This window comes from Canis aureus, chromosome X (assembly GCF_053574225.1).
Source record: "Canis aureus isolate CA01 chromosome X, VMU_Caureus_v.1.0, whole genome shotgun sequence".
Taxonomy (NCBI): Eukaryota; Metazoa; Chordata; class Mammalia; order Carnivora; family Canidae; genus Canis; species Canis aureus.
The window spans coordinates 28,668,463-28,878,418 of NC_135649.1; the positions used below are offsets into that span (position 1 = coordinate 28,668,463).

The 209,956-nt window shown below is 38.7% G+C and overlaps 1 protein-coding gene, 3 long non-coding RNA genes and 1 pseudogene across 10 annotated transcripts; 1 reads left to right on the top strand and 4 right to left on the bottom strand.

The window, feature by feature from the left end:
- Window positions 1–48,407: 48,407 nt before the first annotated feature.
- On the bottom strand, window positions 48,408–56,291 carry LOC144307772 (uncharacterized). Its single transcript, XR_013374488.1, has 2 exons — window positions 55,824–56,291; window positions 48,408–48,619 (listed from the first exon to the last, which is right to left on the bottom strand). It is a non-coding gene; the product is annotated as an uncharacterized LOC144307772 (long non-coding RNA).
- LOC144307771 (uncharacterized) lies at window positions 48,712–55,816 on the bottom strand. The gene is made up of 2 exons (XR_013374487.1): window positions 55,136–55,816; window positions 48,712–53,961 (listed from the first exon to the last, which is right to left on the bottom strand). It is a non-coding gene; the product is annotated as an uncharacterized LOC144307771 (long non-coding RNA).
- Window positions 56,292–64,002: 7,711 nt separating the features above from the next.
- Window positions 64,003–194,668, top strand: THOC2 (THO complex subunit 2). Of its 7 annotated transcripts, none has more exons than XM_077888294.1 (39): window positions 64,003–64,096; window positions 98,678–98,736; window positions 104,262–104,353; window positions 106,765–106,816; window positions 111,525–111,595; window positions 112,445–112,566; window positions 113,206–113,339; window positions 123,414–123,580; window positions 134,469–134,561; window positions 137,219–137,374; window positions 137,930–138,102; window positions 139,338–139,533; window positions 150,590–150,631; window positions 151,063–151,193; window positions 151,292–151,393; window positions 158,447–158,543; window positions 159,157–159,250; window positions 159,675–159,755; window positions 161,356–161,452; window positions 163,611–163,728; window positions 164,307–164,486; window positions 165,220–165,384; window positions 169,830–170,105; window positions 171,163–171,304; window positions 171,772–171,929; window positions 172,815–172,943; window positions 173,748–173,879; window positions 173,967–174,151; window positions 174,680–174,858; window positions 175,092–175,194; window positions 175,861–176,291; window positions 176,529–176,587; window positions 178,008–178,139; window positions 182,927–183,064; window positions 183,411–183,480; window positions 183,563–183,720; window positions 185,972–186,048; window positions 186,520–186,565; window positions 192,188–194,668. In XM_077888294.1, exons 4-38 carry the CDS (start codon window positions 106,780–106,782, stop codon window positions 186,545–186,547), a joined length of 4,653 nt encoding a protein of 1,550 aa, XP_077744420.1. In that variant the 5' UTR covers window positions 64,003–64,096; window positions 98,678–98,736; window positions 104,262–104,353; window positions 106,765–106,779; the 3' UTR covers window positions 186,548–186,565; window positions 192,188–194,668. The 7 variants fall into 7 exon arrangements, with proteins under 7 accessions (XP_077744420.1, XP_077744415.1, XP_077744413.1 ...); XM_077888289.1 differs by lacking the exon at window positions 64,003–64,096 and adding an exon at window positions 69,460–69,599 and having other exon boundaries at window positions 158,447–158,531; window positions 178,104–178,139; XM_077888287.1 differs by lacking the exon at window positions 64,003–64,096 and adding an exon at window positions 81,873–82,018.
- Window positions 128,293–139,049, bottom strand: LOC144308104 (uncharacterized). The gene is made up of 4 exons (XR_013374744.1): window positions 138,891–139,049; window positions 136,029–136,116; window positions 133,690–133,917; window positions 128,293–128,900 (listed from the first exon to the last, which is right to left on the bottom strand). It is a non-coding gene; the product is annotated as an uncharacterized LOC144308104 (long non-coding RNA).
- On the bottom strand, window positions 191,937–192,816 carry LOC144308829 (tyrosine-protein kinase Fer pseudogene; annotated as a pseudogene).
- Window positions 194,669–209,956: the final 15,288 nt, after the last annotated feature.

Here is a 209,956-nt window from a genome sequence, read left to right on the forward strand (position 1 = left end):
GCTCACTCTGTAGGAACACACGTTCTCACCTACAATCAGTACTAAGAGATGTCTGCACCTAAGTAGCTCAGATCAGGAGTATGGGGAGAGGCAAAGAGTCGCCTCAAGGTCCTCTTCTTCCTCCTCTGGTGTTTGGAGAGGGTAGATGACCTGGTCACCCTTGACCTGGTAGGGTTTAGCTAGGGGAGCCTGACACCTGGTGGTTACATTTGGGAGGTGCAGAGGAGTTTTTAATAGCCCTACCCCTTGACCAGTTACTTACATTTATTGAGCTGTTAGCATGGTATGAATCATCTAATTTAATACACAAAACAACCCTCTTGAAATATCATTATTTTGACTTGACGTATGGATTATTTATGTTAAGTGGCTGTGAACTGATTTAAGCAATAGGTAAGGGATTTTTTTTTCTTTACTCAGCTCCTGGGACAGTGCTTGCCTCATAGTAGGTTCTCAGGAAATATTTCTTTTTTTTTTAATTTTTTAATTTTTTATTGGTGTTCAATTTGCCAACATATAGAATAACACCCAGTGCTCATCCCGTCAAGTGCCCACCTCAGTGCCAATCACCCAGTCACCCCCACCCCCGCCCACCTTCCCTTCCCCCACCCCTAGTTCGTTTCCCAGAGTTAGGAGTCTTTCATGTTCTGTCTCCCTTTCTGATTCAGGAAATATTTCTTGAAATAATATTTTATACTTATCAACATCATGAAACATTAATTCAGAAGACAGTATCTTTGTACTAGAATTGATGTGGGGGCACCTAGGTGGCTTAGTTGGTTAAGCATCCAACTCTTGATTTCAGCTCAGGTCTTGATCTCAGGATCATGAGTTCAAGCTCCACGCTGGGCTCCATCCTGGGTGTGGAGCCTACTTAAAAAAAAAAAAAGAAGAAGAAGAATTGATGTGAAGGCAGTGCCACCAGCCAGATAAGCCTAGACTCAGTCTGCTGCAACTCTTGCTTAAATGCTCTTACCCAGAAATCTCCCCATCTTAGATACTTGGAGACCATAACTAATTCTGGGAAAATTCAAATCTATTGAAACTCTACTCACCTACAATCATCCTAGACTCTATCCTGGACACCACAAGGCTGAGTTCCTTTTCAAATGCAGCCATTTCATATTGAGAAAGCACCAGAAAAAAACCCACAAGTTTCATTCAGCTGAGGCTGTTCAAATGCTGCCTTCTTCGACTTCTTTACCTGGACATTAGGGGTCCAAGATGAATGTTTGTTGATAGGAACACTGAAGATGTCTAGGATGATGGCCAATTTGTTAGAGAGAAAGACTGTGAATCAAGTGGCAAACCTCACTGAATGACAGAGAGAGAAAGAGAGAGACTAACCAGTAGGTTGTTAGATGACCACAATGAAGAGAAAATGAATGGATGATATGAACCCCAAGGAAGCAGTGTTGAAAGCGTTATGGCGTAGAAGTAGTGGTGAAGTAGTAGGAGAATGCCAACCCTGTCTCTAGGTCCTGTGATATGTGAAGATGCAGGGGAAGTGTTGTCTTCAGGGGAGAACCATGTTTCGTTTAAGGCCAGAAAATAGGAGAGTTTCCATGAAAGAGAGTTTGTCTATCTTTGAATGAGAATTCTCTAGGGCCAAGTGGAAAGGTCTGGGAGGGAGAGGCACAGTGGGAATTTGGGTGGGTGAGAAAGCACAGAGAAGTGTAGAGAAAAAGGGACACGATAAATGATCAGAGGGGCTTCATCTTCGGTAGTGGCCAGATATGATAGAATATAGAGAAGACTAGTAGTAGCTTTCCTCTAAGCTAAGGCAAGCTGAGACCCTTGGTTTTGGTGGGAGACTGGAACGTTTGGAGTCATTATTTTGAAACTCATCAGGGAGCATTCAGAATAGACATGGTGGTTGCAGAGATAAAACCAAAGCCATCTGAGTAATTAACCTTGGCAGGTAGAAAAGACAGGGAGCAGAAGGTGAGTAGTGCCTTGAAAACGCTGAAAATGAAAGCCTCTACACATTGGCTGACCCCACGTAAAGAAGAAATCCAGGGGGATCCCTGGGTGGCTCAGCAGTTTGGTGCCTGCCTTTGGCCCAGGGTGTGATCCTGAAGTCCCAGGATGGAGTCCCATGTGGAGCCTGCTTCTCCCTCTGCCTATGTCTCTGCCCCTCTCTTTCTCTTTCTCTCTCTCTGTCTCTCATGAATAAATAAATGAAATCTTTAAAAAAAAAAAAAAGAAATCCAGTCAGTAAGCTGCCCCACAAGAAATGCTATACTCTTAGGCCCCAAACTTGAGTAGGTTCCTTGTCTTCTGATTTCAACATCTCTTTGGATGACAGCTTTCTAAAATGTTTGGCAGCTCTGGGGACTCCCTTTCTTTTTTCAAGATTAATTATTTATTTGAGAGAGAGAGAGAGAATGAGGGGAGGGGCAGAGGGAGAGGAACAAACCCTGCTGAGTGTGGGGCTCGATCTCACAACCCCGAGATTATGACCTGAACTGAAATCAATAGCTAGACCTTTAACCAACCACCCAGGTGCCCCTCATGGTATTTCCTTTTAGACAGTTCTTGATCCTCATGGAATTCATTAAGGTCTGTGTTCCTTGAGACCATAGATCAACCATGTCTGTCTCTCAGATGCCCTTCTATTTCTGTCTATGCCCAATTGACGTGTTTCCATAATGGGAATAAAGGAAGTGAAGCATCTGAAGATCCAGAAAGATTTTGAGGTGACGAAGGTAATTAAGGAAGTGTATGTTGATGTCCTCATTATTTCCAGTACAGCAGAAACCATGGTCATTGGCTGAAAGTGAGGGGGTAATTCCTATCTCCTATGCTTGTGAGCATTAAACAAGATAGTGGATGTGAAGCATTTAGCATATGTGGCTCAATAAATTGGAGTTTTATTTTTTTAATTTTTAAAAGTTTACTTATTTTTTAGTAACCTCTACACCCAATGTGGGGCTCAAACTCATAAACCCGAGATCAAGAGTTGTTGTGTGTTCTTCCAACTGAGCCAGCCAGGTGCCCCTAAATTGGAGTCTTATTTTTTTCTTTTTCTTTTCTTCTTTAAAGATTTTATTTATTTATTTGACAGAGAGAGCAAAAGCAGGGGGAGTGGCAGGGAGAGGGAGAAGCAGGCTCCCTGCACAGTGGGGCTCAATCCCAGGACCCCGGGATCATGACCTGAGCCAAAGGTATATGCTTACCCCTGACTGAGCCACCCACGCGCCCCCTAAATTGGAGTTTTAAAGAGCTCCTTGTGGAGAAGTCAAAGTCCTGGTTGGGCACTAGAAGTAGTCAAGGCAACTGACAGGAGTTGGGCAGAGTTTCAACTGGGGACATGGCATGGAATTGGGTAGGTGTTGTACAATGAGGCTGCACTCAGCAATGGATGAGTGCACAGATAGGAGCTGGGATCTAAGCAAGGAGAGAGCAGCAGGCTACTAAAGGTCATCACATGGTGTAACCTTAACCAGTAGAGTTTAAGTGGCACAGATCTTGGAAAACTATTTGCTAGCTAGAGCATTGCCTTAGACCCAGAGGTTATACCTTTCCTTTTTAAAAAATTTATTTTATTTTTTAAAGATTTTTAAATTTATCTATTCATGAGAGACACAAAGAGAGAGAGGCAGAGACACAGGCAGAGGGAGAAGCAGGCTCCATGCAAGGAGCCCGATGCAGGACTCCATCCCAGGACTCTGGGATCATGACCTGAGCCAAAGGCAGATGCTCAACCACTGAGCCACCCAGGTGCCCAGATTATACCTTTCCTGAGTTGGACCTTAAGGGCCATTCATTATGACCCATTATGGAGGCTAGAGAACCCGACTTTGTATTTTTATCTCTGCAACCACCAGCCAGTATGATTTAGAGTTTCTTTAATAATACTTAGTAGGTAGGAAGAAAGAATAGGGAAATTGGGATGGGAAGGGGACCCACAAAAGGAGATGAATGGGGGAGCTGAGGATAGTAAAAGCCATGTTTTTGGAGTATTTGATGATGGGATGAAACAAAAGAGGGAGAGTGTTGGGTAAGATAGCAGACAACTCTAAACAAGAAGGGGAGGCAATGGAACAATAATGCAGTATATTTGGTTTCCCTCCATCAAATATAGTACCTAGAGTCCAAATATGTGAGTGTTAGAATCTTAATTCTAAATAATAACACAATAAATCTCTAAAATATGAAGTGAACTTATTTATGAAAGGTGGATTAGGGCAGCCCAGGTGGCTTAGCGGTGTAGTGCTGCCTTCGGCCCAGGGCCTATCCTGGAGACCCGGGATCGAGTCCCTCGTCGGGCTCCCTGCATGGAGCCTGCTTCTCCCTCTGCCTGTGTCTCTCTCTGCCTCTCTCTCTGTGTGTCTCTCATGAATATATGAATGAAATATTTTTTAAGAATTGGATTAAAATTGTACTCACAAAACTAATAAGATGAAAAAACTGAGTAAGCAGGATTGACACAAAACATTCCCCTGGTTGTTTTTATTTCTCTGTCTCTCAGAATAAAAGATGTTGCTTTAATTTATTTTATTCATTTATTTTATTTTTTAAAGATTTTATGTATTTATTCATGAGAGACACACAGAGAGGCAGACATAGGCAGAAGTAGAAGCAGGCTCCCTGCGGGATCCCTGTAGAGAGCCTGATATGGGACTCGATCCCAGGACCCCAGGATCATGACCTGAGCCAAAGGCAGATGCTCAGCCACTGAGCCACATAGGTGCCCCTTTATTTTTTACTTTAAAGACTTTATTTTTAAGTAATCTCTACACCCAACATGGGGCTTGAACTTACAACCTCAAGATCAAGAATTGCATGTTCTACTAACTGAACCAGCAGGCACCGCCATTACTGTGCTTTAAATCAGTGGGAAATTTTTAAGTTCACTTGTTATGCTGTGAGAAAAAGCATAACTAAGAAAAAAATCTTAGTCCTATTTTCAATAGGTAATAGATATTTCCAACATACACTGGTAGTATTTTAATAGTTACAGTTGCTTGATAAATATGGATGTTTGATGAAATCCAGTTGGCTAAATTATACTCACTTGTCCAAAGAGGTGCATTCTTTTTTTTTAAGATTTTATGTATGTATGTATGTATGTATGTATTTGAGAGAGAGAAGGTGTGCATACTTGAGTGTGGGGAGGGGCAGAGGGGGAAGGAGAGGGAGAGAGAATCTCCCAAATAGACTTCCTGCTGAGCGTGGAGCCCAACCAGACCTGAGATCATGACCTGAGCCAAAACTCAGTCAGATGCCTAACTGACTGAGCCACCCACATGCCCCCAAAGAGGAACATTCCAGAGAAATAAAAAGAAATCCTCAGCATTTAAGCAGGGCCTGTACAAAAAGAAAGGAAGTAGAAGCAAGGTATATGAGTTTCCTATGGCTGCTCTAACAAATTACCATGAACTGGGTCACTTAAAACTATAGAAGTTTATTCTCTCACAATTCTGGAGGCTGGAAGCCTGAAATCAAGGTGTCAGCAGGGCCTTGCTCCCTCCAAAGGCTCTAGGCAAGATGCCTTCCTTGCCCCTTCTTAGCTTTTGTGGGTTGCCAGCAATCCTTGGCATTCCCTGGCTTATAGACACATCATTTCAATCTCTGTCTTCACATGGCACTCTCCTTTCTGTGTGTCTCTGTGTGTCTTTGTCCCAGATTTCCTCTTCTTATAAAGACACCAGTCATGTTGGATGTAGTGCCTACTCTAATCCAGTATGACTTTATCTGAATTTGATGACATCTGCAAAGACCCTATTTCCAAATAAGGTCACATGCACAGGTTTGAATGGTCATGAATTTGGGGGACACTGTTCAACCTAGTACAAAGGAGAAATGTACTCTCTCAAGGCTGTGCTGTTATTACCAGGACAGCAAATGTATTCTGGGTTTCTGAGACTACCACTGGGGATGGCAAGGGGTGACTGGTAGAGAACCTCAGGAAGAAAGGCAGAATTAATAATAATGGTGAAAGGAAAGGTCTTTACTATTTGTTTGTTACCCAGATTTCTTAGTATCAGGGTAGAATGATTTCTGGGAGGGCTCCCTATCCTGCAAGTTGAAGTTATTGATGTGACCTATGTGGTCAGAGTACAGTATTGTGTCTAGAAACCAGAGCTGCTTCAGAATGAGCCTTCTCTATGGAGGAGAAGGTTATGCTATTTCAGCAGAAGTTCAGAGCACGGAAATGGGCAGCTCAGTTGTACTGCTGATGGGATGTGTGGCACCCACCCAGACAGGGACGCATATCCTGCCACCATTCAGTATATTAGAGTATAGCCCTTTCCCGGAGCTGGGTCCATAGCTACACCACTGCTTAAAAAACAGTCTACCCTTACTCAAACTGAAACCAAGGCTGACACATAGAACGCCGTTTAAACTCTTTGTGGGGGCGGGGGGGTCCTTGGGTGGCTCAGCGGTTGAGCATCTGCCTTCGGCTCAGGGCGTGATCCTGGGGTCCTGGGATCAAGCCCCACGTTGGGCTCCCTGCGGGGAACCTGCTTCTCCCTCTGCCTGTGTCTCTGCCTCTCTCTCTCTGTCTCTCATGAATAAATAAATATCTTTAAAAAACACTCTTTAGAACCAACCTTACCCTCTGTCTCACCACTAGTCAATACAGCTCAATACAGCTTGCCAGACAGCTCATGTAGTAAATATCCCTAGCAATACTCATAAAGCCTAAGTGAAAGCTCACACATGGGCTGCTGTTTGTGCACATCTGACCTCTGAACACATGGAGACAGCCATATCTCCTAAGGCCATTCCAACCTTCAACATACGTTGACAGTGTCCTGCTCAGATCACTGCTCTTGGCTCATACCCACACAGTCCTTGGTAAGTCAGGAGATAGCTCTTATCTGAGAACCCACACATCTTTAAAGTTTTCCATGAAATAGTCCTGTATCAGGCCAGAACCCATACTTATACTGGTGTGTAGCACAGCAGTGAACAGATTCGAACCCAAGCAAGAATAAGAGCCACACAGCTCATTAGCAAGTCCATACACATACTTGCTTTAGCACATTATGGGAAGGATAGCACAAAGACCAAGACTTATCTGTACCTTCCCCCGGATCTCAGTATTCTACAGAGTGTACAAAGCAAAGACCAGGGAACACACTTATCCCATCATTCATTCGGCCATCAGGAGCTCCACACCCAGAATAATAATCCAGAGTCATTCCATCACTCATCACACTAGGAGGCTTTCCCCAACAAGACTAGGGTCTATATTGCAAATGCTTCTCAGCAAACCGAGAGAAAAAGCCTTGCACAGAAAAGGGGTAATATATACCACCATTGAACACCATACCAGAAAGTCCTTGTTGATCAAGACTGAGGACTATGTTCACACCTCGCTCATCAGGGAACAGCCCTCACTTGGATAAGATCCTATACCTGTACCATTATAAATATCAAAACCACAATCTGAACTAGACCATCAAACTCCTATATCATTACTTAGCATAGTAGGAGGATTCATATGGGAGGGGACTATATATCTATTCACCAAAGAAGGAATGAGCCCCTGTGAAGAACTGAGCCATTACATGGCTCTACCCCACCACACCACCATACAGCCCATCTCAGATGGGTGCGGATAGTCATACCAAACCACATGGCCCACCATGAGGTAGCGCCAACCCAGAACAGAGCCTTCGCCCACGCCACTCCTCCATATGCCAGAAGACCAGAAGACAGTCTCTTCCCAGACCACGCTTTGTGGTTACACCAGGACTTGGCACACCTGGACAAAGCCCCCACAAAGATAAACACTTAAATTTAGATCATCACTCTGCCCACATGAAGAACCCCACTCCTCAGCTACCACCAGGTCTAGGACACATACTTTCATCCTCCCAGTACCAACCACTCCACTAGGTCACTCCACTGCCCAAGGAAAGGCCATTTCTTTCTCCCTACATCAGTGCCTCACACAAGAGGAGATAGCTCAGACCAAACTGGGACCTCTACCACCTTGGTGAACCAACAGACAGCCTCAGCCAAAAACAGAGCTTGTGAACACATCTCTGCTCAACAAGCCACTGGACAGATGGGATGATCAGACCACTGATCTGCATACCGAGCATAGTCTCCTGCCTAGGTTAGGGCCTGGATAGGTGACTGCTTGGTACAGACAATGCAACCTCGGAGAGTATAGGACTAAGTCCAGACCTCCCCAGTTTGACACACCAGGAAGCATCAGAACATGGGTCATACCTGAACCATTGCTCAGGATACAAGAAGGGCCTCCCCAGTCAGACCTGGACATAGATCCTTGCCCAGTGCTCACAAACCATGACACAGCCCCAAGCCATATCCCATGCCCTCACTGGCTCAGGAGAATAAACTGTGATACTGGTTCCAGCACCAGCTGAAACAATTGCCTTCAGGACAGTATCTTCCCTGTCCCCATACCCAGCAAGGCACAGGACAATCTTTCCTGAGGATCTGCACACTTGCCACCCTTAGGACAGGGAAGCAGTGTCCTTAGTTGCTCAAGATAATGAATGAGAGACTTCATTCAACCTGAGACCTCACCCTTACCCCCTAGCAGCATGCCTGGACCCAGCCCCCATCCAGAACCCTCTCTTCTATCTCTTCGTTCTTCATTCACTCCTTTTCTACTGGGCCCTTCCCCAAAATCCCTCTTATAACCCACTGTATCTCTCTCTTCCATCCTCAACACCAAGCCAGCCCCCCCCTTTTTAAAAGATTTTATTCATTTATTCATGAGACAGAGAGAGAGAGAGAGAGAGAGAGGCAGAGACACAGGCAGAGGGAGAAGCAGGCTCCAAGCAGGGAGCCCAACGTGGGACTAGATCTCTGGTCTCCAGGATCAGTCCCTGGGCTGAAGGCGGCGCTAAACCGCTGAGCCACCCGGGCTGCCCCAAGCCACCTCTTTCTACTTCTCTTTCTATTCGTGTCAGAGCTGAACTGTTATTTATTTATTTATTTATTTATCTTTTAAAGATTTATTTATTTGAGAGAGTGAGTGAGCATGAGTGGGAGGGAGAATCTCAAGTAGACTCTGTGCACAGTGCAGAGCCCCACGCAGGGCTCAATGTCAAGATCCTGAGATCAAGACCTGAGCTGAAACCAAGAGTTGGACGCTCAATCACTGAACCACCCAGGCTCCCCAGAGCTGAGCTTTTACAGGAGCATTCTGTAGCCCTGTCTCTACTCCTCACTTCCCATTCATTCCTCCACCCCTGTAAGCTGGCCTCTGCCATCATGGCTCAATTACCACACCCAAGGGTTGCTTGTCGAGCCCTCACCTCCTGGACCTGGTTGGGAGATCAGATACTGGGTTCTAGCTTCCTCAGTGAAAGTCTCTCCTCTCTCAGGTCCCTGGATTTTATTCCTGCATCTCCCTACCTTTCCACACACTACTCGTGCCATCCCATGTCCCCATGGATGCTGATCTCTAGGCCCCCGAAGATCCCCCCAAATGCCCACTTCTTTGCACAACTTCCAGGCGACCTGTGAGTCTCCTTCGGGTGTCCCCTCTCCAAGAAACCCTGGCTGATCCCACCCATAGTACCTGGACTTGACTCTCTAGCACAGTGCAACCTTACATTCTGCGGGGCAGCATCCCTCCCCTTGTAGAGCTTAGGTCCTCACAGGCAGAAACCCTCTGTCACTCCCGCATGGGTCTCCTGTTCGAGGTGCAGAACCTGGTTCTGAACCAGCACTTGAGAAAACTGTGTGCCTCTGGAGCTGGAAAGCTGTGTGTTTGGAAGCAAGGGGGCAGCTAGGGCCTGTGCACAGAATCCTTAGCTCCCAGGAACAGGCAGGAAGCCTGCATGTTGCCGGGTTGTGGGAGGGCAGCTGTTGCAGAAGGTGGGAGGGGCCGTCAAATCAGGCCTGCTCCCAGCAAGTGGCAGCAAGGGCCGCCTCTAATAACCCCCATAAGGGCTCAGTAAATGTGTGTTGAATCAGCTGAGAGGCGTCTGTGCAGACTTAGCCATCATAAGAGGCATGAAGAGCCCTTGAATTCCTGCTGTTAGTAAAGATAATTTGGCAGGCAGAAGAGAGGGAGGTTGCATGAGCAGCTTGTAGAGAGAACCCAGCTGCAACAGAACAAGTAGTGGCCCTACAGTTTCAGGTCAAGTGCAGGGCTCTGATGGCTTTTGGGAGTGAGGAGAGCCAGACCCCTTCCTGTATGCAGAGCAGAGCACTTTCCATAGTAATGGAGGCACACAACCACACTATGACGGTGATGCCATCATGGACGCAAGGCGGGGGGGTAGCATCCAGGTGACCAGCTGTCTCAACTTTCCTGGGACTGGAGATTTCCAAAGAAGTGACACTTTGAGTTTGCAAACCAGGACAGAGCCCCAGGCAAACTGGGACAGTTACTCACCCTTGGTGGCATTGGAAGGAGCCAATCTCAAGTAGGGCTCCCTCCCCCCTGCTCTTTAGAGCGCAGGAAATGAAGGGGGCAGCGGTCTAAGCTGCAGCCCCGTGAGGATGTGCCTGTAGGACCATGGGCCTGTGTTGAGTTTGCCAGAGGAGGACTGCCTGGAGGGGACACGGGTTGGTCGCTCTTCTGGAGGGCTTATCCTAAAGGAGTTGATGTCAGCTCTGGTTTGGGGTCACTGTGTTTGGCAGCGGTGCTGTGAGGGTGAACGCACGTATTAACGTTCTGTAAGGGCCAAGCCTTATGTGCAAGCTGCATATGAGACATGCAACAAGCTTGAAATGGTCCTGAACTGTTTTTCCACAGTATAAAACACGATGATTACTAGTGTGGCTCTGCGACCACGGGTCCCAGGAATTCCCAGGCAGTTTTTACTACAGAGTCAGCATTGTTTTGCTTATTTATTTTTAATTGAGAATAAGTTCATATCACATGTAATTTGCCATCTTATTTTATTTTTAAAGATTATTTATTTGAGAAAGAGCATGAATGGCAGGGAGGGGCACAGGCAGAGGGAGAGGGAGAAGCAGACTCCCCGCAGAGCAGAGAGCCTGATGCAGGGCTCCATCCCAGGACCCCAGGATCATGACCTGAGCAGAAGGCAGATGCTTAACTGACTGAGCCACCCAGGTGCCCCAGAGCATTTATTTTTTTAATAATAGTGAGGTGCAAGGGGTGCCTGGGTGGCTCAGTAGTTGGGCCTCTGCCTTTGGCTCAGATAGTGATCCTGGGGTCCCAGGATCGAGTCCCACATCAGGCTCCCTGCATGGAGCCTGCTTCTCCCTCTGCCTATGTCTCTGCCCCTCTCTGTGTGTCTCTCATGAATAGATAAATAAAATCTTTTTTAAAAAAAATAGTGAGATGTATTATTTGCATGCAGGCTTCATGCTACACACTTTACTCCCATCCAGGGCTCTGGGGTCAAAATTCTGTGGTTCCAGATCCGAGAGAGAAAGTGCGTCCTGCCCTGGCCCTTACAGGGGATGACTGGAGCTCTCACCTGGCCTCTGCAGACTGCTTTCTGTGAGACAGCCTTTGCCGACGACGCTCACCCTTACTTGCTGCTGTATCATATTGGCCTCATTTGTAAGCACTGTCATGGTGGGTGTCTGGATCCTTAGTAGCAAGCCAGCCCCATTGTCACCACTAGCAGCCTGAAGTAGGTTTGGCCTACTTCTTGTGTGGAGACTGGGGGCAGCAGGGTGATTGTGGAACTAAGCCACACCAGTGTGGTGTGAAAGAGCTGTAACGTGCCATCTAGACACGAGGCACTGTGACATCTAGACCTATGAGAGAGACCCAAGATCTGTCTAATTCCAAAGCCTGTGCTTTTGATTACTTCTCTGTACTGCCCTTTATGTCTTCATTAGGATTCCTGTCACAAAGGAAGCCTTCCCATTTCATAGCCTGTCTCTCTTCTCAGAACTGACACTTGGCATGTTTTTCCTACCTTCCCTCTCCCCTTGCCTCCCTCTCTCGATTCCCATCTACTCTTAGTCCTTCTTCCTCCCTTTCTTCCTTTCCTCCATTTTGCTTCTTTCTTTCCTTCCTTTTAAAATTTCCCTTCCTTCCTTCCTTCCTTCCTTCCTTCCTTCCTTCCTTCCTTCCTTCCTTCCTTCCCTCCTTCCTTCCTTCCCTCCCTCCCTCCCTCCCTCCCTCCTCGTTTACCATTGGGATTTTCCCATTGTCTCTGCTGTCACCTTGCAACCCTGGGTAAATATTTCACTTAACCCACTACTTCACAATATCTTCTAAAAACTGGACCCTGGGGATCCCTGGGTGGCTCAGCGGTTTAGCACCTGCCTTCAGCCCAGGGCGCGATCCTGGAGTCCCAGGATCGAGTCCCGCGTCGGGCTCCCTGCATGGAGCCTGCTTCTCCCTCTGCCTGTGTCTCTGCCTTTCTCTCTCTCTGTCTATCGTGAATAAATAAATAAAATCTTTAAAAAAATAAATAAAATAAAAATAAAAACTGGACCCTAAGATTCATCTTAGCTTCCTGCCAGCAGCATTGCTGGAAGAGCATGGAGGACAGTCCCTAGCCCACCCTATAAGTATGTGACAGACAGGGTGAACTAGCATACCAAGAGCTCTGCCTACAAGAAAGAAGTGCTGGCTATTTTCCATGGATCTTCTTACCCGCTCCCCAAATCCATTCTCCACCTTTTCCTGTTGTGTCCTATGCCCCAGGAGGCTAACCCTTGGATGGTTTGTGTCACATGGGCCTTCTTACCCTCTGGCTTCTAGTTGGATTTGGCCAGCGGCAGGCACTGACATGAGATTAGAGGGTAGGAAGAGAGAGAAGTCGGAGTGTTTCTTCTTTCTGTTCCCTTCCTGTCCAGCCATGGTTCTGGAAAGGGCAGCATTCCTCAATGGCCGCAACTGCTTTGAGACCACCCTCTTCCACAGCTCTTTTCCTCATGAGGCTCTGGTGTTACTTCCCTCTCTTTGCCTCTTCTGGTCAAGGGGTAGTAATGATTCCTCTCTGTTGCTAGTCCCAGAACACCTTGCCATCCCTTGTGGCTTCCCTTATTCCTGCCTACATCTTCCTTCAACTCATGTCGGATAAATCCTTTGAGTGTGCCAAATGTTTCTTACTAGGACCCTGCCTCATCCAAGCTGCGCAAGGAGCCACCCTGGACCTGGGGCCAAGATAGTGCCATTTCCATCAGCCTGGGGTTCTCCTCCCCATTAAGTGAGAGCACATGTTGTCAGGGCCATGGGCTTGGGTACTAGAAAAAAAGGCGAATACAAATCTGAAGTAGGGGTGCAAAAGATATTCTTTCATACCAGGCTCTTGGGCTTTGAGTGAAGAAGTGAGGTATGGAGGCCAGGCTTTGCTGGGACTCCCAGACCCTAAACAAAGAGGATGGTGCAGAGTTACCATTCACTCCTGACTTTCTGGTTTGTGTCACGGTGGATCGGGTGCTCTCAAGTACAGACTTCGTGGGCATGACCGATCTTATCGGAATCAGAGGGAGTGTGATACATCAGGATGTCATTTTAGTCCTTAGTGGGGCAGTGTGAGTACTGCGTATTTCCTCTGCCTACATTGGTCCCCAGCCAGCTATATGGCATCCTCCACGACCTCAGGAATGACAGTAATCATCTACAGTGACTACAGTGGGTCTCCTAGTTTGTGTTAATTGTTCCCATGGCTGGAGTTCAACCATGTCCGTGCATGTCTCATAACTTGGAGGGGAGGCAACACAGAGCTATTTATTTGCATCAGTATCAAATTGCACAGGGCACCTGTGTAAAGGAGGTTTTCATGGGCACCGGGAGAAATATGAAAATAAAGAAGATGGTGCCTCTTTTTTCTTGGGTGTTGGTTTTCCTGCCCAGCCTCAGAGACACAGATTTGAGCCCTATATACAGAAAGAGGCTAATGGCAAAAGCTGATGGGTCTGGTTCCTAAATGAAGTGTGATAGCGTGGGAGGGAACACTCCCCTGATGCCTCGATGATTTGCAATTTCAGCAGTTTAGGCTACAATCTTCACAGATGGTGAAGAAAAATTCTTACCACAGGTGGTGGTAAGAAAAATTATGTGAAATCTGGAAATAGGCAAAGGGTGTCCTTTCCATGTCATATTGAAGCCTTGTCTAACAGGTCTGCCTGAAGAGGATTTAACTCTCTAGGGAAATGCATTTTGTTTCCCCTGCTATTGACTACTGATTAAGGCCAAGTCTTTGTGAAGTCTCTGTGAACTTGTGGATTTTTGTTTGTAGAGATGCAAGTAATTCTGTCTAGTAGAAAAAAACAGCACTGAAGGTAACGATTGTATTTCCCTACAGTCCATTAACTAGTTTTGTATCTAATTTAGTAATCTTATTCTAAAATTCTCTCTTTTAGTGCCCATATGCACTTTTCTTCAAATTCTCCTTTGAACCAATTTACCATACTGCTGTTTCTTTGTTAATGAATTAAATAAAATTGGCATAGGTGCTAACTTTGTATTTAGTATAAGTCATATTTTTAAAAAGATGTTATTTTTTTTTAAGATTTTATTTATTGGGACGCCTGGGTGGCTCAGCGGTTGAGTGCCTGCCTTCAGCCCAGGGCGTGATCCTGGAGTCCAGGGATCGAGTCCCACATCAGGCTCCCTGCATGGAGCCTGCTTGTCTCTCTGCCTATGTCTCTACCTCTCTGTGTGTGTGTCTCTCATGAATAAATAAATAAAATCTTTTTTTAAAGATTTTTTTAAGATTTTATCTTTAAATAAAATTTTTTTAAATAAGTATTTTTAAATTTTATTTATATAAATTTTAAATATATAAATATTATATAAATAAATGAAATTTTAGATTTTATTTATTCATTCACGAGAGACACACAGGGAGAGGGGCAGAGACATAGGCAGAGAGACAAGCAGGCTCCATGCACCGGGAGCCCGACGTGGGACTCGATCCCGGGTCTCCAGGATCATGCCCTGGGCCAAAGGCAAGCACTCAACCGCTGAGCCACCCAGGGATCCCTAAAAGATGTTATTTATTTGAATGGGGTACCTGGCTGGCTCAGTTGGTTAAACATCTGCCTTAGGCTCAGGTCATGATCCCAGGGTTCTGGAATCGAGCTCCATGTCCTCCAACTCCCTGCTCAGCAGAGCTTGTTTCTCTCTCTCCTCCCTGCTTGTGCTCTTTCTCTTGCTTTCTCTGTCTGTCTCTCTCTCTCAAATCTTTTAAAAAGATTTTATGTAGTTGAACGAGAGAGCATGCTTGAGTGTGTGCACCAGCAGAGGAGGAACACAGGGGAGGAATGGCGGGGGGGGGGGGGGCAGAGGGAGAGGGAGACCATACTCCCACTGAGCCAGGAGCCCTTCGTAGCCTATCCCAGGACCCTGAGAACATGATTATACTTTGACAGTGGATGCTGGTAGCGGTGGCAAGCACGAGGGACTCTGAAGGTGTTTTATTGAGCAATGGATATCACTGAGAGGGCTGAAGCATGTGAGAATGGTGGGTGCTAGATGTTAACTATAGCTGAGAAATATGTTTGTGAGGACATTAGATACACCTCCTGAGGACTCCCAGACATCACTTGGTAAAACAAATATTTTACCTAAAGTGCCTGGTTTTATCTTGACTCTGAAGACAAAAGAAGTCAGAAGAAGGAGGCTGCGCAACTTTCACTAAGACATTATTTCAGAATGTTTTCCTGAAAACCTCTAGTCGCGTATCTTTTTGCCAACTCTAATCCAGCATATCTAACACTGAGCTTATCTTTTCCCTCAAACATACCGTTTTCCGTACTCTATTGAATGGAACCTCTGCTCATCTGGTCCTTCAAGCCAGAAACTGGAAAGTCCTCTGGGGCTTTTCTTGCTTCTCCATCTTCTACCTATAGTCAGTACAGTTAACCTAAATAAAGTGGTAAACTGAGGCAGGCTGGAATTACCAGAAATTGATTTTATTCAGGAATAGCAGAGGTTTTGCAATTCAGAAAACTCATGCTAGACCATCGAGGGCTTGGGGTGGGCTGTATTCACGGGCAGAGAGCAAAGAAGGGGAAGTCCAGCTCCTGTCAAAGCAATAAGTTCTTTGGCTTGAGAATGGGGAGAGATTCCTGATGGGTGTTCATTGGTCAGGAGGTAAGTCTCAGTCTTCCTGTAAATCAGTTATTTATGGAAAACTGGTCTCTCAGTTCTTAAGTTTCATTCTTCAAAGTCTGCATCCATGAGATTCTCCATTTTGTATCTTCCAGTTCCATTTAATTCATTCATTCATTTAAATTTTTAATTTCTTTTTAGTGACCTCTACACCCAAAGAGTTTTTTTTTTTAAGATTTTATTTATTCATGAGAGACACACAGAGAGGCAGAAACACAGGCAGAGGGAGAAGCATGCTCCTCTCAGGGAGCCCAATGTGGGACTCAATCCCGGAACTCGGGTCACGACCTGAGCCAAAGGCAGATGCTCAACCACTGAGCCACCCAGGTGTCCCCACTCAATGGAGTTTAAAACTCAAGACCCAGAGATTAAGAATCACATGCACTACTGACTGAGCCAGCCAGTCACCCCCTTCAGTTCCATTTTATTTTATTTTTATTTAAAGATTAAAAATAACTTTTTAAGTTTTATTTATCTAAGTAGTCTCTACACCCCACATGGAGCTTGAAGTCACAACCCTGAGATCAAGAGTTGCATGCTCCTCCAAATGAGCCAGCCAGGCACCCCTAAATAATTTTTTTAAAGATTTTAAAGTAATCTCTACACCCAACATGGGGCTCAAACTCACAACCACAAGATCAAGAGTCACATGCTCTACCGAATGAGGCTGCCAGGAGCCACTCCAGTTCCATTTTAGACTGAAATGTTTATACCCACCCAAGTCTTACTAATTCTATCTCATAAACACTTATCTCTTCTTGTTCAGTCTTCCTGCATCTCACTTGATGAGCCTCCTCACCTGCCTCAGGTTCACTTTTCTTAGCACCCATTCTACCAGTCTGGTTTATATAATGTTGCCAGTTCCATTTCACTAAAAGAAAACTGTAATCATGTTACTCCTCTGATTAAAACCCTTCAATGGAGGGGCAGCTGGGTGGTTTAGTCAGTTGGGTGTCTGTCTGCCTTTAGCTCAGGTCATGATCCTGGGGTCCTGAGATCGAACCCCACCCCAAGCTCCATGCTCAAGGGGCAGTCTGCTTTTCCCTCTTCCTCTGCTGCCCCCCTTGCTTGTGTGCTCTCTCTCTCTCAAATAAACAAACAAATAAATAAATAATCTTTAAAAATAAATAAATAAAATAAAACCCTTTAAAGGAAGCCAGTGCAGGAGTACATGGAATTTAATGATGGAATGGATAAAGCAATCAAGAGCATGAAATAAAATCTTCATGGGTTTCTTGTTGCCTATAGGGTAAAGTCCAGTCCAGGCTCTTAGCACTAAGGCATTTTATAACCCGATCTCAACCTGTTTTATCAGCCTTGTCCCATATCCAGGCCCTCCCTAGCAAACACCCTATACTGCAGGTACATTGTACTTCTTGCCATGATCTTTTGAGCTTCCTTGTTTTTGTGCTTTCTCTTCCCCTTGTCCCAAATGAGTTCATTCTTCATTTATGGCTTTATTCCTAGTTACCTGTCAAACTCCTCTAGGTGGAAGTCACTGGCATCTCCTTAAATTTTACGCCCTACGTGCCTTACTTACCTCACCATAGTCCTGACATTGGCAGCCCTTGAAAATAACCCTATTACATAATATGAAGCAAAGTGAAATAGAGTATGTATAGTAGTCTCCCATTTGTTCTGGAAAGAAGGAAAAATTTCACAAGCATTCATATACCTATTCATCTTTTTAAAAAGACACACAAGACAAACCAGAAAACAAGACTGGGATGCCTGTGTGGCTCAGCGGTTGGGTGTCTGCCTTTGGCTCAGGGTGTGATCCCAGGATCCGGGATGGAGTCCCACATCGGGCTCCCTGCATGGAGCCTGCTTCTCTATCTACCTGGATGGATGGATTATTATCCATCCATCCATCCATCCATCCATCCATCCATCCATCAATAAGGGAGGAGAGTAGGCTCTTGTTTAAAGTAGAATGTCAACCATGTGCCCACTGATTAATGTAAAAAGAATTCTGGAGTAGAAAGTCAATGTTTTGTAACTACCTTAGTAAAGCTTGGATCAGGCAAGAATCATCAAAGGTGCTAAATCCAGAAGGAGTTTTTTGGGGCACCTGGTTGGCTCAGTCAGTAGAAAATGAACTCTTGATCTTAGGTTCGTGAGTTGAAGCACCATGCTGGACATAGAGCTTACTTACTTATAAATCAATCAATCAGTCAATCAATCAATCAATCAATCCAGGAGAATTTTTTATGGGGAGCAGGGTCTTTTCATTGTTTTAAGATGTCCCCCCTATAGAATTGCTTATTAGTTTCAAGGAAGAAAAAAAGAATTATACAGCAGAGAAATGTGACAAACCCTTAACTAGGTGATTAAAATTAACATCATTGGGGCACCTGGGTGGCTCAGTCAGTTAGGCATCTGACTCTTGATTTCAGCTCAGGCCATGATCTCAGGGTCGTGAGACAGAGCCCGGTGTCTGCGATAGACACAGAGTCTGCTTAAGATTCTCTGTTTCCCTCTCCCTCTGCACTCCCCACCCTACTTGCACATGCTCTCTCTCTCTTTTAAGAAACATTAACATCACTGATGAAGGACAGATGAACATCATGTACCTCCAATGGTAAAAGCGTGAGAAAGAGACACTGCCTATGGAAGATTCCAGTCAAGAATACTGGAACACAGAAAGGTCAAATAGCGTATGATTCCACTTCTATGATGTACCTAGAGTATTCCAATTCACAGAGAAAGAAAATTGAACAGTAGTTATCAGGGACTAGGACAAAGGAGGAATGAAGAGTTACTGTTTAATGGGTACAGAGTTTCAGTTTGGGAAGATGCAAAAGTTCTGGAGAGTGGATGATGGTGTTAGTTGTACAATGTGAATGTATTTAATGCCACTGAACTCTATACTTAAAAATAATTAAATTGGAGGGTGCCTGGCTAGCTCAGTCAGGAGAGCATGGGACTCTTGATCTCAGGATTATGAGTTCTAACCCCATATTGGGTATAGAGGTTTAAAACAAAACATAATTTCAATGTAGTCATGAGGAAATATTAGACAAACACAAAATGAGAAATATTTTTTTAAAAAATATTTTATTTATTTATTTGAGATACAAAGTGAGAGAGAGCATGAGCGGGACGGAGAGGGAAATAGGAAGAGATAGACTCCCTGCTGAGCAGAGAGTCTGATACAGGTCTCAATCTCGGGACCCTGGGATTATGACCCAAACTGAAGTCAGGTGCCCAACTGATTGAGCCACCCAGGCACCCCGAGAAATATTTTTTTTAAAGGAGGGGATGTGGGACACCTGGGTGGCTCGATGGTTGAGCATCTGCCTTTGGCTCGGGGCATGATCCCAGGGTCCTGGGATCAAGTCCCACATTAGGTTCACTCTGGAGAGCCTGCCCCTCCTTCTGCCTATGTCTATGCCTCTCTCTGTATCTCTCATGAATAAATAAATAAAATATTTAAAAGATTTTTAAAATAAAAATAAAAATAAATAAAGGGGGGATGTATTTTTCAAAAATGTCTATGTCATAAAAGAAAAGAATGGGGGCAACTGGCTGGCTCAGTTGGTAGAGCATTCAACTCTTGATCTTGGGATTATGAGTTTGAGCCCTTGTTGGGTGTAGAGATTACTTAAAAAAAATCTTAAGGGGTGCCTGGGTGGTTCAGTCAGTTGAGCATCTGACTCTTGATTTCAGCTCTGGTCATGATCTCAGGGTTCAGTCTGCTTGAAATTCCCTCTCTCCATCTCGCTCTGCCCCTCTTCCCTATCCTCTCTTAAGTAAATAAATAAATCCTTAAAAAAATAAATAAAATAAAAATCTTAACAAAAAAGACAAAGTCGGAACGCCTGGGTGGCTAAGCGGTTGAGCATCTGCCTTTGGCTCAGGGCGTGATCCCAGAATCCCGGGATTGAGTCCCGCATCAGGCTTCCTGCATGGAGCCTGCTTCCTCTGCTCATGTCTCTGCTTCTCTCTGTGTGTCTCTCATGAATAAATAAATAAAATCTTAAAAAAAAGACAAAGTCTGGGGAAATGTTCCAGACTAAAGGAAGCTAAAGAGACAAGATGTTGGTTCACAAACTGAAGTATACAGGGGTGAAGGGCAATGATATATAATACTCTTAAATAGTTCAGGGGAAAATATAGGTAGATAAAGCATGGAAATTATAAAGCACTTGGGGGAAAAATTAACATACATGAATCTGAGTAAAGGTGCTGGAGGAGGTCTTTGAGAAGGTATGACCTGATTGATGCACCCTGAGCTAGAATGAGCTAGAATCAGGCAGTTGGAAACTCCTTACCTCTCTCCTGTCCTTGGAATTTATGTTCTGCCCACAGTTCTCATAGAGGAAGCTGTTGCAAGGACATAGCCTTGAGAGAATAAGGTGTTGTTGAGACCATCTAAAGTATATATGCAACTGAACCCCATTAAGGCCCCTATACATACTTTTTAAAAAGGATTTTATTTATTTATTTGAGAGAGAGAGAGAGAGAGAGAGAGAGAGCAAGCACAAGTGGGGGGAGGAGCAAAAGGAGAGGGACAAGAATACTGCACTGAGTGTAGAGCCCAAGGCAGGGCTCAATCCCATAATCCTGAGCTCATGACCTGAGAACCCCAAGGCCTCTTAACTTTTAAGATTTAGTGGGTGGGTACAGAGATTTATTCATCTCATAGCCATCCAAGATATAGCTTGCATGTAAGCTCTCTTGCTTAGTAAACCTGCCACCTACCAATCTAGAGTGATCTGCCTTTTTCTTTGGTGTCTTACAGCCCTCTGTGTCCAGGGTCCAGTTTTAGATTTCACCCAGAAAATTCCCAAGGTTTCAAACCAACAAAAGGTGTCCTTGATACTATTCTTACTCTAGCACCTTGCCCTAAGCTTGAAATCTCCAAATAAAAAGTTTAAAAACAAAACAACAGTACCTTTATTAGAGTATGTGTCATATTATATTGTGATTGTGGCTCCTCTGGTCTGTGAGTAATCACAGACCTGGACTATGTCTTTTTCTTTTTTAAGCAATCTGCCCCCATCGTCGGGCTTGAACTCATGACCCGAGATCAAGAGCCACATGTTTCATGGACTGAGCCAGTCAAGTGCCCCAGACTTAATCACCATTGCCAGGGCCTGGTAGTGAGTGGGTACCTTCACAGGACTGGATATATAGAAGGTATGCAATGCATGTTTGATGATTGAACATAAGTATTTGCAAATGAATGCCCCACAAAGGTTGTGCTGATGAGGGTTGTTTCCTGGGTGATATTTAGGTTAAGAGTTCAGGCAAGTTAAGAAGTCCCTGCTGGGGGCACCTGGGAGGCTCAGTGGTTGAGCGTCTGCCTTTGGCTCAGGTTATGATCCTGGCATCCTGGGATCGAGTCCTGCATCAGGCTCCCCGCAGGGAGCCTGCTTCTCCCTCTGCCTGTATCTCTGCCTCTCTCTCTGTGTCTCTCATGAATAAATAAATAAATAAATCTTAAAGAAAAAGAAAAATAAAAAAAAGAAGTCTCTGCTGGTTCTCCTATCAAAGCACTTATAGGCTTCTTTTTCTTGCGGTTAATATATCTTTTTTTGTGGTATTTCTTTTTTTACAGTAAAATTTACATATAACATGTTAGTTTCAAGTGTACAATATGATTTGATATTTGTATACATTGCAAAATGATCACTGCCTAAGTCTGGTTACCTTACATAGTCATACAAACTTTTTTTTTAATGATGAAAACTTTCAAGATTCACTCTCTTGACAAGTTTCAAATATGCAATACAATATTATTGACTATAATCATCATGTTGTATATTACATTCCTGTGACATTTATTTCATAACTGGAAGTTTGTACCTCTCAATCTACTTCACCCTTTTTATCCACCCTCCTCTCCCCTCCTTTCTGGCCATCACCAATCTGTCCTCTGTTTCAGAGTGTTTTGTTTTCCTCATTTGTTTTGTTTTTTAGATTCCATATGTAAGTGAAATCATTACAGTATTTGTCTTTCTTTGTCTGACTTATTTCACTTAGCATAATACCCTTGAAGTCCATCCATGTTGTTGCAAATGACAAGATCTCATTCTTTTTTATGGTTGAGCACTATTCCATTATATATAGGTATCACACCTTTTTTTTTCAAGATTTTATTTATTTATTCATGAGAGACACACAGAGACAGGCAGAGACATAGGCAGAGGGAGAAGCAGGCCCCCCCTCAGGGAGCCCCATGCAGGACTCGATCCCCAGATCTGGATCACTCCCTGAGCCAAAGGCAGATGCCCAACTGCTGAGCCACTCAGGGGTCCCTGTATCACATCTTTTTTATCCATTTATCCATCTATGGACACTTAGGTTGTTTCCACATCTTATCTATTGTAAATCATGCTGCAGTGAATATAGGGAGTGCATATATCTTTTTGAATTCATGTTTTCATTTTCTTTGGATAAATACCCAGAAGTGGGATTGCTGGATCATAGGATAGTTCTATTTTTAATTTTTTGAGGAAACTCCATACTGTTTTCCACAGTGGTGTAGATCTCTTGATGTAATTGCCTCTTTCTTTCTGAGACTCATTTGATATCACAAGCATATCTCCTTAGAGCAATGTGTTATGGATTCCTCAGTTCTGAATATATTAAGGCTTTCTGAAAGCAATGCCCAAACATTTTTGTGCGGGCTATGTTGAAATTTACCATTTCCTGTTATCTCTGTAATTGAGCAGACACCCTGAAAAATGTATGAACATTCCCACACCACCTTCATAAGATATGATTATAACACACAAAGAAGTCACATGATTCACTGAAGAAACTATCCAAACAAGTGCCTGCCTCATTATATCTGCCTCTAATTAAGAGAATGACTCATCAGTATTCCACGATGGTTAATTGTTTTTACTACTGCTTTCTGACTATCTTCAAAAAAAAAAACATAATTCAAAAAAACCTTTTTAAGCATAATTCACTCACTCATTCAATTGAAAAAATGTATTGAATATCTATTGTTTGAGGGATACTGACCTGGTCACTGAGGACACAGTAGTGAACAAAACAAGTATGTCTCTGGTGTCATGGAGTTTACAGTGTAGTAGGGAAGATAGATATTAGACAAGTATATCAAAGATTACCCTTGTAAAACTCAACATTAAAAAAAAGATATGGGGCAGCCTGGGTGGCGCAGCGGTTTAGCGCCACCTTCAGCCCAGGGCGTGATCCTGGAGACCCGGGATCGAGTCCCACGTCGGGCTCCCTGCGTGGAGCCTGCTTCTCCCTCTGCCTGTGTCTCTGCCTCTCTCTCTCTCTCTCTCTCTCTCTCTCTCTCTCTGTGTGTGTGTGTGTGCCTCTCATGAATAAATAAATAAAATCTTTAAAAAGTAAAAATAACAATAAAAAATTTAAAAAGATACAACAGGGACATCTGGATGGCTCAGTCAGTAAAGCATCTGCCTTCGGCTCAGGTTGTGATCCCAAGACCCTGGGATCCAGCCCCAAGTTGGGCTCCCTGCTCAGCGGGGAGCCTGCTTCTCCTCTCCCTCTGCCGGGTGCTCTCCCGGCTTGTACTCTCTATCTCTCTGACAAATAAATAAAATCTTTTTAAAAATTAAAAAAAAAAAAAAAACACAAAAAACCAGAGCAGCCCGGGTAGCTCAGCGGTTTAGCGTCTGCCTTCAGCCCAGGGCGTGATCCTGGAGTCCCGGGATCGAGTCCCACGTCGGGCTCCCTGCATGGAGCCTGCTTGTCCTTCTGCCTGTGTCTCTGCCTCTTTTTCTCTCTCTCTCTCTGTCTCTGTCTCTCATGAATAAATAAATAAAATCTTTAAAAAAAAAACAGATTTCCCAGGCTTAAGACTCAATGTTCCTAGAAATTATTTCTTTAGGAAGTTTGGGTGTATACCTTTTGTGGTTTTACAAAATTATTGGTTAGACTCTTTCTCTATATCTCCTCCTTAGATTGAAAGTTAAAGCTGTTGGTTTGTCATTAATAGAAGTAATAGAAGTAATTTGTCAGCAATTTTCTCAGTAACATAAGAAATGAGCCCTGTATCACTGACCAGCGGGAACAGATGGCACACTCAAATTTTTTGAAAGAAGTATTTAACAAAGTAACTATTTGCAAAATTTGGGTAGTATGTCAAGAATCCACAAGTGATTTTCCAAAACCTGCGGTTAGCAAGATTGTTAACATTCTTATACCTAAAGCAGCAGAGGGAAAGAGTGATTTCTTGAGCCTGTGTTGGGGAGAGCACAAGGGCCTTGTGGCAAGGGTTACCTGATGGGAGGAACTATGTTCTTCAGGTGAGGGAAATAACCGGCCAGCCTACAGAAACCTCCCAGGGAACAAGTCATAGAAGTAGGTATCTCAACTTTGTTCTCCATTCCTGCAATTTCTTGCCAGTCATCCCCATTGGCCAAAGCCAACTGGAAGCCAGGGCAGTAGAGCTCACCGATGTATGTATATAGGTGAGTGTGGAACAGAGAGGGGAGTGGATCTGGAGGAGCAAATCAATAAGGCATGAGGAGCACAGGTCCTTTTTTTTTTTTTGAAGTTTTATTTTTTAATATTTTATTTCAATTCAATTTGCCAAATAGTATAACACCCAGTGCGCATCCCATTCTTTTTTTTTTTAAGATTTTATTTATTTACTTGAGGGAGAAAGAGAGCAAGAATGCACAAGCAGGGGGCCTCTCAGGGGGTGGGGCGCGGGGGAGAAGCAGGTTCCCCGCTGAGCAGGGAGCCCGATATGGAGTTCCATCCCAGGACCCTGGGCTCATGACCTGAACCAAAGACAGACACTTAACCAGCTGAGCTGCCCAGGTGCCCCAGGAGCAAGGTCCTTAATACTCTCTTCTCATTACAGCCTGGGTCTTGAAGTGTTTGACTCCACCTCTCTTATATTTTATTTCCTAATCTTACCATCTCATGATCTGCCTTTCTAATGCAAAACTGAAGCTCATCTTTGGAAGCTAATGCTTGTCACCTTTTCCTAGTTGTTGTAGAGGCTGCTTTTAGACCACAGGCTTGAGCCATGGAAACTCGATCAAGGCAAAAGGGCCCATGGGTCTCCAAACCCCTGGCTGAATCCGGACAGGCCCATCCACCTCAAAATATCCATAGGCCCTTACTGACCAATGGGCTATGAACGAACAGACGCAATTACCAAAAAGGGAAAATCCCAAACATCTCCCTACCTCTTCACCTTATCCCTTAAAATACAGCCCCCACCCACTGCCTCCATGTAGGCAATCTCTGCTTTGTTCCCTTGCAGTGTAGTCAATAAACTTCTATCTCTTGTTCAGCCTTGGTGCCAATGGCTTCCACCCCATCGGGTTGCCCCACATTGTGGGGCCCCCATCTGATTGGGAGAGACACCATAGTTGTGACTTCTAGCCTCCCTCCTCCCTCCCTCATCCCTTTGGCAAAGATGTTTTCATCTGCTCTGGGTAACCTTGCCCAGTTCAGCACACATTCTGGAACACTATTTCAGCAAAGGCCCTCATAGCAAGAATTTCTTGTCTTAGCCCTGTGAGTTTGGGCAAGGGGATGTAACAGAATGAGATGGGAAGCCCTTATTTATGTCAGACTAATAATTCAGTCATCACTCCACGTCTGTTTACCTCCACCCCTACCCCTTGCCAGGCAACCACACCCATGATTAGGATCATTGAGAACAAAGACACTGGACTCCAAACAACCAGGTTCAAAGATACCTACCTCATCAGAGGAGGGATGAAAATGGTTGGAGTCTGTGAACCCGAAGAACTAGTATTTCTTGCCCAGGCTGGATGATGAAATTCTTAAAAAGGCGGGCTAGTCAAGAGTTCTGGCGTGCATGGAAGAGAAAAACTCCCAATATCAGTACTGCAGCTACCTGCAGAGAGGGAAGGTAGAGATCCAAGAGAAGTACAGAGGGAGCTCCAGCTGGGGCTGTATTTTATTACTTAGTAACTGAAATGCTGAAACATATGTAAGAAAATGCTTGAATTTGTTCGTGAATGGTAGGACGCTACCTATGAAAGTCTTTGTCCTTTGCTCTGTGTGGAGGGTACGGTTCTGGTGGGGGCAGGGCTGCACATGATCCAGGAAAGCAGACGATGCCAAGAATAGTGCAATTATCTGTCTACTAGGCTCTCAGTGGTGTTCTGGGAGTTTCTTCAGTCTAGCCACAGGCTAACTGCCTCATGGGGCTCTAGAATCAGGATATAGCAGTTTGGAGACCAGATAAAGTTCGCATTCCTAGCTCTGCTCTACAAAGGACACAGTCCTCTGTAGTAGTTAAGAGCCAGTCCCTAGGGCCAGCCCACCCAGGTCACATCGTGGTTGGGGCACTCACTTGCTGTGTCTCTCCACCTGTGTGTGTAAGTGTCCCTCCACATCTGCAAGATGTGATGAGAGTGTCAACCTGTGTCAAAGGGTTGTTGAGAGGATTCAGGCCACAGACTAAATTTAATGTTACTTTTAGGCTGTTATTCTCCTAGACAAGCTGAACTAATGAGAAGAACAGTCCTCTAGCACAGGGGTTGGCAAACTTTTTCTGTAAAAGGCCACATAACAAACATTTGAGGCTTTGTGGGCCGTATGATTTGTCCCAACTGACGTGTAGGAAAGATATTAGAGTTCAAAGCCGACAGCCAAGAAAGTATTCTTGAGACGTTTTTGGTGCAAAAAGGTGGTTTTATTAAAGCACAAGGACAGGACCCGTGCGCAGAAAGAGCTGCATTGGAATTATGAGGAGTGGCTTGCAAGTTGGGAGGTGGTTAGGGACAGAACAAGCCTCCAAGGTATTTTGGAAACAAAGTTTCCAGGATCCTGAGGGGGTTAGCTATCTTAAGAAAGGTCATATATTATTGTTTAGTAAACCCTTAGTCATGAGACCCTTCAGATGTGTATCAGTGGACCATATGCTTGGAGGATGATTCCTAACGTGGGAAGGGGGGGAGACAAAGGGAACTCCAAAGGAATGTCTATATGTTTAAAGTAGACTCACAGGATCCTGGAGGGTTGGGCTAAGATTTAAGATTGGCTGTTGCCCTTAGCAAAGTGTCAACATCCAGGCAGTTGAGTCCCTAGAGGAATGTCACTCTTCCTGTTTTAAGGACTTGTCAATGGGCTGTAAGTAGTAAGGAAATGTAGTGATCTTATTCATTAAACCCACTAATAACCAGTGGAAGCCAGAGGCCTGATTTTTCAGGGCTAAAGAAGAGCTTGGGGGAGCAGGGACTTCATTATCCTGTGGAGAGAGAACATATATCACAAAGATGGGGGTATGAGGATGGGAGTAAGGGATTGACTTATGAATGGGACACAACTTAAAAGGGGAGAACCGGGGTACCTCAATGGCTCAGTCAGTTAAGCATCTGCCTTCCACTCAGGTCATGATCCCAGGGTCCTGGGATGGAGCCCCGCATTGGGCTTTCTGCTCAGTGGGGAATCTGTTTCTCCCTCTGCCCCTCCTTAGCTTGTGCTTTCTCTCTAGCGCTTGTCTCTCATGAATAAATAAAATCTTAAAAAAAAAAAAAAAAGAGGGAGAACCGTGAGCTGTGGAGGAGAAAGGAGGGAAGAATTCAGGAAGTTTCCTAATTATTTACAACTTCACACAGGTATGCCCCTTTGTGGGTTCTAGGGATCCTGAGGTGTTGCCCTTCTCAGTCCTCAGTTCTCAGGACAGCCAAGCAAGGACTAGCCCCTAAGCTAATCATCTGTCATGAGCCACAGTGTGCCCTAAAAAATCAGTTTCTAGAAGGACTGTTAAAAAAAAAAAGGTCTAAAATGGAGTCACTTGCAAACCAAGAACTAATTGCAAGACTTAACGTGACCTTTAACCAGTCAATCTGGAATTTCCTAATCAGCACAAGTGAAGTAATCTTCATGATAAGACCCCCTGTGCTTCTTCCTAAGGGAATGTGATCTTGCCTGAGATGATCCTTTCTTTTCTTTTCTTTCTTTTCTTTTCTTTTCTTTTCTTTTCTTTTCTTTTCTTTTCTTTTCTTTTCTTTTCTTTTCTTTTCTTTTCTTTTTTTCTTTTCTTAATAACTTCCTTGTTTCTGCCCCTAAAAGCCTGTTTTGTTCAACTCCGTTGTATAGTGCCTTTCTACTTGTTTGATGTGTTGCTGCCTGATTCCTGAATTGTTGAATAAAGCCAATTTGCTCTTCAAATTTACTCAGTTAAATTTTGCTGCAACTGTACCACGACGAGTCTGGGAAGCACCAAATTAGGAAATAAGGAGGACCCAGGGTACCACTCTCAATCTTCCCATCAACCTGACTGTATGGACAGCTTTGAAATGCACGTGTGAAACCCTAAACCAAGAACTGCCTAAGGTCTTCTATATCAGGTAATAGCAGACCAGGTAATTCAGAACAACCCTCCTTCTAAAGGCCAGTAAAAAAGGTGGACAAAGTCTATGAAAAAATGTTTTAAACCATCAAAAGAGCTACTAACGTTGTAGGCATTTTGTTAGCTGAAGATCTAGGAGGTATTTAGGTAATGAGAATTTTCATGACCAGCTTTGTATCAGACATTTTTTAAAGATTTGAGAGAGAGAGAGAGAGAGAGAGAGCAGGAGATGGAGAGGGAGAATCTCAAGCAGACTCCACGCTGAGTGTGGAACCAGAAAAGAGGCTCAGTCTCTTGACCCTGAGATCAGAACCTGAGTGGAAACCAAGAGTTAGATGCTGAACTGACAGCCATCCAGATGCCCCATATGTCAGACATTTTACATTTAAATAAAATGGATTAATTCTCTGAAAGTACAACTTATCAAAGTTAATGCAGAAAGAAAATAGAAAGCTCAAATAATATTAAAGTTTCAGGCCTAGAGTGCTTCACAATTGAGTTCTACTAAACATTTGAAGAATAGCTCCAATCTCTTCCAGAGATTAGAAATAGGATATTGCCCAACTTATTTTATGAGGCTCCGATAACCTTGGTACCAGCACAACAAGGAGTTTGAGAGAGGCAAAATGATAGGCCAATTCCATTCATCAACATAGATGCAAAACTCCTAAACCAAATTTTAGGAAACCAAGTCCAGCAATATATGGAGGAAAGGATCATATATCTTCAATAGGTTGAGTCTTTGCCCAGAAAGGCAAAGATATTTTGACATTAAAGAAGCAATTGTTTTAGTTGGCCATATTGACATATTTTTTTCTTTTTCCAATTTTTATTTAAATTCTAGTTACTTAACATATAGTATAATATTTTTCCAGGAACACAGGTTAGTGATTCATCCCAGTGCTCAATATGACAAGTGCCCTCCTTAATACCCATCACCCAGGGACACCTGGGTGGCTCAGCAGTTGAGCATCTGCCTTTGGCTCTGGGTGTGATCCCACGGTCCCAGGATCGAGTTCCGGATTGAGCTCTCTGCATGGAGCCTGCTTCTCCCTCTGCCTGTGTCTCTGCCTCTCTCTCTGTGTCTCTCATGAATAAATAAATAAAATCTTAAAAAAAAAATACCCATCGCCCATTTAGCCCTTCCCACCCAAGTCCCTCTATCAACCCTCAGTTTGTTCTCTATCCTTAAAAGTCTCTTATGGCTTGTTCCCTCCCTCTCTTTCCCCACCACTTGCCATATGTTCATCTCTTTTGTTTCTTAAATTCCACATATGGGTGAAATCATATGGTATTTGTCTGTCTCTGACTTATTTTGCTTAGCATAATCCACTCTAACTCCACCCACATTGTTGCAAATGGCAAGATTTCATTCCTTTTGATGACTGAATAATATTCGACTGTATACATATACCATTTATTCTTTATCCATTCATCAGTCGATGGACATTTGGGCTCTTTTCATAGTTTGGCTATTGTTGATAATGCTGCTATAAACATCCAGGTACATGTACTCCTTTGAATCTGTATTTTTGTATCCTTTGTGTAAGTACCTAGTAGTGTAATTGCTGGATTAGAGAGTAGTTGTATTTTTAACTTTTTGAGAAACCTCCATATTGTTTCCCAGAGTGGCTGCACCAGTTTGCATTCCCACTAACAGTACAAGAGGATTCCCCTTTCTCCTCATCCTCATTAACATTTGTTGTTTCTTGTGTTGTTAATTTTAGCCATTCTGACAGTTGTGAGGTGGTATGTCATCATGGTTTTGATTTGTATTTCCCTGATAATGAGTGATGTCGAGCATCTTTTCATGTGTCTGTTAGCCATCTGGATATCTTCTCTGGAAAAATGTCTATTCATGTCTTCTGCCCATTTCTTAACTGGATTATTTGTATTTTGGCTGTTGAGCTTGATAAATTCTTCATAGATTTTTGTATACTAACCCTTTATCAGATAGGTCATTTGCAAATATTTTCTCCCATGCCCTAGGCTGCCCTTTAGTTTGTTGATTGTTTCCTTTGCTGTGCAGAAGCTTTTTATCTTGATGAAGTTCCAGTAGTTCATTTTTGCTTTTGTTTCCCTTGCCTCTGGTGACGTGTCTAGCAAGAAGTTGCTGTGGCCGAGGTCAAAGAGGTTGCTGCCTGTGTTGTCCTTTAGGATTTTGATGGATTCCTGTCTTATGTTTAGATCTTTTATCCATTTTGAATCTGTTTTTGTGTATGGTGTAAGACAGTGGTCCAGTTTCATTCTTCCACATGTTGCTGTTCACTTTTCCCAACAGCATTTGTTGACGAGACTGTCTTTTTTCCATTGGATATTCTTCCCTGCTTTGTCGAAGATTCATTGACTATATGGTTGTAGGTCCATTTCTGGGTTTTCTATTCTGTTCCATTGATCTATGTGTCTGTGTTGGTGCCAGTACCCACACTGTCTTGATGACTGCAGCTTTGTAATAGAGCTTGAAATTTGGAACTGTGTTGCCTCCGTTTTGCTTTCTTTTTCAGGTTTGCTTCAGCTATCCCATATCAACATATTAAAATGGAAAATCTTGTAACCTCAGAAGAAGCAGAAAAAACATAAAAATTTCAGTATCCATTCAGGGGTGCCTAGCTGACTCACTCAGTGGAACATGTGACTCTTGGTCTCAGGGTTGTAAGTTTGAGCTCCACATCAGGTGTAGAGATTACTTAAAAATAAAATATATTTTTTAAATTAATATCCATTCATAAAAACTAATGGCAAAACAAGAATAGATGAGAATAGGGATTCCTGGGTGGCTCAGCAGTTAAGTGTCTGCCTTTGGCTCAGGGCATGATCCTGGGGTCCTGGGATTGAGTCCCACATCGGGCTCCCTGCATGGAGCTTGCTTCTCCCTCTGCCTATGTCTCTGCCTCTCTCTATGTGTCTTTCATGAATAAATAAATAAGATCTTTTTTAAAAAAAAAAAAAGAATATATGAGAATGTTCTTAATTTGATAAAGATCTTGAAAAAATTTAAAGCCAGCATTATATTTAATAGTGAATAATCAAAAGCTTTTCTTTTGCGATCATGAACATAACAGAGACGCCAGTATCATCACCATTTCTCTTTAACATTATGGTGGAAGTCCTGTGCAGTGCAGCAAGGGGAAAATGGTATAAGGTTTCGAGAGGATAAACCAGAATTTTTATTATATGCACATGACCTGACTATGTATGTAAATGTTCTAAAAGTACATAATAGATCAATGATGAGAATTAATGGGACTGTTCACCAAGGATGCTGGATAAAAGATCCATATATAAAATTTAATTTTTCCCACATAATGACAACAAATAGAAAAATGGAAACAAAACAAAAAAGGATACAATATGCCAGCAGTGTCATTTAAAAAAAAACTTGAATTTAGGATTAAGTGTACCAACCATGGAGGTCACCAAATGTGGAGTCTTCTGATCAGATGGCAGGTGGACACCAAACATGGGGCAACCCAACAGGGTGGAGGCTGGTGGCATAATGGTGAAATAATTCACCCAGGGCAGAACAAAAGAGAAGTTTATTGAATATACCACAAGGGAATGATGGGCAGGACAGCAAAGCAGAAACTGCAAGGCTTTGGTGAGGGACTGTGGTTATAGGGCTGATTGAGGGAGTATGGGCAGATATGAAATCCCACCCCTTTTTTTTTTTTTTTTGGTAACTTCAGGAATTGTGCCTGATTGTAATTGGTCAGTTAAGGCCTATGACTGACTATCTTGAGGTGGGTGGCTTAATGAGCCCGTTTGCATTCAGCTCAGTGGTCACTGTGGGCCCTTTTTCCTGATTATGTTTCCATTCCTCAAGCCTGTTGCCTAAAAGTTGCCTCTACACTGATGCCTACAATTTAGTTTGAAATACACCAAGAATGACATGGATTAATGGATGGATAGAGGGTTAGGGACATGAATTATACATGATAAAGCAAGTATAGTGAAATGTTAATGGTAAAAATCAAGGTGGTGGGTATATGGGGTGTTCACTGTAATATTCTCTCACCTTTTCCGTGCTTTTGAAAAATTTCATAATAAAATGTTGGAAAAGTCTTGAAACAAATATAGGAAGTTTACATCCTCTATGAATAAAAATATAAAACCTTATTTAAAAACATTAAAGAAGGGGTGCCTGGGTGGCTCAGTTGGTTAAGTGGCTGCCTTCGGCTCAGGTCATGACCCCAGGGTCCTGGGATCGAGCCCCATGTCGGGCTCCCAGCTCAGCAGGGAGTCTGCTTCTCCCTCTCCCTGTGCCGTTCCCCCTGCTTGTGCTTTGTCAATCTTTCTCTCTGTAAAAATACAAAACAAAACAAAAATTTGAAGACCTAAACAAGGGTGCCTGGGTGGCTCAGTCAATTGGACATCCAACTCTTGATTTTGGCTCAGATAGTGAACTCAAGGTTGTGGGATCAAGCCCAGAATGAGGCTCTGCGCTTGGCAGGGGCTCTGCTTGAGATTCTCTCTCTCTTTCCTCTGCCCCTCCCCAGTCCCATACCCACTCTCTCTTTCTCTTTCTCTCTCTCCAAAATAAGTAGGTGGATCATTAAAAAATAAGACCTAAACCAATGAAGAGATATACTGTGTTCAAGGAATAGAAGACTAAATATTGTTGTCAGAAGAAAGTCATTGAAAGGACATGACTACCCAAAACAAGCCTCATATGGAAACTCCCTTGCTTATGAAGACTGCCACCCACCAATCTGGAGTGCTCTCTTCCCTGGGTCTCTTCCTGCCTACTTTTTGTGTGTGGGGGGAGGGGGTGGTTTCACATTTTACCCAGAGAATGAACTAACAATTGTAAAAAAGTAAAATGGGGGATCCCTGGGTGGCGCAGCGGTTTAGCGCCTGCCTTTGGCCCGGGGCACGATCCTGGAGACCCGGGATCGAATCCCACGTCGGGCTCCCGGTGCATGGAGCCTGCTTCTCCCTCTGCCTGTGTCTCTGCCTCTCTCTCTCTCGCGCTCTCTCTCTCACTGTGTGCCTATCATAAAAAAAAAGTAAAATGATCTATAGATTCAATGTAATGATCTATAGATGCAATGTAATCTGTAGATTACAACTAAAATCCCAGCAGGTTTCTTTGTGGAATTTGACAAGCTGCTTCAAAAACATACATGGAAATCCACAGGGCCAAGGATAGCCAAGGCACTGTTGGAGAGCAGGGTGGGAGGAATTGTTTTGGCAGATATCAAGAAAGACTCATTTTGTAAAACTATATTGATTAATAGTGTGATATGAACACAAAGAGAAGTAAGCCAGTGGAACAGAACAGAGAGTCCAGGAACAAACTATAATTTTAAGTGCGTTAAAATTAAGAAATTCTCTTTGGCTGTCTGGGTGGATCAGCCGGTTAAGCATCATTCAGTTTAATCATAATCTCCTGGGTTGTGAACTGAGCCCCACATTGGACTCTGTGCTCAGCAGAGAGTCAGCTTATAGATTCTCTCTCTCTGCTCCTCCCCCAACTCTCTCTCTCGTGTTCTCTCTCTGTCTCTCTAGAATAAATAAATAAATCTTATTTTTTCTTTTTTTTTAGATTTTACTTACTGATTTATTTATTTATAGATTTTATTTATTTATTCGAGAAAGAGAGAGAGAGAGGCAGAGGCACAGGCACAGGGAGAAGCAGGCTCCATGCAGGAAGCCTGACGTGGGACTTGATCATGGGACTCCAGGATCACACCCTGAACCAAAGGCAGGTGCTCAACTGCTGAGCCACCCAGGCAACCTGATAAATAAATCTTAAAAAGAAGAAAGGCACCTTAACTTTATTTCTGCCCCTGTAAGCCGTGATACAAATCTCACTCGTGTAGGTGACCAAACAAGAACCAACAACTCAATTCTACACCATAAGTTTTTTTACACTGTTTTTGTTTGTATCTATAGTTTGTTTTCATTCTTATATAATAGTACATTGAATGAACATGGCATGTCTTATTTATTCTACTTTTGAAGGATAGCTTCTATTAAACATATACATACATATATTATATTGTATATTATAGGGTACCTGGTAAGGTATTTCTGCCAAATATATACCTGTATGGAATTGCTCACTCATGAAATATGTATATCTTCAAATTTAGTAAATAATATCAGATAATTTTCAAAAATGATTGCAACAATTTACAGTCTCATGTTCTTGTCAGCCATTGTTAGTGTCAGGCTTTTAATCTTCACCAATCAAGTGGGTATGCAATAGCGTCATATTGTGGTTTTAATTTGCATTTCTCTGATTACTGATGAGGTTAAGCAAATTTTCATATGTTTATTATCTAGTTGGATTTACAATTTTGTGGAGTGACTACCCAAGTCTCTAGCCTATTTTCCTATTCTGCTGTCTTTGATTTGTAGGAATTCTTTATTCATTTTGGAAAACAGCCATTTTTTCTACTGGATTTATTGCAAATATCTACTCCATTCTGTGACTTGTCTTTTCACCTTATTGTATTTTCTTTTCTTTTTTTTTTTAAGATTTTATTTATTTACTCATGAGACACACACACACACACACACACACACACACACACACACAGACACAGGCAGAAGCAGGCTCCATGCAGGGAGCCCGATGTGGGACCTGATCCCGGGTCTCTAGGATCACACCCCGGGCTGAAGGCGGCGCTAAACCGCTGAGCCACCTGGGCTGCCCTGTATTTTCTGACAAGGAGAATTTCTTTTATTTTTTGAAAGGGAGAGAGAGAGAGAGAGAGAGAGAGAAGGCAAGGGAGAGAGAATATTAAGTAGGTCCTATTATGTTAAAAGTAGTACTGATATGGACAGGAGAAATCCTACTGGTCTGATATGTGTTAGAAGATTGTCTGCTCAATGATTTTGGAAGTGGAAGTCTGTATAAGGGTTGTGAACTAGACAGAGGGCCCCATCCCTCACCTCAATGACTACTATGGTTAAGGACTGTGGGCTATATGAGGGCTCCTTTATGTTAGGCTAGGAATCCTGGACTGCGCAGGGACCATATATGGTTGCTGGGCTGTGGTATGCATATGAGTGCTGCTCTTGAAAGAAGATTATTTAGAAGGAAAAAAAATTGATCAAGAAAAAGGGATGGTTCAAAATAAATTTGATGAAATATCATTTAAAATACTGCTGAAAGAACTCTGATACTAACAAAAGAATGCCATCACATATTTACCATGACCGCATGGAATTTACCTTAGAAATGTGAAGATTGGGATGCCTGAGTAGCTCAGTGGTTGAGCGTCTGCCTTTGGCTCAGGTCGTGATCCCGGGGTCCTGGGATCAAGTCCCGCATCGGGCTCCCCACAAGGAGCCTGCTTCTCCCTCTGCCTGTATCTCTGCCTCTCTCTCTGTGTCTCTCAGGAGTAAATAAATAAGTAAATAAATAAATTAATAAATAAATTAATTAATTAAAAAAAAAGAAATGTGAAGATTGGAGCACCTGGATGGCTCAGTCAGTTAAGTGTCTGCCTTCAGTTCAGGTCATGATCCCAGAGAGCCAGGATTGAGCCCTGAATCGGGTTCCCCGCTCAACAAGGAGTCTGCTTCTCCTTCTGACCCTCCCTCCTCTCATGTTCTCTCTCTCTCACTCTTTTTCAAATAAGCAAATAAAAGGTTTTTAAAAAAGAAATGCAAAGATGCTTCAGTATGATGAAATATATTAATATTATAATATTTATTATATTAATAGGGGAAAAGTAGAAAACAAATGATCTTCTTGATATATGCTCAAAAAGACATCTGAGAGAATTCAATGTATCCTTAGGATAATATTTTATAAAACCTTACTGAAGCAGGAATAAATGGATATTGCCTTAATATGACAAGAAAAATTGACCTCAAAAAAACGAGCATCATCTTTCATGTTTTTTTCTTTTCTGACCTACCTCCTGTCTTCTCTTTGATGCCTTGATTAGCAAGCAACTGGGTTTGCCCTAAAGAAAACGGCTACAGCTTGTAATTTTTCTCAAAGATTTTATTTATTTATTCATGAGAGACACACACAGAGAGAGGCAGAGACACAGGCAGAGGGAGAAGCAGGCTCCATGCAGGGAGCCCGACGTGGGACTCGATCCCGGGACCCCGGGATCATGACCTGAGCCAAAGGCAGACACCCAACCACTGAGCCACCCAGGCGTCCCTCAGCTTGGAATTTAAAAAAAAAAAACAACTTTACATTTCAACAGTCTTCTGGAATAGAGAGTAACCTTTCAATATCTGGCTCTGATGGAAGTCGGATGCTGCCCCTACAGACAAATGTGTTGTGCAAATCTGTGTAAATAAAGCTGAGCTGGAAGCCCTTTGGCAGATTGAAAGGAAGCTGTATTTTCTGGCTAGAAGTGGGGCAGCTGGCAAGCAGGAAGGTAAAAATTCTTTTTTTGTGGGCTGAGAATGTGAGAGAGAGGGAGTGTCACCGTAAGATTACAAAACAGAATTGAGGAGTGTTATGTAATGAATGGCCTGGGCTGGTGGGAGAGAAGGGAGAGAGTGGCTTGTCTAGCATGGAACCTGTTGGATACCTGAAATACTTTAAGAGCTACCTCAAGGGTCAGAGCATAAGGAGGCTTAGGTGAAGCCATCAACCAAGATAGATGAGGTAGTCTATATTGGAATCGCTAAGGATCTCAACTCTTAGTCCCTATTTCCCTCACACTTAGGTTTCTGCTATTTGGTTTGCTAGCTTCAAATGATATTCTTTGAGGAGTGCCTGTGTGGCTCAGTTGGTTGAGTGTCCAACTCTTGGTTTGGGCTCAGGTCATGATCTCAGAGTAGTGAGACTGAGCCCCAAGTTGAGCCCTGCATGGAGCTGGGCGCGGAGCCTGCTTGAGATTCTCCCTCTCCCTCTCCCTCTGCCTTTCCCTGCCCCCTTGTGTGCTTGCTCTCTCTCTCAAATTAAAAAAACATCTTAAAAAATGATATCCTTTGACTTTCACCTATGGCATGTATTGCGATCGTTGAGTTACTTCTACGTTTCTCCTTCATTCCCTTTTTGGGTTGTATTTCTACTTTGTCAGAGAGCATTCTTCAAAGTATTATTACTTTATATGATCCTATCAAGTAGTTTGATGCCACTCAATTTTCGTTTTTCTTAATTTAAAAAATTTTTTTTATTTATGATAGTCACATAGAGAGAGAGAGAGAGGCAGAGACATAGGCAGAGGGAGAAGCAGGCTCCATGCACCAGGAGCCCGACGTAGGATTCGATCCCGGGTCTCCAGGATCACGCCCTGGGCCAAAGGCAGGTACCAAACCGCTGCGCCACCCAGGGATCCCTCAATTTTCTTTTTTGTAGGTCACTTGTTTTCAGTTTTTTCTTCCTTTTGCCTGTAGATCTAAAGGATTTTTAAATCACTAATGTCCATTTTATTAGATTGCATCTCTGAGTTGATGGTCAATTTTCCCAATTATAGAATGGGCTCTTTATCTTTTATTTTTTTTAAAGATTTTATTTTTAAGTAATCTCTACACCCATTGCGGGGCTCAAACTTACAACACAAGAGCAATAGTCACACATTCTACTGACTGAGCCAGCCAGGTGCCCCTAAAATGTGCTCTTTAAATATTTATCAGGTGCTCTTTTATTCTAGAAAGTTGTGTTAAGATTTTAATTTAATAATATTAGTTCTCTTCATTATTTGATTTTTCAAGAGATTCCAGATATATCTAGCAGTTTCCTCTTTACCTTTATTTTGTTTTGGTTCGATAGGCTCTTTTCCATTGTCATTCTTTCTTTCCTGTATTAGTCAATCATATCCATTCTCTTTTGGCTACTTTGTAATTTGGTCTTCTGAGATGATTTTGTCTTTTTCTTCATTTTTTTTTCCTTGAGTTCAGTTAGCACGCACTTCACATGTTCCTGTTTGTGTCTATTCTGAGTTTTTGAATTTCTGATTCATAGTATTCTTTCATATCTGTAATTGCTTGTTTAATATATTAAACCCATGAATTTTCTTATAGTAGCTTTGTGCAGATGTTAGATTCCTTTTTTTAAATCATTATAAACTGTGCTGGGAGTTCCTGGTTCAGCAATAATAGTTGATGCCATAGGCGGAAAGGAGTTTGAAGGCCTTATTTGGTTTATTGGTTCAAGAGCACCCTCTTCTGTTGATATGATGAAGTACAGTTTCTTTAATAAATGGTGCTGGTGGGGGGGTCATTTGAACTTGTGATTCTGTGATGCCATTTCTCCAATAGATACTTCTCCCTTCCAAGTTACTGCCTTCTTCTTTCTTAAGCCTTTTGTTCAGTGCAGTTTTGAGGCGCCTTCCTTTTGACTCTTAGTGTTCAGATCTACCAGGTCTCAAACCTGTTCTTAGTATTTATTTAGTCAGACTGTGACTTTCTCCTGAAAATGAACTCTAAGTAATGTTATATTTTACCATTGCTGGTACCCCGAAGAAGACTCCTCTTTTCCTCACAATTCCTTTTTATTTTTAATTTTTTTATTTTTAAAGATTTTATTTATTTATTCATGACAGAGAGAGAGAGAGAGAGAGAGAGAAGTAGACTCCGTACAGGGAACCCGACATGGGACTCGATCCTGGGTCTCCAGGATCACACCCCAGGCTGAAGGCGGCACTAAACCGCTGAGCCACTGGGGCTGCCCCACAATTCCTTTTTAAATACTTTATTTATTTATTTGAGAGAGAGAGAGAGAGAGAGAGAGCACATGAGTAGGGGAAGGGGCAGAGGGAAAGAGAGAGAGAGAGAGAGAGAGAGAATCTCAAGCAGACTCCCTGCCGAGTGTAGAGCCTGATATGTGGCTCAATCTCACGACCCTCAGATCGTGACGTGAGCTGAAACCAAGAGTCAGATGCCTAACTGACTAAGCCACCCAGGTGCCCCTCTTCTTCACAATTCCTGTCTGACATTTCATTAAATGGAACCATATAACATGCAGCCCTTTGTGACTGACTTCTTTCTCTTGGCATAGTGTCTTCAAGGCTCACCTATGTTGTAGCAGGCTATAGTTTATGTTAGGGATTCCCTTTGTGTTGTGTATTCTATGGTTTTTGACAAATGTGTAATGAATGACACGTATCCTCCATTATATATTATATAGAATAGTTCACTGCCCTAGGGAGACGTGGCTGGCTCATTTGGAAGAGCATGCAACTCTTGATCTTGGGGTCAGGAATTCAAGCCCCAAGTTGGGTGTAGAGATCACACACACTCACACACACAGACAAAAGAATAGTTCACTGCCCTAAAAATCCTGTGTTCCACCTATTCATCCCTCCCTCCCTCAAGCACCCTGGCAACCACTGATCTTTTTACTATCTCCATAGTATTGCCTTTTCCAGAATGTCATATATATAGTTAGGTTCATACAGTATGTAGCCTTTTCAGATTGGTTTCTTTCACTTAATAATATATATATAAGATTCTTCCAGGGCAGCCCGGTGGCTCAGTGGTTAAGTGCCACCTTCAGCCCAGGGTGTGATCCTCGAGTCCCAGGATCGGGTCCCACATTGGGCTCCCTGCGTAGAACCTGCTTCTCCCTCTGCCTGTGTCTGTCTGTCTGTCTCTCTCTCATGAATAAATAAATAAAATCTTTAAAAAATAATAATAATAAAAAGATTCTTCCATGTCTTTTCTATGACTTGATAGCTCATTTCATTTTTTAGCACTGAATAATATTCCATTGTCTGCATATACCACGGTTTATTTTTCTGTTCACTTTTTGAAGGATATCTTGGTTGCTTCCAAGGTTTGGCAGTTATAAACAAAGCTGCGTTGCTCTTTTTATGTTTCCCATATTTTGCTTCAATTTTTAAAAAAGATTTTATTTATTTATTTATTCATGAGAGACACAGAGAGAGAGACACACAGGATCATACCACTGAACCACCCGGGCTGCCCTTTGCTTCAATTTTGAAAGATATTTTCACCTGTATAGAATTGGTACAACTGGGGATCCCTGGGTGGCGCAGCGGTTTGGCGCCTGCCTTTGGCCCAGGGCGCGATCCTGGAGACCCGGGATCGAATCCCACGTCGGGCTCCCGGTGCATGGAGCCTGCTTCTCCCTCTGCCTATGTCTCTGCCTCTCTCTCTCTCTGTGATTATCATAAATAAATAATAAAAAACATAAAAAAAAGAATTGGTACAACTAAGTTAGCAGTCACTTTCTTTTTCTTTTCTTTTTTGGATTTTATGACAGTCACTTTCTTTTAATACTTTAAAGATTTCTTTCCATTATCTTCTGGCTCCTTGGTCTGCAGTTGAGAAAAATAGATCCATTTGAAGAATTTCCTTTTAGTTTCTCTTCTGGATAATTGATTGTTTTTACCTGTGTTTAGTCTATTCTGAAAACTATCTACCAAGATCTTAATTTTGGTTATAATTTTCACTTCTATAATTTCTAGTTGGTTTGTTTTCAAAACTGTACTATAGCTTTTCTAATTTCTAGTTCCTTGAGAAATGTTTGAGTAAGGCTTTTCTCACTATCTAGCATCCTAGTGAGTCTGTTTCTATTGTCTATTGTTTCTGATGGTTCTTGTTCATTGTGTGTTGCCTCTCACTATGGATCTGATTACCTTTAATTATGTGTTGTGTGTCACATTTGAAAATTATTTATAAAGATAATTTGAAGTCAAAGTGCACCTGGGCGGTTCAGTTAAACGTCTGCCTTCAGCTCAGGTCATGATCCCAGTGTCCTGGATCAAGCCCCAAGTTGGGCTCCCTACCAGAGGAGAGAGTAGTAGCAGAGAGTCTACTTCTCTCCGTAGCCCTCTGCTCCTCCCCGTATGGGCACTCTCTCTTTTTCTTGCTCTCTCTCTCTCTCTCTCTCTCTCTCTATATATATATATTTAAAATAAATAAAATCTTTTCTAAGAATCAAAATAAAAACAAAACCTCCCAGTGGCTTTTATTTTTTTTAATTTTTTTAAATTTTTATTTATTTATGATAGTCACAGAGAGAGCGAGAGAGAGAGAGAGAGGCAGAGACACAGGCAGAGGGAGAAGCAGGCTCCATGCACCGGGAGCCCGACGTGGGATTCGATCCCGGGTCTCCAGGATTGTGCCCTGGGCCAAAGGCAGGAGCCAAACCGCTGTGCCACCCAGGGATCCCCTCCCAGTGGCTTTTAATTCCACTCAGAATAAAATGCAAAGTCCTTCCCACGACCTGTAAGAACTTATATAACCTGGCCCTTAGTTACCACTCAGATATTAAAACCTGCACTTCAGTCACATCAGCTTCCTTGCTGTTCCTCAACAAACCAATCATGCTTGTACCTTAGGGCTTTGTAATTACTTCATGTAATGCCTTGATATTCACATGGCTGGTTTGTTTACCTCTGTTAAGTTTCTGATAAAAAAAAAAGTTTCTGATCAAGTTTCACCTATCAGATAGGCCTTTCCTGACCACTATATATAAAATAACATTCCTTTCCCTTTATTCTCTATCCTCTTATCCAGTTTTCTTTCCTTTTCTTTTTTTAAGATTTATTTATTTTAGAGAGAGAGAGGTGCACACACACACAGGGTGGGAGGAGTGGAGGAGGAGGGGAAGAGAGAGATAATCTCAAGCAGATTCCCTGCTGAGCATAGAGCCTGAGGCAGGGCTTGATTTCAGGACGCCTGACTGGCTCAGTGGTTGAGGTCTACCTTTGGCTCAGGGCCTGATCCCAGATTCCCAGGATCGAGTCCCACATCGGGCTCCATGCATAGAGCCTGCTTCTCCTCCCTCTGTGTGTGTCTCTGCCTCTCTCTCTGTGTCTCTCATGAATAAATAGATAAAATCTTTAAAAAAATAAGAGTTGGATGCTTAACTGACTGAGGCACCCAGGCACCCCTAGCTTTATTTTCTTTAGAGTACTTGTAACCAATTGTCATATTATATTTTTGTTTTTTAAAGTGCTGATTTTTTTCTCCCACAAGATTGTAAGCTCCACAAAAACAGAAACTTTATTTTTTATGTCCAGCATCTTAAAACAGTGCCTAGCACATTAAAGGGCTCCATAAATACTATATTAATGAAGAAATTGTGTAAAACCTATATAAAGGAAACTAATTTTTTCCAGAGAGACATCAAGAGATTGGATTTTGTGAAGGTATTCATCACTCCTAAATTGATTTATGAATTTATAGCAATTCTGATTTTATTTTTTAAGATTTTTAAATTAAAAAAATTTTAGATTTTATTTATTTGAGATAGAGAGAGCACCAGCCCAAGCAGGGGGTGAGAGGAGGGTCAGAGGGAGAAGCAGCCTCTCCACTGAGCAGGGAGCCCGATGCAGGGCTTGATCCCAGGATGCTGGGATCATGACCTGAGCTGAAGGCAGAAACCTAACCAACTGAGCCACCCAGACTCCCCTAAGATTTTATTTTTAAGTAATCTCTACATCCAACATGGGGCTTGAACTTACAACCCTGAGATCAAGAACTACACGTTCTACCAACTGAGCCAGCTGGGTGCTCCAATAGCAATCCTGATTTTAAAACACCATAGTACTTTATGGATATGATATGGGAGAGCTTGGTTCTTGTCTCACGGAATAGAAGAATGAATCTCACGGACACAGGAGAGTGATTAAAGGGATAGAAGTTTTATTAACTGAGGATACAGAGAAAGCTCTCAGAAGTGAGAAGGGTCCCACCAGGGTTGCCACTGAGAGCTTGTAGGGTTGGTCTTTTATTGGAAGCCAACCAGGGATCCTAAATCCTTTAACATTATCTCTTGACATCACCATTGAGTTAGGACTATTGATAACATCTTTAATGGCTTACTTCTTCTTTGGGGTCTGGTTATTCTTTGTTGGTTACAAGTAGCTATTATAAGAAGACACCCTTCCCACCCACAACTTAGGTAGGGCAGGGTGGTCTGGCTTGTTCCATTATCTCTAGTTTCCTTACACCTCAGAATTTTGGGGATTTTTGTGAGTCTACTTCAATGGCCTCCTATGTAGCCTTGCCTAGCCCCATTTGACCCTAACTCATAGTTGAAAAAATGATCTTAAAGATTTACCTAAGTAAAAGTATTCAAGAATATCTAGGAAAATTATAAAAAAATAGGTTAGAGGGAAATCTAGCTCTACTAGATATTAAAGTAATTGGAAAGTGACAATTTTTAAAGTATGATATGGTAATTAAAATAGTAAGAAGCAGGGGCATCTGGCTGGTAGTAGAACATGCAACTCTTAATCTTAGGGTCATGAATTTGAGCCCCAAGTTGAGTGTGGAACCTACTTTGAAAAAAGAAGCAGAATAAAAGGTTTGGAAATAAACCAAGTGCATACAACAGTTTAGATTTTGGTAAAGGCAGCATTTTGAAATCAGTAGAGAAAAGATAACATTGACTAGTAAAGATGTCTGGAGAACTAGCTAGCCAGTTGGAAAAATAAAAATGATGTACTGTCTCATTCCTTATTACAAAATACATTGAAATGTACCAAGGATATAAAAGAATCATAAAAATAGTATAAGAAAAAAATGGATGAGGCTTTTGTACGCGTGACACAAAACCAAGAAGCTCTAAGAGCAAAAAGACATAAATTTAACTACATAAAAAAAGTTTAAAACCTGCAAAGCATAAAACACCATAAATAAAGATAAAACAGAGGTGCCCAGATGATGCAGTTCGTCGTGTCCGACTCTTCATTTTGGCTCAGGTCCTGATCTCAGAGTCATTGTATCAAGCCCTGTGTGGAGCCCCCAGTTGAGCTCTGCCCTCTGCAGGAAGTCTGCTTAAGATTCTTTCCCTCTCCCTCCCTCTGCTCCTCTACCCATTCACTTGCTATCTCTCTAAAATAAATAAATAAATAAATAAATAAATAAATAAATAAATAAATAAACAAACAAACAAATAAATCTTAAAAAAAACAAATTGGGAAGATATATTTGCAACAGATGTGACATATAGGACTTTACTTAGTACAGAAAAAGAATTCCTACAAATCAGTAAGACCAACAACACATTAGAAAAATGAACAAAGGATATGAGAATGTACAAATGATTAATAAATGTATGAAAGATACTTAGCCTCATTTTTTTTTATTGGTGTTCAATTTACCAACATACAGAATAACCCCCAGTGCCCGTCACCCAATCACTCCCACCCCCCGCCCTCCTCCCCTTCCACCACCCCTAGCTCGTTTCCCAGAGTCAGCAGTCTTTACGTTCTGTCTCCCTTTCTGATATTTCCCACACATTTCTTCTCCCTTATTTTCCCCTTCACTATTATTTATATTCCCCACATGAATGAGAACATACAATGTTTGTCCTTCTCTGACTGACTTACTTCACTCAGCATAATACCCTCCAGACTGAGCCTCATTAATAACCAAAGAAATACAAATAAAATATTTCATTTGACCTATCAGATTGGTAGTTTTAAAATATTGACAATTTACAGGGTGGGCAAGAGTGCAGAGAAACAGCCACTCAACACTGTAGTGGGATTATACAGTGGGTCAGTATTGTTGGAAAGCATTTTGTATATCTATAAACATTGCATTTCTATAAGTATTTTAAAGATCCAGACTCTTTGATCTAGCCACTACACTTTGGTGACTCTATTGTGTAGAAATATGTAAAGCTGAATATATAGTGTTGATCATAATGGATTTATTTGTAAAGATGAAAAATTGATGAAAAATTCTGAAATATAGGGGGCTGGTTAAATAAATAATAGTAACCCATGTAGTAGAATTCTATCTAATAATTAAAAGAATTAGATATAAGTTGCTATTGTTACATTTTTAAACCTTTTAAAAAACTAATATGCTAATATTTTTATTTTTAGCAGTTTTAGGTTCACTGCAAAATTGAGCAGAAAGTACAGAGCATTCTCGTGTATCCCCTGCCCCCACACATGCACAACCTCCCCACAATTGACATCCTATAACACAGTGGTACATCTGTTACAATTGATGAAGCTAAATTGACACATCATTATCACTCAAAGTTCATAGTTTACATTAGGGTTCATGCTTGGTGTTGGACAGTCTATGTATTGTATGGGTTTTTAAAAGCAAGTGTAGAAATAAATAGCATGATCTCACTTTTATAAACAACATTAATACATAAATATATCTGTGTGCATATAATCCATGTGTGCATGCACACAGGCGTGTGCATATAAAATTCACATGAGAATTGTCCTGTTTTGGAATCTTGCTAAAATGCAAAGCTGAGGTCTTCTTTCTTTCTTTCTTTCTTTCTTTCTTTCTTTCTTTCTTTCTTTGTAGGTTTAAGAGCAAGGTCTAGTTCTGTGTGCATTCAAACATGAAAGCTATTTTCAGAAACAGAGAGTTCTAAGTCATGCTGTCAATTTCCCTGCGGTGCATCCTGAGGGCGTGGGCTGTTCCAGGCAAGGCAGGAGCTAACAGAAGGAGACAATACCAGCAGACACCAGAGGAGTCCAAGGAAGGTCAGTTTATCGTCTTTTTTTTTTTTAAGATTTTTATTTATTTATTCAGGAGAGACACAGAGAGAGGCAGAGGCATAGGCAGAGGGAGAAGCAGGCTCCTCACAGGGAGCCCAATGCAGGACTCGATCCCCAGACTCGATCAGGCCCTGAGCCTAAGGCAGACGGTCAACCACTGTGCCACCCCGGCATCCCAGTTAAATTGTCTTTAAACTTGCTATTGATATAGAGCACCCAGTCCAGAATCAGCCACCAGTCTGTGGCCCACAAGTGTAAGGTCCACTTTCTTTTTTTATTTTTTAAATTTATTATTTTTATTTATTTATTTTATTTTTTAAATTTAAATTCAATTTGCCAACATACAGTGTAACATCCTGTGCTCATCACATCACATGCCCTCCTTAATGCCCATCACCCAGTTATCCAACCCCACCTCCCATTTAGCAACCTGAGGTCCTCTTTCTAAAGAATGGACCAAGGACCTGCCAGGCACCCCCTCCAACATGCACAAAAATATGGAATTGATTTTTCAGCCATCATCCTTACCACGTCCATATGAAGAGAAGACCAGAAATCTGAGGCAAATTCATTGACAGACAAACCAGACATCAGATCCAGGAATTGACAGACTAAGGTGATGAATGCTGTGGTTTTCCTGTTTAAATGTGGGGGCTCCAAGAGAACCCTTTGAAGCTAGGGTGGCTGCTGAGCTGCAGAAATTTGGAGACTGTTAATTTGGGTCCTCTGGGAAGTAGATGCTGAGAGTGAGTTAAACTTATTGGGTAGATAAACTCCTGGGAAATGTAAAGGGAGGGAAGGAGGATCAGACAGGGAAAAGTTCTGATGATGATACACATTTCACACCTGTGAAAAGAAATGGCAGGAGGTGGGGGGTGCAGAATTAAGCAGGGGGAGCGTGCAGATAGTGATGCAGATATTACATCTGTAAAGGGGTAGAGAGTAGGATTGGGAGGAAAGAACCTGACACCACAATGCAGATCTGATAAAGTTTCAGCCAACCCAATGGTGAGCTCTGGAGCAACGATTGCCTGTTAGAGGAATCACGTGTTGGGCAGAAAATGGACAGATCCTGGTACCCCTGCCATGCTCAGTCATTGGCTGGAGTATGCCCAGAAAGAGCATCTTGGTTAAACACTGCAGTAAATCCTGAAATGGCTGCATGCACCTTGAGGCTGTCAGCTACCTTCACTCCTTGCAACTAAATGGCAAATTCTTTCTCAAAGGGAGAGCCTCACAGTGATCTTCCATGCCTGCCACAGAGGACTGCCCTGGGAGTGCCATTAGAGTGGAGGGTAGTGAAAGAATTTCTGAGAACTTGACACGTGCCTCCTGGAATTGGGGGGCATCTGTGAACATAGAGAATGATTCCCACTTCTCCCCCAGAGAATGCTGCAGGTGGAATAAAATAATCTATGACAGCCAGGTAAGGAGAGACGCGAAAGTGGGGGAGCTTGTTCTCCCATTGGTAGGCCTGAGGAGGATGTTTGAGTTTCCCAAGGAACAAGTAGGTGCCTCAGAACGAAGCTAGACTCAAGCTGTTGTGAAGTTATCCTGCTTCCAGCAGGCAGCCTATTGAGATGAGGGGCCCCTAGTAGTAAGAGGCCATGAGGTACCCTATCAGGGAAAGGAACTGAAGGAAGTTTGCAAGTAAATCAGCAAGAGAGCCCATTGTTCAATTTAGGGAACTGGGCAGTGTGGAGAATTTTTTGGCATCTCTGAAGAATCCGTATATGTGTCCTCCTAACCTCTGCTTCCCCAAAGCAAGCATTAAGAATATATCTGCCAAAATAAAAAGAAAGAAAGAAAAAAAAAAGAATATATCTGCCAGGCCGAAGACATCAAGGCCAGCTTGTGTTAGCCGGGAGAGAGCGACCAAAGAAAGACCAGATAAGTAAAAATAAACACAAAAATGAAACATCAAAAACAAAACATGTGGCTCCTTTCCTGTAACCCCCCCCCACCCACCCCCCTTTGCCCCAGAGGACCCAGAAGCAGCTGATGGAGGGGAAGGGGAATGAAAGAGCCGTCGAGGTGGGGGGTGGCAAAGCATACTGTTTGAGCTGAGTGGTTAGAGATAAAACTTTGTTTTGTTTTGTTTTAAAGATTTTATTTATTTATTCATGAGAGACACACAGAGAGGCAGAGGGAGAAGCAGGCTCCATGCAGAGAGCCTGATGTGGGACTTGATCCCAGGACTTGAGGATCATGCACTGGGCCGAAGGCAGGCGCTCAACCACTGAGCCACCCAGGCGTCCCTGACACAAAACTTTTTTGTATTTACACTCCACCAAATTAAAAATGTTCAATAAATCAATCATATATCTATAGCTCTGAATATACATTGGAAAAAGTTTGGAAAGATACATACCAAACTATTGTTCATAGTAATTACTAGGGATTTAGGGGAAGTTAAGGGTGGGGCACAATTTTATTTTTTACTTTATATGCTTCTGTATGAATTTTGTTTCATCAAGCACTAATTAGTTTTAAAATTAGGAAAAGTAAGTTAAGGGATGCCTGGGCTTTGCATCTGCCTGCCTTTGGCTCAGGTCATGATCCCCGGTTCCTGGGATCAAGTCCCACATCGGGCTCCCTGCAGGGAGCCTCCTTCTCCCTCTGCCTGTGTCTCTGCCTCTCTCTCTCTGTCTTTCATGAATAAATACAATCTTTAAAAAAGGAAAAAAGAGAAAAGTAAGTTAAATAAAACATGTTGTTTCAAATAAACTGACTAAAAATATTTGATTGAGAATTGATTTATTGTATACATTCATGAAGCTCTGAGGATCTCAAGTAAGATAAACATAAGGAGGGACACCTGGGTGGCTCAGTGGTTGGGTGTCTGCCTTCAGCCCAGGGCATGATCCTGGAGTCCTGGGATAGAGTCCCACATCAGGCTCCCTGCATGGGGTCTGCTTCTCCCTCTGCCTGTGTCTCCGCCTCTCTTTGTGTCTGTCATGAATAAATAAAATCTTTTAAAAAAAGATAAACATAAGGAGAGCCACAGATACACACATCATAGTAAAATTAATTCATTCTCTGTATTTTTGAGTTTTTTTTTTTTTTAGTGGTTGTTCAAAGGTTTGTTTTCAAAATCTGGGAAGATGGCAGCTTGAACAAATGTTCCTGGCACACTCTTTCTACCCAATTCTGCTTGAGCCTAACACAGTAGCCAGAGTAGGCAAGGTGATAGAGCATGGAAGCTGCAGCTAAAGCCATATTTCTTTTAGGATCCTCTCGTAGGGATGAAGAACAGATTCAAGTCAAGGTCATGCTCTTCTTGGGCAACCTCCAGCTAATGACTAAGCAAGGCAGGAGTGCTAGTGCCTGACCATTTTTGCCTAAAGTGGGACACTTTGAATAGGAGATCTTGGCTCTGGAGTTAACTCCTTTGGTTGGCTGAGACTGTTTGATCACCTTAGAGCTGGGTGAGAGTCAAGGGATAATGGTAAATGACAAGGGATATCTGTTGAAAACTGGGATAATGACAGTGATTTTGTAGTTCTCTGAGGAAGTTCAGCCACCCTGTGAAGACTGGGCCTGCCTGCAGGCTTTCCTGAGGTTCTACAGGGGCCTGATTCAGCTGATCATGGTGGACCTCCAGGAAAACTATTTTGTTGGTCTGAATTGCTTTTAGTTCTATAGTTGGAAGAGATTTCTACTTGTATTCAGGGAAACAGGGGACAGAGCAGCCTCCTCCCTGTGCCTCACAAAAGCTCTTCATCTAGTTTATTTCTGACCCACAAAAACAAAACCTGCTTAACCTTCTACCATTCACTGGTTTACCACTGCTCAGGAGACCCTAATTGGCTGATCTAATTGCTAAGGGGTCAAAATCACAAGAAGGCAAAGAAAAAGAACCCATTTAAGGAAAATGATTAATTTAGGGGAGGAAGACTGACTAGATCAGACAGGAAGCTCCCATTAATGTAGAAAGTTAGAGCCAGAAGACAGTTATTAAATAAATTAATGTTTGCACAATGTTTAGAACGATTCATGTCATATGCATGTTCGTTAAATAACAAGAAGTGATGAGAACTCCCAAGGATGTAGAATTGAAACATAGAAAAGACACTATAGGGCAGCCCTGGTGGCGTAGCGGTTTAGTGCCACCTACAGCCTGGGGTGTGATCCTGGAGACTGGAGATCGAGTCCCGCATTGGGCTCCCTGCATGGCACCTGCTTCTCCCTCTGCCTGTGTCTCTGCCTCTCTCTCTGTGTGTCTCTCATGAATAAATAAATAAAATCTTAAAAAAAGGACACTGTAGGACTAGGAAGTGTGGTCTTAGAATTTAAAAACTCGAAGATCAACCAGAAGATACATCTTTCAACAGAGAACAAAAATATAAAGAGGTAGAAATCATGAGGTGTAAGAGACTTAGAAAACATCCAGGAGATCTACCATGAAAATAGTAGGAGCTCAGAAGGATAAAGTGAACACACAGCAGGGAAGAAGTGAATAAATATTAGAAGAAAATTTCCCTGAGTTGAAGAAAACTTATGTTTTGCAGATTGCAGGGGTTCACCGAGTCTCATGAATGATAATGAAAAAACACACATCGAAACCTATCCTTGTGAAAGCCTTGTATTCCAAAGATAAAGAGAAAATCTTGCAAGCTTCCAAGCAGAAAGAACACATTCTGGCTTCCAGCTGGTTTGGACCACAGGAGGCATTGGTGGATGGCTGGAGGCAGGGAATAGGGAGATGCCTGAGTATTTCTTCATCTTCCTCTCTGCCTCAGATAGCATCTCTAGTAGTGATTATACATCCTCTGGAGCCCCAGACAGGCTTCCGCTGGGTAATCCGGGCCCCTGGGCTCCAGGAAAACTACTTCCTGCCTTTGACCCCTACCCCAGCCTCAGGGCAGTAGTTGCTCCCTGCTGTTCTTAATCTCTGGGCTATACCTTATCTTCCCCTGTTGAGTTTATCAATTCTTCCATTATCTGTGTATTCCAGTCCCTGTATGTTTACATTGAATTTTATTCATTTATTCATTTGTTTCTTTAGTGATCCCTATATCCAACATGGGGCTTGAATTCATGACCCCAAGATTAAGAGTCGCATGCTTGTCCAACTCAGCCAACCAGGTGCCCTGTATATTCCCTCTATTTTATTTTTTAAGATTTATTTATTTATTTGAGAGACAGGGAGAGAGAGAGAGAGAGAGAGAGAGAGTGCAAGCAGGTAGAGGGGCAAAGCAAGAGGGAGAGAGAATCCTAAAGCAGACTCTCTGCTGAACATGGAGCCTGCTGTGCTGAGCTTGATCCCAGGACTCCAAGATCATGACCTGAGCCAAAATCAAGAGTCAGATGGTTGACTGACTGAGCCACCTAGGTTGCACCTCCCTCTATTTTAAATACTCAGAGCTGTTTATATTTTCTGGCTGGACTCTGACTGACACTCTTACAAAGGAAAATAAACCAGGATTAGAGGGGTTTTCTTTTCCTTATAAGGCTGGGGCTTTAAAAAAAAGATTTTATTTATTTATTTGAGAAAGAGAGAGAGAGCAAGTGAGTGAGCACGAGCAGCAGGGCAGGGGATGTTAGAGGGAGAGGGAGAAGCAGACTCACTGCTGAGCAGGGAGCCTGACTCCAGGCTCGATCCCAGGACCCTGAGATCATGACCTGAGCCCAAGGCAGATGCTTAACTGACTGAGCCACCCAGGTGTTCCAGGATTAGAGTTTTTTAATATATGACACAGAAAGCTAGAAAATACTGGAATACCACCTATAGAATATTGGGAGAAGAGAATTGCTGGCTGACAATCCTATACTGAGCCATGACAGGCTGCTTCTAAAATGGCTCCTAATAATCCTTACCTCCTGGTGTTCACTCCCTGTGTAATTCCCTCTTCTTGAGTGTGTTGGTCCTAGTGACTTACTTATCATAGATTATGGCAAAAATGATGGGATGTCACTTTCATAATTAGGTTATGAAAAACTGTGGCTTCTGTTCTGCTTACATTCCCTCTCTGGCTGTTCTTATACTCTGACGTAGAGAGCCACCTGGCCAAAAACTGAGGACTCCAGTCCAACAGCCAGCAAGGAACTGAATCCTGCCAAAAAACCATGTGACTGAACTTAGCAATAGATTCTTCCTCAGCTGAGCCTTGACATGAGATTGCAGCCCCAGCTGACACTTTGATGGCAGTCTGTGAGAGACCTTGAGTGGACACCTTGGTGGAAATCTTCTGAGAGACTGTGAAGTAGATGACTCATTAGGCCATGCTATTCCTGACCCATAGAAATGATGAGATCATACATGTGCGTTGCTTAAGCTAAGTTTTTTTTTTAAGTTTTATTTTTTAAGGTGGAATTCAAGATTAAAAGCAATAAACAATACAAAAGGGGGCATAAATTATACGATCCTTAATGATGAGATGAGCCAAAAACCTTTATGGACTAAATTGTGATAGCAGCTTAAGATCTAAAGCAAAACTCTTAGAAACACAAGAAGATTTTGATAAAAAACACAACCATAATGGGAGGCTATAATATGCCTCCTTCAGAACTTAACTGATCAAGTACACAAAAAATAAGCTGGAAAATAGATGATTTGGGGGGTACCTGGGTGGCTCAGTTGGTTGAGCAACTGTTGGTTTTGGCTCAGGTCATGATCTCAGAGTCATGGGATTGAGCCCCCTGTCGAGCTCCACACTCAACAATGAGTCTGCTTGGGATTCTCTCTCTCTCTCTCTCTCTGCTCTGCCCTGCCCCCCACCCCAGCTGACACTTGCTAAATAAATAAATGAATGAAATATTTTTAAAAAAGGAAAATAGATATTTGATTAATACAATCAACAAACTCAATGTATGACTATATGTATATATCTATATGCATCCAACAATATGAATTATTTTCTAATGTTCTTTAACCATGTGTTTCATCACAGACGAAAAAGTTGATAAATTTAAGAGAACAGAATTTCTTTTTCTTAAGTAAACTCTACACCCAATGTGGGGCTTGAACTCACAACCCCGAGATCAAGAGTCGCATGTTCTACTGTCTGAGCCAACCAGGCACCCCTAAGAGAGGAGATTTTAGAGGCTACATTTTCTCATGATAATCCAGTGAAATTAGAAATTAATAAAAGATGGTCAAAATATCTTTACTACTTGGAAATTGAGGAATGCCAATTTAATCCTAGATTAAAGAGAAAATAAAAACAAAACTCAAACATTTTAGGAAGTAACAAAATGTGGATATACCAAAACCTCTGGGATCACCTGAATCTTTATTTAGAAGAAAATTTACAGTTTTAAAACAGGAATCACAAAAGTCTAGGTGGGTCGTGGACATGTAGGAAGTGGCTAGATGTAAAAGTAGAGGGAGGGGGCCTGTGGAGAATTAGAAGGTACATGTCTGCCCTGAAAGCACTGAAGTCCACCAGTTTATTATATTCCATTTAAATGCTTTTAGTAGGGGATCCCTGGGTGGCTCAACAGTTGAGCGTCTGCCTTCCGCCCAGGGCGTGGTCCTGGAGCCCTGGGATCCAGTCCCACATCGGGCTCCCTGCATGGAGCCTGCTTTTCCCTCTGCCTGTGTCTCTGCCTCTCTCTCTCTCTATGTCTATCATGAATAAATTAAATCTCTAAAAAAAAATAAATGCTTTTAGCATTAAAAAAGAAAAAAATGGGGGTAGCCCGGGTGGCTCAGCGGTTTAGCGCCGCCACCTTTGGCCCAGGGCCTAGTCCTGGAGATTGAGTCCCTAGTCCGGCTCCCTGCATGGAGCCTGCTTCTCCCTCTGCCTGTGTCTCTGCCTCTCTTTCTGTGTGTGTTTTCATGAATTAATAAATAAAATCTTTAAAAAGAAAAAAATGAAAAACATAAAGGAATCTACTAAGAACACAGTTACAAAGCTGCAAAGTTATCTAAAAGAAAACATAAATGGAATTAATAAAAATAAAGCTCAAATTAGTGAAGTAGAAAATTGTCACAGGTTGGGTTCCCTGGGAAACAGATGCTGAGGACTAAAGGATCCCAAAGGTTTATTGGTTTATTGAGGAGTAACATCTGTGAAGCAGAAGAGGCAGGGCATGTTGTCAGTAATGCAGACCCACAAAGCTTCTGCTAGCTCACTGGGGAGCTGCATAGCAAAGATTACCTATTAGAAGGATCCCGTGTTGGGCAGAAAAGGCTATACCTTGCTCAGTCATTAGCCGTGGACATCCCAAGAGCAGTGTGACCCTCAGCTCAAAATCAGAGGTGGACTCTGAAGGTACTAACAGCTGCTGGCACTCCTTGCAGCTGGATGATTAGTCCTTTCTTGAAGTGGGGTCTGCGTGTTGCCTCTCTGCCACAAAAACAATTAAAAGTGGTACAAAAGTTAATAAAACCTCAATAAAACCAAAAGCTGGCTTTACAAAAATTAATTCAATTTATTAAAGCTTGGACCTTTTGTGTGTGTGCACACAATTTGCAAAATTGTTCTGTAAGTGTAATATGTATGCACAAATCCGCAAAGAGTGGACATTTAGGATATGTTGAATGGTATCAGGTAAAAACAGGTAGCATTCAAAGACCTGCCTTTCATGGTGGGGCCTTTAAGTCCCTCATCTTTTTAAACCAGATTTTTGGTGCTAGCCTTCCTTCCACTGCTCTGTAAATAAGGAACTGATTTTTAATGACCTGACATTAAGAAAAGGCTACCCCTACTAGAAAACAAGAGAGGAAAAAAAAAGAAAGAAAGAAAACAAGAGAGGAACATTGTTGCCAGTTTGAGGTTTCATTATCTCCCAAGATCAGGAAGGGCTGGGCTAGGACCTGACAGGGTCTGTGACTTGCACTGGACCCCTGAGGATTCAGAGATTTGATGGACCCAGATTGCCCCAAGTGCCCAACTCACTGGGATTTCCTGCCAGTTTCTACACTGATTTGACAGCATAATTCAAATGGGAAAAACTCACAGTCATTCAAATTTTCTGGAGCTCCCTGATAACATTTAGTAACAACTGGTAGGATGTATTCCACACATTGCATTATGGAATTTCTTCAAGGAATTACTAAAATATATGGGGCTTAATTATTTTGTAGTACTCCTGTAAGGTTTATCTAGATGAGATTCTAGATTGTCAATAGATTCATTAATTGGCTCTGCAGATTTAGCACAACTCTTCAGAACATTTGACCTCAACGGCAGAAATGTAAGAAATGGCATTGTCCAGTATGCTGATCACTAACCACATGTGGCTGTTGAGCACCCAAAATGTTGGCAATCCAATTGGAAATGTGCTAGAGGTGTTAATACATGCAAGATGTCAAAGACTTGGTATGAAGAAGCAAACTAGGGGTGGTGTAAGGGGAGGTGGGCGGGGGATGAGGGTGACTGGGTGACGGGCACTGAGGGGGGCACTTGACGGGATGAGCACTGGGTGTTATTCTATATGTTGGCAAATTGAACACCAATAAAAATTCATATAAAAAAATAAAATAAAAAATTTTCCAAATGAAAAAAAAATTATACATACCTTTTAACCCAACTGTTTCACTTATTAAAAGAATGAATACGGGGATCCCTGGGTGGCGCAGTGGTTTAGCGCCTGCCTTTGGCCCAGGGCGCGATCCTGGAGACCCGGGATCGAATCCCACGTCGGGCTCCCGGTGCATGGAGCCTGCTTCTCCCTCTGCCTCTCTCTCTCTCTCTGTGTGTGAGTATCATAAATAAATTAAAAAAAAAAGAATGAATACTAAAAAAAAAGGAAAAGCAAAAGGAATGTGAAATGTCTCATAATTTTCATACTGATGAATATGGATGTATTTTGGATGTATTAGAGCAAATATATTAAGATTTATTTGACCTGTTTAACTTTTTAAATGTAGCTACTAGTATTTAAAATCACACACTTAGGGGTGCCTGGCTGGCTGAGTCCGAAGGACATGGGACTCTTGATCTCCTGGTCCTGAGTTCGAGCCCCACATTGGGTGTAGAGATTACTAAATAAATGAACTTAAAAAAAAGTCACACATGTAGGTCACAGTTGTGACTTGCACCATATTTCCATTGTACAGCGCTGCACTAGATATTTACTGCGAAGTTTCCTGAATCCCCGTTCTTTACTTTTATTCCCCCCACCCCGTTCTTTAAAAAGTTTTTGCTTATTTTTTCAATTCCAGCATAATTAACATAGAGTTTGAATTCCCGTTCTTTTAACTCACTCGGAGTTCCAGCCGGCACAGGAGTGCTGGTAAACGCATCCTTTCGGCTTGCTATGCCTTCACCCGGATAAAGGCTGAGGTATGTCATTACTGTGTTCATTTCCAATTCGCCACGATCTTCTGGTTAATGGGGAGGTGATGTGAAGATATCCGCGTCTGTCCACGCTGAAAAGTGCACATCGGGGGCGGGGAACATGATGGGAAGGTCACAAGCAGGGGCGCAAACCCAGCAACGAAAGGCTCAGTAAGTTCTCCGGCGCCGCGAGCGATAATGGCTCCAGCGAGTCCCTCGGTTGAGCGGCCTGTGAAGGCCGACCTGCTCCGGGCGCGTTCAGCGGAGCCCCCGCGGCTGTGCGCCCCTCGCTCCCGCCCGGCGTGGGCGGGACACCTGGTGCCGGGGACAAAGCGAGCGGAGGCGGCGGCGCGGCCGGAGCGGCTCCGGGAGGGACCAGGCACCGCGGGGGCGGGGGCGGGGGCGGGGGCGGAGGAGGAGGTGATAGCATCCGGGGCCGCGACGCCGGAAGATGGGGCGGGCGGCCACTTCCCTAAGCCCGGAAAACCCCGGAGTTGCCGCTTCTGCGCCGCGGCTCTGGTTCCGCTGGTTCCGCGGTCCTGCTGCGTCCGCTCGGAGTGGCCGGGCCCCGGGCCCCGCGCCCCGCGCCCCGCGCCCCGCGCCCGGGCGCCGCCCGCCTGACCCCGGGCTGGCCTTCCCCGCCCGGCCGCCCGGCGCCCGCTCCCGAAGCCGGGTGGTTTGGAAGGGACCAATAAAATAGATGCACTCTTGGCCCCCAGACTAAGGTAGGAAGGAAGAAAAGGAGGAAGTGGAGGCAGAATATTAGAAAGGACGATGGAGATAAAAACAGACGTATATTAAAAACCTTTAAAGAGAACCAATCTCGTGTGCGACAAATGTGCGTATGCGGACGGAAGGGTGGATTTCCTGGCCAACTAGAAACTACCAGAATTGACCCAAGAAGCAGAAAACCAGAAAAGAGCGGTAACTGTAGCCGAGAATGGAAAGTCGGCAGGCCCAGTTGCTTTCATAGCGAAGTTCTAGAGAATAATAAATTTAATAAAACAAATAATTTGAATATCATCTGGTCCCTTACGGACCAGTGTTTTTCAAAACATCTGTAGTGAAGGATCCATTTTAAAAAAAGTGTGATTATTGTGGAGATATACTTTTGTAACATTTAATAAGAATGTTAGAGAAATGAAGTAAGCAAAGTGCGAGCACAATTTTTAAATGTTAAGATTCATCGGAAATAAATGACATTTTATTAAATATCAAAACCGATTTAACATATGGACAAAAAAGTAATTACAAAAACAGCATGCACTGTTCATTGATGAACCCAGCGGTCACTGCTTGGATGTCATAGTGATGTCAAATTGCTATAAAGGTTTCTAAGCCCTCTCCATTTCTGTACTTATCCCACCATGGGTTGGTAACAAACCGTTCAGGGACTGGCACCAGTTGTCAGTCCACGGAAACAGATGAAAAGATCCCAAATTCATTTTTTAGAGCTAGTATAGCCTTACGTATGCTTATATGATATCAAAATATTTGTACAAAATATACACATAGAAATTCCAAATAAAATCTTAATAAACAGAACCTTGCAGTGTAGCAAAAGAATAATACACCATGATCAAGTAGGGTTTATTTCAGAAATGCAAAAATGATTCAGCATTAGGAAGTTTATCAACAACAACAAAAAAAAAAAAACAAAGGAAGTTTATCAACACAATTTATGACAAAACAAATAAAGGAGAAACCCCATAGTATTATGTTAACAGAAACTGAAAAAGCATTTAAAAATTCAGCATCCCATCCTTTAAATTTTTTTATTTAAATTTTTTTTTTTTTTAATGTAGGCTCCACACTCAGGGTGGAGCCCAACACAGGACCTCAACTCACAACCTTGAAATTCAGACCTGAGCTGAGATCAAGAGTCAGATGCTTAACCAGCTGAGCCATTCAGGTACCCCTTCAGGAGCCATTCTTAATAAGTACTTCAAGTAAAATAGAAATTTATTAACTTATTAAAGTAGAAATTTAAAAGAAACTACTTAACTATGATAAAGATTGCTTACCAAAACTCAACAGCAAACATTATACCAAATGATAAAATAGTAGTCATTTCATTAAAGTCATGAATGAGAGGAGGCTGCTGTCAGCATTATTCAACATTGTTTTGGATGTCCTAACTAATCTAGTCAGACAAGACAGTGAAGTATTATGTGTAGCCTACTGTTAGTTGTCTTCAAAATTCTGTTCTCCCTGTCTTCCTTAGAAATATTGTTTTAACTAAGGGCATGGCTTAGAGACTACATTTCCCAGTTTCTCCTGAAGCTAAGTGCAGCCATATGACTGTTTGCACCAGTGGCATATGCACCGATGTGATGAGGTCAACATATTGCTCAATTGCTTAAAAGGAAATTGTTTATTCCAGACTTTCCTCCCACCTTGTTCCTCTGGGGCTGGAACATAGATGTAACTGTAACTACACTTCAACCATGCAGATGAGTACAACGCTCCAGTAGATGGCAGGACAACAAGATGAAAGGAACATGGGTCACTGAATAACCTGGAGGAGCAAGGATATTTGTTCTGCCAGCCTGAACTGGTCAACGATTATGTATGAAAGAAAGAAACTTAAATCTTATTTACATCACTGTATTTCTCTCTCTCTCTCTTTTTCTCCCTCTCTCTTAGGTGTATTCAGCTTTTACTATAACTAGAATGATAGGAATCTGCATTAGAAAGAATATGCAAAAATTATCCTATTTATTTTTTATTTATTATTATTTTTATTTTTTTTAAGATTTTATCTTTTTTTTTTTTTTTTTTTAGATTTTATCTTTTTTTAAAGTAATCTCTACACCCAGTGTGGGGCTTGAACTTCCAACCTCGAGATGGACAGCCACATGCTTCACTGAGTGAGCCAGCCAGGCACCCCCAGATTATCCTATTTAAAAAATTATATTTGGGCAGCCCTGGTGGCCCAGTGGTTTAGTGCCACCTTCAGCCCGGGGCGTGATCCTGGAGACCCGGGATCAAGTCCCGCGTCGGGCTCCCTGCATGGAGCCTGCCTCTCCCTCTGCCTGTCTCTCTGCCTCTCTCTCTCTTTGTGCCTCTCATGAATAAATAAAATAAAATCTTAAAAAATTATATTTGTAGAAAGCTTACTAGATTCTAGTTTTACAAAAACTACCAGAAGTAATATAAGTTTTTGGTGAGATGGTTAACTATATGAAAATAGGCAAAAACCAATAATACTTTTTTTTCCAAAAATACTTCTTAATATTATCAATAACCAGCTAGAAATAGTAGTGGGAAAGTATTCCATTCACAATACTGACAAAAATTTAAAATATTTAGGAATGAGGGGCTCCTGGCCGGCTCAGTAAGGGGAGTGTGCAACTCTTGATCTCAGGGTTGTGAGTTTGAGCCCCACATTGGAGATAGAGATTACTTAAATAAATAAAACTTAAAAAAATACTTAGGAATGAGTGGAAGAGGAAATATACAGAATGTATATGAAGAACATTATAGCTTCTTACTGAAGAACATAATATAAGATCTGAAGGGGGTTGCCTGGCTGGCTCAGTCGATGGAACCTACAAATCTTGATCTCAGACTTGTGAGTTTGAGTTCCACACTGGGTGGAGAGATTACTTAAAAAAAAGATCTGAAGATATAGAAAGACATAATACAATACGAACAGTAATCTTACCCAAATGACAAATATAATGCAATTCAAAATTCAAATATGACTCTTATAAAAGTCTCATTATTTAATTAATCAAAAAATTAATATTTTATTTATTATTTTAAATGAGTTAAATATTCATATGGTTCAAGTTCAAAAGTTACCAAGAGGCATGCAGCTCTCTTCACCCCTTCCACAGCCACAGTTATCTTCTGCATAGATAATTTAAGTCACAAGTTTCCCCCATATACTTTCAGAGATATTTGATTCTTTTTTTTTTAAGATTTTATTTATTTATTCATGAGAGACACAGAGAGAAAGAGAGAGAGAGACACAGGCAGAGGGAGAAGCAGGCTCCGTGCAGGGAGCCCAATGTGGGACTTGATCCCAGGACTCCAGGATCACACCCTAGGCCAAAGGCAGGTGCTAAACTACTGAGCCACCCAGGGATCCCCAAATTTGAATCATTTTTTGACACAGTATTCACATTGTTCTTCATATTACTTTCCCTTTTTTATTTTTTTTAAAGATTTTATTTATTCATGAGAGACAGTGAGAGAGAGGCTGAGACACAGGCAGAGGGAGAAGCAAGCTCCATGCAGGGAGCCCGATGCAAGACTCAATCCCAGGACCCCGGGATCAAGACCTGAGCCAAAGGCAGACGCTCAACCAAAGGCAGACACTCAACCACCCAGGTGTCCCCATATTGCTTTGTCTTACCAAAGTAACTCTGAGATGTACCTGAAGAGCTTGCTTCTTGTTCCTTTGTGTATATAGAATTTCATTTTTAGGGATTTACCATTGTTTAACGAGTTCTCTGTTGATGGACTTTAATATTTAAAATACCTCACAGATCTCCTTCTATAACAAACAGTCTTTCAGTGAATAGCATCGTATATACAATTTGTATATTCCCGACTACATGTATAGTTGGGAATATACATATATAGCATAGGATTTCTAGTACTTCTGTAGAGCACATAGGATTTCTGAGTCAAGCAGCATGTATATTTTAAATGCTTGTATAAGGTGCCAAACTGCTCTCCATGTAAGCTGTATCAATTTACATTTCTACCAACAATGTATGAAAGTGGGTGTTTCCCTGCATTCTCACAAAAATAGCATTATATTAGACTTTTTGGTCTTTGCTTATCTGTGAAGTGTGGTTTCATTTTACATTTTCCTATTTATGATAAAGTTTGAACATGTTTACTTTTTTTTTCTTCAAGGTGTATTTATTTCTGCGAGTTGAGCACACGTCCTGTCCCTCGCAGTTCCACAGTGCCTGCAGATTTAGTTTCTTTTCTTTTCTTTTTTTTATAAATTTATTTTTTATTGGTGTTCAATTTGCCAACATATAGAATAACACCCAGTGTTCATCCCATCAAGTGTCCCCCTCAGTACCTGTCACCTAGTCACTCCCACCCCCCACCCACCTCCCCTTCCACCACCCCGGGTTCGTTTCCAAGAGTTAGGAGTCTCTCATGTTCTGTCTCCCTCCCTGATATTTCCCACTCATTTTTCTCCTTTCCCCTTTATTCCCTTTCACTATTTTTTATATTCCCCAAATGAATGAGACCATATAATGTTTGTCCTTCTCCGATTGAACATGTTTTCATATGTCAAAGAGCCATTTATATTTATGTTTTGTGAACTGTATGCTCATATTGTTTGCCCATTATTCTACTGGGTTGTCACTCATTTTCTTGTTGATTTTATTGTGACTCTTTACATGTTACAGAAATTGATCCTTTGTGAGATTAGCTGCAAGTATATTTTACCAGATATAAAAGGTACCATAAAATCACCATAATCAAAACATATTGATTGTTGTATGATACCTATCCAGGAATAAACATTTGATCAACGAAATATAATTGTCCAGAAACAAAATCCAACTATGCATTGTAAAGTAATAGATAACAAAAGCAGCACTTTAATCCAATTGTTTGATAAACTGATGTTGGCACAATTGGCTATCCCACATGAAAGAAAACAACCATGCCTCTACATCATACCACATCAAAAGTATAACTTAGATGAATGAACACTTTTTTAATGAAATTATTTTAAGACAATTTTAGACTTACAGAAAAATAGCAAAGATAGTATGGAGTTTCCATAAATCTCACACCCAGTTTCTTTTATTAACATCTTACATTAATATAGGTGGTACATTTGTCATGATTTGTTCACCATACAGCAATATTGATTCATTTTTATCAACTAAGCTCCATACTTTATTTAGATTTCCTGAGTTTTACCCTAATGTCCTTTTTCTATTCCAGGATCCCATCCAGGATACTATATTACATTTAGTAGTCATATTTCACTGGGTTCTTTTTGACTGTGACAGTTTCTTAGACTTTCCTTGGTTTCCATTACCTTGACTGCTTTGAGGAATACTCGTTAGGTATTTTACAGTATGTTCCTCAGTTGAAGTTTGTTTTCTCAATATTAGACTAGTGTTACGGGTTTTGAATATCACCACAGAGGTAACATGCTATGTCATCACATTTTAGCAAAGAGGAAATATTATCAAAATAGCATCTTTGTTCTTATTAACCTTGATCACCTGTTGAGGTAGCGTTTGTCAGTTTTGTCCACTGGAAAATTGCTTTCCCCATCACCTATACTGTACTCTTTGGAGGGATGCCATCATGCACAGGCTGCACTTTTTAAAATAAGTTTTTAAAATGATTTTATTTATTTACTTGAGAGAGACAGAGATAGTGACAGAGAGCACAAGCGGGGAGGAGAGGGGGAGGAGAGGGAGAAGCAGGTTCCCCACTGAGTGGGGCTCGAGACCATGACCTGAGCTGAAGGCAGACACTTAACTGACTGGGCCACCCAAGTGCCCCACATAGTCCACATAAGTAGTGGGGGGTTATGACATACCTCCTTGAGGGCAGAGTGTTTACATAACTTATTTGGAATTCTTCTGAGTGGGAGATTTTTCTCTTTTCCCTATGTCTTTATATAATCGTTTATTTATAAGAGTATGAATCTGTGAATATGTATTTTATACTTTAATCTAACACTACTTTTTTGTTGCTACTTAAGTTATTCCAGCTTGGGTTATCAGGAGCTCTTTCAGTTTGACTCCTGTGTCCCTTTGACATACCTCCATCATTGTGGGCTTGTTTTTAAGATTTTATTTGTTTAGAGCAAGCAGAGGGAGGGGATAAAGGGAAAGGGAGACAGAATCTCAAGCAGACTTCCTACTGAGCACGAGCCCATCTTGGGGCTCGATCTCACAACCCTGAGATCGTGACCTGAGCTGAAAGTGAGAGTCGGATGCTTAACCGACTGTGCCACAGTTGTCCCAGAAGGCAGATTTTTGTCAGTGAAAATACGCATACCCGCATAACTTTTAATTAGCAATCCTTAATTTCAGAGTCTATCCTATATAAATAGAAGTACTGGTTCCTTAGGCTGTATGTCTAAGAATGCTTATGGCAGGGCAGCATTTTTTGTGGAGGCAAGTCTGGAAACTACCTAAATGTTTAGCTGTAGGAGGATGGATATGGATATCCATATTATGGAATTTGACACAGCTCTTAAGATATGAATTAGATATATAATTTATTGGCCTAAAGAATTTCCATAAAGCCTTATAAAATGAAAAAAGGTTATTGCAGAACAGTGTGTATGGTATGAGTTTTTGGGAGGTAACAACCAACAACAATGGCAACAAAAACCTTCCATATGTGTATTTTTCAGTATGAACAAAGGCCAGAGAGGAGGTGTGTTAGGTTGGGTTTTCCCACCGTGAGTCACTGAGGTAAGACTTTGAGTATAAGTAGTCTACTTGGGAGGTGATAAGCATCAGTAGGGAAATAGAAAAGCGAGGCAGGGAAGGAAGGAAACCAATGCAAATTGCATTAGTGAGCAGGTATGGCTCTGGGAAGTTAGGTCTCAGTCCTCATGGGGTGACTGTGGAATACACCTCAAAGTTGTCTCACCTGGGCAGGAGGTAAGGAAGCTGGCACTATTCCCTGCCAGTCCCATCAGGGTATGGCATCGCTTCTTATTTTCACTGGCTTCGGGGAGTTTCCACTTAGCCATTTCTATCATAATGGCTTTTGCCTGTTATGTGAGGGAACAATTTGAGAGTTCTTCTAACTGCTGAATATGTCTCTTCCAAGAATATAGTCAGGGACCAGAGAAATGACCACAGACTAGGTGTGGATCCATTGGATTCACTGTAAGACTTGGGCTAGGACTCCATTTCTTACTGAACCTCCACACATCCCACTCTAACAGAGGGCCCTATGACAGTGCTTTAGGTTCTCTGACATCACCTCCACAAAATATGGGTATCGAGTATTCCTTTTCCCCCTACTTCACAGTCACACTGATAAATGGGCTAGGTCCTGCTAAGGCAGACTTGCTGGAATCATAACTGTGTATATTTGCTGTTGCTTTGCAGAATCCTTCCTCATGGGGACTTGGCCTTTCTTCACTTGATCAGTTCTGGGTCTGAGAACCTGCTCAGGGGTGGAAATCAGAAAAAGGAAAATGATTTTTCCACTGTGGCAACTGACAGGCTACTGAGTAAGTATTCTTGATTTGATCTTCATTTTTTTAGTTTTATAAGCAATACTCTTGCTGGTTTCTGTTATGAGCTCAATTATGTCCCCTCCTCCCAACATTCATATGTTGAAGTCCTACTCTCAGTATCTTACAGTGTGATATATGTAGAGATAGGGCTTTTAAAGAAGTAATTAAGGCAGAATGAGTAGGTCTTAATCCAATATGACTGGTGTCCTTATAAGAAGAATAAATTAGGACACAGACAACACACAGACCGAGGGGCAACAGGGAGAAGGCAGCCATCTTCAAGCCAAGGAGAGAGGCCTCAGAAGAAACTGACTCTGCCAACAATTTGATTTGGGACTTCTAGTTTTGAGAGCTGTGAGGAAATAAACTCCACTTCATTTACTATATGGCTTTGTTGTTTCCAAGTTTCAAGGAGCCATTCCAGCAGCATACTAGGACTGACTCCAGGTATCCCTGCCAAGATGTGAAATCCTGAGTCATGGGAGAGTGTTCCAATATCAAAAACTCTTCCATATCCAGTTTTATATTCTTCCCTGGTCCAGTACCCCCAAAATCCATTCCCAGGTTTATTCTCTCAATTCCATCAAGTATATATTTACCAAGTCCTACAACTATTCAGTGAATAATCTCTTTTATCTTCTGCAAGAAATGGTATTTCTCTGCTTGGGCCATACTAAGAATTGTCCCTAAAATAAATATACTGAGGCAGGGGCAGATCTTAAGAAAGATGAGCATCATCCTCCTTGTAACTCTACCACTCTCACAATCAAATCTGGGCCTGATTTTTAGCCTAGACTGCCCCTTTCCAGAAAGATGGAAAAAGATAAAAGTTCCCATGAAGGCCTTCTACTTCCATTCTGTTCCTTGACTTAATAACTGGTTGACCACATCTGTCATTTGCTTTCTTTTTTTTTTAAAAAATTATTTATTTTTTTATTCACGAGAGATAGAGAGAGAGGCAGAGACATAGGCAGAGGGAGAAGCAGGCTCCCTGCAGGGAGCCCGATGTGGGACTCAATCCCAGGAACTCGGGGTCATGACCTGAACCAAAGGCAGATAGTGAACCACTGAGCCACCCAAGCGTCCCTGTCATTTGCTTTCTTTAGGATTTCTATGATCATTGAGACAGGTCATGTCTTGTTGGACAAGAGCAAACAAATTCCCTGATTCTCAAAGTTTTCATCTTTCAAGTGCTAGAGCTATTGCATGAATCCGTGCATTTTCTTCCATTTTTATCCTATCCCAATCCAGCATAGGTAAGAGTCTCTCAATTGTAATTCTACAGCATGCCAGGGATTGCCACCCCTCTACTTACCAGTAGTAATGAGGTCTTTGTGTTCATGTGTTATATGAGTAATCCAATTCCAGAACCCCATCCTGAAGGTCTACTTCAAAAGACCACTTCTGGTATCAAATTTCTTACTTTGGGTGAAAAAGACTTTCAGATGAGTATTTGAGACCAAGTGATTTATTTGGAAGGTAATCCCAGGAAGCCATGGAGGGGAGTGCGGAAGTGAGACAGGGAAGACCTGAAAAACAATACAATCTTTTAATGAACAGGTTAGTGCTGTGGGCAACTGGGACTTGACTCTACTGGGACTTCAGGAAGACAAAATATGCCTTGGGTTTTCCATCCAGGAAACAAGGAAGCTGGCACATTTTTCTTATATTCATATTCATCACTGATAGGTTTGCTCCTATGGACCTTAACTCCATGCCACACTGCTGGCTAAGCATACTCCTGAGCCAGAAAGTCCTCAGGCAGAGTCACAGGTGCCTGCAGTAAGAAGTCATTGAAACAGAAACAACGAGTGCCTAGGGAATACTGGGAGGGGCATCAAGCACAGGATGTTAACCTTTTATATACACTCGCGTCCTTTTTCTAGTTGAGGCGAGCACGTGCCCTGTGCACTGGCTGCCAAGGGGCAGGAAGATGAAAGATTTCCTCCTTTAGACTTTGAAGTGGGCAGTGTAGTCCACCAATGCTGTACACACTGGGGATTTCCCACCAAATAGGAAGGGAATTGGACGTTGGACATAAAAAAATTCCACTGTGCACATATTTCATGATCAAGTTAGGTCTCTGTGACATATGATATTCCCTCATTGTCATTTATACCCACTTGTCACTGAGAGATGTTTTTGTCTGCATGTAACTGAATAACTACAAGAGCTGAAAAGTATGGGTCTATAGGGTTTTTTTTCCCCCCGCTAACAGAGGGGAACTAGAAGACTAGATGTCAGGGGCTGCTGGCATTTCTTTAGCAACTCAACAATATCAGGGCTGATGGCTCCGCAGTTGTCTTGGCCTTTCCCTCAGGGTCACTGGATGACTTCTATGGCTGCACATTCAAGGCAAGAATAAGGAAGAAGAGGAAGGGACGATATTTTTATCAGGATAGCAAAAGTTTTCCCAAGTAATCCATGCATGAGTTTCCTATGCCTGCTCTAACAAAGCTCTGTAAATGTAGTGGCTTAAAGCAACACAAGCTTATCATCTTATAGTTCTGGATGTTAGAAGTCTGAAATGGGTATTGCTAGGCTAAAATCACAGTTTTGGTAGGGTTGCCTTCCTTCTGGGGTCTCTAAGAGAATGTCTATTTCCTTACCTTTTCCAGCTTCCAGAGGGTGCCTGTATTCCTTGACTGGTGCCCACCCTTCCATCTTCATAGCCAGCAATCACATTACTGTGACTTCTGCTTTTTGTCATCACATCTTCTCTGACTTTTTGGCCCTCCGTCTGCCACATTTAAGGATCCTTGTGATTACAATGAGTCTACCTGGATAATCCAGGCTACATTCCCTCTTCTCTTTTTTTTTTGTTTCATATTTTTTATTTAAACTTTAGTTAACATATAGTGTAATATTGGTTTCAGGAATAGAATTTAGTGATTCATCATTTCCTTATAACACCCAGTGCTTACATTCCCTCTTCTAAGGTTAACTGATTAGTAAGCTTAATTCCATCTGCAACCTTAATTCTTTGCCATGTAACCTAACATATGCACAAGTTCTGAGGATTAGGATATGACTGAGGAGGGCAGCCCCGGTGGCGCAGCAGTTTAGTGCTGCCTGCAGCCTGGGGTGTGATCCTGGAGACCTGGGATTGAGTCCCATGTCAGGCTTCCTGTATGGGGCCTGCTTCTCTCTCTGCCTCTCTCTCTCTCTCTCTCTCTCTCTCTCTCTGTGTGTGTGTGTCTCTATGAATAAATAAAGTCTTTTTTTTTTTTTTTCAAAAAAAGGATATGACTGAGGGGACAGTGATCTGCCTACCACGACCCACTTTTGTCTCATTGGCCAGAATTCTAGCTGGAAGGAGGCTTGAGAGTGAAAGTTGGGTAAGCTGAACAACAGCCATACCTTGCTAGCACTTCTCGAAGTTTGTAATTACATATTTCTTGTGTGATTTTCTCCCCCTAGTAGATCCTGTATTCCATGAGAGCAAGAACCATGTCTGTTTTGCTGAACGTTGTATTTTCAGCATGTAACAGGGTACCTAACATGTAGTAGCAGCTTGGTAAACTTTTAGTGTATAAAGGAATGTATGAACAAGTACACAGACACAAACACACGCACACACATATGAAAAAGCATACTATAGCATTTTCTGGATCATAACCAAGAAATGGAAGCAATCTAACTGTTCTTCTATAGGAAACTCATCATACAAATAATTGGTTTTTAAAAAGTAAACCCCTGGTACATGTCTACAAAGGAATATTCAGCCTTTGCAAACAATGAAATGAATCTTAAATGTAGGGACATGAAAGATTGTTCATTATTTATCACTAAGGGATTATGCAAGTTGCAGAACAGAACGTATTGTATGATCCTATTTGTGTGATAGAGAATAAACTGAAGCTTCTTGCCCTGGGGAAGGAAGAACACAAGGAACCAGAAAGAACAAAGAGTCAAATTCTTGGCCTTAAATTGTTCTGGAAACCCACACCAAGCACATTCTTGTCTCATGGTCTTTGCACTGATTGTTCTTTCTGAATCAAATACTCCTTCCTCACATATTAACATATTGATATTAATTCACATTAATGTTAACTTATTAATAGCTTGCTCTCCCCGTGACATTGTCTCTATCCAATGTCATCTTAAAGAGGGCCTGACTTGACCTCCCTGTCTTAACTAGCATGCCTTGTCACTCTTCATTCCTATGATCCACTTTATTTTATATGACATTATATACGTGTTTGTTTATTTTTAAGTGTATTTTTTAAAGATTTTATTTATTTATTCATGAGCGACACACAGAGAGAGAGAGAGAGAGAGAGAGAGAGAGAGAGGGAGGGGCAGAGACACAGGCAGAGGGAGAAGCAGGCACCATGCAGGGAGCCCGACGCAGAACTCGATCCTAGGTCTTCAGGATCAGGCCCTGGGCTGAAGGCTATGCTAAACCGCTGAGCCACCTGGGCTGCCCTTTTTAAGTGTATTTAAGTAATCTCTACCTGCCACGGGGGGATCGAACTCACAACTCCCAGATCAAGAGTCACATGCTCTACTGATGGAACCAGCCAGGTGCTCCTTGCTTAACTGTTTATTATATCACTTCTCCACTAGAATGTAAATACCATGGGCCAGAGATCTAGGTGATTCTGATGCAGGTTGCTGAAGCACCGCAGGTAGGAATCACTTCTAACTCTTAGGGCAGTAGTTCTCAAAGTGCAGTCTCCAGACCAGCAACATCAGCATCACCTGGGAATTTGTTAGAAAGGCAAATTCTCCAGCCTCACCCCAGATCTACTGAGTCAAAACCTCTGGGAGTAGGGCCCAGCAGTCTTTTGTTAACAAGCCTTCCAGTTGATTCTGATGCTCACTCAAGTCTGAGAACCACTGACTTTACTTTTTCTTTTTTAGGCAGTATTCCTTGGCTCTTTACTCAGGGATCTTTTCCAGGTAGAAGGAGGTTAACTCTCTTCCCTATTCTTTCCTCTGCATGCTCCTAAGAAGATTTTGAATAAGATAGAAATGTTGAGATTCTGTGTTTAACTTACCTTAATGTAACTTAAATTTTTCTTGAACTTTACTGCCTAGAAAAGGGTCTGACAGTAAGCATATTTGGCTTTGTGGGCCACACAGTCTGATGCAACTACACAACTCTGCCACTGTAGTGGGAAAGCAGCCAGAGACAATATGTAAATGAATGAGCATGGCTGTGTGCCAATAAAACTTCATAAATGGACACTGAAATTTGAATTGTCAGCAATCTGGTGGCATAATGTGTATATAATATGTTATTCTGCATTTCTCTGATTACATTCATTTGGCCTTTTCTGTGAAATACTTGCTCATTTCTTTTGCTCCCTTTCTTATTTGCTAAATGGAGCTCATTCCGGTGGGCAGTACCATTGGGCATTCCTTTTGTATGGAGGAAGATGAAGCCTGATATAAGGACAGTAGATCCTGAAAAGTGGCTAGTATCTTGCCTCATTGGAGACATGAAAGGAACAACACTGCCATACCAGTGGCAAGGCTGTCTGGGAAAGAGGTATGTATATGGGCCACTGGGGCTGGCTCCAAGTGTGCATATTTTTGTCTCATTAATATTCACCAAAAAGCATCCACTGCAGAGTAGATTCAAAACCAACCAGGTAGATAAGCCAGACTTTCTCCTTGGCCACCACAGTACTTGTGCAGTGGGCCCCAAATAGGTTGTTATGCTGACAGGCAGAGAGAGAGGCAATGGGTGTGCCCAGCAGCGTGGGCTTCACCTCTCCAAGCCTGGTTTAGCTACTGCCACTGCTAAGAAGCCAACAGCAGAGACCAATGTTGAGTCCTTTATTCAATGGATGGTTAAAGGGACACTAGCCAACCACCTTATGGTCTTAATTCCATTAGACCCTTTCTACCTTGGAAGGGATGGCAAGTTGTCTTTGATGGAATCGACACATACTTTGGATTTGGGTTTGTTTTGCCTGCCTGTACTGCCTCTGCCCAGTGCCGCCTCCTCCTCATTTGCTTCACAGGTTTCTCTCTCCAGTAAATGCTTTGCATCCTAACTCAATTTCAGCTTTGGCTTCCTAAAGAATGCATTCTGTGACAACCTCTTTTCTAGGGGGAAATGAGACACTTGTAATGCGTGGTATGCGCTGAATGATGATTACTCAAATTATCAGCGATGGTGGCTTGAAATGGAATACAAGTGGAGGGCAAAGCTTTGGGAAATCAAGTGGCTAGAGCACTTAGTCCCTATGGTGACAGTGATGATTGCGAAGGATGTGGCTAGGGCTAACTGCTTCTGATGACCGTAGAGAGCTTATACAGAAAAGAGGACAAATGGAAAGCCTTGAATGCACAACACAGATCAGAGTGGAAAATCAAAGAGCCTCACTGTCACCATTCAAGTAGTTTTATTCTCCTGGAACTGGAGGACAGATATGCCTGGCAATCATGCTCAGGGACTGATCATAAACTTTGCAGAGGTGCAGCACTGATTAAAGGTACGGCCTTGTTGGAGCTCTTAGGTTAACTGACAGGCTCTCCTGGGGAAATAATAGAACCCTGACACATTGGGTGGAAATATTTGGGTATAAACAGATGAAGCTGAGAAAAATTTAACCTTCATGTTCCCCTGAACCTTCCTTGCCAGTAGAAGGAGTCATACATCTTTTGTCTAATGGTACCAGCCTTCCTCTGCATAAAAACCTTTTGATGACTTTCATGGGGGTGTTTGCCTCATAAGAAATACTGATTCTCCTCAGGACCAAACCCCACAACAGTTCATTGTCTCCACTCCCATAAGAGTTATTGGATTTCAGTAGAGCCTATATGCTCTAATGCCCAAGGAGAAGGGAATGTTGAAGTGGATCTATGATGTGCAATCTGCTCAGTGCCTGCCTCTAACTCTACTTGTAGAAAGACTGCAGTAGGGTTTCCTGGGCTGTGGGATTTTCAGTTTTAAAACTGTGACAGTCCCAGGAAAATCTGGACCAGTTGGTCACCCTGCTGGGAGGACACTCTTCACTAAAGCATTAAGAAATATATTGCTGAGAGGAGCACCAGTATGACTGAAAATCTCCACGGAATAGTCTCTGTAGGCCACAAATGATAGTGGGAGATGCTTCAGTGGAATTGGACACCCTGATTTCAATAGGATAATGGAGCCCTAAAGGGTAGAGTCCAGGCGATGGTGCCTAGCTGTCATAATTAATGTGGGTGCAATTGACATAAAGCACAAGGATAGAGTGTTTTGACTTCCATCTGTTGCAGAGGATGATTATGGAATTTCCTAGAAGTGAAATAGATGTGATACAGAGAAGCAGAAAAATTCTAGGTCAAGTGGACAAAAATTTTGCAGGCTCTTGAACTCTTACTCTATTCCCAGATCTACTAGGCCAGTTCCCAGATCTGGAGCTCTGTGATTTTTTTTTTTTTTTTGGAGCTCTTTGATTAAGGGGGAGGGCAGATCTCTTTGAGAAAGGACCTTGCCACAATGCTATTACAGATGGATACTGAAAATCTTTTTCCAAGTCTTCCTTACACTGAGACCTGTGGTCATTTACTAGGAGGCCATGACCAGGGTAAAGAAAATATCTGGAAACTTTTGAGGGTTATAAAATTCCAGCTATGAATTGATGCTAATTATTGGATAGTGTGCCACTGTGGTTCATCTCCAGGGTGGGGACTTAGGGAGTCAGGTGATAAATTAGGTCTTGGTCTGAGTTCATTTCAGCGGGAACCATCTTGGCATACTCACCACACGTTATTTTTCTGACTTATGATCCACGGAGGGAGGGTTCTTATTATAGGGAAAGGTCAAGTAGTTTCACCTGGAACTGCAACCCTTTCCCTTTCACCTCTACTGCCAAGAAAGTAAACCAAAGCAACACCAAATTCCTGGGGCAGTTGAAGAGATAAGAGCCACCACCAAAGACTTGAACAATGGAATTGTGATGACTCCAACCACATGCCCCGTTTGGCCTGTAGGAAAAGGCATTTAAGTTTTGGAGAATGCTTTTGAATTATTGTTAATTTAATCAGGCTGTGACACCAGTCACAACTCTGTTTCTTAATGTGGTATCTTTACTGGTGCAAATGAACCCAGCCTCTGGCACCTATTGACCTAACAACTATCATCAGCAGAGATAATCAGAAATAGTTTGCACTCACTTTCTTACCTCAGGGCTATCTCAAACTATGCCATTTTCTGTCATAATCTACCAAAAGGAACTTCTCTTTTTACTCTATAGATATAATGCTGGTCCATGACATTGATAGCATTATGCTAATGAGTCTGAGGGGCAGGAAGAATCAAGTATTTTAGATGCCTTATGACCAGAGGATAGGAGATAAGCCTTGTGAAAGTTCAGGAGCCTGCTACATGGATGACATTTCTAGGGGTCCAGTGGTATAGGAGAATGTCAGAATATCTCTTCTGAAGTAAGAGATAAGTTGTTTTTCCTTGTACTGCCCACCACAAAGAAAGAAACCAATACTTGGACCTCTCTGGATTTAGGAGGCAACATATACCGTATTTGGATATGCTGCTCTAACCCATTACTGAGTAATCTCTGAGGCTGCCAGTTTTGAGTCGGATCTGAAGCAAGAAAAGTCTCAGCAACAAATATGAGTCTGTGGTGCATGTTCTATGAAGCCTCATAGCACAGACTCTTAGGGTGCTGAAGTAAGGCCATACTTTCCTTAACTGACAGTTATTCTCCGTTTGAAAGGCAATGGCTACCAGGCCCTGATAGTGATTGAATTCTGACCATGAGACACCAAGAGACTATGTGACTTGAACTGGCCATTAGGAAATGGGTATTATTTAATTCGCTCAATTATGAAATGGCCATGTGCAGCAGCATTCCATTGTTAAATCAACACTGTATATGAAATCAGATCTGAGAAAGTTGGGAAGGTAAAAGTGAATGAGGAAATGACTCAGACTCACATGGTACTTGGTCCTACTACATCACTGCCTCTCCATCAGCCCCTACATATGACCTCAAGGAGAGTTCTCTTTAATCATTGAACAGAACAAGAAAATGTATTCCTATGGCTTTATAGATGGATCTGCATGGTAGGCTGGCACCTGGCAGAAGTAGGTCACAGGTGGCTGACAGCTCCACTCAGGGATGGCCCCTAAAGACAGAAGGAAAGGAAAATCCTACCAACTAGTATATCTAATTATTTACTTTGGTGGATGGAGAAATGGCCTAATACACTGATGTAGACTGATTCAGGGACAGAGGCTAACATGTTGGCTGGACAGAGAAGAATGTGGAAAGAACAAGATAGGAATTTGGTGATAAGGAGACCTGGGAAAAAGGTATATGTATAGGCCTCCTAGAATGGGCCAGAAGTGTGAAGATATTTGTGTTCCATACAATTGCATCTAGAGGACATCCACCATGGAAGAGGCTCTCAGTAATCAGGTGGATAAGATAACCTATTCTGTTCGTGTCAGCCTCTTCAGCTACCCTAGTGCTTGCTCAGTAGACCCATATACAAAATAGTTGTGCCAGCTGGGATGAGGTATATATACAGGGTCTTCTCTCACTGAAGCTGATCTGTCTGCTACCACTTTGAATTGGCAACCTGCTTATCAGCAGAGACCAAATGCTGAGGCACCAATATGGTACCATTCCTTGGGGGGACCAGATAGTCATCTGGTGGCAGATTGGTTACACTGAACCCCTTCCATCACGGAGGAGGCACTGACTGTCTTCACAGGAATAGATACATATTCTGAATACGGATTTGATTTTCATGCTTGCAAAGCTTCTGCCAGCACTACCATGTGGACTCACAGAATGCCTGATTCATCACCATGGTATCCTACTCAACATTGCTTTCAACAAAGGAACTCAGTTTAGCGTGAAGTAAGTGTGGCGATGGGCTTGTTCCCATGGAATTCTTTGGTCTTAGCACATGTCTCATCACCTAGAAGCAACTGGCTTGATAGAATGGTGAAATTTCCTGCCAAAGGCTCAATTATGGCACCATAACCTGCAAATTTGGGGTACTGTCCTACAGAACCTAGTATATACTTTAAACCAAGGGCTAATATATCGTATCATCTCCCTTGTTGTCAGAATGTGTGGGTCCAGGATTTGAGAGGTGGAGGTGGGATTGACCCCTCTCCCTCAAGAAATATTTGCTTCATTCCTACATCTTGGACTCAGTGGATTAAGAGGTTCTAATGCCCAAGGGAGAAATGCTTCCACAAGGGAACATGTCAGGATCCTGTTTTGGAAGCTGACATTGCCCTCTGGCCATTTTGTGTTCTCCATGCTGTTTAACAGGCAGGCAAGGGGTCACTGTACAGACCAGGGTGGTCTATCCTGATTACCAAAGGCAGATTAGGTTGCTCCTACACAATAGAGGCAAGGAGAACTATCTCTAGAACTCAGGGGCCTCACTGAGGTGCCTCCTATCACTCTCTTGTTCAATAGTACTGGTCAGTGAAAACTGGTAATCCAGTCAAGGTAAGATTATAAGGATTCACATCCGTGAGGATGAAGGTTTAGGTCACTCTACCAGGGAACATATCCTGTTCTACTGAGATGCTGACAGAGAGCAAGGGAAGCATGGAGTGGGTGGCAGAAAAATTGAAGCTATGATTATCAACATTGGGCCTGCTTCTAGCTACAGAAGGAGGGACTGTAGCAACTATGTTTTTAAAAAAATTAAAATATTTTATTTATTTATTTGAGAGTGGGGGGGGTTGAGGGGGCAGAGAGGGCACACACCGGGGGAGGGGCAGGGGAAGAGGGAGAGAAAGAATCTCAAGCAATCTCTACTCCCAGCATGAAGCCTAATGCAGGGCTTGATCCCACAGCCCTGATGACCTGAGCCGAAAATTAGAGTTGGACACTTAACCAGCTGAGTCACCCAAGTGCCCCTATAGCAACTATGCTTTATGTTAGAGCCCCCATTCCCTTCTTTTTTAATTTTTATTTATTTATTTATGATAGTCACACAGAGAGAGAGAGAGAGAGAGAGAGAGGCAGAGACATAGGCAGAGGGAGAAGCAGGCTCCATGCACCGGGAGCCCGACGTGGGATTTGATCCCGGGTCTCCAGGATCGGGCCCTGGGCCAAAGGCAGGCGCTAAACCGCTGCGCCACCCAGGGATCCCTTTTTTTTTTTTAATTTTTATTTTCCCCATTCCCTTCTACTGTATATGAAAAGCACTGGTGGTGGTGAATATTTTAGATTTCATGTGGAATTATGAATGAATTGACATCCCCCTGCAATAATACAGTAGCTGATGGCAATTTGTACATTCTGTTGGAGGGCATGGGTTTTTCATCTGGACGAAGGGCAAGAGTGGTTTGGAGGGGCAAAAGGAACAGTCAGTGCTGGGAATTCTGTTTTCCTTTTTTTTTTTTTTTTTTTTTTTGGTTAAAGATTTTATTTATTTATTCATGAGAGACACTCAGAGAGAGAGAGGCAGAGACATAGGCAGAGGGAGAAGCAGGTTCCACGCAGGGAGCCCAATGTGGGACTCGATCCCGGTACTTCAGGATCATGCCCTGAGCCGAACGCAGATGCTCAATCGCTGAGCTACCCAAGCGTCCCGTTTTTTTTTTTTCTTTGTTCCCTTTCAAGATTCACTTTACATCCTTCTCCACTCTGCTCTGTTCCCTGACCCATATTAACTGCATTTGGCTCCCCCCCGCCCCCCCTTATGGCTTTCAGTAGCCATCAGCCAATGGGAGGTATCAGCCACAGGAGATCAGATGGTAGAAGGAGGAAAACTCAGGACATGTATTCCCCACATTCCCTCCCTGCAGGGATGTGAGTTGGCAGTGATTTCTCTACAGAAGGCCACATTTCCTGTGTAATGTTTCTTTCCTTATTATTTTATTTTTCCTTATTTCCTCAGTTTTTGGTAACCATTCCCTCTCCTTGTCTCTTCAGGCTTACAGATGGTAACGTCTTTCAGTGTTGCCAGCCCTGAGGTGCCTCACCATCCATTGCTGATTTCCCTTAATCTGGCCCACTCACATCCTTGTGCATGGTTCCTTCATTAAACCCTCTTTAGGAGAGCCTGGCTGGCTCAGTCCATGGAGCATGTGACTCTTGATATTGGGATTGTAAGTTTGAGTTCCATATTGGGTGTAGAGATTCCTTAAAAATAAAATCTGAGAGGCACCTGGGTTGCTCAGTGGTTGAATGTCTGCCTTTGGCTCAGGTCGTGATCCTGGGGTCCTGGGATCAAGTCCTGCATCAGGCTCACTGCAGGAGCCTGCTTCTCCTTCTGCCCATGTCTCTGTCTCTCTCTTTCATGAATAAATAAACAAAATCTTTTGAAAAAATCTAAACAAAAAAACCCCACCTGTCTTTAATTATCCACTTTGAGAGGTGCCTGGGTTCCTCAGCTGGTTGTGCATCTGCCTTCGGCTCAAGTCATGATCCGGGGATTGAGCCCCACGTTGGGCTCCCTGGAGCCTGCTTCTCCCTCTCCCTCTGCCTCTCCCCCCTGCTCCTGTGCAAGCATGATCTCTCTCTCAAATAAGTAAATAAAATCTTTAAAAAAATAATTATCCACTTTGTGTATGTCATCTATTTCCTGTCATGAACCCAACTGATACAATTCCTAATACTTGTTTATACATACCTTCTCCCATTTTTGTTATCAATCTTTCCACAGGTTTATCTTTTTTTTTTTAGGTTTCTCTGTTTTATTAGACTTTTCAACCAACCAATTTTTGGTTTTATTGATCTTTTGTATCGGATATTTTCTTTTTTATTAATATTTGTTATTTTGAAACATCCTTATTTTTGCTTTCTTTCATTTACTGTTATTGTAACTTCTTAAATTGGATGCTTAGCTTCTTAATCTCTAGCCTTCTTTAAAAATACAAAGGTTTCATGACAAATATCTTTCTAAATACCACTTTGGTGGCAACCCATAATTTTTTATTAGTTTTCTTTTTTTTTTAAGTAGGCTTTATGCCCAATATGGGACTTGAATTCATGACTCCGAGATCAAGAGTTGCTTGCTCTACCAACTGACCCATCCAGGTGCCCCTATTAGTTTTGATATGTAATATTTTGATTATTGTTCTGTTCTAAGTATTTTCTAATTTTTATTTTATTTATTTTTTTATTTTTTAAATTTTATTTATTATTTATGATAGTCACACACACAGAGAGAGAGAGAGAGAGAGGCAGAGACACAGGCAGAGGGAGAAGCAGGCTCCATGCACTGGGAGCCCGACGTGGGATTCGATCCCGGGTCTCCAGGATCGTGCCCTGGGCCAAAGGCAGGCGCCAAACCGCTGCGCCACCCAGGGATCCCTATTTTCTAATTTTTAGTATGACTTTTTTCTTTGATGTATGATTTCAAAGTATGTTTTGAAATTTCCAAACATAAATGTTTTCTTTATCTTCTTGTTACTAATTTCTACTTTAATTGCAGTGTGGTCAGAAAATGTGAACTGTATGAAACTGATTCTTTGAAATTTGTTGACTTTTTTTTTAACCTAGTATATGATTAACTTTCATAAATGTTCCATGTGCTGGACCACTACTGGATGACATATTGCTTTTTTTTTTTAATTTTTATTTATTTATGGTAGTCACAGAGAGAGAAAGAGAGAGAGGCAGAGACATAGGCAGAGGGAGAAGCAGGCTCCATGCACCGGGAGCCCGACGTGGGATTCGATCCCGGGTCTCCAGGATCGCGCCCTGGGCCAAAGGCAGGCGCTAAACCGCTGCGCCACCCAGGGATCCCCGACATATTGCTTTTGTATGAATTAGGAAAATGTGCTCTTTCTTCCAGATGGATATAGCACCATACCTGAGCACGTAGTTTGGCAAATCCATCCATGGGATGGATTTTGACCCCCGTTTGTACCCTTGGCTAAGTGCTTTTGATCAGTGAACAGTCTGTACATGGTGGCTTGTTCATGTGTTCTTGTAAAGAATGTTTATTTTCCAGTTGCTAGGTACAGTGTTCTTTGTGTATCTACTAGAACCAGCTTGTTCATTTGATGTTCAAATTTTCTACATCTTTACTGATTTTTTTTGTCTGCTTCATCTATGAATTTATGAGAGAGACGAATTAAAGACTCACTGTGCTGGTGGATTTGTCTTTCTCCTTGAATTTGTGTTAATTTTTGTTTCACATAGTCAAAGCAGTTGAATACATCCAAGGTTAGTATCATATTTTTTTCTGTTGAATTGAAATTTTATCAATATATTGTAACCTTCTTTATTTTTTAAAAATTATTTTTAAAATATTTATTTATTTATTTATTTATTTATTTATTTATTTATTTGACAGAGCGAGAGAGAGTGAAAGACAGTGAACACGAGCTGAGGGAGGCAGAGGGAGAGGGAGAAGCTGACTTTGCTGAGCAGAGAGCCTGATGTGGGGCTTGATCCTGGGATGTGGGGCTGGATCCCAGGACCCTGGGATCATGACCTGAGCCAAAGGCAGACATTTAACCAACCCGACCACCCAGGCACCCCTAAAAGATTTTATATTTAAGTCATCTCTACACCCAACATGGGGGTTGAACTTACATCCCCAATATCAAGAGTTGCATGTGCTATCAACTGAGCTAGCCAGGCACCCCTTGTAACCTTCTTTAAATCTAGTAATTATTTTTCCCTTGAAGTTTGTTTTGTGTGATATTAATTTAGCTGTAACAGCTTAATTTTTGTTGATCATACTATTTCCTGGTGTATTTCTTTCTATCATTTTTACTCTCAAATTTACTGTGTATGTGTGTTTTGGGGCTATCTCTTAAAAATAGCTAGACTTCTTTAAATCCAGACTGATAAATCTTTACTTTTAACTGGAGCATTTGGTTCACTTACATTTTACGCAATTATTGATATATTTAAGTTTAAATCTACAATCTTCCTCTATTCTCTTTGTCCCACTTTTCCAAAAAGTTTTTCCTCCTTTCTTGCCTTTTTTGGATTGGTTGATTTTTTTTCTCTTTCTCTCTTTTAATTTCTCCCCTCTTGGTAGTTTGGAGGAGATATAATATCCTTTTATGATAGTGGTTATTCTAGAAATTTTGATATGTATATTTAACATAATTAAGTCTTTAGTTAATAGAAATCCATTACCAATAGTCAGCATTCTAGGGCACAATTCCACAAAGGATACAGTTTTTGCATTCATTCTTCGATTATTTATTTTGTCTTGTTTGGCTTGACCTTACACGACCTGAAATTAACCTATCACTCCATGCATCAGACTGTCAACATTGAACACCCAATCCTTAGCCTTCACCACAGACCTCAGTCCCTGCCTAGTCCATTGGTACCCCGGAGCCAGTGAGATCACCAGGGAACAGTACTCTCAGCGCCTGAGGTAATACCAGACTGATAGTAAGGAACAGGCAAACCAACAGCAAAGATTTAAAAGATACGATAGCTTTGCAATCTTATAGAGTGAAAAGCCAATTAGCTCTGAGGAATTCCTAAAGGAGTCATAATAACATGTAAAAATAGTTCTGCAGGCTCTGGGAGAAGGGAAAATCAAGGCTTCAAAGGACATCACTGCAGTCAGGTCATACCACAGTTGTGGCATACTGAGTAGTATGCATACTGCACATAGTTCAGTGTTTGGAAGGAGAAATCACTGTGATAAAGTGGCAAGGTAAACCACAATACAGCAGAATATTGCCATTGGCTCTCAACAGGGTTATTTGCACTGAAAGAGACATTTTACAATGTCTAGAGAGCCTTTTGTAACAACTGGTGTGTGTTGGGGGGTTATAAACTGCACACCATCCTCCCTGTCCTCTGTAAAGATCTATTTGGACTCAAATGTAAATAATGCCCACTGCTATAGGTTATCCATAAGCAGCAGGAGAGCGTTTCTTGTATCACAAAAGCCATTCTGTAATAAAGATTTCAGATGTTTTTAAGGGAGGATGATGGTGCAATGAGGATTTACTGTGCCTTTCTGTTCATTTTTGAAGAATCCATAATAATGAAAAATGAAAAAAATCAGCGAGCATATCTTTGAACCTCCTTGAAATGGCATAGGGTCTTTATGAACAGATTTCACTGAAACTAAACGGTGTGTATTTTCTAATTAGTGGCTTTAGGACTTCAAAATCAGACAGGACGTTAGGAGACTAGAAATAGCTGATGAAAAACAATCATGAACAATGTAGTATTTTCCCAGAACTTATTCTGAATACAGCCTATCCCTCCAACATCTTTTCAATGCAAATGAACCTGATCCATTTGGTGAAAACTGCCAAATTTAGAAGGTACTAGTTCTAAAGTTCATACTTTAATATATGTGTGATAAGGTTTCCTTCTTTGGTTTGCCTATGCTTTCTAAAATTTCTGCCAAACCCGTATTTTAAAAAACTTTTAAAAAAATATTTTATTTATTTATTCATGAGAGACACACACACAGAGAGAGGCAGAGACACAGGCAGAGGGAGAAGCAGGCTCCATGCAAGGAGCCCGATGTGGGACTCGATCCTGGGCCTCCAGGATCACACCCCAGGCTGCAGGCAGCGCTAAACTGCTGCGCCACTGGGGCTGCCCTAAAAAACTTTTTTATTTTGAAAAGTTGCACAAATAGAACAGAAAGTCCCTGCATGTCCTTCACTTAGACTCCTAGCATGTTAATATTTTACATTTTCTTAATCATCCTAGGGTTTTCTTCTGAGACATTTTAGAGTAAGTTGCAACATAATGTCCTATTACCTCTCAGTACTCCAGCCAGTATTTTCTTAAACAAGGACTTTCACATTAACCATAGTACAAGTATAAAAAAAACAAGAAATTTACATTGGTAGAATATCGTTAGTCTACAGATATTCAAATTTTGTCAATTGTCCCAATAATGCCCTTAGCAAAGGAAAAATGATCTTTTTCTGGCTGGGGATCCGTTGTCCTGTCTGTTGTTTCTACTCATCCGGAGGAGTTCCTCAATATGTCTAGATTGTCTTTAGTGACTTTGATGATTTTGAAGAGTGCAAGCCAGTAATTTTGTAGACTGTCCCTCTATGGGTTTGTTTGATGTTCCCTCACGATTGAATTCAGGTTCTGCGAATTTCCGTGTCATGAATGCTACAAAATTGGTTAGTGCTTTTCTTACCACCTTATCAGGAGGCAAATGATGCCCATTCCCGGGTGTGCTGAGTTTTCATCATAATTGGGACGGTGTCCGCCATATTTTCCCACCATAGTTCCTATTTCGCCTTGGAAATAGTATTTTGTCGGGAGATACTTCGAGACTCTGTAATGTAAACAAGTTGTTTCTTATGGTAATTGCGCCCCCTAGTTTTGTCTAAGGTTACGGAGACAGAGGCTGATTACAGTCGGGTGTCAGCGCTGATGGCGGCAAGTGTTTCCAGGGGTCAGTTTCTGCTTGTATCCCTTGTATTAGCATGTCTAGCACATAGTAAATGGCTGCTTATTTTCTGATGAATTTCTTTGATCTCAGCAGTTAGTAGCGTGTATTGTAAATTGATCTTGTTAGTTTTTCCCACAGACTGTGAGCTCCTTGAGGGTAGGCACAATGACTTAGTGCTTCTCTGTCCCCAGTGTCTAGCACACACTAGGTGCTTGAAAAATACATGTTTGAATTAGTGGCCTGGAGTAGATACTACCGAAGAGGACAAGGGCTATGTGTCGGTCTGGGGAAGGCATTCTTCCTGTTCTGAAGGGAAGCCAGAGCAAGGGTTGTAGAGGGCGCGGTCGGCGTAGTCACGGCCAAGGACCCACGGGTCTCAGCCACCTGGTTGGAGGCCAGGCCTCGGGTTTCCGCGGGTGGGGAAGAAAGTGGGGCGGGAAACCGAAAACCGAACTCGCAGCTCCCGGCATTCCCCGTGGGCGGTGCTCCCCTTTGACCCCTCGCTCGCGTGCTACACATCCGGGCCTCTGCTACTAGTGAGGGGAAGATGGCGGCCGCAACTGTGGTGGTTCCCGTAGAGTGGATAAAGAACTGGGAGAAATCAGGGAGAGGCGAATTGTGAGTGTCCGGGCTGGAGGCGGGCGCACGGCCGGGCCGGGCCCGGGCGTCAGCCGTGCTCTCCCTTGTGGGGAGAGGTTGTGGGGGGAAGATGTGCCCCCTCCCCCATCCGGGCGGCGGGTGTGGAGGGTTGGCTAGGAGTTTCGAACTCGGGGAGGAGAGGTGCTGGTAACCGCCGCCGACCTCCTTCCTTCTCTGGCCTCTCCAAAATCCTCGTTGCCCGCCGTAGGCTGTCTTCCTTTAGTGTCTTAGCAGAACTCCCGTTTCGCCCCTGCGGGTCTACGCGCTCCCGCTCCGTCTTTTTGTCCCCCTCTTCGCTTGAGCTCACTTGGCTCCTTTCTCTTTACGGGGCCGCGCCGGGAGGGGGGGTTCGGACTTTACATCTTTGTGTCCCATTTCTTCACTCTGCACCCGTTCGACTCTGCAGTTTGGAGCCCGACGCCTCCTTTGCCCGAAGTCCGAGGAGGGCGAACCGTCCCGACTCCCTCCCCTCCTCTCCGCCCGCTGCCGCGATGCCCGGGGCGTCGCGAAGAGCCCCGGTTGGCACGTCTCGTCCTCCCGGGGAGCGGTCTTTCGGATTGTCCCGGCCTCGCGCGGCGCCGCTGGCCGTGGGAGAAGTGTAGCTGGGATTGCCGCTTTCCCACGAAGACCTACCGGCATTTCTTTGCTCCGGCTTTTCACTTTAGAGCCATTTCGGTTTTGATTCAACTTTCGTCATTAAATGTTTCTTAAACCCCATTTTGTCCTGGGACTGCAACTAATTTTGGCGACTCTCAGGGTTCTCAAGTACCTGGAATAACGCGTTCCCTTTAGTCATAAAACTTGTTTTTTTTCCCTGGTAATACAGAAAACAGTAATTTGCCATACCCGCGGTTTCCTCGCCCCAAATTTCAGTTCGCGCTCCCTCGGAAAGAAAGGAATCGTTTAAGCAGTAAAACCCCAGATTCAAAAACAAAGAATTTATTTCTAATTTCGTTCTCTGAATCGCTTTATTAACCAAAGCTCAACGCTGTATGAGCTAACTCTCGTTAGCCATTTTTGCGGTCGGCCGCCCCCTCCCCCCATAGTTTACGGTTGCTCGCGCGAAAGATAACGAATCTTTGGAACTTCGTTACTTGAACGAAACCCGGGGAATGCGTTGCCCGATCTTGCGCGTGTGATATTGCCAGCTTGTATGGACTCCTCCTTCTCCCCTCCCGCGCCCTCCCTCCCCCCCGCTCCACGCGCACTCGCACTCGCGCTGCTTTACCAAGTCTTAACTGTGTGAGCTCTAGAATTGTATTTCCTGGATAAGCGGCGGTCTTAGCCACTTAACTAGCTGAGTGACCTTGGGTAAGTTCCTTAACCACTTTGACCGTTTCCCCTTGAGTAAATTGGGATTAATAAGTACTCTATTCAAAGGATTGTTGTGAAGACTAAATAATACCTGTAAAGCACTTGGCTTATAGTAAGTGCTCAAGTGATAGCTATTAAAAGTAATATTATTATTCCAATCTTTAGATATTTAAACTTCTCTGGACAGCTCTTGCTCTTAAAGTCTGTACCACTCAGGTTAGCAATTAATTGGTCTTTGACTTACTGCTGCATACTCTTGTACTCTAACGAATTGAGAGACCCTTGAAGAGTGGGGACTATGTTTCATATTTAGTTTGGTCGCCCCTCCCACGCCGTCCCCCCACTGCAGGCCCCAGCTCCCGCCTCACTCCCCCTCGCCTTTCTAGCATATGCTTGGAGTGAGAGCTTTTTGGTTTATTAAATGAGATGTCTATTTGATAAACATTCATTTTTAACTGTTAGGAACATTTTCCAGATCCTTGTACATGCCATTTAACAAATTAAGCTATTAAGTTCCTTGTGTGCAGGGAAGGCAGAACGGGAGGTTACCTAAACCATCGTTTTCATCTATATTAGATTAGGATAACCTCCCCAAACTGATAAATCAGTTCACTATTTTGTTTACTTATTTAGGGCCTGTCATCTTCATAGATTGCTCAGCTTCCTTGTTACATCTGTTTTTGACAGTTTTATTATTGCTTTTACCTTAGAATGAGTGGTATTAGGGCTAGGAGGTGAAAATCTGAATTCTGATTGGCTTCTTGGCAGTGGTTGGAGAAAAATAGTGATGTAGGAGGTTGAAATACGTTGTCAAAATGAGATTTTGGATACACTGTGTGTATATTTGCATAATCCATGCTATGTGTATTGTTCCTGAAGAGCTTTTTCAAAACTGTTAGGGCTTATTTGTATGTAGTTACTCCATGACGTGAGGAATGTTGTTTGAATTATAGTAGATCCAAATCAGTGTAGTTTTATAATTGTATTCTGTTATATGAAGAGAGCATAAGGTGGTCAGTTGTATGACATAATCGGATATTTTAAATAGACAAACACATCATCATCCAGTACTTAGGCTTCATTTATTTGACTCCTTTCCCCTCTTTGAAAACTTGGTTGCATGTAGTCTAACTTCAGAGTTCTTGTATCTAGCATTTCATTTTATTAGAATGAATGGGGTTGTAAATATATTACCCAAAATCTTTTCCTTTGTCTGAAAACAGAGCTTCTTAAATATAAACTAGCAACTAGAAATGTTAAAAAATGAAGTTAATGTGCCAACAGATAATTAGCAAGTCCATTTATAGATTTGGCTTTTAGAATAGGACCAATATTGTAAAATACACAAGAAAGGTGAACATTCCAAAGAATTAGAGTACAGAGAACTCTCAATGGTTTCACTTGCAGACATATTCCCTGAATATTAATTTAAAACAAATCAAGGCACCTGGGTGGCTCAGTGGTTGAGTGTTTGCCTTTGGCTGGGGTTGTGACCCTGGGGTCCTGAGATCGAGTCCTGCATGGGGCTCCTTCAGCCTATTGCTCTGCCTCTCTCTCTGTCTCATGAATAAATAAATTAAAATCTTAAAAAAAAATAAATGCAAACATTTGAATTCTGCCACATATGAAGGATACGGATTTAATCACTTTAATTTTGGAAATAGAGTTTTAGTTTCTTGACAACTTCATTCTAGCATAGGACTTGCTATGATTATACTAATAAACTTGCATGTACTGGTAGATACAGTGGTGAAGTTTGTTTTTAGTAAAATTGTTAACACGGGGAACTCAGTATTTCTTTGTGTCACAAGCAACCTTAATGGATTTATGTTCCACGGTGTTAATCTGAAGATGTTAGCCTCATGTCCATACCTGGTCTAATTTTGAGATATTTTATTATATATTATCTATTTGTTAGAAGAACTTAATTATTTTAGTTTTTAAAAATTTACATATCAATTTGAAATTTTTGTTAGGTCTTATTTTTGGTAGTTAAACTTTTAAAATTTAATTGGCAGAGTTTTGGTTGCCATTCTTTTTCTTCTTCTGCTACTAAATTATTTTACATGTTACAGAACTTATCTAAGTGCATTTGGATGTTCATTAAATGTCTGACCTGAATTTTTGGAGGGAGGCAGGAGGAGGGAGTTTATGGCAAATAATCATTCAAAGAGATTTGTCTTGGTTGTTGAGTCTTTTTTTTTCTTCAAAAGATACTTTAAATTCAGCTGCTTCATATTTTAGTTTTCATTGGCATTTATTTTCTCATTTTGACCTGTATTCACCAGGTAAGAATAAGTCTTGGTCCATTTTCCTGGTAAGAGGTGTGTTTTTCAAAAAAATGTAGCAGTATCAGGAGATTTTCTAGGCTTTTGCTTTCTTTGTTAGAAAAATTATTCTCCAATGCTTAAATATTAAGGTAGAGAGAATGCTCTTAATGTACTTCTATGCAGGAACCTTTGCTTTTTAAACATTTCCTGTTCCCTTTCCTCCGCATAAGTGAATATTTTCATTTTCATAAATGCATGTTTCAAGATAAAACTGCATGTCAAATATCTCATTTTTGTGTCATATTTCTGTTCTGATAATGATAGTAGAGGCAGTACTTCGCTTCACCAAATTTAGCCTTTTTTGTTGTTTTGCTTTGAAGACTTAATTGAAGCACAGATTGACATCAGCGTTTTATGTGTGAAGCCAACTTTGAGATGTTGGCCATAATCAAATAGCTCAGGCTTGTGGTGTGCTTCCTTTTTTTACTGGAAAATGGGTTCAAGTAAGGTGGAAAGCTAATTACTCCAGAAGTATTCACAAAATATGTGGGGCCTTGGAAGAATTTTAAGACATTCAGTTTAATTTCACAGATCTTTGACAGAATGTAGATTCTGTCTTTGTTTTCAGGGATCTGAGACAGCATCTCCACAATAGCACCATATTGTTTTAAAAGTGGAAAAACTGGCAAACTCAATTATTTGAAGATTATGAGAGGAATAAAATAATATAGACTAAGGCATAATATTTGATTATTTTTAAGCCACATTGAAATGAGCAACTGTTGGAGGTAGTTTTGTTTTTTTCTTCCTTTATAATTTAGGGTAGAGTACTAAAACTGTTTAACAGGTGTGGTAAGACATGCAGCATTCAGAACCAGAATTTTTTAAGGATACTTTATGTTCTTCTTTTAGTGAATTACTTAGGGAGAAGAGCATGGACTGATTGGGGGAACATTCTTAGCAATTGGTTTAGTTTCCTCCTACCACTAAGGACGAACTTTTATACTAGGGAAATAAAAGTATCTTATGCAAGTGAATTGCCTTATCATAATAACCATCAGTGATTCCTTACACAATTTGAGCAAATCTTTGAGATGCTAATTGATACTTCGTGATGACATTATTACCTGCATTTTAACGAATATGTTTGTGGCCTTGTGACTGACTGACAAGATGGAATTATGTTTTAATTATTTCTTAAAATTATGTAACAATGGCCGTACCTTTAGATGAGGTGGGATGAGGTAGGAACACTGACATTCCCTCTTCCCTACTGGAAGGATTATTGTGAAAGACATGCTTTAAGCTTATTAGCACAAATAGAAAATGAAGCTATTTAAAATGTGAATAAGCAAATACATTCACCATAAGAAGGAATATTTGACCTTGCTTTTTAGTAGCTGGGATACAAAGGGAAAGGTGAGTTACTTGATTCCATTCCATTCTGTCAAAAACCAGTGTTTCCTACTACTACTGTCTACAGGGAATTGAACCTTTGGGGGCAGTGAGAACCACAAGGAATTGTTTTATTTATAGCAAATATTGAAGTGATCTTGATATACTTTCTCATATATTTCCTCTTAACAAAAAGGAGCTGGATGTAGACATTTTTAGATTACATTTTCTGATGCTAGTCTGAATCAGATATTTCTGTGTTGCTTGTTGGAAGGAAGATTGATTTTGTTTTATATTTTAGATAAGCTTGTGGTAGGTTTAACATTTTGAGAAATTAAAAGCTTAACCACTGTTCTCAATGCATTGGAAGATCTGTCTAGTTCTTCAGGGAAGTAGTTGAAAGTTCTGGGGTCAAACTTAAATCGGTTTATTTCACCATTTATAATGTGCTCTGAACATTTTTCTTTTTTTTTAAATAGAAGTTGGTTAAAAACTAATAACTAAATGAGATTTTCAAACTATGCAGATTTAATTAGTCTCCTTTGACAAGACTTTTTTATTCTTTGATTTTGAAGATAATTTTGTGAGACTCACAAGTGAATTGTTGACCAGAAAAAGTTTACTTGGGGATCCCTGGGTGGCTCAGTGGTTTAGCGCCTGCCTTCGGCCCAGGGCGTGATCCTGGAGTCCCGGGATCGAGTCCCACATCAGGCTCCTGGCATGGAGCCTGCTTCTCCCTCTGCCTGTGTCTCTGCCTCTCTCTCTCTCTCTCTCTCTCTCTCTCTCTCTCTCTGTCTCTCATGAATAAATAAATAAAATCTTTAAAACAAAAGTTTACTTTATTGACTTTAAAAAACCTTACTCTGCTCATCAGATGATGGGGTATTGAAATAATCAGAAGACAGAATGGCCAGCTGCAACAGCATAGATAATCTGCAAAGTAGATAATCTCTCTGTGGGTGATTTATGTGGCATATTTCAACTTTAGGTGTGATATAGAAACATACTCTATTAGTCTAATAAGTTATTTTATGGACTTATGGGAAAAAGATTGCTAGACATAAAAGTAAAGAAAATATGCATTAATTTTTTGTTAGAGCCTTGTGCAGCTTGTAATAGGAATATTTCTTTTTGTAAGTTGTGCAATTAAATATAGAAAAGTGCATAAAACATAAACGTAGAGTTTAAAGAATTAGTGTAAGATGCACGCCTGTGTAACTCACACCCAGGTCAAGACAACTGCCCTTCCAGATTTCTCATTTTTTACCTCTCCATGGTAACCATTATCCTGACATTTATGGCTTTCTCTTCCTTGTTTTTATTTGCAGTTTTATTACCCTATAAGCTTAAGTTTGTTCTTGAATTTCCTATAAATGGAATCATAGAGAATGTATTCTGTGTATCTGGCTGCTTTTGCTCAACATTATATTTTTAAGATCCATCGATAATTTTGGAAGTATTAGCCATAGTTATAGGATGCTTCATTCCATAACTGTACCATAATTTATCTCTTATGCTATTGATTAACAGTTTTACTGTTTTGAATTTTCAGCTATTACCAACAGCGCCAATAGAAACATTCTTAAACGAATCTCTTGGTGTACACAAGCACGTGTTTTTGTGGTATATATAAGTGTAAGAAATCACTGGGTTCTAGATTGTGACTAACTTTAGCTCTCCTTTCAACTGTGAAAACTAGGGCAGCTCGGGTGGCTTAGCGGTTTAGCGCCGCCTTCAGCCCCGGGGCGTGATCCTGGAGACCCACGTTGGGCTCCCTGCATGGAGCCTGCTTCTCCCTCTGCCTGTGTCTCTGCCTCTCCCTCCTCTCTGTGTATTCTCATGAATAAATAAAATCTTAAAAACTGTGAAACTATTTCAAAATACATTCCCAACAACACTTGTGTGAGAGTTCACCTTGCTTCACATCCTCACTGTTAATATTTTCAGACTTTAAATTTTTTGTCAATATGGTATGTATGTAATGATGTTTTATTGGGGCATTTATTTTTTCTTTTTCAAAAATTTATTTAAATTCAATTAATTAACATATAATGTATTACTGGTTTCAGAGGTAGAGGTCAGTGATTTATCAGTCTTATATAATACCCAGTGCTCATTACATCACATGCCCTCCTTTTTTTTTTTCTCATCACATGCCCTCCTTAATGTTCATCACCCAGTTACCTTGTCCTCACCCCCCTGCCCCTCCAGCGACCCTCAGTCTGTTTCCTATGATTTTAAAAATGGAATTCCTGTTGCAGGGGCTTATGTTTTCATGGGCATCTTTTTATGTGTTTTTGGCCATTTGAAATTTTGATTTCTTGTGAAAGGCCTCTTTATATTTTTTCTCCCATTTTTCTATTGGATTGTTAGCATTTCTTTCATTGACTTGTAGGAGTTCTTTATATAGCCTGTATTTGTGTCCTTTGTGCATTATACTGTATATGTGGCAGATATCTTTTGTTACTATTTGGTTTGTATTTCCGCTCTTAAAATGATGATTTTGGATGAACAGAAGTTATTTATTTTAATGTCATTTATTTTATTATTTTTAAAAGATTTTATTCATTAGAGAGATAGAGACAGAGAGAAGCAGGCTCCATGCAGGGAGCCTGATTTGGGGCTCAACTGCTGAGCCACCCAGGCGTCCCTTAATGTCATTTTTGATCCTTTGCTCTATGATTAGTAGTTTTTTTTATTTTAAAAGATTTTATTTATTCATGAGAGACACAGAGTGAGAGGCAGAGAGAGAAGCAGGCTCCATGCAGGGAGCCCGACGTGGGACTCAATCCCGGGTCTCCAGGATTACAACCTGGGCCGAAGGCGGTGCTAAACCATTGAGCCACTCGGGCTGCCCTGATTAGTAGTTTTTTTTGTGCTTAAGCAATCTTTCCCCATTCCAAGGCAAATGCACTTATTCTCCTATGATTTTCTGGAAACATTATTTTAAAAATATTTTACTTATTTGTTTATTTATTTATTTGACACAGCGTGTGTGTGCGGGCTCTGATGAGTGAGCACAAGCAAGGGGAGTGGCAGGCAGAGGGAGAGGGAGAAGAGCAGGCTCCCTGTTGAGCAGAGATCCCAATGTGAGGTTCAGTCCCAGGATCCTGGGATCATGACCTGAGCCAGAGGCAGCACTTAACAGGCTGGGCCATCCAGGCGCCCCTGGAAACATCTTATTTTGCTTTTAATTTTTTAAGCCTTACCTGAATGGAGTTGATTTTTGTGTGTGCATAAAATAGAGTTTTATAGAAGTAGAATTTGCAATATATTGTTGTTGATGATGTAAATGAAGAAAATCTAGCCTCACACAGGTAAATAGTTAGCAAAAGGAGAATTTTAATAGTCTTTTCAGATAATTGAAGATAGTATTCTTTGATTATCATGACAAAATTTGTGAAGTGGTAGTTTTTATTTTGGAAGATTTTATTTATTCATGAGAGAGAGAGAGAGGCAGAGACACACAGGCAGAGGAAGAAGCAGGCTCCATGCAGGAAGCCTGATGTGGAACTCAATCCTGGGACTCTGGGATCACACCATGAGCCAAAGGCAGACGCTCAACCCCTGAACTACCCAGGCATCCCATGAAGTGTTAGTATCTTAGTGATTTGTTGCAATGTCAAATCCAAAACAACATCAGTGAACTTTCTGTACTTTTTAAATTAAAATGCATTTGCCTTTTACTTGGGATCTTTTACCCATGCATTATTTTGCAGTATCATGCATTGGTCAATTGGAAAATACTGGTTCACTGAATGATGCACCTTTTCAAAGTATTGACACAATACATTGTGTTAAATAAAAGTCCCCCACCCCCACATTCTTTAATATCATCACTGAACTAATCCGGAAAGTTTTTGAGAATTGGGAACTAGTCAAGTCCAAGGTGGTAGCTATAAGTTTTTCAATACTTGAATTTTTGCTTGAAACCTTATATTTTATCATTGGCAGCAAATACTCTCAGTTGTTTTCCTTGAAGTGACTGGCTCAGTTGGTTCATTTTTGAGAAAATGCCTGCCAAAAACCCAAGTCTGAATAACCATTATCAGTTCTTTCAAGTAAAAATGGCATTCTATGTAAAAGCAGCTAACTCAACTCACAATTTAAACAATTGCTTAAGTGATTTTCTGGAGACAACCATAGTATTTTAGTGTGTGGCAGAAATGCTTTATGTGTACTTTCCATTTTGTCACATAGAATATTAAAATACATGTTCTTAAAAAGACGTGTTGTCAGGGCTCAGGATTTAATTAAATATTTTTCACTACTTCAAGCACATTTTTTCATTGTAGGTAAAAGCACATAACGAGATTAGCCTTAATGAATTTTTAAGTGAATGGTACTGTGTTAAAGATAAGCACAATGTTGTACAGTAGATCTCTGGATGTTTTTCATCTTGTGTAACTGATGTTTTGTACCCGTTGAATAGCTACTCCCCATTTCTCTTTCCCTCTAGTCCCTGGCAACCACTGAAATTAAACTTTTTGCTTCTATGAGTTTGACTCTCTTAGATATATTTCAATATAAGCAGAATCGTGCAGTATTTATGCTTCTGTGACTGACATTTCACTTTACATACTGTCCTCAAGGCTTATCTATGTTGTGGTATATGACAGGAGTTCCTTATAGCTGAATAATAGTCAATTTTATGTATATGCCACATTTTCTTTATACATTCATCTGTTGATGTATATTTAGATTGTTTCTACCTTTTGGCTATGTGGATAATGCTGCAGTGAACATGGGAAAGCAAATACTTTTTGAAATCCTGATATCACCTCTTGTGAATAAATACTCAGTGGGATTGCTGGATTGTAGTTCTATTTTTAACTTTTTTTTTTTTTTTTAAAGATTTTATTTATTTATTCATGATAGTCACAGAGAGAGAGAGAGGCAGAGACACAGGCAGAGGGAGAAGCAGGCTCCATGCACCGGGAGCCCGATGTGGGACTCGATCCCGGGTCTCCAGGATCGCGCCCTAGGCCAAAGGCAGGCGCCAAACCGCTGCGCCACCCAGGGATCCCTATTTTTAACTTTTTGAGGAACTTCCAAACTGTTTCTCACAGGTGCTGCACCACTTTACATTCCCACCAACAATTCACAAGGGTTCTGGTTTCTCCACATCCTCCTCAACACTTGTTATTTTCTGTTTTTTTTTTTTTAAAGATTTTATTTATTCATGAGAGACAGAGAGAGGCAGAGACACAGGCAGAGGGAGAAGCAGGCTCCATGCAGGGAGCCCCACATGGGACTCTATCCCAGGTCTCCAGGATCCCACCCTGGGCTGAAGGCGGTGCTAAACCCGCTGAGCCACTGGGGCTGCCCTTTTTTTTTTTTTTTTTTTTAAAGAAATTTTTTACAGCAGTTTTAAGTTCACAGAATAATTGAGAGAAAGGTACAGAGATTTCCCATTGCGCCTACACATGCATAGCCATCTCCCTTATTTTCAACATTCCCCACCACAGTGGTACCTTTGTTACCATTGATGAATCTATATTGACACATCACAGTCACCCAGAATTCATAGTTTACCTTTGACTTCACTCTTGGTGTTGTATATTCTATGGGTTTGTATAAATGTGTACTGATATGTATCCTCCATTTTGGTATCAGAGTATTTCCCCTGCCCTAAGTATCCTCTCTGTGTTCTGTTTGTTCATCTCTCTGGCTACTCCCAACCCCTGGCAACCACTGATCTTTTTACTCCCCATAGTTTTGCCTTTTCCAAAATGTCATATAGTTGGAAATACACATTATATAGCCTTTTCAGATTGGTTTCTTTCGCTTAGTAATTTGCATTTAAGGTTTCCTCATGCCTTTTCCTGGCTTGATAGCTAATATCTGTTCAGAACTGAATAATTCCATAGTGTGGATGTACCAGTTTATCCATTCACCTACTGAAGGACATCTTGGTTGCTTCCGGGTTTTGGCAGTTATGAATAAAGCTGCTGTAAACATCTATGCGTAGGTTTTTGTGTGGACATTTCTCACTTCTTTTGGGTAAATAACAAGGAGTGAGATTACTGGATCATAAGGTAAGAGTATGTTTAGTTTTATAAGAAACCGTCAAGCTATTCTAATGTGGCTGTACCACTTTTCATTTCCACCAGTAATGATTGAGAGTTCCTGTTGTGCCACATCCTTAATAGCATTTGGTGTTGGCAGTGTTCCAGATTTTGGCTATTCTAATAGGTGTGTAGTGGTATTTCATTGTTTTAATTTGCATTTTCCTAATGACATGATGTAGGGCATCTTTTCATATGCTTATTTTGACATCTGTATATCTTTGGTGTGAGGTCTTTTGCCCATTTTTAAATTGAGTTTTTTTATTGAATTGTAAGTTCTTTGTATATTTTGGATAACTCCTTTTATCAAGTGTTGTTTCTATTTCTGTTTTTTTGATAATGGCCATCCTTACAAGTGTGAAGGCGATATCTGTGGTTTTGATTTGCATTTCTCTGGTAAGTGATGTTGAACATCTTTTCATATAACTTTTGGCCATTTGTATGTCTGCTTTGGAGAAATGTGTTCAAGTTCTTTGCCCATTTTTTAATTGGCTGGATTTTTTGCTATTGAATTATAGGTGTTCCTTATATATTTTGGATATTAACCCCTTATCAGATACATGGTTTGCAGATATTTTCTTCCATTCCGTAGGTTGCCTTTTCATTCTGCTCATTGTTTCCTTTGCTGCATACACAATTTTTTGATTGATGTCCTACTTGTCTATTTGTTTTTGTTGTTCTATCCAAGGAGTCATTGCCAAGACCAATGTCGTATAGCTTTTCCTAGGGATTTCGCAGTTTTGGATCTTAAATTTATTATTTAATCCATTTTGAGTTGGTTTTTGTATGATGTAAGATAAGTGTCCAATTTCATTTTTTGCATGTGATTATAAATGCTGTTGAACCTCTTTGTGAATTTTTAGGTTCAGTTACTACATTCTTTTTTTTAAAAGTAGGCTCCATGCCCAGTAAGGGGCTCAAACTCACAACTCTGAGATCAAGAGTTGTATGCTTTACTGTGACTGAGCCAGCCAGGGGCCCCAGTTACTACATTCTTTAGTTCCAAAATTTGTTTGGTTCTTTTTAAATATTTTCTATCCTTTTGTTGAAAATCTTTTATTCATGCATCATTTTCCTGAGCTCATTGAGCAACTTTATGGTGGTTATTTTATGATTTTGAAGATTTTTATTTATTCATGAGAGGCATAGAGAGTGAAAGGCAGAGACATAGGCAGAGAGAGAAGCAGGCTCCCTGCAGGGAGCCCGATGTGGGACTTGGCCCTGGTACTCCAGGATCATGCCCTGAGCTGAAGGCAGATGCTTGACCATTGAGCCACCCAGGCGTTACTATGGTGGTTATTTTAAATTGTCAGGTAACTCATATACCTCTAATTCTTTAGGGTCAGTTTTTGGAGACTTGCTTTATTCCTTTTATTGGGCCATCTTCCTTGTTTCTTTATGTTCTTTTTAATTTTGTGTTCGTATGATTGTATTTGAAAAAACACTCCTATCTTCCAGTCTTTATGGACTGGCTTAGTAATGTACAGCCTTACATTACTAGTCAGCCTGGCTATGGATTCTGGGGGCTTTAGAAACCTTTTCTCTGGATGTGTCTTTTGGACTTTCATGTGTAGATTCTAAATTAAAGGAATTTTTCAGTTTCTTTTTTTCAGAAGCTTGTACTCTTTTGTATCCTTTGGTGTCCATCTGTTGTACTGTGGGTCCTATGAAGTAGCAACATACCACTCAGCTCTTTTTTGTTTTTGGTGGCCCCTAGGCAGCTAGAGGAGGCTGGGTGCTGTCACGGCCCTAGGTCAGGCTAAACAGAAACTGTTCCTTCAGGCAGTATCCCCAAAAGCTGGAATGTTGGATACTCTTTCTCCCCTGAGGGAGAGGCTGTTGAGGTGTATTGATTTCTGTTTGCTGTAGTATGGATTCTCTGAATCCACGTCTTGCCACCCAGATATTTTTTGTCGTTGTTAGCAGGCCTCAGGCACCAAGGGTATACAGAGCCCTGTCTGTGCTCCAAGATGTTCAGGAAAGAAACCAGCCCCTCAGACAGGCCATACCCCAAGTCAGAATGTTAGATGTAAAGTCCAGTCTTCTCTTTCAATCCTCAGGGAGAATTTGGGGGCTGGGAGTTTTTTTTCTAGTTGTGTGGTATTGTGCCAGGAGGAGGGACTGTGGTAAAAGGGTGGCATGAATTTTCCTGCTTGATGCAGTTAGTTTAGGCTTACATGGGGTGCAGGAGCCTCTTAACTGGTTTCTTAATATCTCATAAAGGGAATTGGTATGTGTATTGTTGATGAGTTGATGTTTCATTGGGAGGAAGGAAAACCTGGGGCTTCCTGTTCTGCCATCTTGTTGATGCCACTTCCATCAAGTACCTTCTTAAGTGAAACTGGCTTGTTTTATGAATGATCATGAAAAGGTAGCTTGGTAACATCTTACATGGGACTGGCTTTATTCTTTTCTTTGATTTTTTTTTTTAAAGATTTATTTGAGAGAGTGTGTGGGCCCTCACGTGCAAGTGAAGGGAGGGGCAGAGAGGGAGAATCCCAAGCCGATGCTTCACCCACCAGGGAGTCCAATGTGGAGCTCCATCTCAGGACCTATGAGATCATGATCTGAGCCAAAATTGAGTCAGATGCTCAACCAACTGAGCTACCCAGGCGTCGCTCTTTCTTTTGATTTCTTGATCATGAAGAATCAATGAAGCAGTTTGGTGCAAATGCCTTGATACGTGCTAAGGTGCCAGCAGTCTTTTTCCTTCCTTTTCTTTTGAACTGTTAGTTCAGGGGCACCTGAGTGGCTCAGTTGGTTAAGTGTTGGACTCTTTGGCTCAGACCATGATCTCAGGGTTGTTAGATCCAGCCCTGTGTTGGGCTTTGTGCTGGGCATGGAGCCTGCTTAAGATTCTTTCTCTCCTTCTCCCTCTGCCTCTCTTCCCTCTGAGAAAAAAAATAAATGAACTGTTAGTGTAAATGTTAATACTGCAAAAAAGGGAAATGAAGTCTTTGTATTATTATGAATACTGTTTTGATCTTGCAGAACTCTGGAAAGTGTCTTGGGGTCAGTTTTGTGAACCACACTATTGGAACTGCTACTTTACCAAATTATAATGGTTCCTTCTATTCCTGTTTTTAAGTCTTTTTAAAAAAATAGTGAATGGATGTTGAATTTTGTCAAATGTCTTTTATGTATCTGTTGAACTCATGATTTTTTAAAAGTCAGTTTAATGTGAATTAATTTGAATCAACTTTGTGTGTTTGGGATAAACCCACATCAGTTTTTTTTTAAGATTTATTTATTTATTCATGAAAGACACAGAAAGAGAGAGAGGCAGACACAGACAGAGGGAGAAGCAGGCTCCTCACAGGGAGTCTGATGCAGGACTCGATCCCAGATCCCGAGATCGTGCCCTGAGCCGAAGGTAGACGCTCAACCGCTGAGCCACCCATACGTCCCAAACCCACATTAGTCCTGATGTATTTCAGTATTTTTCCATTTATCTGTATATTTAATACTGTACATGTTTAAATACAAGACACTATTATTATTATCAGTTAATATTCATTTAGAATTACCCATGTACTTGCTACTTTTTCCTCATTTCTTGCTGCAACTCTTTCTGTAATAATTTTTATCCTACCTAGAAAACGTCCTTAAGTGTTTATTTTAGTGTGTGAATCAGTTATTGTTTGTCTGAGCTCCAGTCCTTATTTTGCCTTTTCTTGCAACTAAATATTTTGGGTATAAAATTAGGTGGGCAAATACTTTGTTTTAGCATTTTGGATGTATCTTTCAGCATTCAGAGTTCTTGTCTAGAAGTCCTTAAGATACAGTCTTTATTTTCCTTTAGGTGCTTAACTGATTCTGTCCTTGGTTTTCTCTAGCTTAATTATGATGTGCCGAGTTGTGGATTTCACTTCAGTTCTAGAAAACTGAATTCTTGGCTATTATTGCTTTAAATACTGATTTTGCCGTCTTCTCTCTCTCTCTCTTTTTTTTTTTAAAGATTTTATTTATTTGAGAGATGGGGGAGAGACAGAGTAGCTGAACAGGGAGCCTGATGTGGGGCTGGGTCTCAGGACCCTGGGATGATGACCTGAGCTGAAGGCAGACACACTTAACCAACTGAGCCACCCAGGTTCCCCATCCCTGTTCTCTTGTCTCTGGAATTCTAATTAAGCATAACCTCTTCTCACTATATTCTGTATATCTGCCCTTCCTTGCAATATTTAAATTAATCTAATGAAGAGGTATTTAAAATACAAGTTTTTTTTCCAATTTTCTTTTTTTTGTTTCTAAATTTTATTAGTGGAAAAAAATCTCAGATGAGAAAGTAGAATACCAGTGAAATTAGCAATCAGCTTCAGTAATTGTCAACTGCTGGCCAGTCTTGTTTCACTTGTTACCCTACCCATTTTCTCATTCTATTGAAGTAAATGCCATTTTATCCATGACTATTTCTGTATTATCTTTTAAAGATAAATTTTTATGAAAATCTTTTTTTTTTCTGGATTCCTGGGTGGCTCAGCGATTTGGCACCTGCCTTTGGCCCAGGGCATGACCCCTGGGGTCATGGGATCGAGTCCCGCATCGGGCTCCCTGCATGGAGCCTGCTTCTCCTTCTCCCTGTGTCTCTGCCTCTCTCTCTGTCTCTCATGAATAAATAAATAAAATCTTTTTTAAAAAAGAATCTCTTATAAAAAAATCTTTTTTTTCTGAAGATTGATTTATTTGAGAGAAAGCAGGAAAGAGCGAGCTGGAGTTGGGAGGGGGGGGCGCAGAGTAGAGAGAGAGGGAGAGAGAAACTCAAGCAGACTCCATGCTGAGTGCAGAGCCGCACATGGGGCTTGATCTCATGACCCTGACATCAGACCTGAGCTAAAACCTAAGAGCTGGATTCTTTAACTGACTGCACCACACAGGTGCCCCTAAAATTTATAAAATCTTTATAAAAATATTCCAGTTGACTCAGAAATAATAATTTTAAAAATACTTATTTGAAATAGGATCCAAACACTGTGATTGACATCTCTCAAGCCTTTTTTAACCGTGAGGATTCCCTAGCATCGTTAATTTTTCCTTGCAATGTATTTGTTGAAGAGACAGGGTCATTGTAGAGTTTCCACAGTTTAAATTCAGCATGGCTGGTCGGTCTTTCTTTCTTTCTTTCTTTCTTTCTTTCTTTCTTTCTTTCTTTCTGACAGCTTCATAGGTGGCTGGTGTATTCTTTCATCACGATCAGGACATGCTTATGTTTGTCTCTTCTTGTGATGTAAGAGCTATTGATAGATACTTAGATCCTTTAATTTATTAGGCATTTTTAAATGGTGATATTCTTTTGTCATTATTTATTAGTCTCTTCAGTACAGAGACTTTTTTCTTATCAGTTATTGGTTCATATGTGAAAGGCAGAATAAGTACTTGATTTTTATTCTTTTAGTTACCAGTTTTCAAAAATAACTACCTTCCTCCAGTCCTGACAACTAGGGTTTTTAGGTTGGTTTTATTCTCATTATAAACTAATGGATTTAAACACATCTGATATGTTTCCAAATATTTTTAGTTGATATAATTTGCTCTATAAGGATTGTCTATATTAGGATTGGAAATGAATGCAGATTATTTCTATTTTATTCTAGTTTGCATTTATGCCGGATCCTCAGTGAAAATAAAAGCCATGATAGTTCAACTTACAGAGGTAAGACTTTTAAAAGTATCATAGCTATTATTTTTGGCTTTGTCAAAATTAATAGATGTTCTGTTTTCTGTTAAATTGTTATGAATGAAAAGCAAAAGGTATGAGATAGTTCACATTATATAAAGCTTTTATATGAGCTTATTACAGTTAGGATTAAAACCATAGTTATAAAAAATAAATAAAACTATAGTTACAGTAAGACTATATCTCTTTCTGTATAGATACTTGATCTGCATAATAGTCATATGTTGCTTCGCTTTTATAATTGTGACATGGTATATTTAGCCAAATACCAGCAGTTGCTATCTGTATTAAAAATTACACAGGCTAGCTATCAGTTGTAAACAGAAGAGAAAAGCTAGCACGAAATAACTATTCTGGTCTTGTTTGCACTAGGAAATTTCCAGAAACTGAGGTTGTGTTTTACTAAAGCTGGTTATGTTTAGGTAGTATCTGGGGATCTTATTAAAGGCAGTTGTCATGGAAAACATTAAAAGCAAAGGAGTTGTTTACTGCATATCACAAGTGTGGTTTATTAAGTATGATGTAGTTAAACAGGATGTAAATTTTAATTTTAAAAGATTTTACTTTTTAGCATTTATTTAAAATTAGTCATTTGGATTTAGAAAAAGAGGGGGCAAAAACAAAAGCAATTACGGCTGGTAAATTTAAAGCATTTTCGTGTGTAACTTTCACTGAGGGTAGAACTCAACAGTTTTTTCCAATCTGGAAAAAACTTATAACCAATAGATCTATTTTAAATAAAAAGTGATTAAATACAATTCATTATAGTTATTATGCTTTTGTGAATAGAAGATTGAAAATGTTTTTCTAAAGATAATTTACTTTGGTTTTATCAAAAATTAAATAGTAATATGAAAGTGTATACTTCTTAAAGAACATTTGAATTTTTGAGTGGAAAGCATTTTTTAACAAATAAATGAGCCATTTTTTTCTGTCATTTGGGTAAGACCTGTTTTAAGACTTAACATTCCTAGCCTGCACCCCTAGTTATTTTCCAATTTATCCTTCTTATAAAGTTGCGTGATCGATCATAAAGATTTCTGAGGTTGCTTTAATGCCTTTTCTTTTGAATAAGTCCGTTGACTGCCAGAATTGTAAGAAAGTAAAGAAAGACTCTTTCCTAAAAGCATTTGGATACTTTATTTTTTCCTTCCCTATCTTTATTTTTGTTTTTTAAAAGATTTTATTTATTTATTCTTGAGAGACACAGAGAGGCAGAGACCTAGGCAGAGGGAGAAGCAGGCCCCATGCAGGGAGCCCAATGTGGGACTCCATGCCGGGACTCCAGGATCACGCCCTGGTCCAAAGGCAGATGCTCAACTGCTGAGCCACCCAGGCATCCCTCCTTCCCTATCTTTAAAACAAGTGTATAACTTCTCATTTAGTTTTGATCTTGTTTGTGATTGAAATCTTATTGGGTAAAATAAGAGAATTTTCAGAAAATTGTAAATAGCATAACATAGGATGATTACTTGTCAGTTTTAAATGGCACTGTATGCATCATTAATAACTACCAGATTATTGTTAATTTGCATGGCTGTTCTTATTCACATATGAAACCCAAAATAGTTATGAGTGTGGCTTCAGTTACTGAATTGCCAGACCTGCCCTTGCCTACTTCCTCAATGCACACATTCTTTGGCTGGTATCTGCCAACAATCAAGCTTTGGTCTCAGGGCCCCAGTTGGTAGTCCATGCAGGAAACTAACGGAATGTCATTTCTTCAGAATGTCCTTTGTTCTGTCTCAGGGGAATTGAGTTTGGGTAGTGTTCCCTGAGCTCTTTCCCTTGCACATACTCTTTTTTTTTTTTATAAGTTGCCTTTTCCCCAGTAAAATGATACTGTAATGATGGTTGATAAACATGAGTAGTCCTGACATAACCAAGAACTAGTGCCTTTAGTGTTCAGATCCCACAAAGAATGTCTAAGAATCTCTAGAAGTCCCTTTTACTTGTGGCTCTCCTTAAAAATACTTCTGTGGGGTGCCTGGCTGGCTTAGTCAGAAGAACATGTAACTCTTGATCTCCAGGTCATGAGTTGAACCCTTGTTGGGTGTAGAGAATACTATAAATAAATAAATTAAATAAATAAATAACGAAAAAGCCCTGCTTTCTTTGAAATGTTAGCATTAAGATAAAATCTTTTATTTATTTATTTTTGTGTATAATTATAAAGGTTATTAAGTTTCTCTCCATGTTGTAACTGTAATGTTTTTCAACTTTAGTATAGAGTTTACAGGATTTTGTGGGGTTATTCTTGGTAGTCTTAAAGTACTACTTCTTGTTTTTGTGGCTGAAAAACAATAGACGTTCCTAACCACTTAAATAGGCATTAAAAACATGTGAATTGGGGACTGCCTTTGCTAATTTGTGGATAACATTGTGATTATTTTCATGTCACTTAGTGTCAGCAAAATGACCTGGGCTTTTTGTTCTCAAGGGGATTACCTTGTCTGATTAATACCAGAATTTCCTCAGTGCCTATGAGCCCATATTCTTCTGGGAATTTAATTTGTTGTTCAGCTGTTTTGTCCTTCTAAGAGTGATTGCTTTTTTAAAAAACTTAGTTATCTGGATAACTTTAATTTTATTTATTTATTAATTTTAATAAGAGAGAGCCCGCATGTGACAGAAGGGAAGGGTGGAGAGAGGGGGAGAAGCAGACTCCCTGCTGAGTGTGGAGCCCAATGTGGGGCTCAATTCCATGTACCTGAGATCATGATCTGAGCCAAAATCAAGAGTTGGATGCTTAACCGACTGATCCATTCAGGTGGCTCAGATTTAAAAAAATTTTTTTAAGAATAATTTATTTGAGAGAGTGAGTGGGAGTGAGAGAGCACAAGCAAGGCGGGTGGCAGAGGGAGAGGGAGAAGCAGCTTCCTCACTGAGCAGGGAGACTGATGTGGGGTTCAATCCCAGGACCCTGGGATCATGACCTGAGCTGAAAGCAGACACTTAGGTGAACCACCCAGGTACCCCTTTAATTTTTTTAAAGATTTTATTTTTAAGTTATCTCTACATCTAACGTGGGCTTTAACCCACAACACTGAGATCAAGAGTTGCATGCTCCACTGACTGAGGCAGCCAGATGTCCCTGGGTAACTTCAAAAATGAGTATTATTTGTTGTAAAAGCATTTTATTAATGGAAATTCAAAGCATGAAATTGACCTCATATTTCTACCATACTAACAAATAGAATTTTTTCCTTTGCACCTTAGCTTTTATATAGTTTATTATGAGTGTAATGAAGGCATATTTATTAAAAAGGTATAGAATATGTTTAATAATGAATTCATAAGGAATTTGGATACTCTGACTATATTTCTTTAGAAAATACTTTAATGGACAAATTTATTTCATTGCAAAATAATTACAAATTAATAAAATTGTCAATAAGGATTTTTTATTTTTTTTAAGATTTTATTTATTTATTCATAGAGACAGAGAGAGAGAGAGAGAGGCAGAGACAGAGGCAGAGGGGGAGAAGCAGGCTCCATGCAGAGAGCCTGACGTGGGACTCAATCCAGGGTCTCCAGGATCATGCCCTGGGCTGCAGGCGGCGCTAAACCGCTGCGCCACCGGGACTGCCCTCAATAAGGATTTTTAAAGGGGTATTGATATAAGTTTTGATTTCTATGCTGTTCCCTTTTTGTGACAAGTAGTCAAACTAAAGGAGATTTTTTTTTTTTAAGATTTTATGAGAGACACAGAAACACAGGCAGAGGGAGAAGCAGGCTCCATGCAGGAAGCCCGGTGTGAGACTTGATCCCAGGACTCTGGGGATCACGCCCTGAGCGAAAGGCAGACGCCCAACCGTTGAGCCACCTGGGCGGTCCCAGGAGAAGATTTTTAAGATTTATTTATTTATTCATGTGAGAGAGAGAGAGAGAGAGGCAGAGACACAGGCAGAGACACAGGCGGAGGGAGAAGCAGGCTCCTCGCAGGGAGCTGGATGTGGGACTCTATCCCAGAACCAGGATCACGCCCTGAACCAAAGGCAGATGCTCAACCACTGAGCCACCCAGGCGTGCCCTGTGAGAAGATTTTTAAATATTTGATGTTTTACTTGCTATTTTGCCCTGAAAGATTTTTGATTCCCTTCAGAAGGATATTATAAATTGACTATTTTACAGCTGCTTTTAGAGCTACAGCTGTTTTTCTACGTTTAAAATTTTATTTTATTGTATTTTTTAAAAGATTTCATTTGAGAGAGAAAGAGAGAATGAGTAGGGAGAGAGGCAGAGGGAAAAGCAGGCTCCCTGCTGAGCAGAGAGACCCATGTGGGGTTCAATCCTAGAACTCTGGGATCATGACCTGAATTGAAGGCAGTCCCTTAACTGAGCCATCCATGCGCCCCCTTTCTTTATTACTGATGTATAGTTGACATGTAATAAATTAGTTCAACAACTCTGTGATCCTGTATTCTGCTATGCTTACCACAAGTGTAGCTACCATCTGTCACCATACAGCTGTTTTTCTACTTTTTTAAAAAGATTTTATTTATTCATGAGAGAGAGAAAGAGAGAAAGAGAGGCGCAGAGACCGACACAGGCAGAGGGAGAAGCAGGCTCCATGCAGGGAGCCCGATGTGGGACTTGATCCCGGGGCTCCAGGATCACGCCCTAGGCCAAAGCCAGGCGCCAAGCCGCTGAGCCACTCAGGGATCCCTGCTTTTCTACTTTTAATGAGAAGAAGGAGGTAAAGTTTTCAGTGTATACGACTAAAGACAAATATGGCTAGAAGGAGGTATTCATGTGACCATTAACTCCCTCTCACCCAAATTCCTTCTCCAGCAAAGAAAGTGATAGTAATAGCAAATGAGACCATTTGTGGTTGACAGTTCTCATAGAACTGCAATTTTGTGTATGTATGTATGTATGTAATTATTTTAGTTTGAATTCTGATAGAGGAGAAAAGATCTAGATTTGGGGAGAAATTTCTCTGAGAGTAGGATATGGATAAAACTTGATTTTATATAGACTAGTATTCTTTACCTGTTGTCATTGTAGCCCTGAGATTGAATTGACTGTAATCTGAATTAGAAAAGTCTGTGAGATTTGCTGGTGAGAGAAATGGTTAAATTAGTTTATATCCACCTGCTGGAATTCTCTGCAGTCATTGAAAATAATTTTGGGGACTTTTGTAGTGTGAGAAAATACTTTAAAAAGTGTTTGTGGGGGAATCAGAATACCAAACCATGTGTACTGTGAATGAAAATACGTAAAATATGTGGATACATAGAGATTGGAAGGAAATGTTTAAACAGTAGTTATGTTATAGTAGTGGAGTCAAGGTTAACTATTTTCTACTTTTAGTATTGCATTTTTGTGAAAATAAAAGGGAAAAATCTGCTAGGGAAAAGCATTAGAAGTATATTTTTCTTACCATTTTAGATACTTACAATTCTGAAAAGTAGGAAATATAGAGGTCTTCCCTCAGAAGGTCTACCTTTCATGTTCAAGAAATTGTGTTCTTATATTCTTTCTTTTATGTTCAACAGATTTCCAACAGGCTCTTTATGAGTTATCATACCATGTCATTAAAGGAAATCTAAAGCATGAACAGGCATCCAATGTTCTTAATGACATTAGTGTAAGTATATTTATACACACGTTTCTTAATTTAATAATTGTTACGTATTTCTTTTTAACCTTTGATACAAAGATCCCTAAAGTATATAACTTGCATTTCATTTTGTTGAAAGTTATAGTAGTGAATGTTTTAAGGCAATATTAGTAATTCTTGTTGCTAGACAGAAATAAAGATATTTTATCTATATGGCTAGATTTTTATCTGGTTGTAAGGCAGAAAACATTAGATAAGCTGAGAGGGAGAAAAAAAAAGCCTGCCTTGTAATGAAATCAAGATATACTTAATTAAAAATGCAACTATAAAATAATATGGCAAGAATATTTTTCTCTTATTGTAGCATATCAAAACATTTGCTTTTGTTTGCACTTATGTTCAGAAATTAAATATATTTTAAAACTTTAGGATTATTTTATATTGAGATTGCATAGTTCTAACTAATGTTCACCTGCTGTCAATTTTCAGGTGTTTGTTGTGTTAGGAAATATTAATAATTAGATATTTTCCTGACCTTTAGACGATTATTCTGTTTCACTCTTATTTATTAGAGAATTTAGGTTAGATTCAGACCAGATACTTTTCATGGGTTTTTGGTATTTGAATTGTAAGATGAGCTCTTAAATTTTTTTTTTAAAGATTTTATTTATTTATTCATGAGAGACATCGAGAGAGGCAGAGACACAGGCAGAGGGAGAAGCAGGCTCCACGCAGGGAGCCGGATGTGGGACTCGATCCCAGGACCAGGATCACGCCCTGAACCAAAGGCAGACGCTCAACCAGAGCCCCTCAGGCATTCCTGAACTCTTAAATTGTAAGGGTGTTGATTGTAAACCAGTAGTTAAGTTTCTTAAGTAGTTAAGTGGTGTATTATTCAATTATTATTAGGCTGGATTTTAACCCTGTATAAATGAAATTATCTATTCAGTTGAGAACAGCTTTCAAAATGAGTATTACTGAGGTACGGGACCTGGAGCTTCTTGACACCAGGATGAATTTCCACTGTGTTGCTTTAGCTTTTGTAGCCTTTTTCTGTTAGGATAGGTAATCTTAGTATGCTTTTTGTGCTTTTGTGAAGATAGTTGTAAGAAACTTCTATGTTCAGCTGTTTTGATTTTTTTCCCCGCTACATATTGATTGAAATGTATTTAAGTAGTAGAGGTTCAATATGAATTTCTCTTTATCCTTAAACTGTCTCTATCTGACTTTAGCAGTATTAATTCATGTTGGAGTAGTCTATTTTTTCAACAAATAATATTCCATGTTGAAAACTCTGGTCTTCCTCTTTTCTTTCTGGCCTTCAGGTAGCCTGAGTACTTGTATTCAAGTAGACATAGCAAAAGTTCATAGCCCTTAAGAAACTTTTGAGAATGAAATCTGGTGTGCAGTTAAGGTTCTTTCATTCTGTGAATTGGCTATTGGTATAGTCTGTTTATGGATTTGATTCTAATACTTTTCCCATTTTTTGAAATTGAAAAGTCGAAATGGACTTAATATGTATTTTGTTTTTACTTGGCTTCCCCTTTCCTTTGAGTCCTTATACATACTTTTGCAGCTGGATTGTCTTTGTCATGGCTTTCTCATAGTCCCATATCTCACTATCTTATATCTTAGCCATAGAAATCTCTTACAGCTGCTAGTTTTTTCGTTAGGATTTTATTTCTTTCCTTTACTCTGAAAATAGGCTAGTTTAAGGGTTGCTATAGTGCCAGCAAACTAATTGCAGTGATAGAACTATGATCCTTACTAATGGAAAATGGCTCTAAAATTGGGCATGGGAGTGGGAAGTCAGGAGACAAATCTAGAATACATGTTGAAGTTTTCATCCAGAAATGAAGGGAGAATTTTGCATTAGTTTTTCCAAAGGCTACAAACATTAGTGCATAAAGAAAATAAAGATATATTTTTGGTAATTATTTTCACTTTCAGAGAATCTTGAGTAATGGAACAACAGTTTGTAATTGTATTTGTCTTTTTTAGATGTCTGTTCTGACACCACTAGGACTTTTGCATTGGTCAGTGTTGATGCAGGCATAAGCACAACATTTAAAGTTGTGGATGAAAAATGTGCCATTTTAAACAGTCTTGCTTTGGGTAGGTGTAAGGTTCTCAAATTCCAGTGGTTTCTAACATGAGGGAAAAATGTCCCTCATTTGTGCTCTTTAATATTTCAGGAGGTACTTGGTTAGGTTTTTTATCAAGTTGTTTCATGGTAGACATTTAAACACTTTTTTCCAGCTGTTGTCTCTTTCCGTTTTCTCTGTATTATGAAACTTGCATTTTATTATTTGTCACCATAAGGGTATTGGGGTTTTGTTAGGTTTTAAGTTTTACTGCAGAGTGTTAATTCTGAAAGCATACTTGATGGTGTGCTATTCTTGTATTTACTGTGTAAATAATTATATTTTTATAATTAGGAATTTCGTGAGGATATGCCCTCCATTCTTGCTGATGTATTCTGCATATTAGGTAGGTATCAAGCCTTTATTTTACCTGTAAAAATGCTGTTTGGTAAATTAATGTACTGTGTTAAATAAAATGTTTTCTTTCAAACCATTTGTAGGAACTAGACTATATATTTTTTTACTTTATAGTCTTTAAGTCAAATATGAGTATAAATTACTGTTTATAAACTAGCTTTAGATATAGTTTATAATTTAGTTTGAATTTATAGAATGTATTTTTATCTAAAATTCAGCTAAATTAAATCATTTCAAGTAAAAAGAAGCCAAGTTTTTTGAAGTTCAGTTAGTCTGAGTTACTCAGATTTTAGTACTGCATAATTAATCTTACTCAATGCAGGTTATCAGTGAATGTCAGAATCTCAAACTTAAGGGCACTCAAGAGATATTTACTTTGTCATTATACTCTTTTGATTCTTTTTTTTTTAAGATTTTATTTATTTATTCATAAGAGACACAGGCAGAAGGAGAAGCAGGCTCCATTCCGGGAGCCCAAGTGGGACTCGATCCTGGGTCTCCAGGATCATGCCCTGGGCAGAAGGCGGCGCTAAACCGCTGAGCCACTTGGGCTGCCCACTCTTTTGATTCTTAATTTTAGAAAGAGCGGGAAGAGCCAAAGTAATCAAAAGTACTTTTGTTTTGAGGATGAGAAACCAGCTTTGGAAATAGCAACTTCTCTATTTGTCCAGAATAAATAAGAATTTATGCAAGATTTAAAAGGAATATTTCTTTGAATTAGAACAAAAGGTAGTGTCCCTCCATGGGAAGCATGGATTTAAAAAGATAATATATATTATAAATTTATGTCTCTTAATTTTAGATTTGAATTAAAATAACTTTGAACACAGTTTTCCCCATCAGTGTTATGCTTTCTATAACTTTGCTCTAATAGAAACCTTTACCAGACATTATAAAATTCACTTTAAAATAAGACATCCTCTGAGAGTTTGTCAAACTGAAGTGAATTAATTTAGCTCATTAATCTTAATTCCTAGAATAGATAGGTTACTTAAATGTCTTACCGAGAATCTGGGAATTTGATCTTAGCAAATCTGAATGCCTGGTGCTTGATCTTGATCTTTCAGGATGTTTAAAATTTCATAATAGCAGTAATGTCAGGAACAGGTCAAAATGTATGTGGACTGTGAGTGATAAATGAAAAGAGCAGATCACTGATGGGGTGACCATATGTCCCATTCTTGTTTTGTTTTCCCTGGCATAATTAATAGTGCCTTATTTCAACCTTAAAACTGTCCTGATTTGGATCATAAAGTATAAGTTCATTCTGTCTATTGAATTGATTTACGCCAGCAACAATAAGCCTTTTAAGCTTAATTTTTTAAAGCAGGCTTTAAAGTCATTACATAATATGACATATAAGTATAGCTTGAAACAAGTTTAAAAAATTAAAAAAATTATTATAAATTTGTAGGATTCAAAGTGATTTGTAGGTTAAGTTTTGTGGAAGATGTTGTCCTTGACAGTGTTAGTATAATTTATATCTTTTTTTGGGTAATCATCAACTATCCGCTTAATAGTAAGTTTTAATAATTTTTTTATTCATTTATTCTATTAGGATATATTGCCCCTTTGTATTTAGTAATATGAAGTATTACTACAAGTCACTGGTTTTTTACTATTAATATGAATTTATGAGGATGTTTGGTTGCTCTTGGGAAATTTCTTTCAGCCTATTCAGTCAATTTTTACAAGCAAGATTTGAGTGGCAAACTTGGAAAGAGAATTTCCGTCACCTGTCCCCTTGCTCACCCACCTCTACTGTTAGCAGAAGAAAAAATGATCCAAGGATGACCCCAGGCCAAACTAGGGGAGTAGGAGTAAGAATGGGAGCTACCTGTAAAAATAATGGCAATAATAATGTAGATGCTATTTTTGGAGCACTTTCTATGTTCTAAGCCTTATGTTATGCATTTAGTTTCATTTTAATCTTTATAGCAACTTCTGTAAGGTAGATGTATAGATCATAAAATTGAAGCTCAGAGAAGGGATTTTTCAAGGCACATAGCCAGTAAAGCAGAGTTTGAACCTGGGTCTTTTTTGTTCCAGAGCTCGTAATTTTTAAGTCAAATATGAGTATAATTACCGTTTATATATATAAACAGTATATACTATACTATATCATGTTGTCTTTCTAATATTTTAAGAGTTCTAAGAGAAATCAGTGTTGTACTTCCCTGGTTAAGATAACAGTTTTCTTTAAAAGACTGATTATGTAAGGATGAGAGTTTCTGAATGCTATATTGACCTGGAGAGGGAAGTCTGGTGTAACTTGATGCACTGATAGGATCTCTGAGCTGGAGTGGGTGGTTTGATGACACTGGGACCTACAGTTGGAAATGATTGAGGGCTTTTAGTAGCATAGGGGAAATTATTTTTTAAGAATATTTTATTTATTTATTTGACACACACACACAGAACACAAGCAGGAGGAGCAGGAGCAGGAGCAGGAGTAGGAGTGGGAGAGGGAGAAACAGACTCCCCACTGAGCAGAGAGCCCAGTCCAATGCAGGGCTTGATCCCAGGACCCTGGGATCATGACCTGAGCTGGCAGAGGCTTAACAGACGGAGCCATCCAGAGCCCCTCATAGGGGAAATTAAAGAGAATTTACTAGGTACTGATTCAGGATTGATGAGTCAGGGATAATGAATTTATTAGAATAGTTCATGAGTTAGGACAAAAAGAAGGAAGAAACAGGGAAAGCGTAACTGTGATTATAATAGAGTCCTGTATTGGTTGTTGAGATAGCTCAACAAAGAAATTTACTGAAGTTCTATTAAGCATTTCCTAACATGGTCAGAACCCAGAGAGTAGTATCTTGATCAGGTCAGATGGCTAAAAGGAGAGCAGACTTGGCTTGAAGAGGATGAACCTGCTACCCAGCTGCTCTGATCTTAGGGACTTTGGGGGTAGATCTCAGGGACTTTTGGGCCTGGGTAGATAGATATTGGTTAAAAGGATAGGCCCAGTTTAGTCCTGAGCCCTCAAGATCAGTGTCCTTGAAGTTCTAGGCCGAGGAGGGAAAAGAAGACCAGAAAATAGGGAGACAACTTGGAATCCCTGGAAGGGATTGATGAGATACACATGGATTAAAATTCTTACTGAGAGAATGAGATTGTATTGCAGTTTACATTGTATAAATTGTACCCTGTAATTCTCTTAATATGTTTGAGCTGACCATGTGTTTAGCTCCAGTGGCCAGGATATTGGGAAATGGCACTAAGACTGGAAAGGGGAGAAGGGCCAGGAAAATGTGAACACGTTTGATGATAAATTCCTTTCTCTTGATTCTCAGTGATGGCAATAGAAAGTAAACTGAAGTCAATCAGTGCTATGACATCTGGGGAGAACTGTAGAACCCTTAGAAGACAATTTTATTACATCACCAAAATCGGTGTCTCTTGTAAATTATGAGTTGAGCTTAATATAATAAATAGTATGTAATCATTAAAGCAATAATCTTGAGATCAACTTTGTAATCCTGTCAATCCTGGTTGAATTTTTTTGATGTTTGGCATTAAGAGCTAATTATTTTATGTCCTCCATAATCATAAAATTGTTTGACAGATTTTCTGAATAATTACTGAAACTCAGGGAGGTCTCAGTTTCTTTTCTTTTTTTTTTAAGAGGGGTCTCTTCCCTGGGCCCCATGCTTTATTTTTTTTTAAGATTTTATTTATTTATTCATGAGAGAGAGAGGCAGAGACACAGGCAGAGGGAGAAGCAGGCTCCATGCAGGGAGCCCGACCTTGGACTCGATCCCGGGTCTCCAGGATCATGCCCCGGGCTGAAGGCGGCGCTAAACCCCTGAGCCACCAGGGCTGCCCCTCAGTTTTTTAATATTTCAATAGGAAGAAAATAAAAATCATGAATAAATTTTTGTTTGCTGACTGGAATTGTAATTCAAAATAGGATGTTAAAAATATTCTTTTAACACTGTCTTTTCATAGAGTTGATGCCAGGTAGCTTGGTTAGAACATGGTACATAGGGGATCCCTGGGTGGCTCAGCGGTTTAGCGCCTGCCTTTGGCCAAGGGCGCGATCCTGGAGACCCGGGATCGAGTTCCACGTTGGGCTCCCGGTGCATGGAGCCTGCTTCTCCCTCTGCCTGTGTCTCTGCCTCTCTCTCTCTCTCTCTCTCTCTCTCTCTCTGTGTGACTATAAGTCTTACATTTTTCTTCAAAAAAAAAAAAAAAAAAAAGAACATGGTACATGGTACCAAGGTGGCCAAGGTCAGAGGTTTAATCTTCATAGGTATTAAGATCTTTAGTGTTAGGAGATCTTTTTTGTCACCTAGTTCAGCTTTCCACCTAAGGAAGAAATCTCTTCTTCAGCATCTCTAACGTGTTGTCATTTAAACTTTGCTTGAATATTTCCATTTTTACAAACATTATTGTTTCAAAGTTTTGTTGCTTCCAGTACCATAGCATGTAGCTCCTGTGTAATCAACATATCATTTTATGGATTTGCCATTCGTCACAGGGTCAGTCTCCAGTATCAGGAAAAATTAATCCTAAGCATTCATATGCATATGAAGGACAGCTCATGCTTACTATAGTTGCGAATTTTTTTCCAAATTCAGAATGAGACATTTTAAAATTAGGTAGCTTTAAAGAAAATAAGTATCTTACTATATAGTGCTGGAGACAGTCTAGAAAAAATCAAACTTTTGTCTTTTTTTCTTCCATCATTATAGATATTGAGACGAATTGTTTAGAAGAAAAAAGCAAGAGAGACTATTTTACACAATTGGTATTAGCATGTTTGGTAAGTTATAAAAAATACTTTCCCTTTCTAGATTTTTACATTTAACAGTTGTAATCACAGCTAATCATGTTAATGGAGGACGATATTGACATTCCTTTGGCTATTCATTATAAGGTGAGATTTGGATCTTGAAATGGAATGCTTTGTAAAATTAGAATGATAAGTACTTTTGTGAAATATGCAGGTCTCATATCACATAAACTATCTGTATATATCAAAATTTGGTGATATTCCTGACCTAGTAAGTTCCTAAATAAGGAAAAGGTAAGAATCTATTAAATCAGTAGAAGTGATGTGGACAGCTTTTAAACTGAAGAGTTTTTCATAAACTCTTTATTAGGCAAGGAGGAAAAGAATGGAGGTAGTTTAAAAATAATAAATTCTAGAACTTGTCATAATCATTGTCTAGTAAACTATTTTATGTTCATACATTTAGAACCAAGGAGAAATGCTATTACTCAGACCTGGAAGATGTCCTTGTCTTTGGTCTACTAGAATTTGACTTAAACAGTAGAAACTCATGAAGGCTGAAGTGCTGTTAATCTTAAAGAAAAATTCAATTTTAATCAGAATTTCATCTGTAGTTCTTGTCATTTGTACGCTGTATACAGCATGCATATAATTTTTTAGTGAGTTTTATTTAAAGAGCTGTATGTCACACTTTTCAATATTTGAAGTCATCGTTTTTGTTAAATTGAAGTTCCAAGCTTTTTTTAAAAAATAAATTGAAAGTTGTTGATATATATTTAAATGTGATTTTAATATTTTTATTGGGGAAAAGTTATTTTGAATGTACTTAAATTGTGGATATGCTAAGGAATAAACAGCCTTTAATATTTTTTAATACAGTATTTAGTTTCAGACACAGTTCTAAAGGAACGCCTGGATCCAGAAACATTGGAATCATTAGGGCTTATCAAACAATCACAGCAGTTTAATCAAAAGTCCGTTAAAATCAAGACAAAACTCTTGTAAGTACATATATCTTTGTGTTGCAGATCAAATATCTGAGTATGTTTTCTTAGTTCTCATTTTGAATACTAGAAGTTTCTAAAGGCAGTTTGAAGTTTTCTTTTTTGTTGCTGCTGTTGGAATGTCTTATGATTTTTCCTTTTGAAAGAAGCCTAGGATTATTGAGTCAGCAGTGAACTTTACCTGTGTGAAACCAATGTTAATTTTTTTCTATATTAGAAGTTAAAATAATATTCAGTGCTTATTATATAAATAATAATATATAAATATATAAATAATAATAAAATTATTATAATAATAATAAAATAATTATTTTATTAGTAAAATAATTTACAAGTATGGTTATACCCTAGGGTACATTCTTAGTCAACAGTGGAAATAGTGGTATGTTATTGTTCCTTTGGATTAGCAGTATTCTTTGTGTTACTGGTTTTCCCTGTGTAATTAACATTGAGATGTTTCTTATGAATCATTGTTATGTTCTTTTTAAAAGATAGACAAAGAAGTAAACTTTCAACAACTATTCTTATAATTGTTCTATATAGTAGATATGAAAATTCAGTGAGAATACAGTACTTGTATGTAAGCTTGTTAATTGAATTAATTTTATTCCCTTTATGATGTTTATCTAATTTCAGTTATAAGCAGCAAAAATTCAATTTGTTAAGAGAAGAGAATGAAGGTTATGCCAAGCTGATTGCTGAATTGGGGCAAGATTTATCTGGAAATATTACTAGTGATTTAATCTTAGAAAATATCAAATCTTTAATAGGTAAGACATATCTATGTGATAGTAAGTTTTTCTAAACTGTTGGAGAATAACCATAAAGACAAAAAGTGGATTTCACCCAGTATTTTTCTTTTTTTAATTAAGAAATGATGGGACACCTGGGTGGCTCAGTGTTTGAGCATCTGCCTTTGGCTGAAGGCATGATTCAGGGTCTTGGGATCGAGTCCTGCATCAGGCCCCTCGAAGGGTGCTTGCTTCTCCCTCTGCCTCTCTCTCTCTCTTTCATGAATAATTAAATGAAATCTTAAAAAAAGAAGTGTCTAGCTTGTACTTTAAAGATTTTATCAGTACTAATAAAATTTGGGATGATATTTATGAAAAATCTTTTTTTGTCACTGTTACCTGTGTGTATTAGTTTCTTTTCTCTCTAGTACCTTTAATTTTTAAGTATTTCTCAGTAACTTTATAGAGGGCAGAAAATAAGAACATGTGAAACTTTAATAAAATCTTCATTGAACTCTCGAAACATGGTGATGTTTAGTTCTTTTGAGCTTGACTTTAAAAATACCTTTACAAGAAACTTTGATACATATCTTGCTTTATCATTACAACAGCTTATTTATTTATTTATGCATATTTTTTATTGGGGTTCGATTTGCCACCATAGAGCATAACACCCAGTGCTCATCCTGTCAAGTGCCCCCCTCAGTGCCCGTTACCCAGTCACCCCATCCCCCTGCCGACCTCCCCCTCCACCACCCCTTGTTCATTTCCCAGAGTTAGGAGTCTCTCATGTTCTGTCACCCTCACTAATATTTCTCGTTCATTTTCTCTCCTTTCCTCTTTATTCCCTTTCACTATTTTTTATATTCCCCAAATGAATGGGACCATATAATGTTTGTCCTCCAATTGACTTATTTCACTCAGCCTAATACCCTCCAGTTCCATCCATGTTGAAGCAAATGGTGGGTATATGTCCTTTCTAATGCCTGAGTAATATTCCATTGTATACATAGACCACATCTTCTTTATCCAGTCATCTTTCGATGGACACTGAGGCTCCTTCCACAGTTTGGCTGTTGTGGACATTGCTGCTATAAACATTGGGGCGCAGGTGTCCTGCTGTTTCACTGCATCTGTATTTGTATCTTTGGGGTAAATCCTCAGTAGTGCAATTGCTGGGTCATAGGGTAGCTCTATTTTTAACTCTCTGAGGAACCTCCACACAGTTTTGCAGAGTGGCTGCACTAGTTCACATTCCCACCGACAGTGCAAGAGGGTTCCCCTTTCTCCACATCCTCTCCAACATTTGTACAACAGCTTATTTAAAATAAGTGTGGCAGGTATTGTAAAAGATAGGGAAGTGTTACTCTCCCTACCTTTTAAATAGAATTTCTTTAGCATTAATCTTTTTTATTTGCATTGAGCATTTGGAGGAAATAGTTGGCTTCTGTAGAAAGGAGGAATGAATGGTAGAAAACTAGGGTAGTCCTGATTTTTCAGAATGGAAAGAGATTTTGCTATTACTTGTTAGGTGTGCTATCTTAGGGAAGATTTCACAACACCTAGATGTTTTAGATTTTGAGACCTGTTGGAGAAGTCATGTTCCCTGCATTACTGGTTATATTTTAGGTGATGCTTATGCTCGACTTCTCAATTTTTTTTCCTCTGCTTTTGAAATATATGTATGAGTAAGAGAGAGGAAGTGTCCCAATCTTCATTCCCTTCCTCCATTCCTGTGTATAGAAATCCAGATAAAACTAGATTTACTACAGTTACCTTTGTTTTTACCTTAGGCTTTCGGTGATCAGCAGGTGTAGCAGATAAATAACTTTTACTTTAAATTTATCTTTTTAAAAAAGTTTTTATTTAAATTCCTATTAACACAGTGTAGTATTAGTTTCAGGTGTACAATATAGTGATTCACCACTTCCATACAAAACCCAGTGTTCATCACAAGTGTTCTCTTCAATCCCCATCACCCGTTTCACCCATCCCTCTCCCACCTTTGAAGTGAGTGTAGTTCTGGCAGCTGATTTATTCTCTTTGCTACTTCCTCCTGTTATCAATTTACCACTAAGACTAGTGGGCTGTGGGCTGCAGGGCTCTTATCTGTGTGGCATGACCTATTTTTAAAAAGCCTCCAAAGGGTTTCCTTTCTATTCTTTTCAGGGTAGGCTCTACATTTTTCCTACAGCATTTTGATCTAGCTTGAGATGCTTGCTTTGTAGTATTGCTTTCCTATAGCTTTGTCATTCCTTACATCCTTCCATGTACTCTTTTAAGATGATATTTCTCAGATAAAAAAATTTTTTTTAAAGATTTATTTATTTGAGAGAGAGAACGAACACAGAAATGGGGGAAGCGGGAGAGGCAGATTCTCTGCTGAGCAGGGAGCCCAATGCAGGGTTCCATCCCAGGACTCTAGGATCATAACCTGAGCTGAGGGCAGATGCTTAACCAATTGAGCCACCCAGGTGCCCCTCACATTAAAAATTCTTATGCTAAAAAAAAATTCTTATGCTGTGTAAGCTCCTCAATTATTCTTGTGTTTCTGTTTTATCTATTTGTTGATAATTCTTGTCCTTGTTTCTTCTAAGTTTTGTCTTTGTGGGTTTATACCTTTTTAGTTCTTTGTTATTTTAGGACATTTCAAAGAGGAATTTTCTTGAAGGTATGCTTTTATCTAACTGGGAAAATATACACTACTTTCTTACCTTGAACTTGGCTCTCATATAGAACAGGTTATGTTACTGTCTCTGAAGAACAGTGTGGTAGTCACAACTGCAGTCTCACAATATACCAAGTGGACCTCCAAGCAGACTAGGCCAGAAGCACTCACATGTTACCTCCTCAGTATAGTCTTCCCTGACCATCCCCCTCAACACTCCCTTTCATTCACTGTATTTTCTTCTGAACACTTATCACCATATAATATGAAATGCATTTTATTTTCTACCCGCCCCCGGAACATCAGCTTCATGAAAACAGTGGTTTTTGTTTTGTTCAGTACTTCAGAACCTGGTATGAAGGTCCCAAGTAAATATTTGTTGAAAAATGAATGAGTATTTCTCTCTTTCTTGCAGAGTTTACAGTGATTCTTAGCCTCTTTTCCTTGACATGGAGGGTTTTTTTTATTTTTAAAGATTTTATTTATTTATTTGAGAGAGAGATCATGAGCAGGGAGGAAGGGCAGACGGAGGAGCAGGCTCTCCGCTGAACAGGGAGCCCAGTGTGGGACCCAATCCCAGGACGGGATCATGACCTGAGCCAAAGGCAAATGCTTAACCAACTGAGCCACCCAAGTGCCCCAATGTGGAAGATTTTAATAAGCTCATCTCCCTGACTCAGTGTTTGTTTCTCTCTGGCTAGCTGAGTCTGTCCTCTCCCCTATTGTCTGAGGAAAGAATTTTTCATCAACATGGAGATTGAGGTTAAGACTCCCAATTCCAATGAGTACTTGTTGAGTGTTAAAATTTATTGGATGCAGATTCCACGCAGGCCTTGTCTCATCTGGCCAGAGCAGTTCACTGACCTAGCATCTTATTTTCAAGACATCTTTAAACAAGTTTCCCCTTGTTTATTCCCATCATTTTCTCTGTAGAGCAATCTGGACGTAATACCTCATACAAAGCTATCTTGGGTCTGATCTCCTTCACTAGCCATTGGCAGAACTGATACCTAATTTGGGAGGTATGCATTTAAATGCACTTATGTTTCAGGGCACTTGGCCTGATCAGGAGAAATCCTTATCATCCTTAATTAAAATCTAATAAATTGCTCCCTAAAAGATTCTGACACATCAAAATGTTTGTATCCTAAATGTAATAAAAATGTTTATATCCTGTCAGATAGGGACTGTTTACTGCATGAGTAAGCAAAGAAGAATCATGAATCTGTTTGGTGGTTGTGATCTCAAGTCTGACGCTAATTTTAAAAAACTTATTAAACGAGAATGGATAGTTATTAGGAGGGTCTTTAGCTACCAAGTTCTAGACCCCACACAAATGAACCCTGCATCAGGATGGCAAAAAGCATCTTTTAGAAATTCAAAGAAAGATACCAGAGATGGACATCTTTGATTGTTGAACTAAACTATAAGCACTATTCTTCTGAATGCCCTTAAAAAAGAGTAATAGGTATTCCTTTTCTTTCTTTTAAATTAGGACTCAGGAAACTTTTTCTATAAAGGATGAGTTAGTAAATATTTGTTTGCTTTGTGGGCCATGTGGTGTCTGTTGCAACTATTCAACTCTGCCTTTGTAGTTTTAAAGCAACCATAGACAATATGTAAATAAATGTGTTCTAGTACAACTTTATTTATAGAAACTGAATGGATTTGACCCATAGGCCACACAATGCTGATTTCTGCTCTAAATCAGAAGTTCTGGCTAAAAAGTAGTCCTGGACTAACGTGAGTGTAGTTTTAGGGAGTGGAAATAGTTTTTCCTAGTTTTGGGTTTAGTGGTCCAGGATCTTTTTGGCCTAGGCTCTAACCCTTTCCTTCTCACTCAGAACCCAAGCCCTCTTCTCCAAACCTCAGGACCTTAATTTGTTGCCTGGTTTCCAAGATTGTAGATTTGGCTGTGGGTGGGGAAAGATAGGGTGAGAATCTGCACATTTAGTCTCACAAGTTCTCTTAGCTGCTTGGCAGGTGACCAGAGAGAGATTAAAATAAGACCCCAAGTCGAATGATTCTTGTGTATATTATGGGACATTTAACCCCTTTGACTAAGTTATCTTGAGTGCACTTTGTATTTTATTTTTGGACCAATCTGGATGTAAGAGCCTTTTAGCCTAGAAGCATCTTATCTGTTTGAACTTTCCACTGTCCTTTGAAAAGGGAAGCCCAGTTGACTGCCTCCTTTGTGTTTTTGCTTTATTGAAGTTTCTTTACTGTATACTAGTTATAAAGTTTTTTTCTGCTATGAAAAAGATGACTGCTGGGCTGCCTGGGTGGCTCAGTCAGTTAAGCATCTGCCTTTGGCTCAGGTCATGATCTCAGGGTCCTGGGATAGAGCCCTGCTTTGGGCTCCCTGATCAGATGGGAGCTTGCTTCTCCCTCTCCCTCTGCCTCTGCCTCTGGCCCGCCCCCTGCTTGTACTCTCTCTTTCACTCTGTCTCAAATAAATAATAAATACAAAACTTAAAAAAAGGAAAAAGACAGCTATTGGAGTTCTCAAGCATAGATTTTTTTCCTTAAAATTGTACTTTTGTTAGATGCATTTCTCTGCATCTTGGTTCTCTGGTTTTTTCCTTGAGATGTACAGTTTTTTGCAAATATTATTTCTTAGAAATAATGTTTTTATTAGCCTGTTTTAGTCCGTTTGGACTGCTATAACAAAGTTACCACAGATTGGGTGGTTTATAAACAATAGAAATGTATCTCTCAGAGTTCTGGAAGCTGGAAGTCCAAAATCAGGGTTTTTAGTGAAGGCCTCCTTTAGGTTGCAGACTTCTGAGTTCTTGCTGTATCCTCACATGGTGGAAGGGGCAGGGAAGCTCTATTTTTTTAAGGGCATTAATCTCATTCATGAGAGCTCTGCTCTAGTGAATAACCTAATCACCCCTCAAAGCCCCCACCTCCTAAATACCATCACATAGGGGATTAGAATTTCCACATACGAATTTTTGGGGGCAGCCTGGGTGGCTCAGCGGTTAAGCATCTGCCTTCAGCCCAGGGCATGATTCTGGAGACCCCGGATCGGGTCCCACATCCGGCTCCCTGCATGGAGCCTGCTTCTCCCTCTGCCTGTGTCTCTGCTTCTCTCTCTCTCTCTCTCATAAATAAATAAAATCTTTTTTTTAAAGGAATTTTTGGTGGAAGGGTCCAAGCACTCAAACTACAGCATAGCCTGTTTCTAAAGTAATTCTAGATGCTAGATCATGTCCTTTTGTTCAAGACGTGGTTTTTCTCTGTCTCATAAGGTCCTTTCTGTGTGGAGCGTGATAATTGAAGCTATTCTGTTTTCTCATCTCAAGTGTACAGGCTGGACATTTCTCCCAGTCATGTTTACAATATTACCTTGGGATTTCTTTCCTGTTAGGAATCTCAATTTGGCATATTCCTCAAACAGCCATTGTAAGTTGAACCTATAATTTTTTTTTTGCCTCTAGTTGCAATCACTTTCTCTAATAATGACTATTGCCATCTTGTCTGTCTTTGGGAAAATTTCAGTTACTTTTCAGTGCATTTCTAAAAAGATACATTCAAAAGGTGTAAACTCTGTTTTTAGACATTTTATTAATCTCCATATCACAAGTGCCTGGCACATAGCAGTTGGTTAATGAATGTTTATTTAAATGAAGGACTGCATCCATGGCCATTACAGGTCTGTTACTGTTACTGCTTTATTTTTCTACTTGTTCCCTGCTTGTTCCTCAGAAGACATAAAGGCATTATATGTGTGCATATATCCCTAGTGTAGCTGGTGATAGAGGTAGGGAGCTAAGCATATGATCTCTTTCAAGATCACCTGACTTGATTCTTGGGCTACACAAAAGCCTTTCTAAGATGGTTGAGCACAAGAATGCTTCTGTTTTACCACAGCTGCCATTAGAAAAAAAAATATTTTGGACATTCCAAGCTTGCTTATTGTTACTAGAGTCTTATTCTATATGAAATAACTGTTATCTAGCAAATATTTTTTTAATATTTTATTTATTTATGAGAGAGAGAGAGGCAGAGACACAGGCAGAGGGAGAAGCAGGCTCCAATGCAGGGAGCCCGATGTGGGACTCGATCCGGGGTCTCCAGGATCACACCCTGGGCCAAAGGCGGTGCCAGACCGCTGAGCCAGGACTGCCCACCTAGCAAATCTTTAAGGTTTAAAAATCATCTTTCGGGATCCCTGGGTGGCGCAGCGGTTTGGCGCCTGCCTTTGGTCCAGGGCGCGATCCTGGAGACCCAGGATCGAATCCCACGTCGGGCTCCCAGTGCATGGAGCCTGCTTCTCCCTCTGCCTATGTCTCTGCCTCTCTCTCTCTCTCTGACTATCATAAATAATAAATAAAAATTAAAAAAAAATCATCTTTCTAAATCTGTGGTTTGGTTACTTTTTCCATCTTATGGAGCAGAGGTCACTCTATTTAGTTGCAATAAATTTGAGACATTTAATAGAAAATTCATAAGCCAGTTTTTCTTTTGTGAAAGATGCAAAGGTTGATATCTGTCATAAATAAAAGTACATATCTTCTCTTTTAGATTACTGCCTTAAATTGCACCTACAAAGAAACTGGTAGTTACTTGACAGTACAGATCACTGATAGAATAGTCTTGATACAGTAGTACTGTTAAAAAAAAAGCAATAATGAGGGTGGTTCACATTGTAGCACATTGAAAATATAAACTTGAAAACAGTGAATGAAGCACAATATTCCCATGTGCCATGTTATTCTAGTCATTTCACAAGTTTTGTGTATGTAGCTTGATGGGTAATTATCAACCAGCAATTTTTCAAAATTAAATTATATTTAATGTATCTTTTGTCATCTATTATCAGAGTATTCATTTTTATTTTTTATTTAGTGATTGGATTTTCATATTTAGTAAATTAGGAGCAGTTATAAGGCTGGAGAATTTGCTAGGTCTTACTTTCAGTGTTAGAATAGTTTAGAAGCATTTTTTCAGTTTTATTGAGGCATACTTGACATACACTGTATATTTTAAGTGTATAGTTTGAGTTATAACGTGTATGCATCTGTGAAAACATCACTGCAGTCTAGATAATGCACATTTACCAGTGCCTTGTCCCCCCAAATTTCCTCATGCCCCTTTGTGTTTCATCTTTCTTCACTCTGTTTCCCCCTCTCCAGGCAACCACTGATATCTTTTCTGTCACTATAGATTAGTTTGCATTTTCTAGAATTCTTTTATAAATGGAATCATATAGTGAGTATTCTTTTTTTGTCTGGCTTATTTCATTCAGCATAATTATTTTGTGATTCATCCATGTTGTTGCTTGTATTATTAGTTCTTTCCTTGTTTTTTTTCTGAGTAGTATTTTGCTGTTTTTATCTCAGTTACACTGTTCTATCGTTGATCCATTTACGTGCTGATAGACATTTGAGATTGTATTATTACAAGTAAAGCTGCTATCAAAGATGTGTACAAGTCTTTGTATGAACATAGACATTTATTTCTCTTTGATAAATACTTAGGAATGAATTGCCTGGATCAGGGTAGTTATAAGTTTAATTCTTAAGGAAACTGCTAGTTTTACAAAGTAGTTGTGCCATTTTACATTTTATATTTCCACTAGTAGCCTTTAAAAATTCCATTTGCTATTTTTTAAAGATTTTATTTTTTTATTCATGAGAGAGAGAGAGAGAGAGAGAGAGAGAGAGAGAGAGGCAGAGACACAGGCAGAGGGAGAGGCAGGTTCCCTGCAGGAAGCCCGATGTGGGACTTGATCCCGGGTCCTCAGGATCACACTGAAGCTGAAGATGGCGCTAAACTGCTGAGCCACCCAGGCTGCCCCATTTGCTATTTTGGATTCATTTTTACATTCATAGGCCATACTTTTTGGGGGCACAGGGCGAGACAAAAATATTTAGAAGTTTTCTTCTCAGAACTTTTGGTAAATATTTCTTTGGAGAATTTATCAAAATCTGGAGCTCTTTTCAGTAAGACATGATCACTGTGTTAGTCTTTTTTCCCCTTAGAATGAGAAATAGAAGAAAATGTATTCTTTGGATTTCATAAAAAGAGGAAAGAAATACTTTTTATATTTGGAGAGTTTGGTTTTCCAAGTGATTGCTAAGATACTGTGAATCAGGTATTATTAGTTTTATAGCATTCAATGTGACTCTGAGTGTGGAGTTAATAGAAGTAACTCTGGAAATCTCATAAAATACCTTATATAAAAATTTTCTTTGAAAAATCTCCTAAGTCATCTATCTATAACTATAACAACACAGTTGTTCTTTCTTCCTCCAGCAGTAGAAGAAATGAGTATTTATTTGTTTGCCTCAATGAAGTGGTTAGCTTGCATTTAGGAGTTATATCTACTGGAAAATAGGTAATTCAAAATTGTAGAATTCCATTCAGCTTGATGTACAAGACATATGGGAATTGATATAAACTGAGGGAACAGCAAGCAGATTGATATCTTATGCTCACTCTGGGTCATAAGCATACATTTTATTGTGAGGAAATGGTGGGTGGAATCGCCTGTATTGTTTACATTTATTTCTTTTTGTTGTGTGCAAATGGTTGTGCATATAATATGACTGTACTATAATATAATTATGGTACAGGTGAAGCTGAATGCAAGTGGAATTAATAATGTATTAAGAATAGGGTGGCTGATAAAAATGTCTATTAAATCTGTGTCTATTGGCCCTTTTTAGCTTACCCCCAAGAGATTAGGAAGGATAAGTAACCAATGGAACCTAGTTAGTGCTTCTTTTGCCTTCTTTTTCTGGCTCTGCCTAGATTGTTTTTCTCCTCTCTTGCCTGTGTTAGCTACACTCTTTGGTTATTTCTCCAACTCCTTGGTATTCTTCCGTCTCTTCAGTATCAGTAGTATACTCGTTTTCCTCTTAGAATGTCTGCCCAAAACCATAGATATAAATTAGTGGTATGGTTATGGTTTATAGTTCTGTTGTATGTAGGATGAACTAAGTATTCTAAAAATGATGTTCTGCTTTTATGAACCTGAACTTTTAACTGTTTACCAACATTCTAATTGCTTTTTAAAACATGAAAGAAAACTCTTTACTTTAGTTGCCTAACTTGTAAATGCATTGATTGTCATATTTTACTGAGAATTAAAAATACAGAGCTGTTTAACTAGCCTGAGTAATCAAGAGTGTGGAATACAAGAAAGTTTACTTGACTGTGTATCGCAGGTCCTGGGCTTCAGCCCCAATTCTGTCATTAACCCCTTGGTAATCCTGGGCAAGTCATATTTCTCATCTGTAAAATATGGGGAATGGACTTGATCATCTTGAAAATTATTAAGATTATCCTCTGGTGTGGGGGAAGCAGACTTGTAAAAGAAGTTGTTTTTAAAAACATTTTTATCTTATTATATGTTTTCCCTGAAAGTTAATGATTTTATTAGAAATGATGTATAATCACTTTTGAATTTGTGTATATCTCCTCTGTTGCAGGATGCTTTAATCTGGATCCCAATAGAGTTTTGGATGTCATTTTAGAAGTGTTTGAATGCAGGCCAGAACATGATGACTTCTTTATATCTTTATTAGAATCTTACATGAGTATGTGTGAACCGCAAACACTGTGTCATATTCTTGGGTTCAAATTCAAATTTTACCAGGTAAAAAAAAAAATATGTAAGTGTATGTGTATACATATGTGTGTGTATGTGTGTGTTACAGAGAGTGATAAATCTCATTGTTTTATATGTACAACTTCAAATTTTATTTGTAAATGATTTGTTTCAGCTTGGCCATTCTAGCTAAGGAGGTAGATAAATGGATAGCTACAATGCCATATGATAAGTACTGTATTAGTAGTATGAATGATGTGATGTGAAAGCCTAGAGGAAAACATAATAAATTTTAGCCTTGGGAGAGATTAGAGAAGACTTTATAGATATAACCCTTTTTAAATCTGGTCCTTGAAGGATGAGTAGGAGTTGATTGAGAGTTGTCTGTCAGAAATAACAAATACTGTGAGTGAAGACAAGGCAGTATAAATGTATATAACTGATTGAAAAAACGGTACATAGTCTGATGTGGCTGGATTGTAAGATACAGGGGAAAAAAGGGACAGGAAGTGAAATTGGAAAGGTAGGCACACTTTAGATTGTCAAGGGCCTTGACTACTGTGTTGAGTTAGAATTTTATTACACAGATGGTGACCATGGGAATTCTTTTATGGACGTGGATAAATTCTTGAGGCATTTTACATTATTTTTCTTTTAAACCACTATAATAATTATATCTAATAAATCTGTGCCTCCGATTATTTCTCTTTCAATCCATTTTTCATATTATTACTACTATTACATTCTTTTTTTTAATTAAAGATTTTATTTATTCATGAGAGAGAGAGAGGCAGAGACATAGGCAGAGGAATAAGCAGGCTCTCTGCAGAAGCCCGGTGTGGAACTCGATCATGGACCCCAGGATCACGCCCTGAGTCAAAGGCAGACGCTCAACAGCTGAGCCACCCAGGTGTCCCTCTACTGTTATATTCTAGAAGAGATCAAATTGACTGCTCCAAAACCTTTGTAGGATAAAATTCAAACTTCTAAACGTGGCAGAAAAGGCTCTTTACAATTTAGCCCTATTCTTTCTTTCCAGCCTCATCTTTAATAGTCCCCCCCCACTCAAATCTTAATATTCTAGTCATATTAAATTACTAGCCATTTTTTTGAACTTAGGTATAGATATTGTTTTATTTAGGCCTTTATTTATATGCAGTTCCTTATAACTAGAAACTCTTACTCAGCCCTCTCATCTGTCTTTTCTTTGTCTTGAGGACACTTCTATTCTTTTTTTTTTAAAAATATTTTATTTATTTATTCCTGAGAGACACAGAGAGAGAGAGGCAGAGATACAGGCAGAGGGAGAAGCAGGCTCCATGCAGGGAGCCCAATGTGGGACTTGATCCCGTGACTCCAGGATCATGCCCTGGGCCAAAGGCAGGCAACTAAACCGCTGAGCTACTCCGGGATCCCCCGAGGACACTTCTGTTCTTTAAGTTCAAGTGCTGCTTGTTCTGTAAAGTCTTGCTGGACCTTCACCCCTTTGGAATTGGTAATTTCTTAATCTCTGTTTTCACAAAATTTGACACAGACTTCTGGCACTTATCAGGTTATATTAGCATAAACAGGCAGCCCTGGTGGCTTAGCGGTTTAGCGCTGCCTTCAGCCCAGGGCGTGATCCTGGAGACCCGAGATCGAGTCCCACATCAGGCTCCCAGCATGGAGCCTGCTTCTCCCTCTGCCTGTCTCTCTCTCTCTCTCTCTCTCTCTCTGTTTATCTCTAATTAAAAAAATCTTATATTAGCATAAACTACATCTGTGTCTATATGTTACTGATTTTTCTGGATTAATATACTGCTTAGCCTATAGTAAATGCTCACTAATTGTAAATGATCTATGTTTTTAGGAAGAGGACTTTCATGATCGTATGGAAGATTTTAATTTAATAAGGCTTTATTGTCCCTTTGGTATAGCTTTCCTAATTTGTCTACCTGCCTGGGATACTCAGTCAAGAAATACTCATTTATGGAATGTTTTTTTTTTTTTTCATTTATGGAATGTTTATCATACGCTGTTGCTTTGCTAGGCACTGACGATATTCTGGTAAAGACGGTCTATTCCTGTCCACTGGAGCTCAAATTCAGGATAGTAAGAGGATTTCTTTTAGGATTCTCAAATGATAACACCACTTAATGCCTCTGGTTATCTTTTATTTTCCATTTTTTGGGATGCTCCAGAAGAGAAATCAGTTCAGAACTTCATATAGCATTTTGATACAAACAAGACACATGGCAGGGTTTCTAGGCAAGATTACTTTATCTTTGTTCAAAAATTAGTGATCTCAGCTTTCCCTGTTTCTACTAGCAGCCGGGGAGTCCACTCTTAGTACAGGGAAAGAAAAGTTGAAGTATTTATCACATCTTAAGAGGTACTGTGTTTGCTTTGGGTTTGAGAACATGAAGCCAACTGCTGAAGTGACAGGGTAGCTGAAATTTAACTTGAGCTTAATTAATTAGAATATAGGTGAGGGCTTTGGAGACTGTAGGTTTCAGAGTATATTACAGTGAATAATGATGACCTACTGTATAGCATCAAGTATTGTTAGTTGAATGTGAGTTTTAGAATCTTAAAATTTTTACATGAAAATATTCCTCATAATGGTAATACTTTTGAGCTGAATTTAAAATATCCTTGGGGGTTTGACATTGTTGGAATAATTTTTTTAATAGATAATGGGCCCTTTTCTTATATAAGAAGTACCCAATCAAGAAACATTTGACTTAGAAATAACCTATTATTGGAAAGTGTAACCCTCATATTGTTCTGTGTAACACCATTCCTTTGTTTCTGCTACTTGAGCTATCTTATGCAAATCTGCAGACTGAAGGACCACTGAAGGTGGAGGAAGAAATGTCAAAGATTTTAGATAATTTGTGGTCTGGGAGGTAAAGTAAGGACAGCCGTGAAAATGAAGAGCATAAAAGCCTAGGAATTGGCTTTTAGGCATATATGGTCAGCTTTGTGTATTGGTCCCTCGCCTTACTCCACCATCCCTTTTCATCCCTTGAATGAAAATGTTCATTCTTGTTGCCCACAACCCATATTTTTATCAATTGGGAATTACTTGGATGAATAAGCTTCTTTTTTTTCCCCTTAATGCTAGAACTTCTAGGCAAAGCTCATTATTTATGCTATGAAGTCAGTGAGAGTGATTTTATCCTAGTTTCAACCCAAGATCAGCTATACTGGATGTTTTGATTTAGAAGGGTGGCATGGAATGTAAGCAGTTTGAGAGCACACTTTGGAAAATTTGGCAGACATTTGATTTGTTTGATTCCCTAACAGAGATGGTTATAATAGAGGGCTTAGGGACTGCATGAGGGATCAGCACAAAGGACAGAAAGGAGTACTAGAAAGTGCAAGGGTACCAAAAGATAAACTTGGCTGGTGTTGTCTTGCCACAGGAAAGAGGAAGGAGATGAGGACTCTTACCCATATCACAGTCCCTTGGTTTCTGGATTCAAAACACAACAATAGGAGTAATAGTGTCATCATGGCTAGGCATTGTTATAACCAAAATTCACTCACATAAGAGATATTGATTGGTGGTATCTGGGTGGTTCAGTCAGTTAAGTGTCCAACTCTTGGTCTCAGCTCAGGTCTTGATCTCAGGGTCATGAGTTCAAGTCCTGTGTTGGGCTCCACGTGTGGAACCCACTTAAAAAAATATTGATCTTTGGAGCACCTGGCTGACTTGGTTGGTGGAGCATGAGACTCTTGATCTTGAGGTTGTGAGTTGGGTATAGAGATTACTTAAAAAAAAAAAATAATAAGGGCTGCCCGGGTGGCTCAGCGGTTTAGCACTGCCTTCAGTCCAGGGATCCTAGAGACCCGGGATCGAGTCCCACATCAGGCTCCCTGCATGGAGCCTGCTTCTCCCTCTGCCTGTGTCTCTGCCTCTCTCTGTGTCTCTATGAATAAATAAATGAAATCTTTAAAAAAATAAAATATTTGATAAAAAAGGAAACATTGAGTACTTCTTATGTGCCAGGTAATAATGTTCTAAGTGCTGGGGCTACATCTGTAAACAAACAAATTCTTCCCTTCGTGATGCTTACTTTTGAGGTAAATTATATGGTATGTTAGAAGGTGATCAATGAGATGAGGCAAACAAAATGTAGAGCAGAGTAGAGGAAGAGTGCGAGTGATAGAGTGGTAGGTTGCAATGTTACATAGAATAGTGAGCATATACCTCATTGAAAAGGTAAATTTAAACAATGAAACAAAGGCTGTGAGGTTTAAACTGTGCAGATATGTGGGGAAGAGGTACTAGGCAAAGAGAACAGCCAGTAAGAGAATAAGGAGACTAGTGTGGCTGGATTAGACTGATGGGAAGAGTGGTAGGAGATGAGGTCAAAGATGAGAGAACACATCACATAAAGCTAGTGTTGCAAGATTTTTGACTTTGATGGTGGGGTGAAGTTGTTGGAGGATTTTGAGTAGGAGAGTGATGTGATCTGACTTAAGTTTTTTCATTTTGTTTCTCTTTTATATTTTTACTTTAATAGGAACATTTTCCAACATATAGAAAAGAATGACTAGTGTAATGAATACCCTAAAAATAAGCTTATTAACATGTTGGTATACTTTTTTGGAACTATCAATTTATAGTATAGGTATCATGAATGTTTACTCCTAAATATGTTAATTTGTACTTTTTAAAAAGAAGGACTTTTCTATATAACCATCATACCAATTTTATATCTAACTTGATTGCTATTATATAATAAACTCAGGCCATATTCAGATTTCCCAAATTGCCACCAAATACATTTTATAACTGTTTTGTTCAAACAATGATCAGGTCAGAGGCCATGTGTTTTATTTGTTAGGATTATTCAGTCTCTTAATTTAGAATAGTGTCTCCTCCCATTCCTTTAATGGCATTGACTTGTTGAAAAGAACATTACCATAGAAGATTCCATTAGTCTTCCAAGTATTAGATTTATCTGATTGCTTTTTCGTGGTTGGTTAAATTTGTTCTTTGTCACCAGTCTTGTCTTTTGTACTTAGATCTCGGAGCTTGACCATGTTCAGGTAAAATATTTAATTCCAAAAGACTTCACAGGTTGTGCTATATGTTTCATATCATGTAACATCTCATACCTGTCTGACTTTTAATGTCCTAGTAAGCTGATGACAGTCTTATCCCTCCATTCAACAATGACATTTTCCCTCATGTTAATAGGAAGTTATCTGTATGTTGATACTTTGGCACCATGTGAATATCCAGTTTTTCATTAACCTTACATTACGTGGCTTAGAATACATGGATGATCCTTTCCTGAGTCCATTGTTACCTTAGGGGTTCCAAATTGTTGATTTACTGTTATCATGCCTTCCACATTTATTAGCTATCATTTTTCTGTAAAGAAGAATTGTCCTTTATCAACTTGGGTTGCTTGGTTACACTGAAATACAGTTCCTACTGGAAAGGCAGGATGATTCCTTCACTCCCTCCCCCCACTATTAATTACTAGCTATCAGAGTAAAGGGTTTTTTCAGTAGTGGCCTCTAATGGTGATATGAGTGGTATGGATATGAGAGAGAGAGATAAGAGACAGAAGACATTGTGTGCATGTGTATTTTGACTTAGGTTTTCAGTGAATTGATACGGTTAATATGCAGTGGAAGTTGATCTTCCGAATAGATTTCAAAGGTAGAGTCAATAGTATTTGTTGGTTCATTAAATACAGAATGTGAAGAAGTAGAGTTAAGGCTATTTCTAACCTCTTTTTTGGACTGAGCAGCAAAAACGATGGTGTTATATCAATTGAGATAGGGTAAATTTCAGGTGGAATGGGTTTGGTGTACCTGGGGTGGGAATCAGGAATTTCAGTTTTGCATAATGCTGAATTTGAGATGTCTTAGATATCTAGGTGAGACGTTGAGTAAATAACTGGATGTATAGATCTGTTCAGGAGAAAGGACTGGGTCAGAAATAGAAATGTAGATGTCAGAAGCATGTAGATGATCTATAAAGTTGTGATACTGGATGAAATCACCAAGAGTTGGGTATAGAGAGACAGAGAAGAGAACCAGTGCTGAGCCTTGGCACTCCAATGTTAAAGGGCCTGGGGAAGAGGAGGAATCAGCAAAGGAGATAGAGAAATAATATATAAGGTAAGAGGAAAACAAAGAGAATATAGCATCTTGGAAACTAAATGAAAGAAGCAATGATGAACTTTGTTTAATGCCCTGATAGGTCATTTAAGATGAGGACTAAAATTTGTTCATTGGATTTATCATTGGGAAGGGCAAAACTAGCCATTTTGGTAAAGTTGGATTGGTGTTAGAGAATGGGGAGAGTAGAATTGGAGATCGTGAGAGTAGACAACTCTAAAGCAGTTAATACAAAGAGGCATAAAGGTAGCTGCCAGGGGAAGTGAGCTCAAGAGATTATTCTTTGAAGATGAGAGAACACATATTTATGCTAATGGGAATGATTGAGTAGAAAGGAAGAAAACTGTAGGAAAGGAGGAGAGAGTTATTGGAGTAATGTTCTTGGATACAGAGAATGGAGTTTATGGCATCAGTGGATGGATTGACTTTGGGAGCATAGAGAGTTCATCTAGAAAAGCAGCATATGTAGGTGGATGGATATGGTGGTGAGACTTTGTAGAAATTTCACTCATTGTTCCAGTTTTCTTACTAAAATAGAAAAGAAGGTCATCAGCTGAGAGAGGATGAGGGAGAGGAGGTATTGGAGGTTAGGAGAGAAGGTAGGAAATAATTATATAGGAGAGAGGCGAATGAATGAATGAATGAATGAATGAGAGAAATAGAGTGTGACTGTCCAGCATTAAGGATCCATTTGAGGGTAGAGATGTGAAACTGACATTTTGGAAGGAATGTAGGTATTGGTAATATTAAAGTTTAGGATATGGAATGAATGGCTGAGATGGGGTAGAAGAGAAGATCTTTGGAAGAGAGAAGTTCCAGGAGCCAAGAGGCGGGCATGATGGAAATATCACTTACATATATATGAAAGTCTCCAAAAATTAAGAAAGGAATAGAGTTGGACAGAGTGACAGTGAGTCAGAAGCTATGAGATCATTGCTAAATGAAGGACAGTGACCCAGGAGTCCATAGATGGCAAGAGTAGGACATAACTGAAAATGGAAGAGTAGGGAACTCCAGAGCTCTATCCCTCCATGAAAGCAACTAATGAGCTGGTAAAAACTGTCAATCAGCTTTTACGAATTCTGGGTTTTAGTTTTCAACAAGAAATAATGAAGTATGTAGTGAAACAAACTCTGGCTCATTCATAAGGAAAAAAAATAGACACTATCCCTGAGCAAGTCCAGGTGATTACTTATTAGATAATTTAAATCACCAGTCCTAAATATGCTTATGATTTATAGGAAACCATGAACAAAGAGCTAAAGGAGACCAGACAATATAAAAAAAGAGAAATTATATATAAAAAAAGGAACCAAACAGATTCTGGAGTCAAAAATCATGATAATTGAAATGAAAATTGCACTAGTGGGGTACAACAGCAGACTGAAGAAACAATCAGCCAACTTGATGAGCCAGTTGAGGTTATCCAGTATGAGGAACAGAAAGAGAAAAGAATGAAGAAAAATGAAGAGTCTAAGATGATAGGTTACCATCCAGTACCAATATTTACATTGGAGTACCAGAAGCAGAGGAGAGAGAAAGGGACAAGAATGCATGTTTGAAAAAAAAATAATGGCTGAAAACTTCCCAATTTTGATAAAAGCTATGAATCTACACATCTAAGAAACTCTACAAACACCAAGCAGATGAATTCAAAGAGAGCCACACCAAGACATATTATAATTATACTCAAATTGTTGAAAGCCAGAGACAAAGAGAATTTTGAAAGCAACAAAACAGATATGACCCATTATGTACAAAAGATCTTCAATAAGATTAACAGCTGATTTCTCTTCAGAAGACAGCGGGGTGGCATATATAAAGTGCTGAAAGAACAAAATTGTCAATATAGAATTCTGTATTCAGTAAAACTATCCTTCAAAGAGATTATGACATTCCAAGATAAACAAAAGTTGGGGGAATTTGTTGCTAGTTGACCTGCCTTACAAGAAATGCTAGAGTCCTTTGAGCTGAAATTAAAGGACACTAGACAATAATTTGAAGCCATATGAAGAATTAACACTGGTAAAGGTATCTACATAGGTAAACATAAAAGCCAGTATTATTGTATTTTTTATTTGTAGCTCCTTTTATGTGATTTAAAAGATAAAAGAATAAAACAGTAGTTATAAATCTAATTGGCAAACAATAAATATAGAAGGGGGGATTGAGATGTATAGGCACAGAGTTTTTGTATACTACTGAAGCTAAGTTAGTATTGGTTCAAACTAGATTAAGTTTAAAATATCACTTGCAATACCCAAGGTAACCACTAGGAAAATAACTAAAAAACAGAAAAGGAAAGAAGGGAATGAAAAGGCTTCGCTACAGAAAAACAAAAAACAAAAACAACCAAAAACACAAAAGAAGGCAATAATGGAAGAAATGAGGAATAAATTAGGAATAAATGAGGAATAAGTAATATAAGACCTGTAGAAAACAAATAGAAAAATGGCAAATGTCCTTCCTTTTCAGTACTTTAAATGGATTAAAATTTGTGATCAAAAGGCAGTTTGGCAGAATGTATAAAACATGATTCAACTATATGCTCTCTATAAGCAACTCACTTGAAATCCAAAGATAGAAATATATTCAAAGTGGAAGTATGAAAATAGATATCCTATGCAAATAGTATCCACGAGAGAGCTGGGGTGGCTATTATAATATATATTAGACAAAATAGACTTTAAGAATTTTACAATACAGGGGATCCCTGGGTGGCTCAGTGGTTTAGCGCCTGCCTTTGGCCCAGGGCGCGATCCTGGAGTCCCGGGATCGAGTCCTGCATCGGGCTCCGGGCATGGAGCCTGCCTCTCCCTCCTCCTGTGTCTCTGCCTCCCTCTCTCTCTCTCTCTCTCTCTCTCACTGTCTATCATAAATAAATAAATCTTTTTTAAAAAAAGAATTTTACAATACACAGCAAAGGACATTATATATTGATAAAAGGGTCAACCCATTAAGAAGATAAAACAGTTGTAAACACATTTGCACTAAACAGAGCCTCAAAATTTATGAAGCATACATTAACAGAATTGCAAGGAGAAATATTTCTGCAACAGTTGTTAGACATTTCCATACCCCACCCCACTCTCATTAATGGATAGAACAACTAGACAAAAGGAAATAGAGGACTTAAACAGCCACATAAACCAATTAGACTTAATTAATATACATAGAACACTACCTAGCAACAGTAGATTACATATTTTTTCAAGTGTGCATGGGATGTTCTGCACGATAGACTCTGGTCACAAAACACATCTCAATAAATTTAATACTTTGAAATCCTACAAAATATCTTCTTTGACCACAGTGGAATGGAACTAGACTACAGCAATAGTAAGGGATTAGGAGTGACTGGAAATTCAAAATTGGGTGGGCTTAAAGGGAGGGTAGAGGGAGAATAATCTGAAAACAACTATAAAAAGCAAAGATGAATCATACCCTACCTCCAGGCCTAGTAGTGTGAGGGGTCTGGAGAAAAGAGCCACTGCTTGACTGGATTACAGTGAGAGTAGTGTTCCTGGGGCGTCTTATGCTCTCTTTGAGCAGGACGGTAGAAGGAACAGTTAGAGGAGAGGCTCAGGATATATATAGGGGGTTTTGCTGAGGACGGATTATGAATTCCAGAGGATTCCATGGAAGGTTTTCAAGAATACAGAATGACAGGACAGAACAGGGATTGTACAGAGCAATATGAAGATAGTATGGGAGTTGATGTTTGGCCTAGGAGTCAGGGGCTTCTGCGTTGAACTCATTGAAACACAGAAATAAGGGGAGTAATGAGAGTATTTTTGGTGGATTCAAGTCAGATGATAAGCTTTTGTGGGTTTGCTCTGAAACCCTGACTACCATTTGTTTTTATGGGAAACTGAAATGTTTTGATACTAAATAACCATTTATATACATTTAGAATTAAACTTTTGTGAAGTTGAAGACTTACCTGTCTTAAAAAATACAGTGAACAGTGCCTTCTTTATATGATATCCATTAGTGTGGTTAGCTTCCTATGTTATATCCATAACACTTACCACAATTGTGAGGAGCCTTGCAAAGATCTTGCTTTTAGTGTTGAGTAGAAGCAGAACATAATGTACTGTCATTGTTTGCTTTTTTTTTTGCATCTGGCCATTTAGTAATTGCTAGTTGTCGCGACTTCTTCCATTCAGCTGACCACAAGCAGTTTAAGAATAGGGGAAAATTCTTCTTGATAACATTCAAATATCCTTCTGTTTCTGTGCAGGGTCCACAGGGCTGGCCTGGAATTGGACATTCTATATTTTAAAATGTTGATTTATCCATATGTAATATGGATAGACACCCGTTTTGAAGGGGAAATCAGTTGACAAGCAGATATATTTAACACAAAACCCAAGAAGTAAAATAGGCAGAAAAGTGTAGACACAGTTCAGTACTTCCAAATTTGCATTCTTGTCTATTTGCATCTCCACTGAGAAAAACTTGAAAAACAAGTTAAGAAAACACACGTATAAACAAAACCTAAAACTAAGTATTATGCAATATAAAATCTCACTTCGTTTTCAGATTTTGTTGAAATATTAGCATGCATTGTAAAATGTGTCCATTTTTGAAACCTTTATTTGTGTTCATCAGAAGATGTTTGTGAAAAGGGATGTTGACCTAATTATCTTTGTCCTCAATTCAGATGTATGTTCAGGAAGAACAATGAAACTTATCATTTATTGATCTAGTTATTTGGTGTAATTGTTCTTAATTATTGATAGGTAAAGGATATGATTTTAGTTGCACTTTATGCACTAAACAGAAACTTTTTTGTTTGTTTTTCAAGGAACCAAATGGAGAGACTCCGTCATCTTTATACAGAGTTGCAGCAGTACTTCTACAGTTTAATCTTATTGATTTAGATGATCTTTATGTACATGTAAGTCAAGTGGGCTGCTAAGAATATTTGGTTGTCCATCCCAGGGGTGGGAAGAGGAGTAGGCAGCCATATAGCACTTCAAGGTTGGTTCTAGGGTCTCAAGTTTTAAGTTTTGAAGCCATAATGCACATTATTGCTTTGTGTTTACTTTATGAAGTAAATGAATTTAATTCTTCGACAAACTATGGAAATTAAATACCTTCTGTCACTCTTAGTTCATGGTTGGATATGAAGTTCTTAATTGTTAGCAGAGTATATCTCATGGAAGAGAGGCCAAGTTTTAACCAATGTGGCTTTAGACTTCTGTCTTATACGCAAATTATCAGAAATATGAGATTATCTAGATACTTTTTCCTTCTCCCCAGCTGTTAATTTTAGGCATTCAAGATGAATGGAGAACTCTTTATATTCTTTAATGGCTTTTCTTGTGTTTTTACTGGGTAGTAAATAAATAGTATTGTGTTTTTATTGCTGGATCCAGGATCTAGAAGAGTGTGTATGTGATTGTGATTGATGACCTCCAGTTTAGCAACAGTTTAGCCTGTCAGTTTGAAAAAACTAGGTTTGGTATAGAAATTTTTGTTTTATTTGGCTGTACATTAGGATACCAATGGACTTAAACCTGTCTAAAGCCGACATCATCTTCACTGTCTTTGTAATCACTTTGTCACTTTCTGGTCTCTCGTACTGTGGTTACAGACTTGAACGAAACTCAGTCTCTACCTTGGAAGCAGTCATAGTCTAGCAATGAAGGAAACACTTTGCATTATATAATAACTACTATATTGGAGGTATTCACCAAGTGTTGTGGGGGCTCAGAATAGATAGTAACCATGTTTGTTGGGGGGGGGGGGGCGGGTTGGAAGGCTTTTCCAAACTAGTAATGTTAGGAGTTTGGATTTTTTCTTATTGCAAGTAGAGAGCCATTCAAGATTTAAAGGAGAAAAGTGATATACAAACTGAGAACATGGAACGTTGGTCAGAAAAAGGGGAATTCAAAGACAGGTATAAGTTTATGGGCAAGTGTAGACTGGTAGGACAAATGGAAAGATGATAGATGACGATAGATTTATTACTGAATTGAGTTTAACGATAAATGCAAGTGGCCTAAGTGTCCCTGTTAAGTTGTCAAAGATTTTCAGATGGGATTAAAAACCCATTTATTGTTTATTTTTCACATGAGACTTCTAAAACCTAAGGAAAAAGGAAAGTTGAAGGTAAAAGGGTGGGAAAAATATATCAGGGAAGTTATTATTGTTAGACAAAATGGACTTTTTGGCAAAAAAAGATAGTCACTTCATAATAAATAAAGTTGTGTTCACTAGGAAAATAAAACATTTGTAACTTTATATGCACTTAATTACATATTCTCGAAGTATAAAAAACTAGAAATTGAGAGGCACTTAATTACATATTCTCCAAATACAAAAAACTAAAAATTGAGAGGAACTATAAGAAGAAACTTACAGGGATGCTTGGCTGGCTCAGTAGGTAGAGTGTGCAACTCTTGATCTCAGGGTTGTCAGTTTGAGCCCCATGTTGAATATAGAGATTACTTAAAAAAATAAAAGAAGAAATTTACAGTTTATTCATTATAATGGGAGATTTTTAGAGGCAATTGCATTAATCTGGGTAAAAGATGAAGACGTATGGCAGGTACATAAGTAAAGCAATAAAAATAGGTCTGATGGCCAGTTGGAAAGCAGAAAGAATGAGAAAAAGTCTTGCTTACACCCTTGCCATCAGTGCCTAGTGACTTTTCTCCAGCCCCCATTTTTGACTGATGGGATGAAGTCTACAATATGTAGTTTAATATTTCACTATGTTTCCTTTTATTGTTTAGTGATTATTTACTTTGCATTAGACTTAGTTACTGAAGTAGATTATGTATTTCTAGAGGCAGGAATGCTTTTATAGCCCACCATTGTGCCTAGCAGAAACTACTAAATAATTTGTTGGCTATATTTTCGTGTCGGGTGTTTCATTTATTTTATGAAATATCTACATTAACCATCTTCCACTCATACAAGATGGCTGTACTGGAGATAATTGATTCTTTTTTCATAGTAGAGGGTCGACTATACATAATACATATTACTTTCTCTTTTGTAATAAGCTAGAAACTAGTTTGTGATTTAAGTCATCAAATAGGTATTAGAAAATGAAAAGTGAGATGTCAGATTGCTCGTAATTTTTTTACTTGAGATTTTTCACCTAGAGGAATTAAATTTACCCCTTCATGTAATTTAGTAGCTCAGATCTCCCAAAATGGATCCATATACAGTACTTTATTTAATTTGGAGTTTGACCTTTAAAGGGGAAATCTGTGATATTTTTAATGGAACAGGTACACATTTTCTTGGGTAAACTAATACATTCAATGATAAACTGTTGTATTATTGGTTTAATATAGGAACTCTAACATAAAGAAGAGATGGAACTTAAAACTACTACCTGATTTTAAAAGGTGTATAAAATTCAAGTACTTTGTTAGATTATAAGAAAATAATGGAAAGAAACTTATTTTAAAGGCAAATCATGGTCATTAATAGGCTAGACCTTATTTATAGTTTTATCAATTGAGAGTAGACAGTGTTGCTTTTTATGTATACAAATAGTATTAGCTGTTCTATGAAACTTTAATGAACCATTTTTAGCTTCTTCCAGCTGATAATTGCATTATGGATGAACACAAACGAGAAATTGTGGAAGCTAAGCAAATTGTTAGAAAACTTACAATGGTTGTATTGTCTTCTGAAAAAATTGATGAGCGAGAGAAAGAAAAGGAAAAAGAAGAGGAGAAAGTAGAGAAGGTATATATGGTTTCTTTTTGTGAAATTAACATTGTCTTCTGGATTTAGAATTATGGGAGAATAATTTATTAATTTTGATTGTGGTAAAATCTGGTTTTTGGAATACTAATTTGAAGAGATGGTTTTATTTTTAATCTGACTGATACCTTCCCAAAGGAGGCTGCCATATTTTTTTCTTACTTAAATTTCAAAATGTATTCTAAGTAAAATATACGGCTATATTTGTGCTCTGTGTATTAATGTCTTCAAGTCCTAAGGGGATTCTCAAAGATGAATGAATTCTAGTTCCCTATGGCACAGTAAAACATTAAATAGAACTTAATTTCAGGCCTAAAAAACTTTCATGCTGTGTCTCCTAAAAAGCATATCCTGTTGCTTTTTTTGATAGCTAAAAAACTTGATTGTACTTTCAGGGAAATATTGCATTTCCCATGAGTGGCAGCTGTTGCTGACATACATTATTGTGGTGTTTAACTCAATTTTTTAAAATAAAAAAATACTGACATTTATCAGAATCTGTATTCTGAGTATCTTCACTGTAATTGTTCATTTTAGCCACCTGACAACCAAAAACTTGGTTTGTTGGAAGCCTTGTTAAAGATTGGTGATTGGCAGCATGCACAGAACATTATGGATCAGATGCCTCCATACTATGCAGCTTCACATAAGCTAATAGCCCTTGCTATTTGCAAGCTTATTCACATAACTATTGAGCCTCTCTACCGAAGGTATGTTACTGTATGCTTTTCTAATCATTGAGGTAGATGTAGTTTAGGACTACAAAAAAATCTGCACATTTATCTTGTTTCCTCCAACCAAGCAAATATTTAAGTATGTTTTATTAGAAGATAATATTCACAGAATGTATCAGTTTTATACGTATTAATCAGTGACTTGTCCCCTAATGTCTAGAGCAGGTGATGCAGAATGTGTGCTGCAGTGTAGTCTAAAAACTGTAGATTAGACATCTAGGTTGGGTTGCTCCATTGAGAGTGAAAACTCCATTCTTCTGTTTTTGACTTTTCCTCCTCTCTTGGGGGAGGGCAGAGAATTCTTAAGGTTTTTACTTGGTGTAATTTTCCTCTGTCCTGGGGTTCAGTGGCTCTGAGTGAGGACATTGCCTCTCTGCTTGCCTTATCTCTTCTGGCATATAGGCTGCTGTTCTGGAATTTGCTAGTGCAGCCTTTCTCATCATCCCTAGTTATTGTGTCAACCAGTCCTCTAGCCCTCAGCCTACTTGCAGGATACTTAGGAGCAGTATTGGCAGCAGCTCTGGCTTCAGCCCCACAGATCAGAGCCTGCCTCAAAAGCCCCAGCCTTGTGACTCGTGTATAGCTGCTGGCTGCTGCCTTCAGTGCCACCTGGGCTGTGGACCATGAAGGCTTCTTCTCAGAGAGTGACCCCTGTGACTCCACAGCGGGACACCTGCTCAGTAGGTGAGAACTCTGGGCATGCTGTCCTTTTTAGTGTGACACCCTCTTTCATTATGCTGCTCACCTTCCCTACCACCACCTACCTCATACTCAGTCTTAGATAGTGGAACCCAGATTGAGAAGTGTTTATTGACTTGAATCACTGTTGTTATATCCATATTTTTCTGTTTCATCTTCCAGTGTCTCTGAGGTCCATCTCTTGTTCCCCATTCCCATATCCAAATTCCTGATACTGGCCAAGTTAAACTAAAAACAAATTCATATGATGTATGTTAAATGTTACTTGAAATCTGCGTTTCTCTGATTTCCTTATGTAATTAGTTTGAAACATTCTATGAGCTCTGAGTTTTTCCAAATGAGTATTGTTTTGTCTTTTTCTACTAGTTAAATTATCTGGTACTAATAAAGTTAGGCACAAGTGAAATATAGAAAGCAAATTTGAGCAAGAAAAGCTTTACTTACTATTAATATGACTGTGTTAACTTAAAATGGAGTATTGTAATACATATAAATTTTACTTCTTTTTATAGAGTTGGCGTTCCTAAAGGTGCTAAAGGTTCACCTGTTAATGCTTTGCAAAATAAGAGGGCACCAAAACAAGCAGAGAGCTTTGAAGATTTGAGGAGAGATGTCTTCAATATGTTCTGTTACCTTGGTCCTCACCTTTCCCACGATCCCATTTTATTTGCAAAAGTGGTGCGCATTGGCAAATCATTTATGAAAGAGGTAAGATTTTTTTCTTCCAAGCAGAAAACTAAATTTTGAAATGAAAGTGTTCTAGGTATATTTGTCTTATGTGTATCTCTAGAAATAAAAGGAAAGTTGAATTTACAAATTGAATTTACAGAAAGGATACGTTAAGTAAAGTTTGGGGAAAGTCCATTGTGTCCTAACCAAACACACACACACACACACACACACACACACACACACACACACACAGTCCTTTGTGTCCTAACCCCCCCCCCCCAACACACACTTTAGGTAGAATATTAGTCAAGTCCCCCGCATAGGAAAATATACATTGTACAAGGATTCCTTTTTGAATGTCTTTATAATTTTAGTGGTCAACTCAGCTTTCTTTCCCCTTACTTTTCTTCTACTCTGTTATTTTCTTGGCTGCAATTTTGAATCGTGATTATTTGTATGAAGTCAGACTGTTGAGGATCCATTCTTTTCTAGTAAACTTTTTATTCAAATAAAATGTACAGAAAGTAACACATCATAATTGTACACCTCAGTGACTTTTTCCAAACCGAACACCCAGGTATCCTCCACCTGGATCAAAAAATAGAACACTACTCCAAGTTTCCCTTGTACTCCCTTCTACTTACTATTCTAAGGGTAACCATTTATGCTATTTAAAAAATTTTAAATCAGCTTTGAGTTATAATTTATATAGAGTAAACTTACCAATTTGAAGTGTACAATTTGAGGAGTTTTGACAGATGTATACAGTTGTGTGTCCAGCACCACAATTATGGTAGAGAATATTTTTATCACCCCAGAACGTTCTCTCTTACCCCTTTGCCTTCAATTCTGTCCCTTTGTTGCTGGTTCCTGGCAACCACTGATAGGCTTTCTGTAACTATAGTTTTGCTTTGTCTAGAACCTTATATAAATGGAATTGTATAGAATGTACTCTTCTCTGTCGGGTTTCTTTCACGTAATGCTTTTGAGATTCATCCAAGTTGTTGCACGTGTCAGTAGTTCCTTTATTGCTGACCAATATTATATAGATATAGCAGAGTTTATGTATTCACCGGTTGATGGGCATTTGGGTTGTTTCTAGTTGGGGGCTATTAATAAATAAAGCTGCTATGAATATACCTGTACAAGTCTTTTTTTTGGGGGGGGGCGTATGTTTTTGTTTCCCCAGGAATGGGATTGCTGGGCCATATGGGTAAGTGTATAACTTTTTGCCAAACTGTTCCAACATGTGTGTATCATTTTGCATCCCTGTATATGACTTCCAGTTTGTTCCACATCCTCATCAGCATTTGTTATTGTCACTCTTAAATTTTAGTCATTCTGGTGGGTATGTAGTGGTACCTGTTGTGCTTTTAATATACGTTTCCCTGATGATGGGTGGTTTTGAGCATCTTTTCATATTCTTCTTTGCCATTTGTAATCATCATATATTGAAATCTCTACTCATTTTAATTGGGTTGTCTTTTATTATTATTTTTCTGATTTGCCTTTTTATTATGTTGTCTTTTGAAAAGCAAAATTTTAAATTTTGATTAATTCCAATTTAGCAGTACTTTTCTTTTATGGTTTTCTCTTGTGTTCTAAGAGATCTTTGCCTAACTCAAGGTCTTAAAGCAGAAAAGAATACGTAATTTCTTTTCAATTGTAAAACAAGGCTACCAAAAGTTAATCTGCAAATTGTTAAGCACAAAACAGTTTTCTCCAGTGTTTGGTGCTTGCATCTAATTTTAATTTTTGACAAAAATAATTTATCAGCTGTTGTATATTAATCCTTTGATACCTGAAGTATTTGATTTGGCTTTTAATACTTAACTGATAGATTTATTTTGATGCTCACAAATTTACGTTGTGTAAAGGTACTCTAAAGAAATCTACTAAGTTTATTACTATAGAAATCATTTATTATATAACATATAGAAAGGAAGTATAGTGATGTTTCATTATCTTAATTCTTATAGTCTGAAAGGGATGAGTCATGTTAACTAGTGCCTGTTCAAAGAACAAAAGGGTCAATGTCTTTCCCAGTGCCTCATATTGGGAAGCATATGAAGTTAATCTATCCAGTTACTGATGATGTTAACATTGATCACTTGGTTAAGGTGATGGACTACCAGGTTTCTCTAGGGTACAATTATTTTTTTCCTTGATTGTTAATATAGACCTTCCAGGGAGATACTTTTCTGACAATGTAAATAGCCTCTTTCTTATCTTACCTTCACCTGCTAATGCAGTTCTTTTTAACTGAACATCTTAATGTTCAGATCTCTTGTTCTGAAATTCTTTCTTTGGCTGTATTATAAACCTGTAAGCAGGAGACCAAACATTCAACTTGTGGAAGTCCTGTACGTAGACATATGCATGAACATATGCCTAAACATAGACAGTATTGTTACCAAGATGTGTAGGTTCTAGAGCTGTCACCCTTCCCCTCTGCCATCTCCATCGCAGCTCTCCTGTACCTCTATTACAATTGTGCCTGGTCCCTGCCCCTAACTCCAGTCTCTATTTTTGCAGAGGTAGAAGGGCAGAAAGGAAGAGGAAAATGTTTATTTTGATTACAGTGTGAGAAGAAATCTGTCTTCTCTCATTGCTAAGGTTGTGGTAGGAAAAGTGAACCTTGCAAATGATCTGAATTAGAATTTTGGTTTATTTTTTACCCATAAAGATATTTCACTGTAACAGATCATTTGTCCTGTGTTTATAGGTTTAAAAGGCTTTTGTTGTGTAGCTAGGAATTTAACTAGGGTTTATAAGACTGTTTCTAAAGGGAGAATGTGAACTTTGTTCCAAAAATATAATTAAATTTCTTGAACAATTCATTTATAAGCTTGGGGTTGCTTGTATATATAACTTCTGCATATTTTGAAAATGTTGCTTATGTACTTATGCCAGCTGTCACTTAATGGTCTTCTAGCTTACATTTATTTGTAATCATTTATTTCTGTGTATTTTTTAAATTTGAGGTACATAACATAGAACCATCTAGTACAGGGATCTTCAAACTTGAGCATATGTAAGAATCACCTGGAGCTCATGGTAAAACACATTGTTGGGTCCCATCCTCAGAATTTCTGATTAGTAGGTCTGGGGTGGAACCTACTGAAGGGAATCTGCATTTCTAACAACTTACCAGGTGATGCTGATGCTACTGATTGAAAGACCAAACTTTGAGAACTGTTGTTTTAGTATATTAACCAATATTGGTCTTTATTTTAGCCTCAAAAGAGGGGGTAGCCCTAAAGAATATTTCTATATGAATGGACAGATTTTGCTATTGTTAATTTTCTTTAATTATAGAACATAGCTTAAACGCACTCACCTGACATACTTAAATGGCTTTGACAACACCTGCACACCTAAAGATGAATTCCTTGGTGCTTTTTTGCATCCAGCTGATGTTAATGGATTAAGTTGTTTATGATAGTGGCAGCTAATACTGAGCTCTTACTGTGTGCCAGGTTCTATTCTAAGTACTTTATGTGGATCAGCTAATTTAATCTTCACCATACCCCTTATGCTTTAGGTTAATTGTCCCAGGTCATACTGTTAATATGCAGCAGGGCTGAGATTTCAATCCAGGCAATTTGGATTCAGAGGCCAAGTTCAAAATCATCATGCTCTCCTGCCTATACAAATGTAGTGAGTGTGAAATGGAAGAAATGATAGGTTATCTTAATTTTGCAATTCTTGAAATTCCTTGCTATTTTAAATGAAATCTGTTAGTAGTATTTTATCTCTGCAATCTGTGTTCATCTTGGTCTCTGTATCTCATCTCCAAGCTTTTCTTGTTTTATTAGGTTCATTCTTAATGTTTTTTTTCTATGACTATATGTAGATACTTGTGGAGAATCTGCCTCTGTCCTTTGTGTTCTACTTTTGTCCACACTAAGTTCATTATCTTTTATATTCTTGCGGGGGGGGGGGCATGCTATTTATGTTCCCATTGTAGTCACAGCGTTTCATTTTATCTTAATATGTATAGTTCTGTTCACAACTTCTTTCTGATAGAGTGAGAGTAAATCCTTTTACCTTTCCTACCTTATTTATGACCAGTTCTTGTCTCTCCAAGCTGCGGTCTGAGTATTGGCTTCTCCTTTCAATCTTTTATGTAGTCTGTGATAGGGGAGTGAATGAGCTCAGTGAGGCTGAGTGTAGTCCTCATTTGGAGTACCTCTGCTTTTCTTCTGAGATACTATTACCTATCCTGTACTAGGCATGTCTAGCCAAGTGGGTATCCCAGCTCCCTTGGGCTTTGATTCCCTAGGCCTTCTGTGCACAGTTCCTTTGAAAGATAGCAGGTTTTAGCAGCTGGTTCTTCCTTTTCTCGAGTCCTGCTGAGCAAGTTTTTCCTCAGTCTACTCACTTACCTTGCAGGTCTTATTGCCTAAAAGATTTTGTTGACTTATTTTCCTTTGTACTACTTCTGGGATTGGGTTAAGGGCAGGTGCCATACCACACTGTGTGGGACCAAAATCATATGTGTGTGTGTGTGTGTGTGTGTGTGTGTGTGTGTGTCCGTGTCCCCATGTCCCCGTCCCTTTGAAGTTAAATAGCAGAGTTTCCTCTTATTTGGTTGGTGGTGGATTTGCAACATTAAAACAACAGCAAGGCATACCTTGTTAATTGCATTAGGGATAGGGGACAGAAATTCTGTGTATATGCTTCACTCTGTCATCTTAATTCATTTATCTGGTCAGGCTGTTTCTTGTGTTGGCCTTTCGTAAAAGCCAAAGTGTTTTATATTGATTCACAGATGAAGCTTAGAAACCTAGAGTGAGAGGGTCAGAATATTTCTTAGACTGGGCATTAGATGATATTAGGAATAGCTAGCTGGGATAATGATATTGTGGTAATGTGGAAGAATGTTCTTCTTAGGAGATGCATATGGAATTATTTTGAGATGAAATATATCTGCTATGTTTTTTTGTGAATCAAAAAGGCAAAATGTTAATTGTTGAATTTGCAAAGTAGATCTGTGTTTATTGATAGTGCACTATCCATTGCACTTTTATGGAAACTTGAAATTTTTCATAATAAAAATTGGAGTTGCTAGGGACAGAATCTATATTAGACCATTGATTCCAAAGCTCTAGTTTATGAAACAGTTACTTTAGAATTTTGGCTTGATGTTTACTTTTTTTTTTCTTTCGAAACTGAAGATCTACCCTAGTTGTGTAGGTTAGAGCTCAAAATTAATATTCTTTTTGGATGCAGGGACAAGTACAGTGGAATTATGCCATTACTTGTGCTTAATTTTTGTGAATGTGGCCAGACTTGTTCCATCAAAACACTCAAGTGTGTATACCTAGGAGTAAGGGTGAAGTTGGAGAATTTTTTCCTCTCAGTTTGGTTCAGTTTCTCGTCCTTTACCACATTCAGCAGGAGTCTAGTTTTTTTTTTTTATAAGATTTTATTTATTCATGAGAGACACAGAGAGAGGGGCAGAGACACAGACAGAGGGAGAAGCAGGCTCCTCGCAGGGAGCCCGATGTGTGATTTGATCCCGGGACCAGGATCACCTCTTGAGCCAAAGGCAGACAGACGCTTAACCGCTGAGCCACCCAGGTGTCCCATGAGTCTGGTTTTTAAAGTAATGTGTTTTCATGTGACTTGGCCACTAAATGCAAGCCAGTACTTCATTTCATGTTCACATGACTTCATGTTCCTATCTCAGGTTCACTTAACAGTGATTTCTTCTAATACTGTAGGGGGAAAGACCAGTCTTGTGTTGGAGTGAAATGAAAGATAATGTGTCTGTTACTCTATAGATAATTTAAGGGACTTTTAAGGGTAATTGTGAGTATATGTCATTTCCATTGTATGCATTGACTTTAGAACCTAACTTGCCTACGAAGAGTCTTTATTTAAGGCTGTCCCCCAACCAAAGTAATTAAGGCATTACACATTGTTAGGTTAACTGGTTTCATCAGGATGAGCTGCTAGCTGAGATGCTAGCTGCTTGGTAGTTCTGTGACTTTTAATCTGTCTGGACACTTTTCTAGGCCAGAAATGAGTGGTAAGAATATTTGCCTTATCTAGTTCCTGGGGTTGCAATGAGAATCCAATTAATGTCTCAACATTAATTAGATACTAACGTTAATTAGGCACTAAACTTTAGAGAGTTAAAGTTGTCATGAATTCTTTAGAACATAGTAAGTTAACAGCTTTACTTTTGTAAGTTGTCACAACACTAGCTTTTGATGATGACTTAATGATGACTTAAAGTGTTAATATACTTTCATCTATCTCTGTTTTAAGTAATAGATACTACTTTAAAGTAGCAGCTTCATTTCCCATAGGAACAGATTTGATTTTTATATATGAATGCCTTTGGCTTCTTTCAGTGTAGTGGTAATTAGATATCCCCCTCCCTTTTATTGTGGAAATTGTTGTTATAAATTGGTGACAAATCAACATTTTTATCAAATAAAGGAAATTTAAAAAAAAGATTTTATTTATTCATGACAGACGCGCGCGCGCGCGCGCACACACACACACACACACACACACACACACACAGGCAGACTTAAAACAACAGAAAGTCCTAGACTTCAAGCCAAGAACATAAACTTCCTTTTTTTCATGAGATATACACAGAGAGAGGCAGAGACACAGGCAGAGGGAGAAGCAGGCTCCATGCAGGGAGCCTGACGTGGGACTCGATCCTTGGTCTCCAGGATCACACCCTGGGCTGAAGGCGGCTCTAAACCACTGGGCTACCGGGGCTGCCCGAAATAAAGGAAATTTTTATTGCTGGGGTTTTGTGAGTAAACTACTTAGGGGTAGCTATGGACATGTCAGTTTCCAATTTTAAGTGGATATGTAAGAATATTTTTAAGACAATCAGAACCTTGCATTATAATTCTTAATTGTCCAGGAGATAGACACTGCTCTCATTGGCACTATATGTTAAGCCCCTCTATGTACTTTTGCTATTATAAGTCTCATACAAGGCAAATTTTAATCTACAACATCCTTGCTATTTAATGAGCCTGAGCAGGGAAGAACTGTTAGCATGTTTATATTTGTACTTATATTGTCACCTGTAATAATTGATTTGAACTAAGGTCACCTTAGATATTACTGAATATCTTCATGTGACAATTCTAATCAAGATGTAGAATCATAGTTAAAGTAATAAATTACAAATAGGAGGATCTTAATTTTTACCATTAGTTATGCTTTTTACTTAAGAGAGACATACAGAAATAGATATTAAGCCCTAATAGGCAAATGTCGACTTTATGTACAAACAGTATAATTTTAAGAAGTATATTTCATACAAGAAAGAAAAGTAGAATTTTTAGTGTGTACTAGATGCACACTATAAGCAAATGATTCTGTTCCTCCTCTCAAAGACTGTTTCCTGAAATTGAACCTCAGTGTTCAGTTTCAGGAAAAAAATTCAGAAAGTATAAACATGATAAAATATTCGTGAAAAACTCTCCTCTCTTGAAGGTTTGGCCATTTGTCCATGCAGGGCGTAGCAGATGCAATTAGATTCCATCTGTATTCCTTTGGCTCTTACACAGCCAAAGGTTTTCAGCTGCTGGCACCTGCATCTCATTTTCGGAGGGCTTTTCTGGCCCTGGAAGCCTGCATAGTAAGTGTGGGAACTGGTATCCTGGAATTGCTGGAGAAGTAACTCACCTTGCCCCCTCTCCTCAGCTCTCAACCAGGGAAATGATAGGAGTTAGTGTGTAACTACCATGCCTTAAGATGGAATAATAATCCTGAGATGTATTTCTACACAGACCCTCAGAGTCCCCAGTGGGATTATAAGCTCCAGTTAACCCATAGGAATAATTTCCTACTGGTGGTTCTTAGGATTACTTGCCAAATAAACTATGCCTGTATTTGAATAGAGTCTGCTTTTGGGGAATGTAAAGGAAAACACAGGGGCATAGTCCTTTAAATGAATTCCATATGAAAACCTTAATTATCCCTGAAGATAGATTTACAGGGCAATTTTTTTGTTTTACAAAAGACTTCTTTTATGAGGTCCATTTATACAGAGAATTCATTTAAATAGATTACATATTCATTAAGTGCACCAGAAATACCTGTTTTTACACACAGCTCGTTAGAACTATGCTTGTGTAAAACAGCACAGTCTCATATCATAATGTTTTAAACAAAGTAATTACTTTTGGGTGGTGAATTTTATGAAACCAAGTATAGCTATTTAGCATTTTGTTTTGTTTGCTCTATTTTAATGTTTAAACCACTCCCCACAAGTCCATTTAATGCAGTTTGAATGCTACCATGTGGTAGGGAGACCATGTACTTTTATTGTCTAAACCAGGGCACTCAAGATGGAAAGGCTGTGCTGGTACTTAATACTGGGATAAAAAGTGAGAACCAGCACATAATGGTCATCCTGTGTATATATAGATGACCATATTATTAACTCTTTGGTACAGATTTTTATTTTTCATATGGATTTGTAGTGATTAAAAATGAAATGTGTTGGATGATCGTGCTTTTTCATTTAGTAGCTCTTTTCGGAAATGGTGCAGTATTAATATTACTGATTGTTTCTAGGTATTTTTTAAAAATTTAAGAGTCTGATTAAAAGATAAAAACAAAACTTTCAAACGAAACATTGAAGGGTAATTCATTTTTCTCTTCTTTAGGCTCTGTTAAACTCATAGTCCTGTAACTTAACCTGTTACAGGTTATATTTTCCTATTTCTGAGTTATTTTGATGGGTTTTAGCTGGATCCTTTCTAGCAAAAAGATTTCCCTTAGAGTTTTAAGATCTAAACGTGAAGTTCTTAGCCTAGTGTATGGCACATAGTACTCAATAGATACTAGTTAATCAGAATGAGAAAAATAAGGTGAAAATAGTGCTGTAATTTACTTAGATATAGCTTCAGGTTCAAATCTAGTCATAAATTTTAAGTATTTTTCTTTTTTGTTTCTTTTCTGAAATATAGTCTAAAGTAACATTTCAGATATTCATGGGTTAGAGATAAAAAATAGGACACTGGTAACAAGTTATCTAGTTAAATCTACAACTTTCCCCCAAGGTTTATTTCTCGACTCCCCAGAAGCTCCTCTCTTAGTGGAGGACCTACATTCTTTTTGTACCCACTACTGTTATACAGCCTTGTCATCTGATCCCTCTTTATAGGGCAGAAATGGAACCTGCTTGGGGCCATTCATAGCTGATGGTTTGTCTAGGAATAATTATGAATACTTAATTTTATTGAGACTTAAAAATTCAGTTCCTAATAGTACATTGGCAAGTGTAGTTTTGATCTTCAAGAAATCCTCAAAGATAGGAACTGTCTTTGTTAGTTCCTCAAAGATAGGAAGTCTGTTTATCTTTGAAATCCTAGTGTCTGGCACATAGTAAATGAATGAATGAAGTGGATGTCTTTTGTTCATCCCCTTCCATTTTTCCTCCCATTTTTTCCTGGACTGGCCATTCAATAAAATAGTATGGGAATGGAGAGTATTATATTTACTCTGAATTTAAAAGCAAATTAAACTAAATGAAAAAGCATCAAGGGAGTAGAATGTGTCTTTATATTCTTACCAAAGAAAAGAAAATTACTTGCCTGTACCTCTCCATTTACTTTTTGTTCATCTTTGTAATAGTTAGCCTTTGATAGAAATGTTTCTTACTGCTCTTCTAGTTTCATTGTGCTTTCTGTATTTTTCTTTTTCAAATGTTCCTGGTTATGAAATGTAGAGAATTGACAGAGACATTGCAAACTTAAATAAGTATTTAGTATGGGAATTAGGACAGCTTAGTAGGTAAGAAAATGTTTTATTTCTATTGAGAAAACTTTGTGTAGCTTTATTAGAATCATAGTATAGTAGAAAAGGAGTGGCTTAACTGCCTTTATCCCCAACATAAATATACTGTAAATCTAGTTCTTCCTAGTATGCCACCAGAATTAGCCCCCCCCCCCCCCCCCCCCGCCCAACCAAACAAAACAAAAAAGCGGCTATCCACTTTGTTTTTTGTCAGGCTACTCCTTCATAATCTCACCATTATTTGCTGACCAAGATACATGTTTATGTAACATTTTTTTCTGTGAAGGGGAACCATATCTTTTTAACCTTTAAAAAACCTTTAAAGGTTTTAAACCTTTAAAAAAAAGGGGGGGGGTGTGTGTGTTTTCCCATCAGTGTGACAGCAGTCCTGGAATTAGTCTTATGTGAAAGTATTTTACAGAAGTTAGACTTCTCTGTAGTAGTACCCATTAAATTACTCAAGCATGAAAACATACATGCACAAAATACTCAGTTCTGCCAAGAAAATAATAAGCTCATTAGCTGCATGTTAGCTTTCCCCCTTCCCTCACTTGGTATTGAGTTAAATCTTTCCCAGAAATCTAGATTGTCCTTGACTGTCAGTGCTTCAGTTGTCATTTTGGCCTTTGCACACTCCTTTAACTCTCCACCTGCTTATACACACACAAGTATTACTATTTCACTTTGAATGAACAACATCAGCATCAAACATGGCACTTCAGCGGTCCACCTGCAAATCATTGATACAAAATGACCTAGGTTTTTTCATTCAGTCCAACTTACACAATGGTCTGGTCTTTGTCAGCAATATTACTAATATTTTGGGTTTATTTCTCATTGAGAGTTTAATGATGAATAAAAACAATTTAAATTTCTTTGGGTTTAATTCTTTTGCTATTGCTTTAGTTTTAGATTTTACAAATTCTGTAGCAGAAAACCAGAGCTTCCGGATGAAAAAATGGAAATGCATTATAACTAAATTATGCTTGATACAATCTTATAATAAATACTTAGATCAGTTTTAGGATGCTTTGGTTTCTGATAATGAGGTTGAGAAAAGAATTGGCTTATAAAATTGACATTTAAAATTCATGAATGTTGCAACTGATTTGGAAGTTAGAGATATAGGTGAAATTTTAAAATGTTAATTGGTAATACTGGCTATATTTAAAATCTACATTTGTTTAAAAAGTAAGGAAATAATTCACAACCTTGTACAAGTTAATTTTCAAATAAGATGCTAAATTGTGACATCATAATCTTAACCTTTTTGCATTTTATTTATAGTTTTTTTTAATTTTAGTTTCAGTCTGATGGAAGCAAACAAGAAGATAAAGAGAAAACGGTAAGAGACTAGAAAAATCTAACGTGTCTGATTTGTCTATATGCAGCATATGTAAATTTTACTGTGAACAAGCTTAATTTTACTGTGCAAATATTTTGTATTCTACATGCTGAATCTAGCTTTTGGCATATCATACAGTTATCTTTTAAGATTGACAACCCCTGGTTTTGAGGATTACCATGTTGAAAAAGGAAGAACGATAATTAGAGTCCCTCATTCTCCTGCTACCCCTTTCCTTACCTCACCTTATTGCTTTCTTAGATGGGAGAAGCACAAATATCCATTGTGAAAAGAACAGTGATAGTGTGGGAAATTAGATGTGGGTGGTATGAGATCCAGGAATGGAAGTTTCTCAAAGGCTGATATAAATTTATTTTGGGGGGATTAATATGGATCTTTTACTAAAATAATTTTTCCTCCCTTCTTCTTAGGAAGTTATCCTTAGCTGTTTACTTAGCATTACTGACCAGGTACTACTTCCATCTCTTTCTTTGATGGACTGCAATGCTTGTATGTCTGAGGAACTATGGGGAATGTTTAAAACATTTCCATATCAGCATAGGTAAATACATAATATTTTTGTATTTTTAACTACTGTTCTAGTGCATTAACCTCCAAGTGTTTAACTTTTCCTAATTCTTCATCTCATCGTTTTTTAAGATACCGTCTCTATGGCCAGTGGAAGAATGAAACTTATAACAGTCACCCACTTTTAGTAAAAGTTAAAGCCCAAACAATAGACAGAGCCAAATATATCATGAAGTAAGTCTTAATTTATTTTTCTTTGTATTAGCCGAAAGTGTATCTGGATCTAATTTACTTTCTTTCAGCCAACTTCTGCTGTCTGAGTCTCAGTTCTGAGGAAGCCCAGGAATATTTGCTTAATGGTATAGCTGATTATATACTGCAGATAGAATAACTATCAATTTTTGTGTTTTTTAGCTCATTTTGACTACTAAATTAGTTTTTGTAGTTGTCATGCTTGCATAGCTGTAAAATCTAATCTTATTTAAATATGTCATATTCTAGGATGAAGTGTTTTTTTTTTTTTTAAAGGACAGCCTTTGCTCAGTTTGCAAGATACATTTAATGGCTTATACAAGGTGGTCAAAGTTCTCGAGATTTTCTCTACCAGAAGTTATAAAGGTTTTTCTTGCGTTGCTCTTGGCTCAGTTGGCTAAGTGTCTGACTCATGGTTTTGGCCCAGGGTGTGATCTCATGGGTTGTATATTGACCCCTATGTTGGGCTCTGTACTCAGCATGGAGTCTGCTTGGGATTTTCTGCTTTATCCTCTTCCTCTGCCCCTTCCCCTGCTTGCACGTGTGCTTTCTCTCTCTCTCTTTCTCAAATAAATAAAATCTTTAAAAGATTTTTCTTTTTTGGAGGATCTAATGGGATTATGCAGAACTACCTCCTTGAGTCAACTTTTGAAAAATTTCTGTTTTCATTTTGTGCTTTACTTTCATGTTATTAAAAACATAAGAGTGATGTTATTTTACTTCCTAGTAAGCTGAAATTTAATTATGAAAATTGTATACTTCAGATTGGAGTCAGTTTATATGCTGATTACACTGCTATCTTACAAGTGTTTTCAGCAAGGCTATTGATTGTCGTTTCTTTTATATTTGTGCAGTGGTATGGTTATTCTAAATTAAAATAGTTCATTCTCTAGTTTAACTAGATTTAACAGTATACAGTGATACTGTCTGCCCAGTGATCCTGTCCCTGGCCACAGTTTCCTGGGGAAACAGGTGCACAAGCTGGTTCAATAGTTGTTGTTACACAGCATATTTAACTTTCTTTGGGAGGATAGAGAAGAGAGTGAATTGTTTCACCATGTGAACGTTGGTGAAGTCATGGAAGGAGATGATATTAGAATTGGTCCTTCCAAAAAGAGTTCTGGTCTTAAGAATTCCTCAAGTGGAGTGTCTAGCTTAACAATAGCAGCTAGTTATTTATGGAGCTATTAATATTTATATGTGCCAGGCCCTGAACTAAGTGCTTTAGGTGGATTATTTAATAATACAGTTGACCTTTGAACAACATGGGTTTGAACTATATGGATTCACTTATATGTGGGTTTCTTTCAATAAATGTTTTGGAGGGACACCTGGGTGGCTCAGTGGCCGAGCATCTTTTGGCCCAGGGCATGATCCTGGGCTCCTGGGATGGAGTTCACAGCAGGCTCCCTCTGCCTATGTATACTCTGCCTCTCTGTATGTCTCTCATGAATAAATAAACAAAATCTTAAAAAAAATAAACATATTGGAAAATTTCTGGAGATAATGGAACAAATTTGAAAAATCTTAATGCAAATCACATAACCTAAAAATATTGAAAAAATCAAGAAAGAGGTATGTCACAAATGCATAAAATATATGTAGATAATAGTCTATTGTATCATTTGCTATCATAAAACATACAACAATCTATTCTAAAAAGTTAAAATTTACCAGAACTTATATGTACACTTACGTGGTGACGTTCATAGTCCAGAGAGATGTAAACAAATGTAAAAATTTAGTATTAAGTCATAACTGCATAAAACTAATACTGTACTGCTGTAATAATTTCGTAGCCACCTCCTGTTGCTGTGCAGTGAGCTCAAGTATTGGGAATATCCTCTTAAAACACTGCGTGATGCTAATCTCTGTTTGAGCAGTTCACATCTCCAGTAAATTGTGTATTGCAGTAGAAAGTGATCTCTCACGGTTCTTATGTATTTTTCGTGTTTACTGGGTATCGTAAACCTTGCATAACACCCTGGGACCCATACGAAGTGCCTCTGCTGTGGCCGGAAGTACTCCAAAGCAAAGGAAGATCATGAAGTTACAAGAAAAAGTTGAATCACTTAATATGTACCTTAGATTGAGGTCTGCAGCTACAGCTCTCAGCCATTTTAGGATAAACGAATCCAGTGTAAGGACTGTCTTTTTTTTTTTTAAAGGAAAATAATGAAATCATTGCTGCAGCTCTATGAGCAGATGTGATAACCTCGTACTTTTTTGTGAAATACCTTTTATTTTATTTTTTGTGTGTGTGAAATACTTTTTATCTTGTATTGAAAATCCAACTGTTGTGTGGGTGCAAGATTGCTGTAAGAAAGAAATATTTATTGATTCTAATATGATTTGAGAATATACCAAGTCATTATATGACAACTTAGAGCAAATGGAAACTGAAGGATCAGAAGCCAGAGAATTTAATGCCAGCAAAGGATGGTTTGATAATTTTAGAGAGGTTTGGCTTAAAAAATGTCAAGATGACAGGAGAAACAGTTTATGCTCACCAAGAGGCAGAAAATAGATGAGTTTCCAGGTGCCATTAAGACAGTCATTGAGGAGAAGGGATGTCTGCCTGAACAGGTTTTTAATGCAGACAAAAGTTACCCTATTCTAGATAATAAAGCCACAAAGGATATTTACTAGTAAGGAAGAAAGAACAAGTACCAGGATTTAAGGCAGGAAAGGATAAGGTAGCTCTGCTGTTTTGTGCAAATACAGTCAGGTTTATGATCTAGATTGCCCTTATATATAAAACTGCTAACCTCTGAGCCTTGAAGGAAGAGATAAACATTAAGTGCCAGTCTTTTGGTTGTACAAGAAGAGCCAGACAACAAGAACCCTTTTTCTGGATTGGTTCCATCAATGCTTTGTCCCCGAAGTCAGGAAGTACCTTGTCAGTAAGGGACTGTCTTTTAAAGTTCTTTTGATATTGGAGAATGCCCTTGGCCACCCAGAACCCCAAGAGTTCAGCACCAGAGATGGCAAAATGGTCTTCTTGCCCTCAAATACAATTTCAATTCAGCCTCTAGATCAGGGGCTTTAAGACACATTACACGCCATACTTTATGGAAAGGATTGTGAATACTATCAAAGAGAACCCCAATAGAGCATCATGAAAGTCTGGAAGAATTACAACATTGAAGATTGCCATCATTGTTATAGAAAACGGTATAAAAGCTTTTAAGCCCAAAACAAATTCTGCTGGAGAAAACTGTCCAGATGTTGTATATGACTTCATAGGATTTTTAACAGAACCAATCAAGGAAGTCATGAAAAAGATTGTGGATATGGGAAAAAAAAAGTTGGAGGGCTGAAAGGTGTCAAGGGTATGGAGTTTGGGAGAAGTTCAGGAACTAATAGACCCACATAGAAGACGATTTAATGGAGATGAGTGCTTCTGAACCAGTGCCAGATGATGAAGAAGGTGTAGAAACAATGCCAGCAAACATATTGACACTAGACCATCTGACAGAAAGTTCTGATTATTCTAAACTGCTTTTGACTTCTTTTACGACATGGACTTTTCTATGATACGGGCAATGAAACTAAAGCAAGTGGTGGAAGAAGTATGGGTACCATTTAGAAACATTTTTAAAGAAGTGGAAAAGCAAAAAACATCAGAAATTACCATGTACTTCCATGAAGTTACACTGAATATGCCTGCCTCATCTGCCTTCCTTCCACCTCCTCCGCCTCTTCCACTCTGCCATCCCTGAAAGAAGATACAACCATTCCTCTTGCTTCTCCTTTTCAGCCTACTAAATGTGAAGGCAATGAGAATGAAGACCTTTATGATGATCCACTTCCAGTTAATGAATGTAAATAATCATTATGCTATACAGTTAATAAACTTATCTGTTGTATTTGTGTGTCTTTGTGTGAAAGTCTAACCCAATGGCAAGAACTGTAGGAGACATTTTTTGTGTCCTCCTCCTCATCATGTAAGACATGTATAGAAGTGGATAGCCTATCCTTACATAGGCATAAAGTGAATAATATTTTACAAAATTAAGAATATATTTATTTTCTTACTGTTTTATAACTTTGCTTTCAAAGAATTGTATTACTGTACAGTATGCCTTTCTCATAATTGGACAAACTGCATTATCAGCCTATCATCACAGGTAAGTGGTTTTTTAAAAAAAGTAACAGTATTTCTAATACTGTACTATGAATATGACTGTAAAGCTATATGCCATAAAATATTAGGACAACTCATTCATTAGTGTATAGCCTAGGCTACCATGAAACAATCGTATCGATTATACTAGGCTTCCATAAAGCAATCATAATGTTGCTGCTTCATTGTCAGTGCATGAATCATCATACCTGTACATAAATATGAATTTCTTTTTCACGTTATCTTTTCATTTTTGATGTCTAGTGTTAGTGATGCATATAACATCCAGTGTTTTGTATCATAAAATATTGATGCAGGTACTGACAAACTGTGCATCTTGTAAATAGATGATGTAAACTTGACAGTATTGACAAATAAGAGTACGGTACCGTAAATGTATTTTCCTTATGATTTTCTTAATATTTTCTTTAGTTTATTATAAGAATATATGATACATATGTGGAATATGTGTTAATTGGCTGTTTATGTTATTAGTAAGGCTTCTGGTCATTAGTAGGCTATTAATAGTTAAGCTTTTGGGGAGTCAAAAATTATACACAGATTTTTGACCGTATGGGGGCGTTGTTGCCCCAGTCTCTATGCTGTTCAAGGGTTAACTGTATATTAAGTAGTATCAAATATCTTGACCCTGTCTCTTTCACTGTCTACTGCCACTAACTTATTTCTTCTGTCTGGAGTATTATGGTACCTTGTATTCTTCAAGATCCTTTTGTGAGATGACTAACCATTGCCTGCAGATTATGTGTCAGCCTTTATGGCATGGTGATGTAAGACATCTTTCGTGATGGCCCTCCCCATTTCCAACCTCTTTCCCTGCTAATTCTACCTCCAGCTATACTGAGCTCAGTTAAGTTTTCCCTGGATGTGCTGTGGTCTCCTTTTTCTTTGTATTTTTCATTTCTTCTCTTTGTACAAGGTTTCTCCTTCTCTCTTTTTCCTCTCTCCATCTGGTAACCTCCTCATCCTTGGAGGGTGGGTTCCAGTGTTGGCTCCTAATGAACCCTTTTGTAGCACATACTGTCAAGCACAATTGACTATTCTTTATTTGTGCCATCATTCCCCCATATGCAAATGATGCTATCATACCATTTAGATACATTGCTATGATTATTTTTATCTAATTTTTGAATAGTTTATACATTCACATGGTTTAAATTTTAATAAATATAAAGAGGTAGATGATAGAAAGTCTGTCATCCCATTCCTTATTCACTCAGTCTTCCTGAAGGAAAATAAGTAGCTACTGTTTATTTATTGTCCTAGAGATTTTTATGTATATACAGATGGATACAAATATATTATTCCCCCCTTTTATACTACTGATAGCATATAATATGTACTATTCTGTAATTTGCTGGATTTAAGAATGTAAATTTAAAAAAATAGGTTAAGTCCATCTCCCCAGCTGGACTAAGCTTGAGATGAGGAGCTATTGTTCATACTTGTATTCCTAGTGTTTAGCTTTTTGCCTGTTATAGAAGATATTAATATGAGTTAATAAAAATGTATGTCACAGAAGGATATCTTGGATTTTTGTTGTATTTGTTAGTTGTAACTGTTTCACCAGGCTTGAACAATGTGATTTTGGTGTTGATTGAATTTTGTATGTTGGGAATGGAATGTATTAATTTATTACTAGGAGAATTTCACAAGTTTTGGTTACTGTTTAAAAAATGACTTTGCTGTAAGGCATTCGGTAGTTCATTCCACAGATGGTCATTGATTGTGTTCCATATGCCAGACATCACAGTAGCTAGAGGGGAAGACATAATCAAGAAAGTATTCCTTTGATTTTTTTTCCCCCTCTTCCACGGTAGAGGCAGAAAGGGAAGGGGATAAAAGGCATAGAGAGGAGGAAGGGTTTGCTTTGGCGAGTAGGGGGACCTCCTGAAATAGTAGGAACAGAAGTAAGGACAGGTGGTAGTAAGTTTGAAGGTGGAACAGAGTAGAGTCAAAGTTTCAAACTTGATAGGTCTCTCTCTTCTGTGGGGGAAAAAAGGAAATGGGGCCATGGAGAATGGGAAAGGGAAGCAGTTGATGAAATAATTTTGATTGATGGGTCAGTTTTGTCATAAGAAACGTCAGAGAATTATATCAAGTTTGTTACTTCCAGAATGATCCCATTCCTTCAACTATCAATTCATTATTTCCTTCGTTGGATTGTATTTTCCTTCTAGAAAGCTTTCAATCATCAGGATTTTTTAAGTTTTTAGATTTATTATGTAATACCAGAAGAGTTTAAGATGCTGTATAGTAATTTTGAGCTGTAACCATTCATAGATATATTTTCCAGAATGTTAGTAAAAGAAATACTGAGCAGAGGAAGAATTAGAGGAAGGAAAGGAGTAGAATTGATTTTTAAAAAAATCTTTACTTTTAAAAATTGTTTATATGAAAACCAGAGAACTTCCTATATCAAGGAGTGCAGCATTAGCTATTAGGGTAACTGAGACAGATGATATTTCAATACATTAGGTATTTCATTGCATTACACTGAATTTGATATCTTAATCCTTAAGCTGATAAATGAGCACTTCTAAATCTAAAACAATTACGGTTTTCTTCAAGAAGAGTTTGATGTATTTGTAGAGTATATTAAAAGTTTTTGATTATTAGACTTCCTATAAAATGGAAATGTATGTATTAAAAATGTTAAGTATTGCAAAATCTTGAAACCCTTTGTGAGAACACCTAATCAAAGTAACTTAAGGCCTACAGTAACGTATATGAAGAATGTGGTGGTTTTACATGAATCCATTTTGGATACTTGGGAAAGAATTGGTTTTTGTTTTTTTTTTTTTTTGAGTTTCTTATAATATAACAAAGCTATCAATGTTTTGAGGGAAATGACTTAAGATGATCCCTGCCACCTTTTTCTCCCCTTGTAGGCGTTTAACCAAGGAAAATGTGAAGCCTTCTGGAAGACAAATTGGGAAATTGAGCCACAGCAATCCAACCATTTTGTTTGATTATGTATGTTTTGAGGTTAATATTATTTTAAGGGATTTTTCTTTTTGTTGTCTTTAAATCAGCACAAGCGGAAATGGAATGATAAAATTCTAAAAATGGTAGTTTTAGGGGGAAAAAATCTTTAGCAAATGAAACATCATATAATTACTCTAAAAATAAAACAGCATACAATATATTTAACACATTGATCTACTCTTCTGGTCATATGTAACTGCTACTACTGTTAACAGTCTAACATTGTCTTATTTACCCTTTGTTGATTTATAAAAATATCAATAAAGAGATGCATTATTTTTTATTTTAGTTGTTAGAAACAGTTGAATAGCATTTCTTTATGATTCAGGTATAATACTTTCATATTTAGAATGAGATTTATAAAAGACATTTTACATTTATCATTCCAAAGTTCAAATTAATATGTCCTGGAATTACTTTCTAATTGGAAAATGTAGCCTCAGAAAATATTTTCTAAAGAAATGACAGAATAGTAGTTTTTGCATAAATACAAAGTAGAAGGAAGCTACTTTAATTTTAAGCATTATTTCTTTTCAAAAAAAGTATAGCCATTATTTAGCACCGAAGTTCTCTTTGGAGTTAATGCCATCTATTCTTTGTTGCTGTCTTTCAGATCTTGTCACAAATACAGAAGTATGATAACTTAATAACACCTGTAGTAGATTCATTGAAATACCTCACTTCATTGAATTACGATGTTTTGGCCTGTATCCTTTTAAGTGAAGTAATACATAAATTTCACATTTCATAGATCTGAATGATGAACATTTACTTTCATTCTTTTTTTTTTTTCTTTTTCATTCTAAGTTCCATTAGTAACCATATGAGGTTACTTCCATTGGCTGATGTAAAGGTTGGCCAGTCAGGAGTGAGTTTGTACGTGTGTCTGTGTTGTGTGTAGGGAGAGAATGTTCAGTTTACTAAATGGGGTAATATAGGTGGAATCTGCCTTGCTGAAAGATGGAAAAGCGGCTAAAGAAGAAAAGACGGTACTACAGTGAGTGGAATTTTCAATAATTCGTAATAACTTGAGGCTAACAATTTTATTTTTCCCCCAAGATGTGCCATTTTGTTGTTTTGGGTCTTTGTTAGAGATGTAGTGACTTAAAGTTTTTCCTTAATGTGTGAAAGATTGTATTATTGAAGCTTTAGCTAATCCAGAAAAGGAGAGAATGAAACATGATGACACAACCATCTCAAGCTGGCTTCAGAGTAAGTATTTTTATTTTTCCAAGAATGAGATTTCCGTCTTTTGTAATTGCTGTGTTATGTATTCTATTACCAGTGTTAAGAGCCTGTTTGTCAAGAGGTCTTGAGAATACCTAGCCACTCAGCTTGCTCTTGGAGTGTCTAAGTCTTCGGTTGTGTAAGGCGGTTCATATAGTACTCCTTTTCCAACTCAAGAGTCTGCTATTGGCTATGATAGAATTTGTGCAAGCATTACTGGGGAGTTGAAAATTCCCTTCTATTATTTTAGGGGAATTGATCTTAGGGGAACTCTTCTCATTTCCATCCTGAGGTTTCAGTCATCTTAAAAGAACAAAAACTTGGTTGTTAACAGAAACCCTAGTTTTGTTTTAAATTTCTTGTGCTTTTGATTTCTAGCAGTGAGTTCTCTTTTCTTTTGACCTATTGTTTCTGATAGCTGAATCTTGTAGTAGCTCCCCATTTGCCCTTTAAAGTCTGAAATCTGCATTAAAGTCATACAAGTAAGTTCTTTTGGGATCAGGTCCTTGCTTGGTGTATTAGGGTCATCTTTTGCCCTTCCCTAATATTCTAGGTTCCAGTAATACTGAACTTGTACTTTCTGTGGCCTTTTTGCACATGTTATTGCCTCTACTTGGAATACCCTTCTATGCTTACTCATTTTCTCCACCATGTCTTCTACTTACAGATTTCAGCTTAGGGGTCACTTTTCTTCAGAAAACTTTCCCTATTAGTGCTCCTGCCCAAAAGTTAGAATTACGTGCTCCTCTCTGTACTCCCATGGAACCTTTTATTCATCATAGTTATTTCAGTTTACTTTTCTGTATCCCTCACTTGACTCTAAGCTCCTTGAGGGCAGGACCTGTGTTTTGTCCATATCCTTTAAGGTGCTCAGCGAATGATTGTTGAAAAGGCTACAGGTCACTTGATTTTACTAGGATTTCCTCTTGCCTTTCTGAGGTTTGCTCCCTCCTCATGATGTGGTAAGGACTATTGGTTAAAATTGGTCTTTTGTTTGCTTCTAGGTCTGGCAATTCTTTACCTGTTTGCCTCTCCACAACTAATAGCATATTTCTAGAGGAAGATAGGGTTTTGTTTTGTTTTTTTTTTTTGTTTGGTTGGTGGTTTTTGTTTATTTTTGTTTTTGTGATTCAAGCAGTGGGGCAGGTGTTTTGTTGATGATTCAAATTTACTGAGTGAGCTGCAAGATTTTGTTGTGGCCTAACAGGCTCTGGAATCAGGCCGTTGTATTGGTTTGAATCACTGCTCTACCTCATACCAACTATGTGACATGAACAAGTTGCATGATATATCTGTTCCAGATTTTCTTCATTTGATTGGTTTATACCAACCTGAGATGATTATTGCAAAAATTAAATGAATTAATTAACATAAAGTGCTTACATAGTACAGTGCTTAGCATATGTATGCTCAATAAATATTAGCTATTATTAATTGTAAAGCTCCTTTCAATGGCATCAGCATTACAATTATTCCTACCTCATTTTGTTTTAGAAATTGAGTTAGTTGAGAAATGCCACTTAATATTGTGTTTTTTTGTTTTATGAACTGTTTTTTAAAAGCCCTATTTTTTTATTTCATATAGGTCTGGCTAGTTTCTGTGGTGCAGTTTTTCGTAAATATCCAATTGATCTTGCTGGTCTTCTTCAATATGTGGCTAATCAGCTAAAGGCAGGCAAAAGGTATTCATAGCAAATTATATGTAAATGAAATTCAATAAGTAGACTACTTCTGGTGGTATTGGGATATTGAGATTGCTATTATTTGGAAAAACTGTTTTGTAGGCTTAAGTAGAATAGTTGCTCACTTATTTATATGGAATTCTTTAATAAAAGAAATTGTAATTTCATACATAAACACTTTTTTGCAGAAAGAAATGTAATTTTTGGCTATATATGTAACTTACTAAAAAGACAATTCATTTTGACTGCCTGTTAGGCTCTTGAGTAAATGGTTTATATGGTATGTTATAAATCCTCTTATGAGAAAACATATTACATTATTGATTTTGCTGCTGGACAGTAATTGGTAGGAACATATTTATTTTGAGGGTGTACACAGAATTTTTTAAAAATCAATTTTTTAAAAATTTGAACCTCGGAGATACAGCTTACATACCTTTTGGGCAGTGTCCTCTTTTCTTTATGAATACTATTCATATTATTATTTTATTCTGGAACAATATTACTATTTAGAGTTTGAATTAGTATGTCTATTAAACCTCATCAGCGGTACACTGACTAGAATCAAAGAACTAGAAATTATTCCAAAAAACTTTCTGGTAGAAGGCAAACCAAAACTTGTAAAGCTATCTAGTGTTCCACCCAAGTATTACCTAAGTAATTCTTGACAGATTATTATTTTGGATTAGGGAAAACTTAAAAAAATAATATTTAGATTTAGGATTTTATCAGTATTTCACTCACTATGCACATCTGTCCACCATTCCTATATACTTTGCTCTTCTATGTCTATGGGCCAGGAGAATATAACATTATTTTAAAATCTAAGTCAGTTTTCTGTACTGTGAATATAGTTTTTAATTAAAAGATAGCTTAAAGAAAAATTAAAACATTTTATTGGTACTTGTTGCATACTAATTTGCATGAGGGCTCTCTTGTTTTCATAAACTATGTTTAGGAAAGGCAAGACAAGTTGAGAGAGTAAGCACTTAAGAATCCTCAAAACCTGTGCTTTTTGTCTGTTATTAACTTGTGTTTTGAGTATGTCTGGCTTTACCTTTGGAAAAACATCTGTATTTGTTTTGTAGGAAAGGAGGTTTCCACTTTATCTTCATTACTTAACTAATTAAAGAAGATCTTGAAAGTTATAAGTTGTTATTTCCATTGACAGTCCTAAACTTTGAGAATTAAAATTCATAACTATTGGCACAATAACATGTTCTTACGGCTGTCATCTTAGGCTCATACACCACAACTTGGAACTTCTATTCCCTTCCTTTTTTTCTTCTCTTCCTCACTCCCTCCATTACTTCCAAGTGTGTGTGATTGCTTAGAGAGATGGCTCTATACCACCAAATCTATGTATTGGCCACCTTGTACTGGAGGATAAAAAAATGCTGTGAAGAAGTGAAGGGGATTGAGAGTACACTTAAACAATGATGAGCACTGAATAATGTATGGAATGTTAATCACTATATTGTATGTGACTAAAACTAATATAAACTGTTAATTATGCTTGAATTAAAAAAATAAATATTATGCTATGAAGTGCTACTGGGTGAACTGATAAAAATGAAATATGCACTATAAAGTATTAAATCAATGTTAGATTTATTAAAATTGATAACTATGCTGTGGTTGTGTTAAGAGAATAGCTATATTCCTAGAAAATGTACTCTTAGGAAATATACTAGGAATTTCGGGGGCAAAATGTGCCCTTAAAATGATGTTGCTTACTAAATAAGTTAACTCTCAGATGGTTCAAAAAAAACTGTGTATGTGTGTGCGTGTATGTGAAGAAAGGGAGGGAGAGAGAAAACAAATGATAAGACTGGGAGTAAGAATGTTTTAATATTAATAATAGGTGAAATCGGGGTAAAGGTTATATTGGTGTTCTTTGTACTATTTTATATCTTTATATTCTATCTGTAAGTTTGAAATTATTTACAAGGGAAAAAGTTAAACCTATTACATGCCCCAAATATTTTCCAGTATAGTTCTAGGAATGCAGTTTTCCCTTAAAAACCGCTCCAGCCCCTTCTCCTCCATATTTATATACAAATAATTTAGGGATTCTCAGCATATTAATTATAATATATATATAGTCACTTTTATGTTTGAAGTTTCAACTGTAGACTTTCTTATTTTTTGTAAATAGTTTTGACCTGCTTATATTGAAAGAAGTGGTACAAAAAATGGCAGGAATAGAAATTACAGAGGAAATGACAATGGAGCAACTAGAGGCCATGACTGGTGGAGAGCAACTAAAAGCTGAGGTGAGAGTTGCTAATTTTTTAAGTTGACTTCTTAAGTTCAAAATATATGCATACTCATACTAAAGAATCCAAACAACACATAAATACATGAAGCCAAATGTCAAAGCCATACATACCTTTCCCTCATGACTGTCCTCACCTCCCTTTAAAAAATTGAGATATACTAGTTATTTTAACCCTTTGAAAAAGTTGAAACAAAGTAAAAAGGACAGTAATAGATCTATAAGAGAAATAAATATCTAGTCTTCTATAGTCCCTGATACCCTAACTGGTGTAAATCTGAACATAGTTACTCTGTTTTTGAATCTTTTCCACATTGAATAAAGAATAATTCTTTTTAAGGGACTACAAGGTAGAAAATGGAAAATATGCAGAAGTTTAAAGACAATTGACAGTTATCTTTAAGCCAGTGACTGTAATTGGCAATAGTGTCACCAAAATAAATTTGTGAAGAAAGGGAAGGAATGTAAAGTTTTTTTTATCTTCAGAACTATAACTGAACCTTTTTTTTTTCTTCAAATCAGGTAGCATGTGTTAATACACTGTACACTGGTAAATTTATGTCTTCCCTTATGCAGGGTGGTTATTTTGGCCAGATCAGAAACACTAAAAAATCCTCCCAGAGATTAAAGGATGCACTATTGGACCATGATCTTGCTCTTCCTCTCTGTTTGCTTATGGCTCAACAGAGGAATGGGGTAATCTTCCAGGAAGGTGGAGAGAAACATTTGAAACTTGTGGGAAAACTCTATGATCAGGCAAGTTAAAGTGGCTTTTGTGTTTATGTAGAGTTTTTTATCCTGATAATTGAAAATATGGACTGTGGTAAAATTTTTAAAATGTCATTTTGCACATCAGCTCTAATGTAAAACATTCTGTGCAAATTATACAATTTAAGAGAAAGCTCCAGGGGATGTAATAATATGTAATAAGGTTCTCAGTTAAGTAGTTAACTTCAAGTTGTTTGCTCTCATATCTTTACTCATCTCTGGAAATCTGGAATTTCAATCAGAACAAAGTTGATGTGATCTTTATAAAATATATCTATAAATATGAAGCAGCAAAACCTGTGATTAGCCTATAAAATGTGTTTATTACCTACTATGTTATAAGGGAAAAAAGATCACATGTATTTTATACATGAAGTTTTCTTAAGGGCAAGGAGATTCTGTATACATAAAATTGTTATATGTGATGTAGGGTAAATTATTCTGTTACTTAAAGTGATGAACAATACCTTGGAACTTGAGACCTGGTTGACTATTAAAGCCTTAGACTGATCAACTTTTCAGGACCTTGGCATCGTTTTTGGTAATATGATTACATGATGATGTTATAGATTATCTCTGAAGTTCTTTTAAGTTGTAAAATTTGAATTCTTAAATGTCAATCAAAATATTGTTAAAATGACATAATCATTTTAGAATATTTTTATGTTGGTTTCATAAAATGGTAGCACATTTGTCTTTTTGTCTTATTTTTTAAATTTAGTGTCATGATACCCTGGTACAGTTTGGTGGTTTTTTAGCATCTAATCTAAGCACAGAAGATTATATAAAGCGAGTGCCTTCAATTGATGTGCTCTGTAATGAATTTCATACACCCCACGATGCAGCATTTTTCCTGTCTAGGCCAATGTATGCACACCATATTTCGGTAAGTGTAAGTGTCTTTGCTGCCATTCAAGAATGATTCCAAATTATTTCTTAACTGTAAATATATTTTAGTTTGACACATAATAGATTATGTTCTTGGGGATTTACTCTTGATACTCATCTCTCAGCAGTGTACAATGAAAATGATCCTTTTAAAAGTAAGTCTTATTAGTACTATAATTTTACTGTTACTATACCACCAGTTGTCCAGGTTGATGTCTTATGGGTCCTTTAGAATTGTGCTCAAACATTAATGTAAATGAGAGTCCCCAGCAAATCGTCTTCAAAACGCAATCCCATGTCCCCAGATTCTAATTTAGACCTGGGGATTTGTTTTGTTTTTGTTTTTGTTTTTGTTTTTTTAACAAGTGCTAGTTGATTCTGATAACAGGAAAATATGGTATGTCCTTCTGCAAAATGCTCCTTTCCTTAGTAACAATATCCCTGTCAGTTAACTTGCTAGTCATACTGCCTTGAGAGAAATAAAGACAGACTTACAGACAGACTTAACCACCCCCAGATACTCTAAAAACGTTTATAGGCTGTGTTATATAACTTCTCAGAAAGGTGTATTCATAGTTCTTGTTTTATTTCTCTCCACCTAAATGAGACAACTAAAAAAAGAAAACTACAAAGCAAACCAGAGCCTTCCCAAGCAGGACATCCGCATAGTGACTGAAAGGATGGTAGGGGGAAGAGGAGACCGCCCTCCCTCTTCTCTATCTGCCACCTGCCTTCTGAGCAGTGACCTCTAATGGGAATTGACTTCCTTTTCCTTCAGACCATGGTCAAGCCTCTGTTTGGAAACTATGGTACTTCTCTACTCTGACTGGAGCCCCAGCATATTCTTCACCTTTGTGTAGGCTTGAATTCTGGCCCTTCTGTTTATTTGTTGTTGGTTTTAATCTTGTACTGTGTAAGAAAAGTTTTCACTATAGATTTTGGGGAAGGTCTTGGTCTCAAACTAGGATCCCTTCTTTGTTCCCAGTAGGAATGTAGGGTTGTGTAGTAGAGGTGTGGAGAAAAGATGCTGAGAAATTTGGGGTCTAATTGATCATTTAATCGACCATCAGCTGTTAGTGTTTACATATCAGCTGCTAAGTGTCCTACTTCCCTCTAACAACTACCTGTTAATTGATTTAATTATCACTTTATTAGCATTATGCAATAATACTGTGCTATATTCTTCAGAAGGGAAAAGGGGACCAGGAGTAGGATTAGGCCTCTTCCCCCCTTTAGAATCTCTCAATCTAGAAAATTGTGTGCTCTCTTTGCATAGTTATGTCTTGTGTTGTCTCCCCACCCCACAGTAGATCAGTTTCAGCTATACAATAGGGGACCTGATTTCTTGAAGGACTGAGGTGGGAGAATTGCTTCATCTCAGGAATTCTGACCTGCCCTGTGCTATACTGAGAAGTGAACGCACTAATCAGTGATATTGAACCCTAGCAAACAGGAACACCTGGTTTCCTGAGGTTGGCTGAACTTTTCCAGGTCAGAAATGGAGTAGGTCATTCATGCCAGTAGCTACCTTTTCCATAGCCTGTGTACAAAAATCTAAACAAAGAAATGTCATTTCTGTCTCTGGGTTGCAGAGGAAAACAAAGAACTATATAGAGGTGACTATACAGCTAAATCAGGGATGAGTCTGTTACTGATAGGCCACGTAACACCCTCTGGAAAAGGAGCTCTTTGGAAACCTTGGTTGCACTGGATGGACATCCAGACTTCCCTGGGGATCCTTGCTCTTGCTTCTTGGATGAGAGCCCATTTTGAAGAACTTTTGATGAGAGGGTATGATTATTGGAGGACTGCTAGGACCCTTCCATAAATTGATTATTAGCAGGCTCTCATGGGAATAATTCAGCCAACCAAACACTGTTCAGGTTATGGCAACAAGAGCTTTTTGAACAGGAATTTGAAGTATAGCACTAACTGTGGATATCAGTTCTATGCCATAGGTTTAGTGCACTGGATGACTTGAGATGTAGAGCTGTCATGTCTTTCCATTTAACTGAAGGTGTAAGCTTGGAGAGGGAGTTTAACTTTAGACAAGGAAATATTCATCTTAGTTAAATATGAAATATAACTGTCTTTTCTGATCCAAGCCTATTTTTTAAAAACTAGATAGGAACTAAGTGGGCACCTAGTAATAGAAGTGACAGATTCAGAACCCGAGGACTGGGGAGATGGGGGTTGTCCATACCCCATCATTACTTTCTCATACCTAAAAACCTAATTTTAAGTTCTAATTATTGAGACTCACCTTGTAACTCAGTTCTGAAAGAAAGGCTTTCTCCCAGTTTATGTTCTAGATCTTGCCCAAATCAAGTAGTTTAAGCTATCCTATGTAGGGAGTTTCAGCACTACTTATCCTATGTTTTGTTAGAACTTTAGCAGATGTCATTCTGCCTCACGTAGATTGATACTAGTTACCATGGACAGGACCAGGTCTCAAAGTTTAAAACCCTTTCTTTTATTCCTGCTACTATTCTCTCAGGTCTGTGATGTAATTGGGACTTCTCTCTCATAAGTAATATTGTTTGTAGTTTTGTCACCTGTGTGGTCTCAATAATTATCAGCTTGCTTTCTTAAATGGGGTTAACAGAAGATAAATCTTCCCACTTAGAGAAAAACTGTAAGATTCTCAGTTGTAATTATATTTTAATAATTGTAAGTTGCTGCTTGAGATACCCTCTGGAACAAAGTACTTGGTTTGTCTTCAGTCCAGTTAGCCTGGTGTATAGAGGCACTCAGGAGGGAAGACAGCTGGAGTGTAAGTAGCCAAGACTCTTGCCTATCACAATGTAGAACTGAAAGTGGAACCTTTGACCTCTGATCTTCTAGTTCTGGGTTCCATGTTTAGTACAAACTGTGATGATTTAAATGCTTTTCTAACAAAAAAGAAGTGAGTTTTATATCTTCATTGAGGTTCACCTTCAGGAATGATGCCTAACCCAAACAAAATTTTCATCCTAAAGAGTCTGAAGGACATGAGATAATAGCAGCAATACTTTGTGTTATTTTCTTTTTTACATTTGGTATTATACTCTATGATCTAATAATGTAGTACCCTCCCACTGTACTAACAGATTCTTTTCCTCATACTCTTAAAAGTATGGCTTTCCTCAGATTCTCTTCTAAATTAGGATTAACCAGTCTGGTCTAAAAAAGCTGCAGTGTCCATTCCCACATGTTTTAAACTCTAATACACCATATCCATTCATAGAAAGTCTTATTTAGGGGCACCTGGGTGGCTCAGTCAGTTGAGGATCTGCATTCTGCTCAGGTCATGATCCCAGTGTCCTGGAATCGAGCCCCATGTTGGGCTCCCTGCTCAGTGGGGATTCTGCTTCTCTCTCTCTCCCTCTGGCCTTCCTGCTGCTCGTGCTCTCTCTCTCTCTCTCTCTCGTGCATGTTCTCTCTCTCTCTCAAATAAATAAAATCTTTTAAAAAAGTCTTATTTAGCTTAGTAGTAGGGTGACCAGCTTGTCCTTGTTTGCTTGGAACTTTGCCAGTTTTGGCACTATACTCTTGCATCCTGGGAATCCCCTCATCACTCTACTTAGCAGCAGTCTCATAGTAACTTTCTCATAGCCTTTCTTAATGTTGATCCAATTTCTTTCTTTTTTTAAAAATAATCTCTATACGCAACATGGGGTTCAAAATCAACCCTGAGATCAAAAGTTGCATGCCCCACTGACTTAAGCCAGCCAGGCATCCCAATCCACTTTTTTCTTTTTTCTTTTTCCCTCTAATCTGCTTTCTTAATTAATAGATTGTAATGGCGAATAGGGGCTATGTGTAGTAATAAAACATTCTGTGCTGGTTGGCTTATTACTAGTTCCATTATGCTTCTTTACTAGTGTTAAGACCCTTTACTTGGTTCTCTTGAAGATCTTAAAGCAGGAGTGGAAATCCTATATGTTCAGTCCTTAATGTAGAGTAAGAGAGAGTAGGGTGGGAGATATGGATGGTGGAGGGGATACATATACCCTATTTATTTACATAACAGGTCAGGTTTAATAAGAATCTTCTGAAAAGCTCCTAGTGAGCACAAAGAACTAAAGATTAGAACAGCTTCCAGGGATGATTTATCTTAAAATAAATGCCATTGATAAGAACTTAGAATTCCTACAACAGTTTTTTTTTTTTAAAGATTTTATTTATTTATTCATGATAGTCACAAAGAGGCAGAGAGGCAGAGACACAGGCAGAGGGAGAAGCAGGCTCCATGCTGGGAGCCCGATGTGGGATTCGATCCCGGGTCTCCAGGATCGCGCCCCAGGCCAAAGGCAGGCGCCAAACCACTGCGCCACCCAGGGATCCCCCTACAACAGTTTTGATTGGCTGTCCTCTGATTCTTGAGAAGGAAATATTGGTTTTTATACTATGAAAGTCAGTACTATAAATTGTTTTGTGTTTGTTTTTACTTTTTATCTCCAGTCCAAGTATGATGAACTTAAAAAATCAGAAAAGGGAAGTAAACAGCAACATAAAGTTCACAAGTACATTACATCATGTGAAATGGTGATGGCTCCTGTCCATGAAGCAGTGGTCTCCTTACATGTTTCCAAAGTCTGGGATGACATCAGCCCTCAATTCTATGCCACATTTTGGTCATTGACAATGTATGACCTTGCAGTTCCACACACCAGCTATGAACGGGAAGTCAATAAACTTAAAGTCCAGATGAAAGCAATTGATGACAATCAGGAAATGGTAGGTTTTTGTTCTAGTAGGTCAAGTACAGCAATTTTATGGTATTAATTCAATTACCTATACTTTGTATTAGCTCAGGTTCCTTAAACCTGTGATCTTACTGCTATATAATATTTTTCTAAGTGAGTTTGTGGTGGGGGCCGGGCTTGGTGAATGAATACATGGCAGTTATGATCACACAAAAGGTATTTGAGCTTGCCTTTTTTTTTTTTTTTTTTACTGAAGACTGTGTTAGCAACTTAAAATGATCTGTGTAACTTCAAATGTAAGAGCATTAGGAATTCCCCAGAAGAGAACTCTTTAGGAGAAGGCTTTATTGAAGAGGTGAGTCTTGAGCTGGGTAGGCTTTGAAGATAGATTGTTTGGAGATAGGGAGGCAGATTGGTCACTCAAAAGCTTCAGCAAAGGTGTGAAGTAATTTAAGGTTTAAAGAGACTACTTTTACTGTTGTGAATGGGTTTAGTGATAAATTTAGTGAATGGTTAGGATGGACCAGATTATGCAGAACAGTGAAAGTTAGAGGACTTGATAAAATTGAGAGCTGAGTTAGATTCCTTAGCAAGGAAGTGATAATGATAAAAATGATAATTGAAAAGATTGCTCTTAACAGTGGTATGAAGAATACATTTGTTAGGGGAAGGGACTGGCATCAGGCTGGAGTCCAGCTAGGTGGCTCTTTGGGTAATTCATTGTGAAGTACTGAGAACATGGATTATTGGTAGAGGTAGTGGGAATGCATGAGACTTGGTAAGCAGTTGGGATACTGGAATGATGGAGAAAGAAGAGTTCAAAGATGACTTCATGCCTGAGATTAAAAGTATCAGTGCTAGAAAAAAAAAAAAAAGTATCAGTGCTAGGAAGATGGCCTGTTTTGATGTGAAGACCAGATTTTGGATTTGTTGAATGGAGGTGAAAGCACATCCAAGTAGACTCCTCAGTATCCCTGTGAAGTAATTAATATGAAACATCAGCATTGACCTCTTTTTGAATTTTTTAATTAAAAGAAGGGGAAGTAATGTGCTTGTAGTTAGAAAAGTATCCAACTTATACTTTGTAGCCTCCAAATAAAAAGAAAAAAGAGAAGGAGCGTTGTACTGCCCTTCAGGACAAGCTTCTTGAAGAAGAAAAGAAACAGATGGAACATGTACAGAGAGTTCTACAAAGACTGAAACTGGAAAAGGACAACTGGCTTTTAGCAAGTAAGTTGTTGGAATTGTTACATTCCTGCTACTGCCAAATTACAAAAGCAGACCTCTATAACTTCAGATGTGTTGAAGTGTATTATGTTTGTATTTCAGCTCAGTGTTCACTATCCCATTCTTTGGTTATTCATTAAGGCAGAGTCAACCTCACATGTTCACTGAAGGAACTGATGTAGTTTGCTGGTGAAATTAATTAATTTACAGTTATAATATTGGCAGCTTATCATTCAACTTTTCTGTATGAAATTGTGTTTCTGGAGAAATATAGAGAGAGAAATGTCCACAGAGTGCAAATGAAAGTTTTATCCCAGGCATGACCTTTTGGTTACAAACTATAAAGAGTTTGTGGGTTTTTTTTTTATAGCATTCTCTACACTAAAATTAATATATGTTGTCATGTTTAATGGCCTTGAGGCACTTGAGGAAGAAGTTTACCACTTAATATATTCTTCCCTTATTTTTAGAATCTACCAAAAATGAGACCATCACAAAATTTCTACAGCTGTGTATATTTCCTCGATGTATTTTTTCAGCAATTGATGCTGTTTACTGTGCTCGTTTTGTTGAATTGGTACATCAACAGAAAACTCCAAATTTTTCCACACTTCTTTGCTATGATCGAGTAAGTTCTTTTTATTGCAACCTTTAAAAAAAAAGTCTCACAAAGATAACTAAAATTATAATCTGTAGAGGTTTTATTGTGTGTATGGTTAAAAGCATGAACTCAAGAGCCAAGTGCCTGAACTTGAATCCTAGCTCTGCTACTTTCTAGCTATATGATCTTTGGCAGGTTTTTTTTGCCTCTCTGTGCCTCAGTTTTCTCATCTGTAAAATGGAATGATAGTACTCGCTTCATAAGATTGTTGTGGATTAAACAAGTCACTGCACACAAAAGTGTTCTGAATAGTGCCTGACATATAATAAGTACCCCTGGTAAATATGTTAACTCGTAATATGGGTTTATACGTTTGTCATAATAGGTAGAATTCTTTTCTTAACCTTCACTCCCTCAAGAAACAACAAAACAGCTTACACCTTCACACATACATAAAAGCAGGGATGCTTTTCAGTATGGTCACATTTATGTATATTTGCATCTGGCTTTTTTCTTAATCGTAAATTACTGCATTTGTGGTTTAAAAATGTATATGTCATAGCATGTCAGCTGCCTATTTCTGGTTTCTATCAGCCTCACCTCTGCTTACTGTCCCCCTCACCCCAGTAATATCTATGGTTAAGTCTTTGTTGAAGAAGTTATGTTGTAATAATAATGATAGTTTTTTCATCTGTTATAAATCAGTTTTTCAAATAGAAGTTTGTTGCTCTATGAATGTGCTGTTTCCTCACAAATGCTAAAATCTTTGGTTTCTGGAATTGTGACTCTAAAAGGGCAAGATACATTTTGACTAACCTGTTTAGTTTGTTATTATTTGCTATAACATAACCTTTTAATACTTTGAACTAATTTTGACCTTGATTTTTTATTTTTCAAACATCTTTCCTATAGGTTTTCTCTGATATAATTTACACAGTTGCAAGCTGTACTGAAAATGAAGCTAGTCGATATGGAAGATTTCTTTGCTGCATGTTAGAGACTGTAACCAGGTGGCACAGTGATAGAGCCACATATGAAAAGGTATGACTAATAAACACCCTTACATTTTACCCATGTATATAATAACAACCACTTTCAGTAATCCTTAGGTTGTTTAGTTCTAAAAGGGAAGCTGAGTTTAAGATTGAGTTATAAAACAGTGTTTAAAATTTAAACATCGGGATCCCTGGGTGGCGCAGCGGTTTGGCGCCTGCCTTTGGCCCAGGGCGCGATCCTGGAGACCCGGGATCGAATCCCACATCGGGCTCCCAGTGCATGGAGCCTGCTTCTCCCTCTGCCTGTGTCTCTGCCTCTCTCTCTCTCTCTCTCTCTCTCTCTCTCTGTGACTATCATAAATAAATAAAAATTTAAAAAAAAAATAAAAAATAAAATTTAAACATCATTCATTCATTATTAAAAAGTGCTTTTTAAAAAAATCCTATCTCAAACTGACATTCCAAATTAATACCGTTGAATAAGCTGAACCTTTCTTTGAAAACTACCTGTCTTTCAAATACACATCTTGTTTTTGCATGGAATCATTAATCTGGTCCACTTAAGTTTTCAGCTTCTGCTATTTTGGGGGCAGAATTTTTCTTTAACAGGGATCCCTGGGTGGCGCAGCGGTTTGGCGCCTGCCTTTGGCCCAGGGCGCGATCCTGGAGACCCCGGATCGAATCCCACGTCAGGCTCCCGGTGCATGGAGCCTGCTTCTCCCTCTGCCTATGTCTCTGCCTCTCTCTCTCTCTCTATGTGACTATCATAAATAAATAAAATTAAAAAAATTTAAAAAAAAAAAAAAAAAAAAAAGAATTTTTCTTTAACAACCTTTTTTTTTTTTTAAAGGAATGTGGAAATTACCCAGGATTCCTTACTATATTACGGGCAACTGGATTTGATGGTGGAAATAAAGCAGATCAATTAGACTATGAAAATTTTCGACATGTTGTACATAAATGGCATTACAAACTAACCAAGGTAAAAAAAAAATATGTTTCTCAAAGGTGGTTTTTTCTCTTTATACTTAAACTTTTATAATAATAGATCTTAAAATGTTTGTTGTAGGCATCCGTACATTGCCTTGAAACAGGCGAATATACTCACATCAGGAATATCTTGATTGTGCTAACAAAAATACTTCCTTGGTACCCCAAAGTTTTGAATCTGGGTCAGGCTTTGGAAAGAAGAGTACATAAAATCTGCCAAGAAGAAAAAGAGAAGAGGCCAGATCTATATGCATTGGCTATGGGGTAACACAATTATACTTTAATGTGATTTATGAGACTAGATGACAGAAGGATTCTGAAGACTTTAAAATGTTTTACAGTGTTGAAGTTTATCTTCTGCCTTACTTCAGGAGATTATGGGAGATTATGCGATCATGTTCCCACAGGCTGGTGAGAGTTGTCACTTCTGATTATCAGCTTCCGGTCTATACTGGATGATAGTTTCAAAAGTCATATAGAATATGTCTTGATTTGGAGGAAATGTAATTTCATCATCAGTTGAGTTTTGGATCTTCACTAGTGGAAAAAAAGGCATCTTAGTTTAAGGATTAGTTTACATTGAAATTTTTATTTTTAAGAAAGCATCTGGAAAAAAAAAGAAAGCATCTGGGGCTCTCTATAAAGACCTTCAGGAACTTATTGAAAATTAATATTTTTTATTCTCTGAAACCAAGTAGCAAAGTGAATAACTTGCCAATTTTATTCTTTTAAGCTCCATGTTTGTGCTTTTGATTTGTATTTGTATATTTAAACACTTTGTGCGACTTTCAGCTACTCTGGGCAGTTGAAAAGTAGAAAGTCATACATGATACCTGAAAATGAGTTTCATCACAAAGATCCCCCTCCGAGGAATGCAGTTGCCAGTGTACAAAATGGGCCTGGTGGTGGGCCTTCTTCATCGTCGATAGGAAGTGCATCTAAATCGGATGAAAGCAGTACTGAGGAGACTGGTATGCTTATTTCTAGAAATTTATAAGTAATAGTTTTGTTTCCACCAACTTATATCTTTTATATCACATGACAAGTAAAAATGCTGGCTTGATATTATAGTTTATTTCTTAGGTAGGAGTATTTAACTGTTAAATAATTAGCCCTTTCTATTTAATTTCTGATCATTTTGCTGTGAAATTGTAGTTTATTTACAATTAGGGACTTGTCAAATAAAACCTTACCTTTATTTCAGATAAATCAAGGGAGAGATCTCAGTGTGGTGTGAAAGCTGTTAATAAAGCTTCTAGTGCCACACCGAAAGGGAATTCAAGCAATGGAAACAGTAGCTCTAACAGGTAGGAACATTGTGCTGTATGTCAGGATTCTGAATTCTTATATGATTTTAACCTCATTGGACATGAATGAAAGAGGGTGGTAGTTAAAGACTATGAAAGTCATTTATGTTGGACCTTGGAATTTTATACGTATCCCTAATTTGATGATGTGCTTAACCGTCCTCATTATGTTTTGTATAATGCTGAGACCAACTTTGTTTCCCTGCTGAGTTATGCAGGTGAAGGTAGGTGGTGAAGTTAGAAAAACATTTTAGGATTTAGTGCTTGCTGTGGACATTCTAGGTGAGGATAATGAACATAATAGAAGCCTACCCTGATTTAGACCAGTGATCCATCCAGCCGAGTAATCCAGTTCCTGATATTAGCACCCTTGGTTGGCTTGTGGGATAATTTTTGGTTGTTACCTTGTAATCCTCAGAGATTATGAGCATACACATAAAAGGGTCTGATGTCACTTTAATCATTCTTTTTTAATCTGGTGTTCATGAATCTGGTCATTCATTATTTACTGAATAAAGAGTACTTCCTATTTACTTGCCTTAAGGTCCTTGAGTTTTCAAAGGAGTACTCTTAGTTCTAGTATTTTTGAAGTCAGAAACCCTTTATGGTTTATAATATGGAATGTTTTATGACTTTGTCTTAAAATTTCGTGTTTTTATTCTTAAGCAGCAAAGCTGTTAAAGAAAATGACAAAGAAAAAGGGAAAGAGAAAGAAAAAGAGAAAAAAGAAAAGACTCCAGCTACTACTCCAGAGGCCAGGGTACTTGGTAAAGATGGTAAAGAAAAACCGAAGGAAGAGCGGCCAAATAAAGATGAAAAAGCAAGAGAGACGAAGGAAAGAACACCCAAGTCTGACAAAGAGAAAGAAAAATTCAAGAAGGAAGAAAAAGCTAAAGATGAGAAATTCAAAACCACTGTCCCCAACGTAGAATCAAAATCGACTCAAGAAAAGGAAAGAGAGAAGGAGCCATCCAGAGAAAGAGATATAGCAAAGGAAATGAAATCAAAGGAAAATGTTAAAGGAGGAGAAAAAACACCAGTTTCTGGGTCCTTGAAGTCTCCTGTTCCCCGATCAGATGTTGCAGAGCCTGAAAGGGGCAAGTTTGCCTTTCTTTATTTGTATTTGTTTACTTTTAGCTCTTGTTAATATATAATTGGTTCTTGTCTCCTTGTTTTGGCAAGTTATCTCGGGACTTCATTGAGCAGCGGTGGGGGGCGGGGGACTGCTGCTAATACTTGATGGCCTTAAAAGTGATGTTTTGGTTTTTTTTTTTTAAGTGTTTGGAAAAAGTAGAAATCTATCTTATGGTGACCATTTCTTTTTGTTCCAACAGAACAAAAACGCCGCAAAATTGATACCCACCCTTCTCCATCACATTCCTCAACAGTAAAGGTTAGTATAGCCTGAGGAAGGCAGCGTCCATGTTAGGCTCACCTGGTTGGAATACGTGTCCTGACTTCCTTCAAGTCTTGTGCCAAGTATTCACTGGAGCCACTGGAGGTTATATATTGCATTAGAAAATGAATTTTTTACATATTGGTGGACTGATATTTTTTTCCTATTGAGTATTTTTATTATAAAAATATTAAAACTTCAAGGACCTAGCACTAATTTTGTAGTGTTTCAAAGTGCAAGAGAAATTTTACCCAGAAGTGCCTCACTGCTTTAAGCAGTCTTTTTTGGAGTGCAATGGTAGCTACAAGCAAATGAATCTTTTCAGCAGAATGAAGCCTATTTTTCAGCATAAATATTGAAGAATATATAGCACTGAAGACTTCCTGGATGATACAGGATAAACAAGATACCTCTGAATTCATCAAGCTTCTTGATGAGCATCATACCGATGTGTGCCTTCTAAGAAGGAATCTTGAAAGGAGTTCCATTTTAAAGTCTCCTTGGTGATCAGTTCTCCTGTAGTTGTGTATATTCAGTGAGCATGCAGCTTCTGTTGTATCTTCCCTTGGAGGTTTGTTTATACCCATTGGGTTCCCAACAAGTTGAACCTTGCGTTACGATAAAAGCAGATGTGGCATCCAATCCTACCACCCAGCAAAGAGAAACCCCAGGCATTCAACTGCAGCACAAAATCGTGGGTGTAGCCTTCTTGAAGACTCAGGGTAGCCATTCCTTGCTCCATATTTAATTTTAATTCTAAAGTCATCTAATTTCATGGAATCTTTGAATTTGCAGTACGTTGAACTTTTAAAACTGTAAGTTAACTAATTCCTCATAAAGAGCACTGTGGTGGAATACCGTAATTTATTTCTTTTTCTTTCTTACTTTTTTTTTAAGTGCTTATTTTTGTGGGAGGCATAAGATTCACCATCAGAGGCACTTTGCAAAAAAGTGACTACTCTTTTAGAGAATACATACATTTTGTTTTCTTGTTAATATAATGCCACTGAGTTTTTTGGGCTAGGATTAAAAATGTGTATATTTATGGTAGAGTCATAAGTAAAGTAAGATTTGAAACCTCCCAATTAAAAAAAAATGAAACCTCCCAATTAAAGAAAAACTGTGAAAATGTAAGATAATGTTCTTCCACAGTGACCTCCACTGTTTTAACCTTTTTGTGGAGGGAAAGAAATGTTTTGCTTTCTTAAGCTTCTTAACATTAAGTACAGTGTTATGAAAAATGTGGCATTGAAATTTATTTTTAAATTATGAGCAGAGAAAGATTATTTGTTACATTGAGTACATATGATTTAGTTTTTTTTTAACATTACAATTCCATTACATGGTTTTGCTTTTTTTTTATTGTTGATATTCATATAATAATTGACATCACAAGATTTATCCTCACAAGAAGTAGCTGGTTTATTTCCAGGTTACAGCCATACTTCCCAAAGTTCCTCTGGGTTCTGAGAACTATGCCAGCTCACCTGTCATCTCCATTCATTTTCTACAGGACAGTCTCATCGAACTCAAGGAGTCTTCAGCAAAGGTTTGAGTCTTTTAAAATCATCATGCCTAAGTAAAACAGAAAAAATTCTTCATTTATTTAGTAGATACCTTCACCCTAGTAAATTCAGTAAGCTAGTGAATAACCTTTAAAAATACATTCACAAACTGAAACAGTGGATGACAACGGTCCCTTTTAATGAGATTGTTATGAAATGCGTGTAATGTGGCAACATTTCTATAATCTCTCTTTGCTTGCTGTGTTGTGCATTATCCTTTTATGCTTCAAAATCTGGAAATAAGTTTAAGGTTTGGGCAAGAGGTTATTGATTTATTTTGGGGAGTAGGCTTGCTCAATTTCTCAAAACAAATCCGTCAGGTTATTTTCGGACTTTTTTAGACAACCCCAAAGACCAGAAAATAAATTTGATGCATTCACGTAACTATTCTAAAAACTGAGCCCATCTCAATCCATAAAACTTTCTGTTGCCTCTGCTGAGCTACCTATTTGGTAGTTGTAGCATAATATCAAGAAGTATGGTTAATGTCAACTGATCATTCTCTTGGAGGGGAATACTCAACTGGATGGTCATGTTTGCATGTCAGTATTGATTCTTGCCTATTACTCTGCTTTCTTGAGTATTCTTCTACTAAAAATAATGTGCAATTTTTGTGTATCTTATTACAGAGTTCATTTCATTATTGTAGTTGAATTGTCCATTGTTCATGTTATTTTGTCTACTTATAAAATTTGTACCCTCTTTCACTTTGATTTTCTACTTCGCCTCCTCTTATATCTGCTAAGTATTATCTCTTCCTGGTGGACCAATACAAAATGAAATTTTGAAACAAAGCCAGTTGACATTACTAACTGCTTTTAGGTTTATAGCTTTATAATGAAATGTCTGTGGATATTGGGCAAATAAGCACTAATTTAATAGTTTAGGTTAGCCAATGTGCCTTTGTCCTGAAATTGTAGCATTGTTTTTAGAGTATACTGTATTAATCAAAAGAGTATTAGCTGTACTGTGTGAATGCTTTCTCTTAAGGTGAAACTCTTTATTGGCTAAATGAAGTATGTATTGCAATACAGTTGGTTTTCATAGCCAGTTTGGGATTGTGTATGTCAGTCTTAACCATCAGTAGTTTGTGTGGGCTATTTTAAATTCATGGGTTAACAATGTTACCTTGTTAAGTATTTATTTCCTGAAACATACTTTGAAGCAGTTTGAAACCTGCTGTTATAGTTAACTGGAATTTCTCATCAGTGATGAAAATTATGGTTCCTTACATTTGTGAAAGCCTTTTGAAAACAAAACAGGTGAGATACACATGTTATCTCATTTCATGCCCATAACAGTGCTGTAAGGTAGATAGGACAGGAGGGTAGTCTCTTTTTGAAAAATAAGAGATTGAAAAAGTTCTTGATCTTTTCCCAGTGGCATATAACTTGTTAGTTAGTACCAAAACTTATACTAAAATTAAGGTTCCTCAAGTATTCTTACCACAATGAAAAAAAATTGCAAAAAAAAGTATGGTCCCTTGATTCTTAGCACCTATTTCAACAGTAGTCAAAAGGGGTTCCTAACTTCTTTAGTGTGTTAGCCTTGTTTTTAAAATTATAGTGCTTCAAGTTAGTCTCCCTAGCCCCCTTTAAAAAAAATAGTGATTTTCTGGTCATTAAAAATTCAATAGGTTTATTCCACGTTCAACCAGAAAAATTTGAAAATGACATCTAAATGTACTGTCAAAATCGTGTGACTCATACCACTTTTCAGGGCTTTAGTGCTTAGTATGATAACTTGGGGATATGATTAGGTATTCAATAACTATTTGAAATGAACCTTAATGCCTTTGGACTTTGGTAAAGCATCCAAAGATTACTGGTCTGCAATTTTATATGTCTAGAAAAGTTCAATAGCATATGAAAGTTTTAGGGAAAAAAAGTTACCTGACTTTGATCTCTAAAATTGACAATCTGTATCAACTCCCTGTTTCTGGGATAGCTTTTACTTTTTAGAGGATTCTAATGATGTGTGTCTATTTTTTTTTCATGTTATCTTGTCACTTGTACATGCAAAATTGTTTCTATGCTTTAATTTTTTTAGTTATGCTTTTTCCCTAAAATCCTCTTTTTTATTAAATTACTTTTTCCCTTTCTAATCCATGGTAAAAGTAAAACATGGATTTGGCTTTTCAAGTGGGATTAAAGGGAGAAAAATCTAGCTTAAAATATCCAAATCTTTTTGTGTGTTTACCTTCCACTCCCAATTTCCAATTGGCATATTTCCAGTTTGGTCACTTGTGTTTTCACCCAGCAGTCTTAGCAGCTACATTTGATGAAGAAAGTGTGAAAAGCATTTTCCTTTACCCAAGCTTCTCTGTTATTGAGGAGGGCAGCAGTGACTCCTCAAAACAGGTTTTAATTCTGTTAATCATCTTAAAACAAGGATTTATAATCAAATGGAAGCCTGTAAGTGAGGCCATCTTTATACATGGTAGCCTTAAAAAAGTCAGTTGTAGCAGTGTTAACAGATTTTGAAAACCAGTTGTATTGTTTTTTGGACCTGTTGATCCCAATGTCAAGAATAAAAGCAAATCAAAAGCAAAATCCATCAATACTATATGCAGATCAATTTATCAAATCATTCCTTTTGTTTGGCAAACATGTGTTGAGTACTTGGTGTGTACCAGGCACTAGGATATGTGTAAAAATAGAAAAGACACATTAGTTTCCGTACCAGACTGGAAACTATGTTATGGACAATAATAAATGATTTGAAATTAATAAGGAATACCTGTCACAAAAAAAGGTTAATATAAAATAATAAATAACAAGAGTTCACCAGAAAGTGAGTTGAAAGTGAGTTGCAGAGTTGAGGGATGATTGAAGTGCTGATGGCTTTTGAGCTGTCTTTGAAGGCTAGTAAGATTTTAAGAGATTAAGATAAAAGTGAGCAACCATTATGGTGAAGAGAACTGCTGGGAAGGACAGGGTGTTAGGGAGCCAGTGGTAGCCACAGCATAGAGTGCATTGGGTTACCTCACAGTATGATATAATTGTGCAAAGATTGTGAAGAGATTGGACATAACCTAAGCCAAGGATTATGCACTTTATTCTGTAGGCAGTGAGAGACTACATGTTACTGTGGAAAAGAGTATTGTGATCAGAACTTTTCTTAGAAGGGTACGAAGAAGGAATAGAATTAGGTATATTTCTAAATTAAGAATATATAGGTTTCTCAGTTCCTTGCAATACAGAATTTAAGTTAGGCACAATTAAAAACTTCATTCTTGTGGAAGAGGTGTGTGTGTGTGCACACACACACTTATCTGTATACTTTGTATACTTATCTGTAATCACAACTCCCCCTTTTTTTCTTTTTATCAGGAGAATTAAGCAATACTTCCCTTAGAGAAATCTTCTTTGAGTATTGCTGGAATATATTATTTCTTTTGTCTTAATAGTTTCATAAGTAATATTAACTTAAGATATGAAGAAACCTCGTAATTAGAAAAGTGTCGAATAGGGCATTAACCCAGCAAGAGTACCATTTGGACAAGCACTTTTATGACTGTTTCTCATTCTCTTGCTCTTTGTTATTAATAAACATTTTGTCTATTTCAGTTGATGATCAGCTTTTAATCATTGACATTTTAAAGAATCTCCTTCTGCATTGCTATGGCAGTATTTCTGAGCCAACTGAATCGAAAATATTTGGTGGTGTTAAAAAATAAGTGTTTCTTTAATTTTCAGACTGATGCTCTTTTTTTGGTGTATTCCTTTGAATACCAAAGGATTTCCTCACGTAAAACTATTTGACTTTTGACTCACTATTCTTTTCATTCCTAAGGTATATCTAGGATTGTGTAGTTATGTAATGAGTTATATTTCATATTTCGCCTAATTCTTGTCTTAAATTGAACATAAGCTTGTAGCACAGTTATAAATGCTGTAAGGATAGGTATCTGATTACTTACTTAATGTTTTCTTTTATACTAGATTTCTATATTTACAACTTGTATAAGTTACTAAGGTTATTTCTTAATTATTTAGGTAGCACATCCTTCATCTTTGGCTGTTTATTGCCTGTGAGCCTTTTGCTGGAGAAACAATAGGCAGACATCAGTTCATCATTTTTCAGTCTTTGAGTTGTTTTATCATCCTCAGCTGACCAGATGATTTTCTGAGCTATTTAGAACCAGTAAGACAAATTTCACAGTCAGTTGTGATTATTTGGTAGAAATTGTAGTGCTTTCAGAAGTAGAGAATATGCAGCCTTTATATTTATAAAAATAAGTTTAGATAACATATGCATGGTATATGCTGAGGCAAAAAAAAGACTTAGTAGTAGTAAAGTCATGGCTAGGTTTTATTTTGTACTTTTGCTATCATCAAATGCCTTGTAAGTGGATGGTAAAACCATTTAAAATTCTGTGATTCTGTAGAGATTGTTTTTTTTTTTTTTTTGAGATTGTTTTTTAGAGAAAGTCCAGTCATTATTTTTCACATATGGACTCCTGTAGTGGTGATTATAGATCTTCGCAATAGAGCTATAAAGGGAACTGTAGCTTATAGATTTAGTAATGAGTCTCAGTTAAGACAGGAATGAACCAATTGAGTTTAAATGAAAATTTTTGTAAGGCCGAGAATGGAAGTCTGCATAATTTGTGCCTTGCTCTTTTATTTCACCTCTTGTAATCCAGACAGCAGACCAGTTTTGACTTTGGGTCTAACTACCAATTGTCTTTCATTAAATAAACAATCAAGCAGATGATGCCGATACTGGAAAACTAATAATCTTTAGTAATATTGCCTTAATTTAACAGCTCTACATTAATCATACTCCTCCACCACTGTCCAAGAGTAAGGAGAGAGAAATGGACAAGAAAGATTTGGACAAGTCAAGGGAAAGATCCAGAGAAAGAGAGAAAAAAGATGAAAAGGACAGGAAAGAACGGAAAAGGGTTTGTAACTTTTTGAAAAATAGTTTGGAAAGCCACTATATCATGTATGGTAGCGTGTTTGTTGCCTTTTCTTTTTAAGTACTAGCTTGTTGCATGTCAGGCTGTTATTAAATATTTTAACTGGTATTTTCACCCTAAAGTGTGTTTGAATTGAATCTTCTACAGTAATAAGGATCTTCAGCCTAATAATCTCTACCAGCTCTGCTTGTCTTTCATATCATTTTACCAAGTATGTAAAACCACTGCCAATATTCTCCAGTGCTAGTTAGCTGTGCCCTTATATAAAAGTAATTTTAAAAAATAACATAAACTCTTGATCAATGTAGTTCACAATTCTTGGTTCTAGGATCATTCAAACAATGACCGTGAAGTGCCGCCGGACTTAGCCAAGAGGCGAAAAGAGGAAAACGGAACAAGTAGGTGGATTTATTAATACTTTCGCAGCAGTCGTCAAACTGAATTGGAAAAGGCTTTCATGATTCTCTTTTATACTTTTAGTGGGGGTTTCAAAACACAAAAGTGAAAGTCCGTGTGAGTCTCCTTATCCAAATGAGAAAGACAAGGAAAAAAATAAGTCAAAATCTTCAGGCAAAGAAAAAGGTGGTGATTCGTTTAAATCTGAAAAGATGGATAAAATCTCCTCCGGTGGCAAAAAGGTAAATTAGGGAAACAAAGGAACAAAAGGCTTTTTCTTAAAAAAATTAACTATTTAGCAAATATTGAGTTTTTTGGTAATCAGATAGTCTTTGGTTAATTATTTGAGGGTGGGAAGAGGAGGCAGTTAGTTGGGGAGGGCAGGTTATCTGGGGGAATTCCAGCCAGTTGGGTCCCAAATTACTGGGAGAGTAGAATTAGTTTACCTTTGAAATTTCTTTTGTCTCCATTTCACGCCCACCTACTTGTATTCATTGAGTTTTTCTCTTTTTGTTTTCTTTTATTTCCTCTCGCCGACAGTGTTTTTTGGTTTCTTTACGTTCGTGAGATTAAAATATGGTCATGTGTATTTTTTCTCCCTGATCATTACATTGTCATAAAGTCTTTATTAATTGTGATTTATAAAAAACATTTTTATAACATTTCTCTTAATAAACTTATGTGTTTGCAACTTTGTATTTGATTTTCAAACTAAGTATAGTGTGTATTCTCTTACTCATGGATGATACTCACAATACATTTCATGCATCTGCCATAAAGTAGGCAAGTCATTACTAAGGTATCAAGTGTTTCAAAAGCATTATTATGGTACATATAGTCATAGCTCTTAAAAGCAGTTTTCGAAAATTGCAAGGTGATTGTTTTAAAGTTTCTCTGTGCTTTGGGGCGCCTTGGTGTCTCAGTTAAGTGGCTGGCCGACTCTTGGTCTCAGCTCAGGTCTTTTTTTTTTTTTTTTTTAAAGATTTTATCTATTTATTCATGAGAGGCACACACACACACAGAGGCAGAGACACAGGCAGAGGGAGAAGCAGGCCCCATGCAGGGAGCCCCATGTGGGACTTGATCCTGGGTCTCCAGGATCACGCCCTGGGGCAAAGGCGGGTGCCAAACCGCTGGGCCACGGGGGTTGCCCTCAGCTCAGGTCTTGATCTCAGGGCCATGAGTTCAAGTTCAATGGAGTTGGGCTTCATTCTGGGTGTGAAAGCTACTCAAAAAAAAAAAAATTCTATATGTTTTAAAAGTGATGCTGCTCCTATATTTAAAAGTGTTTTTCTTTAATTGAGGTAAAATTCACATAACATAAAAATAACCATTTTAAAATGTACAGTTCAGTGGCATTTAGTATATTTACAATGTTGTGCGATCATCATGTCTATCTAGTTCCAGAACATTTTCATCACCCCAGAGAGAAACCCCATACCCATTAAGCAGTCATTCCCCATTTCCCTCCCCTTTTATCCCCTATCAACTACTAATCTGCTTTCTGTCTCTGTGGGTTTACCAGTTTGGGAAATTTATATAAATGGAATCGTATAATAATGTGGCCTTCTGTGTCTGACTTCTTTCACTTAACATAACATTTTTGAGATTCTTCTATGCTGTAGCATGTATCACTACTTCCATTTCTTTTTATGGCTGAATAATATTCCATTGTACGAATGTACCACATTTGTTCATCCATTTGTTAATTGATGGACTTTTTTGTTGTTTCCCTTTGGCTATTGTGAATGGTGTTGCTATGAATGTGTGCTGCTCTGAAGTGTTTGTTTGAAGACCTGTTTTTAGTTCTTTTGTGCGTATACCCAGGAGTGGAATTTCTGGGTTATATATGGTAATGCTATGTTTAACTTTTTGAGAAACCGACAAACCGTTTTCCACAGTGGCTGGACAGCTTATGTTTTACCAGCAATGTATGAGGGTGCCAATTTCTCTACATCATTGCCGACAGTTCTTTTCTGTTTTATTTTTTTTTATTTTAATTAAAAAAATTTTTTTATTATAGCCATCCTAGTTGGTGTGAAGTGGTATCTCATTGTGGTTTTGATTTCGCATTTCCTTAATGACTAATGATGTTGAACATCTTTTTATGTGTTTGTTGACCATTCGTATACCTTCTTTGGAGAAATCTCTTCAGATGCTGTGACCATTTTTAAATTGGATTGTTTGTCTTTTTGTTGCTCCCTTGTAAGGCTTCTTTATATAGCCTAGATACTAGATCTATATGAGATGTATGATTTGCAAATATTTCCCCCCATTTTGTACATTGTATTTTCATTCTCTTGCTAGTGTTCTTTGATGCATGAAAGTTTTGTTTTTGATGAAGTCCACATTTTTTCCTTTGTTGCTTGTGCTTTTGGCATCATTAAATATGTTGTTGAAGAAAAATGTATGACTGATGTGATAAAAAGAGATTTTGAGCTGATTTTTATATTTGGTTTTCCCTTCCCAAACTAATTCCACCATTCCTTATAGGAGTCCAGGCATGATAAAGAAAAGATAGAAAAAAAAGAGAAACGGGACAGTTCAGGAGGAAAGGAAGAGAAGAAACAATATCCTTTTCATCTTATTGGAGTTTTTAATCAGTGTAATGGAAAGCTTTGATACTGGTCATGTTTAGAATTGTACCCTTATAGTACGTGGTCTGAAATAGTCTCTTCAGTTAACTCTTAATTGTATGAAATGCAGAAGTGGGAGACTTGATGGATATATATATATATATATATATATATTTTTTTTTTTAACTTCTGTGGTGCCTGAGGTTGTTTTATGCCATCAAAGGATTTAGATTCTCGCTGGCTGTATTACCACTGAGAGGAAGAAAGGGAACAGAGTCCTTTGGGCTGGGGATATGGGGAATAGAAGGGCAAGATGATGCAGCAGATGAGCAGAGCTGGTAGAAGTTGAGGTTACCAGGCTCGTCAGAGCCAATTAGGCCTGCAAGCTGAAGGACTGCACTAAAAGTTGAGACACCATTCCTTTTTTTTTTTTCCAAAGTTGTTTTCCCTTAATTTGTCATCTACTCATAAGTCCTCGGACAAGCACAGATAATGAAGACTTTCAATCAAGGTGAGTGTTTTCTCACCTCCTTTCATTTAAATATAGAAATATGAAATGAGGTATGATAATGTTGAAGAAACTAGATACATTTTGCAAGATACAACTTGAATTTTGCACCTAACTCTAATGACCAAGTCTTTGGGTACAGATGCAAAACAAGATTCATGGTTATTTTTAAGCTGCTTTCATCTTAAGCTTGCTGATTAGCCACACGGTTTTGTTTTTTTTAAGCACCAAGATGTATTTAAAAACATCTGGCTTTCTTTTCACCACTCATTCCCATCTTCTCTGGATAATTAATCACCTTTTTAAAAATACCTGTAGCCTTGTAGGTGGTGCTGGTATCTGCACTTTTATAGGTGAAGAAACTGAGATTCTGAGGGGTTAACTTGAAGAGGCTAGCAGAGATATTAGCTGACAGAGCCAGAATTCACAGAATAGGTTTTTGTGTCCTTTAGTGTTGTCTGTTCTTTTTGCCTTTTCATGCAGACGTGTTACACAGAAATTTTTGTTCTAAGTTTTTATGCCTCATTTGCTGCCACAGCACATGTTTTGCAAGGCCAGAAAATGTGGTCTGCTTTTAGTTCTGGAATTTAAAATATGCAATTTCATTTTCAAGGTAATAATGCCTTGTATGAGACTTAAAAAGTGTTTAACCATCTTAAATAAATTGTATGTGGACAGTAGTTCACTCTTAGTGAAGAGAGTATTCAGAACTTAAAATAGTTTTTTTTTTTTTTTTTTTTGAGCACTCAGGTCATCATCTGAATAGCTCTTATTTGTGATGCCTTAGAATTAGTGAAATATGTAGGATGATTTGCCCTCTACATTTAATGGTTTGAGATGGCCGTATTTGAAGTTGTCAAATCTTTTGTAGCCCATTTTCTTCCATATTAGCTGTCATTTCTTAATGATATCAAGTATACTTGCTATCTATACCCTCCCCCAATATTATTTGCTGGTGCTTTTATGAAACCAGAGAGATAACCAAGGCTGTTCACAGTTGTTTAAATTAAGAGTCAGAAATGTTTGAGAGCCCCATCTATTATAAGGGTATGAATTTTAGGGTATGTAATTTGTCGAATATATTTTGGCTGCAGGGCAGGGACTTGAGTTTGCCAGATGGCCAATATCCTGACAAGTAGTGTGTGCCTTTTCAGCTTTTTAATTCTCTGCTTGTTATCTAAGTGATAGAATAGGGTAAATGAGAGTTAGGTGAGAGCATTTAGAATTCAGTAGATTATCTTTAAAACCTTTAGAAAGATTGCCCATTCCTCAGTTCTATTCATTTCTTGCCCCAACAACTGTCTGTCTTCCCTAGTGAACTATAAACTCTTTAATCATTTTTTTATTTTTAACTTTACTCTTTTATTTTGGTATTTTGCTTTTTTACTTCTTACTTTTGCATGGTCTCCTTATTAAAGAAAACAAAAAAAACTACCACTTATATATTCATTACAAATGGGCCAGTCATTGTGACTGACCACTTTCATTCACTGTGATTTTTGTATAATCTCTCTTTACTCAGTACATAAATATTATTCTTTGGTATGTGAAGGTTTTACTATAGATTTGAGTTCTTATTCATATGGGCCATGGATTTGGATTTGTACTCTACCTCTTTCTATAAATGTTCAGAACCAAAGGCATGAAAAGACTGGTTTGGCATGAAAAGATGTTAGGTTGGTGGTCTTGTAGCAAACCTTACCAATTCAGATATCCTTTTAAGATACATCTGTCATGATGTTCATTCTATTCAATTTCTTCTTGACAGCCATGTCCTGTACTTTCCCCTTGGGTAGACTCTTAATTTTGTGAGGCTCTGGTTGATTTTTCCTTCATGCTATTCTGGCTGCCTCTTATTTGGATACATTCTAGGATTGGTCAAGTCTTTCTGTTGTTCTTCCTTTTCCTTTATTATAAGTCTCATCATTTCTGATTGGCACCATTTGCCTTTAGGTTACTTCAAATCTGCTGCTCCCTGCTCCTTTTTTTTTTATTTTAAAGATTTTATTTATTTATTCACGAGAGACAGAGAAAGACAGAAAAGCAGAGGGAGAAGCAGGCTCCATGGAGGGAGCCCGACCTGGGACTCGATCCTGGATCCCCAGGATCACATTCTGGGCTGAAGGTGGCACTAAACCACTGAGCCACCCGGATGCCCTCCTTTTTTTTTTTTTTTTTAAAATTAATTTTACATTCTGCAGAAAAGAGAGCTGCTACATAATGTCACATTTCGATGATTCAAACAAGTTATTGATTGTAAGAATCATTGTTGGTTTCTAGAACTATTTTTTGAGCAGAGTGGATAGAGAAATGACACTGATTTGCAAATGTTGCCCTAATTTCAGGAAAATTAAAATGATCACATTAGAGGTAAGAAAATACAATATATAAATATGACCCAGATTAAATTCCTTCCAAAGTCTTCTGTTGTCTTTTCCTATCTTGTGATTTTTAGTTGTAAAATCCTTTCTTCTTGTTCTATGTATCTTCTATTACTTGTTATTGCTAGTGTTTTTGTCCCAATTCATCTTATCTCTCCTTGATTTAGTCCCTTGAACACTACTGGCTGCTTTGCCTTTAACTTTTCCCCCTAGTTTAATATCTAAAAAAAACTCTTGTGTATTAAAATTTTTCTCTTAGAACCAGGTTATTTTAGCTTCTCAATTTTAGTTTGATATGTGTGGTCCTCAGTTCATGAGTGTCAAGTTTAGCTAACTTTTGAGAACCAGATGTTGTGCTGAGACTTGCTCCCAGACTTTGAGAAACTCAGTCTCGGACTTTGATTCTTGTCTTCAAAGGACATTAATAGTTTAGCTCTATCCAATCCATCTGTAGTTGTAGTATACTACATTCCTATTCCAATCCTCCACAGAATGTGGCTTATTATGTATACCTGGCCTCACACAATATTTAAGTGATATGACAAAATCCAAATTTCAGTTTCTCCTAAAGAATTGGACCATCTGGCAACATTGTGTCCTGATTTTTGCATGGCAACAATCAGCTAGGCTGGCCTAGGGTGCTGTCCCCCCCCCCCTTATGTTGAGAATGGGTCTTTTTTTTTAATAGTTTACCTCAATCAGTCCCCACCCACTTCATTTGTTTCCATTATATACTAGCCTTTGTAAAAAATTGATTTTGTAATTCCTTTTCTGAACCTCTTTTCTTCATTCCGTAATTGCAACTGACCTCCTAAGGGCTCAAAGATAGCTTATTTTAGGAATCTTGTCACCATGGTGAAGCACAGTACTAGGTCCTGGTAATATGTGTTGGAGTGGGGAATGTTCAGTTAAGTTTCTTTCTCAGTTCCCCATTGCTTACATGCGAGCACGTCAGCTTCCCTACAGAGTCCTAGTCCTAGATTCCTATGTAATATGAGTATATAGCATATCCCTCTCCTTAGATTGTGATCTTGTTGAAGGTAGTGGCTTCATCCTTTCCTTCTAATCAACCAGGTAGTTTTCTTTATTGCCTGCTGTGTTTCAGATACTCTGTTAACTCTACAGGGAGGGGCTCTGTGCAGAAGTATTATGTATATCTGTTTGTTATTGATGAGGAAAAGAGCATTGACTTTTTTTTTTGCCCTCAAAAGAAGGTTCACTTTATAGCATTTGGTAGTATCCTGTTTAAGAAGAAATTGCTTTGTGTGCTACAACATATTTTTTTTTACTTTATTTATTCATGAGTGACAGATAGGCAGAGACAGAGACACAGACCAAGGGAGAAGCAGGCTCCATGCAGGGAGCCTGACGTGGGACTCAATCCCTGGTCTCTAGGATCATGCCCTGGGCTGAAGGTGGTGCTAAACCGCTGAGCTACCCGGGCTGCCCTACAACATATTTTTTGATGGCAGGTTTATTATGCCTTCCTTTGGGTCTGTATGTAGGAATTGTTAAATGTGTTTGAAAGTTTTGTTAGGAGATTGAAATGATAGATACAAACTATTTTTCTCTTCATTACCATCATTTATACTCTCTAGTATGTGTTCTTTGCACTGATATTCATAGGTACCAAAAAATTGGACACAATAGGAAGAGTTTTCTATTTCCTTTTTCCCATGTAAGATAGACCAAATATTCACTAGGCATTGTGCTATTTTTATTGGGGCACAAGCATGAGCACTTAGAAAAGGACTTCCATGCCACATTTACCCTGAGTATGACTATCCCTATACATGCCTTTATTCTGAGAGGCACCCCTGGGTGTGCTAAGATTCAGTTCAGAATCTCAGTTTTAATTCTGTGTTACATTTATCTGTGTGGAACATCTCAGGAAGTATGTTTGCTCTGATAATTCCTAGGTAGCAGTATAAGAGTAAATGAAGCAGTAAAGTAGAATTAAGATGGCTATCTCTGTCTTTCTCCTATATCTTCTTTCTTCCTCATAAATGTTCATTTGACTTTTTAACTGTCAGCTTCATCCATATATGCCTTTCTACTCTGTGTGTGAGAGAGAAATAGGATCACAAAATCCTGACAGTTTCAGAAACTGGTGAAAATGAAGGGAACCAAATTCTCAGATGCCTCTTTTGAGGTGAAGACACTTAACCCAAAACAATCTATTAATTCTGTGGGCCTATGTTTTATAGTTTCTCTAAAAAAATTCTGTTGCCATCAAGAAGGCTCCTTTATGAGGAATCTGTGTACTGTTGAAACATTTCTTAAGACCTTTTTGGTGAATTTAATCATAAGATTAGAGAGAGAAAGAGTGCGCGTGTGTTTATAAAGGCATTACCTTGGATGAAAAGGCTGAATTTATATTTGCCTTTCTTCTCTACTTTGATCACCAGTCTAGTTGTTCTTTTCTCCAGACCACCCTACTTTTCAGACTTGCCTCTTGCTGTCAAAACTCGCTATAAAGTAACATTTAAACCAGCTGCCTCAGCTGTGAGAGCATGCTCTTTGAGGGCATTTCATGCATAGTTGTCTAATACCCAGGAGGGGAGAGTATGGTGAACCTAGGGAAATTGCAACCTTACTAATATAGCATGGCCTACTTCAGGGGGTTTTGGGGAGAAGGAAGAAAAAAAAACCTCAGGATGTCCTGTCCAGCTAATATTCAGTAGGAAGTGATGTTTACAGATGTAATCTTAATCTTGTCTTTCTGAAAACACAGTATTACCAGTGCAGTTGATAGTACCGGTAGAGATGTCTAGGATGGAGGACAGCCAGCTCTGGACCGAGCCTGAAGTAGAAACCCTGTGAGAAACATCAGCAGTCCTAGGTGTGATAAAGATCGATCTGTGTTATCTCTTGCATTTAGTGCCTGTGCTTTCTTACTTACAGTCGTTAAAGTGGCACATAATTTTTTTTAAAAATAGTTAAAAAAAATAACCTCAGGAGATTGTTCCAGGTAATGTGGTATAAACACATTGTTAATGATAAGAAAATATTACTCTGCTGGAAGATAGAGTCCTGAAGGCTGAGTTTGGCACTGTTTCATCACTATATGACTTTCTTCTTGATGGCAGTTCTTTCTGAAGTTCACTGAACTCGGGGCGGTTTTCAAGTTTGTAATCCCAACACTTCAGCATTGTATTGATAATACGCTCTGGACACTGCTGAGAGACTGACATCCAGTATCTTCTTTCCACTTGCTCTTGTGCTTGCTGATTTGTCATTCCAGGGTATGGACAGACCCCTAAGCTGAAGGTCTCCCAGAGGAGGATGCCAAAGCTCCATGCGTCACTCTCAGAACGGTATCTCCCATAATTAAGAGCTTCTGGTGCTGTCCATTTAATGGGAATCTGCTTTAAGTCAGAAGATGAATACACACCACCATCCTCTTGACGAGACATTCCAAAGTCACTGATTTTCAGAACATTATTTTCACCTCCAGGCAGTTTCTTGCAGCAAGGTCCCTGTGTATACAATTTTTACTCGAGATTTCGCCATCCAGAAGCAGCATCTAATGAAAAATTCAGTAACTGTTTCAGTTCATCCTTCTTTCTCAGAAAGGAGAGGAAATCGCCTCCTGGACCCAGTTCCTTAATGATATAGATAGGCTGTATTTGTGTGCGAACTCCTATAAGTTTGACAATATCAGGATGATTATATTGCTTGAGGATTTTGGCTTCTTGTAAAAATTTTAATTTCAGCTCCTGGGAAAGATCATCTTTACATGTTTTAATGGCAATAGCAGTTTTATCCTTTAATGTGCCCTTAAATAATGTCAGCAAAAGTTCCCTTGCTCAGTAATTCTACTGTGACATCATCATGAACGAGACCCCTATTTCTTACTCTAGTTATGGCCATACTGATACCATAATACTCTTTATTACAACACTTTTTTTTGCAATTTAAAAAATTAGGTAAAATTTACATAACAAAATTTGCCATTTTAAAGTGGTTTTTAGTATATACACTATGTTGTAGCCATCACCACTAATTCCAGAACATTTCCATTGCCCCCAAAAGAAAACCCATACCTGTTAGCAATCACACCCAGTTCTCCCCTTCCTGCCCCTGGAAATAACTAATGTAACTTTCTGTCTTTATTGATTTCCCTGTTTTGGACATTTCATAAAAATGGAATCATGTAATGTGTGGCCTTTTGTGTCTGGCTTCTTTCACTTATCATCATGTTTTCAAGGTTCATCCATGTTGTAGCATATATCAGAACTTCATTTCTTTTTATAACTGAATAATACTCCATTGTATGAATGTGTACCACATTTTGTTTATCCATTCATCAGCGATGGACAGGAACAATGAGTTTAAGTATTAAAATTGTAAGTTCAACATTAGTGTATCCACAGTTATAATTGGTAATGTCAAGGTTATACATGGTGTGAACAGAATGCTGTATAGAAATAATGTGTAAATTATTTGTCAGCATTTCATGCAAGTGTGATTACTTTCCAAGGTCCTTCTAGCTCTGGTTTTATGAAATATGTGAATGTAGTATTTTCGTCAATAAAGTTTAATGCTTTAAGCATTAGTTTAAAATTTGAATGAGAACAATGTTAGGCAGATATGAAGTTATTTGCCACATGTTGTAATGATCATGTTTTGAATTTATTTCAATATGCAGTATTTGAAAATGTCAGTACATAAAGGAAATGAGTATAATTAAGTCAATATATTTTTAAAGCAATTTTTATAATTTAGCAGACATTGCATCTTAATATAAGTCACTATTAAAATCATGTCCTTGTGAAAAATGTGATGTCATTTTTCTCTTTTTTTGTTGATCATGTAAAATCGGTTCCTTTTCATTGCTATGTGTTCTGTTTACTTTTGACAAGCTATTGCTTGCCCCTGTGGAATATTTTACTTGTTTCTATTTCATTTATCTTTCCTCCCCTCCCCCTCCCTTCTCCTTCTCTCACAGACAAAATATTTAGTGTTTTTTTTTTAACTCCTCATAGTGTACCTATCTTTAATGGTTTCTGAGAGTGAGCAGTAATGAGAAATACACAAATATTTTATTCTTCTCTAATAGGGACTTAATTCAAGCCTTTGTTGACAGAATTCATTGATTTTTCTTTGTTTCTTAAATCTTCCATCTTCCTTCCTTTCTTCCTTTCCTCCTCCATTCCTTTCCTCTCTCCTTTGTTTTGAAACTTTCCTCCCTCTGTCCCTTTTTTCCATCCATCCCCCCTTCCCTTTCTTCTCCCTCCTTCTTTCTCTTCCTTCCTTATCTATCAATATAATCACTTTGTTTCTTTCAGGTGAGATTGGAATGAAATTGTTCAGCTGTGACCAGAAATTTATTTTCCTGAATAGATTGCCAAGAATTATGAATCAAGAGGGCCCATTTGCATCTTCTTAAGTTATTCAGTTATCTGCTTTATTGCTCTATGCTGAAAACTTAAAATTGTTGAGTTGTGCATTACTATATTTAACTTGTTGCTTAGTTTCTACATGTTTATTTTCAGTAAATGGCTGAAAGTGTTAACTTTTCCATATTTTTAGCACAATGTGCTGCATACAGTTCCCAACAAGCAAATAAGGTTACATGTGTACAGAATTTCACTTTAGGTTAACTAAATATTGCCTGGGTTTAGTTGTTTTTTGTTTTGTTTTTTTGTTTTGTTTTTTTTTTTCAATATGAAATGCTTCCTTTTTATTGTTTGAAACTGAAAATAAACAATTATTGAACCATTTTGAATTTACCTCATTTTAAAACTCAGTTTTAATTCATTATTTGGCCTGTTTTTAATACTAGTCACTAAAAGTGGGAGCAGTGTCTTATGCAACGCTTAGAAATCATTTTATATAGTATGTGTACAACATTAAAACCTGTTTAAAAAAGAAAAAGGTACCAGCACTCACTTGTCCCTTGCCATTTTTCCTTGTAATTATGTTAGACAAATCATGAGGGGGGGAATGAAAAGTTAATTATGTTTTAATTCTACAGCTACAGGAGCTTTGTATTGCTGAACTTTCATCTGGAAAAGTTTCACAGTGACATTTTTAAAAGAAAATTTTTTTATCAACTGAATTCTACCAGTGTAACCTTTTTTCTAAATAAACAATAGTTTTCTCAAATGATTGTATATCATTGTGTATATTGTTGCTTATTCATAATAATTTATCAAAGATAATTCAATGAGGCTCCTAGTCCTTTCTTTTCCATTTCTATCCTAGTCCATGGTCTACAGTGTTTTCAAATGATATCTCATCCAATAATATGAAAAGATCTTATTTGCTCTCCTCTGCACCTGCGGTAAACAGTGTGCTGAAAACATACCTAAAGTTATCCATATACTCTTCAATTCTTTGGAACCAATGATACCTATGCAAATAAATTTTTTAAGAGAATGATAAAGCTATAATTTTTTATTTGAAGGATTGAGAGGGATGCTTGTTGGGTGGCTCAGTGGTTGAGCGTCTGCGTGTGGCTCAGGTCATGATTCTGGGATTGAGTCCCACATTGGGCTCCCTGCAGGGAGCCTGCTTCTCCCTCTGCCTATGTCTCTGCCTCTCTCATGAATAAATAAATAAAATCTTAAAAAAATAAAGGATTGAGAAATGGTGAGCATATTTGAGAATTGGCAAAGGGATATAAATCTTGATGCCCCCTTTCAGGTAATTTTAATTTGCAAAAATTGGTAAGTACAATAATTAGGGAGAATGACTTGAGTGATTCAGTGACTTGAGCACCCATAATGTGTCTAGCATAAAAAGAAATCGTACGTTGTTAAAATGATTTTGACATTTAGAAAATAGCTAGGGTTCACTTCAAAATCATTTGTCTGAAACATAGGGAGGAGCTCTCCAGTTACGTTGCATTCACATTTTAAAGAATACATGATTGTGAGTTTGTACTAGAGTTTACTACTTGTTTAGCCTCAAGATCTTGTCTCCTTGTCCCACAAATTGTTGAACATAGGTGAGCTTTGGTTGTATCTTTGCTAGAAATGCCTTGAGGATGGAAAATACTAACTTTGGATTTAACTGTGCAAAAATAATTTGTTGGAAGTAGGAAGTCTGTATTTGTGTAGTGATAGCTATTTTTAAGCGTCCACTCTGTTCTAGGTACAAAGGAGTATTAAGAGCTAACTCCCGTACCTACGATGCTTCCAATCTAGCTTGAGAAATACAAGCCAAATGAGTGTAATTAGGGGTCAGCAAACAGTTTCTGTAAAGGGCCAGATAATAAATACTTGAGACTTTATGGGCTGTGTATACCCTGTTGCCACTCCTTGGCTCTGCCATTATAGCATGAACGCAGCCGTAGATGATATATAAATAAATAGACGTGACTGAGTTCTAGTAGAATTTCATTTACAAAAACCTGCAATAGAGCCTCCTATAGATTCATTTAAAAAATCTATGAGTGCTTATGCACCAGAGGTATGTAAGAAGCAAAATAGCCCCTGCTAACCTCATGTAATAACTTCCATTCTAGTCAATGGAGGCAAACAGTGTTAGGTAGAGGGAGGTCCTCTGAGGAAATCTAAACCTGAGTGATACAGAGCTTACTGCTCTCTATATAGGGGGATCATGTGAGTGAGGCAGTTATCACACTATGAATATTTTATTACTAAATAACATGAGCAGTAGTTATCCCTAACCAGCAGCCCACCCCCCCCTCGGCCCTCACACCAATCTTTGAACCTTTTACATGAAAATCATGTAATATTCAGGATTTCTCTTTTAGGAACTAGGCTTTGAGCTGTTGTGACTGGTGTCTTAAGCTTGCCATCTTTTAGAAGAGTTCTTACCTTTAGGCTCATAAATGGATTCGGAGAGTATCTACGCCCCCGCCCCCCCCCCCCGAAATTTTTGTGGTATGTGCATTTTTCTAGCTTTCAGTTCTCAAAAGATTTTAAGGTGGCAGTTTTGTTTTTGTGGGTCTTGATCCAAAGAACTGTATATAAACACATACAAGTAACCCTGAACCTGTCTGTCTTGAGCTGGTGACAAGTTGGAAGACAATTGTCCATCCATCTACGTTGTCTTAAATGGTAGGGGCAAAAGTTAGAATATCTTTCCTTGCCTTGTCAGTGTACAAGTGATTTGCAGTTTATTGTTGGAAAGTCACTGAGCTGTGGTATAGGACCATTTTCTATTTCCTGGAAGCACCTTAGCCAAATACGGGCGGAGAATCCTAGCAGCCTTATTTTTTTCCCAGCAATTGTGTAGTTGTTTATTTCTACCCCACCATATTCCAAAAAGGATTTATGAAAAAAAGAGTACAGCATTTAAGAAATAAAGGAGAAAATTTGATTTCTGGGTGAAATTAATAAAATGAAATTAACACCCCAAAATGTCATGTACAACTGAGCCATGAATCAGTTCTGAGAAACCTGGCAGGCCACACAGAGAAGATGTGTCAGTTACAGGAATTACAGTGTCCATTAAATAAAAAGGCAGTCATGGAGAAGAACATTTTCTGGCAATGAAGCCCGAAAGAAACTTCTTCGCATTCTCATAAAGAACCAGTCCTATCTTTTCAGTAAACAAAACAAGTGTTTCTTATAATGGCCCGGAATATTAGCTCATGGCCAACACCTCACGTCATTCTGGTGAATATATTTCTAAAATAACACCAAAATACATGGTCCTGTTGCCAAGGTCTCTGATGATTTGATTTAGTCCAGGAAAATATTTTTGAATATTAACAACAGGTTTTCATAAGCATGTTTGTAAAGATCAGGAAAGTCAGTGACCATTGTTTGGTTTCCATGATAAAAGTAAGATAAATAAGATCTCATTAGTTTAAAAGCTGTGCTTCGCCTTTGATTTTTTTGTTCGTTTTTATGGGTACTCATGTCTAAGGCTGCCTTTTAGTTAGAATGGTGCCACTTAATATTCTATCTTAAAACTTACCAGAAGCATGGTTTAGACGTTTAATTTTTTTTAAAAAGAGAGAGAGACAGAGGCAGACACACGGGCAGAGGGAGAAGCAGGCTCCCTACAGGAAGCCCGATGTGGGACTCGATCCCAGGACCAGGATCATGCTTTGAGCCGAAGGCAGATGCACAAAGAGAGGCAGAGACACAGGCAGAGGGAGAAGCAGGCTCCTCACAAGGAGCCTAATGTGGGACTCAATCCTGGATCCTGGATCCTGGATCTGAGATCACACCCTGAGCAGAAAGCAGCCTCTCAGCCACTGAGCCACCCAGGTGTCCCTAAATTTTTTAATTGAAGTGACATTTCTAGAGACATTGTCAGGGCCAAAGAGATTTTATTGGGCCTAGAGTTGAGAACAGAAAGAGAAACTGCTTAAGAGATGCTAATTCATGCTAGTTGCATACAGATTTTGTTGTATTTATAAATGCTAAGAATAGCAATAGAACAGGTATTCAAAGTGTGACTAAAGGAGGTGTGAAAACCTGAGGTCTATATTGTAAGAATAATTGCTTTTTATTTCTGATTCTTAGATACTGTTTTAAGCTCTAATGGTCAGTTCCATCCACATCAGTCAGGCTAATAACAAAATTTAATTCCTTTGATGTATTATTAAATGGGGGTGTTTAGTGGAAGAAGAAAAGGAGATTTTGAACACAGGGCACATAAATGCATCATTGCAAATCAGAAGTAGCCTTCATTTAAGGGATAGGAGCTAGAAAATGACCTGGTAATTAACCTCTAGCTTAGTCTGACCTTTGGTTTTTTTTGCATTATGCCAGTCAAGATGGCCTTGGATTTGAATATCAAACGGATAAAGAACTACCATCACCATGTTCCCACAACATTTTAACTGGAATGATAATGTACTGTTTTCAAGGCCTTCAAGATCCTAATTTCATGCAGTTTGTTGTGATACTTATCTCCTAGGGTTACGTGTATCATCATTATTAAAGAACATTTATGAATTGTAATTAGATAAACCACTGCTAGTTACTATTATGCAGATACTTTTTTGTGCTTTCCAGGATAATTGTTCCAGGACATCAGTAATAGAGACAAAAGATCATACTTACAAGCAGGAAATGAAGTGTAAAACAAGTAAGGTATTCTATACCACATACATCTGGGGTCCTGTTACATTTTAAGATGATGGTGAGGGGCAGCCTGAGTGGCTCTGTGGTTTAGCACCGCCTTCAGCCCAGGGCGTGATCCTGGAGTCCCGGGCTCAAGTCCCACGTCCGGCTCCCTGCATGGAGTCTGCTTCTCTCTGCCTGTGTCTCTGCCTCTCTCTCTCATGAATAAATAAATAAAATCTTAAAAAAGATGTTCAACCAACTGAGCAACTCAGGTGCCTCAAATGAGACAATGTACATTGGTGCCTGACACACATTTATATAGAGCTCAATAATTTTTTTTAAGTCAGGATAGGGAACTCCTTAGGATGTCAACTCTTCAAAGGTTTTCAGTTCTAGAGCTGTTATGTACATAGACAGATGAATTAAGTAGTTGTCTATAGGAGTAGTTTGGGCACTGAATGGCTCTTCCAAAATATCTTCCCTACTGGCCAGCTGTAGTATGTGAAATTCTCACAACTAAGGATTTTATAGGAACTTCTGGAGATTTGCATATCCATTAAATAAGGCATTATGGGAGGGGTCAATTTTCTCACAAGCACTGAAGCACTAATGATTTTTTAAAAAGATTTATTTATTTATTTATTCAGAGAGAGCAAAAGAGAGGCAGAGACACAGGCAGAGAGAGAAGCAGGCTCCATGCAGGGAGCCCGACGTGGGACTCGATCCCGGGTCTCCAGGATCACACCCTGGGCTACAGGCGGCGCTAAACCACTGCGCCACCGGGGCTGCCCAGCACTAATGATTTTTGATGACACTGTCATGCTCCCATATTTCCTAGGAAAGCATTGAGAGGTTTTGCTTAGACAAAAGTCTGAGAAAGGGGCACAGCCCGATGCTAGGAAAAGTGCCACAGTGGGTAGCTCAGATGGTAAAAGGAATGTTGGAAAAGTTGCCCAAATGGACAGTTGGTGGTTTTATCTTGCACTGGTTTGTGAAGTTAAGCTTCTGGTTTTTGTATTTCCTGCTTTCCTCCAGTTTCGCTGTAAACGGAATATGTCACAATTGATTGACTTTTGCAATAGTTGACTTGGTCATACTTTATGTTTTATTTACCTCCAAAAGATGAGGTGGCTGGTTTCGAAATCTTTAATTGGTGGTGGATTGAGGACAGTTGTGCTTTGCCATCTTTTGCTTCTTTAAGGAGGATTTGTTTGGTTTCTGTGAATTCTTCAACATTCATCTAGATTATAAGCTTCACAAATGTAAGACTGTTGTTTAATGCCAGCACCTTGTACATGGCACAGAGTACTCAATAAGTATTTGACCCAGGTGTACCTGGCTGGTTCAATCAGTAGACTGGTACGAGTAGTTCTATGGTTGAGGTAAATTTACAGTCTATATATAGGTTTTTGCAAGCTGGTCTGAGACCCTAATCACCCTTTGTTATGGGAAAATATGTTATGAAATCCCAACAGTTGGCATACAAATAAATTTTGGAACACAACCCATTAAAAAATTGGAGATGATTGGTAGGCTAATTCATCCATTTTTTTTTAACCAGGAAACCCAAGTAAATAGATTTCCATATTGGTCTGTATTAATAATGTGTACCACTCCTTTTCTCTAACTCTGGACAAATAGCAGAGAAGAGAAGGTTTTTCCTTTCAAGGTTGATGTAATTATTTTTATTATTATTTTAGAGAGGCAGAGGGAGAGGGAGAGAGAGAATCTTAAGCAGACTCCATGCCCAGCACATGAGCCTGACATGGGGCTCGATCTCACAACCCTGAGATCATGACCTTACTGAAATCAAGAGTCAGACACTTTAACTGACTGAGCCACCCAAATGCCCCAAGGTTGATACAATTGTTTTTGATGGAGGATGATTGGCTAAAGAAAATTCTTTCTGATTATTTTGGTGGTAGTGGCCATTATTTTGGGAAGGATATTAGTTTAGAGCAATTTAAAAATACTGGAGTTCAGATTTATTTGAATACATTTTTTTTCTCTTTATAATCAAAATAACACTCATCGAGGCAATTTATTTGACAGATTTCCCAGGGTCTCTTTCATTGTTCAACTTCATTGGCAGACATAAAATGTAGACGTCTAATGTCCTAAGAATGAGAACAGTAACCTTTGAAGAAAGAACATTATGGGTAATAGAAGATATCAGCCAAAGGGACCTTTCATGCTGTCAACTCCCAATTATTTTAGAGCTGGTATGTTGAAAGATGAAGTCATTAGGAATATTTTAAGAGCCACATCTCACTGTTCCCAGTGGGATATGTCCAGGAAATTCTGACTGTGCCTACTGGCCCAAATAGAATTTAAACTCTTTCTCAAAGTAAGAAATTCTGTGTTTTTTGTTTTGACGAAAGATTACATTTGCTGAGGTATGAAATAATTGATTTGCTTTTACGTTTAGTCAGAAAACTTCCTTAGGGTATTTTTAAACCATAGTTCAGCTAACAAAAGTTCTACTTACCTACAGCATTTGAACATATTCAATGGCTTAACTGAGAGACATGCTAAAATTAAAGTGGCAAACAAATTTTTATTAAAATTCTGATTCATGTAGCTTAGGTAAATGTTGTAGCATTATTGACAGTATGTTTTCTTTTGAAGAAGGATGGTAGTACACTGTTTTAGGGAGGAGGGAGCAAGGGCTTGGATGGAGAGAGTGAAGTAAGATGGCAAGCATTTTTTAAAAGTTTATTTTTTAGTAATCTCTACACCCAAGGTGGGGCATACAACCCCACAACCCTGAGATCAAGAGTCAGATGCTCTTCCAGCTGAGCCAGCCAGGTGCCCCAAAGTGGCAAACATTTTTATAGGTGCTAAAATGAAGCATAGAAACATCATACATTTTCTGAGACCTTTCTGAGACCCCACCCCCCAGAGACCTTTAGAAGTCAGAGAGCTAGTAGCCTGTAAGCTAACCTTCTTCACTATCCTAGGTACCCCCGGTTCACTTTACACAATAAATATGTTCCTGGAAAGCACTTTAGAGTGCACATAGAAATAATTTTTCTCAGCAATTCACATTTTCACTTCTGATCTTCACTTATCAACAGATTATGAAACTAACCCAGATAGTTAATATGAGGTATGTAAACACAGAAGGAGATTCTTTTGTTTTAGGGAACTCTAGTGAATTATTTCATGAAACAAGCTTTACGAAAATGTGTACTCTTGTGTCCTAAAAGTGAGAACTGCCTATATTTTCTCTAATTTTTTTCCATGGCTATTATGATATTTCCCCTGAATACTAGAAACCAAATTTTCTTCATTTTGGTTATTTGTTATCACCTTATAACAATTACAGAGTAATCATTCATTTTATAAATGTTGATTGATCACATAGGATGTGGAATATGGGAGCATAGGATGAGAGGTTGGAGAAAGAGGGGTTCAGGGAAAATTGCTTGGGGTAGGCGATGTCTATAAAAGTGCAAGCCTCAAAGTAATTTGTTAGCACATGCCAAAGTTTTAGTCAACCAATTAATGAAAGAATCAGCAGCATATACACAAGATTGCTTCTTCAGGGAGCATTTGAAGAACTGGGATTCATCTAATAAATTGGGAAGAGAATGCCAAAATAAGATGACAAAGTTAGATTCAAACCTAATGTTTTATAGTGCAATAAAGTGAAACTTTCAGAGTTATTTACTGAACCAACCACCCTCCAAAAAGTAAGTCACATCTTGGTGGTTTTCTGCACATTAACTCTAACTTTATAAGACTAAAATTCTCTGGAACCTAATTAGTTGTGGATAGTTAGTCCAAATTACAAACTTAGAGAGAGTCAGGTAACTGGCAGGCTTATTAGAAAATGTCTGCCATGATATTTAATAAATTCTGCAAGTATTTTTCCTTATTTTCAAGTTTTAGATAAATTTTCTTATAGAGTCTTTTTAAAAAATTATTTATTTATTCATGAGAGACACAGAGAGAGAGGCAGAGACATAGGCAGAGGGAGGAGAAGCAGGCTCCATGCAGGGAGCCCGATACAGGACTCAATCCCGGGACCCCAGGATCACACCCTGAGCCAAAGGCAGACGCTTAACCACTGAGCCACCCAGGCGTCCCTTCTTATGGAGTCTTACGTGACCTTGGACAGTTTCTTAAGAGTGTTCTTGGGTAGACACAACAAAGCTGATCTCATTGTGATTTTGTGTCAAGATAATTAGTTGGATTTACTGCTTAGTCATTTTCTATAATTCTTAGAGGTAACAGAAATTAGATATAGACTCAATAGGCTCAATGATATTGTTCATAGTTATTTTTACTCCCCACCTTTCTTGTAAGAGGATTATGTATCCCTGCCCATTGCCAGATAACTTGCCATGTCTCCTATGGGAGGAGTACATATTTGACTTTGGGCACAACTGACATGCTTTTGCAATAGAGTGTGAGGGGATAGGACATATGCCACATCCAAGTACAGGTTTAAGGTGATTATATGGTTTGGCTTAAGCTCCTGTCTTGGCCCTTTGTAAAGACAATAGTATAGCCCAGGTAAAGCCCGAGGCTGGGTCCTAGAATGAGGAGATATTTACATCTCAGCACAGTTGCAAATGATCTGCCATAAGGCCCCAGCTTATATGTAATATGAGCAAAAATAAAGATTACAAGCCCCTGAGATTTCCCCCTAAGGGCAGGAACAAGACAAGAATGTCCACTCTCTCTGCTTCTATTCAATACTGTATTAGAGTTCTAGCCAGAACAAGTAGACAAAATAGTAAAAATAAAGGTATCTTAATTGTGAAGGAAGAACTAATACTTTATTTACGGTTGACATGATGTAGTATATAGAAAATCCTAAGGAATCCACTAATAACTATTAGAACTAATAAAATAGTTCCACAAAGTTGGAGGATATAGAATATATAAAAATCAATTATATTTTTATACAATAGCACTAAGCAACCTGAAAATGAAATTAAGAAAACAATACCATTTATAATAGCTTCAAAAAAGATTAAAATATGTAGGAATAAATTTAACAGAAGAAATGTAAGCCTTATATTTTTAGGAGTATAAATATTATTGAACGAAATTAAACATGAAATAAATAAAAATCCTGTATTCATTAAGATGGCAATACTTCCCTGATTGATCTATAGATTCAACCCAATCCTTAACAAAATTCCAATTAAAAAAAGGGCAAATGATCTGAAATTTTTCCAAAGAAGATACAGAAATGGACAATAAGAACCCAAAAAGATGCTCAACAACATTAGCTATCAGGCAAATGCAAATAAATACAAGACACCACTTCACCCTCAGTAGAATGGCTATAATAAGAAAGACAGATAATAACAAATGTTGACCAGGATGTTGAGAAATGAGAACTGTTGGTGGGAATATAAAATGGTGCAGCCACTTTGGAAGTGGCTGCGGGTGTGTGGGCGAGGCAAGATGGTGGAGGAGTAGGGTCCTCAAGTCATCTGTCCCCACCAACTTACCTAGAACTTTCAAATCATTCTGAAAACCTACGAATTCAACCTGAGATTTAAGAGAGAACGGCTGGAATGCTACAGAGAGAAGAGTTTGCACTTCTAACAAGTATAAATCGTTAATAGCCGCTTTGCACTGAGCAAAATGACTAGAAAGAAGAACTCACCACAAAAGAATCAGAAACAGTACTCTCTCCCACAGAGTTACAGAATTTGGCTTACAATTTGATGTCAGAAAGCCAATTCGAAGCACAATTATAAAGCTACTGGTAGCTCTGGAAAAAAGCATAAAGGATTCAAGAGACTTCATGACTGCAGAATTTAGACGAAATCAGGCCGAAATTAAAAATGAATTAAATGAGATGCAATCCAAACTGGAGGTCCTAACAACAAGGGTTAATGAGGTAGAAGAAAGAGTGAGTGACATAGAAGACAAGTTGATGGCAAGGAAGGAAGCTGAGGAAAAAAGAGAAAAACAAAAGACCATGAAGAAAGGTTAAGGGAAATAAATGACAGCCTCAGAAGGAAAAATCTACGTTCATTTGGGGTTCCAGAGGGCGCTGAGAGGGACCAGAAAGCATATTTGAATAAATCATAGCTGAGAACTTCCCTAACTTGGGGAGGGAGACAGGCATTCAGATCCAGGAGATAGAGAGATGCCCCCCTAAAATCAATAAAAACCGTTCAACACCCCAACATTTAATAGTGAAACTTGCAATTTCCAACAATCCTTGAAAAAGAGAAGATCCTTAAAACAGAAAGAGACAAGAGACAATAGATCCTTAACCTTTATGGGGAGAAGTATTAGGGTAACAGCAGACCTCTCCACAGAGACCTGGCAGGCCAGAAAGGGCTGGCAGGATATATTCAGGGTCCTAAATGAGAAGAACATGCAGCCAAGAATACTCTATCCAGCAAGGCTCTCGTTCAGAATTGAAGGAGGGGTAAAGAGCTTCCAAGATAGGCAGACACTGAAAGAATATGTGACCACCAAACCAGCTCTGCAAGAAATATCAAGGGGGATTCTGTAAAAGAAAGAGGAAGTCCAAAGAAAAAATCCACAAAAACAGGGACTGAATAGGTATTATGATGACACTAAAATTCATATCTTTCAGTAGTAACTCAATGTGAATGGGCTTAATGATCCCATCAAAAGGTACAGGGTTTCAGACTGGATAAAAAAGCAAGACCCATCTATTTGCTGTCTACAAGAGTCTCATTTTAGACCTAAGGACACCTACAGCCTGAAAATGGAAGGTTGGAGAACCATTTACCATTCCAATGGTCCTCAAAAGAAAGCAGGGGTAGCCATCGTCATATCAGATAAATTAAAGTTTATCCCAAAGACTGTAGTAAGAGATGAAGAGGGACGCTCTATCCTACTGAAAGGATCTATCCAACAAGAGGACCTAACAATCATGAATATTTATGCCCCTAATGTGGGAGCTGCCAAGTATATCAATCAATTAATAACCAAAGTTAAGACATACTTAGTTAATAATACACTTAAACTGGGAGACTTCAACACGGTGCTTGTTATAAATGACAGATTTTCTAAGCACAACATCTCCCGAGAAACAAGAGCTTTAAATGATACACTGGACCAGATGGATTTCACATATATTTATGGAACTTTACATCCAAACGCAACTGAATACACATTCTTCTCAAGTGCACATGGAACTTTCTCCAGGATAGACCACATACTGGGTCACAAATCAGGTCTGAACTGATACCAAAAGATTGGGATTGTCCCCTGTATATTCTCAGACCATAATGCTTTGAAACTTGAACTAAGTCACAAGGAGAAATTTGGAAGAAACTCAAACACGTGGAGGTTAAAGAGCATCCTGATAAAAGATGAAGGGGTCAACCAGGAAATTAGAGAAGAATTAAAGAGATTCGTGGAAACTAGTGAGAATGAAGAAACAACTGTTCAAAATCTTTGGGATACAGCAAAAGCAGTCCTGAGACGTAAAGACACTGCAAAACAAGCATCCCTCAAAAAATTGGAAAAAACAAAAATACACAAGCTAACCTTGCACCAAAGGAACTGGAGAAAGAACAGCAAATAAAACATACACCAAGCAGAAGAAGAGAGTTAATAAAGGTTTGAGCAGAACTCAATGACATAGAGACCAGAAGAACTGTAGAACAGATCAACAAAACCAGGAGTTGGTTCTTTGAAAGAATTAATAAGATAGATAAACCATTAGCCAGCCTATTAAAAAGAAGAGAGAAAAGACTCAAATTAATAAAATCACGAATGAAAAAGGAGACATCACAACCAATACCAAAGAAATACAAACGATTTTAAAAACATATCGTGAGCAGCTATACGCCAATAAATTAGGCAATCTAGAAGAAATGGACGCATTTCTGGAAACCACAAACTACCAAAACTGCAACAGGAAGAAATAGAAAACCTGAACAGGCCGATAACCAGGGAGGAAATTGAAGCAGTCATCCCAACCTCCCAAGACACAAAAGTCCAGGGCCAGGTGGCTTCCCAGGGGAATTCTATCAAACGTTTAAAGAAGAAACCATACCTATTCTACTAAAGCTGTTTGGAAAGATAGAAAGAGATGGAGTACTTCCAAACTCGTTCTATGAGGCCAGCATCACCTTAATTCCAAAACCAGACAAAGACCCCATCAAAAAGGAGAATTATAGACCAATATCCTTGATGAACAAAGATGGAAAACTTCTCAACAAGATACTAGCCAACAGGATCCAACAGTACCTTAAGAAGATTATTCATCATGACCAAGTGGATTTATCCACGGGATGCAAGGCTGGTTCAACACTCGTAAAGCAATCAATGTGATAGATCATATCAACAAGGGAAAGAACAAGAACCATATGATCCTCTCAATAGATGCAGAGAAAGCATTTAACATAATACAGCATCCATTCCTGATCAAAACTCTTGAGAGTGTAGGGACAGAGGGAACATTCCTCAGCATCTTAAAAGCCATCTACGAAAAGCCGACAGCAAATATCATTCTCAATGGGGAAACACTGGGAGCCTTTCCCCTAAGATCAGGAACGAGACAGGGATGTCCCCTCTCACTACTGCTATTCAACATAGTACTGGAAGTCCTAGCCTCAGCAATCAGGCAACAAAAAGAAATAAAAGGCATTCAAATTGGCAAAGAAGAAGTCAAACTCTCCCTCTTCGCAGATGACATGATACTCTACATAGACAACCCAAAAGACTCCACCCCAAGATTGTTAGGACTCATACAGCAATTCGGCAGTGTGGCAGGATACAAAATCAGTGTCCAGAAATCAGTGGCATTTCTATACACTAACAATGAGACTGAAGAAAGAGAAATGAAGGAGTCAATCCAATTTACAATGGCATCCAAAAGCAAAAGATACCTAGGAATAAACCTAAGCAAAGAGGTAAAGGATCTATACCCTAAAAACTACAGAACACTTCGGAAACAAACTGAGGAAGACACAAAGAGATGGAAAAATATTCCAAGCTCATGGATTGGAAGAGTTAATATTGTGAAAATGTCAATGCTACCCAGGGAAATTTACACATTGAATGCAATCCCTATCAAAATACCATGGACTTTCTTCAGAGAGTTGGAATAAGTCCTCTTAAGATTTGTGTGGAATCAGAAAAGACCCCGAATAGCCAGGGGAATATTGAAAAAGAAAACCAGAGCTGGGGGCATCACAATGCCAGATTTCAGGTTATACTACAAAGCTGTGATCCTCAAGACAGTGTGGTACTGGCACAAAAACAGACACATAGATCAATGGAACAGAATAGAGAAGCCAGAAATGGGCCCTCAACTCTATGGTCAACTAACATTCAACAAAGCAGGAAAGACTCTCCACTGGAAAAAGGACAGTCTCTTCAATAAATGGTGCTGGGAAATTGGACAGCCACGTGCAGAAGAATGAAATTGGACCATTCTCTTACAGCATACACAAAGATAAACTCCAAATGGATGCAAGTTCTAAATGTGAGACAAGAATCCATCAAAATCCTAGAGGAGAACACAGGCAACACCCTTTTTGAACTTGGCCACAGTAACTTCTTGCAAGATATATCTATGAAGGCAAGGGAAACAAAAGCAGAAATGAACTATTGGGACTTCACCAAGATAAGAAGCTTCTGCACAGCAAAAGAAACAGTCAACAAAACTAAAAGACAACGTACAGAATGGGAGAAGATATTTGCAAATGACCTATCAGATAAAGGGCTAGTATCCAAGATCTATAAAGAACTTATTAAACTCAACACCAAAGAAACAAACAATCCAATCCTGAAATGGGTAAAAGACATGAACAGAAATCTCACAGAGGAAGACATAGACATGGCCAACAAGCACATGAGAAAATGCTCTGCATCACTGGCCATCAGGGAAATACAAATCAAAACCACAATGCGATACCCCCTCACACCACTGAGAATGGTGAAAATTAACAAGACAGGAAACAACCAATGTTGGAGAGGATGTGGAGAAAGGGGAACCCTCTTGCACTGTTGGTGGGAATGTGAACTGGTGCAGCCACTCTGGAAAACTGTGTGGAGGTTCCTCAAAGAGTTAACAATAGACCTGCCCTACGACCCAGCAATTGCACTGTTGAGGATTTATCCCAAAGATGCAGATGCAGTGAAATGCCGGGACACCTGCACCCGATGTTTCTAGCAGCAATGTCCACAATGGGCAAACTATGGAAGGAACCTCGGTGTCCATCGAAAGATGAATGGATAAAGAAGATGTGGTTTATGTATACAATGGAATATTACTCAGCCATTAGAAACGACAAATACCCACCATTTGCTTCGATGTGGATGGAACTGGAGGGTATTATGCTGAATGAAATAAGTCAATCAGAGAAGGACAAACGTTATAGGGTCTCATTCATTTGGGGAACAGAAAAAATAGTGAAAGGGTTTATAGGGGAAAGGAGAGAAAATGAGTGGGAAATGTAGTGAGGGTGACAGAAGAGGAGAGACACCTAACTCTGGGTTAAGAACAAGGAGTGGTGGAAAGGGAGGTGGGTGGGGCGCTGGGATGACTGTGTGACAGGCACTGAGGGGGGCACTTCACAGGATGAGTACTGGGTGTTATGTTCTATGTTGGCAAATCGAACTCCTATAAAAAAATATATACAAAAATAAAAAAAAGGGAAAAGACTGGCTGTTCCTCAAATGGTGAAACAGAGTTAGCATATGATCTACCAATTCTATTCCTAGGTTTATACCCAGGAGAATTGAAAACATTTTTCCACACAAAAATTTGTATACAGATGCTTATAGCAGCATTATTCATAATAGTCAAATGGATCATCAGTTGATAAATGGGGAGGCAAAATAGGGTGTATTCATACTATGGGATATTATTTGGTCATTAAAATGAATGAAGCTATAACATGAATAAACCTTGAAAATGTTATGCAGAGTGACAAAATCTAATCTCAAAAGACTACATATTTATGATTCATGTGATATGAAATGTCCAGAACAGGCAGATCTATAGATATTGAAAGTGGTTTTCTAATTCTGGAGGAATTAAGGGGAATCAT

Excerpts from the sequence above, each read along its gene's own strand:
- THOC2 (XM_077888287.1), top strand. The coding sequence starts at position 81,948 with ATGGCGGCCGCAACTGTGGTGGTTCCCGTAGAGTGGATAAAGAACTGG. Across the intron at positions 171,930-172,814 it reads CACTTCTTTGCTATGATCGA|GTTTTCTCTGATATAATTTA; the intron begins GTAAGTTCTTTT and ends TCTTTCCTATAG. Across the intron at positions 174,152-174,679 it reads CTATATGCATTGGCTATGGG|CTACTCTGGGCAGTTGAAAA; the intron begins GTAACACAATTA and ends TGCGACTTTCAG.